At 39.9% G+C, this 216,021-nt stretch overlaps 6 protein-coding genes and 3 long non-coding RNA genes across 25 annotated transcripts; 4 read left to right on the forward strand and 5 right to left on the reverse strand.

Annotated features, from left to right (window-relative positions):
- Nucleotides 1-1,726: 1,726 nt before the first annotated feature.
- Nucleotides 1,727-11,726, forward strand: si:dkey-229b18.3 (uncharacterized). Its single transcript, XM_022201939.2, has 7 exons — nucleotides 1,727-2,922; nucleotides 4,656-4,729; nucleotides 4,981-5,209; nucleotides 6,710-8,724; nucleotides 8,972-9,190; nucleotides 9,526-9,658; nucleotides 10,759-11,726. Exons 1-6 carry the CDS (start codon nucleotides 2,568-2,570, stop codon nucleotides 9,628-9,630), a joined length of 2,997 nt encoding a protein of 998 aa, XP_022057631.1. The 5' UTR covers nucleotides 1,727-2,567; the 3' UTR covers nucleotides 9,631-9,658; nucleotides 10,759-11,726.
- Nucleotides 11,727-32,509: 20,783 nt separating this feature from the next.
- On the forward strand, nucleotides 32,510-60,460 carry bcl9 (BCL9 transcription coactivator). 3 transcript variants are annotated; one of them, XM_022201933.2, is made up of 10 exons: nucleotides 32,510-32,697; nucleotides 34,634-34,799; nucleotides 50,172-50,648; nucleotides 52,963-53,276; nucleotides 53,475-53,582; nucleotides 53,730-53,916; nucleotides 54,673-54,769; nucleotides 54,900-57,078; nucleotides 57,600-57,872; nucleotides 58,020-60,460. In XM_022201933.2, the coding sequence occupies exons 3-10, from the start codon at nucleotides 50,365-50,367 to the stop codon at nucleotides 59,057-59,059; spliced, it is 4,482 nt and encodes a 1,493-aa protein (XP_022057625.1). In that variant the 5' UTR covers nucleotides 32,510-32,697; nucleotides 34,634-34,799; nucleotides 50,172-50,364; the 3' UTR covers nucleotides 59,060-60,460. The 3 variants fall into 3 exon arrangements, with proteins under 3 accessions (XP_022057625.1, XP_022057626.1, XP_022057628.1); XM_022201934.2 differs by lacking the exon at nucleotides 32,510-32,697 and adding an exon at nucleotides 32,750-33,096; XM_022201936.2 differs by lacking the exon at nucleotides 32,510-32,697 and adding an exon at nucleotides 32,750-32,902.
- A 345-nt stretch (nucleotides 60,461-60,805) lies between these two features.
- Nucleotides 60,806-67,094, reverse strand: acp6 (acid phosphatase 6, lysophosphatidic). Of its 3 annotated transcripts, none has more exons than XM_022201937.2 (11): nucleotides 66,959-67,094; nucleotides 65,431-65,656; nucleotides 65,218-65,346; nucleotides 64,193-64,323; nucleotides 63,964-64,043; nucleotides 63,796-63,883; nucleotides 63,483-63,615; nucleotides 62,657-62,757; nucleotides 62,467-62,559; nucleotides 62,206-62,371; nucleotides 60,806-62,120 (listed from the first exon to the last, which is right to left on the reverse strand). In XM_022201937.2, the coding sequence occupies exons 2-11, from the start codon at nucleotides 65,647-65,649 to the stop codon at nucleotides 61,986-61,988; spliced, it is 1,275 nt and encodes a 424-aa protein (XP_022057629.2). In that variant the 5' UTR covers nucleotides 65,650-65,656; nucleotides 66,959-67,094; the 3' UTR covers nucleotides 60,806-61,985. The 3 variants fall into 3 exon arrangements, with proteins under 3 accessions (XP_022057629.2, XP_022057630.2, XP_051815174.1); XM_022201938.2 differs by lacking the exon at nucleotides 66,959-67,094 and adding an exon at nucleotides 66,789-66,940; XM_051959214.1 differs by lacking the exon at nucleotides 66,959-67,094 and adding an exon at nucleotides 66,436-66,454.
- Nucleotides 67,095-70,890: 3,796 nt separating this feature from the next.
- On the reverse strand, nucleotides 70,891-85,119 carry gja5a (gap junction protein, alpha 5a). Its single transcript, XM_022201912.2, has 2 exons — nucleotides 84,715-85,119; nucleotides 70,891-74,568 (listed from the first exon to the last, which is right to left on the reverse strand). Exon 2 carries the CDS (start codon nucleotides 74,466-74,468, stop codon nucleotides 73,317-73,319), a length of 1,152 nt encoding a protein of 383 aa, XP_022057604.1. The 5' UTR covers nucleotides 74,469-74,568; nucleotides 84,715-85,119; the 3' UTR covers nucleotides 70,891-73,316.
- Nucleotides 85,120-91,326: 6,207 nt separating this feature from the next.
- si:ch211-214p13.3 (nectin-1) lies at nucleotides 91,327-182,126 on the reverse strand. Of its 8 annotated transcripts, XM_051959211.1 has the most exons (9): nucleotides 177,792-178,310; nucleotides 167,169-167,510; nucleotides 166,742-167,041; nucleotides 162,022-162,115; nucleotides 146,932-147,092; nucleotides 144,721-144,808; nucleotides 144,503-144,602; nucleotides 143,458-143,567; nucleotides 91,327-94,428 (listed from the first exon to the last, which is right to left on the reverse strand). In XM_051959211.1, exons 1-8 carry the CDS (start codon nucleotides 177,844-177,846, stop codon nucleotides 143,556-143,558), a joined length of 1,152 nt encoding a protein of 383 aa, XP_051815171.1. In that variant the 5' UTR covers nucleotides 177,847-178,310; the 3' UTR covers nucleotides 91,327-94,428; nucleotides 143,458-143,555. The 8 variants fall into 8 exon arrangements, with proteins under 8 accessions (XP_051815171.1, XP_051815168.1, XP_051815169.1 ...); XM_051959208.1 differs by having other exon boundaries at nucleotides 143,458-144,602; nucleotides 177,792-178,318; XM_051959209.1 differs by lacking the exon at nucleotides 91,327-94,428 and having other exon boundaries at nucleotides 128,648-143,840; nucleotides 177,792-178,312.
- Nucleotides 103,796-105,238, forward strand: LOC127537203 (uncharacterized). Of its 3 annotated transcripts, none has more exons than XR_007946822.1 (3): nucleotides 103,796-103,937; nucleotides 104,629-104,773; nucleotides 104,933-105,238. It is a non-coding gene; the product is annotated as an uncharacterized LOC127537203 (long non-coding RNA). The 3 variants fall into 3 exon arrangements; XR_007946821.1 differs by having other exon boundaries at nucleotides 103,807-103,937; nucleotides 104,665-104,773; XR_007946820.1 differs by lacking the exon at nucleotides 103,796-103,937 and having other exon boundaries at nucleotides 103,949-104,773.
- On the forward strand, nucleotides 122,889-124,172 carry LOC110954878 (gap junction alpha-8 protein-like). The gene has a single exon (XM_022199629.2). It carries the CDS (start codon nucleotides 122,901-122,903, stop codon nucleotides 124,170-124,172), a length of 1,272 nt encoding a protein of 423 aa, XP_022055321.2. The 5' UTR covers nucleotides 122,889-122,900.
- Nucleotides 182,127-187,475: 5,349 nt separating the features above from the next.
- On the reverse strand, nucleotides 187,476-195,629 carry LOC110954838 (uncharacterized). Of its 4 annotated transcripts, XR_007946853.1 has the most exons (9): nucleotides 195,356-195,629; nucleotides 194,949-195,266; nucleotides 194,773-194,863; nucleotides 191,874-191,931; nucleotides 190,682-191,776; nucleotides 190,272-190,592; nucleotides 190,096-190,180; nucleotides 188,239-188,326; nucleotides 187,476-188,100 (listed from the first exon to the last, which is right to left on the reverse strand). It is a non-coding gene; the product is annotated as an uncharacterized LOC110954838 (long non-coding RNA). The 4 variants fall into 4 exon arrangements; XR_007946851.1 differs by having other exon boundaries at nucleotides 190,096-190,592; nucleotides 194,949-195,251; nucleotides 195,356-195,628; XR_007946852.1 differs by having other exon boundaries at nucleotides 190,096-190,577; nucleotides 195,356-195,628.
- Nucleotides 195,630-200,539: 4,910 nt separating this feature from the next.
- On the reverse strand, nucleotides 200,540-205,728 carry LOC110954826 (uncharacterized). Its single transcript, XR_002595949.2, has 2 exons — nucleotides 204,078-205,728; nucleotides 200,540-201,298 (listed from the first exon to the last, which is right to left on the reverse strand). It is a non-coding gene; the product is annotated as an uncharacterized LOC110954826 (long non-coding RNA).
- Nucleotides 205,729-216,021: the final 10,293 nt, after the last annotated feature.

A 216,021-nucleotide genomic window follows, 5' to 3' on the forward strand; every position in this document is an offset into this window, starting at 1 on the left:
ACTACAAGGCAGATAAAGTGAATAAAATGCCAAATCTACAAAGAACATGACCTCAGTGATATCACTGAGTGTATTATGTGGCTTCATTGATCTGTTTTATTGTGAGCCTCTCAATGTAAAGAGCCAAAATGACTTGATAAATTTTAAAAACTGCCCGCTTATACAAAGTACAAAACACTAAATCACTTCATCAAGGAGTTACTTCATATACAATCATGAAAACACACATTTAAAAAACATATTAGAGCAAGCAATCATCGTTAAAGGTGGTTTGCTTAAATGACAAAAAGTTTGTTGTTATTTTCACAATTAAAATAAAAACAAAACAGATCAGTTTCATGGAAAAAGTAATCTCACCACTACATTTATCACACCTTCAAATCCATAAAATTGGAATCAGGGGTTCCAGTTGAGGTGTTGCTGATAATAACATGCTTAGGGAGTGACAGGTGGATTCTGTTGTATTTAAACCTCTGATATCCAGGATCTACTCTTCTCTTTGCTGTTGAAGTGTGAAGTGTCATCATGCTGAGATCTAAAGAGCTCTCTAAGGCCTCCCAAAAATAACCCAACAGCAGACAGTTTGATGCATAAAAGAAGTCTCCAAGAACCCCAAAGTCTCACCAAAAACTGAAACTGTGCTGGGGGGTCAATATATAATTGAGGGACTTTTGAAGTCCATGGGATATATCTTGCATACATTTGTATTAAAAGTAAAAAAATAAATTTTTTTATGTTCATTATGATCATATCTTTAAAAATTCCACAATTATCATGGAAACAATCACTTATTAATAAAAAATGACTGGATATCACTAAAATGTCATCTAAATAACCATCCAAATCTAATAACAGCCACCTTCTAATTAGCTAAACAATAATAAAATGAGCTTATTCAAAAATAGTTTGGATTGTGTTCTTTTTATTAAGTTGAGATAATCATGACAGATATTTGTTTTTTGGCAACATAGCAAATTTTAATTTTAAAATGCAACAATGATTAAAAATACTGTAAATGTTGTTTATTCATTATCTGTGCTGCATTAGAATTTGAGGCTGAAATTCATGGCTGTATTTTGTGTCAACAGTTTAGTAATCCTGGTGGAAATTAAGTCAAAATAAATGTAAAATTGATGAAGTATTAGATAACATTGACATTGTGATGGCTAACGTTTTAAAAATGTTATACATTTAGTAGTATAACATTTTAAAATGTTATACTACTAAATGTATAACATTTAGAACGTTATACTAAATGTATAACGTTTTAAAAATGCTACACGTTTAGTAGTATGCATTTAGTAGTACTAGTTCGAGCTACATAACATCAAATTATTTTCAAAATGTAAATAATGGACAGCCTTGAGATAATATTAAATGTATGCCATGAGTGAACAGATTAAACTGGGTGGATCATGTTTAACTTGACTGTGCAGCAAGTGAAGCAAATACTAGTATACTAGCATCGTGAGCGAACAACCTACCTTGCTGAAATAGGGAAGACAACTAACTTGATTGACAGCTGCGTGGGCCAATTACAATCCGTCTGACGGAGGCTCTTTAACGCTTCTGCTAATGGTCTTTGTGTGAAGGCGGGGAGGAGTTGGCTCGGTTATGCTGCTGATTAGCAACAAACAGAAGGTTACGAGTTTGAAAAATTGGATTATTTCACTACCAGACTGGCTTTGCGGCAGCGAGAAGGGAGCGAACTATGTCGGGTGTGTGACCGCAGCTTGTTGGCTCGCTTTTGAGCGGAACCGGCGGTGATTTGTGAACATTTGGAGCCGCTACGGGGAGACAACCTCGCATTTAGGTCGTTCAAGTGGCGATGCTGAGCTGATAGCTGCGTCATCATGTTGCTTCCGACTCGAGTTGGCGAAAAGAAATCTCAACTTAACGCCAGAGGTGAGGCTGCCCGCCGTCATCCTACCCCGAAGGCCACTCCCGACCTCTGAAATAGATGGAAGACGGTGCGAGGTCGGCGGTGAAAGCCTGTTTACGTGGTCGTTGTGGTGACTTTACATCACTTGGCTCGGCGTTGTTGGCGCGATACTCTCCTGGCTTGCATTTATTATCTCCACTTGGCTGGACAAGTCAAACATTTCTGTCCTGCTGAAGTTCCCCTTTACGCTTAGAAAACCGCAGAATTGCTCGGAAATGTGACCAAACAGAAAGTGTAACTGTTTCGTGTGTATCTGGGGTCGTTTTAGCCACATAGTGAGAAGTGATGCTCTCATTGACAGCTAACATACAAAGCGTCCAATGAGAAGCTGCTGCTGGATCCCATCTGCTCTGCTGAAGAAAAACATGCCTCGATGAGAGACATTATGGTTCATATCGACTAACTAGCCCTGTACGGTTGTGTCAGACTACTAGCAGGAGGTCAGATAGTATTGGTTGGGTCGGTGGGCTGTGATCTTCTGTCACCACATCCACGTGGACTTTGTTTCAGGTCGGTGGGTAAAGTTTAGCAGATAAAAAAAAAAAGGTGGACGAGGGCTGATTGACTAGAGGAAGTCAAACTGGACAAAGTTGCATCCTCGTATCGGGATATAAAACCGGTTAAAATGGCCGGCGACTGCACCCACACCGGCTCTCGTTACGCGAACGCGGAGACGTTTTGTCCGTCCAAGCCCTCCATCTGGTCGGATGGAGACCGAGAGCGGCCCCGGGAGATGGAGGAGTCGGTGGGGAACTCCAAAGGGCGTGGACCCCCAGCGCGGTGGTCGCCCAACTTTGAGGTCATAGACGGGCAGCTGTACCGAAAGAAGCTGGAGAGAGGCTACATCAACTACCGGGAGGTTCTGAATGAGGACCGGAGACATGAAGCCATCTCCACCTTCCACCGGAGGCGACCCGGCCAGCGCCACCTCTCACTGGAAGAGACCTACAAATGCGTGGCTGAGAACTACTGGTGGGAGGGTATGATGATCTTCATTTGCATCTGACTTCATAATACTTCCCTGACTGTGTAGACAGCCTGGCAGTCTAAACCAGGGGTGTCAGACTTATTTTAGTTCAAGGACCACGTTCAGACCAGTAAAATCACAGCTTAATAGCCTATAAATAACCACAACTCCACATTTTCCCTTTGTTTTACTTAAAAGTGGATTCTAAAAATGTCCACTTTAAATGATTTTTTTACAAGACATTATGAACAACCTGAAATTTCATAAGAAAACTAAGTTCAATTTCAACCATTATATCCCTAAATTTATAATTTACACATTACAACAACAAAGGCTCTACAAAGGCACAAAATGTTTAGTCATCTGAAAGTGAGAAATGTAATATTTTACTTTTTGATCAAAAGAACAACAAAAACGAGACAAAATATTCCAAAAACAAGACACAAAACGACGAAAGTGAGAAAGAAAATGACAAAAAAAATAGACAAACTATGCAAGCGAGACAAAAAGGAAACACAAAACAACAAAAACGATACATAAAACAACAAAACACGAGACAAGCAACAAATGCAGGACAAAAAAGAAACAACAACAAAAACAAGACAAAATATTGGGGGAAAAAAAGGACACAAAAAGAACAATGAGCAATCTAGTATTTTACTTTATGATCAAAACAACTTGCTAAGGTCTAAAAATTATTTTTAGATTTATGGTTTTACAAATTTACAATCTGCAGTGAATGTCTTCTGTCATTTTTTCACTTTGAGGGCCAGATTGGACCTTCTGGTGGGCTGGTTTTGGCCCGCAGGCCGTATGTTTGACATCCCTGGTCTAAACCATAGTTAAGTAGAAGGTTGATTCATTCCTTAATGCTAGAAAGCGTACACTGTGTAACGTAAACAGGAATTTAGCAGAATTATACTATCTCTTCTTGTTAATTTCAACTTAATTCACCCTAAAATATGTAGTTTTTATTTTTGCATAACTTTAGAGGCTCAAAAAAGATTCTAAGAAAAGGTTTCTGCTTGGAGATGATTTGATTTGAACTGATTTTGATCAATCTACAGCTGAGAGGTTAACCAACTCATCCCATTTACAATGAGACCACTTTGTGTGCCAGTTAAGATGTGGTTAATCCTGGTTGTTTTTTTATGTGCAAAAGTACACTTTTAAACACCGTAGTTAGAAGCAGCCTTGCCTGTTGACTTTATCATTAAATGAGTTCAACACATGCAGCAGCTGATTAATGTCAAATAAAGAACTCCTTAAATTGAGGAAATGTAAACGCAAGAAAGCAATACGATCTGTGACAATTGTCTGAGAGTCGATAGTTAATTCAATTTCATGTTTTATGTTTACTCAAATTTTTTTGGCTAGTTTTACGTTTCAGAACTCACAAGAAGACACTGAAATATTATTCAGCCCAAATTCAGTTGACTCATAATTTTAAGGCGGCAGAGGAACTTTTTCTACACTGAACACACTGATTTCCAGTGTGGCCACATGACAAAGACACTAATTGAATCAGTCTAAGATAAAGAAGCCCATTCAGACATGATTGATTGGTGTTAACTGTGGTTTTTACTTACCAGTGAGATACTCCCTTTCGTTTCTGGTTTTGATGAGGGTCAGAAGGAAGTACTCAGTGTTGCTGGAGCTTTGACCCTTTAGGATTAAGCTGCAACAGTTCCTACCTGTATTCTTTTGCCTTTTCTTCTAAAGTTTGCCCAACTGTTTTCTTTACAGGAATGTATTTCCAGATCAGAGATTTTGTCCTGGGCTGTCAAAACTGTCAAAGTCAGTGCAGCAAGAAATCAGAGGTAAGAGCAGGCAAAAGTCAGAAACCAAACTGACAGCAAACACAGTCCTGAGGCCTTTTTCCTCATCAGACTCTAAGCTCCTCTCTGTATCTACCGGTGTCTTATTATCTGCATCTCACACTTTTTCATTTACACTTTCTCACTCATTGTCACACAATCTTGCTCTCACACTTGTCTTCCACAAACGCTTATGTATGCTCCTGTAACGATGCCTCTCTGTTGGTTTTTCTCTCGACGCCTTTGCCTCTCAGGAGCTGTGCGGCAGACGATGTGTCACAAAGACGATGGCGTCACACAGCGCCGACATGCTGAGCAAGCTGAGGAGTCAGCGGGAGGCGGGGCTCTTCTGTGACATCACCCTGCGGACAAACGGACGGTCCTTCTCGGCCCACAGAGCCGTCCTGGCGGCGGTCAGCGATCACTTTCAGGAAATCTTCACGGAAATGGACTCGAGCATGAAAGCAGACATAGATCTTACTGGTAAGATCAGACACCTCGAGGCCAAACTGACCTAGAAAACATCACTATTTGAGCAGTGATTCAGCTCAGTGGCTGGAGGTCGACCTGAAGACCTTACTGAGCCCGTGCCCTCTTCCCTCATGAGTCAATGTAGCCCCAAGGACAACAAAACTATGCATTTGGGTGGTAGTGTTTCTACACTACTCAGTCAGTATTTCCAATCTAAACACGAGGAAGAATGTGGTGGTACTAGTGTTAGTTTACTTGATTGTATAAGAGCTTTTGAGAAGGACGTACAGCTCTGCAGACCACCTCCTTTCAACGTCTTTTATATTAGAAACTGGAGGAACTCCATTGAAAAATTTCCAAATGGGACAAACAGTTCACTTCTACTTAATGCAAGTGATTAGCAGGGGTAATCTAACATGTCTCTCACTCACATACATATGTTAAGCTTTTATTGTATGAAATACTAAGTTCAACACTGTGAATGAGTTTTAGGAAAGACTGAAAATGTACACTATTGTCCACATATATCACATGTCTTAGTGTTGCATTCAGACACGTAGCTTCTGACATTGTAGGACAGCTTATTGTATGTCCTATTTTTAGTTTAACTTAACCCAAGCCTTATTATTAACAAAATTAAACTCTTGCTTATTAAATAGGACGGCAATTAATAATAAAAAATGGCCATTATAATCTCCCAGCACTGATAGTAACATTCAAATTGCGATGTTTATTAAATCACCAACTGTCCAAAGATGGTTAATTGGCTTTTGTATGTGACTAAGAAGAGAAGAATAAGCACCACCTTTGGGGAAGCTGGCTCCAGCAAATAAACATTTGGTGGTTTTGCTTTAAAGGGATTGTTTGGTTCCTAAAATACACGCCAATAAATTCCCCGGTGGCCAACTAATAAACTAATTGTTGCAGCTCCAGTTTGAAATACATTTGAGTACAGTCAACAATGTGTCTGTAGTGCTCTATAATTAGCATGTTCAGGCTACAACAAACAGTGGGGTCAGTTTTCATTTTCTGCTGGTCTGGTAGTGACATATTTATCAGCGACTGATGACTGCTTGAAAGTGAAGCTGAGTAAATTTGCATCCACATGAGAATTGTTGACTCGAGCTGACAAGGTTTTTCGTTTTATTATTCCTAAAACAAAAGGTTGTAAGAAAGTGAGAACCTGTCCTGTCAGGCAATTCAGGCAAAAGGAGGCCTGATGAGATGGGTTCAGATTGTCAGTTTACGATGTGACTTTGAGAATCCAGATCCTGAACTGAGACAGTGGCATAGTCTGTCTTATCATTTCCTTACTGTATGTCTTCAGATGGAATTAGAAGTGTCTGATTAAAGCAGTCACTATATTGTCTTCTACTCTTCTCTGTCATTACACTTTGCCCCCTCTTGTACTGCTGTCCCTCTGATCCTCTGTTTACACGGAGTAGCTTTCATCTCACCCACTGATTGACGAGGGTCCAGCATTTCTAATTAAAGACTTCCTTTTTTCCCCAGGTTTCAGTGAGGACAGCCTTCTGTCTCTGCTGGATTTCTCCTATTCCTCCACTCTGTGCGTCCGCCAGGAGGACCTACCTGAAGTCATCGCCATGGCCCGCCACCTGGGCATGTGGCCTGCAGTGGAAGCCTGTTCTGCCCTCATTAAAGAGCAGGAACAGCAACTCCATCTCGGCAAGGGCTTTACTTCGGCTGGTGCTGGTGCGTGCCAAAACCGCCATCGCCTACAGAGGGAAAGCAAAAGGAAAAGCGTTTTGGAATTGGAGGACGACATGAACGACAACTTCAGCCTCACGCTGGATTCATCGGATGACTCTTTAGAAGGAAGTCCCAGACACAATTTGCGCAGAATGCCAAAACTCCAAGGACATAACAGCCTCCCTCTGAGCCCCTCACACAGGATGAAGCTCATGGATTTCAAGTCTCCCTCGTCCAAAAAGGCCACTACACCTCGACACACCATAGCCTCCTCACAGACGCAGAATTACTCCTCCATACCTCCGTCAAACACCCGTCTCCTCCGCTCCACTCCTGGAGCTGCCAAGGAGGTTCAGAGATCGCTGCCAATGCCGGAAAGCCCTCGAAGGAACAAAAAGTCTCGCTCCATCACGAAGCTCTCGTGCTCCTCCAGATCGAGGCCCAGCGCTGTCTGCAGCCCTGTGAGGATTAAGCAAGAAGTAGAGGAGGTTGGAGAGGATGAGGAGGATTACGCACGAGCACAGGAGAAATACAAGTTGATGAATGTTCTGGGGCTTCAGAGGACCGCTCTTCTCCCCAGACCAGAGGATCTGATTGGCTGGAGACAAAAGAAACGTCTGAGGAAGCTGAAAGCCAATAACTATTCACTGACCAAGCGCCGGAAACCTCGTTCATCATCCCCAGGACTAGCATATGCTGACGTGACACTGTCGCTTCCCCTCTGTAACCCCGTTAACACTCGCCTTCTAAACAAGTCTGTGAAAGCCAAGCCTGTGGGTTCAGTCAGCACCGAGAAGATTACAGCAAAGAGACCAAGCGCTTCACAGCGGCGTATTCCTCCCAGTGACAGGAGCATGCGAAGTAAAGGAGTGTTACCAGACATGTTCCAGCCTGCATCCAGGCCTGCCTTTGAGGGGAGGGAGCTCAGACGGTCTGTGAGGAAGGGTGACGGCGCCCACCCTCACACCCAGCAGCCTCTGCGACGCCACACCAGCAAGACGGCTGTGAGAAACACAGTCAGGATCAAATCAGAGCCAACTGAATACTGTATCTCAGGTCTCAGACTTTCTTCAAACAATCACCGTGCCCACACGCCTCACAAAGCTCTGCCTTCACAGAGGACACAGGCCAGAAGTAAGGTCACTGTAGAGACGGTCAAAACACTGCGTTATAACAGCGGCCGACCGGCAACAAAGGCCAAACTCAGACGGGGCTCCACAAGGGAGGTGGAGAAGACAAAGTGTAAACCCAGAGAGGAGGGAAGAAAGGCAGGGAGCCAGGGGATGAGAGGGGTCATGGACACTAGACCAAAAGTCAAGAATAATGACACTGGTGCGCTCCCTTTTTCAGAGCATGCACCTCCGCCGTCCATCTACAGCCACCCTCTGTACAAAGTCATTAAAGAGGAGCCAGCAGAGCCTGTGCCAGTTGTCGGACCATTCCCCGATCCACCCTCACCAGACCTGGGCAAACGGCAGAGCAAGCCCCCCATCAAACTACTGGACTCAGGCTTTCTGTTCAGCTTCTGTCGGCCGGCGGGGGGGCCCATGACAGGACTGAAGAAAGAAGAAGAGAGCGTGGATATATGCTTAACTCGATCTGTGTCACAAGTTGGGGAGAAATTTGAAGCAAAGGAGTCCCCACACAGGACCCTGCGAGCCAGAGGGCCCCCCATCCTGCCGGTGGTGAAGAGGGAGAGGGAGGAGAGGAGAGTGAGCCAAGGCAAGGCTCAGCGACCCAGGACGAGCTCCCGAAATGCCACTTTGCGTCTGGCCAAATGCAATGCTGGGTCAAAACCTGCACGGACCATGCCAAAGGTATATAATAGGGCAGTTAGTGATATACGATCGTGACTGGGAATCCTTTAGGGACCATCATGCATCTAGAAATGAGTAATTGAATGCTGTAGAGACTTACTAATGTCACCTTCCTTTATATATCTAGATTTAAAACTGCACCGTTTTTAGCTTGAAACATTGCCCTTAGTGTCTAACCAGTGAAAGCAGGGTTATGTTTGCATCCACATAATTTCAGTAAACTCATCCATGTTTGTTTTTCCCACAGCAACAAGGTAAACTCCTTGCTCTGAACAGCCGGAGCTGCGTCATGATGGATGCTGTTCATCGGGCACGACTAAAGCAGCTCCGAGGGCCTCGCAGTCAAGCCCCCAAAGTTCCAAAGACGGCCCATGCCTGCCTGCAGTGCCCAGCCTCCTACAAGGACTGTGATGCTCTAATTATGCATCGCCTCAGGCACATCGAGGGCAAGCACTGGCCATGTCCGGTAAGCACTGGATTCCCTAAACTTGATATGAAGCAGCAAGAATCTGTAAACTTCTACTGCCAAGCAAATTTGACATGAATGGAGTTAAGTGAGGTATTTAATGGGTTTCCACCTGTAGTTCGGTTTATTCCTACAAGCAAACCAAGAAGTAATGATGTAGACTAACAGTGGAGACAGATCGGAGGTTTAGCTGCACTTTGATTGTCATGAACACACTCTTTGGTGACAGGTTTCTTGAAAATTTGGCATCACAATACATCAGCATAAATCCTGTGTCCTCCTCTGGTCATTTCTGTGCCGGTAACTCTTTATGGTTCTGATTCTGTGCCCTGTAGCTCTGCAGTAAGACGTTCTTTCGACTGAGGAATGTACGGAACCACATCCGCACCCACGACCCCAAGTTATATAAATGCCGGAGCTGCATTGTTGCCGGTTCCTGAGGCAGTTATGGCACTGAGTCTGAGATTGGTGAGTGTGACGCCCGGAGCTGCCTGAGACTGAAGATTTTACAAGTTCACTAGTAGTCCTTAATTCAGCCATTAGTCGAGTAGTTGTTGCACATTCATAATATGAGTTTAATTATCTAAGTATATAGTTTTGAGGACACCAGAAAATGATTTCATGGGCTGATGGACATTGATGCTAATTAGGCTAACCTTGTTAACACTATGCTACATAACAGATGAATACAAAACTGCAGCTAATGATGAACCTTTAAAATGTAAATATTCCTGCATGTCTGCATGAAGCGAGCAACACCAGCAAAAAGATTTAGTTGGGTTGACAAATGTCAGAAACTACAGGACCCGACTTTAGCGCTGATATGAATCTGTACTTGGCCCGCACTAACCTCGTGTTAACAGAGAGGCTTGGTCGCTGCGTCGGTGGTCCACCTGACTGCTAGAAAGTCTATAAACTTTTTAACAGCCATGTCTGCCTCTTTACCTGACCTCTCCCTGTGCTCTGCCATTTGGAGTGACCATGAAAGTGAGCTGCTTACATGTTCTCACACTGGACCACCGAGCTCCACCTACTGCAGCTGCAGGGCCTAATAACTTTACTGACAGAAACCCTGAGTTTGCATGTCACCTTCTTTGCGTTGTGCTTATCCCTCTGAAATGATCCCACACTTTGAATTTCCTGTCCAACTTATGTAATTACTGTCCAAAAACTGCAGGGACCAGCCATGTAAAGAAGAGTTTGTCTCTGACTGACTGTTCGCTTCCTGGAGGTTAAACTTAGAGGTTTTTTTATTTCCTGCAACCAATAAACCCATCAAAACTTGCTCAACTAGGACTCCTCTCAAACATGTCTGCAATTACAAGGAAGTCTTGGTCACACCTCAGTTGCATTCCAATCAAGTGCACATCAGTTGCCTTGTCTGAAGCTGTCTAACAGGTGATCATCTTTTCCAAGAGGAGTAAAGTGTGTATTTAATCTTCACTTTCTGTGTACATCTTGCAGAAAGCGCTATCGATACCCTGCAGCGCAGCGTGATCACATGTGCTCAGCACCTGCATTGATTCTCTTTACAGGACTTTGTTTCTCAACACTCGTTTGTTTTCCAGGATGAAGACTGCCAGTGTCTACCACCAGCGAAGAGGCTGAGTCCAGAGGCACATGATCGATCAGCAGCTTGTACATAATGCATCCGTCACACACAAGCACAACGGTCTGTGGGAAGGCATAATTATTCTCGATTCTAATCATTGCTGTCGTCAATGATTGCTAAAGTTATTTAAATAACCAAACCAAGGTTGCTGTTCCTGTTTGCTTTTCCGTAGCTACAGAAGGTTAAACTTGAACATTACACTCAGGGGGCAGGGGAGCTGATGCCACGGTATAAAGTGATCTAACATCACGGTTGTGTACAAAATGAAATGTAAAGTGATTGTTATAACTATTACTGCTATCTAGTGTTATCTTTATTTTTCTATGTATAGATGAATTTTGAGTGCACTTATATCATAGCTAATGTTGTCAACCTAAGAAGTGGTGATGAAATTGAAGGTTTGGAGTTCCGTGGTGGGAATACTTGAAGTGATGCAAGTGCTGGAGGGAATACTTGAAGTCAGAGCGGGGTCTTAAGAGTGAGCCTGTCCTTTGGGTGTTTCAGTGGGTCTTTGTCCTTTGGTGTGCTAACTTTTAAATGACTTGACTAGTCTTTCCCTCCTTTCGTATTGATCTGCTACTCTCACCTAATCCATGAGTTGGGGGGATTTGACCTGAGGGGGTGGCATGGTGACGCCGCTGCATGTGTATTTGCAGGCCATTTGTAGTCCACTGTCTTTTCTAAGGCTGCCAATTTTAAAAAGGGAAACGTGTCTTGTTTTTAAATGTGAATTTCTGAATAGTAATCAACACAACAGTGTCATTACAGATGTTTTATTGATCTCCTGTTCCACTTTAATCCAAGACAAGATGCTCGTTTTATTCTACTTCAAATTCTCCTACTGAGTAAATGCAATGTGTGCACATACAGAGATGTTTATGTTTCACAAATTGATTTTCAAAATAAATGAGCTGTCTTTCTCTATCTGTTAAGACTGAATATTTTTTTTGCCTTTTATATCCTCTTACTCTTGTTTTAAGTGCAGCTGTTTTGATAGACAGATGGAAAAAGGGGATTGTAGCCAGTTACTGAAATAAGGTCAAATCACTGAGTTGGAAGAGTTTTATCCCAAAAAATATGGCCATGATAGAAGAAGTTCAAGTGGTGTAGTGTTTTGTTGCCTGAGAAATGGTGGAACATTCTTCCTGCTTATTTACATCTCCTCATTATTTTTTTTTTTTACAGCAAGTGTCAATTTTTAAGCAACGACCAACTGTCTTTTCGTCTTTTACCCTCCTGTTGTCTTCATTTATGGGCACCAAAAATATTGTTTCCTTGTCTGAAAAAAATCCAAACATTCATCAAAAAAATTCTGAAAATTTGCAAAACCTTCAGGAAAAAAAATTCCGATAATTCCCTAAATGTTTTATTTTTAAAAATCCCCCAAATTTGGCAAGGAAATTCTTGTAAATATTTGCAAAAAAAGAGTAAAAATCTTCCCCAAAAAATCCTAAAAATACCTAAAGTGATGTACACATCAGTAAAACTTCTATTTTCTTTAAGAACGTTGACAAAAACGTGGAGTTTTTTTGTGAATGTTCTTAAAGAAACATTTTTTAAGATTTCTTTTTTCTCCCAAAAAATGTTGAAAATTTTCCCGAAAATGTGGACATCAGTAGTTTCACTGCAATTTTTTTATTTTTTTCCACATTTTGGAACTTTAATTTGACCCACAGGACAATGCGAGGGTTAAGGGGGAAAAATGGCAAATATTTCTTAACCCCAGCTTCTCAAACATGAGAATTTACTGCTTTCCCATCTTAACTGAATACTTTTGCCATAATTTATCAGTAAGTAAATAATCTGTAAATGCAGTCCTATGCAGGAGATATCATTCATCTGGAGAGGAAGTGTGTTTTTTTAATAGTCTAGTTCCTTTCTCAGTGTACTGGGGTTGTTGGGAGAGACTGGATCTGCAGTAGGTTGAGTGCAGAATTCATACAGACAGCAGGATGTCGGGGGGTTCTGTCTGCTTAGGTCATGATCCAGGAGGGATGACGAATAGCTCCAGACATGAATCACGCATTTGCATCTTTTCTGACTGAGTCATCTGCAGTAAAAGTGGGGGTCTTTAGACATGCATGCGTGTCCAAAGCTGATTTTATCCAGAAACATGCACAATCTGTACACTTATTTGCATCTTAAATAAATCTTATACACGGTTGCTGTGCAGTATTTCAATCAGTCAGATATGAATCAATGCATGATCTGATAGAGATCAACACATTACACAGCAGCAGCAGTGCAGAAAATTAACTTATGAGGGATTAAATGGAGAAAATGTTGCTTTTTCCAGAAGCTGTTTTACTTGCTTTCTTCAGACTTTTTTTTTTTCTTAGTATTGTTTGTTTTTAAACTTTTAAGTATTATCAAAGTTCAAGCCTCTCTTGATGCTCCCATCACTTTGAAACAGGGTAAATCTGGACTCATCAGACGACATTTCTATCCTCAAAGACGATGGTTCACCACTATCCTTCCAGATTTTTATGAGTTGGACGGGTCTTAACCCAAGTTAAAAAGTTTTTGCAATCTCCGTTGTTTTCTTTGCTTGATGCAGATTAACATCCATTCCACGACCACAGGATATGTTTTCCAAAATGTTTAAGAAATGAGAAGCTCCTCACTGCATCAGCTGGAGTTAAATAAGTTGTTGCAGCTGAAACGTATTCATCACTGCAGTAATTATCCAGTGGAAGGCCCTTACCTGTTTGCTTAGTTATATCCAAGTGGCGACTTCTTGTTTTGGACAGGCAGTGTATTAGAGTGACAGACTGCATTGGTGTGGATGTTTTTGAGACTTCTTACAGCTACAAATGCATGGTATGTACAGAAAAAGAATTAAAGAGCCCATAATATTTACTTTTACGTTGCTGTATTTTACAGCTCTTTTGTCCACACAACAAGAAGCCATCCTCTCCTACAGAAAACGCTGCTTCTTACCTAGTTGAAATGCGTCATTTTAAATGCAGGCTTTTCTCCTCTTTATGTCACCATGTAACACATTTGCATAATGTCTGTTTTGCCTGCCAATTTGGCATGCCATCAAACCAAAAATGATCAGTTTCTTTATAGCCGCACTATAGTTCATCATACCAGCTCACAAAAAGAGTGTCAGAAGTACTGCAGCAATGTTAGACGTGGTGTTTTAGATCTTTAAAGCATGTAAATATATTAAAGTAAACAGCTACCAACACATTTATAAACCTTTAAATGTGTATAATATTGGCTCTTTAAGTATCGAATGCAAGATAAACATATGGAATATTTGATGCTTATTTAAGTTGAGTTTCATTTGTGGATGAGATTTTTTTCACAAATCATCACAAATAATTGTCGATGTCTTGTATTTTGAAACTTTCCCAAGTAAGATGCTAAATTGTCTTCACAATTCTGTCTTCTTGAGCCCAGCGCAGAGGATGCATGTTGAAAATGAAGTGTCCTTAAAGAAGGGACTGAAACCGGAGAATCTCTGCAGCTGAATCCACATCCCGCTACTGTACACACACAGAAAAAAGAGCATTTTCCAGCAGAGAAATCGCACTGTAACGAGTACACTCATTAAACCAGACAAAGAGAGGAAGCAAGGAACTCTTTATCGAGTCCACATTCCTACATTTCACTTCCTTGTGTGTGTCTCCTAAAACAAAAATATGATCCGAGTCTCATTACCAGCTTTGATTTTAAGTGAATGAATACGTATTTGCAGTAAGATTTTGCAAGATTTTTGAAGTTGCTCTTACTTTCAAGTTGTCCGATGACAATCAGTACCCAAACCTGACACTAGATGGCAGCCTACACTAGTGGATAACAATGGCTGCTTGGTAACAATAAGACTACAATGCAAAATGGTTCCAGCAATATAAACCTTTACCTCTGAAAACCTCAAGACACCCCCAACGTGGAGTGTCTGAGCACGGGTGGAAAAAATGACGAGAATGGGATTGTTCTGAGCATCTGATTACTTTTAGCTGAGCCTAGAAATGCTAATTACCAGCACATTTAAGGATATAAGGACTACATTTCTTTGTAAAAGGCATCACGGGGACAATTATTAAAACTGCAAAGAGGGTTAGTGATTGCAGCTGAAGCACTGGTAACCCTCAAAGGTCAACAGTTGGTGTGTTGTGAATGCCTGATTGCAGGAGAGGAGTGAGCAGAAGGTGGGATTACACGGAAAGGAAGACAGGGTCTAATGACAGAGTGTTGGTGTTGGCATTAATTAACCCAAAAAACCTGGAGAGAGAGAGGGGGAAAAAGCAGTATGTTAATGTTAACCCTGCAGCTCCATTCGCCCTGCAGCTTATTATAGAGTAAAACTCCCAGTGCCTTCACACTGCAGCATTATTCGGGGGCCTGGGTATACTTTTTCAGATTCGTAACCAGCGGGACTTTACTTGGGTTACCCTTGCCCTCCACCAGCGGCTGCATATGTGGGCTTATGTGAGTTTAGGGAGCCATGGAGAGTACGCCCAGGAACAGCTGACAATTTATGCTAGTGGGGCCCCCACATTCTCAGAGAGAGGGAGAAAGAGAGAGAGAGAGAGAGAGACAGGGGGGAGGGAGGAATGAGGGAGAAAGGGAAGATAGAAGGGGAAAAAGAAGGGGTGAGAAAGTAAGGATGGGTGGGAGCAGAGGAGATATGGGGTGGAGGGAAAGAGAGAGAAAGAAAGAGAGAGAGAAAGGGGAGGAAAAAAGAAGGGGGGCGGGAGAGAGGGGGGAAAGGGAGGCTGTCTTGTTTGTAGCTTGTCAGCAATTGCTTGAGACAAGCTTCCCCTCCATGTGTGAAAGCTACTTGGCAGGAATGCTTGGACCGTACCAAGTGCGGCCAGGCGAGAGGGGGGTTCCTGCGGAGGAACAGACCCGGATTGAGGAGCCAGTGTGTGGCTGAAGTAATCCTTCGGCAGTGTCGGCTCTTTGATGTTGTATCTTTGTGGATGTGTGTGTGTGTGTGTGTGTGTGTGTGTGTGTGTGTGTGTGTGTGTGTGTGTGTGTGTGTGTGTGTGTGTGTGTGTGTGAAGAGAGAGAGAGAGGGGAGGGAGGGAGGGAGGGTGTGTGGGTGTGAATGGGGCTGGAGAGAGCGTTTCTGTATGGATATGTGTCTCTCTCTCTCCCCCAGCAGCAACAAAAGAGAGGGAATGAGACACCCCCCTCTGCTCTCTCTCTCTCTCTCTCTCTCTCTCTCCCTCTCTCTCTCTCCTCGGCTCTCAAGAGAAAGAAAGCAAAAAAAAAGGAAAAGAAGATGATGAAACCTGAAGTGGTCCTGCGGTGTGAATTGTGTGCATGCATACACACACACACACACACACACACACACACACACACACACACACACACTCACACACACAGATGTTCCAGTAGTGTGCATCTGCATATGTGTGTGTGTGTGTGTGTGTGTGTCTCCAATTTAAGCTGTTTACTAACAATCTGTGTGAATCCTGTTTGTGCTATTTTTGTGTGTGTTTCGCCTCTCTTCTGTGGGTGGGTTTTTTTTTCCGCTTTTTTGCATGCATTTGCGGTGTGTTATGTGTTTTCTCCCCAGTAGGGGCTGTTATTGTCTTAAGATTGTGTGCATGTGTATGTGTGTGTGCGTGTGCACGGGGTCACTCTCCAGTAGCCTGTTGCTTTCTGCTCCTGACTGCCTCTACATCAACAGGAATGCAGACTGGAGATGGATTCCTGCAGGATTCCTCCTCTCCGGGTTCATTATTCCCACTGCTGCTGCTTGCTGAACAAACACAAAAAGAGAAGCACACACTTTCTCTGCTATCTGCTGACACAAACATCCATCTCATCCCCCCCAAACTGACTCCCATCCTAATGATAAACCACGAATGAAAACTTGACCAACTTTCTCCTCTCCCCCTTATCTTTTTATTTTTTGGACTCACTCCCCTATCTCTCACACTCTGCTGGGGTTTTTCACTTTCACACTCATCCTTTTTTTGTGGAAAAAGCAGTGAAGTTTGAGAATGTCCAGTCAGCAGCAGCAGCAGCAGCAGCAGGCTACTGAAGAGCAGTGTCCTCTGTGTTACACAAGGAACTGCAAGCTGCTCTTATCCCTTCACCCCCGCTCATCATCTGTTTCCAGGGCCTGTGGTTAAAAAAAAAAAAAAAAAAAAGAAAAGAGAGAGGGAGAGAAGGCCAAGAAATGGGATGCAATTTTAAATGAATTAGGCCGTGAATAATTTTCAGGATGTCAAAATGTATTGGGGTGAAGGCGTTTATGTAATTGGAGCACTTGGTTCGCTGGTATACAGCTCAAGAGAGGAAATTCTTTATTAAGGCTGGAACGCAACCGAACGCACGCAACCCGTAATGAACGTGCACACGCAGATTCACATGTCTAATCTGTGCACATATGCGTCGGCACACACCTACGCCAACACCTGAGTGATGTGGCTGATGCACTCGGGCTGTGCTGACCTCATTTACATGTCCTCTTGAGGAGGTGTGCTGCAAAGAACGGAGGCAGAAAGACGAGAGGAGAGGGACAAGGAGAAGGATGGAGAGAGGAAGTGATGATAAAAGGAGGAGAGTGGCGCAATGAGACAAAAATGAAGGGGAGGAAAGGTTGTGAGGAGAGGAGAGGGTGAAATAAACAAAGTGTGAGATGTAAAAAGAAAAGAAAAAGGCTAAAAGGAATAGAGGGGGGATGAGGAAATAAGGCAGCGAAAAGAGGAAGCGAGGGAGGGCATTTGGGGAGGAGCAAAAAATGGGGTGTAAAAGGGGAGATGAAAGAGAGGGAAAGTTGAAAGGTAAAAGGGGGTGGAGAAATGAATGAAGACTGTGGCTAAGGAAGGCAGGGATGGAGAGAGGGAGGGAGGGAGGCTGGTAGAGGAGGGAGGGAGTGAAGGGAGGAGGAGGAGGGTTGATCTCTGGGGTTTGAAGCACATTAGTATTCATGGGGAAGAGGAGGCCACAGACAGCAGAGAAACAGAGGGACCAGACTGAGAGCAGCAAACCACACACACACACACAAACACACGCGCACATATACATAAATACACTGCATATAAGCCAGCGGTGACACATCTCCGGTGCGTACGTGCCCACACACACATCGCCTATGCATTCATGTGGTCTCAGATGCTACAGTGGGGGGGCCGGACCACTCCTATGTGCACACAAACATTCAGGGTACGAGCTAAAAAGGCAGCGGAGACGACCGAGCTCCGGCTAATATCTACAGGTTGCACGGATTAATGTGGATGCAGGCCCTGAAAAATCCTCCCAGGAGATGGTTTAGTGGTTGAGGCCTCTGAAACCGCACGCACCCCTGCTGGCCTCAGATCGAATCCCGCTTCAGAAGCGTATCTCCTGTGTTTTCACCGCTCCGCATCCCTTTTCCTCCCTCCTTCTCTGTCAATAAAGGCAGAAGATACCGGAGGGCTGCAGATGACGTCTGCCTTGCTTTGGCTTTCCTTTTTTTCCTTTCTCTCTTCTTTTCCTTAGACCTTAACTGTATACCTACGGACGCCGGGAGAGCAGCGAAAGGAGTGCAGGTGATTCATTTCACGGTGGGAGAGACGGGCTGGGCTGAGCTCTGGGGAGAGGGCTGGAAGACAGAAAAGATTCCTATCGTGTTGGAGGCCACTTGCTGAACACCTCTGATGGTGGCAGGAGGAGAGCAGAGAGGGAAGGGGAGGAAGAGGGAGAAGCGGCAACACTCTCTGGGTGTTCTATTCTTAGGCTCTCTCTCCTCAGACTTCGGGTGGATGTGTGTGTGTGTGTGTGTGTGTGTGTCCGTGCACAAGCGTGTGTGGGCGGGCAGGTGGTGTACAGCTGACAGTTGATTTGCTGTGACACCAGACACACTGGCTGCCTTGGACTCCCATGGCCTAGATATCAGAGTCTCCTGGAAGCCCCTCACACTCTATTTCACACACACACATGCATGGTCACACACACACACACAAACACACACATACTTAATCACACGCTCATCTGTGTCACCCTCGTTTCTTTCTTTTTCCCTTTTGCCCCTTTCTCTCTCCCTCTCTAAGACCTACATATCGTTTTCTGATTGGCAAGCAGGTGGTCTCCACTGAATGTCCTTAAGGGTTCGGAGCGGGAAATAAAAAAAGAAATAAAAAAAGGTAAAGATAACACCAACAGCAAGCAAGAGTAGTGAAAGGAAAAGGGAGTCGGAGACAAGAGAAGAGGAATTGTGAGGAGGGAGAAACAAATAGAGTGAAAAGAAGGGAAATGGAGAGAAAAACAGAGAAAGGGAGGAGTGATAAAGTGCAGGAAGCTGATAGAGAGAGAGAAAGAGATGGAGTGAGAGGAGAGAAGAGAGTGAGATCCCATCATGTAAACAGACTGAAGCACCACATAGAGATGGAGGAGGCTGTTGCCATGGCGGCAGAGGCTGCATCCTTTTGTTAAAGATGTCACTCAGGGGGAATCAGGGCTAATGAGGAAGGACTTTGCGCCTGCGTGTGCGCGCGGCTGTTTAGTCAATGTGTATCTGAGCAACACGGTCTGCTGGTATTCTTGAGTGGTGGTGGTATAATGGTTTCACTTCAGGAAATAAAAAAAATTGAAGAAAAAAAGTAGAAAACGATGGGAAATGCAGTTGAGAGCAGAAGGATGAGTGGAAAATTAAAAATAGAGGAGAGACGAAGTCAAGCAGGGGTTACACGGTCCATGTAGAGAAATGTCAATGTCATTGGCGAGAAGGGCGTGAGGCAGTGAACTACACATGAATGTAAGTGTGTGTGTGTGTTTGTGAACTCCATTGAGAATTAGGGATGTGTGTGTGTGTGTGGTTTGGTGTGGCACTGTGCTGCGTAGGTGGTTTGTTCTCTGTGCTCTTCATCTTGCTGCAAATTAGAGAAGAATCAAAGGGAAACAGGTTTCATTTAATCCTACCCTCTCTGTCTCCCTCCATCTTTCTTTCTTTTTCTCTCTTTCACTCTCTCGTCTCTCTGTCCTCGGCAAACAGCCTTGAGCCTCCCACAGAGTGAATGCAGACATCTGCCTGCACTTTCTGTCTCTCTCTCTTTCCGTCTCTCCCTCTTTTCTGTCTTAGAACCAACACACAAACATTCACACATACGGAGCATTTGTTTCGCTGTCAGCACCATCATCAAAGAGAGGGAGAGAGGTCTTTGTGCCATTCTACTCCATTTCCCACTCCTCACTCCTTTTTCTTTTTCCCCTTCTGTTTCCCCTTCTACCAGCCCTCTCTTTATTCCTGATCTTCCTCTTTTTCTCCCCCCCCCCCTTCTTCTCCTCACTCTCTCTTCCTCTTCCTCTGCCTTTATAGACAGGGATAAATAATTTGATCTGGAGGGTTTTGAAATTCCACCACTCTGAGAGGCGTGACGTTAATCTTTTATTATCTGCTCCCTCATTCTTCCTCTCCCTTTCTTTTCCATTCCTTTTTCTCCTTATCTCTCTACCAGACCCTCCCACCCACCCCCCCAACACCTTCCACCCTTTCTCTCTCCCCCCTCTTACCCCCAAAGCCTGTCCTTGCAGTATTCTAATGATTCATATTTCACATCCACTGCCTTTTCATTTAGCCCGTCTACACCGCTTCAGGGACAGCTACTCACGATCTTAATTGACTGAGGAGATAGAGGTGGGCCGGGTAGGTGGCAGAGGTAGAGCCACCCTGCGAACCACAAACAAGCGTACACGGAGGACGGTGGGGGAGGCAGGCGTGTGCGCACATACTCTCTGAAGCATCCGCACAGTGGAGCAAAAACACATCAATGCACGGGCAGGCATGCAGATTTGCACACTGTGGTAATTAAGCTGTCGATTTTTCTTAGGGTCAAGGGAGTGACGCAGGAGAGCGGAGCAGAAATGATGATGTGAAGGGAAGAGGATGCTAAGACGAGGAGAAATGAGAGGACTCGCCACCCTCCCTTTCTCACCTCTCTCTCTCTCTCTCTCTCACCCTCCCACCTCCCCCCAACCCATCTCTCTGTCTGTCTGTGCCTCTCTTTGATCTCAGCCTCTGTCCCACACTGCATATTAAGATGCCCGGGCCCCTGTTTGGTATTCTGAGGCGGGCACCAAGATGCCAGTCTCCATATCCTCTCCTCGCTTCTCTCTGAAAGAGAGCAAAAACCCCTCTGTCTGTCTCAAGATGCTTATCCTGCTAAATGGGTCTGAAATAGCTGGAGAACAGGGCGGGGGAGTGGCGGCGGTGGCAGGGGTGGAGAAGAGGGGGGAGAGAGATGCACGGAGAAGGGGGGAGAAGTATTAGACACACCACAGACGGGGTGCAGGGGAGGGAAGGGGAAGCAGAGTGATGGGGCTGATTTTAGCTGAGAGGATAATTAAACGCTATTATCACAATGGGCCAGTAATACAGCCAGCCTGTACATAGAGAAGCCAGCCCTCCCATGTTTGCTTCGCTAAAAGGAGGGAGGAAGGAATGAGGGAGGGGAGAGGAGAGGAGAGGAGAGGGAAGCACAGATTAATAGGCAGAGGAAGAGCAAGAGAAGCAGAGGAGGGAAAGACAGAGAGGCACTGAGGGGGGAGAGAGGGAGACAGACGGCAAAATAGGCAAACAGAATTAGAACGAGAGAATGAGTGGGAGAGTTTAGTGGCGGGGTGATTGCTCAGTGTTTGGGATTAGCATGACTCTCCCTCTCCCTCTATATATGTATCTCCCTCTTTCTCTCTTCCTCTCTCCTTCTATAAGCCCTGGGGATGGCACAGCTTTAGTTAAACTGCTCTATTAAACGGCGCCTGCTGAGAAAATCAAATTATAACTTCCTTTAATCAGCGAGTATCAGTGGCCCACACAGGAGCAGCCGGCTCTGACAGCACACACACAGAGAGAGAGAGAGAGAGAGAGGGAAGGAGACTGTGACTGGAGACCTGAGGGAGGCCGATATGAACCTGTCTCCCGTCTGCTTCGGTTCCCATGGCAACAAGATGGAGTGAGGGGGAATATGGGTTGTGGAATGTCTGCATCTATCGCTTCCTCCCGCTAAGCGTTTCATACACAAAGATAGGAGAGGAGGAAGAGAATGCGCTGAGCGAGTCAGGGCCGTCCTTCTGTTTGGGTGGCGTTTCAAAGCGGGTGCACACAACTCGCAACTACCGCCATCTGCCATCCCCCGTGTGACCCGAGCAGCGCTGTGAAACCACTAAGAGCATCTTCTCACAGGCACAATCCTGAGGTGCTTGAGTATTCACGGCTACTTTACTGTAATCTTACACCCGGGGAAGTATTTTACTTTTAGTTACTGTTTAACCCTCGTGTTAAGTTTGAAAATGTGGAAAAGTAATATATTTTCACCGTGAAACTTCTGATATCCACATTTTCAATATTTTCGGGAATTTTTTGAACAAGAAATGTAAAAAAAAAATGTTTCTTTAATAACATTCAGGGAAAAAATCAACCAAAATCCAGCGAAATTCGCTGGATTTTGGTTGATTTTTTTCTGAATGTTATTAAAGAACACATCAGAAGTTTTACTGATATATATGCAATCATTTTAGATATTTTCAGTATTTTTTGGAAGATTTTTACTCATTTTTTAAAAAAATAATTACAATTATTTTCTTGCCAAATTTGGGGGATTTTTTAAATAAAACTTTTAAGGGAAACTTTTAAGGAATTATTGGAATTTTCTTCCTGAAGATTTTGCAAATTTTCAGATATTTGGAGATTTTTTTTGCTGAACTTTTGGATATTTTTCAGACAGCGAAACAATATTTTTTGGTGCCTGTAAATGAAGACAGCAAGAAGGTTAAGATTTTGCATTTAAACAGTGTTTTCAAACATCTTGGCTTGGAAAAAAATCTGTTTATACGGTGTCTCCATCACAATTCCCAACTAACGTTCATATCGTTAAATTGTTTTTCCAATTACATAATTATGTAACGTAATTGCTGCCTGGATTATGTTCAGAGGAAAAATTCTTTGAGCGAACCCAGCACTACATTTATTTTTCTACAGTTACGTCTGTGGTTTAGGTTTAGGCAACAAAAGCACTTTGGTTTAGGTTGGGGAATATGGAGCAATAGGAGTGCCAAATCAAAATATAAATAAATAAATAAATAAATAAATGTGGAAATATAAAGAGAAATAAATAATTAAATAAATAAATGTGGAAATATAAAGAGAAATAAATAATTAAATAAATAAATGTGGAAATATAAAGAGAAATAAATAAATAAATAAATAAATAAATGTGGAAATATAAAGAGAAATAAATAGATAAATAAATAAATGTGGAAATATAAAGAGAAATAAATAAATAAATAAATAAATAAAAAGGAAAATTTTGTCTTTGCTTTTACCTTTTCTGTTTTTTCCTTTTATTTATTTATTTATTTATTTCTCTTTATATTTCCACATTTATTTATTTAATTATTTATTTCTCTTTATATTTCCACATTTATTTATTTAATTATTTATTTATTTATTTCCCTTTATATTTCCTCAGTCCACCAAGAAAAGGAAAAATGCAAATCAGTTTGCTCTGGGCGGGGATTCTGAACACAGGAGTCCTGCCTGACACCAGCTCCCAGCACGGCTGAAGTGAAGCCATGTCACCGTTGAGCTTCGGCTTATTCTGCCACTGATAAGAAAATAAACATTAATTTACCGAATTAGCAGCGTCCTTTCAGTGTCTGATGGCAGAATCAGCCGAAGTTCCACGGTGACACGGCTTCACTTCAGCCGTGATCGGAGCTGGCGTCAGGACAGAAACCTGTGTGCGGGTACGACTCCCCACCCTGAAAAGGAAGCCCCGCCCAGAGCAAACTGATTTGCATTTTTCTATTTCATGGTGTCAGGCATTATGAAATAACCACCAAGAAATAAAATGCAAATCAGTTTGCTTTCACTTGGTGGACTGAGCTGTCAATCAAATGGCTCTAGGCGGGGCTTCCTCGTCGTTCCTGATCACAGGCATATGAAGAGTAGACACGACACGCCCCTCTGAGCGGCCTGTGATCAGGAACGACGAGGAAGCCCCGCCTAGAGCCATTTGATTGACAGCTCAGTCCACCAAGTGAAAGCAAACTGATTTGCATTTTATTTCTTGGTGGTTATTTCATAATGCCTGACACCATGAAATAGAAAAATGCAAATCAGTTTGCTCTGGGCGGGGCTTCCTTTTCAGGGTGGGGAGTCGTACCCGCACACAGGTTTCTGTCCTGACGCCAGCTCCGATCACGGCTGAAGTGAAGCCGTGTCACCGTGGAACTTCGGCTGATTCTGCCATCAGACACTGAAAGGACGCTGCTAATTCGGTAAATTAATGTTTATTTTCTTATCAGTGGCAGAATAAGCCGAAGCTCAACGGTGACATGGCTTCACTTCAGCCGTGCTGGGAGCTGGTGTCAGGCAGGACTCCTGTGTTCAGAATCCCCGCCCAGAGCAAACTGATTTGCATTTTTCCTTTTCTTGGTGGACTGAGGAAATATAAAGGGAAATAAATAAATAAATAATTAAATAAATAAATGTGGAAATATAAAGAGAAATAAATAATTAAATAAATAAATGTGGAAATATAAAGAGAAATAAATAAATAAATAAATAAAAGGAAAAAACAGAAAAGGTAAAAGCAAAGACAAAATTTTCCTTTTTATTTATTTATTTATTTATTTATTTCTCTTTATATTTCCACATTTATTTATTTATCTATTTATTTCTCTTTATATTTCCACATTTATTTATTTATTTATTTATTTCTCTTTATATCCACATTTATTTATTTATTTATTTATTTCTCTTTATATTTCCACATTTATTTATTTAATTATTTATTTATTTATATTTTGATTTGGCACTCCTATTGCTCCATAGGGGAAAGCTCCCAGTTTTAAATGTTAACAATCACGTTGTGTCTCATGATTCAACTCACTGTGGGATTTTTGTACAGATCCAGACCACTGGATTTTCCCAACATTTACCAAGTGCTGTGAGTGCTTAAACATAACCATAAAACTGTTCAATAACGCTGTAGTCACTACAAGCAGATTTAAAAGAGCAAGGTTGGATATTTTGGCAGAAAACAAACAGAATATGCTGTCAGAGAACATTTCACTGATGTGTTTAAGATCCACATTGTTGTAAATTCTCAGACAAGTAAAATATTTCCTCCTTAAGTTAAATGAAATGTAGAAAGGCCAACATTCAGTTTCCTTTTAAACATACTAACTGCTAAAAATTAGGTGTATACAATGAGGAGAACGTGTTTTCAGTCTACTAAAAACACATTTGCTCTTTAAACTTATCAAAGAGTTTAATTCAAGAAGTTATTTAAGGCCTATAGAGGGCTCAAACAAAACAGAAAAGGAGAAACAACAAGTACAAATTCGAGCAACAGGTCTGCGTTTTCTTCATTCTCATCCTTTTAATTACCTTAAAATCCCTCAGATTAATTTTGTGACCCCTCAGGTTCAAACCCTTCGTTTGAAAACACTCTCTCTTACCTGTATAAAAAGTAGTTAAATAGGATTTTAAATGCAGGACTTGTTCTTGGAGTATTTTCTTATTGCTATATTGCTACTTTTACTTTGAAGGGTTTTATTGCCCCCACCCCCCCAGTCCTGAGCTCAGCTTCTGTTGTCACTGTAAAGGCTTCAGCCATATAAGCATAATAGACTCGTGCAATCATAAATCCTTCTCGTTAGGAGGCGATGTAATCGCTCTCGCCTCTGATTAGTCATTAACAGTCCAGTTAGTGAAATGGTGAGACGCAGGTGGGTGGGCAACTGCTTATATCTCCAGGGTCTGCCTCGACTCGTTAATGATCAGTTAATTAACATTGTTTCAGTCCTCCAGCTTGTTTACACTCACCTGCCACGGGGAAGAGTCAGAAAACACTGCTGCAGGGGACAGTAAACACAGAGAGGAGGGGAACAGACAGCAGCGCAGGAGGCAGGGAATGAGCCCGAGTGAAACTGAAACTTATAATTGAATGCATTAAAATAATTCTGAGCAAAACTTCAACGAGAAAGAATTCACCAAGTGTCTAGAAGAGAGATAGACAGGTGGTGCGAGTGAGGAGAACAGAGCCGAGTGGAATTAGAATAGAACAGACCAAGTGGTAGCATCTCAGTGCATCAGCCATCATTAGGGATCGGCGAGGCTGTGCTTGTCTCTGTTACTCATAGCAACACTGCATACCATGATAATAGGCTGACTGATGATTGGTCAGACTGCCACACTCTGGTAAGTGACCTCACTGCTGTGTGAGTGAGCTCACTGTCTCAGTATTTTGATAACCCAGCCAGTTCCTCTCAGCATCGCCACCAAACCTGCTAATGAACAAACCCAAATACAACCAGCTTCTCCTCCCGCTGTAGGCCAACACAGGAGCCCCGAGGACACACAGAGCCAACCTCCCAGCCCTCCCTCCCAGCCCTCCCACAGCCGTGATCCTCAACTTACTGTGTGTTAATGTGGTTTTGTTAATATTCCACATGTTAATTTGTCACAGTTACTGTCAGTATCCATTAAATGTAATGCGCCTCCAACCGATCACTTCATCCTGTGTCTACAGCATGTCTCCCCGCCATAAGACTGTTTATCGAAGCTTTAAATAATGCAGATGGTAATATGATAAGTGAACAGTCAATGCTGGTGTCCTGCTTAAACACACACACACACAGATGATGCACGCACACCCACACATGCAGGCAGCCAGACGGGATGCGTGCACACAGTGGAATAAATATGATTCAGTTTTTCTCTTGTTGTTTCGGCGCAGCATAGGAGTCTGGATTTTGTTCTACCGCTCCCAAAGTATTCTGGGTTAGTCATGCCAGAGAGTTGCAGTGTTGGAGAGCCAGAACATCGACCTGAAGAGCTTTGCTAGTGTGCATGTCTAATGCAACCCAGTCTGGGAATACTGCCAGTCTACTGTTACTCCACCAGTGGGGTTTATCATACACACATGCACACACCCACATGCTTATGCGCGTGCACACACACACACACACACACACACACACACACACACACACACACACACACACACAGTGCCAGAGAGAGAGGGAGTGGATGTGTGTGTGTGTGCGCGTGCATGTGTGTGAGAGAGAGACAGAAAGAGAGAGACAGAGCTTTGTGGTGTGTCACTGATCTCTACTAGCATGCACAAACATGTCCACCGTAGCCGTGGCCTGCTTGTCAAAAGTCACAAATATGCAGCTCTCATCCCATGATTTTGTGTCCTAAGAGAATGTCATCGCATAAAGCTCACAGCCGTGAAAGGCTTCATGCAAAATGCAGAGGCATGTGGTACGTTAACATGTCGAAAGGAAATTAGGAAAGAAAAAATTGAGTAGCAAACTGGATACGTCACGTATACGTAAAAAGCTACGTTAAGTAGTTTAAGTAATAATCAAGCAAATATGTTAAAAATCCAGAGGCCCTGTACTCTAAAATGTGCATATTTGTTGTTTCTTTCTGTCCTGTGTAAGTGTAAACTGAATATCTTTAGATTTTGGAACATTATTCCGAAAACAAGCTGAAGTTTTGGGAATATCTGATGGGCCTTTTATGCTATTTTTGAAATTTTTTTTGAAATAATTACCATTTGTGCACAAAACATGTTATCAAAAACCTTTTGAGCACATTATCCGTATTTTGTGTGAGTTGGGCCTTGTCCCAGGTGTTTTGTTTTTTGTTTTTTCTGTTTTGAAGCTTGTGAGCAAATCAAGTGCTGTTGCTAACTCAGATCCATCTTTAAAAAGCTCGATACACTCCCAGTTCTGTCCTTGTACATTTAGACTGTCGTGCACAAAAAAAGTGAGCCCTCGCCCTCAGACTGCCTCTTGAAGAAGAATGCTTTCGCTCAGCAAAAACATCTTCACTTTGAGACTCCAAATCAGTTCTCACAAGAAGAGAAGAACGCGTCGCACATACACAATCAGGCCGGCTAATAATGTGTGCACTTAAACACCAATTCATTCAATCCCCCAGTTGCCTTGATTATACATTTGGGTTAGATTTGAAATGTATCTTGATTAAATATTGAGGAGGACCACTCTCACATTGCATGTCTTTAATGTTTCACTCTTCCTCTGAGGCTTGTGATAGTCACTCGATGATAAGTGTGTGTGTGTGTGTGTGTGTGTGTGTGTGTGTGTGTGTGTGTGTGTGTGTGTGTGTGTGTGTGTGTGTGTGTGCTGTAGCTGAACATGATTTTATTTATCAAGTGGCATCAGTCTATTTTTTAATTTAATTAGCTACTTGGCTCGGCATGAACAGTATTAAATCTACGCTGCACTGAACAACCCCAGGTTAAGAAAATGGATGAGGGGCAATGTAGCTGACAAACTGAAGAAATTTTAGTCTTTCTTTTATGTGATATTAAATTGGTAAACAGTGTGCACCATCTATCAATAGCTTCCACTAATATGAGATCGGTAGACAAAATAATGGAAACACCTCTGAGTATACGATTCAGCAGCACCGCAAAGCCTTCTGGTATTTATGATATACACTCACTGGCCTCTTTATTAGCTACACCTTTCTAGTAAAAGGTTGGACCCCATTATGCCTCCAGAACTGTCTTGATTCTTTGTGGCATACTTTCAACAAGGTGTTGGAAACATTTTGGTCCTCATTGACATGATAGCATCACAGTTTCTGCAGATTTACCAGCAGCACATCCATGATGCCAATCTCCTCTTCCACCACGTCCCAAAGGTTCTATTGGATTGGGATCTGGTGGCTGTGGAGGCCATTGGAGTACAGTGAACTTGTCATGTTCAAGAAACCAGCTTGAGATGATTTGGGCTTTGTGACATGGTGCCTCATCCTGCTGGAAATCAGAAGATGGAACACTGTGGTCATAAAGGGATGGACATGGTGAGTGACAATACTCAGGTAGGTTGTGGCGTTCAAACGATTGATACTAAGGGGTCCAAAGTGAGCCAAAAAAATGTCCCCACACCATTACACCACCACCACCAGTATGAACCATTGATACAAGGCAGGATCCATGCTTTTATGTTATTTATGTCAAATTCTGACCATCTAAATGTTTCATCAGGCCAGGCAACATTTTTCCAACCTTCTATTGTCCAATATTGGTCAGCCTGTTCCAATTGTAGCCTCAGTTTCCTGTTTTTAGTTGACAGAAGTGGCACCCGGCGTTGTCTTCTGCTGCTGTAGCCCATCTTCTTCAATGTTGGATTTGTTGTGCATTCAGAGATGGTATTCTGCTTTCCTTGGTTGAAACCAGTGGTTATTTGAGTTCCTGTTGCCTTTCTATCATCTCCAACCAGTCTGCCCATTCTCCTCTGACCTCTCACATCAACAAGGCATTTTGGTCCACACAACTGCCGCTCACTGGATATTTTCTCTTTTTCTGACCATTCCTTGGAAACCCTAGAGATGGTTGTGCGTGAAAATCCCAGTAGATCAGCAGTTTCTGAAATAGTCAGACCAACAACCACGTTCAAAATCATTTAAATCCCGTTTCTTTCCCATTCTGATGCTCGGTTTGAACTTCAGCAAGTTGTCTTGATCTTGTCTACATGCCTAAGTGCATTGAGTTGGGACCATGTGTTCGGCTGATTTGCATTCACAAGTAATTGAACAGATGTACCTAATAAAGTGGCCAGTGAGTGTATACTATATGTACTGTGCACATATCAACTCTGATAATATACAAGTACATTGTGATTGCATATGTGTATGTATGTTCATATATTCTATTTTGTATATAAATATTTTAGTCTTGATTTATACATGCATGTGTTCACTGCTTTTCTTCAAATTAGGACAGTTATGTCTTCTTTTTATCCATTATTTTTGTTTGATTTACCATTTTATTGTTATGATAAGGGTCTGCACTTTTAGGTTCAGGTGAACTTTGACACTTTCACAAAGTGACAAAAATGATCAGATGGTGCCTCCCCACTAATTCCAGATCAGAAAAGTTTAGGTGGAGGGTGTTGGTGAAGCTATCTTACAATCAAACCTTGTGGCTGCAGTTCAGGTGGAAGAGCAGGTTGACAAAACTCGCAAGGTTGGCAGTTGGCAGCTCATCTGCATGCCAAAGTGTCCTAGGGCAAGACACTGAACCCAAAATTGCTCCAGATGCCAGGCATGAGCCTCACATCGCAGTTCTGCTACTATTGATGTGTGAATAGTTGAACAGGAAACATTATAAAGCACTTTGAGTAACACAAAGGTAGCAACAAAAAAGCCTATAAAAGTGCACACCTTTTACCATTTACCACATCTGACAGAGCATATCGGCCTCTTAGCCTCCTGAAACCGTCAACCGCTATGATATTAAAAGCAGCTACATCTCCTGCTCCTCTGTGATGCTATAAACCAACCCTGAGGCTTAGTTTACTGGTTATCAGAGAAACTAGTGAGCCTTTGTATCTGTGAACCAGTTGTATCATGTCTTTACAGTCCCTGAAATGGACTTAGTCAGGCCAGAGAAAAAAAAGCCCCTGATGATGATCACCTGAGGTCAACAAATTTACAAAAACAAACATGTGTTGCATAGTGGGGTATTGGGTTTGGAAGAACTGGACGTTTGCCAGACAGGGTGGGTCTAAAGAAAATGTGTCTGCATTATGGGAAATGTAGTATGTGGCTTTTTTGCAGCTCTTGTCCAAAAACAATCTGAATATTTCAGTCTGTGCTGCTTTGATTTCTACAGGTGTTGATTTTCTGGACTTTAAAGGATGGTAGTCCTTTATTACAAGCCAAGTAAATGCTTCATTTAATACATATGCATAAAAAAGACACACAGCTGCCACTAAACTGTCAGCTTTATGAAGTGAGAGAAAAATATCTGGACAATAAGAGAGAAAAATCCAGAATATAGAAAAGAAGAAAAGAATATAGATTAACCCACTGGTGATTTTCTTGATTAACTGATTTGATGAATACTTTCATCGCAAAACAGGCCGAAACCTTAAGGTGTTCAATTTATTCTACAGAGGTCAATGAAATCAGTGAGACCTGATGACGGATCGAATGGAACTGGGGATGTTTGGTGTTTTTTAGATGTAAAATGATTTCCAATAAATCACTTAACTGGATTCAACTAATCGCCTCAGCTTCAGACATTTGCCTTTTTTAAAACTGACTAAAGTGTAGGGTAAATTGGTGTAAGGTACCGCTTTTTAAGATTTCATATTAACCTTTAAAAGCTAAATTTGTTGACTTTAACATACTTCTTGTGTACATATTATAGTGACAGATAACAAAATAGACATTTTGTTTACACTACATCCTAAAATTTTAGTAGGTGTTGTGCCAAACAGTGATTCCAGTCCAAAAAGGCAATTATCCTCATGTTTCTGCATTATTTTACCTGCTCTTTTTTTTTTAAATTTACCTGTTGAAATTGCTTTAAAGGGCCAGTTCAACTCATATAACAGTTTTCCATTTCTCAAGAAGTGACTGCAGCCCCTACATTGTAACTGAAATGTTATTAAAGCATCAAAATGACTTGATTTTGTTCACGAGGTTCATATTTTAAAGATGTAGCTCATAGAATTATTGCTAAAAAACAGATTGTTATGTAACAATCACTCTCCCTTAACTGTATATAAACAGGATTTTAAATGCAAGCCCAAAGTACAACAGTAAGGATATAAAAATGACACACAAAGAATGTACAATGAAATTAATTAATGAGACAAGTTCTTTTTTGTGTAAAGTACAGTAAGAAATGTAGACATAGTGATATAGCATGTTGTGTGGTGTATTAAGCCAAGTGTACATACAGTGTTGTAACTTATGTTGCACATCTGGATCTCAACATGCAATGGCTTAAAGTGGTGCAAAAAGCACATACAAGGTGCAGGAAGTGTATGTAGTATATAAATAGAAAGATTCTCTCACAATAGACATCAAGTTAAGTGACATTTTAAGACCTAGTAACATATAAACTCAGACAGAGGATCACTTTTTGGCAAGAACACCGGTTTTTGTGATCATCAAAAAATGATTGTTTGCATCTTGATAAAGCCATATGCTCCAGAATATACACATAAACATCTGCTTTTATCAGAATCTAACAGTCATAACTTGCAAATACAGTGAACTTCATGTCCTCTGTAGTAGCAAAACTGTGAAAAAATGCAGTATTTATAATTTTGACCAGAGAAATGTGTGCAGTTTACAGTATAATCAGGCATGACATTTAAGATGATTATTTGCAATAGTATATGTGTTTGGCATGTGTAATATCTCTGCTTAGACTGCAATTTGCAGATCGGTTTAATGGATAAAATAAAGAAATGATCTCTTTGGGTTACAATCTTTAAAATGAAATGAATGAAATCAAGTCATTTGCATGCATTAATAACATATCACTCAGTGTGGGGGCTCACTTTTTTGGCAAATAATGTTTATTTTTCTAAAGCTGCATTGGTTGAAATCCAGGCTATGAACCAGGTAAAATAATGCAGACAAATAATCACTTTATGGCTCAACACCGGCAGGAACTTCCACAAGTTTTGATGCCTGCCTACGTCGCCTCATACGGGGAAGTTCGAGGTAACTACTACTACTACTACTATGAGAGTATTACTCCGCAAAAAAATAAAAAAAGTGCTGCGACTCAGGTGTGTTTGCGCTCGTCTCTGCTCGCATGTGTGCCCAGAGTTTACCGTGTCACATGGAGATGGACATTGGCGTCTCTCTGCTGTCCGACAGTAACATTCTCACTGGCACACAGACCTGACCTAGAATTGCTACTTAGAATTCGGGCTGAACCATCGCGCCGGAGCGGAGGGGGGTGTGGGGGGAAACGACAGGAAATCTTGACTGGGATGTAATGGAGTAGGACCACTGGAAAGCTCGGGCGAGAGGGGGGAGACATATTCCTATTTTATAATGTTAACGTGATAATGTTGTGATTTTTTTTTTTTTGCTAAGTGTGCGGCATGAATTCGTCGTTCGAGGAAAGTGGACGTTCGGCCGACATTCCAGGTGAGTGTTCCCCTTTTTCGCGCATTGTACGCTGGAAAGTGTCGCTACCAAAGGCTCTCGCCTCCTGGCAACGGGCACACGCGGGTCCTCCTCCCGGGGACATCTCACTCCGGTATCCGTTCTTCTCTGCCTCTGTCCCCGAAGGCTGGCTAGCAAAACCCACGTCGCGTCTGGCCTGGCAGACAGTTGAGCGCTCCTTTCAACCGTAAATGCCGTTTTTTCTCCTCCCAGCACAACAAAAGCGGATTATTCACGATGTTTTCGGCGTGGTGTAAAACCCGCGGAGAAATATTGGTTTTTACCCCATTATACTGGAGGACCGCCCGTGCTTGGTGAAAATGAAAAAAGGATACAATGCAGCATGCATGTTCTGCATTCTTCGGGAGCACCGCACCGTTGGTATTGTATTTCCTTTATTTAAAATGTGTTTGGTATGATTTATAAACGCGTTACGAGATTATAGGCCTCGGCTGCTGATTGTGTCGGCCATCCCTATCATCTGCCGAGCGATTTAATTGTTACATTGTTAACGGAGCTAGCAGAACTTGAAAATGAACGTTTGCCCAAGGCGGGCCTGAGTTGTTTTATTAACAGACAAAGCCCCCTCAAAAACCAATCTCATTTTCGTGTGTTTTTGTGTGTGCTTGTGGCCGACGTCGTTGTTCTCGCTCTGAGCCGCCGTCCACTGCCTCCCTCTTCGGGGAAGACTTTGTTTGCGCTGGCCGAGGCTCCATGAATGCGAGTGCTGAAGTCCTCCCTTCCCCCCAGTTCTCTGGCGAAACAGGAACAACTTCTTTTAGGAAAAAGAAAAAAAGTTCCTGGAGTTTCAAGCGCCATGGAATTACTTTGTCCGCCAAGAGTTGTCCAGTGAGGCGCTGAGATTTCAGGGGGGGAAGTCTAGTCCCCGTAGTTGTTGTGTGCTTTACGTTTATTTGCAGAGTTTTAGGTTTGTAGACGCCTGTGTGTATTTTAGGAAGACTTCCTCGAGTAGGCCCGTTTGTGAGTAACTTGTGGCATTGTGCTGTGTTACCTTGGCAAGACCAGGGAGCTGAACATGGCAAAGAATGTGTTCAGTCTTTGCATTTTTACCAATCTTGTTTAACTTGACTCGTGAGTGAAAAAATCCACAGGTCCTAATGTGAAGTTAAAGACATCCCTCACCTGGGAATTTTGGGGAGTTTGCTTCCCCGGTGAATAAAGCTGCATATTGTTCCCTTTCATACTTTCACTAGGCAAGTAATTTGTTTTCTTTTCTTTCAAAATTTGCAAGCATTTGTCAGATTTCCAATTAATGTGCATCTAGCATCATATTCCGTTAAGAGAATTCTCTGCAGTTTTTCTCCACTATCTTTGACTTTTACTCCTTTGTTTGATGCTGTTATCCACAGTGACCTCTGAGTTAGCAGGTAGGGGTCCAGTGTCTTGTCCAAGGACAGTTTTGGAGCACACATACCAGTTGAACTGCAGACCTTTTTGTTACAGTACTCAGGTCTCTTCAATTGCTAGGCAACACTGCTGTCTGCCATTAATGTGCATCTGTTGCATAGTCTCACATGCATCTTTTCTATGCTCAGTCCTCTTTACTTTGCACCCTCTAAGTCCTAAAACAAAATCACATTTCTACTCCCACAGTGGATATTTGGAGGATGAAGGAAGTCCTCTAGGATGCACAGAAATAAGGAAGCTCTTGATAGAGTATCATGGGCCGTCTTGTAATCCCTTATGTGTAAACCGATCAATAAGTGAAGTATAAACGAGAGTGTGGCTTAAAAAGGCGACCATACACTGTTACTGTAGCCCCTAATGACCTCAGCTTTGCGCCCGTTATGTGTTTACTACATGTTGATCTTGTCGACACGGGCGACTAAGTGCTTTGCCTTGCCGTTCGCTTGTTTGTGTGTTCACCGATGAGCAAAGTTGTTTCCCTCTCTTCCAGGTGTGAATGACTTGTGGCTGTAGGTTGTCGTGAGTGGGCCTGGTTCCTGCACAGCCTCCGTGGCTGACTGGGAGGAGTCGAGTGGAGAGCAGACATCAGTGCCCAGGGGACCCGAGGCCTGGTTCTCCATATGAGGCCCTGCTGAAAGGGCAGGGGGGCTTCTGAGGTAACCCAGCTCAACTCTGGCTCTTTCTTTGTTGTTTCACACTTTGTCACACAGTTTCTTACATACACATCTCCCTTTTCCTCTCAAAAGTGTATGTTCATGGCATGTGAATAGGATTTCTCGCCCTCATAGCTTGCACTACATGGTGTGGCAGGATCATACAGGCCGTGTCTGAAATCAGTCATCATGTAGTGCACTATTTAGAGTTAAAAATTAGTTTTTAGATTCTGCATTCTGTGTTTAAACTTTATGCTCCATGTAGCGTCCTAAAACTACATTTAAAATACCTTTTATAAACGCAAAAATGATCAGCCGTGTGTCCGACTGGACAAGATTACACATCCATGAAAGTGTCAGAAATCTCAATTTTACTGCTCGCTGTAGGGTAAACTGAGTTTCTGAGTATGAATTAAGTGACCCAGTGAGGGATTTTGGACACAGCCACAGTGTAGAATAAGAAAAGAAAGACGAAGCGTGCTTTCCAGCTTTTCTTCATCAGCTTTACATTCATTTTTCACACTGTAATATATATTTTTAAACACGATAGTAACATCACAGTATCAGGCACTGCAGCAAACATCGCTGTCAAAGACAAACTGGTGCCAAAAATTGATAGCTTAACACTGCTGTGATGCAAGAGCGACAAGGCAGGAACGGACTCTTCCCGGCGTTGGTCACTATCCCTTTGACATTTATCTTTAGAGTTGCCTGCGTTCTGATGAGAGCCTTGAATTGTGGAGCGGTTGCTGTGTTGATGCTCAGGGAAGCGTCTTGAGGGAGAGGACCTCCGAGCCGCTCTGCTCTGGACTGTCAGTGCGGTGTTTGGTCTCATCCTCTGATCTGCACATGCTGAGGACACAACACGGTCAGGGCGCTCTTCCTGAGAATGCCGTGCACGCTGTTTATTTATCTGCTATCTAATCCGAAGCGTGTTAACCAAAAACCACAGTGAGGTGAAGGACGGAGGGAAATGGATATTGATGTAAAGCGGCGAAGGATTTATTTTTGCCTCCGTGTATTGGCCTCTCATGTTTCCATGCATTTGTTTGCTTCATGGGTTTTCTAATTAAAACTCGCAAGGCTTGTGTTGTGTGTGTGACATGGAGGAATAAGTTGTAGAGGCTGTTTGTCTCCTTGCCTGTGTAGTGGGTGGCAGTCTACAGTCGTACATAAGATTCGACCCTAGTGTGGCTGTTTTTCTAATGCTCTAAGTGTTTATTTTCACTCCGTAGGATATGTAGGTTTTTGTAATGGTTTTTCTCATGAACTAAGAAGCATTTGTATTAATGAAGCATATCAGTTTTCCATTTACCTGGTTTTCTTGACTAAGACGGCCATTCACAATTCATTAAGGAATTTAGAGCATCCGCTGAATGACTCCTACAGTAGCAGGGCCTCCATAGAACAGTAATTATGTAGGATTCCCTACGGAGAGGGAAAATCACAATTTGGCATTTAGCATGCTTTGGTGCAGTTTTTAGCCTCAATGTAGCATTGTAGGTCTGAAAGTTTGCGTGTAACTTGTTCAGAAGTTTAAGTGATGTTGAATCATTGCTATAAGGCAATAAAGCTGTAATCCAAGTGCTTGATATACCGCAGTGTGGCCTTCAACGGAATTGAAACACTTCATCATCACTGAACTCCTGTAAAACGTGAAGTTGTGATGTACAATTATGCCCAGTCTGCATTGACGTTCCTCACCAGAGCATGAAAATATAGTGAGCTAATACACTAGAAAATATAATTCAACAAATATATTCATAGAGAATATTTTGCTTCCTTTAAAAAAAAATTGTGAATTTGTTGATGATTGGATAGAAGACTCAAGGTTTAACGTACTATTTGAGGAAAACAAAATGTCAAAATTATGTGCAGATGAAGGTTAAAGCACACTTTTTATTACTCCAGCTCACAATTTAAAGCTTGGTTAGAATATTACCCATTACCCCCTGTGGCAATCAAACGGACGGTTGACATGTCTTGAATCCCAGTAGATACAACTATTGATCTGAGTTGATGCATTGGATAAGTATAAGCGCCTGTAGAAACTTTCTAAATCTATTAAGGTATCAGACAGATGTGACAGATTCACATTAGTACTGTTTCTGTCACCGTCTATATAAAAATTGGGACCGAAATAAAAAAACTAAACCAACTATAATTAAAATGAGTCATCAGTTACAAACAATAGGTTACACAGATTTGATTGGAAAAAGTCTAAAAGTGAACAAGCTTTGGTTCGTACAATTAGCTTTTAGAGAGAGAAAAAGTGAAAAAAAATGTTAACCTTTCTTTTGTATATTGGCTGTCAGAGGCCAAGTTACAAAATGTTTTACTTGTCCGTGGCAAGCTAGGACCACCAACAACAAAATGTGAAACAAGATAAAAATGGAACCCAAATGGGAGAGAATAATTCGATGCAGATACACAGGGATAGATAATGGATAGATAATAATATGATTGTGTTGAAATAATACAAAAAACGTCTGAACGTTCAATAAACACTTTTGTTGCTGGAGCTCTAACACCAGCGATTCAAAGCCGAAACGAGTGTAAAGAGCTTTCGCCAGTTAAATGATGCAATAATCTACTACTCAGTTTAAAGTCACTCAGGCCACAGAGCGTATGAAGTAAGTTAAAAAAACAAACAAACAAGTGCAGTGGCTGTTTTGTGAGTTTCATCAGTTTCCACGCGGATCACGATAGGTCAGTAATCGGTTACAAACCTATTAAAGGTGAATTATAAGAAGAACAATGGAAAAGGCTGAAGGATATACTTTCAGAACAGATCTGTTAGGACTTTAAAAACAGCTTCTGGTTGTAAATCTTTGCAGCCGAGTTTGCCTTTCTGAACGGTTACAGCTGTATATGTATAAATGTGTTTTTCTAATAGCTGCGTTTCGTATCTTTTCGGCGTAGGAGGTCACGGCCTCATATGTGTGGATGTGTGGTGGGATTGTAGCCCATACAAGTTGCTCAGGGATGTATCTGGCTGAGTCAGAATGTACCAATCCATCTGCTTTCATGTTTCTCTGCGGTGATTGACAGTTATGGCACAGACAGGCTGCTTCTCCAGCACTGAGAGGAAGGGGTCCTTTCAAACAGAGCTGCTCTCAGGTGGAACCTAGGGGCTGCTCTGACCTACAGTCACCTTAACTATGAGCCAAGAGTCAGGATGAGATCTTCTTCAGCTCCCAGATTGACTGTTGTTACTGGTTAGCTTAGCTGAACATAACGGCGTGACACAAAGTAGAAAAAAAAAGACAAAGCGAGCATCGGATGGCTGTGGCACAATCAGGCTAAAGTTGAAATTTTGGGCACCACACTTCCTGGCATGTAAAATATTTATTTTTGTCCATGCGTTTTGTCTAAGAGGAAGAAGATGAGATTCCTGATATTTTCCACTTTGTGAGTTTATCTTATAACTTGGTGCATGTGGCACAATTCAAAGAGCTTGGGTTTAATTTGAAATCAGTCAGGCAGCTTTATGAGCTGCTGATAAGCATCCATCCACTGTGTCAAATCTTCATTATCGAGTGTTCTTTGACTAAACAGTCAGTGTAAATGAGAGGAAGCTTCTGGTAGTTAAATCTTTTCCGTGCTGTGGTTGAGCTCCTGATAAGTGATGGGTGTGATTGTTGCAGTGCTTTGTAGAAAAATGCAATTTTTAAAATGTCTTTGTGAGAATTGGTCAAAGCTTTACAGAGATAAATATTTTTTCCATGGCTGAAGCAATTAGTCCATTTATCGATTAACTGACTGCCAGAAAATTTGGCGACTGTTTATCTATTGATGTAAAAATGTCATTAATATAAGTCATAAGTAATTTTTTAGCAAAAAAATACAAGACATACTTTAGTTTAAACTTCTCAGTTGAAGATTTGCTGCTTTTCTTTGTTCTGTGTGATAATAAACTGAATATCACAGTTCTGTAATGTTGGAAACAGAACTTTTAAATGGTTATTTTTGCTAGTTTTGGATGCTTTATTCACAGGGAGATTGATTGTTCAGTTGAGAAAATAACATATATAATATTTCTATAAACATTTGTGGTTTTCACTGAGTACTTTAAGATCTTTGGTTGAGTTGTAGTTCAGAGCTTCATTTTGTAACTCTACAGACAGATGTTTGGATGAAAAAGGGAATGTATTGTTGTCACAGCATTAACACATAAAAATAGCCAAATTTTATTCAGTTACATATTTGTAGTGTTTTGCAAGATAATACAAAATACAGATAAAAACATGTGTGGCTGATTTAATTAACTGGGTCAACTAAATTAAATAATTAATGCATTTTTTTTTATTTATTTGGATGTTTTAGTGGTGTGATGGGGTTTTGCATTTTCTAACCACCTCGTTGACACTCGGGCAAGTATAGGAGTTGACGGGAATGTCTCTCTGCTGTCTGTTGTCTGTAATTATGGTCAATCCATATGCCGTGTGTGGCACAAATTGCATGGGGCGGTTCGTATTGTATGACCAGTCACTACAGGTAGGAATTAGAAGGGACCTCGAAATTCTTTAGATTCTGATTTGACATGGATTAAGACAATTTTCTTGGAAACTGTCACATCCAAACAGCGCCATACCTCGGCTTTAAGCAGCTCACATCTCCTCGTTGGGTATTTCATCCTCTGTGTTTGTTTTTGCTTACTGTTGAGTAATTTGAGATGTTCACTTACGGTCGTAAACAAAGGAAGCGAACGTGTTGTTTTGCTATTGATCAGTTGTACCCATCTTAAATGTAACGTCTAGGACAATGGTAAGCTTTAAATATACAGTGTAAAATTCTAAATCCGTAATGGCAGTTTAAAAAATAACAGTAATTAGTAGCAAAAGCTTACCCTTTTCTGCTTCTCTTCCAGCCGTCATTGAAATTAGCAGCCATACGACCAAACTGAGCTGACACAACACAGAGGGTTTGTAACATTATAATCTTTTCTTTCCTGAAGAGAAAGATGTCTAATAACACCATTTTTAGGCATCCCCGTTAATTAGCAGACTGCTTTTACAGCCAGTTAACCTGGGATGCATTGGCTTAATACTGTACGCTTCCAAAATTTCTACTTTTGGGTAACAGCAGAGTAGACACGTCTTGTTGCAGTGCATTCATTGTTTTGTAGGAACCTAAAGGAGTCTCAGACAGAAACGCACACAACTATGCTCTGACTCATGGGAACAGTACATGCCATAAACTTGAAGCACAGTTTTCAGAGCATCTCAGACATTATTAGGACAGCTAAGTGCTGCCGCATGTGGGTATTTCTCTGTGCACTAGTATGACTATGTGCATGTATACTGCTCTCTGCCTGTATATTTAATTGGGCAGGTCTTAGCCAGTGTGTTTAAAATTCCATGGGAATGACACACCAGTGTAAACTGGGGTAATTCAGGGACACAATCTGGCTCATATTCTCTCCAGAGTGCCTATTTTGTTGTATGATAAAAGGAGTGGAGGTAGAAGTTCTATTGTATAAACTGCGTTTGTGTGAGCTTCCTTGAGTAAAACATAGTTTTGCTTGTTTGTTGTTTTGCCAGATCAGTAAAGATGCCTGAGTTGTGTCACATGACTTGACTGGTTGAAATCCAGTTGCTCCTCTTGCTTAGCGCAGAAAGATGGTAAATGGTCTGTATTTATATCGCGCTTTGCTATACCTGCAAGGTACCCAAAGCGCTTTACATGATACATCACATTCACCCATTCCCACACACATTCACACACTGATGGCGGAAGCTGCCATGCAAGGCGCTAACCATGACCCCATCAGGAGCAATTCGGGGTTAGGTGTCTTGCTCAGGGACACCTCGAACACGACGGGGCGAGGATTGAACCGGCAACCCTTCGGTTGCAAGACGGCCACTCTACCCACTGAGCCATGCCGCCCCGCAAAGAATCTATGGAAAAAGTATTTTGGGCAGCACGTCTTGAGATTTTGCACAATGTGTTGTATTTACGATTGCTCTAGATATGAGTACTTGATGTTTCTGCGCTGTTTGTTGGAAGGTTCTGTATCAAGACATTAATGATACTTGTTAGTTTGTCACTTGTGTTAAGTGGTTCACAAGAGGAGCCTCTTGACCCGCATGCAAAGGACGCGATTTTTTTTATTTTATTTATTTTTTACGTTACCTCAGTGGTCTACATGGCCTCTGAAAAGCCTGGCCGTTGGGATTTCCCACAATGCTTGTAGTCAAAGGGAGACGTCCTCCCAGCATGAGCAGAGGAGGAATGTGGCTCGAGTGTGGGAGCGACCGTCCGGATGGAGGGAGGGAGTCATGGACCAGAGAGCACGGTCAAGGGAAGGGAGGAAAGAAGGGGTCTGCACAGAGGGCAACAGAGTCTCTCTTAAGCAAGCAGCGTTTCTGTACGTCCAATCATTTGAGCTTCAAATCAGAGAAGCCTACTGTTAGCGGAAAATCTGCTTATGTGTGTATGCATTCACACCAGCAGTGCCTTCTACTACATATTGCTGATATGACACTGCTGATTTCAGTGGACATTAACTCAGCACAGCACTCCTGCTGTAATTAGCAGTTGGACTGGAGGTCTTTGTGGGTTCAAGATTTTGATCCTGTGGAAAACCTGCCATAACTTTAAAAAAAAAGAGACCCAATCCAAAAGGGATCTGAAAAGATTCATGCCCAGTCTGAAATATGCCGTAGGATAATTGGACTGGATCCGAAATGCAGTTGACCTGAACAGACCCGAAGAGAGACCACTAACAGTTAATTGGCAACACGATACACCACCAATTAACGAGCAGTCGCAGTCTTAAAACAGTAGCAAAAGTTTATACATGTTTTCTCTTGCCTTACAAACATATTTTCCCCTGCATTGTGACGTACCACATCAGAGCAGAAAGAAAATTTGCTGGATTACGTTTGTCCATTAGGCATGTACCGCTGAGTATCTACACAGACTTCGGATATGTTGATTCATAGACTCGAACCAGACGCGACTGAATATTAGTTGGACTCTCCCCAACTTAGGTCAAAGCTTGGGTCTCTCATATTAATATCCGAGTGAACCTATGCAGACCTCTACTTCTGACTGGTCAAAGCAGCACTACGCAATTCTGCTTCACATTACTCCTTGTCTGTCTCGCTAAAGCTTCCATGGGCAGCGGCTTGCCATCCTACTGAAGTGCAACTAGTTTGTGATTGCAAAGTTGTGATGCTAAACAAAAGGGAGCATGAAGTCCTGCTGTCTCAAGACATTGTGAAGATGTTAATCTTTACAGGTTCGCTTCAGCCCTGCTTGCGGTTTTTCATTTTGACTTTCCTTTCTTGCACTTGTCCAACTAGAAGAGTAAAGTTAAACCAGGAATCTATTTGTTGCATGCTTCTGGTGTTACGGTGCATGGGGTTGGGCCGAGCAAGTGACTTATAAAAGCTCAATGTGACGTTAACAATCGGTCTCTTCACACCCAATAGAAATTCCGGTTTTTGTCCACATGAATAGTTAAGTCAGCTTGGAGAGACTTGGAAACTCTGCTGCATACAGTGATGTGCTTCAAGTAAATTGTGTATAACCGGCTATTGTCTTGTATAAATGTTGTGTTATGTGTGCTTAGTTAATGCTTTTGCCCAAAAGCTGTTATGTCTGATAATGAATCTGAATTGTACTGTATTTGACAAATGTATAATATCACAAAAAAATAATTTCATGATATTACGGATTATATTCTCACTGTCAGTTTTCGATACGGCTCTCCCCTAGTATGCACCCACACTTGCATCAGAGAAATAATGGCGCATTATTGCCAGTTTCTTTGTCCCTTGTTCAGTAGAAAGGTGTGTGTGTGTGTGTGTGTGTGTGTGTGTATGCGAGACACACCCACTTAGCCAGAGATGCAGAGACAGAGGGCAGATGGACAGAGATGGAAGTGCAGGGTGAAGTGTGTGAGACGGAGATCAGAGCAGGCCAGAGTGCTGAGTGCCAGTCCTGCTGCTGGAGCTGGCCGCCACACATGGCACCGTGCCCAAGCTACGCCAGCAGATGTGTCACTAGTGAGTCAGCTGTGTGTGTGTGTGTGCACGCGTCCGAGACACAGACAGCCACCCGCACACTCTGTGAAGACAGCGACTTGTGTAATAGCCCCCCACCCCTTCCACTGGTAATTCTGTATCACACCCCTTTCCCCCGTCCCCTTGTTTTCATTGCCACTTCTATCATTGTGATGGACACGGTGAGGCTTCTGTCACCGCAATGTGATATGACAGAATGTGACATTACACACATGTCGCCTCCCTGGGGATGGAGGGGCATCGTCTGCCGACCAGAGGAGAAGATGAACCGAGGACGGAGGCGGTGGGGAAGGTTGTTGTGGAAATGCAGGGCAGACAGACCAGTGGAGAGACAGCTGGGGGTAACAGAGTGACTGAGGAGGCTTAAATTCAGGTGAACAGAGGACAAGACCCAGGTGGAGAGCTAGGATAATGGTACGGCTGAGAGCAGTTAGTAGTGTTGAAAAGGGGGAAAAGTTTAAAGGTTCATTGTATGTATGTATATTTGCATTGGCTCGGTTGTATTTGACACAGGAGCCCAGTCATACTTGTGTGACGACTGTTCATATGTGAGCGTCCTTGTTCCTGTCACAGTAGATATATTATGTCAAATGTTACGTCTGTGGCGTCACAGCTCTATCTTTAGTGACACTCGGCATTCCTCGCATTCTGTGTGTGCCAAGTGCAAATCATGCTCGGCAGGGTGTGGCCGTTTGGGATAGAGCTCTCAGGAAGTCGGATCAGCAGGTGAGCATGCAGGTGTTTCCTCGGCCAAGGTGTTGTAGATGGCCAACAGATACGTTTTCCTGGAAGGCTGTGGCAAGTCCTATTTTCTTTAAGTGGAGTAAATGTTGTATGTTATGTCTTCAGGTAGCTGCTGCTTCACTAGCAGCTAAACAGGTATGTGAAGGCAGCAGTTGTGCATCAGGAAATACTAAACTGATTCCTTGATTTACGACTGCAGAATGAAAACCAGATTTATATGTTATCATCATCATCATCATTAGCTTTGTGGTAAATTTTACAACAGGTATCATTTAAGTATCAGTTTAAATCTAATGGTTGTTGTTATTTTAAAGCTCGTCTTTACAACTTTAGAATGAAGAAGCAGGACTACAAAAGACAGGTTTTGTTTCTAAACAGTAAAACTCTCCTGTCCTCAGTTCAGTGCTTTTGGGGTTTGTTGTGTTTGTTTGTTTCCAACCCGTCACTAATGTTTGCTGACTTCAGCTCAGGTATTGTTGTGCAAGTAATGCTACTGCGTTGGTTTACTGACTTGGTGAGTTTGGTTTCTATAAAAGATTATCATGAGTCCAAAAATAAGTGAAATAAAACCATGTCTTGTGCTTGCTTAGGCTCACACCCTCTTAAAAACAAATCATGATTCGAATCATAAGTCTAAGAAAAAACATGCAGTGGTAGTGCTGAGAAATTCAGTAAAAACAACTGGACTGCTCTTTTTCTTGAAGATTTTTCACCTCATCCAAGAAACGTCTTCAGTTCTGTTCGTCATACCTCACAGGGAGACTTCACTGTTGTTTTCCGCTTTTGGTACGCTTTCTTTCAAGGCACTGATGACAAATTCAAGCACCAACTTAGGTGGATTTTTGGAAAAGTGCAGAATTTCAATGTATCACTATCCCATAATTGCCACCTGTGGCTTCTTTTCAACAAGAGTTAGTCATCCTTCTTTAAGATCTGTCTTTATTGCATTCTTTTGAAAGCAGTGTTTGGATATAGTTTTCTTTTTATACAGTGTGATGCAGTCGTTGGAACGTTTTAAATGCACAACTGAGCCATATATTTGAAGCGGGTCATTAGACTGTTCCATCAGATTCAGGAATAAGCTCTTTATTGTGCTTTGTTGAAAACCTTTGACACACAGATGGGATCATTTGATTTGAATGACGCTGGTACATGCAAGTTGTGCGCCTGTGTGAGGAGATAGACAGGCTTTTCTGCTTCAGGTTTGGCTGCTGCTTCTTCGGGCTGCACGGTTCATTGCTGATGGCCTTGTGTTCCGTATATTCTTACAGAAAACTGTGAGGAGAGGTGGAAATAATGCTTCTGATATTACCCTAAACAAATAATGGGCTAAAGCAGTTCTTGAGATGGAGGCCGAGCAGACGGAGAGCGGGTAGGGGAGCTAGAGAGCGAGAAAGAGAGAGCAATACTCCATTGTGACTGAACTGCAAAATGGGATTTGCATAAATAAGGTTGAAACATCAGCAGGCCTTTTTACAGCCAGCAGCACGGCTGAGATGAGGGAAGAGAGATGGTTTCAGTGTGTGTGTGTGTTTGCACTTGTGAGTGTTTTTTTCCCCCCTCTTTCAAAAATAATGTCTTTGTAGTATTATTATGCTAAAAAAATTAAACCAGTGGACAAAGTTGGCAGCAAGGTCAAGGTTCCTTTGGTCTGGCTGATCCCACACCTTACCAGTGGAGTATACCAGTGGATACTACAATGGTATAAAGCCTCCCACTCCTCTTCAAAGGAATTTGGGTGACGTAGCTGGGAAGGGTCTACTCTCTAAGCAGCCAGCATACGATGACTGTTACATAAGCATGAAATAAAATGCTCCCTTTTAGTGCCACCCGCGTCGGAAAACCCAAATCTAATTGAATTGAACTATTTTCTGCCCTCTTTTTATGTGGAACCTCATATTTATATCAGAGGCAAAAAAGCTCATTTTTAGAGCCTCATTATACTGTTTTCCCATTAACTTGCATGCACTGCAGCTCCTCGCGTGTGCCATGACAGACAGTTCAGTGTTTTCGCTGGAGATAGAGGAGGAGAAATCTCTGTGATTACCTCCACAATGCTTTGTTGTGCATGTGTGCGTGTGTGCGTGTGTGTGCGTGCGGCTGCAGCATGCGCACCTGACGTGAATGTGTGTGTCAGTGCGTTCCCTATGACAGTCATGTCAGCAAGCTCTCCAATTAGTGTCTCGTTAGTGTGCAATTTGAGGGAACAGGTGATTGACAGTTCCTGCTGTTTGTGTGTGTCTATGTGTGCACGTACTCATATTACACGCATTTGTGTATGATTGGAGTTTAGGTTTAGATGAAGTCCCTTGAGGGCGTACATACTAGTTAGGGCTGAATGAAGTTGAAAGCCGGTTCTTTGATATAGTATAAATTATATCTTCGCAAGCAAACTAAATAATAGTTCTCAGGGATAGTTTTTTGGTAGCGTTGGACGATTGGTGTCTGGTCACAAATTTCAGTCAAAGCTCTTCTCTCTGTTCTCGCTCCACAGTGGAGGAATGATTTCCCCTCTAAGGTAACGACAGCAGAGTCACTGAGCGTTCACAGCAGGCCAGAAACTTGCTTTTTAAAATCACACCTTGATGTCTTGTGCTAAAATTTTCACAATTCTTTAACATAAAGGACTGTTGGATGGTTGAACAGCGTCTGCATCCGACAATGTTTGAAACTTTCTGTAACCAACAATCATGCTCAGTTCAGGTCTATGGAAGTATTGAACTTTAGTTTTAGATTGTCTTTATTCATTTTCCACACTATGTACATAATTTTTTATGTACAAATGAGCGACTTTAACTGACCCTACCTGGCTTTTTTTTTTGTACAATCTTAACACATGATCAGACAACACAAACAAACGAGAAGGGTGCTCAGAGAATGCAGGTATCCCTCAAGACCAGAGATTCATGCTGTGGTATTTTTAAATCCTTACTAGATTTGCACCAAAATTTAACGGGTTCTTCCTGTGCCCATTCTCCACCCCTCCACCAAATTTATTGAAAATTGCCTTGATAGTTTTTGCAGAGTCCCTCTGCTAAATTGACAAACAAACCAAAAAGCTGTGATGGAGATAAGTAGTTCATTTAAAACATAGCCTGGGCTGTGACATTTAGCTATAGCATTTACTAATATCTAGAAATGACAAAACTATGACGTATTTCTACTGTATATCCAAACTTCGTATTAGTTGGGTACACAGTATGAGTTTTGATTACAGATTTGTATTGTTTTCTTGAACTTTAAACCCATTTTGTTGTACACTGAGCAAAGTGTCTCCAAAATGATTGTGGTGCAGATATAATATATGATTGTGATGCTTGTGTGCCACTTCATCCTCACATATGTCTTGTTGGAAGTTATAGTTTTGTCCTTACTGTTCATTTTTCCTCTCCTGTCCTGACAAACGCTTAAAATTCTGCACGCTGTTATTGACAGTGATTTGATTCCGAGTGGCTGCCTGGCAGATCCTTTCCACTCTCACTTGCGCAAGTCAGTGCCTCGGTATGATGAGCAAATAGCAGTCAACAGCAAAACTGGATTGCATCTCTTTTTTGTCTGTTTTTTTCCCCTGTCCTCCCTCACACATTCCAATTGTTTCCTTAGTCCAAACTGGGCACTAACAAACCCCAAACTGTAGTGGCAACATAAGAGGTGTCACGAGCAGAACATGTTGTGCTCCGAATGTCTTTTTTGCTGAAAGTGTGTAATTATTTAGACAAAAAAAATATTAACCGAACTCTTTTACTAGGATTGTCATTTGAGGAAAAGCTCGTGCTCTGTGACATTTGAGTTCACTTCTCCACGCTCCACATCACGGCTGCAGAATTACTCGCGTATTATTGCATGTTGTGGTCCTTCTTTCAGCAAAGCATGTTGTATCGCAAAACAGAAACATGTCATTTTACTTAGAATTGATTTCTTTCAAGCACTTTTGTTGTAAATAATGTGACAATGAGCCAGCCACTTCTCTGAAGAGCCTCCACTCCTGTGTCACACCGTGTGCTTTTGTATTTCAATAATCTAATCAGTTTAATTTGAAAACACAAGCCTCCACTGTTCCTGTGCTGAAGGCTGCCTCTGGTTGTGTGCAGTAGTGATCCGTGGCCCCTGTAAATCACTTCTCCTGTAGACCAGTGAGATGAGTGTTGCTGCTGTAGCAGGAGTCGGTCTATTTGTCTGGTTCCCAGTGACGCTCCCCCTCCAACAAACCCCCCAAACCCTCCACCTCCCTCTCCCTGGGGAACTCTGGAGCCAGTTACAATGTTGAGTGTTTTGGAAGAGCTCCTAAATATTTTCAGGATGACAATGTAATCTGACTGACTGGGCTGCTCTCTTGAGCAGGATTCTCATGCAATTCTCCTGCTCCCTCACACAGCAGAAACCTACAGTCCCAACGTCTCTGTAGCTAATATCAAACCAATAGTAGTACTGATATTTAAGAGGTTAAAACCTGGTTATAATATGGTAACAACATCAGACGGGGTCTCTTGTTTTGGCTTTTTGACCTACACTGATACAACACATTTTATATCTTCATTTTAAAATGTTGGGAATACTTGGAAATATAGGTATGCATCCATCAGTAAGTAATAATCATAAAGTACTCAGCCAAGCCATACTGTAAGTAGTATTTAATAGGTGAAAATGTATACAAGGAAATCTTGGGGAGCCAATTCGAATGGTCCAGATGCAGCACATACCGTAAAATTAGCAACGGTATTGTTATTTATGTATTCTTGGGCCAACAGTTCAGAGCAAACTGTTTCTAAGGAGGAAGGACTGCTGGGGTGTCAGGTGTGACTGTGTGGCAACTGCATATGCTTTACATGGCTCTCGGGTCAAATAGGAGGACCCCTTTGCAGAACTGTGCTTAGGGCCACAGGGAGGTCATTACCGGCTCTGACTAGGGCTTCACCCGATTCAGAAGTTTGTCAGTCAAAGCCGACTTCTTCAACAGGACAGTTCTACTATAAGAACTAATAAATAAATCTAATCGAGAATAAACCAACATCTGTAAATGGTAGTCAGTCATTATGGTTAAAATAATTGAAATTCCAAAAATGTGTTTGTTTTTTTTTTCAAAACCGGATTCCGTTTTTGTTTTAATCTGATTTTTAATCTATTTTTGAAATAATATCATTGAAAAATTGGGGAAGAATTCCTTGGTCATCTTTTTCCTTATTCTAAAGTTTGCAGGTCTGGATATAATCCTCTACACTGGTGGTTACTTGTGATGGTAAACACATATGAACTGAGGCTGCACAATATTATTTCAGCATTGACATTGCAACGTGCTCCATATAGTCCCATCGTAGGACATGCAGTGTGGAATAAGGAAAATTAGCTCAAACACATTATGCTGCAACTTGTGTTGCTGCTTGGAGCAAAACGCAAACTTGCGTGGTTGTCATTTTCCATGATTAAGCCACAAAACACGTCTGTCTGATGGGACATAATTTACTGAAGTTTAGATGTCTGAATGGGATTCTGTACACGCTCTTCCCTTTTTGCTGTTAGCGGTTGAAGTTGGTCACATGTCCTCATAAACTTTTGTGAACTGGGCCTACACAGTTTATCATTTCAGCATTGATATTGCGATGTACGCATGTAAATAGTCGCATTTAGGAAGTACGGCAAATTAACTCAAACACATCGTGATACAACTTTTGTTGCTGCTTGAAGCAAAAAATAAAATCTTGCATGCTTCTCATTTTCCATGCGTAATCTACAAAAGAAGTCTGTGTGATATAGACCATAATTTACTCCAATGTAAGACTTGTTGAGTTCACTGAGTTTTTTTGTAGCTTTATATTTACACAGAGTTTGTTGACATGCAGGCTCCAGCAAAATGAGTGAGGAACAGGAGGCAGACACTGAAAAGGAAAATTAGATTGCAGAGAGAAATGCAACATCAGTTTTATGGAAATATTTAAACTACAAAAATGACGATGTTGAGTAAAATCAGGTGCTTTGTCGGCAGTGTCCTGCAATTGTCGCCGCTACAAAAGGCAGCACAACTTATTTCTTTACCACCTAAATCAGCAGCACAAAGCCAGATCTGAAGGCCATCCAAAGCCAACCAATTTCCAGTGCCCTTTCAGGATAATTTGAATATTTTTTTAATTTCGATGACAATGGACTGGCCTCCAAAATCACCTGAATTGTTCCAAAATGAATAATTCTGTCCAAATTGTAGAAAATTCACACATTTTTTCGTAACATTTTCGTAAAAATGAAGCTCAGATAGAGTTGAGAGCTGCTGCTAAAACATTTGTTCAACAGCAGACATTTTACCTTGAGTTTGTTCAAGTGGCCTAGTAATTAATTTTATTATTGACCCCTGTTCTTTTCCTACTGAGCGATGTCAAAATGTCTTCCATAAAACAGGCCTGTTAGAATCCAGTCTAGCTCGCATGAACAGAGGTTTACCAGAGCCTCCGTTAAAGAGAAAACGGTCAACTTTTCCACCTTCTAATCATGCACTGCAAGATTGATACTAAAAAGATTTTGGGTGGAGTGTCACTTTAAGTTTGTTCAGACTGTTTGCCCCTTTTCCACTTACTAACTGTCCTTTTTCCTCTCTCTTCTTTCTCAACAGTGTGCCCAAGGGCCTTGAAAGCCCCCTTTGGGGAATTTCATAAATACACACTCAACAAGAAAAGCCTTCTGGACTATTGTTATTGTTTTTACACACTTTCTCTCTCTCACACACACACACACACACACACATTCATACACACATACACGCACACGAGCGCGCACACATCCACACAGACAAGGACATAGAGAATATGTTGGAGGTCCAAGAGGAGAGGCCAGCGGCGGCAGGTACAGCAGCGACACATTTCAGCAAGAAGGAGCGAGGCAAGAAAGAGAGAGACGAGGCCAAGGACGGTCGGGGAAACCTGTCGAACATTGGAAATCCTGTTCCTGGATCCAGGAACCGACCAAAAGCGCCACTCACACACACAGGCAGTCCACACCAGCTGATCACTCCACCCTGTTCTGTAGTCCTGGGAGCCCCATCAATGCACTCCAATAGGATAAAGAACTCCCCATCCACCAACACACAGAGGTGAGTGGACTCGCACACCGACAACCTCTGGGTCTGCTGCCGCAATACAGTCATACAGCGCTATATTATATCGCGTTTATAATAAGCAAGCACTAGTTAGTGTGTATGCGTGTGTGACTGAGATGCAGGTTGTTTTAACGGTCTACTCAGCCAAACACTAATCTGAATATTGATTAAAAATTATGCATTTAATCTGGACTGCTTATGAACAGCAGCACAGCCTTTTAACTGCACAGCAAGCGGAAGTACAATTTCAACTGAACCCTGTTGAACAGATTGTTCTAATGGCTAACATTATTGTGGTAATCACCTTCTTTTAATCTTCGACATTGTTATTGTGTACTGCTAATAATAACAGAACCCCTTAATTGTTTTATTTAACTACAGTAACTTATAAGCGAGCATTACTGAGAACGCGCAACCTTCTGTCCAGCACCAATCTGTTTGAAGTCATTTAAAAATCAGCACAATATCGAAAATGGACAAGCATTAGCTGTCAGTAATTGTTAACAGTTGGGAACACAGGAGAAATCCAAACACACAGCCCTTTACTCAGACCACAATGAAGTGAAGTAACCAATTTTCACTCTATAATCAGAAACACTGAAGCTACCCAAAGAATGTGTGTGCAGCTTCCTGCAAAAAAAAAAAAAATAGTACAGATGCCAATGTAAGCATTCTTCTGGCTCATGTGATCGGTTTCAGAATGTTCAGAACAGCGTCCCTCATCTAAGTGTTTGGTAAATTGTGAAATGTTCATATCTAACTAGTTGCAAAGTGCACAATGTGCTGAGTTTTGAGTTTCGAAAAAGCTGATCAGGAGCAAATCTACAAAAACTTCAGTTATAGCACTTTTTTTCAGATTTTATTAATTCCTACACTGAAATTTGATCCATTCTGACAATCTAAGTACAGTGGGCAGCTGTTCCCAAGACTTCTACATTGATCAATAGCACAATACAGTACTACCTAACATTTGTGTCTTTAATGTGGGAGGAAATACAATGAGCTGGTGGTAACCCATGTAAATTTGAAGAGACTGTGCAAATTCCACACAGAATGGGCCAGGTCTGAGGTCTTCTTCTTGTCAGTGTTAACTATGAGCTTTTTTTTTTTCCGCCACAGCTTGTTATCAATGTTGTTACCAACTGTGTCTATGCGGTACGTGATCAGTAGTGAAACTGAGTCTTTCAGTATGATTAATCTGACAGAAACCTATGTGGTGTAGAAATGAGATGTAGGTCAGGTGTAATGCAGATGTAAAATCAGCTTCTCTGCTTTTTTAGTTTACCTGAAAGGTCCTTATGTGTGATCCAGAGCTGTTCTAGGGTCAGGGAGTACACTGTGCTTGGAAGTTTTCCCTGCTGACTCATGGTTCTGGAGCCTCTGGAAACGGCTGTCTGGACTGCCAAAACTCTGGCTTTGCCTTCTTTCTCAAGTAGCTGTGTGTCTATGTGGACGTACATACAGTGTGCTAGGCTGTGGCTGTACTTTTTGGACATGTTGGCATTTGCTTCATGCGACTTGTACAAGTGTGTGTCTGTTTGTGTGTGTATAAGGAAGAGAAACGGAGAAAGAGATTAGGGTGTGGTAAGGGAGTTTTCTGCCAGTTGGATATGTCCTGCTTGCCTGAACTGAACTGCTTCACTCTCCTAACTAGTCAGCAGAAGTCATTTGTAGATGGCCGGTGCCTCTGCAGTCTGTTCCAGGTCTAAGTGTGTGCACTGAATTCCCAATACCAGTAACCTAATCGTGTGTTCATAGACATCTCTGCCAACTGTTGGATGTCATAATGACATTATGTTTAGCGGTTGTAAATGGAAAAAAAGGAGAGGCGAGAAAAAGAACAATCACATTTTCCTTTTGGTCTTTTCCCTCTCCTGGGTACCACGTTGGGGAACAAGTGTACATGTTATAATTGGGTGCTGGGGATATCGGACCTCATGGATCGCCAGCTGTCTCTGTATATATGCCGCCTCTTGCCTGGTTTATGCTCAGTTCCAGAGCATGATTACTGAATAAGCTATCTTAAAACCACAGGCATTTTGGTTAATATGCCCCATTTTTTTTCTTCTTGTATGCATCGCATGAGTGGAAACAAGGTCACAATGAAACCATTTGAAAGTACACAGAATGTCTTGTTGCATCTCAGGCAGGTTCAAGTGGACAGAGGATATTAAACTATGTAATATATGTGTAAAATGTAATACATCTGTTGCTTTGGACTGCTTTCATATAACAGTAACTGTCTTAAATGATGCTGTAAATATATTAATTTTAACTATGATCTTTTCATCTGTTCTTTGTCTTTCAGCCCTAAACCTAAGACGGAGGCCATGGTACGATCACCTCCTGTCATGTCCCCCTCCACTGCCGCCCAGATGGACTCTAAAATGCCCAATCAGGGCAAACCAGGGAGCACAGGCAGCCAATCACAGCCCTCACCCTGTGACCCCAAGACCTTGGGTGCCAAAGGGGCTCAGAATGTTGCAGGGGGAATGGGGTTAAAGAACGGCCAGGGTCTCACGTCTGGTACAAGCTCTAAGGTGAAAGTCAAAAGGGAGAGAAGCACCTCGGTGGAGTCGTTTGAGCAGCCAGAGAGCGGCACGCCTACCAGTGAGGAAAAAGGTATGAACCATCAAAGCCAGTAGAGTATTATCAGACTATCATATTTATTCGGTACATATGTATCGTCTCGTGGGTATACAGCACAAGCTGCCCAGACAAAGCATCAGTTGGACATCTTGACAGATATACTTAGCAGTCCCTCATTGTCACTCACACTGATAAACCCAAGTCTACTGATGGCTGCGTGTGTCTGTACAGATAGTAGCAGGGTGAAGAGGATGTGTGTGGCAGAGAGGAGGCAGCCATACAGTGGAGCTGACTGGTGCTCTGGGGGAGAAAGTGACGAAGATGACAAAGGATTCTTCAGTAAGTGTGCTAACGTGTGCATCCAAGCAAGTGTGTTAGTCTCTCTGCTGATCGACTTGACTTTATTACAGCTTTAAAGTAGAACTACATTTCCCACAAGCCTGTGCTGCTCTTAAAGCTCCGGTCTTCTCTGTTGTCTCCCTCTAGACTGTAACTCCAGCGATGTGAAGCCCCAGGACTCTGTCACACATTCTACCTCCAATGCCGGACTCAGTCGCTCCTCCACTCCCTCCCACAATACGCTAGGAGGCCAAGGCTCCACGACAGAACCTGCTACTGGCCAGAAACCAGGCTCCAAACTCGTTTATGTCTTCACCACAGAGATGGCAAATAAGTAAGGAAGCTGACAGTTATCTTTTGCAGCTTGGAGCGTCCAAATATTATATCTCATTGCTGTTTAGTTCTGGTTAATTATTAGTATTAACAGTTATCTCTACAAGTTTTAAATATGAATATGTTTAGACTGACTTATTAAATTATCCTATCAACATTTAGACCTTTATTCCACAAGAAAAAACATACACCCACAGCAAAAGCCTTTGTTGAATTGCAGTTCAAAATTAAATGGAATTGCTAACAATGTCAACTGCCTTAAGTGTATCTTTGTGCCCCTGTCATCAGTGGCTGTTGATGTCTTTGATGTTTGTTTCAGCTGCTTGTGTGTATGGCACTAAAACTGCTTCCCCCAACTTTCTCAGTTATAGCCTAAATCTACTGTGTGTATCTGCACAAGCATGTGTATTTCTCAGTGGGAGTATACGCTTGGCTTAGATTAACACCCTCTGTTGGGAATTAGAGATCAAAGATGTGGATGCTTAGTGGAAGGTGTGTGTGTCTGCAATAGTTTGCTTGTCTGTTGACCTTGCCATTACCTTCATGGTCCCATCTAGTACTCATTCATCTGGCTCACTGTCTCTCAAATACACACACACACACACACACACACACACACACACACACACACACACACACACACACACACACACACACACACACACACACACACACACACACACACACACACACACACACTCACATATACTATTGTGTCTGATGACTGATATCTGACTGTCTGCCTTCTTGTCCTCAGGGCAGCTGATGCAGTTCTAACTGGCCATACAGAAAACATCATTGCCTTCCACATGAAAAACATCTCCAACAGCAAGGACAAAGCTCACCTCCTCTTGGTAAAGACACATACAAGCTCATTTGTTTTTGAACATGTATGCATACATGCAGTGACATTTTGCAGAGAACATTAGCACCATCATCCTTACTGCCATAATTTAATCCTGTTTCTGCCCCTCTCTGTTAAAGAACAATGCAGCAAGTGTCCTGCGAAATGACTCCAAGCCTCCCCAGCAACCCCCGTCCCATGCCCAAGATCAGAGCCACCAGCCTGGATCAAAGCCGTCCTTACCTGGCATGACAGAGCCAGCTCCACCCCAGCCTTCAAATCAAGGAAGCCAGTCTGGTGTTCTTCCACAAGAAGGGTCATCCTCTACAGGCATGGAATCCAAAAATATTCCTGGCAGTAGCCCAAGTAACAACACAGCCCCAGTTGACCAGGCCCCTGTCCCCCAACCTGAGGCAGGCCTCAACCCTCCAACATCAGTTGACGGAGGGCAAGGAGGAGGCTCTAGTGGAGCAGGTCTGACACCTCAACAGCAGCAGCAGCAGCAGCTGGCCCAGGAGCTGTTGAACATGGAGGCCAACACAGAGGGTCTGTCCCAAGAACAGTTGGAACATCGCCAGCGCTCCCTGCAGACCTTGCGAGATATTCAGCGGATGCTTTTCCCTGATGACCGTGACGCCCCACCAGCTGGTCCTCCACAGTCCCATGGTGGACCACATGATGGGGGTCCTGATGGTGCACCTCGAAGGCCTGAGCAGGGTCCCCTGCAGGCTATGATGGCACAGTCTCAAAGCCTTGGACCGCCAGGTGGACCAGGAGGACCGCGTCCACAAGGCCCACCTTTTGGCCCCCCCCATGGTTCCAGGGACATGCCCCCATTTCCACAAGATGAAATGGGTCCACACATGGGAGGTCCAGGGGGCTGTGGAGAAGGAGATCAGATGACCCCAGAACAAGTGGCTTGGTTGAAACTACAGCAGGAGTTTTATGAAGAGAAGAGGAAGAAACAAGAAATGCAACACCGACCACTTCCTCCAGACATGATGATGCATCCCCATGGTCCACGTGGCATGATGCGAGGACCTCCTCCTCCCTATCAGATGGGCCCAGGAGAGATGTGGGGAGGACCAGGTGGGCCACCAGATCACTACCCAGAACGCATGGGCATGGGTCCAGGTCCCAGAGGTATGCCCCCACATATGCAGAGGATGCCTGGTTTCTCAGGTATGATGAATCCTGAGATGGAGGGACCCCCAAGGCCTGGAATGGGCTGGCCTGATGACATGCCTCCACGGATGGGAGAAGCACGAGGCTTCCCTGGAGGTCCTGGGGCAATGTTTCCCGGTCCAGGTGCTCGTGGTGAGCGTTTCCCAAACCCTCAGTCAGTCCAAGAAGCAATGTTCCACCAAGGAATGGGTGGAGAGAAGGGCCTCCCTCCTGGGATGATGATGGACATGCAGAGAATGATGGGGCACCAAAGAGGTGGAATGGAACCTGGTAATGGCATGGGTATGTTTCCCAGAATGCCTGGTGATGGTCCTATGAGTCCATCATCTAGGCTCCAGGGAATGGGGGGCAGAGAAATGGGGCCTGAGTTTGGCATGGGGCCTGGCCCTGGGCCAGGACCTCATATGCACCCTTCCAAACTACGAGATCCCCCCATGAATATGAGTCCTGATGAGATAATGAGAATGAGGGGAGGCGGAGGACCTCCAATGGAAAACATGGGTCCACAAGGCAGACCTATGCAGGGTCCTCCCTTCCCTGAGCAGACACAGTCAGGAGACTTTCCTATGGGACCTGGGCGGCCCTTCCCTGGGGGTCCTGGAGGAATGAGGGGTCCACATGCAGACCAAGCTTTTGGTCCAGAGCACAGATCTACACCAACAGGAGGTAATGGCCGTATTAACCATCTCCCTTCTGCTGGTGGTCCAGCACAAGGTCAGAGGGGCCGCAAGCCAGCAGATCTGAATGTCCAAGCAGGTGGGGGGAACTCTCCTAGTGTTAACCCACTTAAGTCCCCTCCTCTGAGGCAAGTGCAGTCCCCTATGATGGGCTCTCCCTCGGGAAACCTAAAATCTCCTCAAACACCGTCCCAGCTGGCTGGCATGCTCACTGGTCCCACAGGCCCCAGCGCCCCTCCAGCTCCTCCACCTTCAGCACCAATGAAGTCTCCCCACTCCATGATGGGTTCAGCAGGTGCCTCTCCTGTTCATATGAGGTCTCCTTCTCTTCCTAACCCGTCCCCAGGATGGGCCTCCTCACCAAAACCACCCATGCAGAGTCCTGGAGTGCCACCTCAGGGTGGCAAGCCACCCCTCAGTATCACTTCACCAAACATGATGGGCGGCATGGACCAAGGTATGCATTTTTACCCTTCATCACATCTCAATGTTTTATTCCTCATCTTTTCAGTTCATTATTATTAAATTGCCTGAGTTGATGATGGTATTTGTTGTGTAAATGGTTTGGTGTTGAATTTCTTTGTAATGCAATTTTAGTCACTAGACTCTGCGATTGTTGATATAACATGTAAAATATTTAATTCTGGTTATCTGAATTTCAATCTCTTGCAAACAGAATGGTCTACAAAACTGAAAGTAAAATAGATGTTTTGTGTAGGTGCATCACTCATTTTAAGTTTACACATCTGTATGAGGGGTGGGGTTGGGTGGGTTATGGTCCAGTGGCTCCCTCTTGTGGTCACATAATTTAGAAATCACATAAACTTACTCAGCCAAAGGTCTACATACATTGCAAGGGGTTTCACTGTTGTGTAATATTGCATACATGAATAATCCATAGAATTTAATGAGTCTGCTGCTAAATTGCCTCATTTCTTTGTCATGGTGTCATTCTCTCATCCACATGTCGTCCTCTAGGTGGTAACGGTCCTCCCTCAGCCCCTCCTTCATCAGGGGCTCCATCTGGCTCCATGTCTCTCCCCGGAAACGTCCCGTCTGGCAGTACATACACCATACCCCCTGAACCAACACTATCCCAGAATCCTCTCTCCATCATGATGTCACGCATGTCCAAGTTTGCAATGCCCAGCTCCACCCCACTTTACCACGATGCCATAAAGACTGTTGCCAGCTCTGATGATGACTCGCCTCCAGCTCGCTCCCCTAACCTGCCTTCAGTGAACAATAATGGTCAGACGTTTGCAATATCTTCTGTTTACTGCTTCATTTGTTGCCTAAATTCTGCTAATCCTTGGGTCATATTTAAACATTTTTTCCTTTAAAACTGCTTCACAAGTGCTCATACAGAATGTGTAATCACTTCTTTCTGGCTTACAGGTATGGCAATGAATCACCAAGGCAATCCACGTATGATGGGACCTGGAAACGCCGGACCCATGCCTGCCCTCAGCCCTCTGGGTATGAATCCAATGGGATCCCAGCCTCTCTCCCATGGCATGCCCCCACAAATGCCCTCTCCCAATGCCCCTAATATGGGCCCAGGCATGATGCCTCATGGCATGATGATACCACCAAATCCCCAAGAGCCTGGTATGGCAAATCCTCAAATGATGCCCCAGGGACGGATGGGTTACCCTCACCGAAGCCAGGGATATCCTCTCACGCAGTCCCCTTCCCAGCAGGGTCCTTTCTCTCCGCACAATGGTCCTGGTCCCCAAGGTTTCCCTGGCCATCCCATGGGCTTCCAGGGAGAGGGAGGACCTATGGGAGGACGAATGGGGAATATGCCTCATGGAGGAGGGGGTGATGGGGGTATGTGCAAGCCCAACACTCCTGGCGGGCCAGAATTCAACAACATGCAAGGTGGATTCAGTGACGCAGACCTTCATGAGGTGATGCGGCCGGGAGCTTCTGGCATTCCTGAGTTTGACCTGTCCCGGATAATCCCATCAGAGAAGCCCAGCCAAACTCTGTCTTATTTCCCCCGAGGTGGAGGAGACAACCCTGGTGGAAAGCCACCGCATCCGTCTGCCTTTCCAATGCAGGGCATGATGGGTGATGGTCCACCAAGGATGGGGATGCCCATGCAGGGGATGGGGGGGATGTCAGGGGGACCTGGTGGGGGAATGGGTCCCCAAGACATGCCAATGGGCAACCCTGGACACAATTCAATGCGGCCACCAGGATTCATGGGCCAAGGCATGATGGGCCCCCAGCACCGGATGATGTCCCCTGGGGGTCCGGGAGGGATGATGCAGGGGAGACAAATGGCCCACCCAGGCCCTGGCGGCTCACCTAATATGATGATGTCACTGCAGGGCATGGGTGGCCCCCCACAGCAGACAATGATGATGGGGGGTCAGATGAGGCCGCGTGACATGGACATGGGGTTCAGTCCGGGCCCTGGAATGTTCTAATCCAACAGAAACCTTGTATCTAGAATGTTCTCGGACAATACACAAGGATGGAGTAAAGATTATGGGAGTGTGGAGAGTATTCAGAAAACTGATGGACCCAAGTAAAGGAGGTATAATATGAGAAAGAGGATGTACCCAGAAAATGAACAGAATGGAGCTAACCGTTCACCGAGTAATGTCCTGTGGGAACTATTCCAATGGAGACTCGGACAGGCGTGGATTGGAGTACTTTGCCACAAGAACATTTAATTTTGACTCATGAACTTCAGAATGTATGGGATTGTTGTGCATCAAGTTCGCAAAAACTGTTCATGTGTTTTTTGATTATCTGACTATAAAGATGACTTCGACATCAAAGAGGAATCAACCTAACTAAGTCAGCGTGGAGATGCTACAGTATATGTCTACTTTTTTCAAATTTAAAAAACAAATTTGTCACAAAAGTGGTATGGAACAAGAGAAAGGAAGAAGAATTTGTGCTTTGTGAAGACTTTCGTGGAAATCCATCTTGTCTCTCGCTCCATTGTTTTGACTGTTTCTGTACAGTATATACGTGAGAGTGCGTCTGAGTGCTTGACAGATTGTATGTTTGTGTGGTATGTATGTATGTGTCTGTATGTATAGGCATTCTATCAGTGACCTCTCAACTCCTCTTACCCAACTTTCATTGGGGGAGGAATGCCCCCTAAAATACTGTACTGTTTACCATTGGTGGGCTATTCAAATTTTAGTCTATTTTAAATTTCCTTTGTAACTCCAGTGTATAACAAACCAAACAATGACCTCATTAAGATAATAGTATTATTAAAAAAGCACAAACATGGACCATCTGCAGAAAGCGTCTTCTTTCTCTATTTTTACCATTGAGGGCAACACATTAAGTGTGAGGATCCTGGCAGCTTTGCAGCACCACGATAATCTCCAGTCCATTTCAAGTTGTGGATGACATTTGACTGTGCTCCAAAACTTTCAGGACTCGACTTCCGCCAGCGTGAATAATATTGCTAATACCCAGATGTGCTATGTGTGTTCTTGTTCCTGTTGTGTTCCTGTTTTGTTTTGACTCTCTTGTTGACTCTGGGTAATTATCATTCCCACAGCAATAATCCCCCCCCCCGATGGTCAGCAGAATGGAACAGGAGTGGCTGAATGCCACAGCAGGTATGCCAGGTATTATAGAACTAGAGCTAGGTAGATCTGGTAAAAATTTAGTCAGGCAGGTGTGGTGTCCAGAGCGAGACACACAGAAATGTAAACACGTACTGCTTACCATCCAGTTGACTTCCTCTCTTTTCTCTATTGTATAAGCTTGTCATGTGTTTCTCCATTGGCTTTGGTGCAGAATAGCCTACCAGGGCTGTGGTGATGGACTACAAATAAAAGATATTGTTTTGGTATATACATGTTGTCTATGGCGTGTGTGTGCATGCATGTGCCCGCGTGGGTTTTGACTGTTCACATGTGGTCGGTTATGTGGACCAGGTGGTGTCTTTGTCATTCTACATGTCAAACCAGCTTACCAACACTCAACTAGAACAAGGAGAGCAAGTCATTGATCAGTTGACATATCAGGAACTACTAAGAACTATTTTCAAGAGGACACCACACATTAGATGCGAGCATATTGATGCACTCCAACGCTCTGAAACTAGCTGTGCTTTTCTAACTTGTGTTTGGAGGTTTTATTTTGCTGGTGGGTAACGGTGCAAAGATCATTCCCAGATGTGAGCCAAAGGCAAAACAGACTTGAGTAAAATTTGTATTTATGTCTCACCAATGCAAACCAAATCTTTACATTCACATAAAACAATCCACTTTCTGCACACCTTTGCTAATAAACATCAGATTCATTACATGAAATCTGTAGTAGTCCCCTGAGCAATGAGATAGCTTAATATGAAAGATATGGTTGTGAGCTCGACCTGTCCAGGGTGTCCCCTGCCTTCGCCCGAGTCAGCTGAGATAGGCTCCAGCACCCCCGCGACCCAAGTGAGGATAAAGCGGTGTATAGAGAATGGATGGATGGATGGTTGTGAGCTCAACCAATGTAGTAGAGTAGTAGTGTCAGCAGTCCAGTACAGGTGTTGAGGGCTCTGAAATCTCCATATTTCATTGAGTTGCAGCAATGGGAAAAAAAGGAGATAGAATTCTTTGTCTTGGTACAAAGTCCCAAAAAGATCACAAATGTTAAAATGAAAAATATAGTCTCAAGTATCTGTTGGCCTGATACAGTGTATGTTCTTTGGTACCACAGATCTCCATCCTTATTTAAAAATGATTAAAAACAAGTACAGAAGCCACGCCAGTCATTAAAATGAGCAGGCATTTCTTTTAACACAATCACACATGCCATACATTGTCCTGTAGAAGCCACTCACAAAAAGTTGTATCAGTCCGCAGCTGAAAATAGTCCCCAACAGCTACATCATTTATTCCTGTTTGAGTATTTTGCTTAATCTGGCATCTACCTGCTTTAAGAGATAATTTCTTAAAAATGAAACAGTACCTGTGATGTGTTTTTGTTTGGGTTGTTGACAGAAAGAAAAACTTAACTTCAGCTTTAATAAATAAGCCAAACAGAATGGAAGTGTTGCATGCAAATGCACACCTATGCACCAGATATTTAACAGGCATACACCATAAAGCAAAATCACTCTGCACGTATATTTTGTTGCTGTACCTTTGCTATTAACTTAATTTACGTAAATTTTACATGGCTGCCATGGTTACAGGAAGATGACGGATCATGAAATTAAACATCTGATGAAAACTTAAGTGGCTGAACTTGAGTGTAGTCCAACAGTGAGGTATAATGAGTTCTGCTGGCTGGATGAAGTGAGGACGTCAGAAAAAACATGATGTGTGTTTACTGTCAGAGTGTAATCTCATGGGTAGCACTGTGTTCGCTTGATGGTTTGTTTAGGGTTCATGGCTCGGTCAAGCCTCCTGTGCTGTCACAAATTGACTGGTAGAGTTCGGAGCTGAGTGAGTAGGCTGAAACGACCTGTTTGAACTCCTGTAGGGGGCAGTAGACTCCACTACACCCTGGTATAAGCTGATCCTACAGAAAGAAAGCAATTTGGTGTTGAAAAAATGCACACGCCTCTTTACTAAACACAGTGCTGTTTCACTTTGTCACCCATTACCTGGCCTGTGTATGACACTTTAACGAAGGTCTCATTGGTCTGCTTCTTCTGATGCAGCTCCACAGTGATATCGGCGGCATACGGTGGCCATCTCATGTCAAAAATCCCCAGAGCCATCAGACAGGGCATCAGAGTGGTGTCGTGTACAGAATACAAGAACAGCTTCCTGTGAGAAACAGCATTCCAACAGTGAACAATTCAATAGCCGACAACAGCAAAGCCTGCGTAAGAAATGGGCGTGCCCATGCTGAGGCGTCCGACCTGTTTGGCTCGGATGAGGTGCCCTGTAGTTTTGCCTCAATGTTGTCTACTAGTGTATGCAGGAGGGGTCCTACAGACAGCTGCAAGTGCTCCCTGCCACACACACAGCACAAGAAACAGAGATTAGAAAAGCATCTTCACAGACACTGAACCGAAAACCCGCTTCTCTGGTGACTTTATGTCATCTAACCTTTTGCTGGGTTCTAAAACGTGGCACATCATGTCCACGGCTCTCTGTTCCACTTTATTCCTCCAGGTGTCCAGTGCCGGTGGGCAGGGCAGGCCATGGATCTGTTAGTATGAAGACACGTGTGACAGAATTAGAAATGATTCACAGCACAAACCTCAAAAGGAAACATGATAGAAGTTTCTGCTCTGTTGTCCAGAACTAGCATCGCTGCACTATGAGACATTTGGGAGGGTCAGTATTATAACTACCAGTCACTTCAGGTTTTTTTCTGTTTGAGTACAATATGGCTGTTTGGTACTCGTATGAATGAGGTGTGAACTAATGGGATTGTGAGGTAGGGGTTTCAGTGATGAGGTAAATCATTAAGACAGCTCCACTTAAGAAACCCCTTCTTTCTTCCTCAGATCTTGTAGTGGTTCCCAGTGAGCACATTCATACTGTAAAAATTTATTTGAACATCTACAATTAAAAGAAATGTCTCCGAAGTCTGATATTACTCCTATGATCAAATGCGATCTTCAGTCTCACTTCCACCGACAGAATCAAAAGTCTTTAGATTTGACATCTATTTGAAAACGTCTTCTAATTACGCCACATGAATAAATACTGCCAATCTCTGAACTCGTGCCGGATCTCTTAAGTCTTAACTTGTTAAAATCTCGAGACACTTGATGAATTCTGCTACAGAGCTTCATCTTACATAAGTAGCAGCCTGCTAGGTTGCAGCTCCGGGCCAGGACAAGTCTTTATAATAATCATATGTATTCTGATAGCTTGTGGTGAGACCTAACAAAAAGTCACATGAATCACGACGCGGTGGTGTCACCTCTCTGGCAACCATGTCATCCCTAATGAGGATGAAGTCGACGTGCTGGTGAGCAGCGATCCCCAACGCGCTCTGGATGCTCTGCAGGTCTGCTGCAATGTCTGGCAGAGTGGCCGACTCTGCCCAGCGGTGGCTGCAGAGAACACACAGTGTCAGCCGCAAAACACAGACACACCATGACAACCTGTCAAAGGCATCTCAACCATGCTTATAATTTTGCACAACACATTATTCAAGATTCCAGTTTTGGGTGCATGGGATGGTTTAAGCTGGATGTGACTCCCTGCCTGCTATGAAAATACGCTCCACATACCCGGCAAGGGTTTTGAGCAGCTTGCATCCGTGAAAATTAGGATACAGGATTTCCGATTCTGCCTCCGACGTTACTATAGGCACGATTTCTTCAAACACAAAGAAAATTGCAAAAATAAATAAGAGAATAGGAAAAATAGCATGCTGTACATGTACACCTCTGCTCTACCTTTTTGTTTTTGCTGGAAGAGCCCCGCTATCAGGCACTTGGCAGATTCGATGGTCCTCACAATGTTAGTGGAGCGCACGCTAAAAATGGAAAAAATAGGTCATGGAAGGCAGCCAGCTTTAAAATAACAAACATTTAGCCTGATATCCTCAGAAACCCAATCTATCAAGCCCGTAAAGCAGGGAAAAGTTTTGCGTTCTTGCTACCTGTAACGATGCGAGGCACTTACTAGACCTCAGCTGGGCTAAATGTGGCATTGAGGAAGTTACTCTCCTCGATGTATCTCCTCCTTAGCCTCTTGCCCAGTTCGTACAGCTGCTGCATGCCCACTGTGGTCAGCTGACCGGGGTACGTTCCACCCTGCCAAGTGCAAGAAACGGGGTTGAGTTATGTTCACAGATGTGGCTGACAGAGACACACACACACCTGTGATCACATGCAGGAACCCAGGCTGGATGCGGCACAAGCATGGCCTCAGTCCATATTGTGGGATTTAGCATTCTAAGCTAAATCCTGTGCAGTTAAACCTCTTTAGCAAAGCAGCTAACTCAGCACAGGAAAGTAACATTTTCATGGACGCAGTGGCTGGCAAACGAGACACAATGTCTCACTGGGAAGCTCAACGTACAGTTCAGGAGCATTACAAAAGGGGAGGTGAATGAATCCAGTTTGGTGATATCTGCAACGACTCCTTTCAGCCACTAGAGGGAGAAGTGCTAACAAAATTGATGAATCTGTATGAGGGTGAGGTACTTTGGGAATCCACAGGGTGCCTCACATCTACAGAGTCTATAAAAAGCACAAAATCATACACCTCCACTGCACACAGGCGACTCTATGACGCGTAAAACAACAGGCCTTCATCACAGCAGACATTAAGTTGTCATAGCAAGGGAAGCAAAACAACAATACTGATGCCTGTATTTCATTACTGTCTCAGTAAGAGTTGAAGTAGCTATAGCAACTATGCAAGACTGCCCACCGCCAGAACAGGCATACCTGGGGAATAGCATCATTTTGTTGCTAATTATGCAATGATTTCTCTAAATGTGTGCTGTATGAAGGACCCCTGTCTTCATCTGTACCATGTTTGAATCAATTTGAAGATATCTGGCTTCATTTTAACATTTAAAATTCTTCTGCAACACAATAAAACATGACAATGACCTTTGTTGTTTACATGTGTATATTTAGCAGGCTTATTACTCTTTTCCTGTCTGACTGCATCCAGCACCAAAAGGCACACCTACTCACGGGCAGCAAGCTTTTCCGATAGTTGTCTTCTACAGGAGCTGGAGGTTGGGGGCCACCATGGAGATCTGTCACTACGTAGTTGATGTGGGTGTGTGGTGGCGGATCCAAGAGCGCTGGCACCCACTGGGCCTTCGGTGAGACAAACAAGCAAGACGTCATTATTCACAGACACTGCGTGACACTTTTGAAGACATCAACTGCAGTTTTTTTTACCTCCATCACATCAGGTATCGACCTCAGAGGCGTTCGAGCGCCGTGTCGGAACAAGACTTGGACCAGTTTCAGCTCGTAGGGAGAGCTGGGGTTTGTGTCAGAGGAAGGGCAACTAGAGGCAACCTGATCCGGTTCAGTCTTCTGTTGTGACCACAGCATCGAGCCGAAAGCTGCAGACACCGAACCGATCATGCAGGCTCTGCCCCATAGATTCCTCATGGCTGCGCTGTGCACAAAACAAACGACAAATGTGTTCAGGTTAACACTAAGAAGATATAAATGGCTCTTCTTGGACTGGAATAAATAATTAACTCCACTATTTGTTCAATACAATGTTAGAAAATACTGAGAGAGACTGTGATATAAGTTAAGTTTCTGTCAATTAACTAATTCTGTCTTCTAGGGCTGCAACTGATGACACAGTTATTGATTATCTGCGGATTGCCTACTCAATAAATTTATTAACAGAGGAAAAAGCCTCACAGCTCTACCTGGTGAGTACAAACTTTCCCTCAAAAAATTAATTTTCAGTGATATAATGCAGAAGAATAGCAACGTTTCCAGTTTTATTAAGCGCTCTCAGTCTGCCTATCACAAGTCTTCCTCTATTTTTCCAATCAGTCAGTTCGTTCATTTTTATTTTTTGTTGAACTAAATGTGAAAGGTCACAATTTGTGTCTCCAAAACTCAAAATTAACACAAAAATATTTAAACTGTTGTCACAATAAAAACAGCAGAATGTTCACGTCGAAAAACTGGACACTTCTTGACACTCTGCTACACTAACACCAATGATTAATCACTTAATTAGTGAGCAATTATCTGCAGATTTCTTTACCAATTACGTCATAAACAGAGAAAAAAGAATCACAAAGCTTCAACAAAAAAAAAATGTTATTAAAGCAACGAAAGTTACAAATTAAGAAACTAAAATTATTAAATTTGAAGAAAATAAAAAGCGAACCGAATATTCGTTAAAAGCTGCAGTGTTTATTATGTACCAACCTGCTTAACTGATCAAACTAAACTTCCTGTCAGGTCAGCAGGTGTTGCGGATGCTTACGATGACGCTACTTGAACGGTCTGGGTGAAGCAGGTAAGTCTGATTGATCTTCAAGTAAATCCTCAAAACTCTGGTTATGATATTAGTCCCAAAAATAAATAAGTTAGACACCTGATGGGCTAACCAGCAGGATGCAGAACTTTGTGGTGCAACGAGCTCTCCGAGGGCGTAACGTTTCTCTTAATTCAATATTTAATAAAGCTCATATAACCTCGTCCTGACATTGTGCAGCCCAATACTGTAAGATAAAGACTGTTTAGACTGCGGATAACCGAAGTTAGCCAACATACGTTACCTCAAGTGGCTGCTAACAGAAGCACGTAAAGAACACCGCAGCCTCCGTTAACACTTTCAAAACTAGCTCGTTGCGACACAACGTGATGACATGAAGTCTGACCTTAGCCTCAGCGGGCAAACCGAGCTGACAGAAAGAAGAAACCTTCAACCACAACTGCCAACACTTACTTTTAAAACGAGCCACAAAATGAAGACGTCGAAAAAACAGCGTTTAGTTGCCGATAAATTCACTTATCATTCGGCAACTCTTGCCACCGGTTCAAGCCGAAGGGCATGCCGGGAAACATAGGCAGCCAAGTGCCAATTTGCTATAGCAGTATTCGTACGCTAGGTGAAGATTGAACTACATTACCCAGCATTCACATTAGCTTTGCGGCTGTTTTTCTTCTTCTCTTAAGTATTCGCAGTGGAGGAGATTAATAAAAGTATATTGCTATCCTCTACAGGACAGAACTGTATCTGCATATCTGTGGCCTAATATATATACACACACATATATATATAGCTCAGAACTCAAGTACAATTGTTTGACTAAGCAGTTAATCATGTATTATATTGTATTATATTATATTATATTATATTATATTATATTATACGGGTGAATCATTCCTCCATACCTGTACAATATACAATATACCAATCGATATGTACATCACTTTTTGCACTAAGAACATTATTCTTTGTTTTTTGCACAGTATCATCACAGTTATCATTTTTGCACTACTGTGTTTGTATATTCCTTTCTAGCTTGGAAATATCTGGATATATTGTGTTGTATTTCCTTTTTACTACCGCTATTTTTTCCCCCTTCTTCTTTCTATATTTTTATTATTATTATTTTATTTCCTTATTCCTAGAGTGACAGCAACAGCTGAAATCAAATTCCTTGTATGTTCTGTAAATACTTGGCCATTTACGCTGATTCTGATTATGTAGGAATATCAACAAAATAAGAAAAGAAATAATAAATGATTCTCTGTGCAACACAAACATAACTCCATTAATATTTATTACGCTTTATACTTACATTTAGATTTTTCTTAGAACAATGCACATTTTTATGCTTCTACTTCTCTACTTGTTTATATTTTAGTCCATATTTTTCTACTTATGCTTATGCAATACATTTTTTTCTACTGCTTAAATTTCTGAGGCTTGAGAGGGAGCTGTAACATAAGCAATTTCACCTTTGGGATCAATAAAGTATATCTGATTCTGATTAAATGTGAGTCTTTACTATAGTTTCTCAGTCATTTAGGTCCAAGTAATCCTATGACTTTCCATAGAAGGCAATTGGACTTCTCTTTTTGCATTTTAAAAATAAAAAAGGGGGAAGTTGTGTTGTTTACTCTTGGTCATATATGTGAGGTGCTGGACTTCTGCCTTACGACCACATTTTTAAACACAATGAGGGTTTTTAGAGACAGACGCACGGGTGTGCCTTCGGTTTTCCAATGCCCTCCATTGTCTCCAATCCACACACGATTAGATTAGATACGATTAGTTTCGACTTTATGATCGCTGCACAGAGTACAAGCTATAAAACAATGACGTGCAGTTTGGCATCGAACCAGAAGTGCAAAAGAAGCAGTAAAAGTGCATGGGGATGTAAAATGTCGAAGTGGATAGCTCTAAGGGAAGCATGAATGTGCTAAGCTACATAAAATATGAGCAGTATTACCAGTAGAAACAGTCATAACGGAGCATATAGTATGCAAGATATGCAGCATGGATATATACAGTATGACAGAGTTTTAGGTGGAGAAAGCAGAAATAAAAGGTCTGAGCTCTTTTAATGGAGCCACACCCAGTCCCTGGTTCAGACATGTGGAGGAAACTTGTGTAGACATCAAAACCCAAACGGTAGAAGCCTTGACAGAACGTATCAACTCAGTGGATGGCAACATGAAGTTTACAATGGAAGGTATCAGGGAAAATACACTGCTTTTTTGGGACTATATTGTGGACAGAAGCTGGAAGTAGGAAATCTAAACACACAGATCCATAACTACTATTTGATTACCACCACCCACTGGAACATAAGACGGGAATGAACAGAAAGTCATGCCATTTGTAGCTGATGTGTCTAAAGAACTTCCCATGAGGGATTTTTTTTATCAAACACAACGTCAAGGTGCACTTCAGACCCAGTAAAACTGACTCGCACTAGGAATTAATGACTCAAACACAAGCGGAGCAGTGCTGTAGTCCACTGCAGTGAGAAGCGCACAAACCTACAGTCAGGTCCACTAATATTTGGACATTTACACAATTTTTAGTGTTTGGGCTCTGTACACCACCACAATGGATTTAAATGAAATAATCATGATGTGCTTTAAGTGCAGAGTTTTAGCTTGCTGAAGATAAAACTGAAGGAAAAATGCCCCAAGAACAACCAGGAAGTGAAGACAGCAGCAGCAGAGGCCTAGCAGAGCATCACCAGCATCCAGTGATGTCTGTGGGTTCCAGACTTCAGGCTGTCATTCCCTGCAAAAGATTTGCAACCAAATATTAAAAGTGGCAATTTGATTTGTGATTATGTTAGTTTGTCCAATTACTCTTAGTCTCTTAAAAAGGTGGAAGGCACGTACAAAATGTGTTGTAATCCCTACACCGTTCACCTGATTTAGATGTAAATACCCTCAAATTAAAGCTGAAAGTCTGCATTTTGAACACATCTTGATTGCTTCATTTCAAATCCATTGTGGTGGTGTACAGAGCTGAAATGCTGAAAACTGTGTCAATGTCCAAATATTTCTGGACCTGACTGTATATCTAGGGGAAACTAAACAACCACAACACAAACACTCAGTTTGAAGATTTACTACTTTTATCTTATTAATAGTATTAGGAAGGTCTGGTTTTTGTTGCTGTGTTACTTGGAATATGTTTAAATAAAACTTTAAGTTACAGAAGCAACACATTTTCAGGATGTAATTGTTGCTTTCGTTGATTGTTTTGTTTTATTGTTCACTTTCTCATTGCTCCCATTTTATAATTTCTTTCATTGTCAGTTCCTGCACTTTTTTTAAGCATTGGTAAATTCAGTTTTTATCTGATTTAGCTGTGTATTCTTATTTTATTGCTATGTAATTTTAAATGTACTTTAGTTTTATGTACCTCGCTACAACTGAAAATGTCGGTTGTCTCTCAGTGTGCTCTCCAAGGTTTTAAATAAAACAGATGAAACCTCATTATAAATGAAATATCTTTGAGTTTTGGACTGCTTATCAGATTTTTTTTTAAAAAAGCATCCTGAAGACACAGCTTTGCTCTGTGAAAAATTAAAACTGGGATTTTTTTTTTCTGTTTCTGACAGACATTATGTAGAAGAAGAAAACAAAACTAAAAAAAAAATGAAAAAAAGATTAACCAAAACATAGCTGTTCACTGTAATAAATAATCATGCAGTCTAGTTAGATTTTGGACAGTAACAGATGTAGAAGTACCAAATTCTATTCACATTTATGAATGAATTTACTGTATTTTACTTAACTTCTATTACTACTTTTACTATAAACTAGTTACAAAATGTTAACTAAATTCTAGAAACAGCATTGACAATAATAAAAAATAATAACAATAATAAAAGTTTTAATATTACCAACAATAATTATAACTCATTTTTTAATTACAAAATCACTGCATTTTGTTGTAATTGCTCAGTTAAGTAGAAAATAAACCAGAATGAAACAGCTGCATATATGATAATGAATTAGCAGTAGCAACAATAATCCGGTTAAAACAATGAAAGCGAACATTCTGCATAATGACTACTTTTAATATTGTACTAGTTTTCCTACATTCACTCGAGTTAAAGATATGACTTGTTCTTCCTGACTGAAAATTCTTCTGTTTTTTATCCCAATCTGAGGGTGTCCATCAAGTAACATACAACAGGTGTATAAAATATTGCATAAAATGGAGAACTTGATTGATTAACTTAAAATATACATCTCTAAGCCATTTTGAATGAAAACATTGGTCACATTTTTACACAAATTAGGACAACAGACAAGCACAAGAACACACAGAACATAAAATATTACACTAAGTTAATCCATTAGTATTTTACAGAGAAAATAAAACATTTTATTGAACAGCAATATGCACTTATCCTCTTGACTGTAATGCTTTAACTCAAAGCACCGTCTCCTGTGTAACATAATCTATAAAGAACTTCACAGAGATGAATTATTTCTACAAAAACAACAAGGCAAAATAGAAAAGAAGCATCCTCTGTAGTTTCCAATTCAGTTTCAGCCTTTCAGCTCGTGACAGATCAAGCTGGATACCAGCGCTCAGCTTCCTGGCAGCCACGGCGAGACAGTCTTTGTTTGTGTAAATATTGCTCATCTTCCTCAATCTGTCTCCTACAGGTCCGCTCTGGTGACAACAGACTGAAAAATGCAAGTGGTGATGGGATTCTGCACGGTTCAAAAACGCGTTCTTCATCAGTATGCTGCCATCTCTTTTGATTTTCTTTTACGCTTTCATTTTAAAAGCATTTCTGCTTCTGCCATGTGGTTCAGATGTAAAGTACGCTGGTGTCTGTATGTTGATGGAGCAGAAAAATCAAAGAAAGGCAAATGATTTAAAGCACTGAATTAATCACACACAAACGATTTAAAGCACTGAACTACTCACATACTTTCAGAAGAACAGAGCAGACTGTACAGGTCATGATTCATTTATTGACTATGGGTCAGGGATGACATTTATTGCATAACAGTCTGTGTGAAGGAACCAAAAAAGGCAGTGAAAGTACAGCTGGCTGAGCAAAAAAATCAGTTTTTAAAATGAATATTTGCTATGACTACATATGTATAGTTGAACCTTAAACCTCCATTTGTAAGGATGTAACTTGACAGCTGTGGCTATAAACAACCTGTACAATTATTCTGCATATGGTAAGAACTAGACACTGGAAATGAAAAATAAAATACATTCAAAGACATCAACTTAAACATACATTACATAGGAACAAATTCACTATTTACACAATGGCTCCAGGAGAGAGACTGAAAAATGCAAGTGCATTGTTGCCACCTAGTGGCTGAATCTGCTCATAACCCGCACCCAAGTTTCTTTTTCTCTTATTATTCCTAAAACAGGCTACATTCTCTCATCACATCTGCACGCAACGGCTCCTGTCAGATATATGACTAATGGGCACAGTTTTGCTCACACGCTTTAAAAATGTTATTATTCTGGAGTTACAGTTTAATCTTTGTTGACCTGCAGGCATAGTGCAATTAGATAAGCAAACCAGCAAATGGCTTGATTTAAAGCTACGGCGTTTATCATTTATTTATCTTGGCTTTTTCAAAAGAACAGAAAAAAACATGTTATTATGTTTCTCACATTTGTTAAGGCACTTTGGCTTAATTCACTGAAAATGGACAACTTCACAGTTTACAGTATGTAGGTCCCTGTTTTTATTTTTTGCCTCGTTAATTTTATTTATTTATTTTTGCAGTTGGACAAACAGTGCTGGCTGTACTATCTAAAGTCATCATGGGCTAATCTGTAATGAACTGAATAATTGAGATATGTGTGACATTTTGCTTTCTATTAACCCTCGTGTTGTCCTGCGGGTCAAGATTGACCCGTTTAACAGTTTAAAAATGTGGGGGGAAAAAAATTGCACCTGAAACTTCTATTGTCCCCATTTTCAACATTTCTGGGAAATCTTTGAACATTTTTTTTGGTGGAAAAAATAAATGTTAAAAATGCTTCTTAAGAACATTCACAAAAAATCAACCAAAATCCAGCGAATTTCACTGGATTTTGTTTGATTTTTATGTGAATGTTCTGAAAGAATATATTAGAAGTTTTACTGATATATATGGAATCAATTGAGATTTTTTTAAGATTTTTTTTGGAAGATTTTTACTAATTTTTGGAAAATTGTTTTTGTAAATATTTTTTAAAATAAAATTATTTAGGGAATTACTGGAACGTTCTTCCTGAAGGTTTTGCAAATTTTCAGAAATTTGGGGGATTTTTTTGCTGAATTTTTGGATTTTTTTAAGACAAGGAAACCATATTTTTTGGCGCCCGTAAACGAGGACAACAGGAGGATTAAAATGATTCATTAAGCCATCTCACACCAAACACACGATGCATCTCCTTACTTTCTTCTCGTTTTGGGTTTAACATAAAATGTGCAATAGTCCTGGCCGTTACTCTGTTTTCATTATTCTCCTTGTTTTGCAGTTGTTGTTTTTTTTCAGTTTTTCAAGCTCTGGGACAGAAAATCTGCTGTAAAAGCTCATACATGTCAAGTTTACGTGGTCCAATCACAGACCTCAGTTTCTCTCGTGAATGTGTTCGCTTCTACAGCCAAAAGTCCGGCCTCAGAGCCACAGTTTGCATAGTTCACCAGTGTTTATGACCCTTTCATTCTGATATAAATCTCAGTATCATATCTGTGTCTTTACACAATGCTCATTCCATCCTTATTCTTTGGTTCAGAAGGTCCAGCCCTTCCTCGTCTCCTCCCCGTCAGCCTCTCTCAGTGAGTCTACACTGCCAGGTCATCTTGGCGTGCCCGGCTACTGGAGCCACTGGTTTTGCTGAGGCGCCGTTTGTCCTTCATGTAGCCGGACTGCAGCAGTGGCAGCGGGGAGCAGCTGTTGGGCAGCTCCGAGGCCGGCTGCTCGTATCTCATCCTCAGAAAGTCCTCCTCGTCCTCAAGGTTGTCACAGCTGTGATGACGCTCGGTGGCCAGGTTGACCGAGTTCTGCTGCAGCGCCATTCTGGTGTTGAATGGATGCGAGGCCATGGAGGAAATGGGGTTCATGGGGCTCGGGGTTGTCAGGCACTGGTTGAAATCAGGAGGCGGGGTGCAGGAGGTGGAGGGTCGAGGCGGGGTGTTGCACTCCAAAGCTGCAGTCACGGCCACCGTCACGGCTCTGTGGTTCTTCCTTTGCATCACCTTTTTGCGTACACAGTGCCTCATGCTCTTCCATCCCAGGTGGTAGAGCTCCAACACAGAGAGCAGCAGAGATACGCCGGCCACCACCAGCATGAAGATGATGAAGACATTCTTCTCTGTGGGCCGAGACATGTAGCAGTTGACGGGGTTGGGACAGGGCCAGGCCTTGCAGAGGTACAACACCTTGAGGAACACCCCATAGATGAGATACTGCACCACTATGAAAGTCACCTCCATCACGGTACGGATCAAGATGCTCAGGACGTAAGTCTGCAGGAGGGCCCCTTTTAAGCGAACACGCCCAGTCCCATCAGATCCTACCACCTTTCCGGTCTCCTTCTGCTGGAGATATTCCTTCTCCCCCTCCAGGTCTCCCTCGCCTTCCCCCCTTTCCTCCCTCTCCTCCTGCTCTCTCCTCCTCCTCTTCTCCTCCCTGCGCACCGTGTGCATGGCGTGGCCCATGTAGATGAGAGACGGCGTGGACACAAAAACGATCTGCAGCACCCAGTAGCGGATGTGGGCGATGGGGAAGGCGCTGTCATAACAAACGTTAGTGCAACCGGGCTGCTGAGTGTCACACAGGAAGTCGCTCTGCTCGTCGCCCCAGGACGACTCAGCCGCTGTGCCCAGCACCAGGATGCGAAAGATGAAGAGGATGGTGAGCCAGACCTTCCCAACTGAGGTGGAGTGTTCCTGGACCTCCTCTAGGAAATTCCCCAGGAGACTCCAGTCCCCCATCACTGCTCAGAGTCCGAACGCACTCCTGAGAACCAAAGACCGAGGAGGGAAGGCGGGGACGGTGCAAAGAGGGTGCAGCAGAGGTGAAAAGGTGAAGTCACTGGGATGGAGGAGAGACAGAGCAGGAGAGGAAGGGGAAAAAGAGAAACACAAATAATCAGTCACACTGCTGTAGATCATCTACATTCCTGCCACATGGGATGACCTGGGTGTATGTGTGGCAACTTATGCATAAAAATAGCTGCTCTGCTTGTGAATTGCTCGAGGCTTGGATACTATGGCATGAGAACAACTATTTTCCCATGAGGGAGGCAGAGAAAGAGCAGGAGAGGAAGTTTGAGAGTCATGTACAAATAAATAATAAGGTTGTTTGAGGAAATATTATTCCATATTCTTTTATGTGTGTTTAGACTGCCTGTTGGTCTATTCCAAATTATGTATGAGAGACCAACAGACCAACAGAGAAACAGGCCACCAAATGGGCGAGGCAATGCTAGGAGGCTTTGTCCTTTTAATGCTGTGACCTGGCCTGAGCTGCACAGTCTCCATTTCGCCTGTGGCACATCACCAACAGACTTCACTCACAGCTTTGATGTCCACCGTCCTCTTTGCGATGATGAAAACCTCCTACAGATTGCAATCTCAATCCTTCTGGAGGCGTCAGTCAGATTTCTTCCTCTTTCCGCTGGAAGTGTGTGCGCACTTTTAAGTCTTGACTCAAGCATTAGTGAGAGTCTGAGTGAGACCCAAACATGGCAGCGACAGGCTGGCGAGTCTCAGCTGAGAATGACCCTATAAGGCTGCTCACCAGGCAGCTTTATGAGGGCCATAAATGACCCCTGTCATTGAGAGGTTAAGAAAACCCATCAAACTCCATCCAGGGGTGACCTCCACCTTCTACATGCTGTATATGTACATATGGCAACTTCAAGCTTTCACTAAGCAATTAGAGATCAAAGACAGATGAGTTATGGCATAAAGAATAATGGCTAAAAGTAACAGTTTGGCAGGTTTTTCCAACACACATTTTAAAGTTGCTGCCACACTTGAAAAGGCTGTAGAAAATGTATACATTCCTCCAAAGCCGTCTTAAGCCAAACAGTTACTTTAATGGTAGGAAGATAATATACAGTATAATCACTACGATCTCAAAGAGTGACAAAAGCCAAACAGGGAACTGATGTTCTCTCTTACCACCTCTCATCTGCTCCTGAATGTAATCCATGAGCGGCTGCTTCCATAGTGAGTAAGTGTTTAGTCCAGTGAGCAGGGCTTTGAACTGGCTGGCTGACACTGGTTACGTGTGAGAGAGAGATGGTTTAAATGACCATCTGTCTGTCTCTCCCCCTCCCTCACTGTCTCCATGAGGTATATATATGGCAATATGATGTAAAGTCAGATCAGTGTGTTCTCTAAAGCATGAAGTGGCAGGAAACAGAACACCCCCATGACAATGTTTTGGAGAGGAAACAACCAACCTCTATCCATGTCCAAGGCTGGTGCACCAACGCATAGCGATAATATAGGAAAACTTGCTTGTTTTCCAGCATGCAACTAATACCTCCTGAAGTTGGAGACCAGCTGGTGAAACTTGGGCGACTGGCTCAAAGCCCTGCATGGACAAAGCTGATGATCTTTACTGGAAGTAAATCATAAACAGGCTGAGAGCTGGAGGAAGGGAGTGAGAGTCCAGCCAGCACAATGGCAGGAGGTTGCACATTAAAACAGCCGTGCTCTTATCAGCTGATACTGACAACAGACTTTCCTCACCTGTGCAGACCTCGATAACAATACACCTCCCCCTGGACTAACTCACAGTTAACCTCTGTGTCGGTCGCTTACTGGTTCGGATCAGTATGATGAGTACAAATTGGAGTCATTACCCCTCCTGTTTTCTTCATTTACGGGCACCAAAAATATTGTTTCCTTGTCTGAAAAAACTCTTCAGGAAGAAAATTCCACCAATTCCTTAAAAGTTTCCCTTAAAATTTTTATTTTTAAAAAATCCCCAAAATTTGGAAAGACAATTCTTGTAAATATTTTCAAAAAATGAATAAAAATCTTCCAAAAAGAATCCTAAAAATATCTAAAATGATTACATCTATATCAGTAAAACTTCTCCTATTTTCTTTAAGAACATTCACATAAAAATCAACCAAAATCCAGTGAAATTCACTGGATTTTAGTTGATTTTTTAAAAGAAAATATTGTTCTTTTCCCACATTTTCAAACTTTAAAACGGGTCAATTTTGACCCTCAGGACAACACGAGGGTTAAAGATACCTGAATAGTAAACAGCAATATTTTTTGTAAACCAAGGTCTTCATTTAGCATCTGTTTTTTGACCGGTGAACTGTTTTTTAAATGTCATTTTTCAGTCAGGTTTCAGCTTTATATTGATCTTTCCTGCAATACAATGGCATTCAGATCCGTCTGTAGTTGGGTAGTTTAGTCTATAAATAAGTCTGAAGCAAGGCTGCCAAATTCTAAAGTTAGTTTGCTAACATACAAATAATTATTCTAACATAATGTGTCAAATGTTTAGCATCTACAGTTGCTGATGAGCAGTAAATACAAAGTACAGGTGATGCAAATAGCAATATGATTAATTTTGCAGGTATTTGTACATAAACTAAAGTATTACAGGGATGAAAGTGTTGAGCTGATGATGGGGATTAAACACAAATTCAAGGCATCCGTGAAAGTATTATGATTCACTCCAAGGGGTATGTAGCTGCTTGTGTCAAAGTTTATGGGAATTCATGATAACATAGTTAGACGGTGACATTTCTTTCTGAATCTGCACCAGCTTCAGGAAAAGTCTGGGGATCACCAAAGTCACCAGGATTCCTTCTCTGGAGAGCATGGATGTCTTTACAAAATTTTATAGATGGTTATGATTTAGTCTTAACCAAAGTAGTGAACAAATCATTTTAAAAGTACATTTTTTCCATCAGTTTTGCCCGCTTTATGCTGTAGGGGGTAATTTCCAAGCTGACATTGGGCAGGAGGCAGGGCACGTTACGGGCAAGTTGCCGACCCATCGCAGAGCTAACACAATGAGACAGTCAGCCGTGCTCGCTCATTTTGACACCTGAGGGCACTTTGAGTTTCCAGTTAGCGTACGATGCATGTCTGTGGACCGTGGCAAAGCATTTAAAGGCACGTCTTGCCACTATAAAGAAAACCATGTTGGTTATGGCCACTGGGCAGTCACTTTAGGCTCAAAAGACAAAGTTTCACCACATTGTGCTTGCACCAGAGCAACAGCGCAGTTAGATTTTTTGGGGAAGGGACAGGACCTCTGTTACATAAGGCCAGTAATAAGTTTGTCTTTGGACTGTGGCAAAGCACCGATAAGGAAGTTTCGCCACCATCTAGGCACAGCCATCTTGTTAACGCTCCTGGCTCCTGATTATTTCAGGCTCACAAGACCATCTCCTGTTTAAATAAACAGGTAGAGAGGCATCTCTGATATTTTGATGGTCACTGGAATATAAAAAGTGCAAGTCCAGGATCACCAGTTATATATGATGTATTAAAAGTTTGGTGCCACAAAGTAAGGTTTAAAAAGCACTTTTACCCCACACTTTAGTTTCACTACACCATGTTTACATCCAGATTGGACCAGATGCATCTCAGTTTGGCTGTTTTGAAGAAAATTTAGGTGTTTCTTTAGGAGGATTGATGGGACAACTGTATACGACTGCAATCTTAAGAATTCGGGATTCTTTAAGCAAATTCAAACTCGCTTGTTGCTGTGAGGCGACAGTGATAACTACTGTGCCACACTTGTAGAATTTCTTTGTCTAAGAACTAAGAACTTCCACTACCTGTTGTTGACAAAAAGTCCAGTATTAATCTCTTGAATGGAGAAGAGGGCTACATACAACAGAAATTCTCATTACTTCTACACTATTTTTGGGTATGTTATTGTATTCAAGTTAATGCACTCATAGTCCATTAGTCACAGGCACATGCAATAAAGAATACATGCAAACTAGTATTGCAGCAGTGAGAATGGAAACTTTCCATCTCTGGAATAAATAGACAATGTGCAATTCAGATCGAGTGGGAAAGGCAGCGGGCTTAGTCTCTGTCTCCTTCCCCCGACTACCTTTTCCTGCTCTGAAAGGAAGCAATTTCAAACAATATGATTTCCGAAGGACAAAGGGAACAAGGTATTAAAAAGAGTGGGATGAAGAGGGACAGAGGTTAGCGCCAAGTTTCTTCAGTGAACTTCTGTGCTGGAAAAGTGCCTTCTGCCACCACTGGTTGTCTATCATACCTGCGCTGCTGGCAATAAGCAGGGATTTACTGTGACACACCGTGCCCTTTGTTGAACAGTCTGGTTTGCCTGTAGACCATCACGGCTGTCACATCTGTTTATAATCTCAGTGGGAGAGTAATACAGAAGTAATGCTCAATCTGCTTATAAAGTATTCAGAATGGCACAGTGCGCAAATGGGACATTATGAAATTCTGACTTCTTCCTCTGTGACGCCGATCAAAGGGTCGGGAATGATGACCTCTGAGTCAGCTTCTATGTGAGTGTTCTGCGCAGAGAGTTGGTTAGTTTCTTGGAAGCAAAGTCTATGATAGATGTTGGCAAGGTATTATGATAAACTAAGAAAGAAGGTAAACTCTGCATGATCTACAGCCAAGAATGACGTCTTTCAGCCACCTTAAGGTCAACCCAAGCTGGACTCTCTCTACACAGCTGCCTTGAACTTTCCAGTCAGATGTGCATGTGCAGACACTGAGCTGCTTTGGACAGCAGCCAGGCAGCTCAGAGAGTGGAAGAGAGAAGGAGCAGCTAATAAACTGCATCCCCACGAAGTGATGGCTGCCGCTGTGACGGGCTGCAGGAAAAATGCTGTGTGTTTCCTCTGCCCTGCAACACAACAATAAATCCTCCGGTTTGCTGGATACTCCGTCGCGTTGCCTTAGAGGGCAGTGTCTCTGGTATGAGAGTCTGTAAGGGCTGTGGCGAAACCCAAGGCTGGAAAAACCGGAGATAGAAATTTTATAGGACCATCAAGTTCTGTTTATTTTGCTGTGAGGTGGCACGTGGAGCAATGGTTTCAGATTTATGTATCCCACAAAATTACTGAGTATCATTTTTATTCATGTCATAGAACAATAGAGAACAGACTAATTTTTTCCCTCAGAACAGATTAAAAGCCGAACTGATGAGTCTAAAATCTTTTTCTATCATCCGGACTGGCCGGTTCTCCTCAGGCTACAGTGTATCCCAGACCGGTAACAACAGGGGGCAGGGTTGATTTACACATTCCCTCAGCCTTATGCACCTTTCAGCACTAAACCCTGTTTGACAGACTCCGGATCCTCTTCAAGGACCAGGATACTCTACCTGCTCTGCGCTGTCCTCATAAACACACAGGCAATTAGTCGGCGAGGTATCCATCTTCTTGTCCTGCTTCCCTTTAACGGGGCATGTTTAGACTAACATCAGCAGAGGAAAAAGTATTTACACTGCGTTGTGCATTAAAGACCATGGTGTTATTATGTAAGTCTGAGAGGCTTTGCTGGAGATGAAGGAGAGCTCAGTAGGCTGCTTTAAAAATCTCATAACCTGACAAACAAATGTGTCACTCTAATTAGAGAATAACACACGGTCAGGAAACTCATTCATTCCACTGAAATGAATCTGTACTATCTGACATATTCTGTAGGGAATAATTTAGGCAGGTCCCACGTCTGGATCTAAAAATATTCCGATGCGATACTAGTGTAGAGCACCTTTTCACTGCATGGCCACATCAGGAAAATCTCATTTATTTGGACTATTGGTTGCATTTAAGGTCATTTCATTGTTGTGTCTTGATTACAATAGCAAGTGTAATTTCGGACTGATTTCTGAATAATTTATATTAAGTGTTTTTTTGGTTTTCCATTGCCAATAATGCAATATAAAGCCGGATGACAGAAGTAAAACTGCCAGTTAAATAAAAGTACCACTTCAGATATTACAGATATTAAGTACTGGATGGCAACTAACTTTTTACAGCTGAATGAAGATAAAACAGAGATTCTTTTAGTTGGTCCGAGTGCTCTGAGACAACATATTCTCCCTTTGTTAACTCCTCTGTCAGTAAAACCATGTGAGCTTGTCAAGAACTTGGGTGTTATTTTAGACGCTGATCTTAACTTTCAGAAACATATAGCTAATATCTCCAAGACTGCCTTTTATCATCTCAGAAATATATCTAAAGTAAAATGCTTTCTGTCGCAAGCAGACTCTGAAAGACTGGTTCATGCTTTTATCTCCAGTAGATTAGATTATTGCAATGCACTTTTTGCTGGACTGACAAAGCAAGTACTACATAAACTTCAGCTTATTCAGAATGCTGCGGCCAGAATTTTAACCAAAACTAAGAGGTATGAACACATCACTCCTGTTCTATCCTCTCTTCACTGGCTTCCAGTGAAACAGAGAATCGATTTTAAAATACTTCTTATTGTTTATAAATCTATGAATGGTTTAGCTCCTTCCTACGTTGTTGACATGCTCACTGAATACATACCGGACAGATCCCTTAGATCATCCAGTAAAAGTCTTCTTATCATACCAAGAATTAATTCAAAATCTGCTCATGGTGCTTTCAGTCACTACGGTCCCACTCTCTGGAATTCTCTACCTCAAGAACTAAGGTCTGCTACAACAGTGTCTTCTTTTAAAAGCAGACTAAAAACGTATCTTTTTGCACAAGCCTTTGACTAGGTTCAAAATGATTGGCTGGGTGATAGCATTTTATTATGGAATTAATGTTATTATTATTTTTTTCTTTTTCTTTTAATATTATATCTTAATACCTTGTAAAACTGTTTGTTTTATTGCTACCCTCTATTGTTATTTAATTATTTGTTCTTAAGCACATTGAGTCTGCGCTTGTCGTATGAAATGTGCTATATAAATAAATGTGACTCGACTTGACTTGACCACTCCAATGATGTAAAAATGTTTCATTACAAGTGAAGTTCTGCATGAAAACTCCTACCAAAGCAAAATGACACAAGCATTAGCAGAAAAGTTTAGATTTTTATTCCAGTAAAAGTACTGGTTTGGTCCCTGTGAGTAATATATTATTATATATGACATCATTATATTACTAATACTAAGTCCTAAGTGTATAAGCAGCATGTTCATCTTGTAGCTGTTGCAGGTGAAGCTAGTCTGAAGTACTTTATATACAGTTTTATACTGAATATGTAATGAGATTATTAATGGGAGAGGAAATAAAGTTCTATACAGTACATAAATCTAAATCTAATCATGTTAGTGCCTTTAAACTATTTCATGTGTCTTGCCTTATTTAAATCCTGCAACTACAGCACACAGTTAAAGTTTTTATACCTCAGACCAACCCAGAGCTAGATTGCTTTACCCCTTTTTGAGACGTTACAGCTCTAATATCTGAAACTGAAAATGAGAATAAAGTTTTAACCCTCGTGCCGTCCTGTAGGTCAAAATAGACCCATTTAAAGTTTGAAAATGTGGGCAAAAAAAAATAAAAAATTCACAGTGAAACTTCTGATGTCCACGTTTTCAACATATTTGGGATTTCTTTTTTTTTTTTTTTTACATTTTTTGGTGAAATGTTTTTTAAAAAAATGTTTCTTAAGAACATCCACAAAAAAATCAACCAAAATCCAGCGAAATTCGCTGGATTTTGGTTGATTTTTTTGTGGATGTTCTTAAGGAAAATATTAGAAGTTGTACTGATATATATGTAATCAATTTAGATATTTTTATGTTTTTTTTGGGAAGATTTTTGCTAAATTTTGGAAAATATTTACAAGAATTTTCTTGCCAAATTTGGGGGATTTTTTAAAGTAAATTTTTTAGGGAAACTTTTAAGAAATTATTGGAATTTTCTTCCTGAAGATTTTGCAAATTTTCAAAAAAATTGGGGAATTTTTTTGCTGACTTTTTGCATTTTTTTCAGACAAGGAAGCAGCATTTTTTGGTGCCCGTAAATGAGGACAACAGGAAGGTTTAGCATCTTTGCCAGCAAGTGTTAATCTTGCAGGTGTAGCGTTTTGGCAGCTCAGCGATGTTTCCGTGAAATCGCAACCACTCAAACGTATACACAAGTTTCATCAGCAGAGATGCCAAACACACCCAGGCTACAGTTATACAGCTGAGTTATTCTCAGTGATTAATGCTTGTAATTTCATGAAGTTACTGTGGGGTTTAATGGGGAGAGAAACTAGGCTCACTTATTTTCATTCATGCACTTATTTGTCAAAGTTCCAGAGTTATATTTGAAGCACGGCCTTGAATTTGAACTTTAACACGTGCGGCGAGTCGATCCCAGCCCTGCAGCAGCTGTTTGGTCGCCGTGACCGCAGGGTTGGTGTGGGCATCTCTCCCACGAGTGCCAGGATTATAATTAAGGATGAACATGTTTAACTTTAGCTATACTGGCTTGCTGGAGGGTTGAGCTGAGGATAGTTTGACCTACAGCGATGCGGGATGAGGGGGAGAACGTTTCTCAGTCATGTGAGTCACCTGTTGCCACCCAGCACAGGCCAGCATGGATCCAGGCTGCCATATATCAGTCACACCAGCAGAAGCCAGCGGCCCGATGAGCTGCCTGCTACCTTACATGGCTGTCTGGCTCTTCAACTGCCCCACAACTGTACACAGACCCGCAGCCCTGTTATGATCTATTGTTTAGCTGCATATGGCATTGCACTGGAACCATCAGGACAAACAGCTGCAAGGTGTTTCAGGGAGGACAATTCTCATGAACAAACTCCCCTCGATTGAAATTCCTGGGAAGCTGCTATTTCTGGGAGGGGATGACAGATGAGATGTTTGGCATGTGTCCCCCCCGCCCCCCATGTTTTTATTTTGGCTTTTATCTCTGTAATGTTGGATACAATATTCATAATCAGTGATATGCATTCACCCTCAGAAAAGGATGCCATTTTTGGTTGAATGAGCCTGTAATCTTTTGCTGCGAGACACATTTACACAAATCTCATGTACTATTTGGGGTGTTTTATTTTATTGCACTGATATATGGTGTTTCTTACGGCGGCGCAGGGAGTTTGGATTCTGCCTAGTCTAACAATGCTGGCAGAGTTTCAGTGCTGATGTATTAGAGCTGTTTCTGAAATGTCAAACAAAAACACTGAGAGAGAGAGTCAGGTTGAAAAACTGGATGTTATCTTATCTACGTATGTGTGTAACAGCATTTTTTCTGGATACTTATTTAGGCAAGGAGCTATCATTAACTCCATTACAGCTAGCCTAGAGTCCCATTAAGTTGTAAACCCCCAACAGTGGCATGATTTACTGAAACACACTGGTGGTATTATAATTTTTACTTCTTAATTGTACTCCATGTATTTGTTATAATATTTGTTATGAGTTCTTTTTAGATTCAGATGTTAAAAGATTATACACAGAGCACTTTATGTAACATAATTAGTTCAATAACATCCAGTGACAACAAGAGTTTTGGAGGCATGAAAATTAGATGTTTCTGCTTCGTGTGTGTGAGGCATTTTTACTTTTCTACACTCTTTCTACAACTGTTTTTGGACTTTTACTGAGGTTAAATTACAAATTGAGTGTTTTTATGCTGTTATATTGATATTTTTACCTGAATAATATGAATAATGCTTCGCTGTTGAGATGTCCAGTTTTAACAAATGTGAGTCTTTTTACTGTTTTCGAGTGTTTTTGAGCAACTTCTACTTACAAACAACTGACCAATATATTTTTGTCACATCTCTGTAGTAACAAGAAACTGCGGGGGATTTTTAATGGCATTTTTAAATCAGAATTTCAGCCTTTAGGGCACCATACGGCGCCGAGACAACGATTCGTCAAAGTCTTCATTCCACATGTCCACATTGCTGGTGGCTCTTTGTTTTAAGGTCCCCATTGTGCTGCGCTTTGTTTGACTCTATTTGTCTCCGATGAGAGTTATAGAAGGAAGAAGAGAGAGAGAAAGACAGAGCGAGATGGAAAGAATGAGAGCGAGTGGGTTGACAGCCATACCTGCAGGAGAGAACAGGGACTCTTAACACACAACAGGCCTCCCTCTCCATCATCCCTGCTCTTCAAGGTATCATCGATCTCCCTCTTAGGGTCCATCACTGTTTGCTTGCACTCTTTTATTGTAGTTTTATTAGGATTTACCAGAATGTCTGCATCCCTTAATTTGCAAGTTTTCATCTGAGTAAGAGTTGTAGATCCCTGGCTTACCTTTTTGTTCTTCTTGGGGGTTAAAGTTGCTTCTGAGCAGCTCCTTGTCTGTCCCAGGTCTTCCTCAAAGTCAGTGGATAAATTTTAGGTGAGGATGCAGAGATGAGCAGTTCTTCTTGTGAGCATTAACAGGAGCTGGCTGATGATGAGGGTGGCATCTGAGCTTTTGTGTCGTCCCAAACACCAAGCCGCTAGTCCACACGGGGGGCACAAGAAGAAATACAGGGGCATCACGAGAGTGTTTCCCCCACGGACCTCCCTTTTCTCTCTCTTCCTCCTCCTCCATCTCCTCCTCTTCCTCTCCCCACTCCCCCTTTCTTCTCAACATCCCTGGTGCTCTATTTTTTGCTGGGAAGCATTCTCCGGCAACAGGAGGGGAAGTGGAATTGTGTTCTGGGATCAATGGCAATTCCGCTCCGAGTAAACTTCCAGAGTGCTGGTATTTATTGTGTGGTCCTCAAGGTTTACAGCTTTGTTTTAAATCAGACTTCTTGAAATTCATACAGTGGATTTTATTATGTAATGTGCAGAAAGTTGATGAATTTATTGAACCTTTGATGTGAATTTAGTTAAAGCAAAGACAACCAAATAAATCAGTGAAGTACATGTATGAGAATGGGATTTTACTTTTGCTTTTGAGAGCAACAACGTGCTCAAAATGTGGCTTCCTGAAAGCTAGAATCAAACCAATAAGCACAGATCAAACAGTCATAAGGCCTCAGCCAGAATACTGTACCTACTTTGTTCAACTGCTTTGTCTCTGGGTCTCACTCCCTCCTCTCAAACTCATGCTGGTCTTAAATCCCCTGCTGAGGTTTGAGATTCTAACAAAGAGTCACAGATACAAACAGCTCATCCTCTGTCTCTTTCCCGCCTTTCCTACGTAGTGTGAGTTTCAGCCCAGGACTCTCGGCTCTGCAGTCCGCCTGCAGATATGACGCATTACATAATGAGAAACTTTTACGTTCAGTTTCTCCTTGCTGAGGGCCGTCATGCATTCAAAGGCTTTCAAATGACTGTAATTATGTGGGGAGGTTGCACACACATACAGACAGTTCTAATGTACATTCACTAAGAAATGTGACTTTGCTCATTTATTCTTGTTAGTCTTTGAGTTGGCCAACATCCTCGCTATCTGTTCTTATTAAGGTGCATCAGGTTTGCTCATTTTCAGAGGAAAAATTTCACATTTTTTGAAAAAAAGACCATTCAGGTGCTGCAGAACAAGGAGATTATGTGTTTTATGTTTAAGTTATGTTAGGGAACATGGAGAGCAGAAGTTTTGTATGAAAGGAAATAAATAATAGCTAAGAAAAGTTTAGGATTGCTGTCCAATTCTGTTGTTCTGAGTTGTTTTGATTGTTAAAGTTTGTTCAAGTCTGGGAAAACAGTTAAAGGAAAAAGATCTCTAAAACATTTTAGTCAGACTTGTGTTAGATTTGTTACACAAGACGACTACGCTGCAGTGTGATTCATCACATCTGTATATTTCAGCTTATTTATAATGTAATTTTTATATAAGTGTGTATAAGTTAGAGCTATTTTATTGATGTCATTCCTGATTATCTTATATTATGTTGTGCAGACTTGCACTTTGTTGAGCTATCTTTGACATTTTTTTTTAGGTATTTATGACCTCTCATTAGGCAGTTTTCCACAGCAGGAACTTCAGGCAAGTGACAGGTTTTGCAAACATTACTGGAACAACCCCATAATCAACCTTTTTAGCCTTTCTGTTTCCATTGTGATGTAGGATCCCACAGATTTGACTGTAATATAAGCTTCAAATGTGCCAACATATCTGCAAATAATAGTTTTTGGACATAATTCTAATTCTGTGAACATGAAAGAAATGCTTATATTGTAAATTTTACTTGAAAGATTGCAATGCTGAAAAGCAGGAGACTGCGACTCCGTTAAAACACCAAGAAAGCAGAAAAAGGCGCTTGTACTCTGGAGTAGATACTTGTTCTCCTGTGAGTTTCTGCAGAGGCCTTTCTTGAGGCACTAAAACGACCTGCAAGTTCCTGCAGCGAAAAACAGCCCCGTTGTGTAGAATAATCTAAACCATACAAAATTAAAAAACATAATTTTACAGTTTCAATTTTGTACCAAGAAACCAGGTAGATAAAAACTGTTGATCAGACACCTTCAGATATGTTGGTATGTGCGTCACCTCTGGACGGAACCAGATTAGCTGTCATCCTCAGTATTTGTGCTAAGTTTAGCTAACAGTGGTTGACTGTAGCATCACATGTCGGGCCCAGAAAACAATAAAATTGGTCTTTTCATTTGTGATCAAAGTGAAAATAAATAGGCTTACTTACCAAAATGTCACACTGAGTTTTCGAGTTATTTCCACTCTCCTTGTTACTTTACACTCATTGTTTTTGCTCTTGTTCACTGACCCTATCTTCTTCTTACTGCCAATGTCACGGCCTAACCAACGATCTGAATGGCTAAATTCTCCTCTTCAACAAGTGCGCCTTTGACCATGGAGCAGAGAAAATGATTTTAAGTATCTCATGACAATCTGCTTTGGATTTTGGGCCAAGAGCTATGACTTTGCAATCTCTCCTATCTCACTAAATGGATATTAATATGTTGACTCTCCATTCTTGCCCCTAAAAGGCAAATGAAGCCACGTTTCCAAATGAAGTCACTTTGCAAAGAGGGTTTTTCCTGCTAATGAAACCTCCACCAAACAAATGCAAGACTAGAACTTTTTCCCCCCTTTCTGCATCTTGCTGAGATTCCTGGGCATGAATATAAAGAATTCACTGTGATTATTGCAGCTCCTCAAACAAAGGCCTCTAGAGTACTTAGCATCCCTGCAGGCCTCAGATTATTTATTGAAGGGATGGCAAAGCTGTTGCTAATTCCTAATTACGTAGTCTTCCTCAGTTGAAAGGCTACTCAGATGTTTCCATTGTGCCGCTCATCAGGGCGGATTAACAAGTGGAAAAACATTCGGGCAGAATAACAGCATGAAGTGATCTGTGACAAAGAAGTGATGTTCCACAACTTCATTTAATCTCAGCACTTACAGCTTCTTGGCAGTGCAAGGATGAGATCTGAACACGTGTGTGCGTGTGTGTGTGTGTGTGTGTGTGTGTGTGTGAATACAGGAGAAAGAGAGGAAGACAACTGCATGTGCTCAAGTGCGTTTCAATGAGTGAACGTAATGTGTGTGTGTGTGTGTGTGTGTGTGTGTGTGTGTGTGTTTGCAGGAGTGTCTGATGGAAAAAGCCCACACTGCCAGGATGCATTAATATAACCCTCTCCAGCAGCCTGCCAGCCTGACCCCTGCCTGCCATTTGTTCATCATGACACAAACCCATTTCAGCCCTGCCTTGCCTGAGTCCCAGAGGAGCCGGGCTTGACGGACACGTGCTCCTGAATTGTCATCACAACCTTATATACACCCTCTAACTGATCTTTGTGATCCACTGATGGCTGCTGCACTCTACGAATGTGATAATAAAATGGAGCATTGAAAGTGGGAGATGAGTGAGAAATGAGAGAAAGTTGCATATACTGCATTTACATATAGCGAGAATCAAGACTGGGCTCCAGATTACACATGGCACTCTTGAGGAGTGATTAGCTGGAGCTCCAGACCTCCTCCCAGCTCTGGTCCTCTACACCTCCTGACCCACTGGATTGGTCCGCCACCACAATTCCTCCTCTCCCAAGACCCCAGCAATATCTTTAAACAGAGAATCAGGACAGGAACTCTTACCTTCTGGACAACCAACGTTGGTTCACAACCAAGAATACAGACTATGTCTGACCAAAAACCTCTAGACTCACTACAGCCAAGATAAAGACACAGTTTAGCTGCACCAAATCCGCTAATCACTGCACAAATTAGCACCATGTGACTGACTAAAGAACCATATTTACCAAGACAACTATCCAGTACAAAGCCCTAAAACACACCAAGAAACACATTAAAGACAATTTTACTGCTGGAAGCTGCAAGCCAACGCCTAAAGAACAAACTAAAGCAACGGAGCCAAACTCTCAGTCTTGCCAGGTGGTTTGATGTGATCAGTTCGCCCTGATGCCTCTTTGATTTCCTAGTATTCTGGTATGGTCCATTGGGTCTCTGGTCACTAAATGGTGACTATAGACATTTAGAGCTCTTGTTGGTGACTACTAGTTTGGTGTGGAGATGGTGGCTCTGGTTAGCAGTCCGCCAACTTTGTGAGAAGGTATTTTGTAACTTGAGTCTTTGTGTATTAAATGTGTGTGTTCTGACCTTTTTTTGTTTATTCTGTGCGCTGTTTGTATTAGTTTCTGTTACCTGTGGTGGGTGTTGCTTCTGCATTTTAGTTTGGCAAGGGAGTATTTTTTATGTTTAGCAAGGTTATACACTCTGTTAGTCTTTGTTTGGTTTTATTTTGTTCTTTGATTTGGCAACACCCACCAGAAATCTTTCAAAAAAGGTGAACAACATCAATGCAGCCCTTTCTGCATGACTTTTTCTTCTGTGGGTCATAAATATTTGGTATTTGCTTTGAAAAGGCTAAGTCATTTCTTAAAAGAGCTGTGTCCTTTAGCATACAAGTGTGCCTCAGAAAGTTCTTGGCCTCACTGTAAATGATTGTTTTGCATTCATCTTTAACATATTCTCCATTGACTTCAATGCACTTTGTCCACTGATGTTCAAGATTTGCTTTTCCCCTGTGGAAGATATTGAACATCAAGATGCTCTTCAACAGCATGCACGACCCCATCATCAATCTGAAAATGGTGATCCTACAAATAGGATTTCAATTTGGGAATTAGAAGTCATACAATGCAGGCTGGGTGAGTCAGGTTCATGGGGCAACAGTTCGAAGCCACATTGGGCTTTTCTGCCACCCGTGTTGTATGGACGGAGACATTGTCCTGGAGCAACAGCACACCAGTTCAAAGCTATAACTTCCTCATTTCTTTGATTGCTGCAGACATTTGAGTTTTTGTGGACAGTAATATAAGGCTTTTTATTATACAGTTATGCCCCAAAATGGGAGTTATCCCACCTATTCATGGGTGAGGCCAAAAAGTTTTTGAAGTACCCTCCTACATGAGTCAGAGAGGAGTAGATAGTCTGACAGGCTCCTGTAGATTAAAACTACTATCTGTTCAAAGTATAAAGGAACATTTTACCCAGTTCAACAGTGGGACCCATTTTACTTTTGTCATAAAGTAGTTTTGGGATGCTAAAGAATGAACAACGTCAGGCTGATCAATTTACTGTTGGACTATAGTGATTTAGCACTTTACAAGACCACTAATTATCTTTCTTAACCATTTGTAAAGTAAAAAAAGGAACTTGGCTATAACCAACTAACTAAGATGTTTCCAAACAAGTGGCACAAACTATGAATGAAACGCAACAACACCATCAGTCCTCACCCTCTTCTCATCAACATCTTTCCTGAAAGCTATGAGTTATTATTAAACCTCTGCTTCTCTGTTGATAAGCCGACCCAGAGACAAGAAGCACACGGTTACTGGCAGTAAATGATTAGCCAGGCTGATTGCTCATTATAGGATGGCAGAGCTTTGAAAGAACAGGTGAGGGATTGCGAGAAGCCAAAATAGCAGACGGCCATCAGTCGCCACATATTTAGACAACTGCTATTCTTACCAGCTGATCTCTGACCCTTACTGAAATGCTGCCCCAGACTGGAGACACTGATGAGTCGGTTTTGCATGGATATGTAGGTCACACATGCATTATTATGTGTGTCAAGGGATGAAAGTTTTTCTGTCAACGCAACATAAGTGTATCAACTGGATAAAGTTTCTTTAAAGCAAAACTATATGTAACCACATATTTCAACTGCTTCTCATACTAAATAAGAAGCAGTTGAACGATATTAGCAAATTAGGTTTCCCTTCATTTTCCAAGTAAGACATCATCATTACACCACCTCCCTGAGGCTGAGAGTTGGAGAGAGAGAAGGAGTCTTTATTTCTTGTTTTGTAACTGATTAAACCATTTACATGTTTGAAGGAGAATTTTACTGCCTGGAATTATCCAAACACCCTCATGTTTTGCCACTATTGTGTCTTCAACAGAGTCAAAGACAGATATAGATGTTATCCTAAACACTTTTCCTTGACCTCAATGGAAAATGTCATGAGATTAAGGAAAAAATGTGAAGCAGAATCCATAAAGACAATGGAAAAGAGCTGACAGCACCTACAGTAGGCCTCATAACTATGCAATGGAGAATGCTGCTGACATGCAAGGATCTGTGGGATGACATTTCTTTTCTTGTGTCCTGGTGTACTGAAACATCTTTTCTTAGCAGTTCATCCAGCTTTTATCATGGCTTCCACTTCAACACTTCTGGGTTATTTCACTGAGTTATCAACCTTCCCAAACTAAAAAACGACCATGGTTGCGTTCCAGTATCCATACTACTCTTTTGTATAGTACGGCCATTGAAATTTAAATATAATCCAATACATTGTAAGTCAAATGCAGTGTGCAGCCAAAATACCAGGATGTCTGACAGTGTCTTGTATCATTTTGCAATCTGCAGGCCAGCATGCTTTTTTGACCATTTAAATCCACAATTCTCAGTACAATTGAAGATACATACAAAAAGATGGTTTCAAAATGTACCAATTTTATGCAGCAGTATGTGATAAGGTTGTAAGGGCAGCTGTAGTATGTGCTTTAAGGAAAAATTAAAGGCAGTTTTAAAAGGAAATTTTTCAAACAAGCCTATAAAAGATTTGAAAAAACAACAATTAAACATTAAAAGACAAAATATTTCAAAGTCAAATCAGACATTAGAAAATATTGAAAGGTGAGAAAAGAGCAAAACTAAACATTTAAGAAGAATCAAACTAAAGACAAAACATTTGAAAAGACACCAGTTAGACTTTAGAAGATCAAATTAAACAGGAGAGACAATAAAACGACCAAAAAGAGCAAAAACGGATAAAGGTCTTAAAGCATTTTTTAGTCTGAAATGAAAACATCAAGTTGTTTCTTCAAACATTTCCTCTTTCTGTGTTCTTGGTTTAATTGTGGACAGATTTACTAAGAACTCATTTCAGAAAACTGCTTTCCAGATAAAGTCTACTAGTAGTTGAAGGCATCGATCAAACTAATGTTACCTTCTGATCTCCACAAACTTTACTGTTCAGTGAAGAGAATCAAAGTTTGTTCAGGATTTTTAAAGAACCCACAGGTTAAGGTCTGAGAAGAACTCAGATGGATGGTCTAAATGTGAAATCAAGACTCATGGTCACAAGTTTTAAGGCTTCTGTTAACCACAAAGTTCAAACTAATAGAGAAGTCCTGAGAAACGTTTAAAACTTCAGTCCTCAGACTGTCTAAACGTTCAAACTAACAGTGAACTGCTCCAGAACTTCTAGGTTTTCAGGCCTCAGACTTTCTGAAGGTTCAAACAAACAGAGACCTACTGTGGGACTTAGAAAATTTCAGCCCTCAGACAGTGTGAAAGCTCAGGTCCTGAGAATTCGGGAGGTATGGAGGCTTTGGAAAATCTTGGAACTGAGGGTTCAACCCTCCAGCACAAAGGCTGAAGTCCAACCTCCTGAGAAAAAACAGTAGAGTCAAGACTTGAATTAAAAAGAAACTCGAAAGCGACAAAAATTTGATGATAAATGTACAAAAAAAAAGAAAAACTAGCATCTGAGCAAGTAGCTCAGGTGGTAAGAAGGGAGACTAGAAAGTGGAAGGTAGCAGGTTCAAGACCCACTATAGGCAGTTTTCTTTCATTGGCTTTGTCTAAGTTTTTCAAAAAATTTCAGAAGGGCTTGGTTTTGAACCAGCAACCGATAGCTCCATAGGCAACCCCTTAATTCACTGAGCTATAGATCAGACAAAATGAAATAAATTTGTCATCCCTTTGACATCGTAGTTTCTGTTCCTGATAAAGTGACCACATGGGTGGAGCCAAGGCGGAGTCTGGGTGGAGTCAGGGCGGGAAGTAGGAGGGGAGGTGGGTGGCGGCCTCCCCCCTCTACCCCCCACCGCCCACCACACCTTCCCCCGCCCGACGAGTTTTTCAAGTCTCCACGAGTTCCTCGAGTCTCCACAGGTTTTCCCGAGTTTCTGCAGTTTCCACCAGGTCGGAGGCAGAAGAACTTTTCATGAAGAGGTGTTGAAGTCTGCGAGGATGGAGTGACTTTTTACAGTGACTAGAAGGAAGACGACAAGAAGAGCAGGTCTTTAACCAGCATCCACAAAATCCATGGAGTCGGCTCCAGAGAAATGAAGGAAGGTCAACTTTTATCAACCTCCATCCAGATGTTCAACTTGAGATCTTTACTTTGAGATTTTTAGCACCACAAACATTTAGTATCACACTTTATTATTTATTAGGACTTTAATGGAATCCACCAGCAGATTTAGTTTTTGTTGAGAAACTTTATTCTTGTCGTCGCAGGACTGCAGGACTTAAAATTGTTCCTTCTATTTGACCTCATGTTTATTAGTTTTAGTGGAGAAAGTTATTTAATTTTAATTGTCAATTAGTCTCTTAAAATCCAAATAATAAATTGGATTAGTCAAGAGGTTTAAATTTCTTTCTTTGTCATATTTTAAATACGACAAAAAAATATAAAAATAAAGCATCTTGGGAGAATTTGACCTGTAATTGGCATTATATAAAATTGAATTTAAATTGTATGCATCTTGTAATGTTGGAGGAATTCAGCCATATATGTTGGAAAACACATTTTCTTTGTCCATTAATCTGTTGATTGTTTTCTCCAGTAATTCATTTCTTGTTTTGGTTTATAAAATGTCAAACCCAAATATACTCAGTTTATTGTCATAAAAACCAAAAAGATTTACATTCATGATGCAGGAATCAGACAGTTTTTCACTTTTTATCTTAGTTTAGTCAGAAAGATAGTTGATAATGTGTGAATTGTTGCAGCTTGTGAGCCATAAAATGTTTTAATCTTTGGGGCCGAGTGTCAGAAAACATTTAGAAACCAACATCAATCAAACACTCAAAGATTTAAACATCATTAAAGGGAAATCCAACTTTTGCATGACAATGTCTAATTAAAGGACATTATTTCCAACGTAAATGTGTGATATTCATCCTCTGGAGCTTCTCTTCACATCGTCTTCTACCTGGACTGGTTTGGTCTGGAGCATGTGCAACAAACATGTGAAAGCTGCACTTTAGCATCAATGAATGACACTGAAGTTTAATCTCTTCATAAATGAGACTGAGTCTGGATGTGCTGCTCTGTCATTAACTCCTCAGTTTAGGGAAAGTTCAAACAAAAGAGGACAGTTCTGATCAGACTTGAGAATGAGCTTATTCTGAACAACCATCTCAGACTTTCTGAGCTTCAGCACCTCCAGCAACATATTTTAACAACAAGCAACTCAAGAGATCCAGAAGTATATGATGCCGTTTTTTCATACCAAAGACTATACTATGATGTTTTCTCAGAGACGTACTATGCTACTCTGTTTGTTCTGGCCCTGGGCCGCTGCTGTCCTCCTCTGTTGTTTTCTGGATTGTATTCAGCTGCATGCCTTCGTCCACCCAGCCTCCGTTGACTCGTCCCGCCTGACGTCTCTGGAGCTGAAGCTGGACTGGATCAGACCAAAGTACCATCCAATCATGATGCCAGCTGCCTCTCAAAAGGCTCCTTCATCTGGCGGCACTTCTTCTGAGCAGAACTTTGGAGATGTGTTCCAGTGGTTGGTGCCTGTGTGAGGAGATAGAGAGGGACCTTTGAATTATTCAGAAAGGAAAACAGGAACCCATTGGTAGTTTTAGTTTAGGGTGCTACTGCGGTGTGTTTTTGGGTTTTAAGAGGTGAACAAGATTTTTTTTTTAGAATTGATGATCTTTTACTTTGTTCCTAGTTGGAATTCCCATCAATGTCAACGTGAAGTTCACTTTCAGTTATGTTGATTTACTTTTATTTTACCAACACCCATTTGCTTTTAACCTCACATGTTCTGTTCTTGTAAACTTACTCTTTCAAATAAATACTCCTCTAACCCTCTGGAAACCAGCGTTTGGAAGGTCTATGTGTTGCTCCTCACCTACTTCCGACAGCCGGAACAGAACAACGTTTTTTGGACCAAAGGCTATACTATGATGTTTTTTGGACCAAAGGTTATACTATGACATTTTTTGGACGACATGCTATACTATGACGTGTTTAGAACGACATGCTATACTATGACGTGTTTAGAGCGACATGCTTTACTATGATGTTTTTCGGACGACATGCTATGCTACGACGTTTTTTGGGTGACGTGCTTTACTATGACATTTTTTGGACCAAAGGCTATACTATGATGTATTTAGAGCGACATGCTATACTATGATGTTTTTTGGGCGACATGCTATACTATGATGTTTTTTGGGCGACACGCTATACTATGACGTGTTTTGAGCGGCATGCTATACTATGAAATTTTTTGGACTAAAGGCTATACTATGATGTATTTAGAGCGACATGCTATACTATGACGCTTTTTGGACCAAAGGCTATACTATGATGTATTTAGAGCGACATGCTATACTATGACGCTTTTTGGACCAAAGGCTATACTATGATGTATTTAGAGCGACATGCTATACTATGACGCTTTTTGGACGACATGCTATACTATGACATTTTTTGGACCAAAGGCTATACTATGATGTATTTAGAGTGACATGCTATGCTATGATGTTTTTTGGGCGACATGCTATACTATGATGTTTTTGAACGACATGCTATACTATGACATTTTTTGGACCAAAGGCTATACTATGATGTATTTAGAGTGACATGCTATACTACGAAATTTTTTGAACGACATGCTATACTATGACATTTTTTGGACCAAAGGCTATACTATGATGTATTTAGAGTGACATGCTATGCTATGATGTGTTTTGGGCGACATGCTATACTATGATGTTTTTTGGGCGACATGCTATACTATGACATTTTTTGGACCAAAGGCTATACTATGATGTGTTTAGAGCGACATGCTATACTATGATGTTTTTTGGGCGACATGCTATACTATGATGTTTTTTGAACGACATGCTATACTATGACATTTTTTGGACCAAAGGCTATACTATGATGTGTTTAGAGCGACATGCTATACTATGATGTTTTTGGGCGACATGCTATACTATGATGTTTTTTGAACGACATGCTATACTATGACATTTTTTGGACCAAAGGCTATACTATGATGTATTTAGAGTGACATGCTATACTACGAAATTTTTTGAGCGACATGCTATACTATGATGTTTTTTGGGCGACATTTTGGACCAAAGGCTATACTATGATGTGTTTAGAGCGACATGCTATACTATGATGTTTTTTGGGCGACATGCTATACTATGATGTTTTTTGAACGACATGCTATACTATGACATTTTTGGACCAAAGGCTATACTATGATGTATTTAGAGTGACATGCTATACTAAGAAATTTTTTGAGCGACATGCTATACTATGATGTTTTTTGGGCGACATGCTATACTATGACATTTTTTGGACCAAAGGCTATACTATGATGTGTTTAGAGCGACATGCTATACTATGATGTTTTTGGGCGACATGCTATACTATGACATTTTTTGGACCAAAGGCTATACTATGATGTATTTAGAGTGACATGCTATACTACGAAATTTTTTGAGCGACATGCTATACTATGATGTTTTTTGGGCGACATTTTGGACCAAAGGCTATACTATGATGTGTTTAGAGCGACATGCTATACTATGATGTTTTTGGGCGACATGCTATACTATGATGTTTTTGAACGACATGCTATACTATGACATTTTTTGGACCAAAGGCTATACTATGATGTATTTAGAGTGACATGCTATACTAAGAAATTTTTTGAGCGACATGCTATACTATGATGTTTTTTGGGCGACATGCTATACTATGACATTTTTGGACCAAAGGCTATACTATGATGTGTTTAGAGCGACATGCTATACTATGATGTTTTTTGGGCGACATGCTATACTATGACATTTTTGGACCAAAGGCTATACTATGATGTATTTAGAGTGACATGCTATACTACGAAATTTTTTGAGCGACATGCTATACTATGATGTTTTTTGGGCGACATGCTATACTATGACATTTTTTGGACCAAAGGCTATACTATGATGTGTTTAGAGCGACATGCTAAACTATGATGTTTTTTGGGCGACATGCTATACTATGATGTTTTTGGGCGACATGCTATACTATGATGTTTTTTGAACGACATGCTATACTATGACATTTTTTGGACCAAAGGCTATACTATGATGTGTTTAGAGCGACATGCTATACTATGATGTTTTTTGGGCGACATGCTATACTATGATGTTTTTTGAACGACATGCTATACTATGACATTTTTTGGACCAAAGGCTATACTATGATGTATTTAGAGTGACATGCTATACTACGAAATTTTTTGAGCGACATGCTATACTATGATGTTTTTTGGGCGACATTTTGGACCAAAGGCTATACTATGATGTGTTTAGAGCGACATGCTATACTATGATGTTTTTTGGGCGACATGCTATACTATGATGTTTTTTGAACGACATGCTATACTATGACATTTTTTGGACCAAAGGCTATACTATGATGTATTTAGAGTGACATGCTATACTAAGAAATTTTTGAGCGACATGCTATACTATGATGTTTTTTGGGCGACATGCTATACTATGACATTTTTGGACCAAAGGCTATACTATGATGTGTTTAGAGCGACATGCTATACTATGATGTTTTTGGGCGACATGCTATACTATGACATTTTTTGGACCAAAGGCTATACTATGATGTATTTAGAGTGACATGCTATACTACGAAATTTTTTGAGCGACATGCTATACTATGATGTTTTTTGGGCGACATTTTGGACCAAAGGCTATACTATGATGTGTTTAGAGCGACATGCTATACTATGATGTTTTTTGGGCGACATGCTATACTATGATGTTTTTTGAACGACATGCTATACTATGACATTTTTTGGACCAAAGGCTATACTATGATGTATTTAGAGTGACATGCTATACTAAGAAATTTTTTGAGCGACATGCTATACTATGATGTTTTTTGGGCGACATGCTATACTATGACATTTTTTGGACCAAAGGCTATACTATGATGTGTTTAGAGCGACATGCTATACTATGATGTTTTTTGGGCGACATGCTATACTATGACATTTTTGGACCAAAGGCTATACTATGATGTATTTAGAGTGACATGCTATACTACGAAATTTTTTGAGCGACATGCTATACTATGATGTTTTTTGGGCGACATGCTATACTATGACATTTTTGGACCAAAGGCTATACTATGATGTGTTTAGAGCGACATGCTAAACTATGATGTTTTTTGGGCGACATGCTATACTATGATGTTTTTTGGGCGACATGCTATACTATGATGTTTTTTGAGCGACATGCTATACTATGACGTGTTTTGAGCGGCATGCTATACTATGAAATTTTTTGGACCAAAGGCTATACTATGATGTATTTAGAGTGACATGCTATGCTATGATGTTTTTTGGGCGACATGCTATACTATGACGTTTTTTGGACATCATGCTATACTATCACATGTTTAGAGCGACACACAATATTGTTCCATTCATATCCTGATATGTTCACTCTGATATTTACTGTTCCTGCAGTTGGAATTAAAGGACCTTGGAGATCTTTTCCTCGCTGTAAGTGTCTTTTCCTTCCAGCCTTGGTCTGGATCATTGGGAACCTCTAGTCTGATGGACTGAGAACTACAGAGAACATGAACATCCAGCTGTGGTTGTCTGAAGAGTTTTCTCTCCTTCATCGCTGTGAGGACGAGCAGCACTGATGTCCTCCTCATCATTCCAATAAGAACAATAATGCTGCAGATTCAGCTCCTCTCTTTATAATAAAACTTGTCTTGTGACTTCTCAGTTTTTACACTTCATTGTCAGCAACACATTATTTATTTCATCCATTTATTATATGTCTTTAAACATCTTTACAGTTCACAATAGTTAAACAATGTAGTTTTTAAATGTGCAATAAAGGAAATAATGAAGCTGTTGTCCTGAATGTGTTGATGTTTTAATGCTGCATATCTGCTATAAATAACATGCACTTTTTATGTTGTATTTCTGCTACAACAGCAGGGATGAAGTTAAAGGTGATAAATTGAATCTGTGAATTCTAAGAACAGAGAATAATAAACTGCTGAAACAACTGGTCTGTCCTTCTTTAACTGAAAGCTAAACAGGAAGTGGTTTTCTGAGGATGTCGTCAATTCAGTCTCCTTCTTCACAACCAGATGAGGTTTTCCTTCTGTTGGCTTCACTCAAAAAATCCTCACAGTGAATATGAGCGAATACGACTGAGCAGCTAGCTCGGTTAGCATCGCTAACATTAAAGCTAATATTTACTGGATGCTAACTCTCGCCTCTGGTCAACACACACTGAAATAAACTCCACCAACATCTGCAGTGTATGGCACACATTATATCTGACACCAAAGTTGCACATAAAGTGCACCGATAAGAAAATAAACATTTACCTAACTATCAGAGTCCTTTCAGTGTCTGCTGGTAGAATCAGTCGAAGGTAGAAAACTGGTTAAAACAAGTCACTGCTCCACCGATAAATAAACCCACAATTATTATATCAGAATTAATCCAAACGAGGAAAGCAGAGTCTCGGCTATCTCCTCCATAGGACCTGCCAATCATTCTAGACCAGACTGTAAATCAAGTAGCTCCGCCCCCTGGCTTCGCAAAACTTTAACGCTCTATAAAAAACTCAATATTGATTTATTTTAAGATCGGCCACCTGATCTCTCATTATGACCATAGCGAAAAATAATATTATATACAGTCTGTGCACCGTACTCTGGCACCACAATAGTAGGGAAGAGTTTAAAAGTACTGCTGGATAATATCTTGTTTTTTAACCATAAAATCACAAATTTTAATATTGGCCTTGGTGACAGAAGACATTTTCCCATGTCACTGTGGAAAAAGCTTTAACATTAATTGCAGATTCATTCCATTAATCTGCATCAGTTTCAGGGTCCTGGCTTTGTGCAGGAACAATCTGAAGGGAAATTCTTGGGAATTCCTGTGTTGACTATGAAGTCTAAATATCTGCAGTGAAAAGTTTCAACTGGCCTCAAATACTGAATATCATTGAGGCTTAAAAATCATCAGTCAGTGTTTTGCAGGAGTTTTTATTGAAGATTACTGAATGTTTTAAGTGTTCAATGAAAGCAAACACAATTAAGGCAATGGACCTTGTCAGTTCCTCCCCCACCCTACTAGGAACAAGGTTATCAAGATGTGGCGCCGGCTGAGGGAAACGTGGACTCTTAATGCCACCACAATGGAGCTACAGCATCCCAGTGTCGGCCGTGGAGAAGGAGCAGCTTTAACAAACGCAGGAAGACGGATATCTACAAGACCCAAGACAACCGACCAGCTTGGACACGAGGACAGACGGCTGCTGTGTGTGTCCATGCATGTGTGAACAGACTGACTTTGTCTAGCGTATACTGTATGTTTTACTTTTGCACGATGACTGAAGACAGAAAAGCAGCATATGTGTGTTTGCGCCTCATAGATCCCTAAAATAAAACAGTGAATGAAAGGACAGTATTGTTCATCAGGTCCAGCAGAAGAACGGCATGCAGTCACCGGCCAAAAGCAATGAACGGGCCAGCCAGGCTTTCAGTGCGGCTTCTCTCTCCCTTGACAGAAATGACTTAAAATCAAATTTAAAAAAAAAGCAAGAGGTATTTATTTTTTTGGCTAATTAAATAGAACAACCAAGAGCTGTTGCGACTTCTGGTGGGACCTCAGCATGTTTTCTGTCTCATACACTTTACTCTGGAAGTGTTTTATGACGTCTTGTTTGACTGCTCATTGTTAAAGTGACTCTGAATCCTTGACGGAAACAACTTTAAGGTATAAATCATTGCCTTCTGAACATGTGAGAAAGTCTTGTTGTTGGTGTTTGGCGGTGGATGACTGACCGTGTGTGCCGGCACTCCTATCCGTTGATAACATTGTGTCGGGCAGCTGGCTGACTGAAGGGACCTGGAGGCATGAAATCATCCAGCCATGTGTTCCCCTGATAGAGACCCTGAGGGTGTTGCCCTCCTCTGAAATCTACCTCCAGCCCTTCAGACGGCTCTTCCTGCCCTGGGCGATACAGACACCCATGGTATTCCTTCTTACGCTGCACTTCTCACAACCTCTGTCACCTTTAATGCAGTGTACATACAAACAACCTGCATTGATTCCATCCTCCTTTTGTTTTGTTTCCTCACAAATTCAGTAACAGCACTTGATTAGTTCCCTGGACCTGTGTACTGAACTCCATTAACTGATGGTATTCATGTTAAACAGTAAAACTGGCTTTCTAATCTGCAAGTTGTTTTAATCAAAGTTCTCTCCTTAATGGAGTTGCTTATACTGACAAACCTGATGCTGCAGTTCCCTGTGGAGGCCTTTAGATTTATGGGGTTCTTTCTATAAAAGTAAAATCAATCATAAGCTCCTAGGTTGTCATGAGTTATATATTTGTTCATGTTAATATGTATGGAACTTTGTTGTTGGGGAGTAAATTTCTGTTAGTAGTGCAACTTTCATGTAGTTTAATTATGGAAGAGTTAACTAAGGGGTGAAAAAGCTTTGGGTTTGAGGCCAACCAGAGAGGATATGTTTACACCCCTGAAAGGTTTTTTGTCTTTGGAAAGAGGGATTCTGCATTTTCAACAAGGTATGAAACACTGAACCATAACCTATTCACAATGAGAAAACACTGTACTGAACTTTTGGGCCTCTCATTCTCACACAGACACAGTGTTGGGCTGCTCAAACAGAGCCACTTTTGTAAAAATAAGCTTTTCAAAAACTCTGATTTATGTGTGACATGTAAATGTTATTGCTTTGAGTCACAAGGAAGTGGGATGTGGCTGAAACAACAACAACAATGGCAGATAGAACCGGTTTCTTTCTGCTTGGTCCACACTGACAGTTGTAGGTTTATATCTTAACTTTGCCCTCTAAAACCTCTGCATCTGTCACGGAATTAGTTGCACCATCTTTGGTTTCAAGCTGACACAAATGATGAAATAACAGTCTTCCGTTGCATTTAATGGATTGTTTAAGAATGCGTGCTTGTTCGAACATTTGTAGTCATTTTGGTGTTTTTCTGTGTAGGGAGGTATTTCATTAAACAATGGGTCTTGTGGACAGAATGAGGGGAAAATAACGGTCTAGGAAAATATTCATATTAGTGTATTGAGGGCCAGAAACAGAGTGAATAGTGGACTTACATGTAAATGAATATTTGCTGGATGTAGGGTTATTAATAAGCACCTATTCATGAACAAATTCACCATATCACCTTTAAAGGGTTTGTCAGTGTTTTGTTCACAGCTTGTTTTGATTGACCAAAGTTTACAATAAATCAGTATTTGTGCTCTTAACTTACCAAAGAAACCAGGAACCCAAGCTTCCATTCATCATCGACAAAACACACACCCTGAGGAGGGTTTAATGTGTTGATATGGATTCTAAATCTGTTTATTTAATGCTGTGGAAAATTGATTTTTATTACACAGCAGACGTATTGATGAAAATATGTTTTTCTCTCTTTGAAATTGGGGTCCTGACTTTTAGTCTTGTATGTTGTTAAGTTGTGATTGTGTGATAATGTAATCAGAATCAGAAATATTTTTATTGACCCCCACGGGGAAATTCATTAAAGATAAAAAAAAAAGCTTGACTGAATGAAAAATTCCACAGAGAAGAAAAAAGACCAAAACTCTCTCCAGCAACATGTTGGAGAGGAAACAGCTTACGCATATTAAACTAGACGAGCCCTCAGTAGATGGCAGAACCAAACCCATGCATCATACTCTGTATCAATTTTGATCATCCTACGTATATCCCTTCCAATGCAAATGATGCAATATGCAAGAAATGTGCAAAGTGACCCCTGTGACCTTGACCTTGATCTGCTGACCTCTAACTCCACCAACTGAGCAGGGGACCTTAGACCGATCTTCAGTGCCAAGTTTGATTATCCTGACTTCAGCACTTGCAGAGATATCTGAACGGACATACACAAACACACACACACACATACATACTTACCCAGCCAGCCAGATACTGACGCGAATGCAGTAACCCCGCTGACGTACACATCAGGCGTGGTTAAAAATCAAAAAGATATTTTGACATTTTGCCACGCCCACATCTCCCTTGCAACCGTCTAAGTTTCAGATTTTGGATATGATCAGTCTGATAGCATCCAAATTCAAGTTTTTCTTCTGAAATCATGAATGAAATCATCAGTCATCAATCATCAATGTAAGTTCAGAGATTACTGAAGTTCATGGGATATATCTTGCATACATTTTTGTTAAAAGTAATATATATATATATATATATATATATATATATATATATATATATTTATGGCATGCCGTTTAGGAAATTATATATATAATGAAACTTGATATATATATAATGAAACTTGATATATATATAATGAAAGTCGATATATATATAACGAAACTTGATATATATATAATGAAACTTGATATATATATAATGAAAGTCGATATATATATAATGAAACTTGATATATATATATAATGAAAGTCGATATATATATAATGAAACTTGATATATATATAATGAAACTTGATATATATATAATGAAACTTGATATATATATATATATATATATATATATATATATATATATATATATATATATATATATATCGACTTTCATTATATATATATCAACTTTCATTATATATATATCAAGTTTCATTATATATATATCGACTTTCATTATATATATATCAACTTTCATTATATATATATCGACTTTCATTATATATATATCAACTTTCATTATATATATATATCAACTTTCATTATATATATATCGACTTTCATTATATATATATATATATCAACTTTCATTATATATATATCAAATCTTTTTTCCTACCGAGCCCCGGAAGGGACATGTCCGTATGGCGAAGCGACAATGAAGGACACTCACCCGGACGAGAATTTTATTGAGTTTTATTTTGAAATCGGCCTGAAATACACAGACATTCAAGCAGTGCGATGCGCTAAGAGTCTGCCATGCAGACCAGCGATCCTGATAATGGTAAGTTTATTTCTCCAACATCCTGCTGTTATCCTACTATGAATACGCTAGCTACAACAGTCCCACATCAGTATTATGAACGTTCCGCCAGCTAACGCGGTCCGGACACCGGATCACTGATTGGAGGTTGGCGTTGAACTATTGTTTGCCAGCCAGTTAGCCGCTGGTAAGCTAACAAGCTATGAAACAACTCCTTATAAAACCGGAGGAAAGCAGCAGCAATATTTCAGTCCAAGACCTGTATTCAGAACCTCCCACGCTGTTACACAATGACCCATTAATCATATTACTGAACTATATGGTTATCATTGAAATTTTCCTTGAAGAACCAGTGAACTCTTTGCGAACACATTTTAATTTATGTGTTGATTATGTTTCGTATCAGTAATACAAGTCTAAAAAACTGATTCAAATGATCAAGTTAACACAATGAAGTAAAGAGTACTGGTAATCTGCAGCTATTTTCATAATTTCAAGGTAAAATTCTGATGTGTGATTTTCTAGCTTTGCAGATGTGGAAATCCAATGCACTGATTTCTTATACACAGATGCTTTTGGTGTTTTTTGTTGTAAAATAAAACAAGGCATTTATCACTGTTGGAAATTATTACAGGTATTATTTGTAACACTTTCTAACATTGTATGGACAAAGCAATAAATCAGTTAATGGATAAAATCATTTGTATTACAGATGCTATCAACAGCATGTCTTGTTCATTTTATTAAGTTGTCGGCCTTGGATGATGAGGTCCAGTTACCAGGAGCACTAGTCTGCAGCTTACTGGTTCCGTCCTGCAGCTCCTCCACGCCGTCCTCCTCTCTACAGACCAAATCAAGTAAGATCTGTTTAGACTATGCAGACATCAACATGATCAGTATGTTATCTTTTGACCCATCCTAAAATCACAAAATAGAACATTTACTTTAAGTTAACTGTGTTTATGAAAATAGAAAATAATTACTGACAACTAGTACTTTTTGGTGCTTTTATGCAGGAAAAGGGAACCAGGAAGCTGCTTTGGATCCTCTGCAGTATCTGGAGAGGTCAGAGGAACGGTTCTTGGAACAGATCGGAAGACACCAAGACGTGACCTCTGCCATTCTCCAGAACATCCAGAAGATGAATGAAAACCTTGGTTGCACTGATGGGACGCATGGCGTCGGTGCTGGAGCAACTGTCCCAGAATTAAACTGCATTGTTGACTATTGGCTTTTCTAGAAAATAAATCTTTTTTAGTACTTCACCTGTTTTGTATTTTACTCATGCACTTTGGGTGAATAAACAGAAATTTGTGATGAGAGATGCAAATTTTGTCTATAATCTACAGAGACTTTATTCAGTGTTCAGTGCACACTTTTGTTACACACATTTTGACAGATAAGCAGTTGTGCTTTTCAAGCAGATTTTAGTCAGAAACATCAGTAGCATATGTGTTTTTTTTTACTGTTACACCAATCTAGGTAGATAAACTGCACTACTGCAGCAGACATATTATTGAAATGTGCTTCTATTATGTGTCTACATACACTGCTCACAAATAGTTATTCAACTTTTGGGTGAAATTGATGGAAAATATAAAAAGTGCATGCTTTAGTGATATATCATAAAAATAGGGTATTTAACTAGAAACATGCAATAGTGATTTCCTCATCTCAAAAAAATTTATTGAATCAAAAGCTAACAACAGTGGAGGGTATGTCACAATAAAAATGTCTCAGTTTGGACAGAACAGCAGCCTTCAGCTGAAATCCAGTACAATTGTGTCCCACCAGTGGCGTGATCATGGATGTGTCCAGGCAGCAGCTGACCTCTGCCTCGTAATTAGCCTTAAGACCAGCTATAAAGATAAACATAGATATTATCATTATCATCAACATATGGTGCATGTGTTTAACCTTTAAGCTATGTAGGGATGCAAATGTAGTCGAAGCTAAGTAGCTAAGCTAATGCTAACACGTTCAGTGTTCAGAATCAAAACATCTCTAAAAATTACCTGTTTTCTCAAACGTAGTCGCCGTTCCCTGTGACAACCATGAAGACAGATAATCACAGAAGAGCTCATCTGAAGAGCAAATGTCCAATAAGGTTCCTGTTTTTGTTTGCCATGTCCTTCCAGGGCTCAGTAGGAAAAAGTCTGAATATATGGAATGAAACTTTGAATAGATGGAATGAAAATCTGAACATTCTATATTCCGACTTTCATTATATATATATCTCAACTTTCATTATATATATATCAACTTTCATTATATATATATCAAGTTTCATTATATATATATCAAGTTTCATTATATATATATCGACTTTCATTATATATATATCAAGTTTCATTATATATATATCAAGTTTCATTATATATATATCGACTTTCATTATATATATATCAAGTTTCATTATATATATATATCAAGTTTCATTATATATATATCGACTTTCATTATATATATATCAAGTTTCATTATATATATATCAAGTTTCATTATATATATATATCAAGTTTCATTATATATATATATCAAGTTTCATTATATATATATCAAGTTTCATTATATATATATCAAGTTTCATTATATATATATCAAGTTTCATTATATATATATCGACTTTCATTATATATATATCAAGTTTCATTATATATATATCAACTTTCATTATATATATATCAAGTTTCATTATATATATATCGACTTTCATTATATATATAATTTCCTAAACGGCATGCCATATATATATATACATATATATATATATAAAATATGGCATGCCTATGGCATGCCGTTTAGGAAATTATATATATAATGAAAGTCGATATATATATAATGAAACTTGATATATATATAATGAAACTCGATATATATATAATGAAAGTCGATATATATATAATGAAACTTGATATATATATAATGAAATTTGATATATATATAATGAAAGTCGATATATATATAATGAAACTTGATATATATATATAATGAAACTTGATATATATATAATGAAAGTCGATATATATATAATGAAACTTGATATATATATATATAATGAAACTTGATATATATATATAATGAAAGTTGATATATATATAATGAAAGTCGATATATATATAATGAAACTTGATATATATATAATGAAACTTGATATATATATAATGAAACTTGATATATATATATATAATGAAAGTCGATATATATATAATGAAAGTTGATATATATATAATGAAAGTTGATATATATATATAATGAAAGTCGGAATATAGAATGTTCAGATTTTCATTCCATCTATTCAAAGTTTCATTCCATATATTCAGACTTTTTCCTACTGAGCCCTGGAAGGACATGGCAAACAAAAACAGGAACCTTATTGGACATTTGCTCTTCAGATGAGCTCTTCTGTGATTATCTATCTGTCTTCATGGTTGTCACAGGGAACGGCGACTACGTTTGAGAAAACAGGTAATTTTTAGAGATGTTTTGATTCTGAACACTGAACGTGTTAGCATTAGCTTAGCTACTTAGCTTCGACTACATTTGCATCCCTACATAGCTTAAAGGTTAAACACATGCACCATATGTTGATGATAATGATAATATCTATGTTTATCTTTATAGCTGGTCTTAAGGCTAATTACGAGGCAGAGGTCAGCTACTGCCTGGACACATCCATGATCACGCCACTGGTGGGACACAGTTGTACTGGATTTCAGCTGAAGGCTGCTGTTCTGTCCAAACTGAGACATTTTTTATTGTGACATACCCTCCACTGTTGTTAGCTTTTGATTCAATACATTTTTTTGAGATGAGGAAATCACTATTGCATGTTTCTAGTTAAATACCCTACTTTTATGATATATCACTACAGCATGCACTTTTTATATTTTCCATCAATTTCACCCAAAAGTTGAATAACTATTTGTGAGCAGTGTATGTAGACACATAATAGAAGCACATTTCAATAATATATCTGCTGCAGTAGTGCAGTTTATCTACCTAGCTTGGTGTAACAGTAAAAAAAACATATGCTACTGATGTTTCTGACTAAAATCTGCTTGAAAAGCACAACTGCTTATCTGTCAAATGTGTGTAACAAAAGTGTGCACTGAACACTGAATAAAGTCTCTGTAGATGATAGACAAAATTTGCATCTCATCACAAATTTCTGTTTATTCACCCAAAGTGCATGGGTAAAGTACAAAACAGGTGAAGTACTAAAAAAGATTTATTTTCTAGAAAAGCCAATAGTCAACAATGCAGTTTAATTCTGGGACAGTTGCTCCAGCACCGACACCATGCGTCCCATCAGTGCAACCAAGGTTTTCATTCATCTTCTGGATGTTCTGGAGAATGGCAGAGGTCACGTCTTGGTGTCTTCCGATCTGTTCCAAGAACCGTTCCTCTGACCTCTCCAGATACTGCAGAGGATCCACAGCAGCTTCCTGGTTCCCTTTTCCTGCATAAAAGCACCAAAAAGTACTAGTTGTCAGTAATTATTTTCTATTTTCATAAACACAGTTAACTTAAAGTAAATGTTCTATTTTGTGATTTTAGGATGGGTCAAAAGATAACATACTGATCATGTTGATGTCTGCATAGTCTAAACAGATCTTACTTGATTTGGTCTGTAGAGAGGAGGACAGCGTGGAGGAGCTGCAGGACGGAACCAGTAAGCTGCAGACTAGTGCTCCTGGTAACTGGACCTCATCATCCAAGGCCGACAACTCAATAAAATGAACAAGACATGCTGTTGATAGCATCTGTAATACAAATGATTTTATCCATTAACTGATTTATTGCTTTGTCCATACAATGTTAGAAAGTGTTACAAATAATACCTGTAATAATTTCCAACAGTGATAAATGCCTTGTTTTATTTTACAACAAAAAACACCAAAAGCATCTGTGTATAAGAAATCAGTGCATTGGATTTCCACATCTGCAAAGCTAGAAAATCACACATCAGAATTTTACCTTGAAATTATGAAAATAGCTGCAATTACCAGTACTCTTTACTTCATTGTGTTAACTTGATCATTTGAATCAGTTTTTTAGACATGTATTACTGATACGAAACATAATCAACACATAAATTAAAATGTGTTCGCAAAGAGTTCACTGGTTCTTCAAGGGAAATTTCAATGATAACCATATAGTTCAGTAATATGATTAATGGGTCATTGTGTAACAGCGTGGGAGGTTCTGAATACAGGTCTTGGACTGAAATATTGCTGCTGCTTTCCTCCGGTTTTATAAGGAGTTGTTTCATAGCTTGTTAGCTTACCAGCGGCTAACTGGGCTGGCAAACAATAGTTCAACGCCCAACCTCTAATCAGTGATCCGGTGTCCGGACCGCGTTAGCTGGCGGAACGTTCATAATACTGATGTGGGACTGTTGTAGCTAGCGTATTCATAGTAGGATAACAGCAGGATGTTGGAGAAATAAAACTTACCATTATCAGGATCGCTGGTCTGCATGGCAGACTCTTAGCGCATCGCACTGCTTGAATGTCTGTGTATTCAGGCCGATTTCAAAATAAAACTCAATAAAATTCTCGTCCGGGTGAGTGTCCTTCATTGTCGCTTCGCCATACGGACATGTCCCTTCCGGGGCTCGGTAGGAAAAAAGATTTGATATATATATAATGAAAGTTGATATATATATAATGAAAGTCGATATATATATATAATGAAAGTTGATATATATATAATGAAAGTTGATATATATATAATGAAAGTTGATATATATATAATGAAAAGTTGATATATATATATAATGAAAGTCGATATATATTAATAATGAAAGTCGATATATATATAATGAAAGTCGATATAATAAATGAAGTCGATATATATATAATGAACTGATATATATATAATGAAAGTGATATATATATAATGAAACTTGATATATATATATGAAAGTCGATATTAATATAATGAAAGTCGATATATATATATATATATATAATATATATATCAAGTTTCATTATATATATATATTCAAGTTTCATTATATATATATCAAGTTTCATTATATATATATCGACTTTCATTATATATATAATTTCCTAAACGGCATGCCATACATGCCATATATTATATATATATATATATATATATATATATATATTTCTTAGATTCATTATGATCATGTCTTTACAGATTCATAATTATTTTTTGATGGAAACAATCACTTATTAATAAAAATTACTGAATACCACTAAAATAATCAACTAAATAACCGTCCAAATTAACAACAACCACCTTCTAATTGGCTAAACAATAATAAAATGAGTTTGTTCAAAAATTGTTTTGATTGTGTTATTTTTTATTAAGTTGGGATAATCATGACAGTTATGTCTTTTTTGGCAATATATCAAATTTTATATGTGTCTGTGTCCAAGAAATGACTTTTCAACTACCTGCCTGTGCAAGAGTCTAGGAATTTTTCTTCTGGATCTCCAGAACACTCATCCTAATCCACAGTCTTTCTCATCCTGGTCCTTAAATCCACAGGACTTACATCCTTCCTTCATTAACGCCTCCTGTCTGCCCTCCACCCAACCCCTCTCCATTGTGTGCACATTAATTCTCCTCTCCCTCCCATAGTGCCCGACGTTACACAGAGAGGAAGCTGCCTTTCCACTTCCTCCTTTGGTGGTGAGAACAATTTATGCCTTGTCTCTCACCCTGTCTCTCTCTCTCTCTCTCTCTCTGTCGCTCTGTCTCCTTGAAACCTCTCAGAGTAGCTGGTTTTCTGACGCAGGTCCTGATGCTTCAAGTCGTAGAAAGATCGTGACTCATATACTGAATATGCACTTATTCAAGTTCTAGGAAAGTGTGTGGAGCAGAAGAATAATTTGTCCGTTACAGTAATGACAACCACAAGCTGAAACGCGTTAGTCTTTCAGTGAAATTAGTCTTCTGATATTCTGAAGATGAAGTTCTTGACCATTTAAGATTATTAGAAATCAGAAATCCCAAATGGTAAACAACTGTAGCCCTACACTAAATGATACAGTACTTGCACAAAATATCTAAAAACTATCCTTTGTACGACACAGTTGCTGCTCTTTGCCCTGTAGTACTGCCTCAGGATTTTAGCAAATCGTCTCCTCCATAATACACAGTATGCCAGTGGGTCCCATTATTTTTAAAAAACAGCCAGGTATAACTGACTGGAGAACCCTGGTAACAAGTGGAACAATCAATCAATCAATCAATCAATCAATCAATCAATCAAATCAATCAATCAATCAATCAATCAATCAATCAATCAATCAGTCAGTCAATCAATCAATCAATCAATCAATCAATCAAAACCTTTATTGTCATTGCACACTTTCATATACAATGAAATTTCATTAACATCACCCTCTTTGTGTCATTTTATCCTCAAGTGTCTTCTACAAGTACTTACTATCATCAACCAATGTTTGATTAGGTCACTGAATGGGTTGATGTACAAAATCCCCCCAAAAGCATGGGACAAAGGAAAAAACATATTGCAGTATGTCTTTGATGCATGAACTGGGTCGATATATAATTTGCAGGAGTTTTGTAACATAAGATGACAGGTATCATAGTTGACATTTTTGCTGTTTTCAGGCCTAAATCACCCATAGGCCCCCGCCCCCCCCTTTATTAAACCAAATACCACAAGGAAAATTTTTTTACAGAAAGATTCTCTCAATATCATATATACAGTTATGTAAAATTTGAAATGAAAGCTAGTTAAAAAGATGTGTAGCTAGGAAGTGTTGGACGATGCGGATAAAGTCCCACCACTTAGGAACTCACACACTACTTTATATTACTATGTATATTAATTTGTGAAGCCATGATCATAATGAGCATAAAAACATTATTTTTTTATTTTTATAGAAATATATGCAAGATATATCCCTTCAAAAGTCCCTTAATTATATATTGACCTAACTGTATAGACATGAACTGTGGATTATCATGTCATGCTAATTTGATGACTTTGTTGCCAATCATGTTTTTGCTCACAAATCCCTGCTATTGTGCATCATCAGATTACCAATACAATTAAAATTGTATTTTATTAAAACAAATCTGAATCAGAACTATAGAGGTGCTATGACACATTTTAAGACAATTATACTAAACTGCAGCAATGTAAGATGTTGCACTAAATAGTGGCACATGGGGGATGCTATCACAAAATCAGGCACTTGTACCAAAAGTTCTGCCAGTTTGTTTTTTTTTTCCAGCAATGGTGACAACAGGGTATCCGAGAGTGACTTTGCATGCTTTACAGTGTCTTCACCAAATCACAAATACTTAGCACCAGACATACCGACCTGAGAAAGCAGTGGCCCCTTTAACAGCACAGCCCCCTCACAGAAACAGGAGGGTGGTGTTTGCTGGTGCTCTAACAGGACATGGAAAGGGAAACCTTATCACAAATGCAGGTTAGTGAGTCCAAACAGTCCAGTCTTCTCCACCATTTAAACACACAGCTCTCTTTTGTAATCTTACCAGCGATCAATTGTAGTAAAACCTCCAACAAACCTCATACAATAACCGGTGAAAAATATTTACAGAGAAACAAACTATTAATTTTGACCGCTACTTTGCCGAAAGTAATGACGCATTTTACTTTCTTATTGCTCGAAATTTTATTCATGTGAGTGTTTTTGTTTGCCAGTTCCTGTAGTAAAGTGTGTCTAGCAGGTCTGGTTATGCACTTCCAGGCTGCCCCATGAGACTGTGTGGGTCGCTGAGCACACGGAGGAGAGCGGACTGGTCCAAATTCAACAAATCTGACCTCCCAAACACAATGGCAGAACCCAAGTCCAGCTGGGCGACAAGAGCTCAGCCCTCAAAAAACACAATACTATGGCTCAGAACCAGACGTGACACATGTTGTAGGGCCATGTGTGCGTGTGTGAATTCATGTAGCTTATGTGTGGGCATCTGTGCGTATGTTTTTTGTTCATATATACAGAGGTTGGCTCAACAATAAAAGTATAAACCAGAATAAATGAGTAGGAGACACATTGAATGCATGATTACATGCCCACTGATTGTGATCATGTCGTAACATGGCAAAAGGGAGTAAGTTACTTTGAAAGACGGTTGTTGAGGCCACAGTGGCAGGGAGCTTCAGTCATAGGTGTCTCAGCTGGAACTCTATGAACATGTACAGTGACTAAAGTGACATGTGCATCCAGATCTATTGGGAAGACAGCAGTGAACAGGGTATAGGGCAGCACATATTTCATGTCCATGATGCTTGTGACTTAGTGGAATTAGGAGCACATGAATGCACATGTTTGAGTTCCCACAGAGATGTAGTAATCACTGATATTGTCCTTCATCATCTTTCCCAAAAAGTGGGGGGACATGTGGTGTAAACTAAGAGACCCCAAATGCCTCACCCCTGCAGTGAGGGCATTGGGTGACTCTGTTCTGCTATGGGGGGCATTTTGCTGGCATGGTTTAGGCCCACTTGTCCCCTTAAAGGGAATTGTCATTGCTAATCAGTACAAAGTTGTTCTGAGCGATCACCTTTATCCTGTGATGAAAACTTTCTATCCTGATGGGAGTGGTGTCTTCCAGGATGACAACGTCCTCATCCAAAGGGCACGAAGGAGTTAGTGAAAGTTTGATGAGTATGCGAAAATTATGGAAACAAATGCATTGTGGCCTTCGCAGTCCACAGATCTCAACCCAGCTAAACACTATGGAACATTTTGGACTGACGAGGACAGTTTCACTGCATGTGTCACAGAAAACGCAGACAAATAATCTCTCATCCTGACTCTAACGCTCCAAAACTGTTCACACTTAAATGAAAATTTTCTTTGATGATGTCCCTTTTGCAGCACAAATGAATATTGATGAATATTTACTGGTATCTTCACAGCTGTTATTTGGAAGCGGGTTGTCAGTTTGTATGTTCATACATGGCAAACAGCACCATTAGGAAATGCTAGTTGTTTGTTGGTAGTTCTTGAATTTCCCTCGGGATTAATAAAATATCTATCTATCTATCTATCTATCTATCTATCTCTATCTATCTATCTATCTATCTATCTAGTCGTCCTCCATTCACTTATCCCCTTTGTCAGACTTCTTTAGCATGATAACTGCTCAGATACATAAACCAATACTTAAGGTGCCATATTGTATGTTTAGATTGGATGTAGAGCTGCTGACACCAAATTTTGGTTTGGCTAATCACTGACCCCAAAGAGAATGAATCCAACATTTTTAAGTTCTGACATATTTCATGCACCCAGTGGCAGCTGTAGTTCTAATTTGCTGTCGATTGCACATGACAAAAATTGCGTGCCATGGGAACAGGTAATTAGAAAGAGATTTCTACTACATCATCAAAACGTCAAAAGAAGGAGTATCTTCTGGAAGAATAATGGTCCGTCCTTTAAAAGATTTGGCGAATCAATGCCGAGGCTCATCGAAGCTGTCTGGGCAGCAGGTTGTGGCCTAAAACCTCACAAAGAATTTTTATGTTCCTTGAATTTATCACCATGAATGAGCACATATAAACTCAAACTGACTGTCTGGTATACGTTTTGGCCTCAGTTTGAGATCATTGGGTCATGCTCCTAGACTGCAGCCTTTATCAATCTTCTCACCGGTTTCCGTTGGCTAATGAATCGAGTGGCCACCGTGTCACCAGTGTTTACTCAGGGAATTTTTAATGCCTTTGTGAATGGCTTCGCAGTTTCTCACCATTGCAGGAAAGAAACGGCAGCTTCCTCTCAAAGGAAATGAGAAATTTCCTTGAAAGAATTCACACCTGAAAGTGAGAAAGATATGCGTTTAAAGTGGCAGCAATACAAAAAAGTTGCCGGTAAAACGTTGGTATCTTGAAGGCTAATGGCTCTATTTAAACAAAAGAAGTGACTCCAAACAGATGACTCATGAAAAAGAAAGAAAGAAAAACGAATGCTTTGTCACTGAGCGCTAGTCACCAAACACAAAAGAAAAATGAAGCTCACAACCATTTGCACAAATATGTCCGGACTTATGGTTGCACACTAAACAAACAAGTTCAGAAACACGTTTGTCTCTGTCTTTAAACGTAAGCCTGACGCCATTGAGGTCTTAGTGTTGTGCTATGTCATGGGACTCAGCGCTGCCCCAGGTCACGCTGTATCTGTGAAGGGCATCGCTGACACCATCTCTTTAAACCCGCTGTGAATGCTTCCTCTGTGTATGTGAATATACGTATGACACAGAAGATTCATGTGGAGTTCATGTGAGTAAAGAAGTGAGAAAAAGACAACCTATTATAATGGAAATACCTGGTTTTCTTCAAAAATGCTGTGTGATCAACTCAGTTTTGCAGAATGGCAAATTGATGATTTTACTATGAATATTATATGCTGGAATATTGTCTTTAATATTTGATTTATAGGTAAAAGTATCCCAGTAACATTAAAAATCCTGCATTTAAAATGAATGCTTCTTTATTTATTTATTAATTATCTTTGCATGCAAGCCTGATATGGAGACTACAATAATTTTGATTCTAAATTGTTTGACTGTCAGTTTAGTTAAAATTTAAAATTTAATCTTTGTAAACTTATTTTTTTAATTCTAATTTGAATATATACAGATGAGTGTGCTTTTCCTTCTCATTCTGTCATTATAATAATTATTTTCCTGCTTTTTTCTTCAAAAAAATTACCAGATGATTATTAGGTGAAAGTAGCCCAGTATTACATTAAATGAATGCTACTTTAGTCTATTTATTAATAATAATCCTTGCATGCAAGCCGGATATGGAGGCTACAATAATTTAGATTTATAAATTGTTTGATAGTCAGTTTAATTAAAATTTAATTTCTGTACAGTAAACTTCCATTTAAAAAAAAAATCTAATTTGTACAGATTAATGTGGTTTTCTTTTCTCATTCTGTCATTATAATAATCATTTTTCCTGCTTTATTTTGAGAAAAATTCTCAGTGATGAATGGGAATTCTGTTGCCAAATGAATATGACATAGAATAATGTACTTTATATCACACAAATTAAATTGACTTTTTGACATTAACTGGCTGTAGTTGAATATGAATTCTTTAAAATAAAATAAAACAAAGTAAATTCATAATGATTTTGATGGATGTGAGTTCTGTTGCCAAACAAATATAAATTTGACACAATATAATGTGAATTATTAATTGATTTTGTTACATTTTAATTGAAGAATTCATGTTATGGGGCAGATTCACATGTCCTTAATTTATTTATTCATTTACTTTTATTAATACAGGTATTTTACAACACATTTACCTTCACAGCAAGACTTTAATTTTGCCAAAATTACAAGAAAAAGCAACAACTATAGAGAAATGAAAAAGCTAAACATGATGATGCCAGTTTCTGTATCACGTGCCCGGCAGTAATAACTACATTGCTGATGCTGTAGGATCTTCCTTAAGCTCTGCCCTCCGCTCAGAGAATAAACGTGTGAATGTAACTTTCAGGACAGGCGAAAAATTATTCTGACTTCAATAATCTCAGTCTTTCAGTCTCATTCTCCGTTGTATGGAGTGACTGAACATTCCTTCCATTAGAGGACATCAGGCTGGTGTTGGGAAACTCTCTGTTGGGTAAAGGATGCCCCCTATCAGTTTCAATAGATTATTCAAATCAAGTTTAAAGTGTGTAATTCATGAAGACTGTTCTGTTTCGTAACATCAGCATTTCTGTCTGCTTGTGAAACTTTGAGGTCTCAGCAAAGGAGTCGAGCAGAAGCAGGATTTTATATTAAAGAATGAGGATGGGATGATTCAGTTATGCTGTGTAAATGTCAGGGTTTTTTTTTTTCCCCCAGGGGCCAATAAGAAAATGACAAAATTTGACCTGTCTTGTCTCTTTAAGTCCGATTTTGTATTGTGGGGGTGGTACACAATGGTGGGAAACATCTAAGTACATTTACTCAAGTGCTATGTTATGGAAACAATCAGTTATTATTAAAAATGACTGGCTATCACTAAAATGTCAACTAAATAACCATCACAATTTAATAACAACCACCTTCTGATTAGCTAAACAATAATAAAATTAGCTTATTCAAAAGTGTGTTCTTTTTATTAACTTGAGATAATTGTGACAGGTATTTCTTTTTTGGCAATATATCAAATTTTATGTTGAAAAAGACAAATTGTATCTGTGTCCGAGAAGTCACTTTCAACTGAGTTGCCCATTACAGAAACACCTCTAAATGAAGTTTGTTAATTCCAGATCACATGACCTGCTCCACATGATGCCATTTCCTCCTGAAGAAAAGACTGAAAGACTCCAAGGCTTTCTGAGTTATTTATATAAAGTAGTGTGTGAGTCAAGTGTGGATTTATGGAATTTCGACAGTGTTAGTACAACATCGTTATAAATAACTTTCAATTTCAATTTTACTCAATTGTATATATAATATTTACAAGAATCCTTCTGTAAAATGCCATGTGGTGTTTGGTTATAGGCGGCCATGTTGATTTTAGGCCTGAAAACAACAAAAATGTCTACTGAGATACCTGTCAACTATGTTACAAAAAGTCTCACAATTATATCTCGACCCTGAAGCAATAAATTTGATGCTGTGTTCTCTGTCAGTTTATCACATTTCTCCTCCATCTCTTCATCTAGCAAAGAACTCTTGTAAAGAAACCCCTTTTGGCTTTATAAAGAAGTTTACCTGCTTGCTTGCAGTTCAGAAGGTGCACTTTCTCTGCTGTGTAGCATGAGGCCAAACCAGAAGCAGAGAAACGCTATCAGGAGCTACCTTCTGCTTTCATGATAGATCAAGGCATAGGCATATGTTTAGACAAGGACCCTTTCCAGACTTATTCTATATGGTACATTAATTTTAAGTGTTTTCAGCACATTGAACTACTTCTGTGTTTTCCTCAGGGAGTGGTGGAGATGTTCATTGTGTGAGGGGTAACAAGAAGGCCAAATCAAACCACCCCCCTGCCAGCCAGTCTTAGAATCACATAATGCGTATTGTTACATGAAACAGACGTCTTAAATTGCATCACATTGATAAGGCCGTTACAAAAGTAAGATTTCTGTTACTTCCTGTCTCGAAAAGACCCTGCGAGCAGGAAGCACGTGGCACCATAGCGCTGTAGGCAGATTGCCGTACGATATGTTTGTTAGCGTGTTAGCATTCTGATTAACGGCCAGTTGGTGCCATGCTTCGGAGGTCTAATCTGGCCTCATGCCTCACTGCACGCGCTCAAAAGAGTCCGCGCCCTGCATCATGACATCATGTCTTTGTGTGAAATCCCGGTGCCATTCACGGGCCCACCGTAGGGCTTAGCATGCAAGCGTCCACTATACCAACACACAGCTCTTTAAAGGGAGTCCCCTGGTCCCCCAGCTCAGTGGATACACCCTCATACCTCCACACAGCTCCCAACATGGCTTCCATATTTCAACACAACGCGCTGCACCCAAAATCATTCAGGGCCCAGATGAGAACGAGTGTTTGGGGTTTTTTTGAGGATGGTTTTATTTCAGAAGATATCATGGCTCCTGGATATATGGCGATTAGGTGTATCTATCCATTCAGAATGCCCTAACAGTCAGCGTGAAACTCGCTAAAGGATTTTGGGGCGTTTAAACACTGGTTCATTACATCATTCATTCGTGAAGCTCATTTCAGAGGCCAAATCTCCCATCAACCATCAGATCAGAGAGCACAGAGGTGGTTCATAAGCCCAGTGATGTCACTTTGAACTGTGAACGCTATTGGCTGAGAGACGGTGAAGGCCGGCTGTAATATGGGGAGAGTAGAGACACATCCATAAAAGGAGTGATGACTTCTACGGATGAATGATTAGCGAATTTTGACAGCTGTATGTCTAACATGTGACCTTCTAGCACGAAATTAATTATGTTATACCATAAGCAGAATCAATAAAAATAGTTGAACAAATAACTAATCAATTAAGCTGCATCTCTGTCTTTATTCTTTGACTCATAAACTAAAAATTATTACTATTTTCTTCTAGTTCTTTAAATAAATTAAAGCAAAACAGCTTCAAGAAACAGCACTAATGAAGCCATAGAGACCTTCAAGGAAAATTTAATTTTCAGAAACATTTCATTGGGTCCTGGGAATACACAACAGTTGTGGAACCTGGAAATCTGATTGTGAAGAGGGAAATGAGTTGTTTAACTGCAAATAAACAGTTTCTGACTGCCATGTAATTGTTTGGCTCCTTCCTTTAATTTGGTGCATCAGTGACTTACCAAGAGAGCAAGTTTTCAACAGTTTAGATAGCAGGCAAACAAAAGCTTTCTTCAAATAAACCTCTCCAAAGTCCAAGTGGGGTTTATGTTAAAAGTATTAAAATGTTGGCACAAAGAAATCTCATTGTTGACACGCAGCAGGTCCTAGTGGCTTGGTTCTGCTGCTCTACACAATGTGTAGTGTGTAGAACGTCCTGTTTCCATTTGCTGATAGATGCATATAGAAACATATGGATGCAGGAAAACTTTTTTTTTTTATAACTTGAATAACATCACATGTTAATGTTAAAAGCAAGATTAGCTGAGCAGAAAGTTCTGATTCCCATTTTCCAAGTTGAACAAAAAATGATGTTGCAACTTTTGATTTTTATAAATCATTTTGAAAAATGACACCAGTTTTTTTTTTCAAATGTTGAGGATGATGAAGACTGGAAGCATCAATGTGAGATTGATTTTGTGTCATTTTTCTGTTTTAGCAAAAAGCAAACCTTTATTATAAATAATATACAAATATTACCGTTCGGTCAAAAAGTACTAACATGTGTATTTCTAAAAAGTATTAACTGTTATTATATGCAAATTATATTATATTAATCAATGATAATTTACCATATCAGTTGTAACTACAATAAAAAAACAGCATTATAAAATATTAGACTGCATTATAAAATCATCAGGAAGTAATACTGCTGTGCTATTGTGCGTTCATGTCTTTGTGTTTAGACCATTTGTTTAAAGATATCAAAGCTTAATGTTGAACAGATTAAACATGCCACCATGTCCCATCATTAAGCAGGCATTTTAGTTATCATTTATAGTCATAAATGGGCTTATCAAGCCAGTGACTGTAGTTGTGCAAACTATAAGTTATGATGGCAAATGAAGATACAGAGATTTTAAAAGGTATTTTGATGCTGCAGCCACACTTTTAAATGCATGCATTTCATTGCATTAGGTAACAAATTAGATAGGAAAATGGCACAAGTAAATTTTACATGTAAAATATTTACAAAAAATAAATCTGCAAGGTTTTAAATGCTAAATACGTATCAGTTCACACTAAAGACACTGGAGTATTTGGATACCAAATGGCGGCTTTGCTAAAGATCAGAGTTACATTGTTTTAGTCGGTAGTTTTACATCCTTCAGATTGCAGAGCTGCTCTGTAGGATTAATGTTAGAACTCTGGAACATTGGAAACTCTAAGACTTTCAGTCAGATTTTTTTTTTTCCCGGGACAAAATATTTCTTCATCAGGCGGCTGGTATACTTTGGATCGATATCCAGAAGAAAAATCCATTTCTGTCGCTTCTATTTTTTTTGGCTGTACACTTTAGGGTCCATGGTTCCACCGATAAATACAGCTTCACTTGTATTTATTTTGCCATTAATGCAGTCTGGGTGTTATTCTTTCCGTGATTCTTTCAGTATAAGCTTTCTAATGTACCACTCTATCTTTGATGGTGTTTCAAATGGTCTTGGGTTCAGTGAATTCCATTTTTCTTGATTTTTTCTCAGTTTTATGCAGTTCCATCTGCTGCTGCTCTTTCTGCGTGTGCCTTTTTCTTCATCACAGGTACTCCTTGTTTAAATGTTTTGACACTACACTCAGCCATCGAGACTGCTTAGATATTTCCTCTAAACTCATTTGAAACATATATAAAATAATAACATTATGGTTTATCTGCTCACATCCTTTGTAGGGATCACTGTATTTAGACAGTGGAAACAAACCCCTTTGGGCACTGCAGCAGCTTCTGTTCAAACATCTGTGGAGTTATTCCGACATCAAAGAATGAATGTTTTTCTTCTCTGATCCGGGAAAGTTTGACTAACCACCGTAATAGGGACATTTCAGTGTCCTGTTCAGTGGCTCACATTCTTCACATTCCAGTTAGTGACACAGATATGATGATATGCACACACAGAGGTAAACACATTCTACTTTGTGAAAAATCACCCTTTGTAACCATATTGATTTTAAAGTGAACATTTAATATTAGTGAAGGTTTGCAGTGCAGAATTAAGGACATATATGGATATTAAACTAAATGTGCCTTTAATCACGCCAAATTTAGTTGCACTGTTAAGAAATTCTGTTTTTTGGCTATTGGAAACTGCAGATTCAAAAATAGTAAAGAGGAAAATTGAATATGTGAGCTGTGTGATTTATGAGAGCATATCAATGATTTTTTTTGTCCTGCACACAGTTGGTAATTTTTGATTAAATGGTTCAACATCTATGAAATTTTGGAGTGCTTAATTTTTGCTTATTTTATCTAAAAAAACAAAAGAAAAAATAAGACGGACTGTTTAGTTAATACTTACTCCGATTTTTCCAGTATATATATATATTTTTTTATATTTCACAAATGTAAAAATCATTCAGAATTTGGGATTTTATTTTGTAGTGATCCATTGTTTGAAAATGTATGCATCGCATTCTGGACCTGGATTTGTTGTTTCTTGTAAAGCCCATGCAGAATGAACAAAGCTGCATGCCTGACAGTATTAAAGGTCATTCATTTAGTTAAATACAATGACAAAGAACATCTCTCCCAATCAAACCATAATTTCCAAGTCTCAGCGTGGATGTATCTATTGTATTAAGACCTTTACAAGTGCTTGAAATGGACCTAATCCTTTCTTTACTGAATAGTATAAACAACAGCGTCCAGTTTTACAGCACGAGGACACAAACTCTCCTTCATCCTGACCTGCCTCTGTGCTCTAATGCCGGTCATGGCAGCACAGCCAGAGGCACATGCTGCTGTTGTTGTTTCATCTACTGTATCTGTGCTTCTATATGCGGAATGTATGTGCGAGGAAGTTGCATGCATGGAGCTCGACTGCTCTTGTGGACCCGGTGCCCTGGCAGTACAGTGTCCATGTTGGTGTGGGAGCCTGAGGCCTGCTCCCATACATCCCCGCTCTGGCTTTGTTGATCCTATTGTCTCCTGCGTCACCACACGTCGCCCGGCACATAAAGGCCGTCTGGCTCCAAGCTTAAATATTGCAGCAAACTAAAAACCAACCATCAGAGCCGATTCATTCACATCTGCTCAGTGGGGCGACAAGGACAGGGCTTTAGGTGGGAAAGAGGGCAGAAAAAAGTTCACTTTTCCCTGCCGGGTGCCAAGAGAACGGGACAGGACTCAACTTCGCTGGAGCCGCAGCTGTGGCAAGTTGCCCATTTGATTACATTTATGCTCTATCATACAGAAGAGGGAACTTTAAGCTACTTATTGATCTTCCTTTTATTGGCTTTATTAGAGGTGTGGTGTGCTAGTTTTGAGACCTCGAGCAAAAAATATTTTAGCGTTCATTTACAATCGTTAACAGTGATGGTTTACTGGAACAAAAAGAAGCTATCAGTACAGTTAAATGAATACCTTGAGTTTTACTTTAATAACGGGGGACATTTTGCTGATTTAGTTTTTAATATTCATCGTACAGACTCGGAACACGTGCTCAGCTCTTTTGAAGTTTCAAAGTCGTCAGATTTTCTATTAGAAACAAACGCAGCAGGGTGAAATTATGGCTTAGGTTTGTTTTTCAAAGATTCTAAAGTTTGAGTTTTGCTCTTTTGCATAGCTTACTTTTGGCACTCTCTGTTCCCCTCCCCTTGTTGTTCCTGCCTACCCCACCCTCCCTGTCCGTCTGCACCCTTCGTGTCCCTCCCTACCCCACCCTTCATTCTGCAGTGCTACGGACCGATCATGGGTGACTGGAGCTTTCTGGGTAATATTTTAGAGGAAGTCAACGAGCACTCTACGGTGATCGGCCGGGTGTGGCTCACGGTGCTCTTCATCTTCCGTATCCTCATCCTGGGCACAGCGGCAGAGTTTGTGTGGGGCGATGAGCAGTCTGACTACGTCTGCAACACGCAGCAGCCTGGATGTGAGAACGTGTGCTACGACGAGGCCTTCCCCATCTCCCACATCCGCCTGTGGGTGCTGCAGATCATCTTCGTGTCCACGCCGTCTCTGGTGTACGTGGGCCACGCCGTGCACCATGTCCACATGGAGGAGAAACGTAAAGAGCGCGAGGAGGCAGAACTTACCCGTCAACAGGAGCTGAGCGAGGAGCGTCTCCCTCTGGCACCTGACCAGGGAAGCGTCCGCACCACTAAGGAGACCAGCACGAAAGGAAGCAAGAAGTTCCGGCTGGAGGGAACCCTGCTGAGGACCTACATCTGCCACATCATCTTCAAGACACTGTTCGAGGTGGGCTTTGTAGTGGGTCAATACTTCCTATACGGCTTCCGCATCCTGCCGCTGTACAAATGCAGCCGTTGGCCCTGCCCCAACACGGTGGACTGCTTTGTGTCTCGCCCCACAGAGAAGACTGTCTTCATCATCTTCATGTTGGCTGTCGCCTGCGTCTCACTGTTCCTCAACTTTGTGGAGATCAGCCACTTGGGCCTGAAGAAGATTCGCTTTGTCTTTCGCAAGCCAGCCCCAGCTCCAGCCCCTTCCCAAGGTGAGGGATCGGCCCCTCTGCCGCTACAAGCAAAGAGCCTGCCCTCCCTGGCTATGCCGTCTCTGCAGAGAGCAAAAGGTTACAAGTTGCTGGAGGAGGAGAAAGCTCCCGTGACTCACCTCTACCCACTGGCCGAGGTTGGCATGGAGGCCGGCAGAGGGGCTCCACCCTTCCAAGGGCTGGAGGAGAAGGCAGAGGAGGTGATGCCAATGGAGGACATCTCTAAGGTGTACGACGAGACTCTGCCCTCCTATGCCCAGACCACTGAGACGGCGGGGGTGACATTACATGAGGAGGAAGTCGAGGAGGTGCAGCCGCCAGAGGTGGAAGCGGAGAAGTTGGAGGAAGTTGTGGATGAGGATGTGCAGGTGGAGGAGGCAGTGAACGAGGAGGCGATACCTCCAGCGGAGGCAGGGATGGAGGCCGCGGATACGATAGAAGACACCAGACCGCTGAGCCGACTGAGCAAAGCCAGCAGCAGGGCCAGGTCAGACGATCTCACCGTATGAACCTGTGAGAGCAAAGCACATGTACACCTGCACACACCAAATGTTCAACACAAGAGAGAGCACACACACCTCACTCAAGACAATGCATACTCTTGAACAGGCAGGTCAACAAACTAAAAGCAAAATCAACAGGGATAGAATACAAAACCTTTAAGACACAGGTGAGAATTCTACCAAGCTACATAAAAATCTGAGTGTTTGTGATAAATATGAAATATCATAAAAAGTAGACGTTAAAGAGGAGAGGAGTAGTATTTTTTATTAAGTGTGTTCTTATATTTTAAAAAAAATATGGAAAGGACACATGCAAGGGGGAAATGTTTTTACTTGATGAAAATTCATGTTCAATTTTTAGAAACATCTTTTCTATTGAAAGAGTTATAATCATATACAATGGAGGAATAGACATTTTTACATGGGGTTTGAGTCGACAGGGGGAGACAGAGTTATAATTTACTCGTGTGTCTGCAAATCAGTACTTTCGCTGTAGTTAGGCACTGATTTTTACTCCCAAATGCAGCATGTGGCTGCCAGCCTTGCCGGTGAAAGGGCTCTCCATTAGAAAATACGCATGTGCCAGTACATTTACAGGTATCCAGCTCTTTGAAAAGGAGAAGAAAAGTCCAATTTCAGGTTGAGAAGAGCATTACTCTATTCCACATTCAGAGTTCTCGACTCTGTGCAAGGCCTTTAACTCTCACAACACCTCATCTATGCATCCATTTACACAGGATTCTTTCAAGTGAAGAGAGATGTGCATCAATTTCGGAGCATTTCTCTCCTTTTCGTGTTTATATACCAGGTAGCAGAGCCAGAACTGAGTTAGTGAGGAAAAACAAACCACCTACAAAAAAAAGACCACATGTTGAATGTCTTTTTCAATGTGATTCTTTTCATTTTAGATTTGCTTATATTATGTAGCCGTAAAGGAAACCATGTACTGTGATATCAGCTGTCCATGGAAGAGAATAGGGCTCGTTTTGCTCTATCAGAGAATGAACTATAGTAGCGACCTCAGGCCAAATCCTCTCTTTTCGTGCTGTACAAACAGGCGTCCGGGCGATAAAGATCATGCACCATCAGCACAAAGTATTGTTGGAGGCGAGACAATAAAAGAAACCGTGCTCATCAATGAAAACAAGCATCCTTGACCTGGCTGTGAATAAAGTCTTTCTGCTTGATTTTATGCAACCATAGTAGATCCTTTCCCCACAAGAAAATACGATAGTTGAAGCGTGCTTACAAAATCAGAGAGAAACAAACAACCAGAGGCGAATCCCGCTGTACATAACGCCCCATCGCATGTCTAATAATGTACATAACATGCAAAATGGCTGTTTTTAGTTATTCTGTTGTCTAGAGGAAACACAAAAGTTTTAATTGTGATCATATTATAAATTTAATCCCACAAACCCCATAAAGTAAAGACAGGAAAAGCCCATGCAGCAGTATTGTGCATCTATCTGAGTAAAGGTGATACTTTTCTTTGCAAATCATGATCAAATATTTAAATACCAAATGCACTAAGCCTGAAATGATGTCTTGGGTTCATCGCAAATCTTCTTAACACATTCTCTGGCTTTGTTTAGTCAAACCGTTGCCACTGTACGATCTCCTGTGCCTTATCTGTAAATGTGAATTCTCAAATGTTGTAAGATTGTAGCAAGTGTTTATATGGCTCTGGGACCTATGTGACCTACTTGATGTGTTTTTTGTTTTTTTTTAAATTAATAATTTCATTTCTGTCTGCGACTTCTCGGCACATCCACACAGACCCACCCACACATAAGACCGTGTTTCTGTGACGCAGCTAAATAACGAGCATTAACATGACAGTTTAATGTTAAGACATCTGTGCCTGAAGTCGGGCGTTTTGTGGGGATGAACACACTCACACAATGTACGCTCAGACATGTGCCTACGTGTCAGACACCTCACAGTCTTGGTTTTTTTTGGGGGGGAAATGATCAAACAGCTCCAGAGAAAAATTCGGAGAGAGGAGACAACTTTGACCCCTTTGTGACCCCCACGATCTCCTCATCTCCTCTAAACCCATGCAGTGGAGTCTGAGCCTTCAGTCAAACATCCAAGTTTCTAAACAGCATAAAACAAGATGTTATGATCACAGCATGATGCTGGGCCTTTTGTACATCAGTATGACTGGTAATGTATGATTTTTGTATTTTACGATTTTACGTTGCATTGCCTGTATGTTTGTAAGAAGACATGATTAATCTTTGGAAAGAAAAAAAAACCCTTTTTACTAACTTGTAGTCTTCTTTGCTGATAGATGTGTGGCAGTATCTTCTTTTGGAATGTGAAGCAACGCAATAAAAAGTCACACGTGGTCAAGAAGTGTCGTGTCGCTATTTCTCTGCAAAAAAAACCCCCAAAAACAACCCACACACACATACACCCAGACACACACACAGGGTAAAACAGCTCATGAAGGTCCATCATGATCTATGTTTAAGAAGAAGCTTGGACATTTATATGAACATTTACTCAAATGCTGCTTTTATTTAAACTAGTAATTTATCAGAATAGATGTCCAGAAGTCTTTGCTACTATTTCTTCATCCTAATTCAACTATTTTCAAGCTTTAATTTTTAATCTTTATACTTTTACCAGATATAGTTAGATATTTTAAGCCAAATTTGCTCTACCACAAAGCAGAAGTACACTTTTTATTACAAGTGAAAGTCATGCATTCATGACATCTTCCAGAAGTATTAGCTTTAACAAGTACCTGAAGAAGTAAAAGCATGCATGATGAAGAAGGATCCTTTTCAGAATAATTTACATGACTTTACGAAATTGTAATTATTGACTTGTTGCAGTTGTTCAAGATGGAGCTGTTAAACAAATTCATATATTTTAGTGAAGCTTGTGAATTTCCATTTGTTGATCAATAAAGTCGTATCTTAACCTGTGATTCATCATTTATTTCTTGATTATATCTCCTGGTATTAATCTGACAATAAATTTATCAGATGAATGTAGTGGAGTAAAGTAGAAGAAAAAGGAAGAACAATTGTATTACTAGAGCCGGGGTGTCAAACTCATCTTAGTTCAGGGGCCACATTCAGCCCAATTTGTCCCAAGTGGGCTGGAGCATTAAAATCACAGCATAATAAGCTATATCTCACATCATCCTTTGTCACATAATCTGCACAGTTCTTGCACTATTTGAATTTTCTTGCACTCTACATTATTCCATAAGCCACTTTTTCCATCCTTCACTCTTGTGCATATTGTAAATATTAGTATGATTATAACTATATTGTTGTTTATTGTTGCTCTTACTGTATGCTGTAACATGGGAAATTTTCCCTGACATGGGGCGTAATAAAGATTATCTTATCTTATCTTATCACCACAACTCCAAACGTTTCCCTTTGTTTTAGTGCAGAAAAGTCAATTCTGACGAAAAAAAGACAAAAAACAACAAAACAAGACCCAATATTAAAAATTAAGCAAGAAAATTGACAAAAAAGTTACAAAGTGACAAAAAATGAACACAAATGAGACAAAAAATGACAAAAAAAAGAAACAAAATAACAAAAAGTAGACAAAAAACGCAAGCGAGACAAAAAGGAAACAAAACGACAAAAAATGTGAGACAATTGACAAAAGTCAGACAAAGAATGTCAAAAAACAACTAAAAAAAGACAATATTACTAAAATGAGACAAAATAACAAAAGAACAATGTGCAGTCTCATATTTCACTTTATGATCAAAACTTGTCATGGTCTAGAAATTGTTTTAAATTTATAGTTATACAAATGTACAATTTGCAGTTAATGTCTTCTTTGTAATTTTTACACTTTACAAAAATCGTCCCTCGTGCTGGATCGGACCAAAACCTGGTGGGCCGGTTTTGGCCTGCGGCCCACATGTTTGACACCCCGGTACTAGGGCATTTGTATCTAGTTATTTTATTTCATTTCATTTTCATTTTCATTTATTATTAATTTCAGGCTCACGACCATTTTTCGTTTGGAGCACAAACATTTACATAACTAAACAAAACAAAACATGGCAAAGTATATTACTTTAACAGAGGTAGGACATTTTTCAAAAAGGCACCGAGCCTACAGATAATATTTGTATTTTCGTTCTGCATTAAATACGGTATATAAATTTAAACATAGAAGGATGCCTTACATAAAAATTACAGCACTGACTTCTACTAAACTACATTTACTTCTCGAAATATGTTTCTATATATATTTAGGAATTCAGATTCGGCATGAGACACACCACCACTGATAATATTTACTCTTCTAGAGTCACACGGGGGGCGGAAATCTCTCACGAACTGAACTAGAGCAAAGAGAAGTGGTTTCATTTGCATTGAGGGGAAGTTAGTTCACATTTAACCTATTCTTCACAACATTGGACAGTAGGAGGAAGGTCATGTAAACACTGGAGGACTGTGAAAACTCAGCTTTGAAGGCCGACAGTCAAAAAATTTGCTTCTCAAAACATAGAAGTTTATTAGTTAAAAAGAACAGATACAGGTAACTATTTATTCAAACAGTATAAGGTAAAGCACAGTTATGAAGATTATTGCTTTAAGAATAGTTGAAAAGGCTGTGAGGATTGGTATGACCACTAAGGGGCAGCAGTGTAAAAGGAAATTCTATAGCCTGGCTGTTCAAATATGAATATGTAGTATGGCATTATTACATACAGTAATTTGGAAAATAACATGAGGGGTATTACAAGAAAAAAAACCCCAAAAAGTTCCATCTTTGATCACATGAACAAAAAATGAAAAATGCAGAAGTCAACTAGCGATATGATCTGAACTATAGGAAGCTGCATTTCACAATAGTACAAGAGAAAACATGAAGAACACTTCTTAATATGAAATACACAAAGTGAAAAGAGAGTTATTTTCGTTGCACTTTCATAAAGGCAAAGGCAAATTTATTTATATAGCACATTTCATCAACGAGGCGATTCAAAGTTCATAACTGATTGAGCAAGTTTGAGAAGTTGCACCACAAAACAAACAGATTGGTAGACAGTCTGGTCCAAGTCCAGCAGTATTCTGGAGTTTCAAAACGGTTCTTTAAATATAACTAAGAAAAATGTTTGTATTATTATTTGTTTTTTAAGGGGCATATTTTATATTTTCAGGGCCGACTCTGTTGGCATAAACTTGGTTTGAGTTCTGCTTGTCAAGAGTCAATGACTCAATGAAAAATAACAGCACAAATTTAAGGTTTTTATGTTTAGAAGTTGTTGTCCAAACAACCGCACATTTCAATGTGTGAAAAACAACCTGTGGAAAGTGGGTAGCTGGATATTCTTTAAAAATATGTTGCCTTATATTTGAAATATTTCACGACAATGTAAGACTTCACAGAAACCATTTGAAATATCCGTAATTTATCCATGCATGTGTGTAATATAACGAATCACTTGGTGAAAACTGCCTTTATCACCACTTTTTATTTTAAAATGGGATTTTTGGGCACTGGAGGGTAGAACAACAACAAAACATGCTGGCATGCAAAAAAGTCTTATTAAGATTCCTATTAACTTACAGTCTTTATTGCCACAGCAACAGTAACATCTAACCAGTTTGTTTTGTTAAGTTAACTGAAAAGTATGACAGTTTGAAAATGACAGATGCTGTTTGTTATGCAGATACAGAAAACCATGTGTGGTTAGTTATGTGCGAGGAATGCTGAGTACCTCTTATGAAGAGCAACTGCTATGGAAGAAAACTGAATTTAGACCACATTTTTAATATCCTGTCTGCAGCTCCCTTGTTTATTCACATATGATTGTAATGTCCTCTGATGGTTCAAACGTCTTATTGTGAGCTGTTCCGAAAAGAACATTTCAGTGGATATCCTGCAGCATTTGAACAAACTCAAACTGAAGACTGCGTGATAAAGTAAAGCAAATATTTTTGTAAAGATTCCCAGTCATACAGGTAATGACGCATCCAGACGGCCTACATCAATAACAAACTGTCTGCAAAAGGCACCCAGGCAAACATCTGGATAAACAATATTTATGCTATTTGTGAAGAAGGAGTTCCAAACCACGTGTGCGGAGACAACTGTCAACACAAGTGCAGCAAAATACACTGTCCTGCTTGAGAACAGGCTCCATCATTTCTGGGTGTGAACGTATTTTATGTCCAGATGAAACAGAGCCTAAAACAAATATGTCTAAACTGTAAAGACATCAGATGCTCTTTGTGAGTCAACAGACGAGTTTTTGGGACGTGTCATGAGGATTGCTCGAGTAGTTTACAGATTAAACTGACAAGCGTTGGGTTTACCTAAGTTTGTTTTATCTTTATGTGAAATGCAGGTGTTCAACTTGAATTAGTCACTGGTGACAGAGATGTCTTGAGTTTCTGCCTTGGGACAAAAGTTAAACCTCAAATGAATTGTGAAAATGAAGAAGTGTGAGAAAGATCACGGAGTCACAGGATGACATGGCTATCGTGAACAGTGTGTGTGTGTGTGTGTGTGTAATTCCTGAACTTTGCCATTTACCGACCTGTCATTTGCGCTTCTATTCTTCATCCTACGCGTTTCACACACTTGGATGGCTTGACAAAACCAGCTTGTGACAATGGAGCCACTGTTGTGAGTGAAAAATGAAAACTCCACTGAACTGCAACACTCTTCAGGCTCTGGTGACGTTTTCAGTTTCTGTGTGACGGTGTGTGAGCTGCAAGGTCCACTGAACATTCAGTTTCAAGATAAGACTTGATAGCTTCCTGAAAGTTGCTTTGAGCATTTTCGATCTTGAAACATAAAATGAGAGCATGTTGCCTGATCTAAGGCCTGTCGCTGTGACTCTGCCAGCAGAATGACTCCAACAGCACTAAAGCCACGACAGTACACCGTCATTGTAAAACAGATTAAATGTGACAACATCCTCTGCAAACCTCAAAGAAACAAGCACACGGCCAGAGACCCCTACACCATTGCAACACTCACTTCCTGCATGGAAACTATTTCAGTTCTGCGTGTAGGCACTCCTGGTCAGGTTTAATCTCACCACTTCACCAGTGTGCAAGTTCTACAGACTGCTGCGTAAAAATACTGAGATTCTTACAGATTTCTTGGTGGAACGCACAACAAGATAAGACTGAAGAGCTGGAGATTCTCACTATTGGTAAGCTACGATAGTCACTCTACTAACCCGGTTTCAACATGATGTGATCTTCTTCATGACTCTCACTCGCAAGATGAATTCTAATTTCACAAATAGGTGTTTGGTTTTTTGGGATTTTTAGAGGTATTTGTGGGTTTTGACTAAACCAAAAAAAACAGGAAATATCTGCCGATGCAGGTTGTCAAGCCCGTTGTGCTGTGAAGTTTGACCATGTCCTCTTTGGTGTTACGTTTTATATTTAATCAGTCTGTTTTTTATGTCTACACTTGACCAGAGCACTTGAGATTTTTAATCTCAGTGCTACTTTTCTGAACAGTGTATACAAAAATACCAATTACCAATACTATAAACCCACATAAAAGTGATGCTTATCGTAACATTATCTTTGTTTTAAGGTGGGATGGACGACTTTTCTAGACAACTGAGCATCAATGGGACCTTGACTCTGATATGTTGTATCTTCTGTATCTTCTTGCCAGGAGGTAACAATTATCCACACGACACTCTGACACAGCTACAGGAACAGTTTGACCATTTTTTTCCTGCTTAAATTAGCACATTTTAGGTGACTCTTGTGTCTGTAAAGACAGAAACAAGCTAAATGTGAACCACTGGTTGTTTTTATCTGATAGTTTTGTTTGTTGGAAAGGCTTGCAATCAGAACTGCGTTACTTTTGGATGAGTTTAGCAAAGCCAGACCTGCACAGCACAGCAGGACGGTTCAGCTGCTCCTATTATTATTCTGCAATAGGAAGAAAAAAGTTGTCCGGCTTGGTTTACATAACCATCTTTAAGGTAGTGTCTATGGAGTTCGTCAGCCGCTTCCACCACTGAACGCGGTAAACTAATTAATAGGAGCTGGACTTCAAACAATTTAGACACGGCGTCTAAAAGCGTAAAAACTGCAATGTCTAAAGTGTGAGAGGAGACGGTGTATTTTTGGTTAAATTATACAATGTTCGCCGTCAAAGTCATTCATATAAACTGCCTGTAATGTGCAGCAAATAGTAGTTAACCGGCACCAGCTCTTCAGTGACCTTAACGGGTCCGTACCTCTAGTACAGATGCTACAGGTACGGGTCTGTACCTGTAGCATCAACCTATATTTAATCCAATCCCAATCCCTTTTGAGGAATGCTAAGACCAGGACGTAGCAGTGGTGCTCCCTGCAATATATTCTCATAGTGAACTTGTTTAGCTTGGAAAAAGAAACTTATCCACAACTAGTGGAACTGAAAGAACCAAGTGGGTCTGTGTTATTGCACAATCCAACGTCATTAAAAAGGGATCTGAAACCAATAGCACATAGCTGAAGGGAAGAAGGATTTACACAGAATTTACAGAGGAATTTGTGAAAAAAGTCAACCTATTCCTGTAATGGTGACAATGTGGATGTGACAAACATGCAAATCATTCTTTTCTCTTTTTTTTCCCCCAAAGGGAAAGCAGCTTGGGAAACCATTTCAGAAACGGTTGGCAGCAGAGTAACCCTGCAATGTAACAATGAGTCTAAGAGCACGTTCACCCAGCTGACATGGACGATGAATGGAGATGTCATGTTCACTTTCACTCTAAGGAAAGGTTCATCAGTCCAGAAGCTACCAACCTGACCTTGAAAACGTCTAAATTACAGAATGGGCTGTATGCGCTCATCATAGAGAGCGCTCAGATCTATCACACGGGAAACTACACTTGTGAAGTCTCCACGAAGAGCGGAGTCGTGGATCAGACCTGGAGTCTGATAATTAGAGGTGTGCAATTATATTTGTTTTATGATACGGCAAAACAAGAATTTTCTGTGGCCACGGAACAAAGTGAACGGATTATTTAAGGCAACACAATTACTATGTTATACTGTAAACTCCAACACACCCATTCATCTAGTGTCTAGACACAGCTTACATGCAGATCTACCTCACCGCCGGAGCTGTACGCCTCAAGTTGCAATTTAAATCCATGTCTGTCCAGACTCAAGTGATAAATACAGTGAAAGCTTTAAAGGAAACTCCTTGCATGTGCTCACATGCTTGGTCAATTAAACTAATTCTGATGGAGCTGGGATAGCAGACAATAATTCAAATATGGATGTTGGTGCAGAGCGTTGGTGTATCTACTCTCTGATGTACGTCGCTTTAGATAAAAGCATCGGCGAAATGAGACTGTAGAATTGTAGAGAAGCTAAAAAATCTCAAATGTGGATGTTTCATACACACCCTCAACCCAGCAACCGGGGAGATCTGCACAATCAATGTGGTTTCAAAGTGTTCATCTCATATTAGTGTAACCAAATTCATGTTACAGTGGTGGAAAAAAGTTTTCGGACACTCTTAAAATTTTACACAACCTCAAATACTATCATGAAGTATTTGTGGACAAATCTATTTTGTGTTGCTAGACAGCGCTAGACAGGCAAAAACAAATACAAATGATTTTATTTGACAAGAAAAACTAACAAAACGAAATTCTTCCAAAAATGACCCAATACTCTAAATTTCTTATTTTTATGGAAACAATCAATTTTAATTTTTTTAATGGCTTTTTTAAGGATTTGTTTAGTATTATGGCTGTGATTGTACTGAAAGAAATTGCACTTGAAGAATGCGTTTAAGAGTGACTGTTAATGCAATATTTCACAAATGCATGGGATGTCTGAAAACGTTTTTCCATCACTGCAGTTAGAGCATTGAATCATGCTATAACTACAGTGGTTTTTGAACAACCTTATCATGTCACACGGGTACTTTCGGGATATCAGTGGCATTGATTAATCAATTTTTACTATCTATCCGGTTAGACTTTTGTTTGAAATTCTGTCACGATGAGCAAATGAATTCCTGACTTCTGACTTTTGACCTCTGATCACAAAAATCCAATCAGTTCTTCCTCGAGTCTACAAGAAAGTTGGTGCCAAATTTGCAGAAATTCTCTCAAACACGTTGCATGCACAGGACTAGAACGGACAGACAGCCTGTAAAAATAATGATCATCAGTATTATCAGTGCCCTAATAATCATACCATCTCAGCTGAATTTAACTGCATATTAGACCTGCAGTTAAATGAGTAACAAACTGCTCTCTTTTCCAGAAAGCACAGAAAACTGGGACATTCTGATGATAGCTACTGTTTCTTCTGTGTGTCTCCTGATCTTTTTAATTGGTTTGGCCATTCTAATAAGATGCAACAAACGGAGGAGAGGGTAAGTTGCATTTGCCTCCAGTCATTTTTTGAAAAACTTAATGCTGTGCTAATGGCTTTACATCACTGTAATATTAAAAATACAAAACATTCCTTTTCTTCACAGAAATAGCGGGCCGTCTACCATAGCAGAAACGGTAAATATAATCATTTCCATCTTGTCCACTGAGAAGCTACAACTTTTACACAATCTGTAGATATCTGAGTTACTGTTTTGCACTTGAGACTTAAATATTAGCATTTTATGGTCACTACATTTACATTTTGCTCTCTTCTTGTTTGTTTTTTTCTTCTAACAGCAGCAGCCAACAGGAGATATTTATGAAAACTGCCTGGAAATTCATCAATATAATCAAAGGCATGGCCAGCTGAGCAAACCTTTACCGAGCCAATACCATGTGTAGCAGACATTATAGAAGAAAACCAGTGTTTTTGTAATGCTATCAGCTGGTTTAAGCTGCTATTTAAAACAATGTACTGTATGCAATCAAGAGCAAAATCTTTTAAAGCTGTTATAGTAAATGTAGTGGGCTTGTGAGGTGAAACTACTGAGGGAAACGTCTGACACCTTGTCTGTCGTTTGAGTTATATTTATACAACATGAAATCATAAAAGATGTCATTGGCGCACCGTTAATAGTAAGATAAAATCCTAAAAATATTATAGTGAGAAACTCAGTTTTTCCTTTGAAGCAAGTGTCCGTGACAGTGGAGAAGAAAAATTCCCTTTTAACAAGAAGTAACCTGAACTAAACCACAGTTAGTGTGGGCGGCTGTCTACTGCTTGAATGCTGTGCAGGTACTTTGAAACTGGATAACCAAGGCAGAACTGTAGGCCTGAACTTTAAAATAAGTGCTTCGAAATGATAAAAGCTCTGCAGAGACAGATGACAATCCTCCGTAGGTTTGTCACTAACAGGTTTTGCACTCATTCTTAAAGATGTATGTCTGAACATTTAAGAAAGTACTGTACTTTGAATCATTTCCGGTCTTACATTTCCTAGCTGGGACCAGAATTTCTGCAATAATACCCACGCCTCCCCTATCACTAAAAAATACAGAATCTTTAAAACTGCAAACATGTTTCATTTCACTAGTTTAAGTACTAGATACTTCTCTGAAAGTCAATACTTTCTGTTTGTGCAATGCAGGCTGCAGGCTTCACACATGTATCGGTTGCTTCCCAGTACTCGTCTAAAACTGTCAAAGATCAGCAGATTAATTATAAAGTGTCAAGTTGCAACAATGACAAAAAAAGTCTTTTTGAGCAGAAGTGGACCTTTTTTCATGGATTATTGCAGCTTTAAATGCTTGCGAAGGAACACGGAACAATTATCAGAAGAGTTTTAATGAGAAAACCTGACACTGAACGCAGCATTTAAACAGACATTTCATGGGTACACGGAGCATTTAAACTGTATTTGTGGTTAGAAGTGTGAAATGTCAAGACTAAAAATAAACCATAATCTACCCAAGAAGACCACAGTTTTTCTCACTGAGTTTGTCACAACATCTCCAATTCCGCTTTTAACTTGGTGCGTTTTAACGTGTTCACTGGTAACTAGCGATGAAATGGCATTTCCTGATTATTTTCCACCAGATTTATATTCTATACTAAATTTAACTGTGAAATGTTAAACGGTGTGCTGCTGCTGCTTATTTAATTCAAAGGTTTGGGAAAGTGAATGCAAACTCAGGAAATGCACGATGAAGGTGCTGCAGAAGAGAGCGGCAGTACATTGAGTAGAACATTTTTGAATGTAAATCTGGTGTTTTTGTGATATTTAGCCATAAGGATGCTCTGGTCATTTCACATTTCACTTCTATAAAGTGGAAGGGACTCACAAGAGACAGATTATTAAATAAAAATAAACAACAGTTGAAGAAATCAAAGAAACAGGAGCTGAGATATCCCAAATTTTTTATTCCATTCTCCTGTATAAATCAAAGCTAATAAGAAACTAAAAAGCAAATAAGGAATTACCAATATGACAACAGAATAAATACAGCGAGCAGTAGCTGTTTTATGTGTCTGTAAGTAACACAGTGGAAAATAATTTGTCCTTTAAAAGGAGTGTGTGGTAGGAATGATAAGACACAACGTATGTTTCAGTCATTTTTTCCAGTCTCATGTTTCCTTCAGTCTGAGCAGCTGATAGATTTCTCTGTAACCCAAAGATTCATATCTGACAAATGAACTTTAGACTAGAAACAGCTGAGCGCACTAATGCTGATTTGGTAAAGAAAAGGTAAAGAACACACTGCATTAACTAAGTAAATAATAAAAAAACACAAAAATTTAAAAATGCACACACGTTAAATACAAAAACCTTCAGTACACACTATAAAAGTAACCCTGCCTCTCAAATATTATGTTCCTATACGACTAAACTGCATTCTCATTTACATTTTCAAATACAACTTAGGCACCAAATACCTTTCTCTTAGCCTAGACATAGTCAGTGTATATTTACCATAACTCAAAAGATTTCTGAGACTATAATGGGTAAGAATTGTCACAGGGTAACCCCAATTCCACCTCTGAATGGGCCGTAGAACAATAAGAAAAAGGTTGAGGACTTGCCCCCGTATTTGTTAGCTGACAAAGAACTGCATATGCATATTTAACCCCAATGGAAGCACTAGAGCCTCCTGTAACCTCTTTTTCATTGTCCCAATGCCAAAAGACCATCCTTTGTCCAGGTGAAATTACAGTGGAGTTGGTCATTCTCAGTATGTTTGATCATGGACAACATCACAGCTTTGGGTAAAACTTACACAACATGTTTATCAAAATGACTCCTCTGATTTCTGGGTTGTCACTGTGATGAGTCCTGATCCCATCAGACATGCAGCACAACAAATGACAGAGGTATCTTTGTTATGAACATATTTATGACGCATAAAAATGACCCAGGAGAAAATATGTCTCCTGTCAAAATATAACTGAAAATGCAGTTTTGTTGGCTAGGAACGTAATTATTTTGGGCTGAGCTGAAGGGCAAAAGAAAACACACCGATTAGAATGATTAAAAAAAAGATTTATAGTAAAAAGCACTACAAACTCTTCATTTTTTAAAATGAAGCTGTATTCAAGCAAAGAGTATTTAAATTTAAGGATAAAAATCAGTGGGGGAAAATGAATGATCATTTATATACTGTTTTTCCCCATGTATTGTTTACATCTTTTAGTTTCTCAGTAAATTACCTCAAGTTATTAAAAAAAAAATCAAAAAATTAAATTACATTACTCATTTGTTGAGGTGAACAGAAGCCAACTGATGACCTCATTGTTAAATTACACAAATTGACAATTTCAGAAGCACACATCCAATTTTCTTCATTTAAGGAACAATTTTCAACAACATAACAAATTAAATATAATATTCATCTTGGTGCCGACATGGATTGCATCGTCAACATATAGTGTGTCTACTGGAATGACTGCCTTCATGTGAACCAGTTTAAGTGAAAAAATTAAACAAAACCAGAACTTTTCTCACTTTGACATACTTTCCACAGGCTGTTTGAGGGTTAAGACCTAGTGTTAGGGGTCTGGATTATGCATCTTATTGGAATGGTTCAGGTTAGGATGAAGGGCGTTATTAGTCACATTATGTTACTGATTAGTTTGTGAGCGGTGCATCTGAATGAGAGGAAATATAAGGCATATTTGACTAAATATTGTTGACTGGACACACTTAACAAAGGTTTCAAGTTTAAAGAAAACGCGTGTTTATACAAGCGTAATATAACCTATGCAAGATGAATTCTAATAAATGTAACCTGGTCCATAATAAACACTCAAAAAGACGTCTAACCTCAGGCTAAGTCTAAGAAAATCAATTCAGGATGAAACCTTGAACACACATCTATGGTCCTCAGAGGATAAATGGTGGAGCAGGTAAAAGTTCTAACAGTGAAGTGAAATCTACTATATAAGTCATGGTGTAGACTCTAATGCTTGTAGTTTAATGCTATTTGATGCTATCTATTGGTTAGAGTAAATGGTTTTGACAATACATTGACTGCACTGATTATAATACAACCAATTCTTGAAAGTATTGGCTCTCAGGCTACGTTTACACGAGGACCATCTTAACAGAAAACGCAAAAGTGGCGTCTTGTCATTTCATGTTTAGACGAGCGGTTTTGAAGGAAATCTGCGTATATACGGTGACTCTGTAGTGTGTGGAATTCGATTGGATATGCATGCCAGGCAGCTGGGTGGCGCTGTGATAAAACTCCGCCATGTCTACGCGCATGCGTACTGTCTCCCTTTTCGGATCTCCGCCGCGGTAAATGTTCATGAATGGAATCTGTACAGATTCTGCATGTTTGGTGGTACGACTCCTGTAGTGTACATAGAGCTGCCAGAGTTGCTTGAAGGTACGAAGGATGGAAATAATCACACATCTTTGTTTACTTCCTTGTACCGGCCGGCAAACCAAAGCACCGGCGCACGTATGTGACGTAACTGCGTACACAACGTGGTCAGATCTCGGCAAAGTTTTGCGTTTTGCTGTTTAGAGGAAACGTAGCAGCGGAGAGTTGTCAACTTTTCCACTCTGGAGGCCGGTTTCAAATTTTTGCGTTTTTAAGCCCCCAAAACGCCGTCCTCGTATAAACGATAGGGTGTTTTGTTGCAATATTTTGACGTTTTTACCTGTAAGCGTCCTCGTGTAAACGGCCCCTTAGTCTTAGCCACAAATATAATCAACACTTTATACTTGTGACATAACTACGACACTTGAATTAATTTATTGTCAGATGGTAAACATGGCAATTATGCACAAGCTACTGGATCAAAGCAGTGTTATACCTTAACTTCATAAAGCTGCCTGTTGGGCTGAAGCCCTCCTGTTTCCATTACGTACACGTTTCTGTGCTGAGCAGGGAGGAATGACTCACTGTCTAAATATACCTGCCCGCTGTCAACCTGGATCTTCTCAGATCTGCTGGCATACAAAACAGATTAGCAGGTGAGTTTGCAGTACTTGTCTGATATTCGGATTATTGAGGATAAATAATACGACAACCTTTGAAACTCTTTGTGCTTCATTTTGACCTTTGATGATCTTCAACATATCATAAAATCACATTTTGCTTAGTCTCTACTTCAGTGTGTATAACCATAACAGAGATCCTCAGAATACGATGTCTGGTGAGTAACACTGCTATCAGAGGGTATTTGCCAACATTGTTATGAAAAAAAATAACAGCAGTAACTATGCAGAGAACAGTTAGTAGTTTAGTTTTTCAGAGGTTCAGTAGATCAGAGCACAGAATGCATGCTCAGTGCGATTGCATGTTTAGAGCAGGGGTGTCAAACTTCTTTTAGTTCAGAGGCCACATACAGGCCAATGTGATCTCAAGTGGGCCGAACCAGTAAAATCATGGCATAATCACCTATAAATAACAACAACTCCAAATTTTTTCTTTGTTTTAATACATAAAATGAAATCTTGAAAATGTTCACATTTTATGAACTACCTTTTTACAAAACATTATGTACATCCTGAAATGTATTTAGAAAAATAAGTTCAGTTCAACAATGTTATACCTCAGTTTATCATTAACGAGTGCATCTACAAAGGCACAAAGTACTAAAATATCACATCTGGAATTGAACAATATAGTATTTTGCTATATGATCAAAAATACTTGTAAAGGTCTAGAAAATACTTCAGATTTACAGTTTTACAAATTTGTACTTAATGTCTTCTCTGTAATTTTTACACTTTGCAAAGTCATCCTGTGGGCAGGATTGGACTGTATGGTGTACTGGTTTTGGCCTGCGGGCCGTATGTTTGACACCCCTGCTCTATAGTGTTGTGTAGTAGAGTGACATAGCTGAATGGATGAACGGATAAATAGATCAACGGATAAATGGATGAACGGATAAATAGATCAACGGATAAATGGATGAACAGATAAATGGATGAACAGATGTAAACTCAAGTGCTGCAATAAATAATAATAAAGGTGCTTGGCAAAGTAACGTATGTTCTTCTTTGTAGTAGCACAGCTACTTCATTGTTTTATGAAGTTAGTCTGAAGTAAGGCATGAAAACTTGGGAAATATGGTATAAACTTTGAGAATATGTAAGTGAATGTGAGTGTGGAAATATGGATTATTATGTAGCATATTCATTCATTTATGTACGTCCTGCCTATTGTCCTACCACACATCACTGTGATGTATCAGAATGAGCAAGTTAATGACAAATCTGGTGGCAACAGCCTAATCAAACACAAAATAATAATAAATTAGCCAACATACGGTTGGACCACAGTAATGAACCAAACTCTGAAGCTGTATGGTCCTTAGTCAAGTACTGAGCCTTTAAAGCCTCATAAATGTTATTAACATGTGCACACAAGTTATTAACATGTGTTAACAAGTTATTAACATGTACACACAATTTATTAACATGGTCACACAAGTTATTAACATGTACACACAAGTTATTAACATGTACACACAAGTTATTAACATGTACTAACAAGTCATTACCTTGTGCACAACATAATGATCCCATGATTGCTGAGTTAATGATTTGTGCACACACAAAAATACTTTGGCTCTGTAGCTGGGAGTTTAGAAAAACATTAACCTTTTGAACAATCTGAAAATTAATGAAAATGAAAAGAATTAAATATTTTACATTTTGACAAAAAGAGAATTTGAGGCAGAGGTTGTGAATTTGTAAAATCTCGAAAATGCAAAATATGCAAAAATATAACAGCAGAGGGCTGCAGTGGGCAAATATTTTAAACAATACCGTGTGTGTGTGTGTGTGTGTGTGTGTGTGTGTGTGTGTGTGTGTGTGTGTGTGTGTGTGTGTGCTACCACAATACTGTCAGATGTTGATTCCATATTCTCAAGTTTTCTCACGTGTTGCATCCAGTTGAATAATAAACAGAGTAACTAAGGTAACTGATTGAAGAGACATTACTGTCCATGCTACGCACATTCAGAACATTTTTATCCAGCAAAAGGCACTGTTTTCGGCTAGGCAGCAGGATCCATGAAAAATCATTTATTTTCAGTCAAGTTTTCCATTTCCTAGTAAAATAAATGTTATTACAAGGATCCATGGGAACAGTCAGTGTTTGTTGTAGTCTCTTTATGCTTATATTGTCTTTTATGAAAGTGTTTTTATATTGTCTTATGGCTGAAACCGGGACCAGGGTCCAATTTCGTATTAATTCATGTGTAAATGTGGAATGATATGACAATAAAGAACTTTTTGACCTCACTGATTGTAAAATCCTTTTGAGAAAGGAAAGCAAAGACATTTTTATTCCTTTCAAAAGACCAGAGTTGGCAGGATTTTGTCAGTGGTTGTGAGTACAGCTCAGTGATTCCATTTCAGTTCGCCAAAATAAAAGAAAAAAAGTTTTTGCCTGTCCATCTTCAATTTGGCAGATTTTTTTGAAGGAAAGTGAGAAAAAAGTAAGTTTTTTGTATTTCTAATCAATGTTAGGACAATCAATTAGCAGGTATGGCAAGTTAAACCACTCCACCAGTGCTCCCCACTGGAAGACATACTGAACATTATAACTAGGCTCGAAGAAAATCGGTGGAGAAAGATCCTAGGACCAGGCCAGGATACGAACCGGGATCTTCTAGCTGAAAGGCAACATTGCAGCTCTAATAATAGAGATGTCCAGTGCTGGGGTGACTGAGGTCTTTTGGTGTGTGCAGGACACTGTCAAAAACTACCTTCTGCTTCTGCATTCCTCTGTGCAGCACTCTCCTGGGGATACAGAAGGACAGACAGGGACAAAAGGAAACTAAACAAACTGATAGGGAGGATCAGCTCTGTCCTGGACTGTCCCATGGACTCCACCAAGAAGATGAATTGAAGGAAGGAAGAAACTGACATCCATCCGAGAAAACACCTCTCACCCCCTGCATGAGACTGTGGCGACCTTAAGCAGCTCCTTTAACAAAAGGCTGCTGCTTTTGCAAAACAAGAGAAAGCAGAACTGCTCTCCCAGATCAGCAAAACATGCAAAACATGACACTTCTCTCTTCACGTGTAATAATATCACGTTTAATACAGGTCTTTTCCCCTTGATAATGATAAATTTTTGATGGAAATAACCAAAATGTGGGTACATCCTCCATGCCATACCTGTACATAAGCATATTCATACATATCCATGTTTACTCATCATGTTATAGCTATGTTATCTGTATATGTATATCTATCTACATCTATATGAAATTGAAAGATGCACAGGTGTGAACTATTTTGAAAACATTTGTTGAATTGACGTGGAATGAAACCAGCTGTCCTCACAACCACTGAGAAAATACTGTCAACGTTGGTTTTTTGAAGAGAATAATAAGTGCCACATCAAATGTCAAACACTGACTGCTCCCATGGATCCCTCTGGAAGAAAATGGAAAACTTTTAACTTCTACGTAAAACACTGTAAACTTATGAGCTTCAAAATCGCTTTGACATCATTCAGGACATGACGGGCGCAGGAAAACAGACGTGTTGCGTGCATATGCTAATGTACAATAAACACGGTTCATGCTTGTGTGTTTCTGGGTCATCAGAGTAACCTGGCCTCCTGTGTACTTCACTATCGTTAAATCTGTTGATGTTAAGGAAGCAGGCAGTGAAGCCACATCCTATACAGATGTGAATGATAGGGAAAGTCAGTTAAGAAGACTTCCCTCTTAGGTCAAAATAGTCGCGTACATTTTCGGTTTGATGGTTATGGAGTCTGCATTCATTTTCTGCCACTTATTTAGTATAATACTTGCTTTGTGTACTTGTTGATAATTGCATCAAGCAGCCAATCAGGGACCACCTACAACAACTGCAAGACAGAAACTTCATGCTAAAGATGGAAACTACAAGAAAAAAATTTAACTGAAACCAGGAATCTGAACTGACATGACTCCTGCACCTGTTCTCCATCTGTTCAGCTGCTGTTGACGCACGTTTGTGGTGAAGTCTCTGCATTCCACAGTCTGACTGCTGTCTGTCCTGTTGCTTCTGCATCTGTCACAGGGGTTCCTATGGCAGACAATTCAAAGCATTTGATTACAAGATTTCATTTCAAATCCAGAACAAACTTTTTAAGAAGACAATGCATTTAAAAAAAAACTCTGCTGTATAATTGAACGCACAACACAAAGTTAAAAAAAGACGACTTTTACTTTGTAGCTTACCAGTTGTGTCGAAAGCAGCAGACATAAATAGAAATACCACCTGGTGCTTGTATACAGTATCTCCATCAACCAGTCAAGCTGTAGTTTACATCCATGTCAGTCAACACAATATAAATATCTACAATAGTAAAGATTGTAAGTTCAGTGAGAAAACAAAAAAAATAACAAATCTCCTCCTATATGTTCACATTTTTAGCCAATAAGGCTGCTTCTGATGGAACACAACACTCTGACATAACAAGACAATATGGATGTTTCTGCAAAGAAGCTAAAGATTCTAAAATGCTTCACCTGGCAGCATTTAAGAATTATCCAGTCATCGAAGTTTGGCAACCATGATTCACCAATTCAGTATCTGAGCAAATGTGAAATATGCTCACACTCTGCCCTTCTGTTCCTGACTTATGGTAATAATCATCATTACTTCATCATTTTATTCTATTAGACATTTGTGTGAAATTTTAGCATAACATATGCATGAATTCCTAAGTTCGCCCTAAACTTGTTTGACATTTGACCACCAAGTTCTAGTAAGTTCTTCTTTGAATCCAAGAGGGCATGTTTGTAAAATACAGTGAAATTCCTTCCAGGCATTCCTGATCTTTTGAGTCCACAAAAATGGCATGAACAACCCAAAAACATGGCTGTTGCCAGCCAACAACATAAATAAACTGAAATTATTGGTGCAAAAATATAATACACCTCAAATAACATAATATGCATGAGAAATATTATGACCATAAATAAAGTCTTTAATGCACAGTTAGATATTTTCTCTACCTCTGCTTGTTGGTCTTGAACTTGTAATGATTCTTGAGCGCGTACTGGTGAGTTGGAAGATGTGGCTACTGGCTGACGGCCACGTACAGATGCAATGATTCTGTGTAGTGAAACACCAATTAACAGACAGCAAAATGTTTGCATTATATGTGTAATACATGCTCACATATTGATAGTATATTACACTCAACTGTATGCAGAAGTATTTTAAATCATACCTTCGTAAAAGCTCAAATTTATAGCAGGCCCACAATGCATTCAGGATAAGCAAAAGAGCAAATAAGACCCAACCAGCAACGCAGCAATCTACGAAACCAAAGGCACAAGAAAAAAGAACACAGTCAGGAGAAACACTGATATCACTGTTATCAATTATTAAAGGTCTCTTTTTTCTCATTTTAACTGAACAAAATAGTGTGTCGACATGTGCAGTTACTGTATTTTTTGTCTGTTTCATGGCATGTACTTTCATATTACACCTTACATCAGGCACCACTATGTACCTTTGTTAACTCTCGTGTTGTCCTTACCAAAAAATATTGTTGCCTTGTTTGAAAAAAGTCCAAAAATTCAGAAAAAATTTCCCTAAATTTCAAAAATTTGCAAAATCTTCAGGAAGAAAATCCCTGAAAAGTTTCCCTCAAAAGTTTTACTTTTTTAAATAAAAATCCCCAAATTTGACAGCGAAATTCACTGGATTTTGGTAGATTTTTTTTCTGAATGTTCCTAAAAATTTTTTTATTTTTTTTACACCAAAAAATTTACGAAAATGTGGAAGTTCTCACTGTGAAAATATATATATATATATTTTCCACATTTTTAAAACTTTAAACGGGTCAATTTGACCAGCAGGACGACAGGAGGGTTTAATATCACTGGTCTACAATTTTTAAAAAGTTGCCAGCTTCTGAAATAAATTGTATCAATTCTTATGTATTTTGATGTGCTGAATTCAAATATGAAGACCGTTTTTTAAGATCGGCTACCATTGTTGAGATATCTGACACGTGTTTTTTTTAACCTTTTTTAATGTGCAAACAGTGAAATTTCCCAACAAAATTGTTACTTACGGCTTTTTAACATGCTTAAAGTTACTTAATATGCTTAAGTTACTGTTTTAACATGGCAGCAAGATGATACAAATTTTGTACGTTTATCAAACAGTTTTATGAATCAGCTTCCTTGCTGCAGTAGACCGGGTCACCTTCCATGTCGAAGAATGAGGGTGAGGTGACAATGGCTGAAAAAAATCTGGATCATATGATGTTGATGGCTGTTGATCATGTGTTTCATCCTCCTCCTCCTCATCAAACTCTAGTGAATACAATTCAGGAGGTGTAGGAATTGGCAGTCCTCCTCCATGAGGCACTGGACGCAAAACAGATGGAATATTGGGATATTGCACAGTCCACATTTTCTTTCTGGACAAGCCTTTCCCAACTGGAGGGACCATGCAGAAGTAGCAATCATTGGTGTGGTCAACTGGCTCACGTCATACCATGGAAACAGCAAATGGCATTGATTTCTCCTTCTTACTGAGCCACTGTCGCAGATTTGTTGCACAAGTGTTGCAACATCTATGTGGAGCCCAGTTTTTATCTTGATCACCAATTTTACATCCAAAATAAAGATGGTAGGCTTTCTTAACCGTAGGGGTTATGCTGCGCTTTTGGGATGCAAAAGTCACTTTGCCACAAATGTAGCGGAAGCAGTCGGGATTATTGATGCATGTGCGAGGCATTGCTGCATATCATGTCACTTTATACCTGCAACATATACAAGTTTCACATGTTCTGTACGGAGTTATTGTCACTTTTACTTAGAGCTCCACTCAGAGATACATTTTAGTTTATTTCTACTTTTCTGAGATATTCTTCTATGTTTAACACAACGTAACTTATGTATTATCCTGAACCAAGGCTCGTACATACTGACCTCCTGCGTATCTCAAAAACTAGAGCCAACTGACACTTTTAAACATCAGATTCTTTCTCAGTGACCCAAAAAACACAAGAAATGACTACTTATATTTGAGAAGCTTTTTGGTTGTAGACCAGTGTATTTCCTGAGAAACTTTCTTGTGCTTACAGGCACTGAAGCATTAAAGTAACTGAGGTATGAAATGAATGTGAACATGAATAAGAGTTTTCACAAGACAAGACATGCTCCAAGTTTTAAGCAGCTGAGGTTAGTGCCGTTCTGAGTGGATGGTGGGCGATATCCATGAATTTACTTGGGTGTGTTTTCAGCAAACCGGACCAGCCTACTACTTTTTTTAGCTCCCAGTTGCATTCCAGAATTTCCATGGTCTGGAATGTGCTCCTTGTCGGCCCTCTCAGTTGGACAAGTCTGGAGAGGGCCAGGAAGGTCAAAAAGAAGCAGTGATTTTATTCTAAAGTAGATTCCAAAAATACAAAACAGGAACAAACCTTTTACCACAACAACCTGAATATAGAGCTTGTGACTGTTGTTTCCATGCTGGTTGGATGCTTCGCATTCATAGAGGTCATTCAGATCAGGGGTCCAGCTCAAAAATTGTAGTTTTGCACCATCTACTGTGACAGAAGGCTGAGACACAGCCTCGCCGGATCTGGAAGAGATGAAGAAGGCTCAGCATTAAATGCACATTTTCAAAAAGGCCTTATAGCATAACAATGAAGCAGAACAACATTGCAAACGAGAGTTGTACCAAAAGTCAAATGATTTTCAATTCAGAAATCTTGATTCGAGGTAGCTGTTAACTATTATTGAAATACTACATAAAGGCAACAAAATAAAACAATAAGCATCTGGACAGCTCGCTTATAAACATTTTAAATCCTGTTCCTTCAGTCTGCGTAACAATAACCCCAGTTTTAGATGGCAATTTGACCAGGTTAACAATTTCACTCTGTTTCCAGTCTTTATGTTAAGCTAAGCTAACAGCTGTTGATGCAATTTCATTTTGATGAACAGATATGCAGATTTTATCCTTACTGTCATGTAACTACGCCACAAGCAAAATAAAAGCTGAACCAAAACACTGGAAAATTTATTCGGTTTAAGGTTTCCACTCTCTGATGTTGGACTAGCAAAAGGTCTCAGTGAGCTGCAATAAATACACAAATCCTACAGGTGTAATACGTCTTCCTTCAACTTCTCGCACAGTAAAACTCCTTCAGTTAAAAACCCACTCTTAACCCTTGAAACAAACAGCTTAGAAACCAGTTTCCCCGCAGCCTCCCATCAGTTGACCTACATCAACACAAAGAGTTTGCCCAGTTGTGGTGTAATCAGAAACGTGTTCAAAATTCCCTAAGGCACTTCTGATGCAAAATGACTTTAGCAGCTGAGTCTGAAATTTCACTCGACCACAAGACCATGTGGTGCATTTAGCAGTTAACAGCCGTTCGTGATAAGGAAATATCTTGACTAGCAGATGGAGTTCCGTTGCTGGTGGAGAGCAAAGACAGTGAAATTCTTCTTTGTTGCCAACACAAGGCACGACTGACCATGAGTCTGTGAAGAATGAAAGTTTTGAGTTTACTATCTATCCATCCATCCATCCATCATCTATATACTGCTTAATCCACATTAGGGTGGCAGGGTGCTGGACTCTATGCCAGCTGACTTAGGGTGAAGGCAGGAGACACTCTGGACAGGTAACAGTCTATCTCAGGACTACACATAAAGACAAACAGTCACACCTATGGTCAGTTTAAAATTATCAATTAACCTCAGCATGTTTTAGGACTGTGGGAGGAGACTGAAGATCCCCGAGAACACCCATGCATGCACAAGGAGAACAAGCCAACTCCATACAGAAAGATCCCAGGCCGGGACGCGAACCGAGGATCCTCTAGCTGCAAGGCGACAGTGCTAACCACAGAGTGACTGTGAAGCCCTCAAGGTTTACTAGTGTATCTCAAAAAAATATGAAGAAGTTCAATATTTCCCATTAGTTATTTTAGAAAGTGAACATATATAGTGAAAATATTCTGTACTGATTATACATACTGTGCAATATTTTGTGACTTTTAGCTCATGAAAATCTGAAATCCAGTATCTCAAATTATTAAAATACTCCATTTCGAGTTTCGTAAATTATGATTAAAAAAATATAAATACAGTGTATCTCTTGGTTTATTTCAGTACATGCAGAATAATAGGGAAGACTTCTGACTTGAAAGTTGTTCAGAAGAAGATCATGAACACCTCCACAGAGTTTAGGCCACAGAAAGTCAAGGTTGGCTGATGGTACAGTAGTGTAGTATCAATGGAAAGTGGCCTGGAAGAGAGAAGCATGGTAGGAAAACATACACAAGCAACTGGGAAGACCACAAATTTGAGAGGATTACCAAGAAGAGTGGGTTCAAGAACTTGGGAGAGCCTTAAAAGGAGTGAACTGAGGCTGACGTCAGTGCATCAAGTGTCATCAAGCACAGATGTCTTCAGGAAAGGAGATGCAGCTGTTGCAATGCTAATATCAAGCCACTCCTAAACCAGAGACAATGTCAGAAGCAAATTAACTGGGCTAAGGAGAAAAAGAGCTGGACTGTTGCTCAGTGGTCCAAATGTCTGATTTTCAGATAAAAATAAATTGTCCATTTCATTTAGAAATCAAGGTATCAAAGTCTGTAGTACGACTTGAGAAGCAGAATCCAAGATGAAGTCCAGTGTGAAGATTCTGCAGTCTATGACGATTTGAGGTGTCATGTCATCTACTGGTGTTGGCAACTGTTTACCAGGAGATTTTAAAGCACTTAATACTTCAATCTGCTGACAATCTTAGCACCTACCCACAGTAGAAAAACTATGATTAAATGGTAGATGGCTGATATTACTGTGTTTGATTGGCCAGCCGACTCACCTAACCTGAACCCCATAGAATCCTATACAGGATATTGTAAAAAGGAAAATGAGAAACACCTGCCCAATTTTACAGAAAAGCTGAAGGCTGCTTTCAAGGCAACCTAGGCTTTAACAACATCCCAGCAGTGCCACAGGCAGATCACCCCCATACCACACTTCATTGATATGATTGATTTGTAAGTGAAGTACTCCCGACTGAGTGCTGAGGGTGTTGAAAAAAATTTGCCTGAAGTCCTCGTGAAGTTTGCCATAGTGGGGTGGTTATTAGCATTCGGGTATATGGAGAGCTTGCCAACACAGAGCGTGAGTCTGTTAAGTCGACCAGAACATTTTCAGAGTAAAACATTTTATACAGTGACATGACAGTTGGGAGGTGACACTATGTAAATACAAAAGAGAACGCTGGTCAGTTTGCATGTGGTTCCCAACTAAAGACAAATGGTGATGGAGTCAAGGTGTCTGATGAACAACAAAAGAAAAGAGAAAGGGAGTTCTGGCAGGCAACATATGGTAAGTGAGTTATCAGTGGCACAGGTAATGGAATAAAGAGTGACGCTAGGGGTAACTAGAGTCCCTATATTATCAGAGTATCGACATGAGGGGTCCAAAAAATTTTGGTCACGTGATGTATAGGCGCCATTTTGTTTCCTATTCATGAACGTGGGGTTTTCCTGTTAACGTTGTTTACACCGCAGAGAGTAATTGTAGGTCCTTTTTCGCTTCCTAAATACCTGAAAAATGATGGGCTGTTGTGCCTTTGGGTGCGCAAATCGATCGGAGAAGGGATTCAACATGTTTAGATTTCCCAGTAATAGTGAAAGAAGGAAACTGTGGGAAAATAAAGTCCGGAGAGTGGGATGGAAACCGACTTCATCATCATTTTTGTGCCAGGTTAGTCCCATGTATGTGCTTTCATGTTATGATGTATGGGTGAATGACAGATAGAAAAGTTTGATGTGATTTTAGGCAGTTGTGGTTATTTTGACTTTGACCATTTTCATGCATGGAGATGCACGAACCCCATTAAACTTAAGCGGCCCGTATGTGCAAACGTATTTTCCTAAATTGACCGAAGCTGCAAACTCGATGATAGAAACATTATACACCCATGGAAAACTTAGATTCTCATGAATCCGCCGGTATAAACCACTTTCAGATGTGATTACCACAGCGGGTAATATAAACATATTTGTCCAACAAATAACGTAAACAGCAAAACTCACCTTTGAAGGCTCAAAACTAGTCACGGATGAAAATATTCCACAAAAAACGGCCATAATCCAACCTTGGACATCCAGACAAAACAAGCCAGCAAAATATTTTGTCCAAAACATGTCTTGTAATCAGTAAACAATCCACAAATAGCTAGCTTTCGTGAATGTGCACCTCGCGCTGCGCGTCCCATATTGAGTGAATGGAAACAAAATGGCTTCAAATCCCCAGTTGTCGCTACTCTGATAATATAGGGACTCTAGGGGTAACGAGTGTCTCTAGCAAAAAGGATGTGCTATTTTCTTCATCAGTGGTATATAGGATCATACTTTTCAGAAGCTGGATGTATTGTAAATACTTCTGCTGATTGATCTTAAGACATATTCTAATCATTTGAGGTATAGGAATTCAGATTTTCATGAGCTATAAGTCATAATCATCTACATTAAAAATAAGACGTTTCCAAAAACGACTTCAAAAAAGAACATTGTACAGTAATCGTCCAAAATACAAAGTAAACAATCAGCTGGTGATTACCATGGAGCATTTAACAGTTAACAAACCTACAGAGCTAAATGGCATCACAAAGAGTCCAGAAAAATGATGGAAATGAATGTAGTACAGTACACACGTGGACAAAATTGTTGGTACCCCTCAGTTAAAGAAGGAAAAACCCACAATTCTCACTGAAATCACTTGAAACTCACAAAAGTAACAATAAATAAAAATTTATTGAAAATTAAATAATCAAAAACAGCCATCACTTTTGAATTGTTGATTAACATAATTATTTAAAAAAAACAAACTAATGAAACAGGCCTGGACAAAAATGATGGTACCTCTATAAAAGATTGAAAACTATTTGACCAGAGTGACATGATTAACTCAGGTGTGTCATTTAATTGACATCACAGGTGTTTCCAAACTCATAATCAGTCAGTCTGCCTATTTAAAGGGAGACAAGTAGTCACCCTGCTGATTGGTGAAAAGGTGTGTACCACACTGAACATGGACAACAGAAAGCGAAGGAGAGAATTGTCCCAGGACATCCGAAAAAAAATTATAGACAAACATCTTAAAGGTAAAGGCTATAAGACCATCTCTAAACAGCTTGAAGTTCCTGTGACAACAGTGGCTCATATTATTCAGAAGTTCAAGACCCACGGGACAGTAGCCAACCTCCCTGGACGTGGCCGCAAGAGGAAAATTGGTGACAAATTGAAGAGACGGATCGTTCGAATTGTATCCAAAGAGCCCAGAGCAACCTCCAAAGAAATTAAAGGTGAACTCCAAGGCCAAGGTACATCAGTGTCAGATCGCACCATTCGTCGTTGTTTGAGCCAAAGTGGACTTCATGGGAGACGACCAAGGAGGACACCACTGCTGAAAAAAACTCATAAAAAAGCGAGACTGGAATTTGCAAAAATGCATGTTGACAAGCCACAAAGCTTCTGGGAGAATGTCCTTTGGACAGATGAGACCAAACTGGAGCTTTTTGGTAAGGCACATCAACTCTATGTTCATAGACTCAAAAACCAAGCATACGAAGAAAAGAACACTGTCCCTACGGTGAAACATGGAGGAGGCTCAGTAATGTTTTGGGGCTGCTTTGCTGCATCTGGCACAGGGTGTCTTGAAAGTGTGCAAGGTACGATGAAATCTGAAGACTATCAAGGCATTCTGGAGAGAAATGTGCTGCCTAGTGTCAGAAAGCTTGGTCTCAGTCGCAGGTCATGGGTCTTCCAACAGGACAACGATCCAAAACACACAGCCAAAAACACCCAAGAATGGCTGAGAGAAAAGCGTTGGACTATTCTAAAGTGGCCTTCTATGAGCCCAGATCTGAATCCCATTGAACATATGTGGAAGGAACTGAAACATGCCATTTGGAGAAGACACCCATCAAACCTGAGACAACTGGAGCTGTTTGCTCAAGAGGGGTGGGCCAAAATACCTATTGACAGCTGCAGAACGCTCATTGACAAATACAGAAATCGTTTAATTGCAGTGATTGCCTCAAAAGGTTGTGCAACAAAATATTAAGTTATGGGTACCATCATTTTTGTCCAGCCCTATTTCATTAGTTTGTTTTTTTAAATAATTATGTTAATCAACAATTCAAAAGTGATGGCTGATTTTGATTATTTAATTTTCAATAAATTTTTATTTATTGTTACTTTTGTGAGTTTCAAGTGATTTCAGTGAGAATTGTGGGTTTTTCCTTCTTTAACTGAGGGGTACCAACAATTTTGTCCACGTGTGTACTATCCATCCACTTCTACTTTTCGGGGGTCCAGTGGCAGAAGCAGCAATGCTTTTCAGCTCTTTCCGGCTTCCCAAGACGTTCCCAGACTAGATGAGGTACATAACCCTCAGGCGGGTTTTGGGTCTTTCCCAGCGACTACTCCCAGGCGGAAGTGCTTGGAAAATCTAAAAAGGAAGTCTCCCTGGAGGCATTCAAATCAGATGTCCAAACCCTCTTAACTGGTTCCTTTTGATGCAAAGTAGCAGCGACTCTACTTAGAGTTCACTCCGGATGTCCGAGCTTCTCACCCTATCTCTAAGGCTGAGCCCAGCCACCCAACAGAGTACTATAGTTGTTTTATTTCAGCAGGATGTGTTTATTGCTACTAACAAGTTCCACTCCAATACCTAACCGGTGCTTATTGTTAGTTTTGTTACAACTTGTTTCTGCTGACTTGAGTAGCCAAAAAATTTCACAATGTAGGTTTTAAATCACTTAAGCCACGGCACCACTTAAATGTATACTGATAGCAGTAATTCCAGGAAGCTTTGAATTTTCTGTTTAAACAAAATTAGAGTGGATTAGAATGGACTCAATTTGTCATTGCACAAGTACTCAGACAACAAAGTGCAGCTTAGTATCATATAGAAGTGCAAAAGCAGCAGTAAAGTGCATTATATTCAGTATGGTATAGACAGGACATTACAGTATAAACAGAATTATAAGAATGAGCAGACAGCAAATACAATTTTCACCAGCCTCTGCAGTGTTCTCAGGTCTGAGACAGAGCAGTTTCCGTACCAGACTGTGATGCAGTTGCTCTGGTTGTTCTCTGTGGATGAAAAAGAATTCCACTCTCAAAATGAGGATCTTAAGGTCAGGGTCTCTTTAATCAGGCAGTGCACAGAATCTCACACAACACCGGGCTATGGGAGAGGAGCTCTACGAACAAAAGTAATGACAGTATTTAAACAATTGTCTCACGTTGTTTAGCAACGTGCAACTTCTCTATGTTTTGGACAGTGAGTCTTTTGTTCTGAAATCTTATCTGGCATTGGTATGTAACTTTCTCTTCAAGGCCACCTGCACATTCTCACAGACTTAAAGTTCCTGCAAAGCAAGTGATACAATCCTCAGTATTTTTCCATCTTTCTCAATGTTGCATCAGCAGAAGTTCACCAGGATTTCTGAGACAAGTTGATTTTCTCAGTTTGCTCAGAAAGAAGAGATGTTGGCGAGCCTTCATCTTTAGGGTCGATGTGTTGAAGGTTTAGGAGAGGTCCTTGGAGATGTGGATGAGCAGACACTTGCAGATGGAAACATGATCAAACTCAGTTCTGTTGATGTAGACGGGGTCGAGTGAGCAACCTCGTCTTTCTCTCTCGATGATCTCCTTGGCCTTGCTCGTGTCGAGGGCCAGGTTGTTGTTGGTGCACCATACTGCCACCCTGTAGGCTCATAGTCGTTCAAGAATCTGCAAACTTCATAATAGTGTTGGAACCATGTACAGGCGTGCAGTCATAGATGAACAGGGAGTAGACAAGAGAACTGGTGACTTATAGATTGAAGAATCCATGGTAATCATTTAAATGATGTTAATACAGTAAGGCTATCAATGCTGGCGACAATGGTTGAAAGTAACAGTGTTCATTTACATAAATTCTATATTTTTGCCTATTTCCATTTTATTCTGTCGTATTTTGTACCTTAGATTCTATGCAGTTGCAAGAGCGGAATACTCCTCCATGCCCCTACATGTATTTGACAGCAAGACTTACAAATTAATTTTAACAAATAAATAACAGATTTTACTTTAAAAAAAATATAACTCTCTTATAAAACACAATAGTTTTTCTCAACCAACCAGTGCATAAAATCTGCTCCATTTGAACCAAATAAAACATTTACACATACACCCCCTGTCAAAAGTTTTAGGACACTTTCTCATTCATATAAAGTAGAACCTGTCCTACAACTTTTGACAGGGGGTGTATCTACCAAATTTGGTACACATATGCAACACATCAGGCTGAACAAAAAGTCAGTGACAGCCACATTTCAAACCCAACAGGAAGTGAGCTATTTTACATTGAATGTCAGATTTTGCCCATTTTTCATTTTTTTCTAGAGCGAACTCCTCCTAGGGGAAAACTTCAATTCACCTCATATTGGGCCAGTACATAGGAGGCCTTAATGAACCAAAGTCAAAATCTTTTTCCAAAGTCAAAGGGCGTGTCCGTGGCGGCCTCTGGAATTTTGATCCTTCGCCATGAAATTTCAAATGCTGTGTAAATGTCCTGAACATGCTCCAATCTGCCTGAAACTTTACATGTCTGATCAGAGTCCTGCCCTGATCACATCCATATGATCCTGAAACTTTTGACAGGGGGTGTAAATACCTTACTGATATCATATGTACCCACTAAACATTTTATTTAAGCATTACATTGAGTTAAGCATTTCTTAATAAAGTAAAGAATGTGAGTTCATTTTCCACAACTTCCCATTAACCTCTGAACTCCAAACATGTTTTTTGTTTTGTTTTTTCACTCCTGTGGGATAATTTTTCACAGAAATATTAAGTCCTGCACTGCTATGGAAACAGCACAACCATGGCAACAAGTTTGGAGAACTCAAAAATGTCTTTTCTGCAGTACAACAATGGCATAGTTGTCCTGTCCATGTTCCGCTCATAGATCATGTTTTAATTAATTCCTGTTTTATGTCACTATGTCCTGTTTTTTGTGCATACTCATCCTCTGTCTCGTTTTAGGAACTTTGATACTGCTCAGGCTTCTTTGCTTTTCCGCCTGTGTTATCATCTTACCTGCCGTGATGTGCTCCATTTGTGTGATGGTCTTACCCCTCTCCTCATGTTCTCTGTAAATATGTCTTGAGGTGTGTGAACAGCATCAAAGCGTCTTCCCAGTGTTAGCTCTGCGGTTTTTGTGATATGGATACCGCTGCCTAGTTATTGTGCTTTTTGTATGATAAGCTTGGAGTCGTGCATTTGATTCCATATGCTGGTTGTACTGTGATAATAAAGCCATGAAACATAAATAAGAAAAGATAAAACTTTAATTATTAAAAAATGAAATAAATTAATTTAAAAAAACTGGACTCCACAAGTAAAGCATTTATCCAAGTACCCACAATGCTGTAAAAATGGTGGCTTTACATACAATATATTTAACTACTTAGATTTTCAGTTTGTTTCACCCATCTGTACTGTGTCAACACTGCCTGCAGTTCAATCCAGTCTAGCAAAAATAAATACATAAATAAAGTCACTGAATTTTTGTTTTGGTAGAGGTGAATCACTAAAAGCTTCTTGGTTGCACTGAGGGTCGCAGAAATAATAAATAGATTAACTTTTTATTTTTCATTTTGACAGAATCCTGTTAGGGCACTGCTAACAGTTTATTTTTGGTTAAATTTGACAAGAGACATGGAAAATAAACTGACCTTGATTAAATATAACAATTCTAACCTTTAGTTTGGTTAATTTGTCTCATAGAACACATCAGTTTAAAACCCAACAGTTTTGTCTATTACTGTGGTGTTGATCATTGGTTTAATTGGGTAATTTGCCAAATCTTGGAGCCACCGAGCCAAATAATGCAATTTATTCAGTGGTCATCTATGTATAACTCTAAAACAGACCAAAAGCACTCAAAATAAAAAAGGTGTCATATCCAGCACACCTTCAATTCAAGATTTCACATCAATCCTCCTGAGTTTTCAGAAAACCAAGATTACTCCAAGGACAAGCACTGAGCAACAGTCGATATATTTTGTCTTGTTTTGAGACAAGTTGGCTTGGTCTTCCAAAATTGCTATGTTCCTATAATCATTGTACCATAAGTGCTTAACCTTTTTATGCACTACTTTTTCTGTCAAGTCACAAATCTGCAACAACACAGTTCTGCCCAGTATGTCATAGACCAGTATTTTTATGCGTTGTCGTCAGATAGAATAAATGTAGGTAGAATAAATTTTACTTATTCCATTCCTAAACTGAATTTGTTCTCTAGATTAATGACGCACTTCTGCAACGAGCTTAACTGACTCATTTCTCTATTGTCTCATCACATTTGCACAGCCTGACTCTGAGCACACTTTTCACATGACTATCATAATAAAAATAACGGCAGCTGAACATCCACTTCCCATTTCCACTTTGTTCTCATGTGAAACAGTTTTTTGGCAGCAACATATACATACACTGTAAATAAAAAATCCCAATAAAGACAGGATTGACTATCGTGTTTATTGCTGCAACATGTGGGAGAGTCTCGATAAGACTGTGTAAACAGCAATTAATCTGGATTTCAAAGGCAACCGTCTTTGGAGAGGACTTAGGCCTTTATTTATTAACTCGCTGCTTCCCAGTACATGCAAGCTCAGTGTCATGTCAACATTTTAGCTTTTTCATGATTGGTAGGAACTTCATATAAAAAAAACCCCTACAATAATATTGAGGTGGTGGGTAAACATTCGTCAGCAGCAACGGAAAAATGGAAAAACTGGAATGACTGATGGCTAAGCAGATTATTTCTGGTAAAGTGTGACCTTCATAAGGCTGAGTGTGACTCTGATTACTGAAATGGAAGTAGAGTCATGTGAAAAAAATAAGGCCATTCCATGGAAATGACTGACTATCAACATATTTAAATTGGCAAAAACTCAACCGTTGAAAGAGTCCCTGCAGACAGTCAAACAAATGACACATTTTACAGTTATTTACATAATTTAATTCTTAAATGGTGGTAGAAATGTTATACTGTGTTGCCTCTATGACTCAGCAGCTTGTAGTAATTACCTCTATTATTCTGCATCATGTCAAAGAGTGAAGAAGTCCATTAGAATCTGTCAACAATAATGACATTAAGTACATTAGTAAATCCACCAATGAAAGATGGATGGATATGGAAAAGGTCCTGTCAAAGCCCAGAGTTGAATCTGTTCAAAATGCTAACGACAGGATTTGAAAACTGTATTTTTCTGCCAGGAAACTTGTGTAAATTTATCCAAAACGTCAACCGCTTCCATGAGATGTACATATTTTTTCACATGACTTTATGTGCTGCTAAACTTTTAATGCTAGCTGTTAGCAGGATACAGCTAACATCAGCAGGCTCTATACACACGTGGACAAAATTGTTGGTACCCCTCAGTTAAAGAAGGAAAAACCCACAATTCTCACTGAAATCACTTGAAACTCACAAAAGTAACAATAAATAAAAATTTATTGAAAATTAAATAATCAAAATCAGCCATCACTTTTGAATTGTTGATTAACATAATTATTTAAAAAAACAAACTAATGAAATAGGGCTGGACAAAAATGATGGTACCCATAACTTAATATTTTGTTGCACAACCTTTTGAGGCAATCACTGCAATTAAACGATTTCTGTATTTGTCAATGAGCGTTCTGCAGCTGTCAACAGGTATTTTGGCCCACTCCTCATGAGCAAACAGCTCCAGTTGTCTCAGGTTTGATGGGTGTCTTCTCCAAATGGCATGTTTCAGTTCCTTCCACATATGTTCAATGGGATTCAGATCTGGGCTCATAGAAGGCCACTTTAGAATAGTCCAACGCTTTTCTCTCAGCCATTCTTGGGTGTTTTTGGCTGTGTGTTTTGGATCGTTGTCCTGTTGGAAGACCCATGACCTGCGACTGAGACCAAGCTTTCTGACACTAGGCAGCACATTTCTCTCCAGAATGCCTTGATAGTCTTCAGATTTCATCGTACCTTGCACACTTTCAAGACACCCTGTGCCAGATGCAGCAAAGCAGCCCCAAAACATTACTGAGCCTCCTCCATGTTTCACCGTAGGGACAGTGTTCTTTTCTTCGTATGCTTGGTTTTTGAGTCTATGAACATAGAGTTGATGTGCCTTACCAAAAAGCTCCAGTTTGGTCTCATCTGTCCAAAGGACATTCTCCCAGAAGCTCTGTGGCTTGTCAACATGCATTTTTGCAAATTCCAGTCTCGCTTTTTTATGAGTTTTTTTCAGCAGTGGTGTCCTCCTTGGTCGTCTCCCATGAAGTCCACTTTGGCTCAAACGACGACGAATGGTGCGATCTGACACTGATGTACCTTGGCCTTGGAGTTCACCTTTAATTTCTTTGGAGGTTGCTCTGGGCTCTTTGGATACAATTCGAACGATCCGTCTCTTCAATTTGTCATCAATTTTCCTCTTGCGGCCACGTCCAGGGAGGTTGGCTACTGTCCCGTGGGTCTTGAACTTCTGAATAATATGAGCCACTGTTGTCACAGGAACTTCAAGCTGTTTAGAGATGGTCTTATAGCCTTTACCTTTAAGATGTTTGTCTATAATTTTTTCGGATGTCCTGGGACAATTCTCTCCTTCGCTTTCTGTTGTCCATGTTCAGTGTGGTACACACCTTTTCACCAAACAGCAGGGTGACTACTTGTCTCCCTTTAAATAGGCAGACTGACTGATTATGAGTTTGGAAACACCTGTGATGTCAATTAAATGACACACCTGAGTTAATCATGTCACTCTGGTCAAATAGTTTTCAATCTTTTATAGAGGTACCATCATTTTTGTCCAGGCCTGTTTCATTAGTTTGTTTTTTTAAATAACTATGTTAATCAACAATTCAAAAGTAATGGCTGTTTTTGATTATTTAATTTTCAATAAATTTTTATTTATTGTTACTTTTGTGAGTTTCAAGTGATTTCAGTGAGAATTGTGGGTTTTTCCTTCTTTAACTGAGGGGTACCAACAATTTTGTCCACGTGTGTATTTCTATACCTGACCTGTAAATGTCAGTGCCGGTCAAGTTCCTGTCTACTGGCTGTTGTTATCACAGCTGCAGCAGAAGCAGTTTGCATTTTTGTTAATCTTTGACTACATTGTTTTATGGCCTGGATATTTTGAATATCCAAGCATAGATACAAAAAGGAGAACAACCAAGTCCTGAGCTCAACTGCTAAACCCAGTAAATGTGAACAACTAATCCAAATGTGAAGATGTAAAACCAGCTGAGGAAAACCTACCAAACCTGAGAAGACAGACATTTCCATGAGATATGAATCCGATTTCATTCAGTGATGCTAAAAACATTACAGGGTCATTCCAGGTGAAATGATCAGATATTCCTTGGGGGTGTTGCTGCACCATTTTCAAATTAGTCCTAAATTTGTATGCAATTAGATAGTCACAAAAGTACTTTCTATGCAAATTGTAGCCCTGTAGCTCAAATAGTTTCTGAGTTGTGGGGGTCTGAAATTTTCAGAATTTGGGCTATAAAAAGCCTTGCCAGCATTTTTTGCATCTTTAAGTGGTTATTTCTCAGCCTCTAGACATACCAGAGAGCTGTGAGTTGGTAAACAAGGCCTCTGCATGTAGCTAGTGCCCCACAAACATCCCCAGGTGTTTCCCTACACTCTGCAGGCCATGGGGGCTTGCTAAAAATGCTAAAAAATTAAGAGATACCTACTCACGAGTGGAGTTTGGGACCTTAAAAGTACTGGAAATACTGCACAGAAGCGTTCTAACACCCCTGGGTTCCATTCTACACAAACTTGTGTCATAACTTAGCAAACTGGAGCTTTCTAGGTACCTCAGTTTGGAAAACATGAGCTCCCAAAGTTGGACGAGATTTTTAATTGGCTATTTTTGGTGGCAAAAATCTCAGTGTGTGACAGGTACCAGAGACCCTAACTTTTTCTACAAGACAGTTCCATCTGTCTTCTATCGCTGTACAAAAAAGCAGCAGGGTTATATTTGTAGTTACTGAGATATTCTTACTCAAAATGGCATGGGGAATGTCAAAATCGTTTTTTGCTTTTTTTGGGATACAAGTATTGGTAGTCATTTCAATGGTAGTATTATGTATGTTTTGTTCTTTTTGAAATGTTAGTTGTTAAAGGTGACTACCTTCAAAAAGTGTAATGACATGTTGACACCCATTTGCAATGCATACATGTAGTTATAACATACACATACAAATTACATGTACTGAGAAATAACCACTTAAAGATGCAAAAAACGGTGGCAAGGCTTTTTATAGCCCAAATTCTGAAAATTTCAGACCCCCACAACTCAGAAACTATTTGAGCTACAGGCCTACAATTTTGCATAGTAAGTACTTTTGTGACTGTCTAATGGCATGCAAATTTAGGACTAATTTGAAAATGGTGCGACAACCACCATCTGGTGAAACCACACGGAATGACCCTATAGCAAGCTCTGCTTACTTTCAGTTTTCTCTCTCTGTTCCATTCATACATAACAGCTCAATTCAATGCTGCCCTTTATTGTGCCTATTATTATGAGAAAAACCCACCAACAATATTCCATTATATGGGCGCGGTTCTAAATACAAAAAAGCATATCTCCAAGGTTTGAACTCTTAAATAATAAATGTTGGGAAGTATGCTTACCTATTTATCACCTTTCTTTGTCCCTTTCACAGAGATGTTCTGCTCCTGTGCTTTGAATGAACCTCTTCTGAATGCATAACACCTCATAATTCAACTGTATAAGCTTTATAAGATGCTAAAACTGCAGCAACAACAGTCATTTACTTTGTAAGAAGAGCATGTGTGACAAAATGGTACTTTCTTATCTTTTATGTGTTCTTTTAACCTTTTTGTTTAGCAACAAATAAAACAAAAAGGCAAATGTTAAGAAGTGAAATGGAGCAAATGGTGATTTCATGAGACAGTGGATTTTCAGGAGTACAGTCATTCAAAGGTAGCTAGAAATATTCATGTTTACCAGCTCTCAAGTGGTTTGAAAACATTACTTACACATTTATCTTAAATTTGACAAAAGGTAAGTTGATTCCATTCATATTTTACTGTGGAGGCTTATCCTAGGCCTGTTTCTATTCGACAAATTTTCTCGGAAGACCAACAAGCTGAAGTTCAATTTGCCACGTTATCACACTTGTGATGTTTGATTTGGTATTGTGTTCTGACATCTATTTTTCAAAATTCACTTTCAGCACCATTTCCACTCTTTTTCTGTGGGATGCGTAGGACTCAGTATTTTAACACTGGAGCTAAAATACACATTTCATTCCATTTCAGCACACACAAACCAGACCACATAACTATCCTTTGACTTCATTTGACTACTGGCACAACTCTGTGATCACTACACAACACAATACAAAACAAACAAAACATCTTGTTTGGTATGTCAACTGAAATTCAAATTACTGTACCTTTTCCAGGTAAAATTTGCTGGGGGGTTTGCTTTACTCTCGCATTCAAACGTGTTTGGTGATGTTTTAATGATGTTCACTTCCATGGGGGGGACTGCGAAAGAGGAAGGTAAAAGGGGAATGTGTTATTTCTGTAACTGACTTCATCATGACTATAGCAGCTATCACATAAACACACAGTAGCAAAAAAATAAAATAAAAATAAAATACACAAACTTTCTGTCTCTGTGCTTTCTGACACTGGCTGATTACAGGAATCAACAGACCTGATTACAGGAAACTATAATTTAAGACTGCAATATTAAAACCTCTACGATAGGGGGACTCTTGGAAGTTTAGACAGATGTTAGAGATATTAAATTATTAAAATGGCTTTTCTCAGTTTCTGCATCTCTATAAGAGTTTCTTTTGCCGCCGCTGTGAGTGGAGCCTTTCAAGCAAAAACAAAAAAACACAAAAACCAGTTTCTCATCAACACAAATATAGAAAATCAAGGTCAAAATGATACATGGCCCAGCAGTTTTTCAACACCTTCAAATGAAAAGCAGGAACTGCTGCTGTTATCCATCCACAGCAGGCCTGGCACAAAGATAAGGTGCTGGCTTGCAGGGAAATACCACCCAAAGCGTAACATCCTGAAAGACTGAATATTTAGTCTACTTGATTACTGTACACATTGGGAACAAATGTGAGATTCAGCTGCACATCTCCAGCTGTACCACGGTTCAAAAGTATTCTCCTCCGTGGTCATGAAATCTGACGTCTGTCCAGTGCACAGAACTCACTGTCATATTTGTGAATGGAGTTTGAGATGACTTTCTTTGCGACTTTGTACATTATCACAGTGGACAGAGCCATTAGAAGAAAGCAAACTTTGGCCATATGAGGAATCATGCGGTCACAAGCAATACTCAGTAAAACCATAGCCTTCAGATTATAACTGAATGGAGTGAAGAGGCTCAAAGTGTACCAAGAAAACACTCCTCCCACTGTTACTTTATCAACAAACCAGACTGTTGCCACAGGGCAGGGCAATGGATTTATGCTAATGGTTTATGCTGTTGAAATCATCTGGGTGGAAGATGTGACCAGTTACTGGAATTGCATGTATTATGATACACTGTAATGACACTGAATTGAGCTCATTTATGACAATTGAAAACTATAAATGCAAGGAAGTGGACCTCAGGGATCCAGAATGAACTTTCATGCCGAGGCACTTTGCAATTAAAACTGTTGTTGTCAAGTATTTACTTATTTTTCAGACAGTGTCACAGCTCTGCAGTTTGGTTAGGGTTGCTGAGGGTTTTTTTCTGCTAAAAAAATGTGAGTGTGTTTTAGAAAAATGAGTACAAGCTAATGCTGTTTAATTCTGGGTTGACTCTGAGGTTTGCTATGTGCAGTCTCCTCCCTTCCGCACCACAAAAACATTGCATCTGAGTAACACAACTGACAAACAAACTGATAATGCTTCTGGCAAAGTGACAAAGCAAACTGTCACTTCACAGAGTTAGCCTCTCATTTCCTCCTCCCTGAAACTGCATTTCCTGATTAAAATAAGTCTGCTGTTTCATGTGAAAGTCTGTCTCTCGTCAAATTGTAGTTTGTGTCAGCGGGCAGCTCGACCTCGATGGATGTCAAGCTTGACTTCTCTCTCTCTCTCTCTCTCTCTAATTGGCAGGGAGGAGGAAATGCCGGGCATGCCTGTGAAAAGAGAGTTTGCTTTGTTAGCTGACAGACCTCTATAGAAACGGCCAAGTGAAACCCAGAAAGACTGACGCTCACCTTGTTCATAATCCTGGAATGGGTATGAGAGACAAACTCGACAATAAGATGTAGTGTGACTATGCATTTTCCTCCACTTACAGGAAGTCATCACAAAATTCACAAAAGTGAGTTTTTGTAGTATTTCCACGACACAACCATGGCATGCCAGTGTAATTATGTATCAGTACAAATGGAGCCTTATCACAATGTCAGCTCATCACAATGACGTTCTGTGTCCAACTGTTTTCTCGTAAGTCCGTCCATTCAACATTTCTTCAGCTGAGGCAGCATTCATTCACTTTGCTGCTCTGCATTCACCACATCGCTGGATCACTGCCTCTGCAGATCCCCAAATCATTGCTAATGTTTATAAGCCATTAAGAGCCTCTCAACAGTTAATTCCAACATCCAAGTTGCACGAGTCACCAAGAAATTTTGATGTGTTTCAGCTACTTCAGTTTCATACCTTCAAAACCACACCAAGAAACAGGTAACAGGGGTCTTCTTTAATAACTAATGTTTGGCAGATGTATGGGCAGAGGAGCTTTCATACTCGCCCACTAGCTTTCAGCCTACCACTCTGTAAGGATCTATTCTTCTTCCAGCAGGAAGATTAATGGTACAGGAAACAAATGCCATGTTGTGTGACTACAAAGCATCAGTCAACCTTATTGACGGCACGTCTCAGTCACATCTGTGCCCCAAACGCAGTCTTCCTCGCTATCATTTGACCAAACAAATCGAGTCCAAACATAATCTAGTTCTCTGTTTGTTCAGCTCCTTCCCTTATTGAGGCTTTAAGACCTTTAGACCACAAGAAAGGATATTGTCACATCTGTCTCCTCGACAGTGTATAAAGGTCACCCAGAAGGCAACAAACATCTTACTCTTGCATTTGTTGGTTAAAGGTCAATTCTTACTTAGTCCGCATGTAGATACTCTCTTGGAACAGTCTTTTTTGAGGCTTGGTTTGTTTCTTAGATGTAGGAAGTTCAGTTCACTCATTGAAACGTACTATTCCTTGCATGACCTCAATATATCGGTTTTCTCTCAAGGTAAGCACAAACAATCCATTGACCTTTGGTTTTCAAAGCTGATTAACATTATAATAAGAGATGCTCCAACCTTCATTGCCATCACACGTGCTTTCTGTTCCCTCTCTTCTATCTTTCGGTGGCTGGAATGCTTAACTAGTGGCAACTAAAAATAGATAAGCCTCTTTTCAACAAGGACTCTGGGAAGACCTAGTCTAGGCCTTGGTTTGCTCGCCTCAACATCCCATACCAACTCTGTGGTCTCTCCCCGAGCTTCACAACCTACTCTTTCTGCTCATACTCCGCAGCGTATGAACATATTTTCGATCTGAATGCCATCAAATCATGCCATAACTACACAGAATTGGGACACGGTTTCATGTCAGTTCCCTTGTCCATTCTCCAATTATAGCATATTTCCATTTCCTTCATATCAAGGTTCTATAGTAATGTCTTGCCAGACGTTCATCTGTTTGTATTTAGCACACAGCTGAGTCTGTGCATTCAGATGAGCAGGTCATGCTGCTTGCAAGAATTCAAACGAAATGCAACACGCTTGTTGCTACACAAAGACTAATTTTATTAAATTCCATGTCATTTCAAGGTGGCTCTGCTCATCTGCTACCTTCAGAAGTGCAGGTGTGGGGGTTTGTGATCTCAGGGACTGTCTTGTGTCATGCTTGCTCAGACTGCTCCAGAGCATCACTCGAGCAGAGTCACAGCCAAACATAAATGTATGTCATTCCAAAATAAATGGTTAAATCTGTCCAAGTGTCCTATAGCACTGCCCACATGTGAAGCTAAATATGAGTCTAGACAGGAAAAACAGAACTTCCACCTACTTTGTTGCAGGAAAAGGTCTTTAGCAGTGAAGTAAGAAAGCATTGCACTCTGTCAGTTTCTCATGTGACAGCGTCATTTGCCCTAATTTCCTCATTTTCATCACCTGACCCTTGCCTTTCTGGGGTTAGAGCTGCAAGAACAGTGATAGCCACAATATCATTAAGCAGAGAAAAGAAATTCTCAACTATAGCCGTTGAGACAAAAGCAAATCACACAAAACGTACACCGTTAAGGCGAGGATGAAATTTAAAAAAAGACAAAAATCAAATAAAATGCCAAAACTGGACAATATGCAGTCCTCCTTTGGCACCACATGCTGCTTTCACCACAGACTTTGTTGCAATTTGTACTCTCTCATCTGTTAAGTATTGGCTAAAAACTCCTGTTAGACTACAGGTTAGGCTTTATAAAGCCTTTAAACAGAACAAAGAGGAGGTAAAGTCTTGCTTCTTGTTAGACACGTGACAATAAGCTGAAAGGATAGTGTGAAATGTCTACTATACCAAAAATAATACCACCCGCCTTCCTCAGCTTCAACTAAACACGTTATACTGCACAGTATATTGTACAAAGCGGGTGCCCTTTCAAGCACAAATTGATTTATTATTTACTTTTTATTTTTCTATATGTTTTGAGTAAAAAGTTCATTTTTGCAAAAACAAAAAAAGTAATTTAATTATCCAAGTTTTAAAAAATGACATGCAAGGCAACTGAAAAAATTATTTGATGGTAACACAAGTGCAAGAATCAGCACTATTTAGATATTGTTTACAGTCTGTGCACAGCCATTAGTCTTTTTAATAAGATGATTTTATCATAAAACCATTCATTGCTATGGTAAAGCAATGCATGTAAGCTTTTAAGGGCAACTTCATACAGAGATAGTTGAGCTGACTGACCCCTGTAGTAGTACACTGCTGCTGATTGTACTCCTGGTTGTGTCTGTGTGTCTTACCTTAATAGTACTTAATATATTTTTTAAGCTAATGACAAAGTCTGAAATTGCCAATTATAAAATTTACACAAATGGTAGAAAAGTAGAAGTCACTGATGTATGGAAGTGTGTGTATACCTACACTGGACCTGGATGGTGAAGGGCAGAGTTTCGTTCGCCAGGGCTTCACTGGTGACGACACATGGGACCGACTGATTGTTAACTTCCAAGGTAGGCACACCGAACAGTGAGCTGATGGTTGTAGTTGTACCGTTGGTATACTGGGTGGCGCTGGTTGCCGCACGTACTTTTTCTCCAAGAGGACTGATGTTCCACTTCACTTCTGCAGGAGGTTTGGAGACAGCAGCAGTGCAGGTAGCAAACAACACCTCGTCTTTACCCACAGTGGGAGTATTAGATTCCAGACTGGTCACTGGAGGCACTAGGAGAGTCACCGTACACAAAAAGGGTCAACATGCGTGCAAGAAGGTAAAAGCAACTTTCTCTCTCTCGCTCTCACACACACATACAAGCATCCAGAGGATCTTAAGTACAAATTCACACTGTACCAAGCACGTTCAAAGGTATCTCCGTCTTGTGACTGCCACTGGGGAACAACGTGAAGATGCACGTGTAGATCCCTTCATCCATCAAGGTAACACTGGATAAAAGAAGAGTTCCATTGTTCCCTTTGAAATTCCCAATGAATGTAAATCTTTTGTCCTCTCCACCAACAAACTGTGGTCCAGTTGTGGGTAGGATAGTATAGAAGTTGTCGTTCTGAGGTTTTTCTCTGGTCCTCCTCTGCCATGAAATCTGACTGAGGGACTCCTGAGTTTCAATAAGTATGCAGGGTAAAACAGCGTTTCCATCTTGAACCACGGTTTTTTCTCCACCAATCACCCGGAGTGCTGTAAAGTGAAGGAAATTATATCAGGCTTTCAGATCATGAATCCAAAATCAAAAACACAAGAGAACCTAAGCAGAGAATCAGGCAACCACACCGCTGTGCGGACTGTCTTCTTGCCGAATTAGAAATAACTTTAAAAAAAAAAAAATTATTGAGCCTTTATTTAACCAGGCTGGTCCTGTTGAGATACAATGACCTATTTTTTTTCCAAGTAATTTTTTTGGCCTTTCTTCGGCTTTTATTGATAGGCATAGTGAAAGAGAGACAGGAAACGGGGTGGGGTGGGGTGGGGGGGGTGGGGGGGGGGAGACATGCAGGAAACGGCCACAAGCAAGAATCAAACCCAGACCGCTGCGTAAGCCTCTGTACTTGGTCTCCCGCTTAACCCATTGAGCTATACGGGTGCCCAACACTGACCTCTTTTTCAAGGAAAGCCTGGCCAAGACAGCAGCCAGAGAAACATGAATAGTGCAACAGTTAAAAACAGACATCAACTCTCTCAACAAAATAAATAGAATCCATGCTAGATTAAAGCACAGGATTAAGTTACATTAAAACAACAAGTGGGAAAAGTAGCTGTTGCAAGACCCTTCACACGGTTTTTAAAAATTCCAACAGTCATGAGACCCTTCAGACTCTGTGTCTTTTGCAGTGAGTTCCAGGCAGCAGGTGCAGAATACTTAAAACAGTGTTGTCCTGATTCAAAATGCGCCTTCGGCACGTTTAACAAGTATACATCTTTGGAATGTAAGCAGTAATTGCTGTGAGATCTGGAAATGTAGTCACATCAATAACGTGGAAGTAGACCTAGGATTGCTTTATAAATAAAAGTGTACCCATGGATGAGACAACGCATCGTCAAAGAGAGCCATTCAACTCGATCATATAAGGTGCAGTGGTGAGTGAGGGCTCTGCAACCCGCGATGAACCTTCAGGCACCATGATACACACAATCCAGAAACTGCAAACAATTCACTAAGGCATTCATGCATAAAGCCTTAGTGAATTAGTAAAAATAATTAAGTAAAACTGATGAAAAAGCCAATGTACGATGAGATCAATTTAAGATAATCACCCGCTCAGCTGAATCTGACAATTCCTGAAGCGTCTCATCTCATTATCAGTGTCTTTACTAAATGAAAATCCAAGAAATCACCCAAATTATAAACACATCTACCTCAATAATAAATGGACACCTACTGATATTACGCAACTTTTTATTTCAGATATAGGGCATGCATTCCTGATATAATAATTTATAACATAACTGGCATGACTATCCAGAGCAAATTTCCAAAAGTCATGGCTAGATTACTCAAACTCAACTTACTGGGACCGTTTCTATGCTACTGTCACCATAACAACCACACCCTTACTACAGCAGCTGCTCGCAATTTAAGGTTTAAAAAAGCGACTCTGGAGAATAAAAACAAGAAGTCGGTCTTTATTTATCACAGCTTGCTTACTGCACAACCACTCAGAGTGCTAATTTTGACTCTGTCTAATGCTAAAAGTGGACATGTGAGAGTCAGAACTGGACAACAGAGCAGTGTTGCCTGTGGCCTGTACTATGCAGCTAGCTCGACTTATCTAGATATATTTTAGCTATCTGGCTTTACCAAAACTAACAACTGCAGTGAGGATAAGCTTCTGCAGAAGTGGTTATGAGTTTCAGTAAGTCAATCAAAAGTTTCTGAACACAGTTTTCTAGATGTGAACGGAATCTACAACAGATGACCCATCGCAAACATGGACAGGTCTACTGGCACCACAGTGGTGTATTTTACAAAAGAAGGACAAACTATAATAATAGAGAAATACAAAGATCTTAAGCACATAATACAGACTCAAAGTTACACAGCTGCAGCAGTAAAACAGAAGCGAAATTTGCAAAATGTGGGAAACTATGTAAATCCTATCAGGTGTATTAGTATCACTACCAAACTACGAGGGCCTCAGTAGATCTGACTATCATTACAGCTGTATATTGTGATCAATGAGTGTGTCATTTAGATGTGTTTTTCCTCTGTGTGAGACGGTTTAATTGCTTCAGCTGCATCCATCCATCCATTCTCTATTACACCGCTTTATCCTTGCTTCAGCTGCAGCACTAGTGATATAGCAAGTAAAACATTAACACACAATAAAAATAAGCCAGAGCCCGAACCAGACTGACTCTAATATCAGAAGGCCAAAAACTAACTGTGTACCACAGAAAGAAAAAATTATCACCCTGAACGAAAATGAGTAGTTTAGAATGTAACAGAAGCTAAAAGCACAGCTGCTGCAGTCAGGAAGGAAAACCTAAAAAACCCTGCAGACTTTGCAGTTAAATGGGAACTTCGTTTTTTTTCAACCTGGGGTCTGTTTTCATTTGTCATTTCTTACATGTGAGTGATGGAGAAATGCATTTTCGACATAGCTCCAGTATTTAGCCAGGCAGGCAGCTTCGCAGCTCAGCTAGCGAAAAGTATGGGTCAACTTGCCCCAGGTTGAAAAAAAAAACGAAGTTCCCCTTTAACTGCTTCTCAATATCAGTCTTTTTGAGTACAAACTGCTCAAATGTAGGTTTCTTATTTAACATTCAGTTTAATTAACACGATGCATCGCACGACTGTATAGCAAAATTACAGATGCTGTTTCTTCATGCTACTCTCACAAATTCACTATTTAACAATAATGAAGCAATAAAAATCTAACTATTCTCAAGGTGATGTGGACAATGAATTTAGTCATTTTTTGCCATGTAGGACAATTCCAGTTGTATTTGTTCAGCCGCCTGGTGGTGTTAAACGGTTTTGGGTGCTAAGTAAAGGATATACACACGTGGACAAAATTGTTGGTACCCCTCAGTTAAAGAAGGAAAAACCCACAATTCTCACTGAAATCACTTGAAACTCACAAAAGTAACAATAAATAAAAATTTATTGAAAATTAAATAATCAAAAACAGCCATTACTTTTGAATTGTTGATTAACATAATTATTTAAAAAAACAAACTAATGAAACAGGCCTGGACAAAAATGATGGTACCTCTATAAAAGATTGAAAACTATTTGACCAGAGCGACATGATTAACTCAGGTGTGTCATTTAATTGACATCACAGGTGTTTCCAAACTCATAATCAGTCAGTCTGCCTATTTAAAGGGAGACAAGCAGTCACCCTGCTGTTTGGTGAAAAGGTGTGTACCACACTGAACATGGACAACAGAAAGCGAAGGAGAGAATTGTCCCAGGACATCCGAAAAAAATTATAGACAAACATCTTAAAGGTAAAGGCTATAAGACCATCTCTAAACAGCTTGAAGTTCCTGTGACAACAGTGGCTCATATTATTCAGAAGTTCAAGACCCACGGGACAGTAGCCAACCTCCCTGGACGTGGCCGCAAGAGGAAAATTGATGACAAATTGAAGAGACGGATCGTTGGAATTGTATCCAAAGAGCCCAGAGCAACCTCCAAAGAAATTAAAGGTGAACTCCAAGGCCAAGGTACATCAGTGTCAGATCGCACCATTCGTCGTTGTTTGAGCCAAAGTGGACTTCATGGGAGACGACCAAGGAGGACACCACTGCTGAAAAAAACTCATAAAAAAGCCAGACTGGAATTTGCAGAAATGCATGTTGACAAGCCACAAAGCTTCTGGGAGAATGTCCTTTGGACAGATGAGACCAAACTGGAGCTTTTTGGTAAGGCACATCAACTCTATGTTCATAGACTCAAAAACCAAGCATACGAAGAAAAGAACACTGTCCCTACGGTGAAACATGGAGGAGGCTCAGTAATGTTTTGGGGCTGCTTTGCTGCATCTGGCACAGGGTGTCTTGAAAGTGTGCAACGTACGATGAAATCTGAAGACTATCAAGGCATTCTGGAGAGAAATGTGCTGCCTCGTGTCAGAAAGCTTGGTCTCAGTCGCAGGTCATGGGTCTTCCAACAGGACAACGATCCAAAACACACAGCCAAAAACACCCAAGAATGGCTGAGAGAAAAGCGTTGGACTATTCTAAAGTGGCCTTCTATGAGCCCAGATCTGAATCCCATTGAACATATGTGGAAGGAGCTGAAACATGCCATTTGGAGAAGACACCCATCAAACCTGAGACAACTGGAGCTGTTTGCTCATGAGGAGTGGGCCAAAATACCTGTTGACAGCTGCAGAACGCTCATTGACAAATACAGAAATCGTTTAATTGCAGTGATTGCCTCAAAAGGTTGTGCAACAAAATATTAAGTTATGGGTACCATCATTTTTGTCCAGCCCTATTTCATTAGTTTGTTTTTTTAAATAATTATGTTAATCAACAATTCAAAAGTGATGGCTGATTTTGATTATTTAATTTTCAATAAATTTTTATTTATTGTTACTTTTGTGAGTTTCAAGTGATTTCAGTGAGAATTGTGGGTTTTTCCTTCTTTAACTGAGGGGTACCAACAATTTTGTCCACGTGTGTATAAGTATCACATGTAAAATGTAGTCAGACTGGGAAAAGTACACCATAAAATGTCCCCTGTTACTGAAATACACTAGAGTATGAGATTAACTTTTATGCATCAGTGCGCAGGCAGCATTTGACAGTTGTGATTAGCTAAGGTAATAAAAGTGTTAATAATTAAAAACAAGTCTACCTATTAGTTCATCTTCATACTTACTCCTCTAGTTCCGCATTCACAGCTAAAAAAACACCCGAGAGTGACAGGTTTCTGAGCTTTGAACGAATTTTATGTTATAATAAATAACAGCTTTTTTATATTTAGGACATTTCAACATTGTTTTCTTTCTTTGGATGCACAGCCACCACAATGGTCACCATGAATAGAATCACAATCAGAATAATTAGGGTCCGAGCACCGAGGGTGCGAAGGACAGGCGGTGCCAGGGCACCGACTGTCCAAGGCACCAGCGGTGCCAAGGACCCTATTGAAACCCTAGGGTTTATTATTATTAGGGTCCGAGCACCGAGGGTGCGAAGGACAGGCGGTGCCAGGGCACCGACTGTCCAAGGCACCAGCGGTGCCAAGGACCCTATTGAAACCCTAGGGTTTATTATTATTATTATTATTATTTTTTTTTTTTTTTTCTCCCGTAAAGTAAATTGGCTTTTTGGCGGCCTTATCATACTCCAAAACGCGTGAAATTTGGCATGCACATCAGGACTGGCGAAAAATTTGATATTTTATGGGAGTTGCGCATGTGCGTGGCAAAATGGCTCTATAGCGCCACCTGCAAAGTTGAAAAAGTAGTCATTAGGCCAACTGCCACAATGTTTCATGTACAGCTACAATATTTGGTGGGCATATGCAGAACATCTGGACACACCAAAAAGTCAATTACAGCCACGCCCTAAACCCAACAGGAAGTCGGCCACCTTCAATTTGCTGTAAATTTTTCAAACTTAATCGCTCCTCGGGAAATGACTTGCCTTTTTGGCGGCCTTATCATGAACCAAAACGCGTGAAATTTGGCGTGCACATCAGGACTGGCGAAAAATTTGATATTTTATGGGAGTTGCGCATATGTGTGAAAAAATGGCTCTATAGCGCCACCTGCAAAATTGAAACAGTGGTCATTAGGCCAACTTCCACAATGTTTTATTTACAGCTACAATATTTGGTGGGCATATGCACCACATCAGGACACACCAAAAAGTCAATCACAGCCACACCCTAAACCCAACAGGAAGTCGGCCATCTTGAATTTGCTGTACATTTGTCAAAATTTATAGCTCCTAGTGGATAAGTCTGAGAGAACTGAAATTTGGCCAGTACATGCACCAGACCTTTCTGATGAAAAGTTATCAAAAACTCAACCAGAAGCCAAAAGGTGTGGCCATGGCGGAGCCTCAAACAACTGATCCTTCGCCATGAAACAGGAAGTGGTGTCTAATTCTTCTCAACATGCTCCAATCTGCCTGAAACTTTACATGTATGATGACAGTCCTGTCCTGATGTCATCCACATAGGGATATTCATTGACAGTCATAGCGCCACCTTGTGGTTTCAGGAAATAGACATCTTTTACACTTTCATGCCCTATTGTTACCCGGTTGATCATATTCACTTCAAATGCAGTGACAACAGCCTAAACACATTGATGATGCATCCCAGTGAAAATGGTGACTTGTCATCAAAGGGCGTGTCTGTGGCGGCCAAACCAATTTCGATGTTTCGCCATGAAAATTTAACGATTCATATCTCAGCTGAACAACATCCTATCTGCCTCAGACTTCACATGCTGGATACCAGGTCCAGTCTGAACACATCCACACTCATAAATTCTGAAAAAGTCATAGCGCCACCTGTTGGTAATAGTAAGTTTAAGGCCTTATATTTTCAGGTACAATGGCCCCAAACTTGGTGATATCATGCTGGAAATTGGTCAGTCGAGTCTTCACCTCTTGACAATCACACACTGTGAAGGGTGTGACATTTCATGTAACGCTGTTGCCGTAGCAACCAAATATCGCCATGAAAAACAAAGCCCTTTCTGACAGGTTAGGAATACTCCAATGCTCACAAAAATTACCACACACATCACCATTGACCCAAGGAACAACACTGTATGCATCTCGGCACTGCACATGCTATAGCGCCCCCTACAGTATTTTTAACAAACAGCCCCCCCAGCACGTTTCACCTACATCCATGAAATTTGGGAGGCTTATAGAGCACATCAGGACGCACAAAAAAGCCTCTTGGAGCCATGTCCTAAACCCAACAGGAAGTCGGCCATCTTGGATTAATTGTGAGATTTTTGATGATTTTTCCCATTTTTGAGAGTTAATACCTCCTAGGGGATAATTCCAGGAGACCTGAAATTTTGTCAGTCCACACAGCAGGACTTGGTGATGAAAAGTTATCAAAAGTTTAACCAGAGGCCAAATGGCGTGGCCATGGCGACCATCAGCGTTTTGATGCTTCGCCATGAAACATCAACTGCTGTATAACTCTCCTCTGCATGCTCCAATCTGCCTCAAACTTTCCATGTGTGATCACAATCCAATCCTGATCACATCTACAGGCCAACAGACACTCTCAGTCGCAGCGCCACCTGATGGAGGGACAGTAAATGCTGTATAACTGGCCTCTACATGATCAAATCAGCCTGAAACTTTTCATGAGTGATCAGAGTCCAACCCTCATCACATCCACTGTGTGAAATACACTCTGAGTTACAGCGCCACCTGGTGGATGGACAGGAAATGCTGTATAACTGCTCTGAACATGCTGCAGTCTGGCTGAAATTTTAAATGTATGATTGGACTCTGGTCCAGATGCGATTCAGAGGCCGACATACACTCTCAGTCACAGCGCCACCTGGTGGACGTGCGTGGATTCACGACCAGCGTGGATGCGAGGACCCGTCCATCGCTGCTTGCAGCTTTAATTATTATTATTATTATTTTTTTTTTTTTCTCCCGTAAAGTAAATTGGCTTTTTGGCGGCCTTATCATACTCCAAAACGCGTGAAATTTGGCATGCACATCAGGACTGGCGAAAAATTTGATATTTTATGGGAGTTGCGCATGTGCGTGGCAAAATGGCTCTATAGCGCCACCTGCAAAGTTGAAAAAGTAGTCATTAGGCCAACTGCCACAATGTTTCATGTACAGCTACAATATTTGGTGGGCATATGCAGAACATCTGGACACACCAAAAAGTCAATTACAGCCACGCCCTAAACCCAACAGGAAGTCGGCCATCTTCAATTTGCTGTAAATTTTTCAAACTTAATCGCTCCTCGGGAAATGACTTGCCTTTTTGGCGGCCTTATCATGAACCAAAACGCGTGAAATTTGGCGTGCACATCAGGACTGGCGAAAAATTTGATATTTTATGGGAGTTGCGCATATGTGTGAAAAAATGGCTCTATAGCGCCACCTGCAAAATTGAAAAAGTGGTCATTAGGCCAACTTCCACAATGTTTTATTTACAGCTACAATATTTGGTGGGCATATGCACCACATCAGGACACACCAAAAAGTCAATCACAGCCACACCCTAAACCCAACAGGAAGTCGGCCATCTTGAATTTGCTGTACATTTGTCAAAATTTATAGCTCCTAGTGGATAAGTCTGAGAGAACTGAAATTTGGCCAGTACATGCACCAGACCTTTCTGATGAAAAGTTATCAAAAACTCAACCAGAAGCCAAAAGGTGTGGCCATGGCGGAGCCTCAAACAACTGATCCTTCGCCATGAAACAGGAATTGGTGTCTAATTCTTCTCAACATGCTCCAATCTGCCTGAAACTTTACATGTATGATGACAGTCCTGTCCTGATGTCATCCACATAGGGATATTCATTGACAGTCATAGCGCCACCTTGTGGTTTCAGGAAATAGACATCTTTTACACTTTCATGCCCTATTGTTACCCGGTTGATCATATTCACTTCAAATGCAGTGACAACAGCCTAAACACATTGATGATGCATCCCAGTGAAAATGGTGACTTGTCATCAAAGGGCGTGTCTGTGGCGGCCAAACCAATTTCGATGTTTCGCCATGAAAATTTAACGATTCATATCTCAGCTGAACAACATCCTATCTGCCTCAGACTTCACATGCTGGATACCAGGTCCAGTCTGAACACATCCACACTCATAAATTTTGAAAAAGTCATAGCGCCACCTGTTGGTAATAGTAAGTTTAAGGCCTTATATTTTCAGGTACAATGGCCCCAAACTTGGTGATATCATGCTGGAAATTGGTCAGTCGAGTCTTCACCTCTTGACAATCACACACTGTGAAGGGTGTGACATTTCATGCAACGCTGTTGCCGTAGCAACCAAATATCGCCATGAAAAACAAAGCCCTTTCTGACAGGTTAGGAATACTCCAATGCTCACAAAAATTACCACACACATCACCATTGACCCAAGGAACAACACTGTATGCATCTCGGCACTGCACATGCTATAGCGCCCCCTACAGTATTTTTAACAAACAGCCCCCCCAGCACGTTTCACCTACATCCATGAAATTTGGGAGGCTTATAGAGCACATCAGGACGCACAAAAAAGCCTCTTGGAGCCATGTCCTAAACCCAACAGGAAGTCGGCCATCTTGGATTAATTGTGAGATTTTTGATGATTTTTCTCATTTTTGAGAGTTAATACCTCCTAGGGGATAATTCCAGGAGACCTGAAATTTTGTCAGTCCACACAGCAGGACTTGGTGATGAAAAGTTATCAAAAGTTTAACCAGAAGCCAAATGGCGTGGCCATGGCGACCATCAGCGTTTTGATGCTTCGCCATGAAACATCAACTGCTGTATAACTCTCCTCTGCATGCTCCAATCTGCCTCAAATTTTCCATGTGTGATCACAATCCAATCCTGATCACATCTACAGGCCAACAGACACTCTCAGTCGCAGCGCCACCTGTTGGAGGGACAGTAAATGCTGTATAACTGGCCTCTACATGATCAAATCAGCCTGAAACTTTTCATGAGTGATCAGAGTCCAACCCTCATCACATCCACTGTGTGAAATACACTCTGAGTTACAGCGCCACCTGGTGGATGGACAGGAAATGCTCTATAACTGCTCTGAACATGCTACAGTCTGGCTGAAATTTTACATGTATGATTGGACTCTGGTCCAGATGCGATTCAGAGGCCGACATACACTCTCAGTCACAGCGCCACCTGGTGGACGTGCGTGGATTCACGACCAGCGTGGATGCGAGGACCCGTCCATCGCTGCTTGCAGCTTTAATTAAATTTGTATTTTGTAATTTTGAGGGTTTTAACTGTAATGTTTAAATTACTCATGTTATAAATAACACTACGGGGTCTTGCTTGGTAAATACACATTCCCTCTTTTATTTCTCTGAACAGTAATTTGGCTCAGTGCCCATTTTAAACATCTGTAAGTACGGTAAATAAAAGCAGTGATGTCATTGTTTACCATCATTTGACCCTAGTGAGGATGAAGCGGTGTATAGAGAGAATGGAATGATTCAAGCCTCCAGCTATTAATCACACGTTTGAATAATGTATCATTTTTTTTGGTATCTCCATCATTAGAATCTTACCATCTTAGCATTTGATCCTTCATTCGGCAGACCTTCTCATCAACTCCAAAAATGAAAACAGCTACAAAGTCGAAGCTATGTAAATGCAACGATAAAAACTCGGCTCCACAGCACGTCTGTAAAACTGAATCCATGGATGTATGTTGCTCTTAGAAACCGTTTTTGGTGTTTGTTGCTGACCACAATCGCGACAGGAAGCGGAACACCGGTGGGGAATATAAGAAAACCAAAGCTACGTACCTTTTGTTTCTCTAACCTGGTGAAGCAGCAGCAGCAGCAGCATCGTGTACGCCATTACCCTCCATTTACGACACTACACAAAGAGCCTCGTCACCAGCAGTGTATGGCTGAAGACCCGGAGGCAGGACTAAGGGAGATGCTAACTGGTGTTTTCATTGTGCTGTTAAACTGCTAAACTGAGAAACAAAATGTGTTTGAACTCATCATTAAAGCTGTGAAAACGACCAATTTTATGTAGTGACAGCTGCTATAAAGCCAACTTAGGTTATTTGCTGATTTGTTTCATGGAGTCATAGCCGGATTTTGTCATCGAGCTCTAAGTGATAATAATCCCTTCATCCATCAAGGTAACACTGGATAAAAGAAGAGTTCTATTGTTGTCTTTGAAATCCCCAATGATTGTGAATCTTTTGTCCTCTCCACCGACAAACTGTGGTCCAGTTGTGGGTAGGATAGTAAAGAAGTTGTCGTTCTGAGGTTTTTCTCTGGTCCTCCTCTGCCATGAAATCTGACTGAGGGACTCCTGAGTTTCAGTAAGTATGCAGGGTAAAACAGCTTTTCCATCTTGAACCACGGTTGTGTTTCCACCAATCACCTGGAGTGCTGTAAAGAGAAGGAAATTACATCAGGCTTTCAGATCATGAATCAAAAATACAAGAGAACCTACATGTAAATTAAAGATGATGAGAAATTAAAGAGGCTCAGCCAGAGAAAATGTATTAAAGCAATGGTCCAGAATGTCATAATGTCTAACTTGAATTAGTGTGATATATGTGGATGTAACCAAGTAGTTTTATTTGCCTCTGCCTGTAATCAATAACTGACCGTCAAATCAAATAAATTCAGTATGATTCAAAAGCATTTTGACAACTTTTATTAATTAACATTTGATATAAATTTAGGCTATATCTTAAAATAAAGTGCAGAACTTGAAAAAAGAATGACTGAACAACCTAAACCACCGTATATACATCTTTAACAATAGCCAAATTTCAAAAATGTAAACAACTGAACACTTTTCCTGTCTTATATCACTCCCCTTACATCCCCTGCTTCCTAATGGGAGAACTGAGCTGCTGCTTGCCCTGCCAGTACTTTAAATCGTGGCCTGAATGGTATCAGGGCCATTCTCAAACATATTTAGAGGAGCTCACTGGGGAGTCTGGAACGAGTTTTGATTATGTTCGAAGTTGAGAAAGCCTCCTCTCCACTGTTTTTTGAAGGCAAAGCTCCGATGCAATGCAGAGATTTCATTGGCTGAGTAGCGTCACGTGGGATGGCTGAACTCGTACGTAATTGGTCTGTGTGTTTCCTGAGCTGATAAACCAATGATAAATAGTGGAAAGCCTGGGATGGTAAAATAAATCAGACCCGTAAAATTTGCAGCGGTTCAGATGGCGTCTGGGTCGGGATTTGGACCGTCATTTAGTGTGTCCTGTTCTCAGTCATACACATTCCCCCGCCCCATACAACTTCACCGCTTCCTAACATAGAGAAGGCGAATTTATGAACGGGAAAGTGAACGTTATGTCAAAAAGCACAGTGATACGTATATTTGTGCATTTTTAAGTGGTTATACGTAAATTCGCTTCTAGTGGGTATACGGCGTATATCACGTAGACTACACCCCTGGGCTTTACCTAAACTAACAGCTGCAGTGAGGATAAGCGTTCTACAGAGCTGGTATGAGCTTCGGTAAGTCCACCAAAAGTTTTCTACATGTGAACGGAATCCGCAACAGATAGCAAACATGGACAGGTCTACTGATACCACAGAGGCGTATTTTACACAAGAAAGGCAAAATATAATAGAGAAATCCAAAGATCTTAAGCACATAATACAGACTTACAGTTTCACAGATGCAGCAGCTATAGCAGAAGCAAAATTTGCAAAGTGCTTCAGACTATGTGGACGTTAACAGGTGTATCAGAGTGTCGCTGCTAAATTATGAGGGCATCAGTAGATCTAGCATTACAGCTGTGTGTTGTGATCAATGAGTGTGTCGTTTAGATGTGTTTTTCTGCCTTGTGAAACAGTTTTATTCCTTCAGCTGCAGCACTAATGATATTACACTGCCTGAGAACAAGTAAAACATTAAGCCAAAGCCTGAACCAGACTGACTCATATGGTTCAGAAGGCCAAAAACGAACTTTGTACCACTATGTGTGTTTTTTTTGTTTTGTTTTTTTTACAAAAACAAGTGGTGTTACATGGTTTTGGGTGTACGTAAAGGATATATTTTAAAACATAATTTAAATTTCTAAATAGCCTTACTGCCAATCTCATAAAGGTCCCCAATCAGGCTACAAGGCTTTAATGTTTAAATCACTTTCTATTTCAGGAATATTTCTCTCTATAAAGGCAAACAGAACAACAAAATGGCTTTGACATCATTTCCATTTTGAAAAACTCATATCTTCTCCTCTTATTATTCATGCACTGAGCTTCTAATGCTGGTGACATTTTCCAAGGGACTGATTTATGAGTCTGAAGCGCTTTTATACACCCTGATCTGTTATTTGGAACATAACCTGCTCTGGACCAGGTTATGCTCCAAATTATAGATCAGCATGTGATCAGAATGCAATATTGGAAATGACAAGCTCGTAGAGGCAGCATTGGTGCTTTCTGCAATGGAAACCTTGAGTCCTGGTATGTGGATGTTACATTGATGTTTCCCACCCATGTAAACATTGTTGCAGGCCATGCACACCTCTTTGTGGCAATGTTATTCCTTGGTCATATGAAAATAATGTGTACTCCCACACCGATGAAAGGAATGGTGTTTTGGGAATAACAGAGAGTTAAAGTTTGGCTTGGCCTCCAAATTCCCCAGACGTCAGTGTTATCGAGCGTCTGTGGGAGGTGCTGGAAAAACAGTTCCAGTCAATGTAGGGCTCACCTCCCAACCTAGAGGATTCAGAAGACCTGCTGCTAATGTTTTGGTGTCTGATAACAGGACAGCCTTCAGAGGACAGTTATTTTGGCAACACAATGGAGATCTTCAAAATGTTTAGCAGGTGTGTTGCGGTTGGAGATTACAACAAACTGAATACTGCTTATCTCACATTTTCCTTCAAGTGTGTGTCCTCTAAAAATGCAAAAGGCCTTCTAGAGCCAGTGTTTGATTCGTCCATTCATGGTCAGTGTAGAAACACGGTAGTACAAAATTGTGGATTCAAGGGCTAAATCTAAAGTAACAAACACAATGATTCTTACACACTAAAGAACACATTTCTGCATATAGATCCCCAACGACCTGCAAACTGGACCTTTGGTGGTGTTGCTGATTGTCTATCTTCATCTATGACGGTGGCGTTGGAAAGTTTATTCATTAATAGACGGTTAAAACGTGGTCTGACTACAAATGATAACCCTAACCCAGAGGTGTAAAACATTCTCAGACACTTGATTTATAAGCAATCATTCAAATACAGCAATGTAAAAAAGACAAGAAAAAAATCCTCCACATGAGTTTATAAGTATCACATGTAAAATGTAGTCAGACTGGGAAAACTACAGCACAAAATGTCCCCTGTTACTGAAACACACCAGAGTATGAGATTAACTTTTATGCATCAGTGTGCAGGCAGCATTTGACAGCTGTGATTTGCTAACAAATTTTATATTACAATAAATAACAATTTTTAATTTTTTTTTTAGGACAATAGAACATTGTTTTCTGTTTTGGATGCACAGCCACCACAGTGGTCACCACGAATAGAATCACAATCAGAATAATCAGATATTTATTTTATGTTATTTTGTAGGGTTTTAACTGTCATGTTTAAATTACATTATAAATAACACTGTGAGGTCTTGCTTGGTAAATACACACTGCCTGTCTTATTTCTGTGAACAGTAATTTAGCTCAATGCCTGCTTTAAACATGTATAAGTAAATAACAGCAGTGATGTCATTTCTTACAATCCTTTGAGTCAAGCCTCCAGCCATTAATCACGTTTGAATAATGTATCATAATGTATCATAATGTATCTCCGTCATTAGAATCTTACCATCTCAGCATCTGAATCTTCATTTGACAGACCTTCTCATCAACTCCAAAAATGAAAACAGCTACGAAGTCAAAGCTATGTGGGTAAATGCAACGATAAAACTAGGCTGCATAACACGTCTGTTAAACGTGGTCTATGGATGTATGCGGCGTTTACAAACTGTTTTCTATACTACAGTGTTTGTTGCTAACCACAATTGTGACAAGAAGAGGAGCACCGGTGGGAAAAACCAGAAAACCAAAACTACGTACCTTTTGTTTCTCTAACCTGGTGAAGCAGCAGCAGCAGCAGCATCGTGTACGCCATTACCCTCCATTTACGACACAACACAAAGAGCCTCGTCACTGAGCAGCAGGATATGGCTGAAGACCCGGACGCAGTACTAAGATGCTAACTGGTGTTTGGTTAATGTTAAACAAAGTATCAACATTTATCCCCATGATGTAGGACTGCCACCACTCGGGTACTCGTTTTATTAGTTATAATAGTAACATTGTGAAGCGTTTTATTTGTTGAACGTTATAAACATTCCTGCTTTTTTCATTCTGCTCTTAACATGCTGAACTGAGAAACTGTAATATCTGCAAGTACACACGTGGACAAAATTGTTGGTACCCCTCAGTTAAAGAAGGAAAAACCCACAATTCTCACTGAAATCACTTGAAACTCACAAAAGTAACAATAAATAAAAAATTTTTGAAAATTAAATAATCAAAATCAGCCATCACTTTTGAATTGTTGATTAACATAATTATTTAAAAAAACAAACTAATGAAATAGGGCTGGACAAAAATGATGGTACCCATAACTTAATATTTTGTTGCACAACCTTTTGAGGCAATCACTGCAATTAAACGATTTCTGTATTTGTCAATGAGCGTTCTGCAGCTGTCAACAGGTATTTTGGCCCACTCCTCATGAGCAAACAGCTCCAGTTGTCTCAGGTTTGATGGGTGTCTTCTCCAAATGGCATGTTTCAGCTCATTCCACATATGTTCAATGGGATTCAGATCTGGGCTCATAGAAGGCCACTTTAGAATAGTCCAACGCTTTTCTCTCAGCCATTCTTGGGTGTTTTTGGCTGTGTGTTTTGGATCGTTGTCCTGTTGGAAGACCCATGACCTGCGACTGAGACCAAGCTTTCTGACACTGGGCAGCACATTTCTCTCCAGAATGCCTTGATAGTCTTCAGATTTCATCGTACCTTGCACACTTTCAAGACACCCTGTGCCAGATGCAGCAAAGCAGCCCCAAAACATTACTGAGCCTCCTCCATGTTTCACCGCAGGGACAGTGTTCTTTCCTTCGTATGCTTGGTTTTTGAGTCTATGAACATAGAGTTGATGTGCCTTACCAAAAAGCTCCAGTTTGGTCTCATCTGTCCAAAGGACATTCTCCCAGAAGCTTTGTGGCTTGTCAACATGCATTTTTGCAAATTCCAGTCTCGCTTTTTTATGAGTTTTTTTCAGCAGTGGTGTCCTCCTTGGTCGTCTCCCATGAAGTCCACTTTGGCTCAAACAACGACGAATGGTGCGATCTGACACTGATGTACCTTGGCCTTGGAGTTCACCTTTAATTTCTTTGGAGGTTGCTCTGGGCTCTTTGGATACAATTCCAACGATCCGTCTCTTCAATTTGTCATCAATTTTCCTCTTGCGGCCACGTCCAGGGAGGTTGGCTACTGTCCCGTGGGTCTTGAACTTCTGAATAATATGAGCCACTGTTGTCACAGGAACTTCAAGCTGTTTAGAGATGGTCTTATAGCCTTTACCTTTAAGATGTTTGTCTATAATTTTTTTTTTCGGATGTCCTGGGACAATTCTCTCCTTCGCTTTCTGTTGTCCATGTTCAGTGTGGTACACACCTTTTCACCAAACAGCAGGGTGACTACTTGTCTCCCTTTAAATAGGCAGACTGACTGATTATGAGTTTGGAAACACCTGTGATGTCAATTAAATGACACACCTGAGTTAATCATGTCACTCTGGTCAAATAGTTTTCAATCTTTTATAGAGGTACCATCATTTTTGTCCAGGCCTGTTTCATTAGTTTGTTTTTTTAAATAATTATGTTAATCAACAATTCAAAAGTAATGGCTGTTTTTGATTATTTAATTTTCAATAAATTTTTATTTATTGTTACTTTTGTGAGTTTCAAGTGATTTCAGTGAGAATTGTGGGTTTTTCCTTCTTTAACTGAGGGGTACCAACAATTTTGTCCACGTGTGTAGTGCAGTTTCTCTTCCTAGTTTGGTGTGACGGTAAAAAAAAAAAAAAACATGTTCCTGATATTTAAAGCTAAAATCTGGTTGAAAAGCACAACTGATAATCTGTCAAAATGTGCATACATAGAAGTGTGCATTGAACACTGAATAAAGTCTCTGTAGATTATAGACTAAACATGCATCAAGTCAGGCACTGGCTTTGAACTAGCACTGGAACCAGCTGGTCAAAAGGGCCCTTACTGCTGCTGCTGCTGCTGTTTATGAGGTCCATAAAGGTTCTTAGCAAAGTATAAATGTTAACAGTATTCCTGGAACCATGCGGAGATAATTTTGTCTGTCTGCTATTTCACTGAAGTGGAGGAATTTTGTAGAGGGCTGGAAAGAGTTGAAGAAGAAAGACAATTCAGTTGGGAGGTGGTGCTCACTTCAGACAGAAGTGTAGTGACATGAAATGCTAAAAATGTAATGTATTTTACCAAGGTAAGAAAGTGAAATATGCACAGTTTATGGGATATATCAGTTTTATATCTACTTATGCATGTTAATGTCTGTCTATGTGTCTCTACCAGGAGGTTGTGAGATCAGAGATTTAACTGTGGGAGTCAGAGCTAATTTACCTCTGTGTGTTTCAGACTGTGCTGTTTCAGCTCTAGACACCACAAAGGCCATTACAGATCATTCTGTTATTATTTTACTTGATAATTACACAATTTGTCCAAATGCAAGTTTTAGCAATCAAGTTATGATTTTATCATAAGTACTATTTGGGTGAACTAAACCTTAAAAAAAATCTTCGGGAGGATATGAAGTAATACTTTGTGTAGAATACTCAGCATGGTCCTGAAAATGCAGCCTCTGTAGACAAAAGTGGAATCCTCCTTGAATAAACATTTTAAATTATAAGCACATTTTGAGTGAAATCATCCTTTAAAACCGTAAGTTGTGCATTTAAATTGTAAATTGCGCACTTTAGTGATCATCTATTGTGATAGATGTCTTAAAAAAGGCTGTGAATGTGCGGCTGAACGTAGCAGAACGGGCCATCCTCCAGGAATGCAGACGCATACCACGGTCATCACTGGCAGCAGCACATGAGCTTTTGGAATAAAAATCATCTGTCAGTTTCTTCAAATTTCTCCATGACTGACTGAAGATATGCCTCCAGAGAACATAGTCAATACAGTCCTGGAATACTGGGGGTAGCTACAAAGCTTTTTGAAGTAATCTGAAGGAGGCTTGTTGTTTTCTTCATCATTAAAGTTAAAATTATGAAAAATATGACGTAAACCACAGCCTGAACAAAGCAGATCTGTTCTCAGATAGACTCCTCCCTCCACTCTGCTCCCACAGTGTGTCTTTGTTTTTGTCTGGGAACTGTGTGTTTCTGTGCTCAGCCTACGTGTACTTACCTTTAAAGTATTTCTGTTTTAAATCCAGGAAAGAAATGAAGCAAGGACATTTACTTCAATGAAAAAAAAACAGTCTACATCCTTTAAAACTGGTAGTTTATCTGGACTTTGTCCCCTGTCAATACATTTTCTGTTATGTCAGAAAATGTCAACAACCAGCAGCGATTAGTCTATAACTTTGTAAATGATACACAGCATATCCACCTTAAACAGGTCTGCCTTCAGTTTTTAAAAACACATGCTTTCCAAGTTAAACTGTGATCAAGTTGCCAGTTTCATAGTAACTATGAACTTTAACTCCACCTGCTGGGATTTTATATTCATAACAACCAACAGTCAGTTGCTTTCAGATCTTGTTCAAACCTTCCACTGAGGCCCTTTGGTTTCTTTACTTCTCTGTTTTTTATGCTAATGATTTTGTGCAAACTGTTGGCCAGGACTAGTTCCTGCTCTGCCTCTACATCCTGCCTCCCTGCTGTCCTGGTCCTGACTTCCTCTGATGGGTTGGAATGTTACCCAGTTTTTTTCCACAGCAGCATCTACAACCTGCCTCCTGTAAAAGCAAATGTGGCAGTCAGAGCAGCTGTAACTTTATGTGAATGCTGTGTTTGGAGCTTCTCCTTTCACTGGTTAGAAACTACTTCTTGCGACTGAGTTTTGCATGCTTGTACTTTGTTTCTGTGTCCTCTTTGTGCACTTTTAGCTTACTCATTTGTACCTCCATGCACTATGTTGTCACTGTGTAGCTTAATATAACCCTCATGTTCAATCTCTGTTCCTGGAGACTGGGCCAGGCATCAGTTAACCTCACATGTCCTCCCACACAAACAGGATCTTGCTTGTTCAGGTTTGTGTCTTTGTTTTGTTCAGGTAAGATTACAGCTGTTTTGTTTTGTTTTTGCTTGTTGTCGTTTTGGGTAATTTAATGAGCAGATACTCTGGTTGACAGGATTTTCTGTGTGGTGTTTTCATGAGGATGCTCTGGTTTCCTCCCACACTCAAAAACATGGATAGTTAGTTATTTGACTATTTTAAATTGGACGTAGGTGTCAGCAGAAGTGGTTGTCTGACTCCATGGTGACCTGTCCGGGGTGGGGAAAGGCTCCAGCTTCCGACATCCTCCTACAGGATAAGGGTGGTGCAGCTAATAGATGGAAAAATGGGTGACTATCAGCTAGAAAGTAAAAGAAAAGCACCAGATTGAGTCTCTCCATCTGCTTTATATCTTGTGTTGAGAAGCAATCATTGGCCCATTGGTTCCCTCTATTTGTTATTTTTCCCTTACTTGGCTGCTGTAATTGTAACTATATCGCCTTCCTTCTGTAAAAAGTTGCAATTTTGCTTTCAGCAGTCATCAGCCCTCCAAAATGAGCTGTAACATAACTACAAAACAATCAAATTAAAAATGCACACACAATAATAATAATAATAATTAAAAAGACTGTGCATCCCTAAAATTGGGACACAAATGTAAAAATATAAATTTCCTATGAAAAGAAGAAGGTGGTGTGCTGTATGTTCATATTGAACATTAACACTTTTTGTTACCACATAATTCCATCTGTATTGTTTTATAGTTTTCATGTCTTCCGTATTAATCTACAATGTATAAAAAATTAAATTAAACAATTGATTAAGAATGTGTCTCCAAACTTTAGGTAGTGTTTATATGAAGGAGATCAAGTACTGAAAAAATCCAAAACACTGTAAAGTATTCAAAATCCAATTTAACCTAATGAGGGGAAAAATATATAATTATTTTTGCAAGTGAGGAATGCAAGTCTTATATCTGATATGGGATCAGTCACATGGTTAGCAACAACAAAATGTGACATTATAGAAACTAGTGTATAGATCTGTCTATTAAGCAGCAGCACTTTACCACCAAATATTTGGTCAACACTCCTGTGTCACACAATCAAACACATCTTGTTACAACAAAACATCGTAAGGTGACACACCCATGCATGAGACACTTTTTTTTCCCTAATGATGAGACGGAAAAACCACAAAGTAGGAGGTTCAGAAGCCATACTTGTGAGATAATGTCTGTTGTTTATTTCCTTTATAACTTGTACAAGGTTACAAAGTTCGAGCCAATTAAATCTCACATTTGCAAAACAGTTTTGCATCAATGACAGATTGCTGATGTTTTAATACCTGTGTTGCAATAGTAGAAAATCAGAACATGGTTTTAAACATTTTATATATTTTTGCAAGAACCTGAGAAAATCTTTAAAATAATAAGCTGGACACACACAAAAAAACCTTAAAATATGTGCAAAGACAGATGTTTTGCATGCACAAAAGCCAAAGCAGATAAACTACAAACAACCCCAAATGTGTGAATAATCACTAACAATAAAACATATTATCTTATGGTTACATACCAAGCCAGAAAGAGTAAGCTGCTGTGAGTTTGCTAAAGAACTGGTGGCATTATTCTACAGAAACAGAAAAGTAAGCTTGGCTGTTACTGATACTGATGCTCTATTTGCCTTTTCTGCTTCCTGTCCAACATGTCTGTTCTTTGTTACTCAGCTTTGACCTGAAGTCCCTTTCGTCAGCCCAGCAGACTGAATGGAGCTTCTCAAAGTCTCTCATTCTCTGTGCGATTTGTCCTCATAGACTGCATAACTTTGAGGTTGTGGAGGGGTCACCTATATGGGTTAGAAATACAAGTGATGTAAATGCATAGAAAAGAAGAAAAAAAAAGCAAAAAACAGGACAGGAAATTTAAGGTTGTGCTGAAATACTTCCTAAGAAATGAGAACAGGTTTTACGTAAGTTCCTCTAACCTCTCCTCCTAACGGAACATGATACAGGACCCAGGTCATGGTGTTGCTGTTGTACAGGTTCTCATCTGCAGTCCTGCTCCACTGTCCTCTACAAAGACAACATGTAGACCAATAATGACACCACACTGCATTTTATTATTGAAACTATTTAGTGGTTATCTATATAATAATACACAGGGAAAGTATTCACAGATGGGAGCACAAGAAAGTTATATTTTTTATTACATTTTCTAAGTTTCAAAAAAGCTGCTTGAAGTAAAAATACTGCCTTGAAAAATCCTACTAAAGTAAAAACGAAGCAGTATTATCAACTAAGTACACTACCAGTTAAATGTTTGGACACACCTTCTCATTCAGTGCTTTTTATTTATTTTTATTATTTTCTAGATTGTAGATTAATACTGAAGATTAGCACTTTTTTGTTTACTATGTAATTCCATATGCATTTTTTATATTCCTGATGTCTTCAGTATTTATAATGTATAAAATAAATTGAATTAAAACTTTTGATTGATAGTGTATGTTGAATGTTTCAGAGGAAAAAATACGCTTTCTGCAGAAGACCACGATGTAATTTTATTACTACAGTTGTTGGGCTGCAGCACACAGTACATTTCATGTGAATCTGCTGATTATTTTCTTGATTAACCCGTTCTGTCAAAAACACCCATTACATCTGACTTCCTCAAATAGCTTCTTAGGTCAAAATGAGTTTAAAAATTCCCAGATGTACAGAATACTTTTATACCAATGTTTTCTCACGTCTTTCTTATCTCTCACAATCTCCTTTTTTAACCATTTGACCCCTTCTCTGTCATTTCCTGGTTTATTCTAGATAGTGTGAATTTGTCGCCCTCTGCCTTTCCTTCCTGTCTCTCCTGTCCCTCTCTCCATCTCTGCCCTCTGTAGATGACGCCTACACTTTTACTCCTCCGTGTTTTCATCTCTGTTAAAATGGTATTTAGATGTGAAGGGAAGCGCTGTTTAAAATGTTTTGGATGTTAATGTAGTGAGTTACGATCAAATAATTAATTTACTGGTAATAGTTGATATTTAGACCGTTCTTCTTCCTGTTTTCACATCCTGTTTGTGAAGATGACATTTATAAACATACTGAATTGATCTGCTGACGGAGAAAGAGCAATTTTAAGCCACTTCCATGTTTACATGCTTCCTATGGGTCAACTCCTAAACACCACATTCCTTTTTGTTATGCTATTCAACACACAAATGTATTACTTCCATAGTAATGACTGATGATATTTATATCATAATTTGAAATATTATTGATGCATTCTGTCTTAGCTGGCAAAAAATCTTGTGTAAATTAGACAAATTTGTCTTAATGACAAGAAACTCTTATAACTTGAAAAATATCTTAGCAAAAGTAGAAGCTTCTCACAATACACCTTCAAATTATGAGCAACTATTTTTTTTCTTGTTGCGGGAGCTGCAGAAACATTTTTAATGGCCAACATCTCGGCTCGTCAAAGCAGGAAGAGCACAGTTATTGTTAGTGATACTACACGCATTTTGGTTTGGAGACAGGCTTTAGTATTGTGCACACTCACTGACGTCTCACTGGAGCCCTGGCACTTTATGGGTGTCAATGTTGTTAAAACTTAGCCTAACTGCACTGACACATCAAAATATCCTTTGTGAAATGTGTTTATGTGCTGCTGAAACATGATCTCAGACATGTGATAGAAATATTTATATAGAAAAAATAGATAACACTGCAGCTAACTCAGCTAACCATATTGTTAGCTTAAAACAAAGTGTATAAAGATACAAAGCTCTACAATGTTAATAGGCTACGTTTCTTTTTTTTAACGATAAATGAAGATGATCTCTCACCTGTAGATGATGAGAACTAATATGGTGCAGCACAGAAGTGGTCCGATAACAGATGTGAGTGCCAAATACCTTGACGAGTGGATATCTGCATGAAATAAACAATGAATTAAATTAAGTAGCATGTGGCGTGTTATGTGATATGTAGAAATTATTAGATTGCTTTGTGCTTTACCTACCTTTGTGGTTCCCAGACACAATTAAATTCCACTTGATAGTGTGTAAGCCAAAAAAGTCAGTTACATTACATGTATACAGTCCTTCATCCTCAGGTTGATCATCAATAATACTCAGCTTTGTAGGTAAGTTATGGTCTATTGTCACTCTGTTAGAGGAGAAATTTGATTGTGTCTGATTGTGAAAGATGCTATGTATGTAAGAAGATCCGCCTTTTATCCAGCTGATTTGTGTGACATTTCTGTCGGATGTGTTGCAGATGAACTCGGCTAATCCTCCTCTGGACACCAGCATGTCCCTGTAGTCAACTGTAAGAGAAGAAGCTTGAAGGAAACAACCAATAAACATGAAAAGAACTCTGTACTTACATCTAAATGAGAGCATGCATCACAAAGAGAAATCAGCTCTGTACCTGCAAAGACATGCCACATCCCAGAGAGCTGAATGAAGAGCAGCGCTACTTGGTTCAGGCTAGACATGATGTCCATCAGAGGAAGACAAAGTGGAGTCTGACTAAACTGAAGTTTTACATGTGTTTTGTAGCGGGGGTGACAAGAAGCGGAAGTGGTTAGTCGAAGTTTAAAAAACGCATTTAATGGAGCATAAAATGAAGTCAAAATCAAATCGGCAGTGTGATTTATTGTTTGTTAATTGATAATACCCTGACAATGATTTTATTGGTCTTAATCATTTAATGAACTCAATTATAAACTGTACATGAGGTGACACAACAGGAAAAGCACTTCTAGTGGTGAAGACAGCTTAACCGCGTAGTGTGAACCTGCTGCTGAGCATGCTCACAGTGTGTCAAATATTTAACATAATCAGGTCTCAGTGAGCTGTACGTGCCTGCGGGAGTCAACAGCTTGTATGGCTCAGAAGACACTGTTACACAAACCGGATCTGACTTCCGACCGATGTTAACCATCAAGTTTTACACCATTTTGTGCGCCTGTATATTCACAGTATAAACCTCATTCACTCCTTGTGTAAAGCAGCAGAGCAGCTCACATTTGTCTACTCTGCTGGACTAACTGAAAATAAAACTGTACATGAAAAGTAAATAGTTTAAAACATAAGAGACTTTCATATTACGAAGCTCTACGATGGCCAGGCCCCACTTTTGGGTTGATTTGAGGTAACTTTAATGTCATTATGACAAATATTGTTCGGAAATTATTTTGAAAATCAGAACGACATTCACTGTGCAATGCTACTGTTAAAACATTCATGCATAAGAACATATTAAAACCATAAATATAAAAGATAAGTAAAGATAAGGTATCCTTTTGTCCGCCTGTCCTCCCTCTGTTGGCCTTCCTTTTTAATACCTGCTTTGAAAGTGACAAAATAAAACAGAACGTCCATCAAATTTCTTCTCCTTCTTGTCCATGTATCTTTGAAGCTGTCATTTGAACGTCTCTTCAGCTCAGAAGTGACCATAGATTGAATTCAGCCTCTCTTTGTACTGACTCCTGTTGTTATTTGTCCTGCTGCCTGTGCCGCCCTGATGGAAGGGCACATATGAAGACATGGAGTCAAATTAAGGCAGAAAATTAAACAGAAAAACTCAGAAGTGGTAAAGATGACAACGTTCTTCTCACCTCTCCTCCAGACTGGTCCTGGTCTGGATCCTGATTCCTTGTCCTGGTCCTAAACTTTCTGAAGAGATAAAGCAGTAATCACTAATGACACCTGACTTCTTAGCATTTCAGGTACTTTACTCTATGAGCCTAAATAAGTAAAAGTTCCACACATAGAAAAAGCCCCATGGATCTTATTGCAACAAAAGAAATGTGGTTAATAACTGACCAATAATTTGAAACATTTGTAGCTCTGATTCTTACTTTTTTCCTACCTTCCTACCTTTTTTTTTTTTTACTATTTTTTTTTACAAAACAGAAGAAACCATTACAGATGAAAGCAAACACATTCACAATAGCACACAACATCAACTACCAAGTAACAGCACATTTAACATTGGAAAATTATACTCCTCATTAAAGTGCATGTACACATTCATCCCCATAATATTTTCACACTGTATGTCCAAGTTTATGTATTTGTTTTTAATTGTGGTTATTATAGTAATGGGCTTGCAATTACTAACATTCTGTTGAAAATGTTTACTGCAGTAATGTGTTCACTGGTAAAACAGAAAATGATGTAATCACTCAGCCCACTGCATCAACTGTCAGTTACTAACGGTCATTCTGTTTGCATGATGCTGCATGACATTTACATAATGACTTTTGTGCATCTTTTCGTTCTCATATCTCTTTTCATGTTGTGACGCTGCAGTTAGACACTTTTGAGCTTCCGTATGCATCTGCAGTGGAGAAACATGTACAAGTTCTGCATTGCCAGGAGCATAATCAGTATTTCAAGTACATTTGTGCGGAAACATGGTCTGCTAAAGCTGCTTAAATACTTCTTTGATGCATATATGTGTTTTATGTTGAATTATATTGTTTTAGAGACATAGTTCATAGATAGAACATCTGAGTGCCATTTCAAGACTTGCTGTGTGGAAATGCAGTGCTCCAAGAGCAGGAAATCAAACCTTAGCACGAATAAAAATGTGCTCTTTGCACAGAATGCTGATAAAGTATGGACTCAGATGTTAATCTCAATTAGCATCTTCCACCCTTTTCTGAGCAAAGCTGTCAAAAATGACATAACACAATCAAATTCACTGTTTAAAAACAGCTCTGTAAAAAAATTTCAAAAAACTTGTAGCAAGAGTGAGGGGAAAACACATTAAAAACAACGGAATATTGTAATATTCAAAACTGGCAAACCTGTGAAGAAAATGCCAACTATCTATAAAATTTTAACACATTTAAGTACACTACAATTGTGTAATATTATTTCTGTGCTATTTAACCTCTTAGGACCTGATGTCCACATATGTGGACATTTTTTCCCCCAAAGAGATCGTATTGTTCATAATAATGACAATAATAAAAAATAATAACAATAATAAAAATTGGAATATTACCAACAATAATTATAACAACAATGCAAATAAAATATTACATATAATTTAAATATAAAAATATAAGAAACACACATAAGATTTTCTAATGTGTGATAATGAGACCTCAGGTCTCAAGAGGTTAAATAAATAAATTTGAAAATACTATTTGTTTAAAAAAATCCAGATATTTGATGCTGATATTATTCACAGTTTTGGTCTGTTTTTTGTTTACTTGTTTGTTTGTTTTTTACATCCACATTTATACATTTTTTTCTGTGATTTTCTTAGATATTTGATTAGATTAATTAGATATTATCTGTAAGTATAAACAAAACAGGAAAAAGTAAAGTAACTGTAAAAAGATTTAAAATATTCCTGTCCTTAATATACAGAAGATTCTTTTAAATTAACAAAAAAATCTGTCAAAATTATATATATTTTTGAAAATTTAAATACAGCAAAACAGTGGAATTTTATGTTTGATTGTTGTAAATCAAAGAATTACTATTATAAGAAATGCAGATTTTTTTTGAGTGCAAATTTTTTACAGTTTATTTTATTTATTTTTTTATAAAGGGTTAACATCTGAATGATTTTTTTATTTGTTATTTATTGTGATTTTACAAGTTATTACCTGCAATTTAACAACAGTATAATGAAAAGAGTATTAAATACCAGTGTATTATTGTTAAAGTTAGAGTTAAAAGCTATTTTTTTAGCAATTTTTTCTTTATTTTTTTTTACATTTTTGACCGTAGCATCTTAACTGTTTCAGCTATATGTGTGAATGCAGTCTTGTGACAAAGAGATTGAGAAACCCAGAGATGATTCAGAAACTTGCTGTTTAAGTCAGTAAAAATTAAAGCTGATGCTACTGCTGTCCTTTTTTTATGGTTTGTAATTTTCTAATAAAGGGCTTAGATTTGATGTAGTTTGAGTCTAAACAGCCAATAAATAACCAGCTCATGTAATTTTTTGAAATAAAAACTCCCCAAGGTTTGCTCCAAAAAACAAGAAAACAGACAAAGTCAATAGCTTCAGTGTCCTCGGTGCTAGCTGTGACCTTGAGCTACTTTCCATTGCCACTTGTCATTGCCACCTTTTCAGCAACTTGTGAATTTCCTCTCACTAGGGCACCACCTACTTACATTAAAATAAAAAAAAGCTTAGACTGAAAGTGCAGACAAAGGACATTTAAAGGCCAACGGGTTGCAAAGGAATGATTTTCTTTTGTTAAATTAAAGTTCAGACTTTGTTTGTGGTGCTCACACTAAAGATATTTAAAATATTCAACACAGCCAGTCTCTTTAAAATCTTTCATAGAATCTATGATAAAGTCAGAAATGATGCTTTGTTTTTCAATTGTGGGTAAACGTTCAACGTAGGGAGACACGGAATCACAACGTCACTGTGCTTTAAAATCAAATCAGCCATCCCAGTACTGACAACCGCTTTGTAACCGAATAGAAAAACGTTCATATTTACAAATGTTGAACTAAAAGGAACTAAAGGGCATCGCTCACCTGCAAAGACAGAGCGCTGACAACATGATGCCACACAGAAGAAATGAAATCGAAGAAGCCAGGATGTATACCAAATGCAGTGGATGGATAGCTGCATGAAATCAACAGTGAATTAAATTAAATAGCATGTGGTGTGATGTGTAGAAATGATTAGCCTTGCTTTGTGCTTTACCAACCTGCGTTCCCAGACACAGTTAATTTCCACTTGATAGTGTGTAAGCCAAAAAAGTCAGTTACATTACATGTATAAAATCCTTCATCCTCAGGTTGAGCATCAATAATACTCAGCTTTTTAGGTAAGTTATGGTCTATTGTCACTCTGTTAGAGGAGAAATTTGATTGTGTCTGATTGTGAAAGATGCTATGTGTGTAAGAAGATCCGCCTTTTATCCAGCTGATTTGTGTGACATTTCTGTCGGATGTGTTGCAGATGAACTCGGCTAATCCTCCTCTGGACACCAGCATGTCCCTGTAGTCAACTGTAAGAGAAGAAGCTTGAAGGAAACAACCAATAAACATGAAAAGAACTCTGTACTTACATCTAAATGAGAGCATGCATCACAAAGAGAAATCAGCTCTGTACCTGCAAAGACATGCCACATCCCAGAGAGCTGAATGAAGAGCAGCGCTACTTGGTTCAGGCTAGACATGATGTCCATCAGACAGAGGAAGACAAAGTGGAGCTTCACGTTGCGCTTGTACATGTATTTGTGGAGGAGGCGCTGAGAAAAGGAAGTGGTTAGTTGCTGTTCTGCTCAGCTCAGAACTAACTATTGTAGGATAATACATGAAGTTATGTAAAAATCTTATCTATAATTTCTCAGTTCAACAAAGAAATACCGACAACCAAATGAAAATCCTTTGTGAAAATGAGCTAACAATATGATCACAGAACAAACATCTTTCCCTCTGAAACTTCAGTGGCTGATGTGACAAACTGAAATGTAAAATGCACCTACATAAATGACAATCTTAAACGGCAGGAAAACCGCTCCTGCATAGTGCTCTAAACACTTCACCCACAATGTGTGAATCCAGGGTGTTACTGGTATGTGTGATTTTACAGTTGCACAACATGTTGGCTACTTCATTTCTTATGCGATAGACATGATTAACGGGTACCGATGACATTTATCTGATGTCGCTCAGCGTGTGATAGAAGCACCTTTTGTTTTATGCTGTATCGTGATGGGGAAAGCCACAAATCTTAAACACCGTTTGATGCTTTTAACAAAAAACGTTCACATGAAGTCAGAAAATCAGGGTTCTGCTGTGTGCATGGTTTGCACTCGCATTGTCATGACAGAATACAGCAGAGTCATTTGTTGTGGTATAAGTGGCAGTCCATTTGTCATCCACTAAAGGTACTGATATTGTCCCCAAACACTGCTTTCCCTTGTTTCCCTTAGTATGCAGGTGATATGACACATTTTAGAGACCATATGGACATGAGCAGATGCTTAACTGACAGCTCCCTGACTTTACTTTTAGCTGCATTGCATCTGTTCTTCATGAATCTACGACACAAATCCTCAGCTGTCATAAAACTACACTATATACAATGATATCTGAGCAATGTAACACACAAATAGCATAAATGAGCAAAAGGTTTTAGGTTGTACACCAGTAGATATACAGCACAGTGTACAGAATAATTCTAAGAAATCACTTTTTTAAAAATTTGCATAATTCACTGTGGATTTTAGAGTTTGCTCCCGTCACCCACACTTGGTTGTGCAGAAGTCTGATAAGAAACCTCAAATTGTGTTCCCTAGTGCCGTCTTGACAAGAATAAGGAAGTTGTTCAGACTGATTCTTGCAACTTCTCTACAAAGCACTTTATCAGTGTGTCGCCACTGTTTTTTTATACAATATAGTGATACTTACGTTCTGTTACTAAATTTCACATCAAATTGATTGTAGTCCCGTCATAAGACTTCAGAGGGCGCCCTCCACTCTAGTCAATCCCTGGCTTCCGGTGCCCTTTATTTAGTTTTGATGGTACTTTTGTGAAGAAAAAAAAGTCAGATGTCTCCTTGCTCGAAGAAATCGAATATTATTATTTTTACAAAACACCTCATCTAGAATTACCTGACTGTAAATTACACATGGAAAGTAGTGCAGATGAAAATATTAGAGAAAATCCTAATTTATCTTAATCTGTATAATGTTTTTATAATCAGGGTTTGTTGATAAACCTACATTCTGACTTTGAACTACTGCACACTTCTAAATTGTGACTCAATTGTGATTAAATTGTTCATAGTTGTGAATGTGAGTGTGATTGTCTGTATATGTAGCCCTGTGATAGACTGTTGGCCTGTCCAGGGTGTGCCCTGCCGTCACCCTAAGTCAGCTGGGATAGAATCCAGCCCTCTGTGACCTGGTGTATGGATAATGTATGGATGGATATCAGTGCTGCACAGCTAAATATTGAATGACACATTAAACTAGGAGAAGATTTATTAGAAATTGTGTTCTTTTATTAATGTGCTACACTTAATAATGTAATGAACAAAGCATCCCCATTAAGACGAGAAGAAAGATTCTGCGTCATTTTTTAAAAATACTGGAACAAGCCAAGCGACACTTCAACTAGAAAGAAAAAGGTGCACTCAAAAAGCTAGAAACTTAATGACAGGATCAGTAAGCAGACTTTGTAAGTTCATATAGAAATGAAAAACCAATTGATGAAGTAAGAATGTGTGCGTTTTGAAATAATAAAAGTGTCCATATGTGCATGTGTATGTCTACCAAACCCAAAGTCTCCACCACTGTACGAGGTGTCTCTCATTTCCTTCATTTCTGCACACACACACACACACACACACACACACACACACACACACACACACACACACACACACACACATAGACTGAGGGGCTTGACTCTTGACTAGACTGTCAAAGTACAACAGGAACAGGAAGCCGCCCTCCTTCATAAAGGTCTCAGAGATAAACAAATTCACTTCAAATCAATTCGTACACGGTCAGAAAACATGCATGAAATGTGCATGACGTTCTGCTGAAAGGCTTTTACCACGTTTCTGTTTGTCTACATTATTTTCTAGTCTCAGTGTCTGTCATTATGCTCAGGCAAGAAATGCACTCCAGTGTAGATCCTGCTAAAGACAGGGCAGGATGGCTGCAGTAAACATTCACGAAAAGTAAAATCTAAGGACGTTTTAAGGCTGTGAGCAGTCAGGAACTAATTTCATTTTATTGTGTGCCAGCAGGTAATACTGTCATCACCTCTGTCCTTCTTCTTGCTGCTGATACTCAGCAGCAAAGCAGCAGATCAGCATATGCAAATACAGACAGTGCAAGTGGAAGTATGATGAAATTAGCATAGCTAAAGAAGAACAGACATCTATCAAGAAGACTTGACTTTCTTTTCCTGTTTTTCTTTTCTAAAACAAGCTTTAGTCTTCCTCGTGCTTCTACAAAAGCCGGTGTAAATGCCCTCTAGTGGTAACACTATACACACGTGGACAAAATTGTTGGTACCCCTCAGTTAAAGAAGGAAAAACCCACATTTCTCACTGAAATCACTTGAAACTCACAAAAGTAACAATAAATAAAAATTTATTGAAAATTAAATAATCAAAAACAGCCATTACTTTTGAATTGTTGATTAACATAATTATTTAAAAAAACAAACTAATGAAACAGGCCTGGACAAAAATGATGGTACCTCTATAAAAGATTGAAAACTATTTGACCAGAGTGACATGATTAACTCAGGTGTGTCATTTAATTGACATCACAGGTGTTTCCAAACTCATAATCAGTCAGTCTGCCTATTTAAAGGGAGACAAGTAGTCACCCTGCTGTTTGGTGAAAAGGTGTGTACCACACTGAACATGGACAACAGAAAGCGAAGGAGAGAATTGTCCCAGGACATCCGAAAAAAAATTATAGACAAACATCTTAAAGGTAAAGGCTATAAGACCATCTCTAAACAGCTTGAAGTTCCTGTGACAACAGTGGCTCATATTATTCAGAAGTTCAAGACCCACGGGACAGTAGCCAACCTCCCTGGACGTGGCCGCAAGAGGAAAATTGATGACAAATTGAAGAGACGGATCGTTGGAATTGTATCCAAAGAGCCCAGAGCAACCTCCAAAGAAATTAAAGGTGAACTCCAAGGCCAAGGTACATCAGTGTCAGATCGCACCATTCGTCGTTGTTTGAGCCAAAGTGGACTTCATGGGAGACGACCAAGGAGGACACCACTGCTGAAAAAAACTCATAAAAAAGCCAGACTGGAATTTGCAAAAATGCATGTTGACAAGCCACAAAGCTTCTGGGAGAATGTCCTTTGGACAGACGAGACCAAACTGGAGCTTTTTGGTAAGGCACATCAACTCTATGTTCATAGACTCAAAAACCAAGCATACGAAGAAAAGAACACTGTCCCTACGGTGAAACATGGAGGAGGCTCAGTAATGTTTTGGGGCTGCTTTGCTGCATCTGGCACAGGGTGTCTTGAAAGTGTGCAAGGTACGATGAAATCTGAAGACTATCAAGACATTCTGGAGAAAAATGTGCTGCCTAGTGTCAGAAAGCTTGGTCTCAGTCGCAGGTCATGGGTCTTCCAACAGGACAACGATCCAAAACACGCAGCCAAAAACACCCAAGAATGGCTGAGAGAAAAGCGTTGGACTATTCTAAAGTGGCCTTCTATGAGCCCAGATCTGAATCCCATTGAACATATGTGGAAGGAGCTGAAACATGCCATTTGGAGAAGACACCCATCAAACCTGAGACAACTGGAGCTGTTTGCTCATGAGGAGTGGGCCAAAATACCTGTTGACAGCTGCAGAACGCTCATTGACAAATACAGAAATCGTTTAATTGCAGTGATTGCCTCAAAAGGTTGTGCAACAAAATATTAAGTTATGGGTACCATCATTTGTGTCCAGCCCTATTTCATTAGTTTGTTTTTTAAATAATTATGTTAATCAACAATTCAAAAGTGATGGCTGATTTTGATTATTTAATTTTCAATAAATTTTTATTTATTGTTACTTTTGTGAGTTTCAAGTGATTTCAGTGAGAAATGTGGGTTTTTCCTTCTTTAACTGAGGGGTACCAACAATTTTGTCCACGTGTGTAATTCTATTCACCACTCATAGTTTCAATAAATAACATTGCCAAGGTGTAAAAACACTTATTGTTTGGACAGTTCACAACAGCATTGACTTGAACATTATCAACAATCTTAAATTTAAAAAAAAAATCATTATAAATGTACAGATATATCATATGCAGGTGTGAGTTTAGGTTACTATTTCTCAGGTTGTGGCATTTAATGCACACAGGGCAGCAAAATGGGTCCTGTTTCATTCAGCTTGGAGCAATTACATTTTTGTGAGCTCATTTTGTTCTTTGAAATCTAAAATTACACAGTTGAGCTTGTAAAAGTCAATGTTCCACTTTATTAACTGTTGAAAGATTGGCATAGACAGAACTAATGCAGGTTAATGTAACAGTTCTGCAATAAATACTGCTTCCAGAAAGATTTCTGTTTCCAGTTTTTGTTGAAAATATTTTCAAAATGTGTTGTTAGAACTGTATGATCATTTTAGAGGATACAGTTTGAGGTGTTGTGTCACTGTGGAGTGTTTTAACTGTGTTTCTATTATTTACTGTTGCCTCACCCACGTGCTCTGGAACTTAAAGAATGTTCACCATCCAGGAGTTTTGCAATTCTAAGCATTTTTGATGATTGTACATTATATTAATGACAAGTTTAAGAAATAAAAACAAGCAAAAGATATTTATTAATAGTCAGCAACACAGTCAGACATTTTTATGGGGTGGCCAGGCTTAAACTGATAGAAACTAATATCTCAAATCTCTCTAGGCTGAACAGTTACATTTTTTCGATACATTTATTGATCCCTTATGCAGGTATGACATTTAGAAATACACCTTGAGAACACCAAGCTTTTTCATTTCTGAAATTTGGAATAGTTAGTCAAAGTTACACTCTTTTCACTTCTATTTACTCCACTTCTATGAGTACAGCCAAAGCCCTCTAACAGGCTTCACTAGTGGTTGTGTGAGGTGGACAGAAGTTTGCCAAGACTGTAGCCTAAAGAGGCCAAGAGCATCTTGGAGTCACCTCTTGGCTCTACATCAGTTAATATTTAAGGCAAAGATAACATTTTTGGTAAACATAACGTTTGTAGCTGGACTATTACTGGAAGCCTTCAAGTCTTTTCATTTTACAGTGTAAACATCACCATGCAGGAACAAATTTAACTGAACCACCTCTTGCCCTGATGACGGCAGCACACCTCTGAGACATTGACAAGATCAATATCTGAAGGTAATCAGGTGAAATTCCATTGTTCCAAACATGAACGATGGCGTCCTGAAGTTCATGGAGGGTCTTTGGTCTCTTTCTGCCAACTGCAGATGTCAGAAGATGCCAACAGTTCTCTATAGGATTAAGGTCCGGGCTGCTTCCTGGCCATTTTAGAGTTTTAATGGACCGTTCTTCCATCCATTTCTTCACCTGTAACGCATGTAAACACATTACTGTTTAGTCTCTGAATCAGAAATGAAGCAGGAGTAACTACAGAAGTGCCTAAATCAGTCAGGCGTCCGTAAACACCACAGAGAGCGTGAAAGTTGACAGATGTACACGCAGATCTCAAAGTGTTCACAAGAGCTGAAATTTAGTTTGTTGCGTCCAGCTGCTTGTAGGAGTGGAGGAGACCTGCAGTGTCAAAGAGCCATAGGATTCATTTGATTCTCTTCAAAACAAAAGAGGAGCATGCATTCACGCACAACTCAACAAAGCGACAACTTTATAAATTACATGCTTAAAAATTATCCCTGACCTGGAGACAGGATCGATCAGGGTTTATCGGTGAGTAAGTCTGTGTATTTTTCTACACTTCAGATAGTTGAGTTGCCACATAGAGTCTCAGCTTTTCAACTAAAGTTAGAAGGGTGATTCAAAAACTCCATCACAACTGAACCTTTTTTTTACTGTGAAACTCTGACCTTTTCATAAATTTGAAACATTTCTTCATCATTTTAAGCTTTCTTTACTTTGAAGATTTTTCTGTTTTGCAGTAGAATATATGCAACATTATGTTCAAGAAACTACCAAAATATGGCAACGGGCAGCCTAGCAGCAATGAAAATAAACTTTATTGCACCATAAGTTGGTATAGTTACAAAATTATCATCACACATGAGCAGACACAGACTTCTTGCTGCCACTACAGCATTTATTCTTCACTAATTTGACTAATGGTCACATATAAGACTAAAATTGTAACTGTTCTCGTATTAGTCTGTGCACATTAGATAATAAAAGCTGCAAAATAAAGCAGTTTCTTGATTTTCATTTTGATTACATACATTACTGGTCAAATGTTATAGAACGCCCCAATTTTTCCAGTTTTTTATTGAAGTTCAAGTAGTTCAAGTCTAATGAATAGCTTGATATGAAACAAAGGTAAATGGTGAACTGCCTGAGGTTAAAAATAAAGGTAAGGTTACCCCAAACTGAAAAATAATGAGAACAATTATACAACAAGAAGTTTTGCCAAACTTGGACCGCCCGCGACAAAGATGACCCCTGTGACCTTGAAAATGAGGTCACGGTCACCAAATTCGAACTTGACCTGTGTCTTATTATGGTACACCTGTGTACCAAATATGGTGAGGCTACATCAATATTTGATCGAGTTATCGCGCGGAAACCAAATTGTTACAGACAAACACGCAAGCAAGACCATGCAGCTGAAAACAATACCTTCCGGCAAACGCAGTTTTGCCGGGCAGTAAAAAGGCCTTTTTCAGGGAACAAGAAATAGGTTAACAACTTAAAGCTATTGAACAGCAGTGGAGGTTGATCAAGCCTTGAAAGTTGGTGCTAACACATCCTACAGGTGTTCCGAATTTTCTTAATTACTTCCAACCCCCTCTGTCTGCATAAAGTGGTGTTAGAACACACCGTGGCACCAAACCCTCCAGAGCATTATTTGAACAGCATTTTCCTGCAGAAAGTAGTGCCTTTCGATGAAAATGGGGAGGAATAGGCAATTAACAGTAGAGGAGAGACAGACCATCATAACACAGAGAAATTGTGAAGACAGTCAAAGTGTCAGTGAGTACAGTTTTCTTCAACATCAAAATGCACTCTGACACTCGAGGAAACTCTCACAGGAAGAGCTCTGGAACACCCAAAGCCACAATAGAATCAGAAGACAAGTTTCTAAGAGTCAACAGGTTGGTGATAGGTGGCTCACAGGACAACAGCTTCAAGCACAGCTTAGTCTCAGTTTCAACTGTAAGAGAAGACTTTGAAGTGCAGGCTTGACAGGTCGAGTTGCAGCAAGAAAGGAACTGCTAAGATGTCAGAATAAGAAAAAAAAGGCTTGCCTGGGCCATGAAGCATTGCCAATGGACTACTGAAGACTGGAAGAAGGTATTACGGAATGATGAATCAAAATTTGAAATCTTTGGTTCATCACGCAGGATTTTTGTACGCTGTCGAGTAGGAGAAAGGATGGTTCCTCAGTGTGTGACATCAACTGTCAAACATGGAGGAGGAAGCGTGATGGTCTGGGGCTGTTTTACTGGATCCAGGGGTCGGTGATTTGTACAGTGAGAGGAACCCTGAACCAAAACGGCTACCAAAGCATTCTGCAGTACCTCTGGTATGTTCCTAGTTGGTCAGGGGTGCATCCTACAGCAAGTTAAAGACCCAAAACATTAGACCAAGCTATGCCAGAACTACCTTAGGGAAAAAAAGAAGAACAAGATGGTGAGCTTGAAAACATGGAGTGGATGGCACAGTCTCCAGACTTAAACCCTATGGAGCTGGTTTGGGATGAACTGGACAGAAGAGTGAAAGCAAAGTAATCTACAAGTGTCACACATTTATGGGAACTTCTGCAACAGAGTTTGGAAGAACTTTCTGAAGAATGTTTGATTTCCATTGTGGAAAGAACGTAGCAAGTGTGTTCAGCTGTTATATCTGATGACTATTTTCATAGGTCAAAAGTTTTGAATACATTTTGGTTCCTAAATTGTTTTTTTTTAACCTAATTTGTTTATTTGCTCTATGCTTTTATTTCAGAGTACAATGAGACACAAACATGCATCATTCCCAATTTTTAAAAAATTGAAAAATTGGTGTGCTCTAAAACTTTTGACCGGTAGCGTATAAAGTTTGTTGAAATACTAAAATTCGGTTTTGGTTTTTGTGTGCCACCCCAAGATTTTTAGTGGCTCCATCTGGCCCCCTCATAATAAACATCTGGAAGTATACTCACACTTTTAGCTCGATGACAGGGAGTACAGTCTTTCTGAAAGATACACTTATTTGGCAGTTTGAAATGGTCCTTAATGGTTGGCAGCAGCTTTTCCTCCAGTATAGCCAGGTATCCAGTGGTATTTAAGGACCCATCTACAAACTGCAGGCGACCTACTCCATGATAGGAAATGCAGCCCCATATCAACTGACTGGTTGGGAATCTCACCTCCAAACAATCTGGATCTCCACTCTGTCCATCAGCCACACGGAGGATGAATCTCCTCTCATCCGAGAAAATGACAGACTTCCAGTGCTCAGGCGTCCACTCCACATGCTCCTTGCACCAGTTTAGCCGCACCTTTTTTATTTTTTTCTGTGAGGAGGGGCTTCTTCTTCTTCTTCTTCTTAGGGCATCTGCTCCTCAGGAGGCGTCTCCTGACCGTCACTGCACTCGCCACCACTCCCGTATGTTCCTCCCATTCGCGTTTGAGCTCGAAGGAAGACGCGCTGCGGTTTTTGAGGAACAGGCGCTTCAGAACTCGGTCTTGTTTAGCCGTAGACACGCGTTTGCGTCCCGTTCCTTGTTTCCTCGCTGCAGAGCCGGTGTTCTTGAGTTTGGAGAGAAATCTGCTCACTGTCGACTGATTGCAAGACACTCTTTTGGCGATGTGACGGGTGGAGCATCTCTCCTCGTGTAGAGCAGCAATAGCAGTCTTTTTCTCTTGCGTCAACTGCGCGTAACTGGCCATCCTGACCAAAGCAAAGGCTGCAACAGCTGTGCAATGAAAGTGCATCTCATCTTAAAGTGCCATAGTAGCAACTCCAGCAGCTTTATAGCTGTATTTCTTACAGATTGCATCAGATAAGACTGACATGGGTGGGTGATGATGTAAGGTTGCATCAGCTGTGAATTTCAGTCATGTAAACATGCTCTGCAAGAGTTGCAGTTGTATCAGGATGGAGTCTGGAGAACTTTTCATTTTGTTTTCCATTTGAACAACTTGAGGGGCTGGTGGGATCATTAAGGACTGGAAACTCAGATCAGCCCAACTTTATATTTCAGAGTAACATGAGTAGAAAGTGTGAGTTACCGAGCTTTAAGTAAAATAAGGTCATCCAGCCCTGTTTCTATATGTAGCACATGATCCACATTAATATCACAGTAACTGCATGATAGCTTGTTTGTTATGATTTAGTCACTCTCCCATAAAGCTTTGATGCTTGTAACTCCATTAGGGAAGTCATAGCTGTCTTGCTGGCCACCCTCACTAGTGTCTTTCTTGCATGGTCACTCAGTTCTCTGCTCTGTCTTGATTTTTGCGTATTTTTTTTTCCATTTCCTAGCGATGAATTTAACTGTACTCAAAAGAGAGACTGGGAAATTTTCCTGTATCCATCCTATAACTTACACATTTTAAAATAATCTTTTCATTGAACTGCTTGGGAAGCTCTTTTATCTTTACTGTGCAGTTATAGCCAGGAGCATTGCTGCACCAGTGACTTTGTAATACAGTTACTTGAAACACATTCACTACACTCAAATATCTCCATTTTCACTAATACACAATAAGGCTTCCAGCGCCATTGCAGTTTCTGCATCTGTGTTGAATTAGGTGAGTCACTTTAAATGAGGTGACTACTTATGCACACATTTTACATATTCTGTTTTCATTAATTCACAGTACTTTGCGAGAATTTGTTTCCATTCTGATACAAATGTCTTTTTTTTTTGTAAATTCTTGACAAAACAGTGCAACTAAATCCAGCATTATTGGGTCTTTAAAAGCAATAAAAGGATATTTCCAAGGGATGAGAATGCTTTTTATAGGCACTGTATGGCTAACAGACTATTACTTCATTTTTAATGAGTTTATCTGACAGTAATTTGAATGTTTTAAGGGGAAAAAGTTCACCTATGAAGTTTCAAAACCTAATACCCCAAATAATTAATTGATAAATGCTGTCTGTGTAGCTTGTAGCAATGGAAACTTTGTCTATGTTTAGCCTAATGGGAATCTAACCAACAAGAGAATATATCTTGTCCTCCACCTCCTCTAATCTCTTTCCTGTATCTCGTTGCCTTCATTTTTTCATCTTGAAAGACCTTCTTTTACTCAAAGCATTCTATTCTTGCTTTAATGAATTAATCATCTGGCCACCAATAGATACCAACAATGACAAGTGCTGCAACCATTATGCTGTGTCTGTCTCTGCTCACACAAAATACATGCGTGCCAAGTAAAACAAAGTTCATCCGCTGCTTGAATGACACACAGAAGACCCAAAACATGGATCAGAACAGAAGACTTTCATGCCCATTTAGAATGACAGATGAATAGAGCAAGGCCACATTTTCATCTTTCTTATTTTGGGGCTATAGCCTCTGACGCTCAGGCCTAGCAATGCCAAAAACATTACATTATAGCCAAAAATGTTGTGGAAAGGTTGCAAATACTCTCATTTTGTAATAATTTGAGACCATTTAACATGCACTACCAGTCAAAGGTTTGCACACGCCTTCTCATTTTATAGTTTTTCTTTATTTTCTATTTACATTTTAGATTCTCACTGAACTATGAATAAACGCATATGGAATTATGTTTTATATTTAACTTTATCAAAATAGCCACCCTTTGCTTTGATTACTGCTTTGCAAACCCTTGGTATTCTCTCGATGAACTTCCTGAGGTAGTCACCTGAAATGGTTTTCACTTCACAGGTGTTCCTTGTCAAGGTTAATTTGTGGAATTTCTTTCCTTCTTAATGTTGTGTTGTGCAGAAGTCAGGTCGGTCCACAGTTGACAGCCCTAATTGACAACTGTTAGAATCCATATTATGGCCAGAACCGATCAGCTAAGTAAAGAGAAATGACAGTCCATCATTACTTTAAGAACAGAAGATCAGTCAGTCTGAAAAATTGCAAAAACTTTGAATGTATCCTCAAGTGCAGTCGCAAAAACCATCGAGTGCTTCGATGAAACTGGCTCATTTGAGCACCGCCCCAGGAAAGGAAGACCAAGAGGCACCTCTGCTGCTGAGAGGAAGATCATCAGAGTCTCCATCCTCAGAAATCACAAGTTAACGGCAGCTCAGATTACAGCCCAGATAAATGCCACACAGAGTTCTAGTAGCAGACACATCTCTACATCAACTGTTCAGAGGAGACTGAACCAATCAGGCCTTTATGGTCCAATAGCTGCTAAACTATGACTAATGAAAAGCAACAAGCAGAAGAGATTTGTTTGGACCAGGAAAGGCAAGGAATGGACCTTAAACCAGTGGAAATTTGTGCTTTGGTCCGATGAGTCCAAATCTGAGATCTTTGGTTCCACCTGCCATGTCTTTGTGCGACACAGAAGAGGTAAATGGATGGTCTCTACATGCATGGTTCTCACTGTGAAGCATGGAGGAGGAGGTGTGATGGTGTGGGGGTGCTTTGCTGGTGACACTGTTGGGGATTTATTCCAATTTGAAAGCAGACTGAGCCAGCATGGCTACCACAGCATCCTGCAGCATCATGCCATCCGATCCGGTTTGTGTTTAGTTGGACCGTCCTTTATTCTCCAACAGGACAGTGACCCCCAAACACACCTCCAGGCTGTGGAAGGACTATCTGACCAAGAAGAAAGTGATGGAGTGCTGTGTCAGATGACCTGGCCTCCACCTGACCTAAACACAATCCAGATGGTTTGGGATGAGATGGACCACAGAGTGAAACCAAAGGGCTCAGCATCTCTGGGAACTCCTTCTGAAATGTTATTCACTTGTTCCCTGAATGGTTACATTTTCATCCATGGTGTCTGAATTCCCAGTAAAACCAGTAAGTATTTTTTGTTATCTGATTCATACAATAAAATTACACTGTAAATTGTGGGCTCTGTTGTAGACTGTTGCCATACAGGCTTCTTTTCTGTCACTTTCTTCTGTTTCTCCTTCTCTTTCTCGATTAATGCAGAGCTGATGGAGCAGAATTTGATTACAAGATCTGTTTAGCTGGTGCAGGCTTACTGAAGGTCTGTGGAGGGCTGGAAAGAAAACAAGCTTCATCAATTTGCCTGACAGATGGAAGAAACACAATTTAAATGTGTCTCCAATATCCTGATGTTCAAAGAAAGTGCATCACCCCTTTAAACTGTAAATGTCATCCAATTCTCAGTATTACATGGTGTTATTTCTTAAGGATTGCATCAGATAAGATTGACATGAGTAGGTAATGATATAATATTTCGTCAGCTGTTTAAGAGCTGCAGTCGTTCCTTGCTGGTGTCTGGATGGAGCCTGCTGAACTTTTCACTTTGCTTTCCATTTAGAAAGATAAACCGAAGCAACTCAAGGGCTTCTGATAACATTTCAGCCATAAATGCCATGTGTAAAACTCTTGCAAATGCTCATTTTGGAATATTTTAAAAGCACCTGTCAAATATTAGTTACTTTTGCCTAAATTATAAATAAATATCTACTGGTTTTGCACTTTCCTTGAATTTATTGTATGTCTGTGTGCGTGGGCGCTTCTGTGAACGTGTATTTGTAGGTGTTACATCTGTGATGCAACAAGCTGCACACACACATTTGCATTCACTTCCCCTCTTTTCCATGTGCTGTATTGTATGCATTTGTTGTATTATGTGTCTTTATGTCATAGGCACTAATGTGTATATGTGTGTGTGTGCAAACCCTGGGGCCTCTTTTGTCCAAATCCTTGGTTCATGAATGAGGTCTTTGGTAGCAGCAGCCAGCAGGCACCCCTGCTTATATTCACCATTGTGAGAAGAGCCTCAGCTAACAAGCAGAAAAAGAGAACATTGCCTTTCACTAACAATGTGTGTGTCCTTCCAGCATCATCTCAATTTGATTCCATTAAGGGCAGAGAAACGTCCCCAAACCGTCTGCCTCTGAGCACAACCGTGATTAGGGCTGATTACCTGTTTTGATTGCTATCATTATCCATCCTTCGCTCTATTTGATATTAGCAATTTGGAAATTATGAGGGCAGAGCGATATTGTGCATAATATAGAGAAACAGGAGCCCTTAAGCGTGATCATATCATCTGATTCTGCGGGACCCTCCCACACACATGTGCAGCTACAACAGGATGCCTCTAGCCTCAACCCTTAACCACACAGTTTCACAAGCACAAGGTGTTGTTTCCATCATCTCAGGGGTAACTGCACTGACTTAGAGTTGTTTGTGGAAATATATATACAATGGCAAACAGGGTTTAAAGTTCCAGTATTTACAATTTTGCTCATATTTGACACTTAATGATGGACAAAAAGGAGAAACAAGTAAGAAGTTAGGAAGTATATGTAAAAATCAAAAAGGGTAGCCTTAATGTTCAATTCAGTCACGTTCTATAATACAGTAGCTTCACTATAAAGCTACAATTTAATTTAGACAGACTGGGTAAGGAGAGAGGAATGAATACAACTGATTAGATTAGACAGTTTAATCTCATTCAGGAGGCAACACTGCTTGTTAAAATCTGATGTGAAAGATTGCATTTTCTTTGCAAAATCATAATTACATCCTCTAAAGTGCATCAGCTTCTTCAGGCAGTCTGAGATTGTGAGATAAAAGAGTAGTTCAAGACAATAATATGTTTTTCTGCGGTGCCATTTGAGCTACAGATGGGCTACAAGTATGTCTTATAAGGGAGGGATGGAACACATTCTCCCCAGAAGATATTTGGATGTTTTGATAGTGGTAGAAAGCAATTCAATCTCCTTAAAGGTATTCAGCTGAGTTAAGATACGCATGTGATTAATATAATATTCATACTCATCAAATCCTTCACTCACCCCTCGTGCCCTTTGGATGGAGGCACCGTCATCCTGGAGGAGAGCCATCCCACCAAGATAGAAATATTAATCACAGGATGAGAGTGATCACTCAGGTCGACTTTGTATTGATTTGCAGTCACCTTTCCCTATAGAGGGACAAGTTTCTCTTAAGCAAGCCAGAAAAATTTCCTCCACAGCATAGCAATGCACCCAGATCCCCCCGCTATAGCTTCGGTTTTCTCCTTTAATTTGTCATCCGTCTGTTGGTTTGGCTGGCACTCCAAAAACTACCAGAAGAGGGCATAATCGTACCTTGCTCTCTTGGTTAGAATGTCTAACTAAGAGATCATAGCACCAAAAATCTCCAAATCTGACAAGTCCAAAATGTGTGTTTTAAGTCCGCTTGTAAGTAAAAACAATGGATGCATCTTGAGACGGGATCGGAAAATATCTGAGCTTTCCTGCTCCAACTAAAAGCATACTATGGAGAGCTTCACATCAAATAAATCTGCCTCAATATGTGCTCTAATTCATTTTCTCATTTAGTTCTAGCCATGATCAACGGCAGTCATTATCTGATAGTAGGTATTAGAGATCAGTCCTTTCTGAGGTGTTTCTAATAACGTCTTACATGGGAGGTTAGGTTATGAAGGAAACTGTGTGATGGATCTGAAAGCAGCTGAAGGGATTTGACGAAGCCACATCACATTTCTTGCAAAAAGTGTCACAGCTGAAATCCATCCTAGATGTCTCTGAAACGCCTCGTCGTCCTTCTTCTCCACTGTGAAAAGGTCAAGTCCACTGTTAAAGGTGGGAATAAATGATTCCTCCTAATAGGACCCAGCGAGGAAGCTGTAAAAAATTGAACATGAAGGCGACTTATCCTAACCCTTACCCGAAACTTCACCCTAAAATTCAATGATTTACGCAGTGGGGACCTGGTTTTTTTTTGCCTCCCCCACCCACACACTCACACAGTTCAAGCTGCCTCTGAATCCCACTCTTGCTTTGCCTCAGTGAAAGAAATGATAGAAAAACTGTGATTAAAGAAAAGTCTGGAAGCAAAAAAAACTAATTGAATGTGTATGGTGTATTTGTGTGTGTGTGGGATTTGAGTGTGTGGGCTTCTTAGTGACTGGGGCTAGTCTCTGACCCTTTCAGGCATTGATGGATGTTTGTGAATATTTGAGATTCCTCTTCGAAAGCCTCTGGCAGAACACAGAGAGACATCAGAGGATCTAATACCTCTGTTCTGAATACTGCACGATCCGCTCGCATGTGCGCGCGCAGTGCTTGAATTTAAATCAGTGGTGGAAGAACACGGCTTTTACACTAATGGCTCGGGAAGAGAGGGAGCATGAATTGTTTGTTGGACGTCTCGGCAAGAGGAGAGATTAAACCGTTTGTCTGCATAAGTGCTCATCTTCTCTCCCAGTTGCTTCCAGAACATGGTGAAAGGAAATGTGATGTAAATGTGGGTCCTTTTCTGAGTCAGTGTTTCAATTTTCACACATATCTGCACTGAGGTGAGTGTATGTGTGTGTGTGTGTGTGTGTGTGTGTGTGTGTGTGTGTGTGTGTGTGTGTGTGTGTGTGTGTGTGTGTGTGTGTGTGTGTGTGTGTGTGTGTGTGTCAAATGCAAAGAAAGATTCACGTTACAGTTCTATTTCTTTCATTTCCACAACAACTTGCTTAGCTGGTGTGAGTGTATGTATGTGTGTGTAGCCGTGTGTGTGTGCAGATGACATCAGCTTTTGGAAAACATATCACTCAAGCTGCTCTTGGAAACATTTCATTTTTTTCTATTAATATATTTTCTTATTTCGGATGTGGAAATGAATAAGGAAAAAAGCCTGTAACAATGAAGAGGGTGGTCAAGGTTTGGAATGTGGATGTCAAATCTTGATTGTAATTCATTTGATCCATTTTCAACAACTCTGTTCTGGGTCAAAATATAATTGCGGGACTTTTTGTACCATAGTTGACAGTTGTTTTGCTGTTTTCAGGCCTAAAATCAACATGGCCGCCTATAACCAAATACCACATGACATTTTTACAGAAAGATTCTTCTAAATATTATATATACAATTGAGCAAAATTAAAATTGAAAGCTATTTATAAAGATATTATTGTAAGTATTAAACCTGTTGACATGCCTTAAATCCACACTTGACTCACACATTACTTTATATCAAATAACTCAGAAAGCCTTGGAGTCTTTCAGTCTTTTCTTCAGGAGGAAATGACATCAACCTTGAAAAGTGTTTTTGCAATGGGCAACTTAGTTGAAAGTTATTTCCCAGACAGATACAAGTCACTATTTTACATACAAAATTTGATATATTGCCAAAAAATAAATATTTGTAATGAATATCTGAACTTAATAAAAAGAACATAATCAAAACTGTTTTTGAATAAACTCATTTTATTATTGTGTAACTAAGTAGAAGGTGGTCATTAGCTGACATTTTAGTGATATCCAGTCATTAAATGATTGTTTCCATAATAAATAATTATGGAATTTGGAAAGAAAATGTATTTTCATTCAACTAGTTTCTTGTGAGAAATACTTTTGGCCTAGAAACACAAAGTGCAGGACTGCAGGGGTTTGGTGTTTGGGTCACCGGTGTGGTTAGGACTCACACAAGACTGTGGTTTCCGTTAAAAATTAATCAACATCTTTGTTTCTCACGCTTCAAATCAAGGCAACAATCTTTTCTTTGCCTTCATTATGTGCCATGAAGCCACGAACAAAAAGTGCAGTTGTTTTTTTCTTTTTTTTTAAATGAATAAAATATGTTCTCAGTGAATGCTTTTGGAATGACATTAAAAGAGCACTCTGGTGATTTAGCATTGCGCTATTATAACCTTGTCAAATTTAGAGTGTGCAGTTTAGAAGCGGATTAAAATTGATGAAGCAGAACCAGAGATGATGCCTTTTTTATTCGCTGCATTGTTCTTGTCAAACCTTGGCACCCGCATGGTCCTAAAATGTGCAAGATGAGTGTTGACAGAATGGCCAGACGTTGCAGGGCAGCAACTAAAGCCACAAACCACTAGCCTAAAACAGAGATGAGAAGTGGGTTATAGGTCTGCTAGGCTCACTTTTTTCTATCTCAACACTCCCAGATGTTTACTTTAATTTTCAAAATCATAGTCTTTAGGCTTCATCTAACTCTGGCTCGGCTCCCTATCAGTCATGAGGCATGTTATCAGACATCACACAGCTTCCTGTAAAGCCACAAAGTGTCTTGTATTTTATATTTTCACATGCAGTACTAGTCCCCAAGGCCTGTGAAAAAAAGAATTTGAAGTGTAAAATCCGTTGAGAGCCCCTTTAAGTATTAACATTTACTGTGGTGGCAATTACGTTCTTCAAAACACATTTTCTCCATAAGCAGTTTCTATAGGAGTCGTGGTTGGTTAGCAGCAAATTGCCAAACAAATGTCAGCAGTTGAGTCATCTCACCGATATGCTAAAATAAGTTTGTTGGTGTTGCATTGTTGCTTTGTTTCACAGATGAAGTTTGCTTCTGCAACTCCCAGTGGAATCTCAAAGAGAAAAAAATATTTTCTTCTCCTTTCACAGCTTCCTGTATTAAGAGTAAAACAAGTAAGGAGGCAAATAAAGGTCACCGAATAAGTGAGACAGCATGGAAAAATACTGACAATCCATCGCCATACGCACAAGGTCATCTAAGAGCAGAAAAACAACTTTGGCAAACAAAGACAAGGATTTTTCCCCCATGTTTTCCACTGAATGACAGTAGAAACACAAGAACATGCACACACACACATGCAATCACACTTATGCAAGAAAGCCTGCAATGCCAAATAATTTAAATAGGTAGATTTACTCAAAGGGGATGAAGTTATGTATAATTGATGGCCTCATTCATCCTCTTCTTTCTATTCACATTCAGCGTAGCATTCATTGCCTCACACTGTCCTTCTTTAATCATTCCACTACACCAATAGTGGTATGTAGTGCTGAAATATCAGCAGCCTTTGAAAAAGCTTTAAATGCACAAGGTAAAAAGGTCTTTCTGCCCAGGACTTCTGTGAACGTATTGCTAGAAAAGGACATGTTGCCTTGTAAATCAGTGATGAATATGTATATACAGTGAACAACATTTGCATAACACACATTTGCAAAACACAATCTGCACTTACACACACACACACACACACACACACACACACACACACACACACACACACACACACACACACACACACACACACACACACACACACACACACATACACACACTCATATCCAGACAGACAATGCATGCCTACATTGACACATGCACAAAGGCAGAATATGTAGAGAGATTGGTATACAAGGCTAAAAAGTGAATGAATGAATGAATGAATGATAAATGCATGCAAATTGCAATCACATGTATAAAATCTCTTATGCATACATTCTAAAGTCTGAAGGCAAAACGAGCAATACAAATATTTATAAGCATATTATGGATTTCTATGCAAAGTGTCTGTCAGTAATAATGTTGCAAAAGCAGTTGACACATTTAAAATGAGGCAGAGCTAATCGGAACATGGTTTCTGTTGTGTTTGTGTGTGTGTGGGCGCACGTTTTCAGTTGGTTTCGATTCAACTGAGCTTCTATTAATTCCATTTTTAACATCAGCACATATTTAAAAAGCAAAAACAAATGGGAAAACCCCTAAACAAAAGAACACTAATACTAAAATAATAACCATAAAAACGACAGTTAGAATATATTTTTTAGTCTTAATTTTATATTAGATTTAAATGTTTAATGAATAATGTTTACATGTGTGAAAACAATTACATTTCTCATATTATATACCAATTATTGATCCAAGGCATCTCTTGCTTACCAAGCAAATTTATATAAAACTACATTACCAATGCATACTTTCTTTTACAGTAAATTCAAATCTAAAGGAGAATTCGTGTTACACATATGTTTATTTCATTTCTCGGACAACTTATTTAGATTGTTTTGGAGTTCTTCTGTCCCCTAGTGGCGAAAAATAAACTAACACAGCTTTAACCATCTAAAACAAGCCAATTTAAAAATACTAGATGATTTAATAACTGGGTCAATATATATTATATTTGAGGGACTTTTGAAGTCCATGGGATATATCTTTCATACATTTTTATTAAAAGTAAAAAAGAAACTAATTTTTTAATATTCATGATGTTCATTACTTTACAAATTACATAATTATTTATTGTGGAAACAATCACTTATTCAAAAAAAATGACTAGATATCACTAAAATGTCAACTAAATAACCATCCAAAGTTAATAACAACCACCTTCTAAATACCTAAACAATAATAAAATGAGCTTATTCAGAAGTAGTTTTGATTGTGTTCTTTTTATTAACTATCATGACAGATATTTCTTTCTTGGCAGTATACTAAATTTTATACAGTCAATAACAAATTGTATCTGTGTCCAAGAAATCACCTTCAACTAAGTTATCCATTACAAAAACGCCTCTCAAGGAAGTGTGTTCATTCCAGATCACATGACCTGCTCCACATGATGTCATTTCCTCCTGTAGAAAAGGCTGAAAGACTCCAAGGCTTTCTGAGTTATTTAATATAAAGTAGTCAACATGTTCACTACAACATCTTTAGAAATAACTTTCAATTTCAATTTTGCTCAATTGTATATACAATATTTAGAAGAATCTTTGTGTGAAAATGCCATGTGGTGTTTGGTTATAGGCGGCCATCAAAACATCAAAAATATCCACCATGATGTAAAAAGTCCCACAATTACATATTGATCCAACTGGTTTTACTTAGAACTTACATTAAATGTAATGATTACTGCTGGCAGGAATTACTATATCTGGAATTACTGCTGTAAACTGAAGATGGATCACAGTAGTAACGGATCTACACACAAAAAGCCAGAGAATATCCAACCCAACAGCTAACTTCAGTGCAAAAACGCATTTATTCACACACAATTTAGCCTGCACACCTTCTTGCACTTGCACATCACACTGATACACATCAAGTTTGAAAAATTAACATTACAAACATGTTTCTTTCATTTCAAGAACATCTTATTTAGCCTGTTTTGGAGTTCTTCTGCCCCCTAGTGGCTAGAAATAAACTAACACAGCTTTAACCATCTAAAAACAAGCCAATTTAAAAATATCACATG

The sequence above is a fragment of the Acanthochromis polyacanthus genome, chromosome 14 (assembly GCF_021347895.1).
Source record: "Acanthochromis polyacanthus isolate Apoly-LR-REF ecotype Palm Island chromosome 14, KAUST_Apoly_ChrSc, whole genome shotgun sequence".
NCBI classification, from domain to species: Eukaryota; Metazoa; Chordata; class Actinopteri; family Pomacentridae; genus Acanthochromis; species Acanthochromis polyacanthus.

What these genes read in the sequence shown, in the direction of transcription:
- gja5a (XM_022201912.2), bottom strand. Translation starts at nt 74,468, where the DNA reads ATGGGGGACTGGAGTCTCCTGGGGAATTTCCTAGAGGAGGTCCAGGAA.
- si:dkey-229b18.3 (XM_022201939.2), top strand. Translation starts at nt 2,568, where the DNA reads ATGGCCGGCGACTGCACCCACACCGGCTCTCGTTACGCGAACGCGGAG. An exon ending in AGCAGACATAGATCTTACTG is followed by an intron (nt 5,210 to 6,709) that starts GTAAGATCAGAC and finishes TTTTTTCCCCAG; the next exon opens with GTTTCAGTGAGGACAGCCTT. An exon ending in CTGCACGGACCATGCCAAAG is followed by an intron (nt 8,725 to 8,971) that starts GTATATAATAGG and finishes TTTTTCCCACAG; the next exon opens with CAACAAGGTAAACTCCTTGC.
- bcl9 (XM_022201933.2), top strand. Translation starts at nt 50,365, where the DNA reads ATGTTGGAGGTCCAAGAGGAGAGGCCAGCGGCGGCAGGTACAGCAGCG. An exon ending in CCATCCACCAACACACAGAG is followed by an intron (nt 50,649 to 52,962) that starts GTGAGTGGACTC and finishes TTTGTCTTTCAG; the next exon opens with CCCTAAACCTAAGACGGAGG. An exon ending in GATGGGCGGCATGGACCAAG is followed by an intron (nt 57,079 to 57,599) that starts GTATGCATTTTT and finishes GTCGTCCTCTAG; the next exon opens with GTGGTAACGGTCCTCCCTCA.
- acp6 (XM_022201937.2), bottom strand. Translation starts at nt 65,649, where the DNA reads ATGAGGAATCTATGGGGCAGAGCCTGCATGATCGGTTCGGTGTCTGCA. An exon ending in CGATACCTGATGTGATGGAG is followed by an intron (nt 65,347 to 65,430) that starts GTAAAAAAAACT and finishes GTCTCACCGAAG; the next exon opens with GCCCAGTGGGTGCCAGCGCT. An exon ending in ACCTCATCCGAGCCAAACAG is followed by an intron (nt 62,372 to 62,466) that starts GTCGGACGCCTC and finishes TGTTTCTCACAG; the next exon opens with GAAGCTGTTCTTGTATTCTG.
- LOC110954878 (XM_022199629.2), top strand. Translation starts at nt 122,901, where the DNA reads ATGGGTGACTGGAGCTTTCTGGGTAATATTTTAGAGGAAGTCAACGAG.
- si:ch211-214p13.3 (XM_051959208.1), bottom strand. Translation starts at nt 177,846, where the DNA reads ATGGCGTACACGATGCTGCTGCTGCTGCTGCTTCACCAGGTTAGAGAA. An exon ending in CCAGGTTAGAGAAACAAAAG is followed by an intron (nt 167,511 to 177,791) that starts GTACGTAGCTTT and finishes TTCACTTTACAG; the next exon opens with CACTCCGGGTGATTGGTGGA. An exon ending in TCAGGTTGTTGTGGTAAAAG is followed by an intron (nt 144,809 to 146,931) that starts GTTTGTTCCTGT and finishes TTGGTTTCGTAG; the next exon opens with ATTGCTGCGTTGCTGGTTGG.